At 40.1% G+C, this 282,329-nt stretch overlaps 11 protein-coding genes and 1 pseudogene across 16 annotated transcripts; 8 read left to right on the forward strand and 4 right to left on the reverse strand.

The window, feature by feature from the left end:
• The first annotated feature begins 18,725 nt into the window (after positions 1–18,725).
• Positions 18,726–19,670, forward strand: LOC147311837 (olfactory receptor 6B2-like). The gene has a single exon (XM_086266072.1). The coding sequence runs from the start codon at positions 18,726–18,728 to the stop codon at positions 19,668–19,670; it is 945 nt and encodes a 314-aa protein (XP_086122198.1).
• Positions 19,671–26,387: 6,717 nt separating this feature from the next.
• LOC147311838 (olfactory receptor 10Z1-like) lies at positions 26,388–27,332 on the forward strand. Its single transcript, XM_086266306.1, has one exon. It carries the CDS (start codon positions 26,388–26,390, stop codon positions 27,330–27,332), a length of 945 nt encoding a protein of 314 aa, XP_086122432.1.
• A 3,304-nt stretch (positions 27,333–30,636) lies between these two features.
• On the forward strand, positions 30,637–31,581 carry LOC147311839 (olfactory receptor 10Z1-like). The gene has a single exon (XM_086266377.1). It carries the CDS (start codon positions 30,637–30,639, stop codon positions 31,579–31,581), a length of 945 nt encoding a protein of 314 aa, XP_086122503.1.
• Positions 31,582–37,876: 6,295 nt separating this feature from the next.
• On the forward strand, positions 37,877–38,818 carry LOC147311840 (olfactory receptor 11A1-like). Its single transcript, XM_086266817.1, has one exon. The coding sequence runs from the start codon at positions 37,877–37,879 to the stop codon at positions 38,816–38,818; it is 942 nt and encodes a 313-aa protein (XP_086122943.1).
• A 4,261-nt stretch (positions 38,819–43,079) lies between these two features.
• LOC147311841 (olfactory receptor 4B13-like) lies at positions 43,080–44,019 on the forward strand (annotated as a pseudogene).
• A 1,335-nt stretch (positions 44,020–45,354) lies between these two features.
• Positions 45,355–55,718, forward strand: LOC147311842 (olfactory receptor 4B13-like). 2 transcript variants are annotated; one of them, XM_086266879.1, is made up of 2 exons: positions 45,355–45,423; positions 54,840–55,718. In XM_086266879.1, the coding sequence occupies exons 1-2, from the start codon at positions 45,355–45,357 to the stop codon at positions 55,716–55,718; spliced, it is 948 nt and encodes a 315-aa protein (XP_086123005.1). The 2 variants fall into 2 exon arrangements, with proteins under 2 accessions (XP_086123005.1, XP_086123006.1); XM_086266880.1 differs by lacking the exon at positions 45,355–45,423 and adding an exon at positions 51,251–51,279 and having other exon boundaries at positions 54,812–55,718.
• Positions 55,719–61,732: 6,014 nt separating this feature from the next.
• Positions 61,733–62,668, forward strand: LOC147311843 (olfactory receptor 4B13-like). The gene has a single exon (XM_086266069.1). It carries the CDS (start codon positions 61,739–61,741, stop codon positions 62,666–62,668), a length of 930 nt encoding a protein of 309 aa, XP_086122195.1. The 5' UTR covers positions 61,733–61,738.
• A 3,378-nt stretch (positions 62,669–66,046) lies between these two features.
• LOC147311844 (olfactory receptor 2G3-like) lies at positions 66,047–67,094 on the reverse strand. The gene has a single exon (XM_086266459.1). The coding sequence runs from the start codon at positions 67,085–67,087 to the stop codon at positions 66,059–66,061; it is 1,029 nt and encodes a 342-aa protein (XP_086122585.1). The 5' UTR covers positions 67,088–67,094; the 3' UTR covers positions 66,047–66,058.
• A 4,274-nt stretch (positions 67,095–71,368) lies between these two features.
• Positions 71,369–92,721, reverse strand: agpat3 (1-acylglycerol-3-phosphate O-acyltransferase 3). 4 transcript variants are annotated; one of them, XM_086265585.1, is made up of 10 exons: positions 92,499–92,721; positions 79,720–79,777; positions 79,314–79,544; positions 78,491–78,660; positions 78,222–78,383; positions 76,631–76,784; positions 76,434–76,536; positions 75,276–75,351; positions 74,267–74,465; positions 71,369–73,976 (listed from the first exon to the last, which is right to left on the reverse strand). In XM_086265585.1, exons 3-10 carry the CDS (start codon positions 79,489–79,491, stop codon positions 73,885–73,887), a joined length of 1,134 nt encoding a protein of 377 aa, XP_086121711.1. In that variant the 5' UTR covers positions 79,492–79,544; positions 79,720–79,777; positions 92,499–92,721; the 3' UTR covers positions 71,369–73,884. The 4 variants fall into 4 exon arrangements, with proteins under 4 accessions (XP_086121711.1, XP_086121713.1, XP_086121712.1 ...); XM_086265587.1 differs by lacking the exon at positions 92,499–92,721 and adding an exon at positions 91,905–91,927; XM_086265586.1 differs by lacking the exon at positions 92,499–92,721 and adding an exon at positions 91,655–91,739.
• A 1,667-nt stretch (positions 92,722–94,388) lies between these two features.
• On the reverse strand, positions 94,389–107,183 carry LOC147311846 (pyridoxal kinase-like). The gene is made up of 11 exons (XM_086266713.1): positions 106,913–107,183; positions 105,900–105,954; positions 99,239–99,343; positions 98,301–98,384; positions 98,188–98,222; positions 97,904–97,989; positions 97,692–97,737; positions 97,481–97,592; positions 97,222–97,358; positions 97,077–97,143; positions 94,389–96,838 (listed from the first exon to the last, which is right to left on the reverse strand). Exons 1-11 carry the CDS (start codon positions 106,991–106,993, stop codon positions 96,711–96,713), a joined length of 936 nt encoding a protein of 311 aa, XP_086122839.1. The 5' UTR covers positions 106,994–107,183; the 3' UTR covers positions 94,389–96,710.
• A 6,032-nt stretch (positions 107,184–113,215) lies between these two features.
• On the forward strand, positions 113,216–123,362 carry chpfa (chondroitin polymerizing factor a). Its single transcript, XM_086265713.1, has 4 exons — positions 113,216–113,731; positions 117,140–117,704; positions 119,254–119,436; positions 119,593–123,362. The coding sequence occupies exons 1-4, from the start codon at positions 113,442–113,444 to the stop codon at positions 120,853–120,855; spliced, it is 2,301 nt and encodes a 766-aa protein (XP_086121839.1). The 5' UTR covers positions 113,216–113,441; the 3' UTR covers positions 120,856–123,362.
• asic4a (acid-sensing (proton-gated) ion channel family member 4a) lies at positions 123,232–221,169 on the reverse strand. Of its 2 annotated transcripts, none has more exons than XM_086265714.1 (10): positions 220,126–221,169; positions 141,378–141,522; positions 140,863–140,993; positions 140,586–140,739; positions 136,554–136,607; positions 133,291–133,444; positions 132,021–132,112; positions 131,757–131,836; positions 131,053–131,163; positions 123,232–127,903 (listed from the first exon to the last, which is right to left on the reverse strand). In XM_086265714.1, the coding sequence occupies exons 1-10, from the start codon at positions 220,699–220,701 to the stop codon at positions 127,748–127,750; spliced, it is 1,653 nt and encodes a 550-aa protein (XP_086121840.1). In that variant the 5' UTR covers positions 220,702–221,169; the 3' UTR covers positions 123,232–127,747. The 2 variants fall into 2 exon arrangements, with proteins under 2 accessions (XP_086121840.1, XP_086121841.1); XM_086265715.1 differs by having other exon boundaries at positions 140,863–140,990; positions 220,126–221,166.
• Between the last annotated feature and the right edge of the window lie 61,160 nt (positions 221,170–282,329).

Raw genomic sequence — 282,329 nt, forward strand, 5'->3', positions numbered from 1 at the left:
GGCAGGGACAGAACAGAACCAGCAGGTGCACGGGCCCCTGGCAGGCACAGAACAGGACCAGCAGGCGCACGGGCCCCTGGCAGGCACAGAACAGAACCAGCAGGTGCACGGGCCCCTGGCAGGGACAGAACAGAACCAGCAGGTGCACAGGCCCCTGGCAGGGACAGAACAGAACCAGCAGGCACACGGGCCCCTGGCAGGCACAGAACAGGACCAGCAGGCGCATGGGCCTCTGGCAGGCACATAGCAGGCTGCAGCTGCACAGAGCATTGACTCTGCTCAGGCAGCAACAGCCGGGTGCAGTCCTCAGCTGGCTTCTTAACCTCCAGGGGTCCAGAGTCAGCTGGGGGCTGAAACCCAGTGTGGAGTTGTGATATGATGTGATAACATTGGGTGGCTGCATTATAATGTGAATGTATAATATTGTTGTCAGGCCTCTGTGTAACTGTAGGAGAAAAATAGTTTGATAGAAACAGCATTAGAATAGAATAATCCTTTAATTGTCCCACAGGGGGAAATTTGGTTGTAACAGCAGCCAGAAAGACACATATAGAAACAAACAGGACACAGAACAAAAACATACACTCATCCCTGTTGGACAACATCTCCCACCCCATGCAGGAGACTGTGACAGCACTGAGCAGCTCCTTCAGTGGCAGGCTGCGGCACACACGGTGTGGGACGGAGAGATTTCGCAGGTCTTTCCTCCTCACTGCTGTCAGGCTCCACAACAAAGACTTTAACTGATCAAACACACACATTCACACACAATGAGTGCAATACTCTTTTTCTGACAAAGTTGTATTTTTACTCAGTTGTATAAAGCATTTGCATTCTATTTCTATCCTATTGTATATTTTATTCTATTTATTGTACTGTATATAGTATTTTATTTTATTCTATAATTAATGGGAGGTGAAGAGGGACAGCAGACATTAGTCAGGTACAGACGCAGCAGCTCAGTGCTCTGTTATGTTGTTATTTTAAAAAGGTAGATGTGCCCTCTGATCATGGATAATCAGTCTAATGAAAGAAGTTTTATTCTGTCAGGATTTAATGAGACGATGAATTTCACAGTACCCCTCTTCTCAGTTACTTTACTGTATTACTGTGTGATTTTGTTCTTCAATATTTCTCTTGTGCTGCTCATTGTCTTGGATGAAAGCCTCCACGAACCTATGTACATTTTCCTGAGTAGCCTTTGCATTAATGCCCTTTATGGAACCACAGGTTTCTACCCCAAATTCCTTTCAGATTTACTGTCGTCTTCTCACAGAATCTCCTATGAAGGGTGCCTTTTACAAGCTTTTATCATGTATTCATTAGTGATGGGTCGTTCGCGAACGAAATGGCTCTGAATTTTGTGTGTCGTTGCACCCCTAGTAAATAGGTTTATGTTTCTCAAGTAACAGACTCATATTTATATCCTTTTTTCAAGCATAAAATGTCTGAGTCTCATGAGTGACGTGTTTACTGTGGCTCAAAGCTTAGCCAGTTTTTCGGGTGCCTCTGTAGTCTCGCTCATTGTACACTTATATCACAAGGCTAATTCAGAAAATGTAAATCAAATCAAATCAAATCACTTTTATTGTCACATCACATGTGCAGGTACATTGGTACAGCACATGTGAGTGAAATTCTTGTGTGCGAGCTTCACAAGCAACAGAGTTGTGCAAAATACAATAATGTAAACAAGCAAAATACAAGAATGGCTACATCTGAAACTAATAAATATATGTACAATATATAATAGTATATGCATTTTTGGATGTGTATACTAAATATTTTTCTACGTGTGTGTGTGTGTGTACACATATTTTACAAATTAAATAGAGTAAACAATAAATACAATATATAAAAATATACAAAGTTGAGACATGTGCAAAACAGTGGCATTACTGTACAGTATGGAGTGCATAATGTTAAAGTTCCAGTAGTGAAGCTGAGGTGTCTATGACGTGTTCAGCAGTCTGATGGCCTGGTGGAAGAAGCTGTCTCTCGGTCTGCTGGTACGGGACCGGATGCTGCAGAACCTCCTTCCTGATGGAAGTAGTCTGAACAGTTTATGGCTGGGGTGACTGGAGTCCTTGATGATCCTCCCCGCTTTCCTCAGGCAGCGCTTCCTGTAGATGTCTTGGAGGGAGGGAAGCTCACCTCCAATTATCCGTTCAGAGCACCGCACTACTCGCTGGAGAGCTTTGCAGTTGTAGGCGGTGCTGTTGCCATACCAGGTGGTGATGCATCCAGTGAGGATGCTCTCAATGGCACAGTGATAGAAGGTCCTGAGGATGTGGGGGCTCATGCCGAATCTTTTCAGTCTCCTGAGAAAGAAGAGGCGCTGCTGCGCCTTCTTCACTGTTTTGTTTGTGTGTACTGACCACGTAAGATCCTCAGCCAGATGTACACCAAGGAACCGGAAGCTGCTCACTCTCTCCACAGCAGCGCCGTTGATGGTGATGGGGGTGTGTACTTCTCTGCACCTCCGGAAGTCCACTATCAACTCCTTTGTCTTTGCGACGTTGAGGGTGAGATGGTTGTCTTGACACCAGTGGGTCAGGGCGCTGACCTCCTCCCTGTAAGCCGTCTCATCACCATTGGTGATAAGACCCACCACTGTAGTGTCGTCCGCAAACTTCACAATGATGTTGGAGTTGTTAGTGGCTGTGCAGTCGTAGGTGTAGAGTGAGTACAGGAGAGGGCTCAGTACACACCCCTGTGGAGCACCAGTGTTCAGTGTGATGGGGGATGAGGTGATGCTGCCCAGTCTGACCACTTGGCGTCTGTCAGACAGGAAGCTAAGGATCCAGCTGCAGAGGGAGCTACTCAGTCCTAGATCCTGCAGTTTCCTGTCCAGCTTCGAGGGAACGATGGTATTGAATGCTGAGCTGTAATCTACAAACAGCATCCTCACATACGTGTCTCTCTTCTCCAGGTGTGACAGGGCAGTGTGTAGTGTCAGGGCTATGGCATCATCAGTGGACCGGTTGTGGCGGTACGCGAACTGTAGAGGGTCTAGTGAGTCGGGTAGTGCAGAGCAGATGAAGTCCCTGACCAGCTTCTCGAAGCATTTGCTCACGATGGGGGTCAGGGCTACAGGTCGCCAGTCGTTCAGTGAGGAGATGGTGGAGGATTTGGGTACAGGGACGACGGTGGCCATTTTGAAGCAGGCTGGGACTACAGACAGAGAGAGGGAAAGGTTGAAGATGTGCGTGAACACTCCAGCCAGCTGAGCCGCGCATGACTTGAGGACGCGGCCGGGAATCCCGTCCGGACCTGTAGCTTTGCGTGCATTCACCTTCCTGAAGCACTTCCGCACATCCTCCTCAGACACAGTGTGCGCACTGATGTCATCCGTGGTGCGCACACTGTCCGGTCTCATGGTGTTCGCTGTGTCGAATCTAGCGTAGAATACGTTTAGATCCTCACACAGAGAGGCCGTGGTCTGCGGTGTGCTGGTTTTCCCTCTAAAGTCTGTGATCGTGTTTAGTCTCTGCCACATACTCCGAGAGTTGTCAAACTGTTGCTCCACCCTGTCCCTGTACTCACGTTTGGCTGCTTTGATCGTCTTCCGGAGTTGGTAATGTGCGTGTTTGTAGTCCGATGTGTTCGCGGAGGCAAAGGCGGTGCTCCGTGCCGTGCGAACATCTCCGTTAATCCAGGGTTTTTGATTTGGGAAGGATTTAACTGTTCTGGATGGGACGACATCTTCCACGCATTTCCTGATAAATCCGCAGACTGAGTCTGTGTACTCATCAATGTCCCTAGCAGCCACGTGAAACATTTCCCAGTCCGCGTGATCAAAACAGTCCTGCAGCGCAGACTCTGATTGGTCCGTCCAACAGTGCACCGCCCTCCGGGTTGGAGCTTCCTGTTTCAGCTTCTGCCTGTAGGCGGGCAGGAGCAGGATGGAGCGGTGATCTGATTGGCCGAATGGGGCGTGGGGGAGGGCTTTGTACGCATCCCAGAAAGAGGTGTAGCAGTGGTCAAGTAGCTGGTCTCCATGAGTGTTAAAATGGATGTGTTGGTGGAGTTTGGGTGAGACTTTCTTCAGGTTTCCCTTATTAAAGTCTCCGGCTGTGATAAACGCTGCCTCTGGGTGTGCGGTTTCCTCGCTGCTGATCGCGCTGTACAGTTCCCTGAGTGCTCGGTCAGTGTCGGCTTGTGGGGGAATGTAAACAGGCGTAATAATCACTGCTGTAAATTCCCTCGGTAGCCAGAATGGCCGGCACTTAATCATCAGGTACTCCAGGTCCGGTGAGCAGAAGGATTTGACCGGGTGCACGTTCGCATAATCACACCAGCTGTTGTTGATCATGAAACATACACCACCGCCTCTGCTTTTCCCAGTAAGATCCTGTGACCTGTCCGTGCGATGCACGGAGAACCCCGGTAGTTGTATTGCGGAGTCCGGTACCTTGTCCGATAGCCAGGTTTCTGTGAGGCAGATCACGCAGCAGTCCCGCATATCTCGCTGGAATGAGATCCGTGCCCGAAGCTCGCACAGCTTGTTCTCCAGAGACTGCACATTAGCCAGTAATAAACTGGGTAACGGTGGTCTGTTAGTGCGCCGTCTCAGTCGAACCAGAACGCCAGATCTTCTCCCTCTGCGTCGGCGTTTGCGGCCTCCAGGGCCAGAGAACAAAGGCGTCTCAGGTGAGATGAATGGGGGGTCTGCAAACGGAGCGTCCGTGTTGCAAAACTTGAACTACGGAAAGTTATAAGAAAGACCGTCTTTTATGTCCAGTAAGGTTTGTCGGTCGTACACAAGGAGACATGTGCTACTCGCGAAAAAATGACGGAAAAGTAAAATTAAACACAGAAAAAAGCTGTTGCTTGGGGGAGCTCGCGACGAGGCTGCCATACTCGGCGCCATCTTGACTCAAAAAAAAAAAAAAAAAAACCTGACATGATGTCTATATTTAACAGAATATCAGTTTCACAGTTTGCAAATTAATTCAAAGGCAGGGGAAGAAAGAAGTGATTGCTTAGTAGGTTATAGATTCATGCTGCTTTAAAACTACCTTTTTTCCACAGAGCTGCTGTTAAAAAATAAAGGCCTGACAGTCAAGGCTGGACTGGGACAAAAAATCGGCCCGGGCATTTTGACTAGAGACCGGCCCACCAGGATAAAGATTGAAAATGTGACGTCATTCAGGGGTAAAACCGCAAAGGATTCTGGGAACTTGTGGCAAGAGGTACTAGCGCACGCAGGCTTTCAATTGAACTCAGTTACACAGCGATAAAAAGAAACACAAAAAATGGCAAGAAGCTGTTGTATTATTAACTGCAATAGCCGGTCGCATGACAGCCACGGGAAGCCGATCGTTTTTTGTTTTTTTTTATCGGATTACATCGTTGAAGAGAAATTTTTTAAGCCATGTTTCCGAAGTAAGAGCCGACGGATGGTCTGGATATACCAAATATAACATCCCAGAACACTCCAGCTCACATGTTAGTCTGCTCCAAGCATTCCCACAAAGGTCAGAGTTTTGTAGTAGTTAATACGTCATTTTTCTTAACATAATTGGTGATATAGGTTACAAGCAAGTCTGGCGCTGAACAGAAATTGTCGCTCTATGCTCCTTTATTTATTGTGCATAAATAGTGAATTGTCCTGACACAATATTGTGTTTCGCTTCTGTTATTATGGTACATTGACAAAAACATATACTTTTATTCACAGGATAAAAAAGTTGTTTTGTATCACTAACTGTCCAGTGCGATTACAGCATACAATATTATTGCCACTACTAATTAATTACCGTTGAGCTCAAAGGTTATATTAATAAACGGTTAACGAATGTGTATTAATGACGACGATTTGTGAGACTGGTAAACTTACCTTTGTTCGTACGATGGTCTGTCGTTCTACACGGTGCGTTTCAAGGTCCTGCACCCATCCATCGGTAAACTGTACCTGGGCTTGTTGCAGTGACATGAAGTTACTAAACTTCATGAGTGTATGCACTCACTCCAAGAACCGTATAATTATAAATCTGCGCGTGGTGAAAGTTGGGCAGCACGCTAACGTATTTTGTCCCTCTGCGTGCTCGTAAGGGTCTGACCCTTTCACTCCTTTGATTTTTTCCTCGTATCTTTTCTTTGTCTTTTCGTCGAGTCTGTCTTTGTACGGACCGGCATTGTTCTCCTTTTGTTTTGTACATTCCTTTTTTGTGCGGCAAAGAAAAAACAAGAAGGTATTGGAACCGGAGAATGAACGTTTTGCGGTGCTGCAAATGCTTGCATTTCATGCGGTACTTGGATTGTTTTGCCACTAATTCCCGGCATGCAATGCGCGAAAATCACGTGATTGCTAAACAAGGGGGCGGGTGCATTCGGCCTCCTCGGCTGTAATTGGTCCAGCCCAGAGTCGATCATGACCAATTCGCCAATCCAACACCTTTCATTATATATACCCTTCCTAAAAAAAAAAAAATCGCGAGCGGCCAACCGGGCAAGTATGCCCGATGGCCAGTCCAGCTATGCTGACAGTACTATATACACAGCAAGTGTGTTTTTGTTTATGAGTTGGCACCACAGATTGTGCAAGGTTCATGTTAGCACAGAATTCTGGGCCCTATGTATAAATAGTCTCTATATATGTGACACAATGTGATGTGTGGAAGGAAGAGAGGACTCAAACTCAGGACTCGCAGGCTGGTGAAGGATGTGGATGATGTTTGTTGTGAAGCCAGGATGAACAGAACATGAGAAGACGGACTGACTATACCAATTGAATAAATGAATGAAGGAGTGAGGGAGTGAGTGAATTAATAAATTAATGGTTGGCTGGCTGACCGGTGTAGGAGTGTTTAGCTTATTTTAGAGTTTAGAAATGTGTTAACATAGAATGTAGAACTATTGTAGAGATACTGACACTGCCGTCAATATAATAAAGGCCTCACTGTGTCGTGAACTTAGGAGTAGATTGTAGGAGACCCCTCCCCCACTTGAACTGTGAAAGTAAAACAGAGAGGAGTGAATGCTGAGTGGAAATTCCCCAGAGAATGTTTGGGTGCGGGTCTCAACATTTGTAACTGGATAACTGTGGTCTGGAAGGGAGATGGTTTTATGACCTAGGGAGTCACCTACACCCACAGTGTTTTAACTGTCACGCACACACATCCACACGCACACTCACTCATGTGCACTCACACATCCACACGCACACTCACTCATGTGCACTCACACATACACACAGGTATGCGTACACAGTCACACACGAGCACTCACATAGACACGTGGGAACGCGCACATGTAGGCATTCATGTGCTCGTGCACATAGACACAGACACAGAGTTTGCAGCACACCGTGGGGGGTTTTATGATAGGGTCGCCCCTACAAAACTGTGTTTCACAGACAAAGGAGTGAAGATTTTTTGCAGAGGGACACACGGGCCTCGTCTTCCCTTCTAGAAGTGCATGCTTAAATGAAGATGAATAAAGATGAATAAAGGTTTTGTAAAATGACTACTGAGTTCCGGTGGCGTCTCTGGAAGTTTCGATGAATAAAAGAACTGGGGTAAAACTAATTTCGTAACAGTTTTGGTGCCGAAACCCGGGATTCGTTCGAGGCCCAGAGAGGATGAATTGGCAGAGCTGAGATCGTGAAACGAGGCGAACAGGTAAGCACGACCTAATTATTTTCGAACCGTGCATATTGTCCATCCATCCATCCATTCGCTTCCGCTTATCCTTTTCAGGGTCGCGGGGGGCGCTGGAGCCTATCCCAGCTGTCATAGGGTGAAAGGCGGGGTACACCCTGGACAGGTCGCCAGTCTGTCGCAGGGCTAACACATAGGGACAGACAACCATTCACACTCACATTCACTCGCACATTCACACCTAATGGCAATTTGGATTATCCAATTAACCTATCCCCACAAGCTGCATGTCTTTGGACGGTGGGAGGAAGCCGGAGTACCCGGAGAGAACCCACGCAAACACGGGGAGAACATGCAAACTCCACACAGAAAGACCCCGGCCTGATGGTGGAATTGAACTCAGGACCTTCTTGCTGTGCGGCAACAGTGCTAACCACCGTGCCACCGTGCTGCCCTGTGCATATTGTTTAAAGCCTAAATTATCTGTTCGCTAAGTTGAATGTATCTCAGTGTAAATAATAGCATCGGTGTTTCATCCGTGGCGGTGTGTGATCCGTCTTTAGTTATTAGGAAAAAGTGGCAGTGTGTGATCCGTCCCCGTGCGTTAAAGCAGGAAACTTGTGTTACTATTAGTTAGAAAGCGGGGCTGAAAGGTCTCGTCGCCAGCTGAGGGCTGTGTGTGTCACGGGTTTGGTTACCCCACCTAGTCTCGGACGCGGGGCTAGGACCTGTAGGCAGGAGATCCAGGGTGGTGACCTGGGGATTCGTGGCTCCTTAAATAACTAAGTCGGGGAGAGTTCCCTGTCACAGTCTGAAGTATGCATAAAAGCAGGATCGGTTGCTTTCGCCGGTTAGATTCCGAGCTGAGTGTAACCAGTGCCTGATGCAGAAGGAGGACGGTGTAGTGTGTGTGAAAGTGCCGTTAGAGTCGGCGTCTTGTCTGAAGTACGGGAGTCAATTAAAGTAACAAAAAGAATTTGTGTCTAAAAGTGTGTATGGTGTGCAGAAATTGCGGCAGGAGACCGTGTCGCGAATTGTTGCAAACTGTGAAGTCAATTGGGGGTTTTAATTTGGTTTTATTTTTATGGGGAAGAGAAACTGCGGTATCCAGTCTGTGGCGCATTTTGAATAATTCGTGAGGAAAATGTGGCGCGATCTGAAGATCGTGAGCCTAAATTATCCTAGTTAGGTTGAGGTGTATAAGAGCGGACGGCACCCGCTCTTTTTTCTGATTAGGGCGTTGTCCTGAATCAGCAGAAGTGTCTCGCAGAAAGTTTGAATGGGACTGCTAGAAGCATGAGGTGTGTGTGAGCCAGCCTCGAGGGGCGGGTTCACAGGTAGAACGAACGAAGAGTAAAATGTACGTGTGTGTGAGAGAGAAAGAAAAGGTGAGGGCTAGTGACCAGCCTGTGAGTGTGTGTGAATTGATGACAAAGAGGGAGACAAAGTACATTAGTTGATTTTTTGTGAAATAATAAATAGTCAAGAAATCATAGTGATCAAATAGGAGAAAAATGAACTAAAGTAAATAAAAAATAAACAGTGGATTAGTGTTAAAGTAATGATAAATAAATTGATAAAATTAACAGTGCCATTTAAAGGTGATCAAGTACTCAAGGATGAATGGAGAATTTGATTGTTGACGGTATGAGAGCTGTTGGGGTGAAAGGAAAATGAGGTTACAGGTTAATGTGTGGGTGTAAAACAATGGGGTAATAAAAAAAGAGAAAGAAAATCGTGAAAACAAAGAAAATAAAAAGTGTGGAAGTGTGAGTGGGAAATTGTCTCCAACTGGGGGAAGCAGTGACACTACAGGTCACCTTCTTCCCCTGCTGGACACAAAAGAAAACATAATTTGGAGTGTTGTGGATGAAAATAATTAACAGCAACATCAAGAAGGTTTTTGTGTTTGCGGTTAAGACCAAATAAAAATTTCATTTTTGGGGTTTAAAGTCAGTAGAGTTCAAAACAAAATAAGTAGAGATGTGTTGCTTTAGGAGTGATGAAAACATATGCAGTCACAGTGAATAATGAAAGTCTCTCAGTCTGTCGATTACAGGTGGGGAACGGACCTGGATCAATTCTCCATGGGCAGCAGTCGAAAGAAAATTATAGGTTAAAATTATTAGAAAAAAAATAGAAACACCCAGCCAGAATTTTTGGCTGAATTGTTTTGTAGCTTCCCGTTCTCATCCTGAACGAGCAAGCTCCAGGGAAGCTAATCTCTCCCTGAAGACACAGAGTGCAGTTTCAGAAGCACGAGCATGAACATCAACAGTGGACAGGAGTCCAAGAGACAATACCAGAGTTCTGAGCAGAGAGTTCCAGCAGCACTATGGGCAAACGGCATCAGAAAGAGAAGACCCACCATCTAGATTGGATGGAGATGCGTTTCCAGCAAGCTGCAACCTCACTGTGTGTGAAGGACTTTTGAGAAGACTGTCTGAGTTTGACATTTGCCATGTTTGGAGTGAGATGGCAATGAAAGAGATAGTGGGACAAAGAGATACACGGGACAAAGCTGAAGAAAACTGACTGCCATTGGACTGAAAAGTGGGAGAGAAGAAAAGGAGCAGAAGAGGGCTGAGGCTGCGGTTTTAGTGTGGGGAATCAAATTGGGTTAAAGCATCCGGGGAGACAAGCGACTGCCTGGAAGTGGAGGATTGACACAGTGTCCAGACCACCACAAAAGGGGGAGGAAGACAAGCACTGAGGTATGCAAGTGTACTGTTAGAAAAATGGAAAGGTGACACCACACATGCAGATAATATGCACCAGAGATAACAAAAAATCATACACAAAGTGTTACACATTAAAAGATGGTATTTGTAGAAGGGGTTGACAACACTCAGCGTGGTTGCCTATGGTAACCTGCAAGCATTTGGGGTTTAGCTGTGCCTGCCTATGACAGAGTTTTTCATTTAGATGTTTCTGAAACAAAATTTGGAGTGAACGGAGTTTTGTTTCAGAAAAAAGGGGGAAGGTACATAAAAGGATACATAAAAACAGAAAATGTATTAACCCGACTAACACACAGACACACACACACGTAATGAAGATCAAACACAATTTTAAGTAGGTGACACTGTTACCGTCATCCTGTCTGGTTTATTGAGTGGGTTGAGAACTGATACATAGATGACTGAATTTGTATTATTTTGGGGAACATGATAGCAGGGGTGAACAGAATCCTGCAGCCAGAGTTTAAATGAGTGAAACTAGCAGATTTTTTGGGGTTTTTTTTGTTTTGTTTTGTTTTGTTTTTGTTTCTGAAGTATGGGGAAGGTTTTACCATGGCACCATGTTTTAGATTTGGTGTTTTCTCACCTATAAGAGAAAGAATATTCTGTGACAAGTCTTAAGACCGGGCTTCTGTATTTTTTATTTTCTTTTGTTTTTCAGTTTTATTTGTCATTTTTCAGTTTATTTTTATTTTTTGAACAGTGCACTGATTTCTGTTTGTGAATCTCTTTTCTTTAAGCAGATCTGCATGTCGAGAATTAAAAGTGCTACACGTCATCGAGAAAATTGTTGCAAGTGAGTTTCTCCACATTAAAATGGGCTCTGGAGAAAGCCACTTATTTGGGACAATTAGAAAATGAGAGTCCCTGCCTAAAAAGGATTCAGCGTAGTAATCCGATCTAAAGTTCTTTTCTTTTGAAATGACGTCATTTTGCTGAGAGTGGAAACTAAATGCGACGATAGGTTCCACTATCAGCAAAGAAAGAAAGAATGGATGAATGAATGAATGGAAATAAAAACAAACTGACTGACTGGTAAAATCTGACAAGACTTGACCACGACTCAAGGTTAACCTCCACCTAGACAGGATAAAAGGGTGGATAAATTTATCTGTTTCCTTTTACAGGAGCAGAAAGATGACAGCAACATCTGAGGTTGTGTGACGGTTTAACCTTTTAAATTTTCTATGTTTGTGAATCTACCAGGGGTGTGTTGCTCACAGAAGTTACTGTGAGAAAGTGTGTACACACCTGCGCAGCGCTAACATTTGCATTCTCTTTTCTACAGCATTACAGTTCTTCATGTGATTTGATGATGTGATTTCTAACAGAACAATTGGTGGATGTTTGTTTCTCTACTACAGGTTATGAGTTGGTGATGCTGTTACACTGTGTTGTTGGGAAAATGTTGAAAGTTACTTTGACGATGTGAATAATGTGAGAAATTTCCTGTGTTGAAACCAGTGTCATTCTTTTTACAGCAGGCTTAATTTTATGGCCTTTTACAGCACCTCTGGAATGTGGATGGCCGACGCCTGCCCACCACACGATCCATGTGTGTTGCTAATGTTTGTTTTTTCTTTAAGAGTGCATGTGGAGGATTCAGCAGAAGCGGACAAGTGACATGAGAAAAACAAATAAGGGATGCAGTGTTTATGGAATAGTTGAATATGGGCTCATTAGCCTGCCACTATTGAACTCATAGCGATAAAATGGGTGGAGTGACATTGTTTAAGGAAAGTCACAGATTAAATTATGGAATAAATTGGGATGATTCATGATTTGGGACAAATTATGGTAATAATAGTGATTTAATGATTGGAGAAAACCTGCACATGATACTTGTCTGTTATGCTGAGTACTTTATCACTCTTATGATCTATAGTTGGTTGCAAATGTGAAGTTTGATTTAACAGATTTGTCTTCCAGGTTATAGGCTCCAGGTGGAGCTGGGAATTAAACAAGCTTAACATGTGACCGCTGGTTAATGTTTTTACACAGGGTTACAGGTTGGAGTATGGCTGCTCCAAGTGGGAAACCCTGGAGATTGTTTTAGAGAGAATGTGCAACATTCTTGTGCATGTCTCATTGGGGAGTTGACACATGGTGAAAGCCATGAGGCAAGAGGAGTGTTATTTTTTCATCTGTAGATGTCGTGAGGTGCCATGACGAGAAGGAGTGGCTGAGAGGATCGTCCAAAAGATGGGAGCTGAGGCCAGGAGAGAGGCTTCAGGAGGATCAGAGATCATCTTCAGCACAGCAGACATCACACAGAGAGCTGTGCTGCTGAGCTTCCAGGAGATCAAGAGGAGACTTCCCACAGCAAGATTTTAAGTAAAATGAAAGATTCAATGTTGACGCTGAGGAAGACAACTAAGGTGTATGACGTGCTCTGCCTTAAATCTTCAGCAGCGTTGGAACATGAGAACCTGAGGGATGGAGAGAGCGTGCCAAGCTCTAAAAGTGACAGTGCAGAGGAACTCCAGCGATGGAATTGTGATTCTGTGTGAGGCACAAATACTAGGAGACTGGGAAATAGTTGACACCACTTTTCCCAAGGATGAAGATCACCTAAAGTGTGTCACTTTGCCATGCAGATTTGATGCTCTGCAGAGAAGCCTTCTGTGAGGGAGAGATGTAAACAGACGAGCCTTTTATCTACATTTAATTTATGTCAACTTCTCTAGGCTGGTTGAGGCGGAATTGGAGAGAAACGGTAGTGTTAGGTGTGACTGTGGTTATTGTAACTATGATTTTTTTTTTATAAGTGAATTGCCCAGAGACAGACCTGAATCCATTCCAGCGACTCCAACGTCACAGGCCACGGTGAAGCAAACCAAACGTAGTGAAACAGGTAAATCAGATGAGTGTTTTGATTATTATGGCGGTATAGAGTTGGACTACGTTAAAGGGTCCACAATCTCGTATACATTTGATCTTTGTGCTGTCATTAAATGCAAGTGCTTGCTGAACAGTTGAGTCCAACATCTTTAATGGCAGTACAAAATCGGATGGCGTTAGATATGTTGTTGGGAGAAAAAGGGGGCGTTTGTGCGATGTTTGGGGATATGTATTGTACTTTCATTCCAAATAACACAGTTCCCGACGGCTCTGTGACCCGAGTTCTGGAAGGCCTAAAGATTTTGTCCACCGCAATGTATGAGCATTCGGGATTAGATGACCCGCTGGAAGCGTGGATGACCTCTGTCTTTGGGCAATGGAAAGATTTCATTATGTCAATTATGGTTTCTTTGTCTGTTTTTATTGCAGTATTAGTGACGTGTGGGTGTTGTGTGCTTTGTATCAGAGCCTTGTTCGTAAGACTCATCAATCGTGCTGTGGGAGAATCTGATACAAAGGCAGACACCATGATGCCACTTTTGGGAAATGGGGAGTCACAGTATGAAAACATTATGGTGAGAGATTTAGTTTAGTTTTATCTGCCATATGGCAGATAAAAAGGGGGATTTGTAGGAGTGTTTAGCTTATTTTAGAGTTTAGAAATGTGTTAACATAGAATGTAGAACTATTGTAGAGATACTGACACTGCCGTCAATATAATAAAGGCCTCACTGTGTCGTGAACTTAGGAGTAGATTGTAGGAGACCCCTCCCCCACTTCAACTGTGAAAGTAAAACAGAGAGGAGTTAATGCTGAGTGGAAACTCCCCAGAGAATGTTTGGGTGGGGGTCTCAACATTTGTAACTGGATAACTGTGGTCTGGAAGGGACATGGTTTTATGACCTAGGGAGTCACCTACACCCACAGTGTTTTAACTGTCACGCACACACATCCACATGCACACTCACTCATGTGCACTCAGACATCCACACGCACACTCACTCATGTGCACTCACACATCCACACGCACACTCACTCATGTGCACTCACACATACACACAGGTATGCGTACACAGTCACACACGAGCACTCACATAGACACGAGGGAACGCGCACATGTAGGCATTCATGTGCTCGTGCACATAGACAAAGACACAGAGTTTGCAGCACACCGTGGGGGGTTTTATGATAGGGTCGCCCCTACAAAACTGTGTTTCACAGACAAAGGAGTGAAGATTTCTTGCAGAGGGACACACGGGCCTCGTCTTCCCTTCTAGAAATGCATGCTTGAAGATGAATAAAGATGAATAAAGGTTTTGTGAAATGACTACTGAGTTCCGGTGGCGTCTCTGGAAGTTTCGATTAATAAAAGAACCGGGGTAAAACTGATTTCATAACACTGGATGGACTGAACTGAAAACACACATGAGGAATGGACGGAATGACAAGACTGGGAACTGAGGGCTTAAATACACAGTGTGGAGTTGTGATATGGTGTGATAACATTAGGTTGCTGCATTATAATTTGAATGTATAATATTGTTGTCAGGCCTCTGTGTAACTGTAGGAGAAAAATAGTTTGATAGAAACAGCATTAGAATAGAATAGAATAATCCTTTAATTGTCCCACAAGGGGAAATTTGGTTGTAACAGCAGCCAGAAAGACACATATAGAAACAAACAGGACACAGAACAGAAACATACACTCATCCCTGCTGGACAACCTCTCCCACCCCATGCAGGAGACTGTGACAGCACTGAGCAGCTCCTTCAGTGGCAGGCTGCGGCACACACGGTGTGGGACGGAGAGCTTTCGCAGGTCTTTCCTCCTCACTGCTGTCAGACTCCACAACAAAGACTTTAACTGATCCAGACTGAGACAGAGTCCAGCCCCTCTCCAGGAGACTGGTTCCAGAGCCCAAGCCATGCGTAGAGGTGAGCCCGACTATATCTAGCCGGTACCTCTCAACCTCACGCACTAACTCAGGCTCCTTCCCCACCAGAGAGGTGACATTCCATGTCCCTATTGCCAGTCTTGGCAGCCGGTGGTCAGTCCGCCAGGGCCTCCGCTCCTGGTCGCCACCCGGCACACAATGCACCCGAACCCTATGGCGCCTCCTGCGGGTGGTGGGCCTGCGGGAGGATGGGCCCATGTCTCCTTTTCGGGCTGTGCCCGGCCGGGCCCCATGGACTAAGGCCTGGCCACCAGACGCTCGCCCTCGGGCACCCGTTATCGACTCTGCTTCTAGATTAATTAACCAGTGGTTAGAGCATGAGGGAGAAGCCTCTCTTTACACTGTGGAAGCCAACCTACAATACCTTATTTCCGGTTATCCCTGGCTATTGGACTCTCTGCATCCGCTCGTGCAGAATTTCGTTCTCCACGAGCTTCACCTACACCCCCCCCCGCCGCTACCGCTTGCCTGCTCGCTTCAACGGAGGACGTGCCGTCCAAATCGCCGGACGAGGGATTACCCGGCCTGTCGGAGCCATCTCCAAGAAAGAAGCGACGTTTGCGCCGTCGGCGTGGCACCCCACAGCCGGATGTCGGGACATGTAAGCAATCGGCTGTGGTGAGTGAAAGGAAAGCTTTTTCTGCTGCGTCAGACTCTGTGACTGTGTTTTCTGGAGCTATTTTTTGTGTTTCTACTGAGGATAACAATGATTTCTCACCCATGGCCATAGCTTGTAAGACTGCCTGTTCTGAACCCTCGTTCCATGTTTATGACCGTGTCCGCTCCATTGTCTCATCCTCACTTCCATCCCAGTCAAATGCCACGCTGCCCTCAGTTCAGTCAGTTCAGTCAGCAGCCGTGATGCCCTCAGTTCAGTCAGCAGCCGCGCTGCCCTCAGTTCAGTCAGCAGCCGCGCTGCCCTCAATTTAGTCAGCAGCCGCGCTGCCCTCAGTTCAGTCAGCCACTCCACCACTTATTACGACTCCACTACAATCGTCTCCGCTACCTGTAGGTCAGTCTGTAGCCGCTTCGCTGCCTATTGCACTGTCCCCACCAGTTCAGCTGTCTGCCCGCTCATTTACTCAGCCACCATCCTCACTGTCTCATTCAAAGCAGGGAACACACTTCACCAGAATATCTGCTGGTTCTCTTAAGCTGGCCATGTCAGAGACAGTTGCTTCCTCTAGGGCCTCCCCAGAGGCTGGGTGTCAGTCACCAGCCAACTCTGGACCCCTAGAGGTCAAGACGCCAGCGCCAGCAGCCTCACCGGAGAACTCACCAGAACAGTGTCAGCTCTCAGCACCCCCTGAGAGCTCAAGTGAGTTCACCCGTCCGCCTCCGTCCTCTGCTGAGTGTATTGGGGAACACTTTCAGCCCTCTGAGGACTGCTTAGTCCCAGCCAGGGTCCACACTGGCAGAGGTCTCTGTACCTGCTGCTTCAGTGTCTGTTTCCACTGGAGGGCCAGAGGAGCCCGTCCAGTCTCAAGCCATGTTAGCTGGGGGTTCAGGTGAACCCAGCCAGCCTCAAGTGTCGTCTGCTGGAAGGCCCGAGTCACCCGTCCAGCCTCAAGTGTCGTCTGCTGGAGGGCCCGAGTCGCCCGTCCAGCCTCAAGTGTCGTCTGCTACACAGCAAATTCAAAAGTGTTAAATGTTTTGGTGTTAATAGTCTTCTTGCAAAAGTAGAGTTAATTTTACTCTAAGCAGAGTCACATTCTTTTAATGTAACTCTGAGGTGTAAAATGATAGTAGTTAAAATCGAGTGTTAAAAATGAGTGTTTCTCTGTCAAATCTGGGGGTGTTACAATGGAAACATTAACTCCTGACCTCTTAACTCTGAACTCCGACAGGGGCTATGACACCAACAGAGTAAATTCACAGACTCCGCCTCCAGCACGGCTCCAGTCGAAGCTGAAGTGAAGCCGTTTCAGAACATTTTGCTCTACATATTTGAGTTGTTTGCCATGCTTGGTAAGTCATTTTTTTCAAAGATTGTTTCAATTATTATTATGAGCTTTTACTTCTGTGGCTCTTTGGAGTTGAGACAAAGCTGTGTGAAAGGCATTAGCCGTGTTGCTCGCTGATAGCATAATATTCTGTTTTAGCTAGCTGAAAGGTATTGTTTGCGGGCAAATACCACAGCCTTGAAAAAAAGCTTGCATGTGAATTTTCAGTCAAACCTTTGGTCAAATACACCTAAAACAATGTCTAGAATGTGAAATGTTAGTATAATGGTGCTACTTGAAGTCTGACAACGATCGCCCATAAAAAAAAACGAGCAAACAGCAGTAGCAGACGTCCTGACTGGATTCTACGTTAGCATTTATATCCCTCCAGAGTTTTGTGCACACGGTTTAGGTAAAAATGAAAAAGGTTGAGGTTTTACATTTAGTTCAGTATTACCTGTTGCCTGTGTCCTTGTCCTTTGGGAAAATACTTTACACAAGTAATGGCTCAAAAAGGATTCCTTTTTTTTTTTTTTTTTTTTTTTACTGTGCTGCAATTGTTTACTGGATTATTTGTGCCATTAATTAGTGTCAACTAATTTTTATTCAATCTCCGCACAGGATATGCTTGTGAAGATGGAATATGGGGGAGAGCAGAAGTGCGTTGAAGTTCCACAAAGGGATGAATGAAGGACATGCATATTGTATTGAAGAAATAAGTGATGAGAATGCTGTTATTTGCATTTACCAGCTCACCTATGTCAGACCTTTTGATAAACACAATTCTAATGAAAGTGAGAACATGTACACTGTTACATCTTTCAGAAAATGTTTTGAAATTGTGGTGCACAGTTCAGAATAAATGTTTTTCAAAAACCATTGCGTCTTTTTAGTAAATGTTTATTTCCAAAAGAAATTTCTAGAAGTTCAGAACAGTAAAATTCCCGCTTTTTAGAATGAATTAGAAGATAACTCTTACGTAGTTAAACTAAAATACTCTTGAGAGTTAATATATAAACTCTTAACACCAAGTGTTAAATTATCAACTCCAGACAGATTTGGTGTTTAACACTAAATCAGAGTTAACGTACCAACTCTCCAAAAAGAGTTAAATTAACACTCTCTGGTGTGGACCCATATAGACACTTTAATAGTGTTGAAATCAAATCCGACAGTGTTAATTTGGACATGCTGGATTTGCTGTGTAGAGGGCCCGAGTCGCCCGTCCAGCCTCAAGTGTCGTCTGCTAGAGGGCCCGAGTTGCCCGTCCAGCCTCATCCAAGTGAGATGAGAGAAATGTTTCATTCATCCAACTGACAAAACATTTCTCCCACTGAAAACGCAACGTCCAGATGAACAGAATCTACTTTTGGAGATTTACTTACCTGGACGATTGAGCATGCATGAAGACGATATTATATTATATTATATTATATTATATTATATTAACTTGTGCCATCATCAATTTTATAACTTTTTTGCCCTTCAATCAACAGAGGTCAAATTCCCAGGTGTGTGTTTGTTGTTGAGCCAAAGGCAGCATTTAAGGGAAGGTGACGAGGGAGAACAGATACTGTTAGGGATCTAGATACAGCAGCTCTGTGCTCTGTACACTTACATATTGTTACACAAAGAAGGTAGATGTGTTCTCTGATCATGGATAATGTGTCTATTGTAAGAATTTTTATTTTGTCAGGATTTAATGAGACAATGAATTACAGAGTACCACTCTTGTTAACCACCTTACTGTATTATTGTGTGATTTTATTTATCAATATTTCTCTTGTGCTGCTCATTGTCTTGGATGAAAGCCTCCATGAACCTATGTACATTTTACTGAGCAGCTTTTGCATAAATGCACTTTATGGGACCACAGGTTTCTACCCAAAATTCCTTTCAGATTTACTGTCGTCTTCTCACAGAATCTCCTATGAAGGGTGCCTTTTACAAGCTTTTATCATGTATTCATTTGCTTGCTGTGATTTGTCTATTTTAGCTGTCATGGCCTTTGACAGGTATATGGCTATATGTCGACCTCTGCACTACCACTCTTTCATGACTAAGAGGAGGCTTTCACAGCTGGTGTGTTTCTCCTGGCTGACACCTTTCTGCATTTTTGCCATCAATGTTGTGCTTACAGCAAGACTCAAGTTATGTGGTATAAACATTCAGAGAGCCTTATGTCTAAACTGGTTAATTGTTCAACTTGCTTGTCCTGAAGCTGACACTTTTTCAAATAACATCAGTGCATATGTGATACTTGTCATTAATGTGTCTCATTGGCTTTTCATAATTTGGACTTACATATATCTTATTAAAACATGTGTGAGGTCCAGAGAGGACAGAGTAAAGTTTATGCAGACCTGTGTGCCCCATCTGACTTCTGTGATCATAAATTTCACTGTACTGGCTTTTGATTCGATGTACTTGCGCTTTGGCTCCAGAGATTTACCCCAAAGCCTCCAAAACTTCATCACTCTTGAATTTCTCATCATCCCTCCAGTTATGAATCCTCTCATGTATGGATTTAAACTCACCAAAATACGACACAGAATCTTGAGTTTAATTTATTTGAAAGGGAAATGATTTCCATTAAGGTTAGATTTCCTTATTTAAAATAATTCAAAAATATTCAAAACTTGTCTAAGGCAAACATATATTTGGACTAGACTAATTTTACTAATATTCTTTGTTATATTTGTCATAATAGGACACATATTTGTCATATATGTCATATTTGCTCAATCCAGCACGAACGTTAAATGAAAACAACATTTTTTTCATGTTTTTGACTAAGAATTTCATTTTAAGTACTGTTGTAAAATTCATCTATATACCATTCAGAAATCATCACAAATTGACATTTCATCTCCTTGCCTTGCTGTGTCTTCATGTTCAAGGTATATTAGCTGATATATGTGCAAGTTGATTAAACAGGTTTATTTCAAAGTGTTTTAGGTTTAAAGTAAACAAAATATTGTATGAAATATTCTGTTGTAAAGGGCTGGTTAGTGCAGGCATCCCTGTGTGTTACATCTCAGTTTATCACAAAGGTCAGTTAACAATGCTTAATGTTTTTTTTTTCCTATAAACACGTTACATGTATAAATATAAGGATCAGTGTTATTAGGCTGTATTTTTTCAGTAGTATTTATTTATTTATATATATAGTGTTTTTTTTATTATTATTTTGGAAAAATAGTAATAGTAATTGAACTGTTACCTACTTTTATTTGGCATTTTTTTTTGTTTTTAAATTTATATCTAAATTTCTCTCTGTACATTAATTAATGACACCATAATTCTGTACTTTTTGAAATCTGATCATATATCCCCATTGCTTGACATACTTTAGTACTTACTACTTTAAAAATTAAAGTTTTGTTTAGCATATCAAGCATAAAATTGTGCTGTTGTTGTTTGAAGTTTTTCAATCCCATAGCATAAAATTAAAAAATAAAAAAAACAACAAAAAACAATGCAATAATAGTATTTTAACAGTAACTCCCTTCTCTTCTACTCCTTCCTCGCCTTAACTAGGAAGGAGGCTCTGTCAGCTGGTGTGTTTCTCCAGGCTAACACCTTTCTGCCTTTTCTCCATCAATGTCCTGCTAACATCAAGACTCAAGTTGTGTGATATAAACATTCTGTCACGGCTGCCGAGGCGAGCCATGTGGTATTGACGGGAGAAAGGACCCAAATCGCAGGCAGTAGATGATAATGCTGGTGATGTTATATTTACACAGTGGTGAGATGACAAAACAGGCAAGAGGGAAGACAAAACTAAAGACCTAAACTGGGAAAGCTAAATGACAAACCTGAGAGGGTACCAAAATGGGGTGAGAGGCAGAGAGACACGGACGAGGAACAGGACACCGTGGACCACAGAGTAACGCAGACTGGCACGCCGTAACACAGACGAACCGGCATCAGGCAGGAGAACACACAGGGCTTAAATACACACACCAGTAATCAGGGGATGAGAGACAGAAGGGCAACACAGCTGGGAGAAATCAGAGCTGACGGGACAGAGGAAACGTAAACTGAACACACTCACATCAGACAGAGACCTTCACAATAAGACAGGAAACTCAGACACAGAGAACCAAACACGACACAGAACTAAACAGACAGATTCGCAAACAGTGGGGGGGGGGGGCACCATAGACAGACAGAGACAGACCGAATATAACACATAGAACTCGAACAATAATAATCATCATCATAATATACTAAAAGCGCTGGGTCACCGACCCAGGACCATGACAGTACCCCCCCCCCCCCCCCCCCCCCCTCAAGGGCTGGCACCAGACAGCCCAACACAAGAAAATGAAAGAAAAACACAAAAACCGCCCAAAACAGAAAACAACCCGACCAGGGCGGGCAGCGGGGGTCCATGAAGGAGGGCTCGAAACAAAACACCGAAGCACAAGAAAGAGAGTCCAAAAAAGAACAGTTCAGGGGGCCGGCCGTGCGGAAGGCAACGGCGGCGATGTGGAAACAGTTCAGGTGGCCGGCCGTGCGGACGGCAACGGTGGCGACGTGGAAACAGTTCAGGGGGGTGGCCGTGCGGAAGGCAGCGGCGGCGACTCAGGCGAAAGGGGTCCGGAGGCCGGCCGTGCGGAATGCAGCGGCGGCGATTCAGGCGAAGGGGGTCTGGGGGCCGCCCACGACGGAGATGACGCCCGACCAGTGGCCTGGAAGGCGGCCAATAAACCACAGACCCAGACGAGGCTGGACCAGGCGACGCCGAATGCGAAGACACGGAGGCTGGCCCAGACGAGGATGAAGCAGCTGAAGCGGAGGCTGGGCCAGACGAAGGCGAAGCAGCTGAAGCGGAGGCTGGGCCAGACGAAGGCGAAGCAGCTGAAGCGGGGGCCGGGCCAGACGATGGCGAAGCGGGAGAAGCTGAGGCGGAGGCCGGACCGAGCGAAGCGGGCGAAGCTGAGGCGGAGGCCGGACCGGGCGAAGCTGAGGCCGGACCAGGCGAAGCTGAGGCCGGACCAGGCGAAGCTGAGGCCGGAGCTGGACCAGGCGAGGATGAAGCCGGAGCTGGACCAGGCGAGGATGCAGCCGGAGCTGGCGACGCTGACGATGCTGATGAGGAGGCAGCTGCAGGCGACGCTGATGCTGATGAGGAGGCTGATGCTGATGAGGAGGCTGCTGCAGGCGACGCTGAAGCTGATGAGGAGGCTGCTGGTGGAGCAGGCGGCGGCAAGGATGAAACTGCTGCTGCAAGCGTGGATGAGGCTGCTGGTGGAGCAGCTGGTGGCTGGACGGGCTCCTCGGGCCCCCCAGCTGACGAGGCAGGAGGCTGGACGGGCTCCTCGGGCCCTCCAGCAAGAACAGTCTCAGGACCAGTGGGCTCTGGCAGGCATAGAACAGAACCAGCAGGCGCACGGGCCTCTGGCAGGGACAGAACAGAACCAGCAGGCACACGGGCCCCTGGCAGGCACAGAACCGGACCAGCAGGCGCACGGGCCTCTGGCAAGCACATAGCAGGCTGCAGCTGCACAGAGTATTGACTCTGCTCAGGCAGCGACAGCTGGGTGCAGTCCTCAGCTGGCTTCTTAACCTCCAGGGGTCCAGAGTCAGCTGGGGGCTGAAACCCAGCCTCAGGGGAGGCCCTGGAGTGCATCTCAGTCTCAGAACTGGCCAGCCTTTGAGGAATGCTGACATTATTAAATTTGTCTCTCTGCTTGGAATGGATGGGCGAAGAACAGTGTTTTTCAGGTTGAATTGACTTGTATTGTTGTACAGGTGGAGAAACTGACACAGGATGCAGGGCTGGTGGCTGCTGAACAGGAGGCTGAACTGAGGGTGACTGACATAATGGTTGTGATGACAATGGTGGTGGAGTGGGAGACTGAACGGATGATAAGGCTGATGATTCTTCTGCCAACTGGGCTTCTGACTGGGCTAGGGATTGCAACATAGTTTGCAGTAAGTCTGGCTGTGACTGTAACTGAGCTACGGGTGGTGAGGCTGAATGTGGTGGAGGTGGCGACTGAGCTTCTGGCCAGGCGGCTAACCGAGCTTCTGGCCGGGCGGCTAACCGAGCTTCTGGCCGGGCGGCTAACCGAGCTTCTGGCCGGGCGGCTAACCGAGCTTCTGGCCGGGCGGCTAACCGAGCTTCTAGTAGATAGTCTTTTTTATTTTTAGATTCCGGATTAAAAGTCCTGGTTAGCATAACACAGGACTCGGAAGAGGCAGAATGAAAGCAGTCCTTTAAATCCTCAGAGCACGTGTTAACGGACCTTGGAGTATCTGACAAAGAATTAACCGTTTCTGAATTAATCTTTTCACATTTGAATAAACCTGAGTTGACTGGCATTGAACTACTAGACTCAGGATCAACTGACAGAGTGGTCATGAATGCAAGCTCAGATGGAACAGAAAAAACACTGTGTTCCTGACTCACAGAATCTGCCGGTAACTGACGGCCGCGTGGACGTCGCTTCCACCTGGGAGAAGGGGCAAGAGCGGCAGGGGAAGCGGGCGGTGATATGAGGCAGCTCTGAAGTGGCTGCTCCTGCTGTGGGGTGGATAGGCTGGGTGGAATGAGGATGATTCCCAGTGCTTTGTAAAAAGCCTGGGCTGGTGTGAGCTGGCCACTGGGGGGCTGCATGTACATGAAACAGTCACTCTAGCTGACCCCAAGGGCTTGCTTGGCGAGCGAAGGATGACGACGGCGTGACCGCCGTTTTGCCCAGAAGGAGGGAGAAGCCGAATGAACGGGCGGCATTTTGTCCGGCTGAGAGTCCTCTGGTGGACTGGGGAGAGGATCTTCCGGTAAGCCAGGCAGGTCAGCTGTCGCAGTTGGGGGGTGAAGATGAAGCGTGTTGAGGATGAAGTCCTGTACGAGTGGGTTAAGTGAGTCCAGCAACCAGGAGTGATTGGAAACTAGCCGCTGTAGTCGGGCCTCCAGAGCATGACGAAGTTCCTCCCTCTCATGCTCTAGCCACAGATTAGTCCATCTTGAAACTGAATCGGTTAATTCCTCCCGAAGCTCCTTGGAAGGTGCGAATGCCGCTGGGTCCATGTTTGGCTGGTTCGTACTGTCACGGCTGCCGAGGCGAGCCGTGTGGTATTGACGGGAGAAAGGACCCAAATCGCAGGCAGTAGATGATAATGCTGGTGATGTTATATTTACACAGTGGTGAGATGACAAAACAGGCAAGAGGGAAGACAAAACTAAAGACCTAAACTGGGAAAGCTAAATGACAAACCTGAGAGGGTACCAGAATGGGGTGAGAGGCAGAGAGACACGGACGAGGAACAGGACACCGTGGACCACAGAGTAACGCAGACTGACACGGCGTAACACAGACGAACCGGCAACAGGCAGGAGAACACACAGGGCTTAAATACACACACCAGTAATCAGGGGATGAGAGACAGAAGGGCAACACAGCTGGGAGAAATCAGAGCTGACGGGACAGGGGAAACGTAAACTGAACACACTCACATCAGACAGAGACCTTCACAATAAGACAGGAAACTCAGACACAGGGAACAAAACAAGACACAGAACTAAACAGACAGATTCGCAAACAGTGGGGGTGACACCATAGACAGACAGAGACAGACCGAATATAACACATAGAACTCGAACAATAATAATCATCATCATAATAAACTAAAAGCGCTGGGTCACCGACCCAGGACCATGACACATTCAGAGAGTCTTGTATCTAAACTGGTTAATAATTAAACTTGCTTGTCCTGATGTTGACATCTTTAGAAAAAACATCAGTGCAAATGTAACACTTATTGTTTATCTGTGTCATTGGCTTTTTATAATTTGGACTTACATATATCTTATTAAAACATGTGTGAGGTCCAGAGAGGACAGGTTAAAGTTTACGCAGACCTGTGTGCCCCACCTGATCTCTTTGATGACTTTCCTGTTTTTTCTTGATCCAGTGTACATGATATCTGGCTCTACACATTTACCTCAAAGCCTCCAAAACTTCATCACTATTGAATTTCTCATCATCCCTCCAGTTATGAATCCTCTCATATATGGATTTAAACTCACCAAAATACGAAACAGGATATTGGGTTCATTTTATTTTAAAAGAACTTCGAAATTAAGAGCTCCTTGTTCACCAAATAAAAATAGAGCAAAATAAAATTTCAAAAATGTACATTATTCTCTTGTACATGACAGCAAATGAAGGCCTCATAACATTAACTATAAATGCACCAAGACAACCAAGTCTCAGTAAAAAGCATTATTGTTTACTTAAATTTGACCTTTAGACTATCAAAGATCTGAAGACAACTAACACATATTTTACCTTTTGAAAATTTATTATTATTGTTTCTTGTTTTTACATTTTTTCAGATGTAAACTAAAATGCATTTCCACTTCTGGTTTTAGGTTTAATCCAGGTCATCTTATCGTTTGAACTTAAGGTGTCATAATGCCATATCTCTAACACGTTCCATTAAGATGTAAATTGGTCAATTTATTGTCATTTACAGTAAATAGGTTTATGTTTCTCAAGTAACAGACTCATATTTATATCCTTTTTTCAATTATAAAATGTTTGAGTCTCATGAGTGACGTGTTTACTGTGGCTCAAAGTTTAGCCAGTTTTCCGGGTGCCTCTGTAGTCTCGCTCATTGTACACTTATATCACAAAGCTAATTCAGAAAATATAACTGACATGATGTCTATATTTAAGAGAATATCAGCATTATAATGTGAATGTATAATATTGTTGTCAGGCCTCTGTGTAACTGTAGGAGAAAAATAGTTTGATAGAAACAGCATTAGAATAGAATAGAATAATCCTTTAATTGTCCCACAAGGGGAAATTTGGTTGTAACAGCAGCCAGAAAGACACATATAGAAACAAACAGGACACAGAACAGAAACATACACTCATCCCTGCTGGACAACCTCTCCCACCCCATGCAGGAGACTGTGACAGCACTGAGCAGCTCCTTCAGTGGCAGGCTGCGGCACACACGGTGTGGGACGGAGAGCTTTCGCAGGTCTTTCCTCCTCACTGCTGTCAGACTCCACAACAAAGACTTTAACTGATCAAACACACACATCCACACACACTGAGTGCAATACTCTTTTTCTGACAAAGTTGTATTTTTACTCAGTTGTATAAAGCATTTGCATTCTATTTCTATCCTATTGTATATTTTATTCTATTTATTGTACTGTATATAGTATTTTATTTTATTCTATAATTAATGGGAGGTGAAGCGGGACAGCAGACATTAGTCAGGTACAGACGCAGCAGCTCAGTGCTCTGTTATGTTGTTATTTTAAAAAGGTAGATGTGCCCTCTGATCATGGATAATCAGTCTAATGAAAGAAGTTTCATTCTGTCAGGATTTAATGAGATAATGAATTTCACAGTACCCCTCTTCTCAGTTACTTTACTGTATTACTGTGTGATTTTGTTCTTCAATATTTCTCTTGTGCTGCTCATTGTCTTGGATGAAAGCCTCCACGAACCTATGTACATTTTCCTGAGTAGCCTTTGCATTAATGCACTTTATGGAACCACAGGTTTCTACCCCAAATTCCTTTCAGATTTACTGTCGTCTTCTCACAGAATCTCCTATGAAGGGTGCCTTTTACAAGCTTTTATCATGTATTCATGTGTGTGCTGTAATTTGTCTATTGTAGCTGTCATGGCCTTTGACAGGTATATGGCTATATGTCGACCTCTGCACTACCACTCTTTCATGACTAAGAGGAGGCTTTCACAGCTGGTGTGTTTCTCCTGGCTGACACCTTTCTGCATTTTTGCCATCCACGTCCTGCTTACAGCAAGACTCAAGTTATGTGGTATAAAGATTCAGAGAGTCTTATGTCTAAACTGGTTAATTGTTAAACTTGCTTGTCCTGAAGCTGACACTTTTTCAAATAACATAAGTGCATATGTGATACTTGTCATTAATGTGTCTCATTGGCTTTTCATAATTTGGACTTACTTATATCTTATTAAAACATGTGTGAGGTCCAGAGAGGACAGAGTAAAGTTTATGCAGACCTGTGTGCCCCATCTGACTTCTTTGATCATAAATGTCACTTTAATAGCTTTTGATTCGATGTACTTGCGCTTTGGCTCCATAGATTTACCCCAAAGCCTCCAAAACTTCATCACTCTTGAATTTGTCATCATCCGTCCAGTTATTAATCCTCTCATGTATGGATTTAATCTCACCAAAATACGAAACAGAATCTTGAGTTTAATTTATTTGAAAGGGAAATGATTTGAATTCAAAAATATTCAAAACAGATGCAGCAATATAAATACAAGTCTTTCTGAAGGCACTTGATTCAGAAACATTTAGTCATGTTTGCCTTGTCTAAGGCAACCATATATTTGGACTAGACTAATTTTACTAATATTCTTTGTTATATTTGTCATAATATGACATATATTTGTCAAATGTGTCATATTTGCTCAATCCAGCACGAACATTAAATGAAAACAAAATTTTTTTCATGTTTTTGACTAAGAATTTCATTTTTAAAAGGATTCTGCATGATTGTTTAAGTACTGTTTTAAAATTCATCTATATACCATTCAGAAATCATCACAAATTGACATTTCATTTCTTTGCCTTGCTGTGTCTTGATGTTCAAGGTATATTAGCTGATATATGTGCAAGTTGATTAAAAAGGTTTATTTCAAAGTGTTTTAGGTTTAAAGTAAACAAAATATTGTATGAAATATTCTGTTGTAAAGGGCTGGTTAGTGCAGGCATCCCTGTGTGTTACATCTCAGTTTATCACAAAGGTCAGTTAACAATGCTTAATGTTTCTTTTTTTTCAATAAACACGTTACATGTATAAATATAAGGATCAATGTTATTAGTTTGTATTTTTTCAGTAGTATTTATGTATTTATATAGGGTTTTTTATTATTATTATTTTGGAAAAAGTAGTAATACTAATTGAACTGTTACCTTCTTTTATTTGGCTTTTTTTTTTTTGTTTCTAAATTTATATGTATATTTCTCTCTGTACATTAATTAATGACACCATAATTCTGTACTTTTTGAAATCTGATCAAATATCCCCATTGCTTGACATACTTTAGTACTTACTACTTTAAAAATTAAAGTTTTGTTTAGCATATCAAGCATAAAATTGTGCTGTTGTTGTTTTTTGAAGTTTTTCAATCCCATAGCATAAAATAAATAAAAAAAACAACAAAAAACAATGCAATAATAGTATTTTAACAGTAACTCCCTTCTCTTCTACTCCTTCCTCGCCTTAACTAGGAAGGAGGCTCTCTCAGCTGGTGTGTTTCTCCAGGCTAACGCCCTTCTGCCTTTTTTCCATCAATGTCCTGCTTAACATCAAGACTCAAGTTGTGTGATATAAACATTCAGAGAGTCTTGTATCTAAACTGGTTAATAATTAAACTTGCTTGTCCTGATGTTGACACTTTTAGAAAAAACATCAGTGCAAATGTAACACTTATTGTTTATCTGTGTCATTGGCTTTTTATAATTTGGACTTACATATATCTTATTAAAACATGTGCGAGGTCCAGAGAGGACAGGTTAAAGTTTACGCAGACCTGTGTGCCCCACCTGATCTCTTTGATGACTTTCCTGTTTTTTCTTGATCCAGTGTACATGATATCTGGCTCTACACGTTTACCTCAAAGCCTCCAAAACTTCATCACTATTGAATTTCTCATCATCCGTCCAGTTATGAATCCTCTCATATATGGATTTAAACTCACCAAAATATGAAACAGGATATTGGGTTTATTTTATTTTAAAAGAACTTCAAAATTAAGAGTTTTTTGTTCACCAAATAAAAATAGAGAAAAATAAAATTTCAAAAATGTACATTATTCTCTTGTACATGACAGCAAATGAAGGCCTCATAACATTAACTATAAATGCACCAAGACAACCAAGTCTCAGTAAAAAGCATTATTGTTTACTTAAATTTGACCTTTAGACTATCAAAGATCTAAAGACAGCTAACACATATTTTACCTTTTGAAAATTTATTATTATTGTTTCTTGTTTTTAGATTTTTTCAGATGTAAACTAAAATGCATTTCCACTTCTGGTTTTAGGTTTAATCCAGGTCATCTTATCGTTTGAACTTAAGGTGTCATAATGCCATATCTCTAACATGTTCCATTGAGATGTAAATTGGTCAATTTATTGTCATTTACAGTAAATAGGTTTATGTTTCTCAAATAACAGACTCATATTTATATCCTTTTTTCAAGCATAAAATGTTTGAGTCTCATGAGTGACGTGTTTACTGTGGCTCAAAGTTTAGCCAGTTTTTCGGGTGCCTCTGTAGTCTCGCTCATTGTACACTTATATCACAAGGCTAATTCAGAAAATATAACTGACATGATGATGTCTATATTTAACAGAATATCAGTTTCACAGTTTGCAAATTAATTCAAAGACAGGGGAAGAAAGAAGTGATTGCTTAGTAGGTTATAGATTCATGCTGCTTTAAAACTACCTTCTTTCCACAGAGCTGCTGTTAAAAAATAAAGGCCTGACAGTACTATATACACAGCAAGTGTGTTTTTGTTTATGAGTTGGCACCACACATTGTACAAGGTTCATGTTAGCACAGAATTCTGGGCCCTATGTATAAACAGTCTCTATATATGTGACACAATGTGATGCGTGGAAGGAAGAGAGGACTCAAACTCAGGACTCGCAGGCTGGTGAAGGATGTGGATGATGTTTGTTGTGAAGCCAGGATGAACAGAACATGAGAAGACAGACTGACTATACCAATTGAATAAATGAATGAATGAGTGAGGGAGTGAGTGAATTAATAAATTAATGGTTGGCTGGCTGACTGGATGGACTGAACTGAAAACACACATGAGGAATGGACGGAATGACAAGACTGGGAACTGAGGGCTTAAATACACAGTGTGGAGTTGTGATATGATGTGATAACATTAGGTTGCTGCATTATAATGTGAATGTATAATATTGTTGTCAGGCCTCTGTGTAACTGTAGGAGAAAAATAGTTTGATAGAAACAGCATTAGAATAGAATAGAATAATCCTTTAATTGTCCCACAAGGGGAAATTTGGTTGTAATAGCAGCCAGAAAGACACATATAGAAACAAACAGGACACAGAACAGAAACATACACTCATCCCTGCTGGACAACATCTCCCACCCCATGCAGGAGACTGTGACAGCACTGAGCAGCTCCTTCAGTAGCAGGCTGCGGCACACACGGTGTGGGACGGAGAGATTTCGCAGGTCTTTCCTCCTCACTGCTGTCAGACTCCACAACAAAGACTTTAACTGATCAAACACACACATCCACACACTCTGAGTGCAATACTCTTTTTCTGACAAAGTTGTATTTTTACTCAGTTGTATAAAGCATTTGCATTCTATTTCTATCCTATTGTATATTTTATTCTATTTATTGTACTGTATATAGTATTTTATTTTATTCTATAATTAATGGGAGGTGAAGAGGGACAGCAGACATTAGTCAGGTACAGACGCAGCAGCTCAGTGCTCTGTTATGTTGTTATTTTAAAAAGGTAGATGTGCCCTCTGATCATGGATAATCAGTCTAATGAAAGAAGTTTTATTCTGTCAGGATTTAATGAGATAATGAATTTCACAGTACCCCTCTTCTCAGTTACTTTACTGTATTACTGTGTGATTTTGTTCTTCAATATTTCTCTTGTGCTGCTCATTGTCTTGGATGAAAGCCTCCATGAACCTATGTACATTTTCCTGAGTAGCCTTTGCATTAATGCACTTTATGGAACCACAGGTTTCTACCCCAAATTCCTTTCAGATTTACTGTCGTCTTCTCACAGAATCTCCTATGAAGGGTGCCTTTTACAAGCTTTTATCATGTATTCATGTGTGTGCTGTAATTTGTCTATTGTAGCTGTCATGGCCTTTGACAGGTATATGGCTATATGTCGACCTCTGCACTACCACTCTTTCATGACTAAGAGGAGGCTTTCACAGCTGGTGTGTTTCTCCTGGCTGACACCTTTCTGTGTTTTTGCCATTAATGTCCTGCTTACAGCAAGACTCAAGTTATGTGGTATAAAGATTCAGAGAGTCTTATGTCTAAACTGGTTAATTGTTAAACTTGCTTGTCCTGAAGCTGACACTTTTTCAAATAACATCAGTGCATATGTGATACTTGTCATTATTGTGTCTCATTGGCTTTTCATAATTTGGACTTACTTATATCTTATTAAAACATGTGTGAGGTCCAGAGAGGACAGAGTAAAGTTTATGCAGACCTGTGTGCCCCATCTGACTTCTGTGATCATAAATTTCACTGTACTGGCTTTTGATTCGATGTACTTGCGCTTTGGCTCCAGAGATTTATCCCAAAGCCTCCAAAACTTCATCACTCTTGAATTTGTCATCATCCGTCCAGTTATGAATCCTCTCATGTATGGATTTAAACTCACCAAAATACGAAACAGAATCTTGAGTTTAATTTATTTGAAAGGGAAATGATTTCCATTAAGGTTAGATTTCCTTATTTAAAATAATTCAAAAATATTCAAAACAGATGCAGCAATATAAATACAAGTCTTTCTGAAGGCACTTGATTCAGAAACATTTAGTCATGTTTGCCTTGTCTAAGGCAAACATATATTTGGACTAGACTAATTTTACTAATATTCTTTGTTATATTTGTCATAATATGACACATATTTGTCATATATGTCATATTTGTTCAATCCAGCACGAACGTTAAATGAAAACAACATTTTTTTCATGTTTTTGACTAAGAATTTCATTTTAAAAAGGATTCTGCATGATTGTTTAAGTACTGTTGTAAAATTCATCTATATACCATTCAGAAATCATCACAAATTAATATTTCATTTCTTTGCCTTGCTGTGTCGTGATGATCAAGGTATATTAGCTGATATATAACACGTTACATGTATAAATATAAGGATCAGTGTTATTAGGTTGTAATTTTTTCAGTAGTATTTATTTATTTATATAGGGGTTTTTATTATTTTGGAAAAATAGTAATAGTAATTGAACTGTTACCTACTTTTATTTTGGCAGTTTTTTGTTGTTTTTAAATTTATATGTATATTTCTCTCTGTACATTAATTAATGACACCATAATTCTGTACTTTTTGAAATCTGATCATATATCCCCATTGCTTGACATACTGTAGTATTTACTACTTTAACAATTAAAGTTTTGTTTAGCATATCAAGTATAAAATTGTATTTTTCAATCCCATAGCATTAAATTAAAAAAAACCAACAAAAAAACAATGCAATAATAGTATTTTAACAGTAACTCCCTTCTCTTCTACTCCTTCCTCGCCTTATCCTTCCAACCAACCCTCAGCTCTATCATATCTTCTTTCTAATAGCAGATCCTCTAAATTCAAAGTGAAATATATTTCTAAAGCACGTTTAAAACAATAGCTTTTGACTAATGTGCTATCATGTAATAATAATAATCAAATGACAAAAAAAAACACGGGACAAAATGACAGAATTTAAGGAAGGAAAAATAAAAAGAGAAAACATGAGTAAGAAATACCACAAAAAAAGTAATCAAATCTTCTGATTTAAAAGACAAAAAATAAAAGTGGCTTTTCAAATGGGTTTTAACCTTCCTGCCTTCTTGGGACCTTTTTGTGCCACTGCTATGTGTTAAATGGCTGCCATTTCCACTGTGTTCAGTGGAATATAACCAAACTTGCCACAGGATAGTTTTTACCTGTCAATGTTAATATTCCAGTGTGAATTCCTTAAATCAGCCTAAAATGGCTGAGCAGCAGAAATCCCCACACCCATCACCCTGGGGACCATTTTCTGCCCATTGACTTCCATTATAAACGCTATTTTTCAACCCCAAATTATCATCATATGATTTTATTTTTTCTTCTTTTCTTGGATGTCAATGAAGACTCAGGGCCTTGAAGTTTTAATTTTTAAATTGCAAAAAAAATGCAAAAAAAATAATGGCAGGTCAAAATGTATGTTGGTGCCAATCTTTGGTCCATCTAAAGGCCTACTTATAATGACAATCACATATTACTTCAACTGGTTTTTTGTGGAAATATTTAGTTTCGTTTTTTGGTTTTTGGGGCTTATAACACAGGGCGCTCATGTAATAACACTGGGATTTGAAGGGTTAAAACAACGAAAATATAATTAAAACTTTACATGAATATTTCAGGGAGAAGTAGTTTTACAAGGTTGGCTAATTTAAAGTGGAATAAAATATGGATATATGGTCTTTTTATGGCGTGGCTGAGAATGGTCCCTAGGGTGATGGGTGTGAGTTTTTTAAAGGATGGCAGGAGGGTTAAAAATGTCTAATGTTGGGGTGATCCTGATGTGAAAGGGCATTTTGTTCCACAGTTTAGGAGCAGCCACAGCAAAGGCCCGATCTCCTCTGTGCCTTAATCTGGACCTCAGGAAATGTAGGAGCATGTGGTCTGCAGACCTCAGTGATCTTGAAGAATTGTACAAATTAAAAATATCAGAAAGGTACGAAAGGGCGATAATCCATGAAATACCTTAGAAACAATTAATGAGCTAAATAAAGCTTCTACAAGGATAAAGATCTGATATGATCCATTCATCTCACCTGCTGTATTATACTATTTCCAAACTGTTTGGTACAAAGATAAATCAGAGGTCAAACCAGATCATCAAGGAACTATTATTTGTAAATATAGTTTCATTTTAAAAATGTAATAATTTTAATCATTTTGAACAATTAAAACGCTTAAAATGTAAGACTTCCCTCAAAAAGAATGAAACCATCACTACCGCTACTCCTTCCATCTTCACAGTCATATCTATCTCCTGCTCCTTCACACACATGTATTCTATACATGCTATACATATGCATACTATACATCGCATCTAAAGTGCTCTTTCTTGTCATGAAGCCTGAAGTCATACTACTGCTCACACATCACTCTTCCACCTTTACAGTGCACCTGTTTTATTGTTTATTGCAAAAACCTGACTTGTTGCCTGCAAAACGCAAGTAAGTACAGGGTACTGCACCTTAGTCACTCCATAACAAGACCCGCACCCCAGAAAAGTACAGGGTACTTACAGTGTACTTGTTTCATTGTTTGTTGCAAAAGCCTGACTTGATGTCCTCAAATTGAACTTAAATACAGGGTACTTTCACCTTTGTGGCAGGTTGTGTTATAATGTGTTACCTTTCATTAGTTTACATAAATTCATTACATATGTTTGTGACACACGCTAGGCACAGATACACCCACACACAGGTCGTTGTCATCAGATCCCACATTTATTAAGAGTGTGCACTGAATTACAACAGAACACCGCAGCGGTCGGTTTCCCCAGCGTCTCTCTCCTCCGCTCCTCTCCACCTCACTATATAAAGGAAAGGAAAACCACCATCAGTCCAAAATCGCCATCAGCTGTTCTTACCAGCACCGCCCCGTTGAGCTCACTGCACCACTCCTCCCCTGCAGCCGCGCCCCGGACCACACCTCCGCCACAATGTTAAACTATAAACACTTAAAATCATATAGAGATCAGTCTCAATAAGCATATGCATCAGCGCGTTCTTCTGGTTTTTACACATTAAATAAAAAATGAGTGAAACTAAGCACATTTCCTGCACATTTTTTTAGGTTTGTGGTGGCAGATTTCTTTTCTCATGTATTAGTCACATATTTAATCATATCACATTAGTTACAGTAATATCACTTTCTCACTTTATTATAGTAAGAGCACTCCTGTCACCAGGTGCATGTGGAATGTTAGCACAATGAGGCCATTGTAATGGGAGACATTAAATATATAGAGGGACTCTATATCTAGAGTATCAGGGATGTAAATCCGGCTGCAAATCCTTAGGTGACAGCCAAGTAGAAAACAAGGTTATAATTCTCTCTGTGAGGGAGAAGGTATACACCCCCGTCCTTGGGAAGGACTCTTCTGTCCTTGGGTTTATTGTTTTTAGCACTTTGTACCAAAGCAAAGGCTGCAATGCCACTCTGTCTGTCTCTCTCATCATGGTCACCTAAATGCAGCGCACAGTAATGGCAGGTTTTGTAATATGCACTGTTAGTTGATTATTTACCTGCTGCATTAACGGGACAGGACGTGCAAACGTTACCGCTGCTGCTGGGTTGAGTTTCATGAGTTCGGAGCGGAATTAAAAACACAACATTCATTTAAGGTTATCGCGTGTTTTGTGAACAAATGCTTTTGCATATTCGTAGTGTTTCCTCCCTTAAATGAAATATCTACTTTGCAAATATTGCAAGTTGCCCTGTTGTCATCCGTTCTCGTAAAGTATAACCAAACTTTTGAGTGTTTGAGCCACTTAGGCGCCGTGTTTCCTGCCAGGTAAATGAAGCTCCGCAACGTGGTGACATCATTCGGGGCGACTGGAATCGATAAGGGAATCGTTTGTTAAAATGGCCAACAATTCCAAGGAATTGAAACAGTGGGAACCGGTTCTCAACAAGAACAGGGTTTCGATACCCATCCCTAGATGTAAGCATCAGTTATTAATTAAAGCCAGAAGCAGTGACTGCAGCACTGCGTGGCAAGTTCTAATCCCTATAGCATGTTGTTTCACCTAAAAGCAAAACTTTTCCTGTGATGTTTCTGGCTGATTTTAGGGTTTTGTTTTAGTACCAGGCTGATTCTGCCAGTTAGGTTTGTTTTCTTTTTCTAAGAGAAAGACTGTTTTGTTTTGTTTTTTACACTCAGACATGTCTGGAACTGTGCCTAATATGTTTTTGGGGGTTTTTTTGCAACAGTGCACTTAGGAAAAAACCTGCCAGGTATTATCCCTCTGGTGGTGATATTTTGTGTGCTGATGATTTAAAAGCAGGCTTGCAAGATTGGGAGTAAAAGCGCTATAAAACACTTTAATTGAGAGCAAATATATGGTGAGCTTCTCTTTAAATTACAATGGGCTTCTGAGGAAATTCACCTAAAGGGGCGCTGACCATATTAGATGGTAAGACCTGTGTTTAAAAGGATTGTAGCAATTCAATCCATTTCAAAAGCAAAAAGAATTGATTTTATTTTTGGAATGACGTAATATTGCTGTCAGTGGATACTTAAATTAGGGCGCGGTTTTCCACTATCAGCAACGATTGGTAAAAACTAAGTCAACTAAGAGTGACCTAGACAACGCTAGGATGCAGCTGAACAGCTGAGGCAGTGGGGAGGTGGAAACTGGACTATGAAGTGGCCGGGGCACTGTAATGAGAGGAGAGCACAGTCAACTGGATCCGGCAGACAATCAGTGATCCTCCACAGTTAAACTGAGTTGCCTTACTTGGTTTTAGGTGGAGGTGACAGGTGGGGCGGAAGGCCCGGATACAGTCGAGGCGTGGGGAGGCAGGCAAGTGAGTGGCGGGCCAGTTGGCAACGTCGTACCAGCAGCAGGTGGCCCAGGTCCAGGAAAGCGGGGATGAGGGAGCCAAGACCCCCACTCCAGGAGCTACCTCTGAGGACAAGAAAAACAGGTAAGTCTTCACACGGGTTCTGGACAAAGCACTCAAACACCACTTGACTAACATGGGATAGCAGATACTCAGGCGATGAACGGTTGAGTGCGCAGGTCTTATATGCTGCCGGAATAATTGCCCACAGGTGGTCAGCCAGGGAGGAGCAACCAATCTCCGCCTAAAGGAGGAGGAGCCGCTGTTGGAGACCTGCAGGTACCCACCCAGACCATGACAATAACAGGTGCAGTGGCCAGAGTATTGCTGGAAAAAAATCATCCCAAGGGTGGAATCTCCAGACTGAGATTGAGACTGGGTGCTGATCAGAAGTCTTCAGAGACCCAGCGAGAAGTAGGAAATATTCATGGCATAGCTGACAGCCCAAGCAGTGGTTGAGGTCAAAGGTCCTACTAGTGATCATGAGAAGATTCAGGAACCACAGCAATAACCATAAAGCTGTGCTGGAACGAGAGAGTGAGGGGTGAAAAGAGCACCCTCCTCCAACAAGGGCGTGCTAAGCTCCAACTAAGCGACTGCAGAGCGAGTCTCTGTGCCAACCAAGAGGGATCAGCGAATGAATACAGATGACAACTGATTAATCAGTCAGGCAGTTACATATGTTAAACTATAAACACTTAAAATCATAGAGACATCAGTCTCAACAAGCATATGCATCAGTGCGTTCTTCTGGTTTTTACACATTAAAATAAAAACTAAGCACATTTCCTGCACATTTTTCTTAAGGTTATTGTTGAAAATTTCAGGGAATAAGTCATTTTTTCTGCTTCTTTTAGGGTTAAACATTATACAGAGGCCAGGTTGTTAGTGTGAAATACATTCTCATTTACAAAATATTTAAATATTCTTATCTTTTACAATCTAAAAACCAAAGGAAGACTCATTATAACACAGCTATATTGTGTATTTTTGAAGGAAGGGAAAAGTATGTTGCTTATCAAACATATAATAACCTTAGTCACTGTGCTGATGTTTTACACTCAAAACAAAGGTCCTAATAGACAATCTATTAAAGCTCTATAGAGAGCAGTTACATAAGACACAAAGAACTTTATTCGTAAAAGTGAATTTCATTTTTTTTTTTTTATTCAGCTCAACAAGTGAAAGCACCACTTACATCATGCTGACCACGTAATTGTGGCTGACACACAGAGTATATAAACCTCTGGTGACATACTTTGTCACTTAGACAGTACACAGAGAGATTTCATTTCACCCTGACTTTAACTTGTAAAAATGTCATTTGCTCTCAGTTTGAAATGACACCTAGTAAGGTAAACTAATATTTTATTATGGATAATGTTTCAATAATTACTGTTTTTACTCTCTCAGGTTTAAGTGATATTGCAAACTACAGGGTCATTCTCTTTGTTCTCACTTTACTGTGTTACTGTGTGATTTGGCTGGTAAATTTGACGATAATTGTCACAGTCATTGTGGATAAAAGCCTTCATGAACCCATGTACATCTTCCTCTGCAATCTGTGCTTCAATGGACTCTATGGGACAGCTGCATTTTATCCCAAGTTTCTCTATGATCTTCTGTCCACCACTCATGTCATCTCTTATGCAGGATGCCTTTTACAGGGTTTTGTATTGCACTCTTCAGTTTGTGCTGACTTCTCTCTTCTAGTTCTCATGGCCTATGACAGATACGTGGCTATATGTCGACCTCTTGTGTACCACTCTCTGATGACTACACAAAAAATTTGTATTTTAGTATTTTTTGCTTGGCTTATTCCCATTTACCTTCTCTTCATGAGCACAATAACAACAGCAGTGTTGAGGTTATGTGGCTCACACATACCAAGAATCTACTGTGTAAACTGGTTAATTAATAATCTGGCTTGCTCTGCCTCTGTAGCAAGAATTGTTATTCCTGCTTTTAATTACACCTTTTATTTTGGTCATGTCCTTTTGGTTTTCTGGTCTTATGTACATCTGATCAAAACATGTCAGTCATCCAAAGACAACTGGAACAAATTCATGCAGACATGTGTACCACATTTATTCTCTTTAACAGTTGTTGTTGTGTCGTTGCTTTTTGATATGTTATACATGCGATTTGGCTCAAAGGAAATACCACAAAGTTTTGAGAATTTCATGGCAATGGAAATTTTCCTCATCCCACCAATTATTAATCCTCTCATGTATGGATTTAAATTGACACAAATAAGAAACAGAGTTTTGAATTTTATATGTGGTAAAACTTCAGCTTTGAGACTAAAGTCATGAGTGTTTCCGCAGAGAGGGGCAAAGAAATCTGTTGATATATGTACATATGTGATTTAAGCGAAATGTGATCTGTAGTGTAAATGAATAGATACTATGACAGATACACATTTCCAGACTGTTTTCATTAATTGAAATATAAGTAGAATTTCCTTTTGGTTCTGAAATTTAAAAAAGAAAACAACACACATTGAAATTAAACACATTTCCTGTACATTATTAGTTTCTGTCTTGTATGGACAAAAAAAAGGTTTCATGTGGTTACATCTTTTTCTGATGTTTAGCTTCTTTTTCTGGTTGACTACAATGTTTTTACTCACCTAGTTTTGTTACACTTAATTATAGTATCCTTGGGTCTAAAATTTTATTCTCAGGTAAGTATCAAAATGGTACTAAAGCTCTGCCAGAGGTGGGAGTTGAAAAACTCTCTGACCTAGGCCTCTGCACACCTTTACTTTGAAAACAGTCTTTTGGGTTTTCTTTACATCCAAAATTAAGTGGCTGTCATCACACCAGGCTACAAACCACTGTACAGGGAGTGCAGAATTATTAGGCAAGTTGTATTTTTGAGGAATAATTTTATTATTGAACAACAACCATGTTCTCAATATCAAAGCTGAATGTTTTTGGAAGTAGTTTTTAGTTTGTTTTTAGTTTTAGCTATTTTAGGGGGATATCTGTGTGTGCAGGTGACTATTACTGTGCATAATTATTAGGCAACTTAACAAAAAACAAATATATACCCATTTCAATTATTTATTTTTACCAGTGAAACCAATATAACATCTCCACATTCACAAATATACATTTCTGACATTCAAAAACAAAACAAAAACAAATCAGCGACCAATATAGCCACCTTTCTTTGCAAGGACACTCAAAAGCCTGCCATCCATGGATTCTGTCAGTGTTTTGATCTGTTCACCATCAACATTGCGTGCAGCAGCAACCACAGCCTCCCAGACACTGTTCAGAGAGGTGTACTGTTTTCCCTCCTTGTAAATCTCACATTTGATGATGGACCACAGGTTCTCAATGGGGTTCAGATCAGGTGAACAAGGTGGCCATGTCATTAGTTTTTCTTCTTTTATACCCTTTCTTGCCAGCCACGCTGTGGAGTACTTGGACGCGTGTGATGGAGCATTGTCCTGCATGAAAATCATGTTTTTCTTGAAGGATGCTGTTAGATTTGTATTGTTGATTGTCATTTATGCTTAGAAATATTTACTTATATATGCTTAGAGTTTTGTAATTAGTTGTAGATTGGTAGAGGTTTTGATCCTTGATAGTCTGCAAACTTTGTGTGTATTAGACAGCACTCTGGGAGCATGAGAGGTCATACCGTGTCTTATTGTTTTATGGTAGGATTAACGTAGTTGCGTCTGTTCTAGTCTAAGTGCTCTTTGTTTAGATGAACTGCAGGACTTCCTCACCGTGTTATCTAGGATGAACCATCTAGGGGGAGGCTACCCTCTTCCTGACCAAGGATGTTTGACCCTTTGATCAGCAGGCCACACACACACACACACACACACACACACAGGCAAGGTACTCTTTGTGTGTATGTAGACGTCATATGTTAATGCACTTATGCATATTCATGTAACCTCAATAAAAGAACAGTGGTACAGGAGAACGGACGAGAGCAACTGGGGTCAAGCGAAGGAACGGTGCCTGTCCGGTTCTCTCCCGTGCACGAGAAACATGAAGAAGCTGTGTAATTATATTGCCTTTAACGTTCCAGCGGATGGGTTCAAGCTACAAACCTATCAGATGCAGACTTCTTCCTGTACCACTGCTTGAAGAAGGTGTCTTCCAGAAACTGGCAGTAGGACTGGGAGTTGAGCTTGACTCCATCCTCAACCTGAAAAGGCCCCACAAGCTCATCTTTGATGATACCAGCCCAAACCAGTACTCCACCTCCACCTTGCTGGCGTCTGAGTCGGACTGGAGCTCTCTGCCCTTTACCAATCCAGCCACGGGCCCATCCATCTGGCCCATCAAGACTCACTCTCATTTCATCAGTCCATAGAACCTTAGAAAAACCAGTCTTGAGATATTTCTTGGCCCAGTCTTGACGTTTCAGCTTGTGTGTCTTGTTCAGTGGTGGTCGTCTTTCAGCCTTTCTTACCTTGGCCATGTCTCTGAGTATTGCACACCTTGTGCTTTTGGGCACTCCAGTGATGTTGCAGCTCTGAAATATGGCCAAACTGGTGGCAAGTGGCATCTTGGCAGCTGCACGCTTGACTTTTCTCAGTTCATGGGCAGTTATTTTGCGCCTTGGTTTTTCCACACGCTTCTTGCGACCCTGTTGACTATTTTGAATGAAACGCTTGATTGTTCGATGATCACGCTTCAGGAGCTTTGCAATTTTGAGACTGCTGCATCCCTCTGCAAGATATCTCACTATTTTTGACTTTTCTGAGCCTGTCAAGTCCTTCTTTTGACCCATTTTGCCAAAGGAAAGGACGTTGCCTAATAATTATGCACACCTGATATAGGGTGTTGATGTCATTAGACCACACCCCTTCTCATTACAGAGATGCACATCACCTAATATGCTTAATTGGTAGTAGGCTTTCGAGCCTATACAGCTTGGAGTAAGACAACATGCATGAAGAGGATGATGTGGACAGAATACTCATTTGCCTAATAATTCTGCACTCCCTGTATATCAAAAAAGTAAATGGTTATGTTCTCTTCTTTGTGAAGCAAATTGTGAAAAGGAGTAACCTGCCCTGTCCCTGGCACGACCTTAAGGAGCACTGGTACTTAATCAATTAAAATTAATAATACTGTTCCAGCTGATGATTTGTACAAATGATACCATTTATTTGAAATGTCTCCACTCAATTTGATTTGCTTTTGAATAAAAATAAATAAATTAATAAATAAAGACTGGAACGTCCTAACCACAGAGCAAAGATCAACAAAAAGCAGCCAAGCATAACTTGTGGGTCTTCAAGGTAATTTAAAAACAAAAATGTCATGCTATTTATAACATCAGCTGTACCCTATCCTTGTAAACTATAATGGATCTTGCCTTCTGTATACATTTTCCTTTAAGACACCTAAAACACATTTATTAAAACATTTTATAACTAAAGGTGTTACTGTTGGTACGAGTCTAGAGTCATTTCTAAGAGTCAATGGAATTTGGACTGAGTAGCCACATAGCCACCAGTAGCTTTCCCTCACTCTCACGTTCTCGTGTGACGGATTGTTATCATCCTCATCTAAACTACATACTGGTTGACTATTTTCATCCTCTCTCTCGGCTTGCTCTGGTTCAAACTGGAAAGGTTGAAAAGAAGCCATTTCCAGTGCACTGCTAACTGTGAACTCGATGCGGTACAACCGTGTGACGTCACTACCCAGAATGCATTGAGAAGTAAATGACAATGGCGGCCTACTGGTAAATCGGTTTTATATAAAATGTGCGTAAAAGGAAAACATTTGACGTATTTTAATGCCACATATATGTTGTTGAAAGCACAGTGCATATTTTAGCGCAAACATGTGTTAATAGGGTTCCCTTTAAGGGTGTCCTACTCCCTACCTTTACAGGGACTTCATTCTTCTATGTAGCGTCATATAAAATAATTTATTAACAACAGTCTGTGGTTCTCTCATGAGGCTGGATGAAGTGGGCAGGATGGAGGATCTAAAGTGCAGACTCTCATACGAAAAATAAATTAAAAAGCAGCTTCATTGCTGGACTTAAGAAATACAAAAAATAAACTGGAATGAACTGGAAATTAATCAAACAGTAAAACAGTGTTTTCCAAAACAGAAAGCACTGGATACAAGACCCAGGAACATGAGAGAATTTTATTTCTCTGCTTATTGAAATAATGAAAAGCTTCACCCCTTAATACTTATGGTTGAAGTAAAATGCAGCACTTTAAGCATTTCACATGGTGAAGAGCAACTGCGTATTATTCAATCTAACCAGTAAGTAAAGTCTATAGAGTAAGGCGTGTGCTGCTGTCATCACCATGGCACCATGAACAACTACAAAATTGAACTTAAATCCATCTTGTCTTGTCCTTTAGTCATTTTTTTTTCTTGTTCCATAGACCAACAGAGGCTGAATTCCCAGGTGTGTGTTTTGTTGTTGAGCCAAAGGCAGTAATTAACAGGAGGTGTAGAGGAAGAGCAGATAGTGTTAGGGATGTAGCTACAGCAGCTCTTTCCTCTGTACACTCACAAGTTGTTACTTGTGAGTGTACATCAGAAAGTCTACATCAGAAAGTACGTGGTTTTTCATATCATGGATAATGTGCATAATGTAAGAAGTTTCATTCTATTAGGATTTAATGAGACGATTAATTTCAGAGTACCCCTCTTCTCGGTTACTTTACTGTATTACTGTGTGATTTTGTTTTTCAATGTCTCTCTTGTGCTGCTTATTGTCTTGGATGTAAACCTGCATGAACCTATGTACATTTTTCTAAGTAGCTTTTGCATTAATGCACTTTATGGGTCCACAGGTTTCTACCCAAAATTCCTTTCAGATTTACTGTCGCCTTCTCAGACAATCTCCCATGAAGGGTGCCTTTTACAAGCTTTTATCATGTACTCATCTGTCTGCTGCAATTCATCCATTTTAGCTGTCATGGCCTTTGACAGGTATCTGGCTATATGTCGACCTCTGCACTACCACTCTTTCATGACTAAGAGGAGGCTCTCTCAGCTGGTGTGTTTCTCCTGGCTGACACCTTTCTGCATTTTTGCCATCAATGTCCTGCTTACAGCAAGACTCAAGTTATGTGGTATAAAGATTCAGAGAGTCTTATGTCTAAACTGGTTAATTGTTAAACTTGCTTGTCCTGAAGCTGACACCTTTTCAAACAACATCACAGCATATGCAACAGTTATCATTTATGTGTCTCATTGGCTTTTTTATCATTTGGACTTACACCCATCTTATTAAAACATGCGCAAAGTCCAGAGAGGACAGGGCAAAGTTTATGCAGACCTGTGTGCCACATCTGACCTCTTTGATCACATTCCTGTCTGTAGTTGTTTTTCAGTTTGTGTACATGCGATTCGATTCCACAGATTTGCCTCAAAGCCTCCAAAATTTCATCGCTACTGAATTTGTGATCATCCCTCCACTTATGAATCCTCTCATATATGGATTCAAACTCACCAAAATACGAAATAGGATTTTGGGTTTAGTTTGTTTTAAAAGAAAATGAAACACCTTCAGAGTTAAGAGTTTCAAAAATAAAAAGACAGCAAAATCACAAAAATGTACATTATTTTGTTGAATATGACTGATAAGAGCGGGCCTCGCAAAACCAGCTAACAATGCAACATCTTATAGAACTGTTTTACATGTTATATGTGTGAATACAATAGACTTTTGTATATTAAAAGCTTAGGTTTAGTGTGGTCAATTCTTTCAGTGTTAGCGTTTGTATTAATATTATTTTGTAAAGGTTTTTATCAAGAGGAGAGATGCAACACCATTTGACCTTAGAACTGAAGAAGCTTTTCGGATGAGAGGTGAAACGTCTTCAAGCAACTTAAAGAAGTCCAGACGCTTTTCTTTCCAAGCTCCTTAGACTACGATGACCTGGATGACTGAGAACCTTCACAGACAAACCAGGGTTTATAGGGTAACTCTAGGGTTTATCTATATATTCCCTTATTTAAAAAGTGTCTGTGTGTGTTTTATTGCTCTCATTTTATATAAAATGGAGATGTGATGTATTAGACACAGAAAGGGTTCATGTTCATATTTGTTTACCGTAGGTAGTTTAAAAATAAACTATAAACTGAGATAATTGACAATTTAGTCAAAATTAATTGAACAGTAATGTTGTTGACTGAGAGTCTGTGTCTTCAGAAAGAGTTATATTTTTATTGTTGCATGTAGTTTAAACATTTTCCCCTTGAGAAACACCACCACTAATAATAATAGACCCAAGCTTTTAATTAGATAATAATAAAACTGGAGAAAGCAAACTGGAAATGAACCAAAAAATGGCATTTTAAAAAGTAAAAAAAATAAAAAATGAAATGAATGAAACATACAAAGCATATAGCATACATTATCTGAGGTGGTATATTTACACATACAACATGCTAATAAAATGCTATAAGATGCTGCATTTTAGTGTATCTTATGAGGCCTGCTCTTATCACTCGTGCAACAGAGTAATGTAAATTTTTGACATTGAACCTTATTATCTTTTTTCAAATTTGAAAATAAAAAATCTATCCTCTTTAAGAATTTCCACCTTACTATGGTGAAGTGGATTGTGTGTCCCATTGACTTCAGGGGCTATGTGCCTGGCTGTGTTTTTGCCTGCTGGCTGTTTGAAGGGCCAGGCAAAGAACGATTCAGATGAAACCTTATAAGAGGAAAATCAAAGGAACAGTTTACGAATTCCCAGGTGTTTGTTTTATTCTTGAGCCTAAAGCAGTACTTAACAGGAGATGTAGAGGGAGGGCAAACATTGTTAGGGATGTAGATCCAGCAGATGTGTGCTCTGTACACTCACATTTTTATTCAACTAAGAAGATAGATGTGTTCTCTTGTCACGGATAATGTGTCTAATCTAAGCAGTTTCATTCTGTCAGGATTTAATGAAACAGTGAGAATATAATACCCCTCTTCTTATCCGTAAGGCCAGTTATGTTGTGGGGATGGAGCTGGACTCCCTCAAGGTGGTGTCGGAGAGGCGGATGCTGTCCAAGATAAAGACAATGTTGGATAACACCTCCCACCCACTCCATGACATGCTGGTCAGTCACAGGAGCACGTTCAGTGAGAGACTGAGATTACCGAAAAGCACCAGCCTGTGGCTATCTCCCTGTACAACACATCCACTTAACACACTGTTTACTGCTACAGCTACACATGTTTCTTTTTCAACAATTTATTAATAAGTGATTTTATGTATATATATACATATATATATATATATATATACATATATATATATATATATATATATATATATATATAGTACTATTCTTAGTTAGCGTATTGTCTGTCTTGTTAATGTTTGTTTATAATGGAGCACTGTAACAAAAAATAATTTCCCCCAGGGATCAATAAAGTATTCTGATTCTGATTCTGATATCCTTTAGTTGTTACTGTGTGATTTTGTATTGCAATATCTCTCTTGTGCTGCTCATTGTCTTGGATGAAAACCTGCATGAACCTATGTACATTTTACTGAGTGGTTTCTGCATTAGTGCACTTTATGGGACCACAGGTTTCTACCCAAAATTTTACACTTTCCTTTATAACTTCTGTATTAACATATATGCATATAACATTAAACTGGCATTGACTCCGAGCTACATCGTGACCGATTCATTTCTGTGCTTCCTATTGTCACAAACATGAAACCATAAAATGCAAGTAGGATAAGGATTGATTTGAAAAGCTAAAATCTCAAAAAAGGCAACTTGTATGAATGACTGCTGTATGCTGTGAGCTTTTTATGTACTTCTGTAACCTTGCTCACACTGATATTAAAAAGCTAGTTTAGATAAATATAGAATACCTGACATCTATATATAACAGTTCACAAAATAGATATAGATAATAGAACCAAAGATAGAACAATATTTTCTATGAATTTGGAATCCACACAGTGGGTGGCTGCTGCTTTAAAAGCTGCCTCCCTTTTTTCAGATAGGGTGCTGTTGCAGAAGGATATAGACGTATAGCACGAAATCCTATAACCAAGTAGCCAGTATAGTATACAGGAACATCTGCACTGAGTATGGCCTGAAGGTCCAAAAGTTAAACATGAATCCAGCAGGCAGAACAGTGTGTGGTAGGGGTGGGAGAGGTCACGTATGTGTTTGTTTGCTTTGGTCAGGCATCATCCCAGATGTGGGGAAGTGGAGTCCCATAAGTATTCTCTGCTGTCCCCACCACTATATTCAGGGATTGCCAGTCTAAAGCAAAGCAGGCTCTTGACCAATCAGAGATGCAAAGAGAGTAGTAGAGATGGGAAAGGGAAGGTGACCTTTTCTTAATTGGGGCAAAAGGCTCTCTTTTACAAGAGCTCCACTGTGCAGTGAACAGGACAGGTCTATCTGTACGCCCAGGAGTTTCGTGCTGCTGGCCATCTTCACTGTGGTGTTGTTGAAAAGAAGTGATATGTGACTGTGCTGGCTCATGCTGATCTCCTTTTTTTATTCAGTATTTAGTGTTAAGGTGTTATTACAGTTCTGCAGTTGGTTCACCTGCTAACTTATTCATTGATGTCCTGGATGAGACTCACAATAAATTATTATTCTATTCTATTCTATTTTATTCTATCAGCATTCTTCACAATTTTGTTAGTGGGCCTCGCCTCAGACCCACTAACAAAAATGCCGGACTGGTACTTGTGTTTTTACCTTTTTAATATTACACACTAAAAAAAAAAAAAAAGGTAAAAACACTCTGTGTGTATGACTGAGTGAATGAGATGAGTACAAAGTGTTTTGAGTGCTCAAATTGAGTAGAAAGCCACTATGTAAGTACCAGTCCATTTAAAAGTACCAGTCTGGGTCACCTGTATGGAGAAAAAAAAAAAAAAAAAAAAAAAACCAGAAGAGAAAGCAAACAACAAAGAGCAACATAATAAAAAAATAAATAAATAAATAAATATTAATATTACACACTAGGGCAGCACGGTGGCACGGTGGTTAGCACTGTTGCCGCACAGCAAGAAGGTCCTGAGTTCAATTCCACCATTTCTGTGTGGAGTTTGCATGTTCTCCCCGTGTTTGCGTGGGTTTCCTCCGGGTACTCTGGCTTCCTCCCACCGTCCAAAGACATGCAACTTGTGGGGATAGGTTAATTGGATAATCCAAATTGTCACTAGGTGTGAATGTGCGAATGAATGTGAGTGCGAATGGTTGTCTGTCCCTGTGTGTTGGCCCTGCGACAGACTGGCGACCTGTCCAGGGTGTACCCTGCCTCTCGCCCTATGACACCTGGGATAGGCTCCAGCGCCCCCCGCGACCCTGAAAAGGATAAGCGGAAGCGAATGGATGGATGGATATTACACACTCTGATGGATCCATTGGGGGCAACTCGGGAGGAATCTGGGGGAATCAGGGAACAATCCATCGATCTTCCAATTGATAAACAATCCAGTTTAACAACAGAGCCCGAGAGCGCCTGAGCAACAGTATCTGCTAACCTCTGCTAACTAGTGTTGCTGAACTAGTATTTAGTCTAGTATTGAGCACTAAATGGCCTGAGGGGAGAAGGAAGCCAAGAGTGTACAACCTGGTCTTAGGGTATTTGCTGGTGTGGTAGCCTCAGCCTCTATGGATCTTGTACCTAGGGCTTGTTCCTGTGCTGCTATGATTAGTACCTTTGTGCTGTCTTTCAGTCTCGCTTTATAGGATTTCTTGATACCAGTCACCTCTTCTATCTTCCAGTGGTACATACCATTCAGGGACCTTTGCTTCCATGATGATTCCTCTTCTTTTATCTCGGGTTTCTGCTGCCTGAAGTATTCACTAAGCACTCTATAGGTCGTGATCATTTTCCTGATGTACTCCTGGATCTTTGTTGTTTCATCCTGGATAGTGGTCCTGTAATTCTCTAATTCCTTTCACTTAGTTTAGTCTCAGGGTTGGGGTGGACTTGTGGTGAAACCATTCATGCCTTGTTAGGAGCTTCGATGTTTTGGGGTCCGTGGCTTCTTTCTCCTCCTTTGTCTCACTGATTATCCCAACAGGGTATTTGATGAGATGTTGATTGCCTAAATCTTGCATTCTTCCCATTCAGCTGTCTCCTCAGGACTTGCCTTACTTTCTGCAGATATTTGGTGTTTGCTGCGTCCCAGGGACTTGTTACTTTCCAGCTCTTTATTCTTGAGACTATGCCTTGGATATCTGCCACTGTGATGGTTACTGGAGCCTGTTCAGGGAAGCTGGTGTGGTCTTCACTCCGATCTCTCTAGTATACCTCTTCAAACGGCAAGCCAAGGTTGTGAGTCTTTGCTTGGCAGTTACCAAGTAGGAATGGGTACTGGTATCCAGTGCCATGATGGCACAGGTTGTGACATAAACGGTAGTAACCAGACCGAAAAGTAGAACACATTTCGGTGCTTTATTTCAGTGCTTTTTTTTTCCTGAGATGTCATACACTTCAGATTCTAGCCAATCATTTTACCTTTCCAAGGATAGTAGGCGGGCCCAGGTACGTACGTTCTTTTAGAGCAGAGCTACAGATTAAAAATGCCCAAGGCGAAGCAGTCAAAAGTCTGGCTGTACTTCACAGCAAAATATGCAAACTCAGCAGCCTGCAACAAGTACTTTAAGGTGATACTGTGCAAAGGAGGTAACTCCTTGAATCTGACGACGAACCTGGCGACTTATAGTGTTTTGTTAAAAGCTGAGAAATGAACCGTATTTGATAGCTTGCTGCGAGACCTCACACCGAGCACATCTACTGCGGGTATGGTGCCTCGGACCCGGGGTTAGCAACATCCTCCAAGAACCCGCGGAGGAGAGTCCAGGCCCCTAGCCCTGCCGGTGTAGCAGAAATGATGACGGATGATGATGGCAGCAGCAGCCGTTCTCCTCTGGGTCAGTAGCTTAATGTAGTTCGTGTTTAATTTACGTTGTGTAGGCTAACCACGTTATTAAATCAATGCATGTAAGGTGAACTAGCAAACACTGTCGTAGTTACATGCGGCTGTCTTCTTGTTTGATGGCAGGTACTCCCTTCACCCTGGCCAAAAAGGCTAAAATGACCAAAGAAAAAGTGGGAAACAGCAACAACAACATGAGAGGTTTTTGGACAAAGTTTGTGTTTATTCCATTGTTTAAGCACTGCCTCCAGCCAAGAACGATACCATATATGCCCTATAGCTGCAGAAAGGGCTAACATTGTTATCTTTTTACAAAAAACAGCTAAACATGAGAGGTTTTTGGACAAAGTTTGTGTTTTCCATTCTTTAAGCACCGGTTCGAGCACCGGTTCGAGCACCGTTTAAGCACCGGCACCATTTCAAAAGTACCGGTTTGGCACTGGTTTCGGATAAAACCTAATACCCATATTTCCAAGGCCTCAAGTATGATTTTATTTCTTCGTCACACCTTTTTGCAGCTCCGATGTTTGGCTCACTTCCCTCCATCTTGTCTTGGCTTCTAGTCTCCTTCTACAAGGAGGGTACTGCTCCTTGTAGCTGTTCATCTTGTAGCCAAGCACCTCACTGATCACTGCTGCCATAGTGTAGATCAGCTGGTTGGTTTCGATGATAGTCACAGTAGGGATTTTCCATAACCTTCAGATGGTTCTTCATATGGGCTTTGTAATCAGCCATAGAGGGTCCAGGTTTCCAGCTTAGCAATGATCATATCTGTCAAGTCAGGTGTTCTTACAATAAACACCTCACACACATCAGTTGGCCTTGGCACTTGATACCCAATCTCGGAGGGTCGAGATGATATCACCCCCCTGACCTGACGACCTTGTTCCCCCCTGGTGTAGCATTCGTGTTGTACCTTGTCGATCTTTAGTTGTGATAGCAGTTTTTTCTTCCAGATGTTGAAACACTGAGCAACCAGTTGTTTCGCCATTAGTCCAGATGTTATGTGTAGTGGAAGTGCAAAATAAGTTGCAGGTGCGGATAATCACCACATCATAGGAGGGAAAGTAGCACAAAACACAAGACAGGGCCTAAGTAAAATAGGAAGTTAGCAATAATAACTAAACTGAGAAACACAAAGTAAAAGTATAAACTATAAATAATAAACTGATCTAAATAGTAACTGGAACAATTAACTCAATACTTAAAATACTAATACAAGAAAAAATACAAGATGAAAATGTAAACAAACAAACTAGGCATTAAACAAAGAATATTTAATAATAACAGAACAAAATTCTATACACTGAACCCAGGACCAGAACACCTTAACCACTGTACACTGCAAAAATCAAATTTATAAAACACTACAGGCCAGACATCTAGAGTTAACATAATCTAATTTTTACAGCAATTTTTACATAATTCATAGTTAGAAAAAATATTACTTAACAAGTTAACAATTCACAAATTCTTAAAGTTTTCTAATATCAAAAACACTCATCTGTGAAGGTTCTTCAGTTCTAGGCTAGACCTGAAGAAGCTCTCGGATGAGAGGTGCAACGTCTTCAAGCAACTTAAAGAAGTCCAGAAGCTTTTCTTTCCAAGCTCCTTAGACAATCAAAAATACTCAATTACTGAAACTGAATGCAATTTTTTTTATACGTACGGAAACGAGTTATTAGAGGACCGGCAATATGAGTTTGAATTCCCAGCTGTTGTGCTGTCATCATCAAAGCGTTTATTAATAGACGGTGCTGAATGAGAGCGGAGTGAGAATACACAGCACAGTGTAGCTGCTCACTCTGCATTTTGAACACTCGTCAGGTATAATCTGAACATTTGAAATTGTGAGTATTGCTCTCTGATTATGGATAATGTTTCTGTTGTGAGAATGTTGTGAGAAGCTCAATGCTCAACAAGCATTGAGCTTCAAGATGGCGCCAGTGTGTGTGGCTCGCCGTCTGGCTCTTCCTCTGTTGTGTTTGCTTATGTTGTTTTTTATTGCTAGAGTCAACTCTCTTTTAATGTACAATCGCCAAAAACTTTTGGACCTCCGACTAGTTGCCAGTGATCTTACCAATACAACTTATAATGGACATAAGGCGTTACCTCCATTCCTGTCTGGGATACCAGCTAGCCTCTGTCGGACCCCGGCCCCAGCCTCACGGCGAAAGCGTTTCAGACGCCGGGGCAAACGTAGCGGTCTACTCGTGAAACTTAAGGCGTACTTGGTGCGCTCTTCTCCGGCTCTTTGGAACGAACGTGGATCGGTACCTTGTCATGCCTTTTCTCCGTGCTCTCTGGAGCCCATCGATGCCTGGCTGGTGCCCGTTGTTGGCTCGGATCAGATGTCCCAGCCACGAAAGATTTCCCATCCTCGTCAGCATGGTGCGAACCTACAGAACCTGCGGCCGCTGCGTCGGGTCTCGCTGTCAGCCACGAACACGCTGACCTCCACCAGGTTTGGATTGGTGAACACTAGATCGCTGAGTAATAAAACTTTTATTTTAAGGGATTTATTTACGACCCAAGGACTGGATTTCCTCTGTATAACTGAGACATGGTTGAGGGCCGGTGAGTCCAGCGCTTTTACAGATCTCTTACCTGATGACTGCTGCTTCTTAAACTCTCCTCGAATATCAGGCAGAGGAGGAGGACTAGCGGTTGTTTTTAAGAAGCAGTATAAATGTAAACCACTGCCATTATTAACCTCACCTAGTAGCTTTGAACTGAGCATGTTTGAGCTAGGTCGGTCTCACACAGTGCTCTGTGCTGTGGTTTACAGACCCCCAAAATACAATAAGAACTTCTTAAATGACTTTTCTGATCTGTTGGCTGAAATTATGCCAAAATATGATCATGTTCTTATTATTGGGGACTTCAATATTCATGTGTGCTGCCCTGACAAGCCAATGGCAAAGGACTTTTTAAATCTTATTGACTCTTTTGATCTTGTGCAACCTGTGTCTGTGCCTACACAAAAATATGGGCACACGTTGGATCTTGTTTTAACTCACAATTTACCTGTCTCTAACTTAGAGGTTTGTGATGTTGTATGGTCAGACCATAGGCCTGTCCTGTTTGAGGTTTTCCTTCCTTGTACTAAAGTTAATCTTCCTCCTGTTGCTGCTAGGAGCTGTCGTATTTTTAACCCTTTCTCTGCTGGACAGTTTTCTATTGTTTTTAATCAGAACGGCGGCCTTCCTGATTTCATATGCAATGATACAGAAGAGCTGAGTACGTGGTTTTATTCTGTCTGCCAAACTGCTTTAGATTCAGTGGCCCCCTTTAAGCTTAAGCAAGTTAAAGCCAAATCTGAACCCTGGCTGAATGAAGACACCCGGGCTGCCAGAAGAAAGTGCAGGAGAGCTGAACGTAAATGGAAGAAGGATCAACTTCAGGTGTCATACCAAATGTTACAAGATTACTGGAATTCTTACCAGAAAACTGTAAAAGATGCTAAGAGGAAACATTTCGCTACTATTATTCAGGCAAATTGTCGTAAGCCTCATGTCTTATTTAAGACTATTGACATGGTCCTTCATGCTCCACAGTCTTCTGTCGAGTCTTCTCAGGAAATTTGTGAAAACTTCCTACACTTTTTTATTGATAAAGTGCTATCTGTCAAAGCACAGACTTCCCAGTCCGTTCCCGACCCTTCTACCCCTGTCCCTAGTTCTGCTGTCTTTGACAGGTTCGAGCCAGTTTCCATGCTCTGCCTGCAGGAGTTGGTTGCTCACATGAAGCCCTCAGGTTCCCCTTATGATGCTCTCCCTCCTCGATTTTTCAAAGAGGTTTTTCTCACTATAGCATCAGCTGTACAATCCATTGTAAATAGTAGTCTGTCCTCTGGTGTTGTACCTGTCAATCTCAAACATGCAGTGATTCAGCCTCTACTCAAAAAACCTGCTCTTGATCCTGATATTATTGCGAATTACAGACCTATTTCCAAACTGCCTTTTATCTCAAAGATTCTTGAAAAGGTAGTTTACAAGCAATTAATGTCCTTCCTAGAAGAACACGGTATTTTAGAAGTTTTCCAATCTGGTTTTAAAGCTTTACATAGTACTGAATCTGCCCTTTTAAGAGTTTTTAATGATGTGTTTTTGGCAAATGACTCAGGTGACTGTGTTATTATTGTGCTGTTAGATTTAACTGCTGCTTTTGATACAGTGGATCATAATATTTTAATTTCCCGTTTAGAGCAGTTGGTGGGTATGCGGAGTACCGCACTGCAGTGGCTCAGATCCTATTTGGCAGAGCGAACTTTCTCTGTGAAACTCGGGGAGTTTGTATCCTCTACTGCTTCTCTTCAATGTGGGGTTCCACAGGGTTCAGTTTTAGGCCCGCTTCTTTTCTCTCTATATCTCCTACCCCTTGGGTCTATTTTCAGGAAACATGGGATTTCTTTCCACTGCTACGCCGATGACTCCCAGATTTATTTCCCACTTAAAAAGATAAATGGCTTCTCAGTAGACCCGCTGCTCAGATGCCTTGATGAAATAAGGACTTGGATGGCTTTGAACTTTTTACATTTTAATGAACAGAAAACAGAAGTGATGGTTTTTGGTGGCGCTTCTGAGGCCACTATTATAGATCTTGGTTCACTGGCACAGTATGTTAAACCAGTCATCACTAATCTGGGAGTTAAAATAGAGGCAAATCTTAAACTTGAAAGCCAGGTCAGAGCTGTTGTAAGATCTAGCTTTTTTCATTTGAGGGAATTAGCCAAAATAAAGCCTATCTTATCGAAACAGCATTTTCAGACAGTAATCCATGCCTTTGTTACTTCTAGGCTGGATTATTGTAACGCACTTTATTTTGGGGTTAGTGATGCGTCCATTAGGCGCCTGCAGGTTGTGCAAAATGCTGCAGCACGTCTTTTAACTGGAACAAAAAAGTTTGAGCACATTACCCCTATTTTAATTTCACTCCACTGGCTACCTGTACATTTTAGGATTGTTTTTAAAATTCTCTTATTTGCTTTTAAATCTCTTAATGGCCTGGCCCCCCCCTACCTCTCGGAGCTACTACAACCATATACACCTGCCCGTTCCCTTAGGTCCGCCAATCAGCAACTCCTTAAGGTACCGAAAACTAAGTATAAACTTAAAGGTGATCGTGCTTTTGCTGTAGCTGCTCCAAAGTTGTGGAATGATCTGCCCTTGCATGTTAGGCAGGCCTCTTCTCTCTCTGAATTTAAAAGTCTTCTTAAAACATATTTATTCGCTGAAGCCTTTGGCATTGATTAGAGGGGTTGACTCAATTTGTTTTAACATGTTTCAATTTATTGTATCTATTTATTTTATCGTATCTCATTTTAATTTTCTTTACGTATGCTATTAACATGTACAGCACTTTGTGAAACTCTGGTTTTATGTTAAAGTGCTTTAGAAATAAAGTTGGTATGGTATGGTATGGTAATGTTCACTCTCTCTGGATTTAATGAGACAATGAATATCAGACTTACCATCTTCTCACTCACATTAATGTATTACTGTATGATCATATTAATCAATGTGTCTCTGATTGTGCTCATTGTCTTGGATGAAAACCTCCATGAACCTATGTACATTTTACTGAGCAGTTTTTGCATTAATGCAATTTATGGGACCACAGGTTTCTACCCAAAATTCCTGTTAGATCTGCTGTCGTCTTCTCAAGAAATCTCCTATGAAGGGTGCCTTTTACAAGCTTTTATCATGTACTCATTTGCTTGCTGTGATTTGTCCATTTTAGCTGTCATGGCCTTTGACAGGTATCTGGCTATATGTCGCCCTCTGCACTACCACTCTTTCATGACTAAGAGGAGGCTCTCTCAGCTGGTGTGTTTCTCCTGGCTGACTCCTTTATGCATTTTTTCCATCAGTATTCTGCTAACATCAAGACTGACCTTATGCAGATCAAAAATTGAGAAGGTCTTCTGTGTGAACTGGGTAATTGTTAAACTTGCTTGCTCTGACACAGACACCCTTTTAAATAGTGTTGTTTCATATGCAACAATTATCGTGTATATTTCGCATGGGTTTTTCATAATGTGGACGTACATGCATCTTATTAAAACATCTGTAAGGTCCAAAGAAGACAGGGCGAAGTTTATGCAGACCTGTGTGCCCCATCTGACTTCTTTAATCACATTTTTGATTGTAATACTTTTTGATTTGATGTATATGCGATTTGGCTCTGCAGATTTACCCCAAAGCCTCCAAAACTTCATCGCTATTGAATTTCTCGTCATCCCTCCAGTTATGAATCCCCTCATTTATGGATTTAAACTTACCAAAATACGAAATAAAATTCTGAGTTTTGTTTACCGTAAACAAAAATAACCACTTTAATAAAGTTTAATCACTCAATGTTTTTCTCATTATTTCTTTGTTCATAGACAGTGACAAAACAGGGTGCAAATTCATGTTTCAGTATTTTGTCAGGGATACATCCCTGAGCCCCATCATTTATCCAGGAAAATAATGGGGATTTGTTTCAGCTCATTGTTCATTTTTATTGAAATTATTTGTTGTTATATGAAGTACAAGATGTTTTTCTGCTGCTGTATGCAAATCAAATTGAAAATAGACACACAAATACACATGTGGAATGTAAGAGAATTAAAAACATTTGTCTTAAACTGAAGCTTTTTTGTGTCATAGCATAAATAGAACGGAAAAGGGTTTGAGGAACTATTTTACTATTTTATTTTAAAATGTTCTTGGAAAAACATTTTTTCCATCAATAGGATTTTTGTCAGGCATGTGTCAGGTCAGAGATCAGGTTTCCTTATTAGAAGCATACAATCATACAATTGAATCAGTAAGACTAAGGAAAATTTCAGGCTTTTATCTTTAATAGTTTTTGAGATATTCATATTAATTCAAACTTTGCTTTAGATTTCCATGTGTGAAAAAAGACCTTGTATAAGTCAAACTTTGGAACGTACAATTTTCAGGCACAGAGTTGGGTGAGCAGAAAATCTTCTAAAAGTCTGATAGTTTAAGATGCCCCAACATTTCTGCCATATCCTGTACAATATATATTTTATTTTACCATCTATTTCCATACAGAGGACTTATGTTCAAACTACCAGTTATTCAAAGCCAAAATAAAGCACAAAAACTGTTGTGATGTGAGTATAATTTTGGCATCTGCATCTAGTTACTCAGTTGCTGTTAACATTCAGCAGATCAAAGTGTACAGCTGACATTATTTCCAATGTGGCATTAAAAAAATCAAATAAATGCACTTTGGGTTACTGAGTTTCACGTACAGAAAACAAAAGCAGTAGAAGCCAAGACCATATTTCGTCTGTACACTGAACATGGTCATATAATAGATCTTAGGTCTCTTGAATCAGGTATCTAATTTATTGGACCAATAAGCTGCCCAGGAGAGCCCCAGCTGCAGCCCAGCCACACTGATATTAAAAAGCTAGTTTAGATAAATATAGAATACCTGACATCTATATATAACAGTTCACAAAATAGATATAGATAATAGAACCAAAGATAGAACAATATTTTCTATGAATTTGGAATCCACACAGTGAGTGGCTGCTGCTTTAAAAGCTGCCTCCCTTTTTTCAGATAGGGTGCTGTTGCAGAAGGATATAGACGTATAGCACAAAATCCTATAACCAAGTAGCCAGTATAGTATACAGGAACATCTGCACTGAGTATGGCCTGAAGGTCCAAAAGTTAAACATGAATCCAGCAGGCAGAACAGTGTGTGGTAGGGGTGGGAGAGGTCACGTATGTGTTTGTTTGCTTTGGTCAGGCATCATCCCAGATGTGGGGAAGTGGAGTCCCATAAGTATTCTCTGCTGTCCCCACCACTATATTCAGGGATTGCCAGTCTAAAGCAAAGCAGGCTCTTGACCAATCAGAGATGCAAAGAGAGTAGTAGAGATGGGAAAGGGAAGGTGACCTTTTCTTAATTGGGGCAAAAGGCTCTCTTTTACAAGAGCTCCACTGTGCAGTGAACAGGACAGGTCTATCTGTATGCCCAGGAGTTTCGTGCTGCTGGCCATCTTCACTGTGGTGTTGTTGAAAAGAAGTGATATGTGACTGTGCTGGCTCATGCTGATCTCCTTTTTTTATTCAGTATTTAGTGTTAAGGTGTTATTACAGTTCTGCAGTTGGTTCACCTGCTAACTTATTCATTGATGTCCTGGATGAGACTCACAATAAATTATTATTCTATTCTATTTTATTCTATCAGCATTCTTCACAATTTTGTTAGTGGGCCTCGCCTCAGACCCACTAACAAAAATGCCGGACTGGTACTTGTGTTTTTACCTTTTTAATATTACACACTAAAAAAAAAAAAAAAGGTAAAAACACTCTGTGTGTATGACTGAGTGAATGAGATGAGTACAAAGTGTTTTGAGTGCTCAAATTGAGTAGAAAGCCACTATGTAAGTACCAGTCCATTTAAAAGTACCAGTCTGGGTCACCTGTATGGAGAAAAAAAAAAAAAAACAGAAGAGAAAGCAAACAACAAAGAGCAACATAATCAAAAAAAAAATAAATAAATAAATATTAATATTACACACTAGGGCAGCACGGTGGCACGGTGGTTAGCACTGTTGCCGCACAGCAAGAAGGTCCTGAGTTCAATTCCACCATTTCTGTGTGGAGTTTGCATGTTCTCCCCGTGTTTGCGTGGGTTTCCTCCGGGTACTCTGGCTTCCTCCCACCGTCCAAAGACATGCAACTTGTGGGGATAGGTTAATTGGATAATCCAAATTGTCACTAGGTGTGAATGTGCGAATGAATGTGAGTGCGAATGGTTGTCTGTCCCTGTGTGTTGGCCCTGCGACAGACTGGCGACCTGTCCAGGGTGTACCCTGCCTCTCGCCCTATGACACCTGGGATAGGCTCCAGCGCCCCCCGCGACCCTGAAAAGGATAAGCGGAAGCGAATGGATGGATGGATATTACACACTCTGATGGATCCATTGGGGGCAACTCGGGAGGAATCTGGGGGAATCAGGGAACAATCCATCGATCTTCCAATTGATAAACAATCCAGTTTAACAACAGAGCCCGAGAGCGCCTGAGCAACAGTATCTGCTAACCTCTGCTAACTAGTGTTGCTGAACTAGTATTTAGTCTAGTATTGAGCACTAAATGGCCTGAGGGGAGAAGGAAGCCAAGAGTGTACAACCTGGTCTTAGGGTATTTGCTGGTGTGGTAGCCTCAGCCTCTATGGATCTTGTACCTAGGGCTTGTTCCTGTGCTGCTATGATTAGTACCTTTGTGCTGTCTTTCAGTCTCGCTTTATAGGATTTCTTGATACCAGTCACCTCTTCTATCTTCCAGTGGTACATACCATTCAGGGACCTTTGCTTCCATGATGATTCCTCTTCTTTTATCTCGGGTTTCTGCTGCCTGAAGTATTCACTAAGCACTCTATAGGTCGTGATCATTTTCCTGATGTACTCCTGGATCTTTGTTGTTTCATCCTGGATAGTGGTCCTGTAATTCTCTAATTCCTTTCACTTAGTTTAGTCTCAGGGTTGGGGTGGACTTGTGGTGAAACCATTCATGCCTTGTTAGGAGCTTCGATGTTTTGGGGTCCGTGGCTTCTTTCTCCTCCTTTGTCTCACTGATTATCCCAACAGGGTATTTGATGAGATGTTGATTGCCTAAATCTTGCATTCTTCCCATTCAGCTGTCTCCTCAGGACTTGCCTTACTTTCTGCAGATATTTGGTGTTTGCTGCGTCCCAGGGACTTGTTACTTTCCAGCTCTTTATTCTTGAGACTATGCCTTGGATATCTGCCACTGTGATGGTTACTGGAGCCTGTTCAGGGAAGCTGGTGTGGTCTTCACTCCGATCTCTCTAGTATACCTCTTCAAACGGCAAGCCAAGGTTGTGAGTCTTTGCTTGGCAGTTACCAAGTAGGAATGGGTACTGGTATCCAGTGCCATGATGGCACAGGTTGTGACATAAACGGTAGTAACCAGACCGAAAAGTAGAACACATTTCGGTGCTTTATTTCAGTGCTTTTTTTTTCCTGAGATGTCATACACTTCAGATTCTAGCCAATCATTTTACATTTCCAAGGATAGTAGGCGGGCCCAGGTACGTACGTTCTTTTAGAGCAGAGCTACAGATTAAAAATGCCCAAGGCGAAGCAGTCAAAAGTCTGGCTGTACTTCACAGCAAAATATGCAAACTCAGCAGCCTGCAACAAGTACTTTAAGGTGATACTGTGCAAAGGAGGTAACTCCTTGAATCTGACGACGAACCTGGCGACTTATAGTGTTTTGTTAAAAGCTGAGAAATGAACCGTATTTGATAGCTTGCTGCGAGACCTCACACCGAGCACATCTACTGCGGGTATGGTGCCTCGGACCCGGGGTTAGCAACATCCCCCAAGAACCCGCGGAGGAGAGTCCAGGCCCCTAGCCCTGCCGGTGTAGCAGAAATGATGACGGATGATGATGGCAGCAGCAGCCGTTCTCCTCTGGGTCAGTAGCTTAATGTAGTTCGTGTTTAATTTACGTTGTGTAGGCTAACCACGTTATTAAATCAATGCATGTAAGGTGAACTAGCAAACACTGTCGTAGTTACATGCGGCTGTCTTCTTGTTTGATGGCAGGTACTCCCTTCACCCTGGCCAAAAAGGCTAAAATGACCAAAGAAAAAGTGGGAAACAGCAACAACAACATGAGAGGTTTTTGGACAAAGTTTGTGTTTATTCCATTGTTTAAGCACTGCCTCCAGCCAAGAACGATACCATATATGCCCTATAGCTGCAGAAAGGGCTAACATTGTTATCTTTTTACAAAAAACAGCTAAACATGAGAGGTTTTTGGACAAAGTTTGTGTTTTCCATTCTTTAAGCACCGGTTCGAGCACCGGTTCGAGCACCGTTTAAGCACCGGCACCATTTCAAAAGTACCGGTTTGGCACTGGTTTCGGGTAAAACCTAATACCCATCCCTATTTCCAAGGCCTCAAGTATGATTTTATTTCTTCGTCACACCTTTTTGCAGCTCCGATGTTTGGCTCACTTCCCTCCATCTTTCTTGGCTTCTAGTCTCCTTCTACAAGGAGGGTACTGCTCCTTGTAGCTGTTCATCTTGTAGCCAAGCACCTCACTGATCACTGCTGCCATAGTGTAGATCAGCTGGTTGGTTTCGATGATAGTCACAGTAGGGATTTTCCATAACCTTCAGATGGTTCTTCATATGGGCTTTGTAATCAGCCATAGAGGGTCCAGGTTTCCAGCTTAGCAATGATCATATCTGTCAAGTCAGGTGTTCTTACAATAAACACCTCACACACATCAGTTGGCCTTGGCACTTGATACCCAATCTCGGAGGGTCGAGATGATATCACCCCCCTGACCTGACGACCTTGTTCCCCCCTGGTGTAGCATTCGTGTTGTACCTTGTCGATCTTTAGTTGTGATAGCAGTTTTTTCTTCCAGATGTTGAAACACTGAGCAACCAGTTGTTTCGCCATTAGTCCAGATGTTATGTGTAGTGGAAGTGCAAAATAAGTTGCAGGTGCGGATAATCACCACATCATAGGAGGGAAAGTAGCACAAAACACAAGACAGGGCCTAAGTAAAATAGGAAGTTAGCAATAATAACTAAACTGAGAAACACAAAGTAAAAGTATAAACTATAAATAATAAACTGATCTAAATAGTAACTGGAACAATTAACTCAATACTTAAAATACTAATACAAGAAAAAATACAAGATGAAAATGTAAACAAACAAACTAGGCATTAAACAAAGAATATTTAATAATAACAGAACAAAATTCTATACACTGAACCCAGGACCAGAACACCTTAACCACTGTACACTGCAAAAATCAAATTTATAAAACACTACAGGCCAGACATCTAGAGTTAACATAATCTAATTTTTACAGCAATTTTTACATAATTCATAGTTAGAAAAAATATTACTTAACAAGTTAACAATTCACAAATTCTTAAAGTTTTCTAATATCAAAAACACTCATCTGTGAAGGTTCTTCAGTTCTAGGCTAGACCTGAAGAAGCTCTCGGATGAGAGGTGCAACGTCTTCAAGCAACTTAAAGAAGTCCAGAAGCTTTTCTTTCCAAGCTCCTTAGACAATCAAAAATACTCAATTACTGAAACTGAATGCAATTTTTTTTATACGTACGGAAACGAGTTATTAGAGGACCGGCAATATGAGTTTGAATTCCCAGCTGTTGTGCTGTCGTCATCAAAGCGTTTATTAATAGACGGTGCTGAATGAGAGCGGAGTGAGAATACACAGCACAGTGTAGCTGCTCACTCTGCATTTTGAACACTCGTCAGGTATAATCTGAACATTTGAAATTGTGAGTATTGCTCTCTGATTATGGATAATGTTTCTGTTGTGAGAATGTTCACTCTCTCTGGATTTAATGAGACAAGGAATATCAGACTTACCATCTTCTCACTCACATTAATGTGTTACTGTATGATCATATTAATCAATGTGTCTCTGATTGTGCTCATTGTCTTGGATGAAAACCTCCATGAACCTATGTACATTTTACTGAGCAGTTTTTGCATTAATGCAATTTATGGGACCACAGGTTTCTACCCAAAATTCCTGTTAGATCTGCTGTCGTCTTCTCACAGAATCTCCTATGAAGGGTGCCTTTTACAAGCTTTTATCATGTACTCATTTGCTTGCTGTGATTTGTCCATTTTAGCTGTCATGGCCTTTGACAGGTATCTGGCTATATGTCGCCCTCTGCACTACCACTCTTTCATGACTAAGAAGAGGCTCTCTCAGCTGGTGTGTTTCTCCTGGCTGACACCTTTCTGCATTATTTCCATCAGTATTCTGCTAACATCAAGACTGACCTTATGCAGATCAAAAATTGAGAAGGTCTTCTGTGTGAACTGGGTAATTGTTAAACTTGCTTGCTCTGACACAGACACCCTTTTAAATAGTGTTGTTTCATATGCAACAATTATCGTGTATATTTCGCATGGGTTTTTCATAATGTGGACGTACATGCATCTTATTAAAACATCTGTAAGGTCCAAAGAAGACAGGGCGAAGTTTATGCAGACCTGTGTGCCCCATCTGACTTCTTTAATCACATTTTTGATTGTAATACTTTTTGATTTGATGTATATGCGATTTGGCTCTGCAGATTTACCCCAAAGCCTCCAAAACTTCATCGCTATTGAATTTCTCGTCATCCCTCCAGTTATGAATCCCCTCATTTATGGATTTAAACTTACCAAAATACGAAATAAAATTCTGAGTTTTGTTTACCGTAAACAAAAATAACCACTTTAATAAAGTTTAATCACTCAATGTTTTTCTCATTATTTCTTTGTTCATAGACAGTGACAAAACAGGGTGCAAATTCATGTTTCAGTATTTTGTCAGGGATACATCCCTGAGCCCCATCATTTATCCAGGAAAATAATGGGGATTTGTTTCAGCTCATTGTTCATTTTTATTGAAATTATTTGTTGTTATATGAAGTACAAGATGTTTTTCTGCTGCTGTATGCAAATCAAATTGAAAATAGACACACAAATACACATGTGGAATGTAAGAGAATTAAAAACATTTGTCTTAAACTGAAGCTTTTTTGTGTCATAGCATAAATAGAACGGAAAAGGGTTTGAGGAACTATTTTACTATTTTATTTTAAAATGTTCTTGGAAAAACATTTTTTCCATCAATAGGTCCCTCTACTGTCCATTCCCGACCTCTGTGCGAGCTGATCGGTATAACCATGAGGAAAGCATGAGGTCCCGGTGGGCACATGGCCACGCAGGCTGCTGTGTTCATATTTACCAGGCTGGGGTCTTGGACAGAATAGTGAATCCATCTTTCAGGGGTACTGACCACAACCACTTTAAGTCCTTCATCAAGAATAGTTTGTCTCTTAACACACATCTTCACATCTCTGCTGGTGTCAAACATCTGTCTGCTGAGGATAGTGTTTCCTGTCAAACTCTTCTCCAGCCAGTCGTGTCCCAAGAGCACAATCCTGAGCTCCTGGAGAATGTGTTTGTTCTCTGCCAGCAGAGAGGACAACATGTCACTGAATTACCACAACTCTGGCATGCAAGCAGCTGATGTGAGACAAAGCCCTCCCACTGGTTTCACAACTTTCCTCTGAACTATGCAAAATGCTGAAATTCTCTTAACTGCAATGAATTATGTACAGAATAAGAAAATAGAACAAATTGGATTTAATATACTAAAATCAATCAGCCTTGCAAATGTTGTATGGATACATTTAAGACATATAAAAGTATAAGTCGGGAACATACCTTTATGGTGTCTGTGAGCCATTAAAACTTTATCAGTCACTTTAAAGATGATTCACTACAGTTAAAAACCCTGTTTTCCCAAAAACAAAGCGAAGTGGAAAAATATCGTCCAGCCCAGTGTCAGCCTGAGCCTTAATGCTTGACTCAGCTCTCTGTCTGATGAAAGGTCAAAGTCCAGCCCGTACCACTCTGCTAGTGGAAGATATCATCTAATTAGCTCACACAGGTAACATTTCTGTAACAGTATAATTACATCAAGGAGCCAAGGAAGCCAAGGCCTAAGTTCAGTGAGTGTATTTGAGGATCTTTTCTGTGTTCTTACATAGTAGTTAAACATGCTGTTAGTCCTCCAAAAAAGGTCCAAACTACTGAGGGAGGAACTCTTTTAAGACATCTGTGTATGCAGAACCCCAACGTCCTGTATACATAATATATTGCATACAAAAGCCAATATGTGTGCAATTCCAGTAATCTAAAGTTTACTGAAGTATATTTTAGCATTTGATTGATTGCTGTGAGATAATCATTTCCGTAATTTAGCAAAATCAATACATTAAATGGATCGTTTAATTGTAATCTTGGTAAAGGGCAGTATTGTAGTGTCTCCTTGTATGTTTTCGGGTCAGTTCATTTTCATTGAGAAATCTGAAATCTAAAACTGTTAAAATGCATTAAACACCCTTGCTTCCTGATTAACACCAGATAAACCTAGTTTTCTTACATGTGCATTACTGATGATTGAGTGGATCAGCTCTTCTGACACAGCCGAACCCTGATATTCACATTAGATTAACAATGCTGTTAGGACCAGGGTGAATCATTTTGGGGCCCTAGTTAAGATTAAGATTTTGTTCTAAACTAAGAAACGTGAATTTTGTCATCTACTTACATCTTATGCTCTTTACTGCTTTCCATTTATGTATGCTGTATATTGCACTAAGTAGATTAGACAAGAATACTTCACTTTTTCCCTCTCCCTCACCTTCTGAGACCTTATGCCTTAGCCAATCCTCTCTCTCTCTGTCTGGCCTACCTGATCACTAGAAGACCGCTAAGGCCAAATGTTAGCTTAAAAAGTTGTCTAGCAACCACATCAGTAGCAGCTTGAAACTTAATGCAGCATTGTTTGATAAAAGTAAAATCCAAAATGTTCATGTTATCTAGTTTGGCTTACTGAGATGTTTTATTGGTATGTGATGTGTCTGAGGCTGAGAGACCACGGAGCCCGAAAAACATGATTATTAGGCTGCAAAAATATTTTAACATAATAATAATAATAATAATAATAATAACAATTGGATTTATATAGCGCTTTTCAAGGCACCCAAAGTGCTTTACAATGCCACTATTCATTCACTCTCACATTCACACACTGGTGGAGGCAAGCTACAGTTGTAGCCACAGCACACAATATAAGCTACTAAACAACAGTTAGCTATTGTAGTTCATGAGATTAGTGTCCAGAAAATCCATAGTTGACATGTGGACCCTCAATATACTTTTGGTTTTACTCTCAAGTTTTTGATAAAAATCAATGCTTCATATTTTGTTTTTCGGTAAACCTGAAAAACCCACTTGTTATCATAGTTTTGGATTTTTTATTTGTTTTTATTGTTTATGTTTTAAATATTTAATTTAAAGTGCACAACAACTTGATTATACAACCACCCAATGCAAGGTTTATGCAACAGCTGATTAGATTTTTGATATAAGTGTACAATGTAACAATGTACAGGTAACAATGTAGCTAAAATAGCTTTCACTTGAATAGCATTCTACGTCCTACCCCTCTACTGCAAACAGCAACACAAATTTACATCGTAATGAATGTGATGATTAGAGTCAGACACAACGACACCTCAAGTTCAAATAATAAGACAGAAAGGATTAAAGAATTAAAGATGAAAAATAAATGAAGGCTCATCTATCAGTCCACTGGCCTATCTAGTTCAGGGTTGCGAGTGACTGGATTCCATGCTGTATAATAGATGATTGATCATTATTCAATAATAACATAATTAATTTGTAAATGTGCAGAGAATTATGGATGCAAGTTTTTAAAATTTTGCAAAAGAAGATATGTAAGCAACAAGAGATGATCTTTTAGCATGATTATAGTCTATAAGAGCATGTCAATGCTATTGCTCTGGGATGAGCCATAGGCTTTGCTGACTGAAACATGGAGGAAATATTAACCACAGACGCTGTTTTATATATCTATTACCATTTATCTACAAAGTGCATAAATTAAAAAAGAAGTAAAAGGTAGAATATAAAAACTAAAAATACAAAACTCGATGTCACATTTCCTGAGAAAACAGAACATGGAACATTATCAATTGATCTTTGTCAAAAACAGTAAAACATAGTGTGGCCTTGTCCCTATAAGTCATCTACAACAGAATGGCTCACATAGTAAATTCTTTACTCTAAGGAAAATGCTGCATTTTACGCTTGTTTTTTTAAGTAAACTAAACTTGATGTAAGTTAGTTTCTTGTAAGATTTAAGTAAAGTCAGGATTCTGTTTTGTATTTTGGTGAGTTTGAATCCATATATGAGAGGGTTCATAAAAGGTGGAATGATGAGAATTTCAACTGTAATGAAGTTTTTGAGACTTTCAGAAAAACCTGTGTACTCAAATTGCACATATATCGACTGAAAACCAATCACAACTATAAATGTGATCAAAGAGGTCAGGTGGGGCAGGCAGGTCGGCATAAACTTTTCTCTGTCCTCTCTGGACCTCGCACATGTTTTAATGAGATGTGTGTAAGTCCACATTATAAAAAAGCCATGAGACACATAAATGATAACTGTTGCATATGCTGTGATGTGGTTTGTAAAGGTTTCAGCTTCAGGACAAGCAAGTTTAACAATTAACCAGTTTACACATAAGACTCTCCGAATGTTTATACCACATAACTTCAGTCTTGATGTTAGCAGGACATTAATGGCAAAAATACATAAAGGTGTCAGCCAGGAGAAACACACCAGCTGTGAAAGCCTCCTCTTAGTCATGAAAGAGTGGTAGTGCAGAGGTCGACATATTGCCAGATACCTGTCAAAGGCCATGACAGCTAAAATGGACAAATCACAGCAGACAAATGAATATATGACAAAAGCTTGTAAAAGGCACCCTTCATAGGAGATTGTTTGAGAAGACCTTAGTAAATCTGAAAGGAATTTTGGGTAGAAACCTGTGGTCCCATAAATTGTGTTAATGCAAAAGCTACTCAGGAAAATGTACATAGGTTCGTGCAGATTTTCATCCAAGAAAATAAGCAGCACAAGAGAGATATTGAAAAATAAAATCATGCAGTAATACAGTAAAGTGAATGCGAAGAGAGGCACTCTGAAATTCATCGTCTCATTAAATCCTGACAGAATGAAACTTCTTACATTAGACACATTATCCATGATCAGAGAAACATCTACCTTCTTAGTGTAACAACATGTGAGTGTACAGAGGAAAGAGCTGCTGTATCTACACCCCTAACAATATCTGCTCTTCCTCTACGCCTCCTGTTAATTACTGCCTTTGGCTCAACAACAAAAAACACACACCTGGGAATTCAACCTCTGTTGGTTGGGGGGGGGATACGTGACTGGCTATTAGTGGAAGTTTTCCTTCTCTTTGCTGTTTATATTTGTCCATGTAACTGGATTCTCTTTTGCCAGAAGCCGAAAATGTCCACAAATGACGAAAACCTGAGACAGTCGTGAACCTTTCAAGGAGTGCCCAGTTGACCAAAATTACCCCGAGGATGCAGCGAAGACCGCAAAAGACCCAAGAACAACATCCAAAGAACTGCAGGCCTCACTTGCTTCAGTTAATGTCAGTAAGAAAGAGTTTGGCCAAAAATGTGTTCCAAGATGAAAACCACTGCTGAGCAAAAGGAAAATGAAGGCTTGTCTCAGTTTTGCCAGAAAACATCATGATGATCCCCAAGACTTTTAGAAAAATAACTCTGTGGACTGATGGGACAGAAGCTGAACTTTTTGGAGTGTGCGTGTCTGATAACATTCAGTGTAAACGTCACACAGCACTTCAGAAAGACCATCACCAAAATATGGTGGTGGTGGTAGTGTGATGGTCTGGGGCTGTTTTGCTGCCTCAGGACCTAAATGAAGGTAAACTGAACAATAAATTCTGACGTCTACCAAAATATTCTGAAGGAGAATATCTGGCCATCTGTTTGTGACCTCAAACGGAACACAGTTGGGTTCTGCAGCAAGACAATAATCCAAAACACACCAGCAAGTTTACCTCCGAATGGCTTAAGATAAACTAAATGAAGAAATTCGAGTGACCTACTTTAAGTCCTGACCTGAATCTAACTGAGATGCTTGACGCATCAATAAATGAGTTGATCTGAGAGGACCTACAAAGTTATTTAAAGGGTTTATCCTTAAAAGTGACAGGTTAAATAATAAAAACAGTCGTATTTGTAATATTGAGGTAGGTAATTGATTAGTGTGATTAGTGCATGCAAATATAGACATGTGTAGTGCAGAGTGCTAATGATTGCAAATTATTTCCTTTACACTAATTTCATTATGATTCTCTTGTCAGCTGGTGACAATGGCAGTTATGGTCCTTGGGGGTGTTCTAATTTTAATCCTTCTTATTTTTTCCTTTTTTCCCACATTTGGAATGATTTTCATATTTTGTTTTGGTCTGTCCTGTGGGTGGAGGAAAGTTCAATTATAATCTCTAGGGGGTTAAAAGAAAATGGTAGGTACATTCAATGATTCTTACCCAGTAGAAATGTGAGGGTTCTTTTGACCATTTGCACATTCATTCGGCTTAAAATCACCCTCTCCACAATATTGCACAATATCCACAGTATTGTTTTCCTCCACAGGGTGTCATTTAATTCCTCCAGAGGTCCCTCTACTTCCATTCCCGACCTCTATGTGGGCTGATCAGTATAACCATGAGGTCCTAGGCTAGGAGGAGGAGTTGGCCGTCCGACTGCGGTCTGGAGTGTGGGGCCTCCCTGCTGCTGCGGAGTCGGGGCGGTCTGCCTCTCCCCACCGCAGGGAAAAGGGTAACACCACCTGGGTCTGGGTGCAGTTCCCCCCTCCAGGGGCAAGGGTACCTAGACCCGGTTCGTAGAGTACGCTTGGGGAGTGTGATCGTGTGTACAGCGTCTCTTTATGTTTGGTTGAGTGTGGAGTAAGTGCATATGAGAGCATGAGGGTGGGAATGGATGTTTGTATCTGTGTGTGCCTGTATGTCTGTGTCTATATGTCAGGTTGGGTATCAGGCGCCACCTCTCTGGGGACATCTCAGGCCCTCCAAGGTTTGGAGGCCTATCTCCCCCCACCACCACTTCCCCTGCCAGTGGCGGACTCCCTCAGACATCGGTGCGTTGGTGGTTCTTTGTGTCTGGGGATGGGCGTCCAGGTACACACCGGCTCACTCCTTGGCGGCCGCTTATCGGGGCCTGGAGCCTGGGGCTCGCTCGGGCCACTCCGGAGGTGGGGTGCCCCCGGCCCCTCGGCCTGCGGCTCGTCACTCAGGCACAGCTGGCTGCCGGCGGAGCTCACGGGCGCGTCACTGCAACTCCCCCTGGCTTCTGCTCCGCGGCTGCTGAGTGACCCCTCATCTGGGACTCTCCTCAGCTCTTTCTGGGACAGTGGCGCGGCTGCCCCTCTGTTGGTCTTCCTTGGTCTCTTGTGTTCTGGGGGCCTCTGGATGTCTGGAGTTTTGATCTCCTCCATACCTGCTTCATGCCCTGGAGGACGGGGCTGTGGCCCCCCCCCCCACACCCTCTAGCAGAGTATTACATGAAGGAACCTTTTAAAAAACAAAAAACAAGCGCGTCCATGCTCAGAGGTGTACACACGGGTGATCACACCCACAAACTACACCCTTTTTGGCTCCTACCTCAAAGCACACTGTGTTCTGTTGATCTTATGTGCTGCACAATAATGTTTAATATTTAGTATTTACTGTCATATTCCCATATATCATTGTGATGCTGTTTATTCTATTACTCTTGTTCTCTTCTGCTTGTTTTCTTTTTTCTTTCTCAACAGGTGATCCAGGTGATCGATATATGCATTTTTTTCTTTCTTATTTTTCTGATCATTCTGTTGGTTTTTGTTTTTTGCCCTTCTCCCCCGTCCCTCTTCTCAGCTGTTTCTCTTTCCCTCTTTCTTTCTCCCCTTCTTTCCCCCAGTCAAGTCTGTCCCGCATTCAGCAAGTGAAAATAAAATAAACAATAAAAGGTGAATCAAATGGACCATTACGGCAAGGCTGGGATGGTCAATTTGGTAAAGTAAATCCGTTGGGCATCTTTCTTTGCCTTTAGACAACAATTCTGATGGCAAAAGAGCCAAACGGGACAGGCAAAAAAAATAAAATAAATAAATAACCATGAGGTCCTGGTGGGCACATGGCCACGCAGCCTGCTGTTTTCATATTTACCGGCCTGGGGTCTTGAACAGAATAGTGAACCCGTCTTTCAGGGGTACTGACCACAACCACTTTACCAAGTCCGTTATCAAGACTAGTTTGTCACATCTTCACATCTCTGCTGGTGTCAACCATCTTTCGGCCAAGGATGGTGTTCAATCATTTCCTAAGAGGACAATCCTAAGCTCCTGACTGTTTGTTCTCTACCAGCACAGAGCACGTCATTCATGTTAACACGCATTTTCATGTCGCTGCTGGTGTCAAACATTTTTTTAATCAGATTTGTAAAATTGTAAAAACTATTTATTAGTCTTGCCTTCTCCGAGTTGTCTTCGAAATGTTTTAGGGGCTTTTGATAAAACAAGACAACTTTTAACAAAAGCAAAAATGACACTTTTTCAGCTTTGCTTCCTCAGAAACCCATTTTTATTAATTATTCCGATGCAGAGTTAATGCCACAGCTGCTGTATTGCCAGTCTGTAAGAGTCCCTGAGTCAGAATTAACTCGATTCAGTGACTGTGCAATATTGTACATCATGCAAAAAGTAACTGACTACAGTAAGAAACAATGATTAATTACAAATTGTGAAAAATGCTTTGTAAGCATCCACTGTGAGTACAGCGTTCCATCTGTGGTTTAATTAGAAGTGAGGCATCGCTGATGCTATTTACAGCTCCAGAGTGTTGAGTGTGACCTTTGCAGATAATTTTGTAAACTGCACCCAGGACAGCTGGGTTTAAATCTTCATCTGCTGTAGCATTTTCTTCACAGTTTAGTAAGATAAACTTGTGGTGCATCTATACCTTTTCTAAAGCTGAGCATCTCATAGTCATCATTTACATAATGTACATATTTATACAGACTCGATATCCCGTCACACCTTGGACATCCGATTGTTAATGTGTCATTCAAAAGGTCTAAAGAGCAGCTAAATACATCTCTACAATATCTAAAGGTGAGCATGACATTCATCATTTGTGTTATATACATATGTTCAGTTTACACAGTCCTCACATTATGTCACACTTGTGACTTAATACTGCATGTCAAATGAAAATTGTGGATGTGTTATGATGAATTACGGTGGATGGATGCCTGTGTGAAAGTTCTTATGGAGAAGTGATGGAAGGTGGAAATGGTTAAATCAGATCCCTGTGTTGACTCTAGTGGACCCCTCCCGTCGTCTATGGTGTCAAAACTGAGTTCCTTTCACCTGAAGTGCTGCATGCACAGAGAAACTCACACAAATCCAAATAAGTCGAAGGAGTAGGAGTTGCTTTGTGATCAAATTCTTTAATATTCTCAAGTGTTTAAAATTGAAGAAAACATAAAAACAGCTGTAGAAAACAAAACAAAAGCTGAGGCGAGAGGTTCCACTAACTGGATTATCTTTGAGATTTCAGAAAATCGTGCAGCTAATCTAGTGTTGTAAATTTTAACGTCACATTTGATCGCATTTAGGAATTAAGAAAATGGGGAGGGAAGAAAAGACATTTGTAATATTTCTTTACTGAATAAAAAAAAAAAAAAAAAGCATCCAGTGTTAAACGTTTTTGCAAATACTGGTTTGCACTTCTCAGCAGCGTCTTCTGCTTAAGAAACTGATTCATACTAAATAAGAGGATTTGATGGGCTGAATTTCTATCCGGTTGTTGGTTTTGATTTGATGGAAAATAGAAGAGACAAGTGAGGATCCTAAAGCTTTTACAAATATTTAAAGTAATCTCAAAGTATCTCTGTGTACAAATGTGGATTAATTAAAAACAGGTTTCCTCACAAGAGCTGATTACATCCATGCCAACCTCCCAGCTCTACTAGTACATATGTTTATGTACTTAAACAAAAACTTTCAGTCCTTCACTACCACAGCGGTTAGCGTCTATGTTTTCACACAAAAACATAAGCAGCACTAATTAAGGCTTGCATGAAATCTGTAGTTAACTAAAGAAAAAGGGAGGTATAGGACATTTAGCTGCTGAGACATTATGATTATAAAAAAAAAAAAAGTAGGATAAACACTACATGTGGCACGGGAAGGTAAGGAGAGCACACAACATAAAAATACCCCCTCCCCATCTTTTTCTACCATTAGCTTTTATGTTGGACCTCGAAACATGGCTCAAAAACTGTATTGTACTGTAGCAGCCAAAAGATAATCTGAGATATAACTACAAGCAGTCATGTTTGGGATGCTAAAATCCAGAACTGTATGTGCTTAAGCAGCTGTCTTTAACTGATGTACACAGGATGCCTTTAAAAAAAAACCAAACAAACAAAAAAAACGAAAACTGGACTGTAAGTTGTTTACTCAGTTTGGGGGATCAAACCAAACAAATGCATGCTGCTCCACCATGCATCACTGTAATGGAGGGAGGGAGAGAGGGTGGAGACGCAAGTGAGATGTTGGTGCTTGTTTTAAAGGGGTGGCGGATAAGCAATCCCTTGCCTGAGCAAGCCTGACTTAAGGCAAAGGTTAAAATATCAATACTACAGTCTAAATATCAGGAGAGCAAATCAATATGCTTTCAGATGTGTGGCTACATGTTGGTGACCTTTTCCTGGATTCTGGCTCCACTGACAGGTGAGTCATGACTGGTAATCGGCGTGGGTGGCATGTTGAACCTTGCCAGTGTTTGGTTCAATTAACATCACATTTAGGAGGTCAATTGAAAATGAATGAGAACATGTATGCAAGCTAGTAAATGTAAAAAGACAGAAAACAAAAACTGAAAAGTGTCTGTGGGTTTGGGTTCTGAGGGGTACAAATGAGACCTGTAACAGATGGTAGGTATCCTTGATAAGGACGGTTTTCACATTCAGAGCCCTTGATGTAAGTTTGACACCAGCCTTTCCAAACCAGGATGTAAAAGGGGTCAGACCATCATAATCACAGCAGTAAGATGGAACAGTGATTTTACCACATGTACACCACTAAAAATGATGTGGAATTTTGATTCTCCGCCCACGCACGTCTGTTGCTATCCCAGTACAATCAAGGTGAACTGTATCGCATTGTTTGTGTCAAAATAATTACAAATTACAAGAGGGGGGAAAAAAACAACTTTTTCACCTTCACTGTACTGGTATAGTTGTGCTCAAAGGCATATAAGAACCTTAAGTATGTGGCTGGCTATATACAGCTAAAACTGGTCAATTCTGCATGATTTTGGGTGAAGTTGACCCTGTTAAGGAAAACCAGGCTGGGCCTCAAGGCACCGATTCCCATTACAAGTCCCACTCAGTGAGAAAAGGGAGGGAGACGTCCTGTATGTTACACACTGCTGTTGTGGAAATGCGCCTCCGCTGGGATGGAGGTTAGAGATTAGAAATATGTATCGACTCGTGTTCTGTGGACAAAAAAGAAACAGCGTGTCACCCACTACCCATTGGCTGATGACTGTGACAGGGAAACGAGGTAGGAAGTGGTAGTTCATGTGAGCTCAGACATGTTAGAAGCTTAATGTTGGGTGTTACTGAGATTTAATGGGATCTGGATTGAGGGGGAGGTGGTGGCTAACTGGATTTAGAAAGATGCAGGAGAATACAGTGCTGCATCTCCCCCTCGTTATAATCTGTGATACACCAGAGAACTTGGACCCCAGACCCTCTATACTCCCTCACTCTAGTGCCACTAGAAATGTTAGGTCTGGCTTCTATAATGTTTTCACAGCTGGGACTCCTCCCCAGCCTACCAACTGACTCGACAGTAGGAGGAGAATGGAGTTGGGATGGGGTGAGACACCGCAGGGTGGCCAACAGAAACGGCCATTCACAGGAGGGAGTGACACTTTAGTTTTGTTTCTTGGCCTCTTGGTTGCCGTAACTGGAACCTGTTTTCTTCACCTCAGTGACCCCTATGAGGCGGCGGATCGCTATAGAGGCTGCAGAGAGAACAAAGGAGAAGGGGGGGGACAACAGGTCAGGAAAAAACCTCACGAGCTTTAAATGAAACAAGCTACATCAGTTTTCATTCTGGGCAGGTGACTGGTTGAATTATACATCCATGACTGACCAACTTCAAAACAGTCAAATACCCAAAACCACAGGAGCTAAAGAACTCAGACTTTACTCTTTTTGCAAGTACAATTAGTGCCAAAAAAGAACCTTGAAAAGTGCAAAACACTAACAGGACATGAGCACCAAACTGTCTAAAAGGTAAGGTTTGACCTACCTACGATGAGGAAGAGTATAAAGCCAATAATGAGGAGAGGGGAGCCACTGACGACCACTCCGCAGGCAAAATTGATGAGTGGTGAAAGCAGCAGTGTTGCCCAAAACAGGAAGTTGAGCAGCGTCCACAGCCTGCGCGGTGGGATAATTGTGGGTCCCGGGAACTTGCCTTCCTTATTGTACATTTCCTGTAAAGCATCCTGGGAGTTGGGAAAGATAGTGGTTACCTTTGTGCTTAATTTGATTTGGAACGACAGGATTTGCTGATAAATTTGACATCTGATTAAAAATAAAATAAAGATCAGGATATCAATTCTAGGAGAAAATAAAAAAAACAAATTGACCCTAGTCATGCTGTGGGGGGCAGTGTGTTGATATGGTACATAGTTCTAAGGGTCGTCACCACCTTTATTTTCACATCCTGCATAAGAAACGTCTTTTTCAGGATAGCAATACTATCAACAGGCAAAATTATGGGATAATGAATGGTTTTGAGTGTAAACATGGCTTCGGTTATGTGGCCTTCAGAGTCACAAACTGTGTTTTTGACATACAAAGTAATAGAGCAGTTTTCCACCACGATCTTCAAAACACCTACTGAGGTAACGTCTCTTGGAAGGAAGGAATTTACCACACTTTAGTCTGAGATGAGTTCTCATGACCCAACACCTAATTAAGATACTTTAGTTTATCCTTTAATTTGTCACCTGCTCAGTATCCACAGGTTATGGTGTCTGAGTGTACCTCCTGTAGCTTAATGACGTTAACAAGTTCAAGAGTTGGTAATGTTTGGGAGGGAAAATAGATTGGGCTTGATATCAAATTAGAGAAAAAAAACAAAAACAAAAAACTTGTCAGTGAATTCTTTCAGCAACAATGGGAAGTGGAAGGAAAATTTCCATGACACTGGGTACTAACCCCCCCCCTTCCCCCATATCCCCCAAACAACAAAGCTGTTAACCCAAATTAACAGTGATCTGGCATTTTAGGAGTCTTTAATGTGAGATTACCTTCTCCTGGTACAGCTTGTGTAGCCAGTTGGCACACTCCTGCTCATCGTCTGGTATATCCTCCACAGAAAACCGCCTGGATGTAAAACAGCAAATAACCATTGGAAGCAGATACAGTTTACCTTCAGTGTCTCAATATTTGGAAACAGGCAAATAATGAATAAAGTTATGAATGAGACTATATCCTGCAGCTAGAGTCGACCACTTCAAAAAGACCTTGCTAATTTACGCAGCATTTTGCGGCGGAATGGACAAAGCAAAAAGTATTAAATTGAACTGAAATAGAGAAGCAGGAGATAAAAATATGTAGATTGCTGTGACCTTTATAGTCCATCAGGTTTCATTGGAAAGATGCATTAGATTATTAATGGCACAAAAAATGTGTTTGTTTTCCAGTTTTGTTCCTTTTCCACCTGTTAATTATTTTGCTCGTGATTCTGGTTGATGGAATGACAGGCAGCTAATGTGTGTCTGAAGGCCACTACACATTCAGCACAACAAAAAGCAAACCACAATCATAGCCAGCCACACCAAAATAATCACTGTCGAGATAAATTCACATAAACAGCACTCAGGCACTTTTTAAACAACCCCATCAGGTTAATTCAAAAATGTAAACATATCTGCTGAGCAGTTTGCGCGCACGCACGCACACACGCACACGCACACACACACGAAAGAGAGAAAAAAACTCAAAGACATTTGGTCTGTAGTAGCAGCTTCTTGCCACCAGGTGCCTCCCTCTTCCCAAACACAATTCCCTCTGATACATGAACATTATCATACTAAGTGATTTCAGGTCACTAAAACAGTATTTTTACCTGTCTTCAGTCAACCTGACCTTGAAACTAAAAACAAAGTGTCCACCACCCTCCTGCTTTCAGCTTTATTTAAGTAAAATCACACTAGTGCTCCAATCTGTCTGTCTATAACAAGCTCCGAGCTCAGGGGAGCACCCTGGCCATTAAAGCTAATGTCCTGGAGTCTAGCCAGTCTCAGTGCCTCTTTGATTATTACAGGACAAAATGCAGTTGGGAGGAGGCCAAAATGCTTAAAACTCATTTATTCTAGTTTACTTGAAGAAACAGCTGAGCGTGCAGTGCCATATTACAAAAAGTGATTGTTCAAAAGTAGAGAGCGGGCATCAGCGGTGCTTACCTTACAGACATATCAGCTTTGTACTTCTTGCCATTGACAATGCCCAGGAGGGTGGGAGTCTGGTTGTCTTTGAAATTCAGAGTCACATCATACACAGCAGTTACTGTTGAGAGAAAGAAGAGCAGGCTGTAAGCAAAATACAAAATAAAAGAAATGCTCTGAACATAGTTTTTGTGTGACTTGCGCGTGAATGCCACCTGTGCCCTTAAGACACTGCAGTGTGGTGGTGAATCCTTTGGTTCGGGGTAATAGGTGATATTTGAGTATGGGCAGGCCTTTACTCTCTGCAACCTGCATACTGATTTGGTGCTTTTTCTCTGTAAAGCGGGTGCCCTCGCAGTACAGCAGAAACTGCAGAGAGAAAGGAGGAAGAGTTGTGTTAACTCACACACACACACACACACACACACACACACACACACACACACACCAAAATTAAAAAAAAAAGAAATCTCCAGCTTAAGGTGACCTCTTATCCTGACCCATCCACTACCCTACTTCTGTTAGCTGGAGTACAAATCAAGGTCAACTCAATTTAACAGTACGCTAAAATACAGTCAACTCAGGATACCCGTTTGTGCCATCAACTTGTTGTGTCAGTCTGGGTTTTCTGAATCTGTCCATTAAAAACGTGCAGTTTTTGGCACAAGATAATCATCATAGCTAACAGCAAGGTGCAGCTATGTTACTGCAGCCAGTATTACAGTAGATGCAGTTGAAAACATTAGATCTTTACAAGTTTATAGACTTGTCATTAGCATTCCTCCTTAATGAAGGCAGGCGCAGATCTGACTGGAATTACTATACTGTGTAAGACAATTTTCTTTCAGCTACAACCCTGACAGTGTTAAACGGTGTGAAGAGCCAGGTAAAAAAACAAAGATAATTAATACTTATTGGCTGATTTGCAAATCTTATTTCACATCACCAAGTATTATGTAGCTATACAAAGCCATATCGAACAACAAAAGTAATTTGAAGATGAAACAAGGAAGGCATTTGTTTCCTCAACTGTATCGCTAATTTGTGGTCGTTAGGGAAGCCACAGAGTGGCTCTGCACAAGCAGGACCTTCTGCATTTACCAAAACCACCCAAACCATGGAAATACGAAAAAAAACCAACAAAAAAAAAAACCAACGTGGAATTCCTTGCTAAACCCAAATCCTGCTTTTTACTCTAGGCCTAAGCTGTCACCAGGTAAAACATGATGGATGTAGAGAAAATGTACGTTTTATTTATTTATTTTAAAGACAAAAGAGGCATTTGTGGTCTGAAGCATAATGAATGTCTATTCAGTCTGTTTACGCACAGTGGATACTTGTGTTCATGATGTCTGACAGAAAACAAACAAACATACAAACTCATGTTGAGGCCCTTCAAATAACGCTGCTGTACTCAGAACTATTCGTGTATCACTGCCAAGATAAATTCAGTAGAAAGAGAAACTGGGGCAAAGGGCAGAAACTACAGCATCAGATAGATTATAGATCATTCCCTTTAAAAGTCTAGAAATGTTTTGTTATGTATGTTCCATCTTATCTTAGTTTGGCTGTGCAGTGATTACTCAATTTGCAGGTGACAGTTGATGCAACGACTGGTTTAACTTAAAAGAATTTACAACCTTGTCTGAACTGTTAGAATCACAACACTTATGTATCTTGAAGAGGATATTTCACAATCTTGATTGAGCAACTGGGTTGCAATTGAGACACAAGTAGTTGTCTGTAAGATGAACTTTTACACCTAAACCACAATCCAGGCGACAGACAAACTGTGACTGTACCTACCCACATATATTCAGGATAGTCTTTGAGCCTGTCTAGGCCTTTGAAGACAGTGTTTCGGTCCTCTTCCCACTTTCTTTTGCAGAAAACAATTTCTAGAAAGTACCACGTCCAGCCAATTAGAGGGACCTTCAGGAGCTCATGTTTGGCTAGCACTTTTGAACTCTAAAGAAAGAGGAAAGACATTTTTATACAACTCTGACTTCACTCTTAAGAAAAAAGCAAATACTGTTGATAAATGTTAATCATTTAAAGTGTGGTGCTCAACTGACCCCTAAAACGCCATATCTTTCACACATGGTCCATCCACACAGAAAGTCAATCTCAAAGTTGTGGTTGAGGATGATGATGACATGCTCCTTGCCAAACTTGTCCACCGTAGCCTGATCGGTGTATAGGGTGCATTCTGTGCCCGACCACCACTCCAGCAGCATCACCAGCTCTGCACAGTGACGATGACGCAGCAGGAACATTAGAAAGTTAGAGGAGAAAATTCATCACTTGGAGCATTTTCAGTGTAAACCATACACAATGTACTAAATGGAAGTATATTTGTGTTACATTATATTTATATTAATCCCTCAAAACAGTCTACCAACACTGCAGAGAATTATCAGCAAATCTTTGTGCGTTTAGGATTCGTGTAATTTTAGATAATTACTCTGGAGCACATTTAATGTCTGTCATAGGGTTAATAAAAGCAGCTGAAGTCATTAACAGCAAAAAGCTGACTCTAGAAAGGGGCTGACAGACAATTTTAATGAGTAACTGGTGAAAATTGTGGAGGCTGTAGCTGCTTAGGACTCATTTAATTTAGCTAAAAGGAGACTGAATATAAAGCCCTTCTACACAGAAAGTGTTTCAAACATTCAAGTGGAAAATGCAGCTGAAACCCTTTCTATGTAGACAGCATAATATCCAACAGATGGCCCAAACACAGCTCATTGTATGTGACACCATTGCCAGATTTGTAATTATTTGCAATCTGTGAATTTCAGAATCGACACTTGACACCTTTTCTTGTTTACATATTTAAAAGACAATTAGCATTTCTACATAAACCTGCAGCAACACATGAGAATCATCTATACTCACGGCTCCAGAGGGAGTAGGAGAGCCGGCAGTTGATTCTGCGATAGAGCTGCCTGTTGATCGGCCAGAGGATGCAGGTGCACAGCTGAATGAAGTTTATAATGAGGCCGCTCACCACAAACACAAAGCCCATCAGCAACTGCAAGATGAACAGGCTCTTCAGGTAGGCCAGCAGAGCCATGGCTGAGGAGCCTGGAGGGCTGAGTGGGCTCCTCTCTATACACTACGACCAACCTGAGGAGGGAGCAGAAAAAGAAGGTGAGCACGGTGAGTGCAAAAGGAAAAAAGACATGCAGGGTACTAAATAAGGAACAGATCAGTGTAAACACAAGGTTATCAGGTGTTTGTGTCAGGTGATCCTCAGGCAAACATGCTTTAAGATGTTCAAAAGGGCAACAGTGACTCTTACCACGGTGGAGTCCTTTTACAAGCCCCGTTTACACGGCCCTTCTGCCAGCACCACAGACCTGTGAACAACAGCAGAGGATAGGCTCAGGCAACAGTGATGGGAGTCTGACTAGACTGCAGAGCCATTACAGCAGAATTTAATAAATGTATAATGCCCGTTTCAAACAGGATGAATTATTTTAGCTAATAACATAAGGAGGCCAGAGACAGATATTGTTCTTCAGTGTGGGTGAAAGGCGAATCAAAAGGGGAAGGCTATGAAACCTGGCTGACCAACCCGGGTATTTACAGACAAGTTTCGACACTGAATGTAGCTTCAAAAATTGCATCTACGTGGATGTATGTATCTCAGAGCTTGCACAGTATGCCAATATGCATGTGAACCACTTTAGGACAAGTCTTGCAAAGTAACGTGTCACTATTCATACATAATTGATGTCAAAGATGAGCTGATATCATCATCATCATCATCATGGATGAATTTTCAGCAATAGTCACAGGAGTACAAAGCTGCATAGCCCTCAAATTTCAAAGTTTTAGACAGGAACCTTAAATGCAAAACAAATATTTCAACAGAGAACATCTTAAAAAATGTTTTAAACAAATAAAACTGAACTGACAGCTTCAAATCTCTTCTTCTATGGTGAATCAAATAAAAATGATAAAGTAGTCAGCATTTTGAAGACATCATCAACCTTGAACATAATTTAAGTTTACGAGCCAGAAGCCCACACAGAGACCCGGGTTACTGAGTCCTGTCTGGGCTTGTAATTTTCTTGTAGCTTCTCCATTTTCCTCCAGTAGATGAAGTGGGAACATCTGATTGCCCTGAGGTTAGGGCACGATAGTTAGCTCTGAGCTGCTGTATGCAAGTCTTTATGAATACACATAACCAGTTGATTAAAATGAATTGAACTCAGTATTATTCACAGAAGATGTAAATACATTAATCTGTGTGCTACCAGATGTTGTTCTCTTACATAGTGCTTTTCTTCTCTGAGCACTTAAAGCGCTTTACACAACTTGCCTCATTCACCTAGTCACACAAGCACTTTTGTGCTTTCTAACATTCACACAGTCACACTCTGAGAGCAACTTAGGGTTAGTATCTTGCACAAGGATATTTGGCATGCAGACTGGAGCAGAGATCAAACCACCAACCTTGCAATCCTCTACCTCCAGTGCTACCTCATATAAGCCAAGTTAAATTAAATGTAAACATATAGAACCAAATAAAACTAAAAAAACTTTCTAAAGATACAATGGAAAATAATTGAATAAATAATTTCAGTGTATAACTGAAGTTAATCAGGAATCAAGTAGTGAACTTGAAAGAATTAATTCAGCAGTAAAAGTAAAACTCTTCTCATTATCAAAACTAAAGTTGTTTTTCACAAACATAACTATTTGTGCCAGCAACATCCACATGAGTTTTCAACTGCATAAACTAACATAACTGTGTCAGAAAACAAGCAAAAAGGGAAGCCGTGTACTGTCTGCCTGCATGCTGAACAAGGGACAAGAGAACACTGTGTGCTTGGTGAGCGTCCAAATGACAACAGTCTTCAACATGTTATCCGAAACGACTTGTTTCTTGTTCCCATTAAATATACAAAGCATGTGTAACCAGTAGAGACGGCATGATAACACTTTATGCCCTATACCGATATCATAAATTTGGATATCGGCCGATACCGATATGAATCTGATAGTGTTTTTTTAATCAATAAAACAGTTTTTTTTTTTTTTATATCTTGCTGCATTTTGTATAAGTTCATACTCAAGTTTAAATAAACAACACTAAAGCTATTCTGTTATACCTGTATGTAAAAAAATACACTGCACCCAAAATATTTCATAGTTCAGCAATACTGATCAATCTAATAAACTTAAACCTACTCCATCCTTCCTATTCTGGTATTTTAAAGAGTACTTAGCAGAAATATTAAGCAACCTAACTAATAGGGTTGCAACTTCCCAGCAAAAAAATAAAATAAAATAGGGAACCACCCCCCACCTCATGATGCTTAATCGACTTAATCAACTTTAATTTGATGCAGCGTGGAAAAAAAAATGCACAGAAAAAAAATTATTTTTCGAGAATAATTAAATAGATTCAACATCTTTGCAGACTGCACAGGTGGTGTCTTCCCAAAGGAAAAAGTACTAGCTTACTAGGGTATATTAGACTTAACAGTTACTATATACAGTAATGGACTTCTATATATTTTACATCAGATTAAAACTTTGGTTTAAGATTCAGATAATTATTTATTAAAAGCTAGACACAAACTTTGCTAGATCCGCCCCTGCACAGTTACCAGCCGTCAGCTACATAGAAAAAGATCCTGGTGTAGAAAGTTATATTAAATAAATTCTAACAACAGATTATCAAGCTTAAACGTGCTGCTGTTATTCAGCCGCTGGTTTCCTCTTTCTGGTGCAAAGTGGGCCAAAAACAAAGACAGACGGACTCGCGACAGAAAAGCCGATCAGCTGATCATTAATCAGTTTCGTGATTGAAGTAGCAGCAGGAGAGGGAGGGAGAGAGAGGCAGTCGCTCCATATATCGGTTGTTAAGCTTAATGCGGGAATGCTTTACAAACATTCAGAGATGAACTTACACACTTGCTTTACTTCTCTCTGGGATAACTTCCTCGGAGATGATATGCTGGTTTGGTAGAGAGCCTCCAAATACACACAGCCGCTCTATCACGTGAGCACACTGCTCCTACGTGCTACGGTTATGAGCTGAGTTACGCCATGTCGCAAGTTTTGTGAGGTGCTTTTTTGATATTTAATGGATCGGATTACATTTTTTAAATTTCTCTCCGATATCCGATCCAGTCATTTACGTCAGTATAGGACCGATACCAATATGCAATATCGGATCGGTCCATCTCTAGTAACCAGTACCCATCCTTCACAAATAACGTAGACTGAAGACAATGTGTGAATCAGTTAAGAGGGCTAACAAACTATATTCTAAATTGAGTACTTTATCAATTACAACAAATTATACAACTGTACTAAAAGAGGCAAAATTATGAAGTAACCCAATCTACTGCATTAGCCCTTTTCCAAGACTGCAACAGACTTCTTCAACGACCATCACAGTGAAGAGCAATCCAACCAGTTTTTCATACAACCATATTGCGGACACAAACCTAGATTACAGTGTGTAGGCAACAAGTCTTATCTGGTGTACTCACTATCTCACACACTGCAACCATATATATCAATTTAGCAGTCTGGGTGTAAAGAAAATTAAATCTTAAATGCACACCTGCAGAAGTTTGGTTCAGTCCCGTCAGACCATCAACATAAACGTGTTTACAAATCTCTGGACATGAAATCACCCTAAACTTTTCCAAGCATGCACTAACTCTGCATTATGTTACAGATGTGACCTTTGGTCATGCATACAGCATGATAGGGAGGGTGAAGTTAAATACTGCATATTTGTCTTATGGCTGAGATGGGTTAAGAAACACTGTGGTTAATGAGGAAGTCCAGAATAAGTCGCCACGAAGCATTAATAGCAACTACACAAGTAGTCTATAATAGGCTTACTGATAAACTGCAATTCAAGCTTGAAGTTTATACCTTACCTGTGACTGTCAGACAAATTAGAAGCACGAAAGAGGATTTTTATACGATTATTTTTATTTCTCTGTTTTAACTTCTAACTGCTAATTTTATAATTGAACAAATGAAAGCACAGTGTTTTTTTTTTATGTAAAATAGTGAGTCCATGTTAAAAAACAAAACAAAACAAAAAACCTAGGTTTACAAGCCAAATCAGTGAGACTTTTGTTAATGTTTTTACAGCTAAACGCCTTAACCTTTTCTTGGAAGATTTAACTTTGCACACTGATAGCAGCTGAGTGTAATGTTTGGCCACAAGCTGCCGATGGGAGAAGTTCCCCAACCCTAATTTGCGTTGGCAACCCGCAGCGACTATGAGTGTGTGTGCATGTTAGCTCAGGCGAGTTACTTCTACACACATCATGAACTTTGTCCCAGTTTTACTCCACACACAGCATATGTTCCCCGTGCAGCGCTGGAATCAAACTGAGTCACCTCAAACTTTCACTCAACTCCAACTCGCGGCCATGATTCACAGGACAAACTCAATTTTACACACCAGCAATCAAAAGACACACAGCACATTTAAGAATTAACTGGCCAAAAAAAAAAAAAAAAAAAAAAAAGAAAAAAAAGAAAAGGAAACTCATGGGGCAATCGTGGCTCAAGAGTTGGGTGTTCGTCTTGTAATCGGAAGGTTGCCGGTTTGAGCCCCGGCTCGGACAGTCTCGGTCGTTGTGTCCTTGGGCAAGACACTTCACCTACCGCCTACTGGTGTTGGCCAGAGGGGCCGATGGCGCGACATGGCAGCCTCGCTTCTGTCAGTCTGCCCCAGGGCAGCTGTGGCTACAACTGTAGCTCGCCTCCACCAGTGTATGAATGTGAGAGTGAATGAATAGTGGAATTGTAAAGCGCTTTGAGGGGTCCCGAAAAGCGCTATATAAATGCAATCCATTATTATTACTCCCTAACTTTTTCTCATAAGCAGATCTTTTTAAAGCTAAACATGTGAAACTGTATAATTTACACATTCACTTCCATGCAGTTTTTATTTAACATTTTTATGGAGCCAATTAATTGGTTTAACATTGGTAGCCACTAAGTGTTTTTCTATTGTGTTATTTTAATTTTGTTCCAGTTAAATGTTCAAAGATTGTTTAAGGGAGACTTTTTTAAACTGCATTAAATGTTATAAACTTGTATAGCCTTGATCATCACTAAAAATCTAACTTACCTTCTACAAATATGTTAAGGAGATGACTTGAAACATGCCAGTAAACAAGACATGTACTCTTGACACAGTAAATGGTTTCTACATTTTTTTCAAACATCTTTGTGCAGTGAACTTTATTTTTCAAACAACACAATGATCATACGGTGTTCTGTGGTAAGAAACCTGGTCTTCTAAGGCTGTATTCAGTGAGAAATCTACAGATGACGTGCACCTCACTGGAAATGTAACTACAAGTTAGATCAACACAGCTCACTTTTGTGAGCGGAACCACAATTCATTCTGTACATTTCTAGCTATTTTTGCACTGCAGATTTACATTAATTGGTGAAAATGTCTATATACAGTATAATAATCATGGCATCAATATAAGACCACAAAGGTCAGCATGATTCTTGGAGGGAGATTGCTAAAAGTAGTGGAACGGATGTGAAACAATGTATAAAGAAGTGGAAACATTTGAGACAAATACATTTGAAAGAGAAAGTCACATTTATTTATTTATCTATCACAGCTAGCACTGGATGTTAAACGCCGAGACACCGCCACAAGGTAATTAACATCAGCCACATAGGTTACATCGTAGGTTCTATAAAAGGCCTGAAGTCTAAATCAGGCATTACAGACAGGATGACTTCGAGTCCTCTACAACATATATGTTCACTCTATTTGGACTTTTTTTCTGTTGGCTACTGTAATGTATTGGTACTGCAATAAAACCATGGCAAGGCAACTCATTCTGTCAGGTGAGCCGGCCAAGTGCCTGATTGGATCAGTGTTCAATGTCAGCTATTTAGGTAAGTAGTTCAGTGTTAAGACTACTGCTTTAACCCTTTAAACCCTTTTATTTTGTTATCGTTTTTATGGTTTATCGTTTTTATGGTTAACTCTGTTTTCCTGGGTCTTCTTTTTTCGGTTACCGGTACTAGTTTTATTTTGTTGTATTTATCCACGATACCTTAAAGGCCGGTCTGTGAAAATATTGTCGGGCATAAACCGGTCCGTGGCGCAAAAAAGGTTGGGGACCGCTGAGCTAGCGCAATAATTTATTTATTTTTTGCATATGAAACCGGAGGAGTTGTACTTGCATCTTATGCCATCAGCTTGTCCTAGGTCACGGTTTCCTTCCACATATAGCTTTGCAAAAATTGCATAAAAAGAGCTTGCAGGAACAAAAACATAATGTTCCAGAAACACGCTTTGCTTATCCAATCAGCTGTTCGTAACACTTCCCACATTGAAATAGACGTCAGTGCGAATGATCGCATGTCCGCCATTACCTGCCCGAAACCGGAAGTGATGTCATTTTCGTGGAAAATGTAGTTTTTTACTTGTAGGCCTTAAAAGCCTATACTGGTGTTTTTATAAGTCATGTTTGACTTTATGCTTTTCTGAATAGTTGCTGGGATGCTTACAACTCGAACTGCACTGCTTAAAATAGTTTATTTTGATGCACATGCTGTTTTCTTTGCAAATTTGCATCATAGGATTGTTTTTTGTTTTTTCTGTAGTATATAAAAATTGGTGTATCTCAAAAATAAAACTATGAAGACACTCAAAATAAATTTCTTGTTGTTGTAAACTATTTCTTGCAACTTTTTTGTATTAAAGTTTTGAGGGATAAACCTCTTAAATTTCTCCAAGTAGAAATGTAAAAAAAAAAAAAAAAAAAAAAAACTAAAAAAAAAAACTAAAACGATTTTCAATTTTTTTGTAGTTTATTGCACTTTTTTTTTGCAATTTATGTAGTTACTATGGACTTAATGCATACATATTATTAAAATTTGGGCTATAACAGTTGTATTGATGTATAGCAACTTGAAATGCTCCCAAAAATGGCACTACAGCATGTAAAAATATAAAGCAAGCTCTGGCAGCCTTGGTTCTATGGTAGGTCTTAAAGGGTTAATGCTCACATTCACCCTTTCCCTCAATAGGATGAGAATCTCAACAATACTGAGCTTAAAACACCAACATAGATTTAAGTCAAACAAAACGTTGTTGTGCAAAAACCAAACATACTAACATAGAAATACTCTGGAAATTGAAGTTGGTCTGTCATACAAGACATCCAGAAAAATAGAGGAAAAACAGCTGGTGGATGTCCAGCTCCCTGAAGGTAATGGGCCCACCTGTAAGCCCACACAACCTGAAGGAAAGATTAGTACTGCTGACTGTGTTAAAGCTGCTTAAGGCTGGACAGCTGCTGCTGCTCTACATTACCTGAATATAACTTCTATACCAGCTGCTTGCTATAAGTTTTTAAAATGAGAAATGTACATTTAGAGACACTAGTTAAATTATGGAAAAGTTCAACCACATCTTGGCAGGAACTGCTCCTCTATCAAAGCATTTTAATTATAAAAACTTACTTTGGCTTTCAAACGTCTGCGCTCCACTTACAGCAGGGAACAGCCGAATGATGCCTAGGCTGGACTTCAACAGCTACTAGTCTCTAGCAAACACCTGGGTTTTTCCTGGCACTAAATTTGCCTATGGTGGGTGAAGTAACCACAAGTAATCTGACCTGACAGAAGTCTGTGCACTGCCTGTTATTTTTTGGCTATCTGATAAACATTTTAAGCTTAAGGAAAAAAAGCCCCACATTTGCTAACAATATTCAATATTTGGTGGAAGGCCAAAACCTTTTTGGCGGTCATGAAAATATACCTAAAAATGGTAGGATGCATATTAAGTTGTACCATTGCAGCATATTAACGTCTTAATATGCTGGGGAAACAGGACACAACGCTTGTCTCACATTCAACTTACCAGTAGACATAGTAGGCCATTGCCATGAACACCATCGCCCCACAGATCCCAGTGAAGATCATGACAGCACTCTGGTTCAGCATTTTGGCTTCTGGTATTCCACCAGTTCACAGCCAGAAAAAATATATACTAAAAACAAAACAAAGAAAAGGCCTGCAGATAGCAGAGGATAGTCACAAGCTGCCCTGCTTTGTCGCCATAATAATCCCACAGAAGGGAAGAGGGAGATTATGATGATGACAGCGAGAACACAGTCAGATCCCAAGAACCTGTAGGAGGAACTACCTAATCAGCACACGAGTTTACCAGGGACCAATGAACTCGCCCATGAACTCGAGAGTTATTAAAAAGCATAAATCTTCATTTAAATCAGCATAAAGTAAACACCTCAATGAATTGTTATCAGATTTGGCTAAATAATATCAGAAGGAAGTCTAGAAAGACAGACAGCTCACTTCAGAAAGGAAGGAGTCACACATACTGTTTGCAGTGTCTTACAAGCATTCCCATCCTCTAATCCAGTGTATCAGATTAGTGCTGATTAGCAGGCTATGGGTACCCTGGATATGTCACATTCAATTAACATTAACAAAGAGAAGGCCTAGTCTCTGCCCAACCATAGTGAAGTAAAGAGAATAGCATTGTTACGCTAAAGTAACCAATCATAATTTACTGTATTGTGATTGACCTTGCCATAAGCTGCTTGTTACTAACATCTTGCATCATGAAAGTGATGGGTTCAAAGAAATGATCAGCAATATCCTTGAAAAATCTCTTCATGTGATATCTAGTCGTGTTTTCTTATTGGTTTTTTACTGGCTGAAGATGGACCCTTCAGAGGATGGCTATTTGCGTTACCACAATTTGTCAACGAGTCTGATTTACCTTACTTAACAGACGTCTATGAATTTTCTGGTATTTTTTTGGTAATTTTGTTAAAACAAATCAATATATATTTAATCTTGATTAACTGAAATTCCACTTAATAAAACCAGTCAACTAGTTAAGTATATTTATTACAGCCCTAGTGGGTATTCTTTGATGGAAGCACAAAATTCTTTGATGGGATCTGTAACAAATGACCACAAAGCCTGAATCAGAGTTCAGATTATTGCCATGCCTTGGGGATACAGGTCCCCCCCCCCAAACAAATGCACATAATCACCTATTGCTTATGTTGTTTCAAACAGTGAAACATCAGCAATAACTTATTGCTGTAACAACCAATCTCAGGCTATTGAATCGGTTAACAGTAACAAGTTGGTAGTGAAAACAGACAGTTTTCAAAGATGGATGCAGTTAACATCGCGACATGCTCAGTAGCTAAAAACCTGTTGATCACAAGTCATGTGAAAATAATGATATCATGGACAATCCTTCTTTCTGAGACTTAGCATGAAACACCTCTGTAAACTGCATTCATATAAAATAAAACATTTAGTCAATTCTGTCTACACAATGGCAAGTCTGTCCACCTGTCAAAGCTGGTTGCCCATTAATTTCATATGCAACTCTAACCTGAATATAGAGATATTATATGCCATGCCAGCATCCTCTTTCCTTGACAGTACCTTGGGTAAGGAAAGGATTTACTACAGATCTCCATTACTCACCCACACAAAGCTAGCACACAGGGCTAGCGGGCAAGTTACCAAAGGCTTCGGATACTTGCACACAGTTAATGTGGTCCGGACAAACTAGCAGACAGAGGCATAAATAAACTGTCAAGTGATAGCTGAAGCGAGTAGGTTGACGTTACAGTACAGTTCTAGGGTCTTACCACCGGGTGTTAAAGCCAAATACCAACGGAGATAAAAATATATGGTGATAGCTGGACAATGAAGGTCATTCATATTTCAAAGCATGAAGAGCTCTAAATCCCTGCACAGCACTACTGAGTGTGTTTTAAAGCCACAACACTTACTACACAAGAGACAAATGTAATTCTTGGCAGGTAAAAGAACACTTAAAGTGCATTTAGTTTCTTTAATTATGATCATGCACGCACAGGAAAGAGCATATGCTGGAATAATGATAATAATAATAATACAGCAAGGAAGATTAAAAGGTGAACTCAACCTGCTGTATTTGCCAAAAATGTGGCTCCAAATGTGAACCTGCCGGTTGAGCTCATGATCATATTAGCATATTTATACTGGTTTGTTTATGTGTGGGGGGGGAAAAAAAAAAAAAAAAAAAAACTATGATCCTACTAACGTGTATTGGCTGTGTAGCCATCTGGGACCATTTAAAACTATGAAAATAAAGCAATCTCACCTTTGCATGGTGTCAGTATTACAATAATCACAGCAAGCATTATGGAAATCTAGTCAAACATTTTATGCAAAGCTTCTACATATGGGTTTATCACTGAGGTTAGGTGAAAAGCTGGCTGATGTAAAGAGCCTTGGATCATTTAAACATTAGGTCCTTCAACACAAGACCATTTAAAGGTGGGAATATTATACTGCTACTCCCCTCACTGTTCTGTATAAGACTACAAAGGTTAACAAAAAGAGGGTCAACTAGTAAGAGCAGGGAGAGTTATGTGAAATTCTTAGACAGTTTGAGTATGAATGCACCAGGCTGAATCTGAATGCAGGTAATGAATGCTACAAAAGTTTGACATTGTTCACCCCGATGACACTGCTTAGATAAAGTCTTAACACATGTCTCAAAGTCCAATACTATGCTTGATTACTAGATAAAGGAGATCAATAGGTTACAACTTGTAAATGAGCAAGTCACTGCACTTTGGATCAACAGCTGGTTCAATTATTAATAGCATATATACGTCAACGATGCCTTTAGGTATAGGGCTGTGCGATATGACCAAAATCTCATATCCCGATATAAGACATCTATCGTCCGATAACGATATAAATCACAAAAATTTAACATTTTCTGTAAATTCTGTGAATCTCGGGCAGCTCGACTTGCGTGAAGTGTTTCCAGCTGGGCGTCGTGTACCTGGAATCGAGTGTTTTAACCGATGCATGAAACTATATATTTTTAGACATAAGTTGTAACGGCCGCCGTTGTCTTTTTGAGTATTTATTGCACAGCGTGCTGCAGGGAAAAGCGTAGCACTATTTTATTGAGCATCCCACTCTGTTTAAACTATGAAAAGGCTGATTTTATTTTTAACTTTAGTGAGAATACACCTAACAGGTAAATGTGCCGGATGCAGCCATTTTGGATATTAACCTGCCAGCTCCCTAGCACAAAGTCCGATCTGATGTCCAACGACTCTGATGTGGAGATATCGTTTTTTTGAGCATTGACTGTAGCAGTGGGCAGAGCTATATTTTACCTAGCTACCCCAGCCTTCTTTTATTGACTTACTGTCGTTATCTTTGGTAGGATTTATGAATTTCTCCCTTTTCTTTCTTTGTACCATTGTCTTAAATCCTAGGAACTAGTGTTTTTACCCTTTTTTAAAATCCACCTTTTCCCACACTGAAATCAAATCGAGTCTGGCATTCACCTCCTGCACCATCTAAACAAAAAGCACCATTGCCTCCATTAAAAAGGAAGAAAATCCATTACATTTTAGTGCAGAACTAGTGATTCTTTTAAAATTTCTATAACATGACACTAGTGCTTGTAGAAGATACACTTTTACTGCATTGTCAGCGTGTTTGGGATCATTGGTCATGCTGACAAATTTTTTGTAGAATCAACTAAACAAGTGTAACTTGTTCTAGTAACAAAGTGCCTAAAGATACTATTTAAAATTGTTATACAAAACAACTTAGTAGAATAAACAACACTGGTTCTTCTCCAGCCTTAGGTTCCTCTTTTCCCCCCCCCATTCCTAAATGATTTGTGTCAGTGTTAAGAGACTTATAAAGCAAAAACAAAAAATATCATTTCTCTGAAAATCATCAGGTACAAGGACTGGACTGAGAATGAGGGGGGGAGCAGTCAATGTCCAAAGAAAAACTTAAAGACCTGGAGCACTATTGCTCTTTAAAAATATAAATGGCAGCTCAAGACTTATACAGGATTCATTGATCTTGTAAAATTACTAAATAATGAATAGCAGCAGTGATCCAGTCCACATATCCTCCTCTCAAGGTCAATTAAAGGCATGCATAAACACCAACAAGTGGCCCTATATGGCAGTGTGAAGCAGTGGGTGCACACTTTACCATTCAATATTTAATATAAAAAAGTGAAGTTTTATTAACGGACTTCCCTTTTGCCCTTCTGGTTTTACTCTTAGTAGTATGAGACCAAGCTGTCTCTTGCACCAAGCAGTCACATTATCAACACTGGTTTATTTTAAAAAAGGGAAAAAAAAAATCCCCGTTCTGGTATAAAAATGCTGAGAGTTACTTGCCTGTCACGCACTGCTCGTCCAGCTGGTTAAAAGTGAGGCTCAAGAATAAAGTTAGCACGGGTTAAAACAGCCGCAGACTTCAATGAACTTTAGTAACCTCAAGAGTCGTACGAGATCTGTACGCAGGTCAACTCTGAGCCAGCTGGCGCATACGACGTAAAGCGTGACAGAGCGGGGGTGCAATATAGCAACATTTAACTACGAAAAATGAACCCAGTCATAGTTTACCATGAACTCTAGCATATCATACCTTAGTGTCAAAGTGTTGCAGCCCAACCTACTGTATCTGAATGCAAATGCTTAAGATGTCTGTATGCACCAAATGCGGCATGCCTGGGCTGATAGATTCTCAGAGACCAACTAGCCAGCAGGTCCCTTCAATCCTACCACTGACACGGCTTATCTTTTGTCACACATGGCTCGGCTGCGGCCGTTAAGCTAGCTGCTCTGTGAAGTTAAAGTTGCAGGCACACACACACACACACACACACACACACACACACACACACACAATTCCCTCAGAAGAAGACGACATTAAAGAAAAAGCCACCCCAACTGTCTTAGCTACTGCCAATAGAGATAGTAAATGTGTGAACACTGGTTCGACTAAATGAGCCGAGCGGCACAGGAAAGACAGGTGCTAACGGTACAAGCTAGCATGCTATATAAGCAACATCCACACAGCGAGGCTAAAAAATGTTTTCTGGCGACAGGATGGCGTCTATTAGATTGACTCTTTAGCTGCTAATCCCTGCCAACTTTCCCCCCATCCTTTGTTAATAGGTACCCGTTATTATCTTAGGCTAGTTAGCCAGTTCTCGTTAGCAGCCAGTGTCAGCCTTACCTGAAGATTATTCGCTGGGGACTCGGTGGGTTTAGTTACACTTTTTCGCCGCTTTCTGGCCTTCTGGGGGCGTAAAATGAGCCTGTCAACAAACGTTGCCCTACTCCGTCGGTTTCCAGAGACGCAATAAAAATGACTTGAGGCAATAGGATTTGCAGGAGCTCTATTGTTTGTCGGTTAAAGCCCCACATTTCCTCCAAACCCATCTGAAGGTGGCCTGTCCTACATCCGGTCCAGCCCCTCATTCATTTTCACAGAGATGCACAAAAATACACAAAAACATGCACAGACGTACTGCAGCGCACTCCCGCCGCTGCTGCAAGTTTGGTTACAGGTAAGAGCAGATAAAGGCATATAATGTCTGTTTTTATTGATTTTTTTGCTACCATTTGCAAATATATGTTTACTCCATACAGCGCAGCAGACTAGTGCAGCGATTTCTTGGCCAATCAAATTTAGGTTTTACCCCCTTAAATTTTCTGTTTCGGGAAGAAAACCTGAATCTTCAGTTTAAAAAAAATGATATCATAATGTAACATCAAAATAAAAGAAAGTCACTGTTTTTAAACTAGTTGGGGGTTTTTTTTAACATGACTACTATTACTAACTGCCTACATTATTACATATCAGCCCTATACTCTCAGTACATCTTAGTCGACTTTACAATTTTGTCCCATATCTAGCTTTTCTACACCTTTTATCTAAAATTCTACCATTTTCTTGGCCTTGCATTCAAAATACTACATGAAGCATTTTATTCACGTACAGATTCCCGCTTTGCAGTGTCATGTCACTGGTTTTTTTCATTTCCTCAGCAAGTGTGCATGCTCGATTAACTTTAAGCCTCTTTAGCCCTCTGCTGGTGCATACCCATACCTGCAGCTACTCCGCACTTCTGTGGGAATCTAAACCTTCTGTCTCAGTCATATCTGGAATATTATTTTCTTATTTTTAATTTTTCAGATTAATTTCAGTGTAAGTGTGCTCATAGCTGTTAAGTATTTTACAGTCATAGCTTCAGCATTAGTTTTAACTGTGGGGTCTTTGTCAGGACAAGCTTAATAAACACATGCACCAGAGTCCTTGTTGCATTGATAAAATGAATCAAATTCATCTACAAGCTGCCTTCTGTTGCATTTATGCCAGCTTCCCAAAAATGGTTATCACAGCTTGTTTTAGCCAGCTTTAGTCTGTACTTTCTCATTTCTCTAGTGTATACTGGCCCCGAATAAGAACTCCTTTTCTTTGTTGCTGTGATCAGGTTACAGACATGTTGGCCTGTCTGGTTATCTGGGCTAATGCTGGCTATTCATACTGTGGATTAGTGACAAAATACAGCCCTGTCACCCAGCCCTAATCACACAATATAGTAAGCACCTGCCAAGACGTGCTGACATCTTTGTCTTTGTTCTTCCTTTCATATTCCCTTATTTCTTTTCATATTAAAATGTGTTCTCATTGAAGCACATGGATAAGATCCAGTTCAACTGTGGTACCTGATTTAAGCTGGTGAGCAATTACCTCTCCACAATGGCTCCAGTGTCCTCCTTTACTTAGACTTAACAGAGAAAAACTACACTCACTGGCCACTTCATCAGGTACGTCTGTTTAATTGGTCATTAACATTAATAAGAAATCAGCCATTCAAATGGCACCTGCTTAATGCATTTAGCCATGTTGAAATGATCAAGACGACCTGCTGAAGTTCAGACTCGGCATCAGAAGGGGGACGAAAGGGTTTTAAGTGATTTTGAGCATAGCACAGTTGTTGGTTCCGGATGGGCTGGTCTAAGGATTTCAGAATATACTGATCTGCTGAGATTTACCGAAACAACCATCTCCAGAGTTCACAGAATGGTCTGAAAAATGAGTGGTTGTTCCCTGAGCTATAATATAATGCTTTGACTGCTTCGAGCTGATAGGAAGACAACAGTAAGTCAAATAACTACTCACTACAACAAAGGTATGAATGTAGAACATGTCCAACTTTAAAGCAGAAGGGCTACAGCAGCAGAAGACCACACCTCTCCTGTCAGCCAGTTCACACAGGCTCATTAAAACTGGACAAGACTAGAAAAAAAAGTTGCCTGTTATGACAAGTCTTGATTTTCAACATTCAGATGGTCAAAATTTGTCAAAAACAAGATGAAAACACAGATCCTGGCTTCTATCACCTGCTTAGTCTGAGGGTGGTGGAGTACTTCAGCATCGTTCAAACACCACAGCCTACCTGAGTGTTGTTGCTGAGCATGTCCAGTCCTTTGTGACCATCTTCTGGCTGCATGTTACAAATCAAATCATTTCAAACTGGTTTCTTGAACACGACAGGGAGCTCACTTTACAGTAACCAGATCTCAGTTCTCTTAGAACACTTATCTTGAAACCCAACAGACAAAAAAATAAATTAACACAAATGAAATGACAATTTCAATAAAAATATTATTATTATTTTAATTGTTTATGTATTGCTCTATAACAGAGCAGCAGCTCAAGGTTTGGCACTTGACTTTCTAACATTATGTGCGAGAATCAGATATAAGCACACAAAAACATTCACAACCACTGTTTTGCTTTCCTAACCTTGTTAAGGCTACAGTATAACGTGGTCTCTCATAGACGCTCCTCTAGAGATATGACAACAGTCATAAAAGAAAACAGTGACCATTAGTAAATATATTAAAGATCATCTGTGCAAATACCTCAATTTGAGATGCTTAAGACATGAATCTACCATGTTACACACCTGCAAGAAAGCATTGCGTAATTAAAAAAAAGGACGTCAAAACGTCATTTTTAGGAAAATTGATTAAAAGAACATTTTTGACATCAGCTATTACGATTATCGTTAAAGTTGCAAGTTTTCTAAAATAGAGTTGGAATAAAATGAGAACAAGACTACAACCTACTGAAACACATTTCAGCACTTATCCACTCGATCTATAAGGTGGCAACACTTGTCTTGAAATGAAGTGCATTTTAAGCACATTGCATGCATTCTTAACAGTTAAAAATAATTTTATAGTGGATTAACCCAGCGTGTTTTAATGTTATCACAGAGTCTACTGATGTTCTAGTCTCAAAACAAGAAGACGAATGGCCATGCATGTAACGCTGGTTTTGTGCGTTTTCTGTTCAGCTTAATAAATTATTTTCACAAATGATTCTTTAATATAAACACGAGCCCCTTTCAGACATGCACGTCTTTTGATTAATCTGCTGCAATCGCTTCATGGCTAAACACAAATCTGTATCCCATTATCGATTCCATTTCTATAGCTTCCTGCATTTTGCCTATTTTAATATTGGTTGTTGTCACTTGTTGCACTTTTTACTTATATGAAGAAATTTGGGGTGAGGGCAAAGCTATTAAAACAGACTTTTTCTCCTCAATATTGCCAGTTGATCAAAGAAAGTCATTGGGTTTCTCTGTATAATTCTGAGGGTGTAATCGGTACAATACAGAGTGCTTTGCAGCAGTTACCTTTACAAATCGCTTTGAACTTGGCATAGTTATGAAGGTTTGCAGTCACATTAATGGACAGGTTTGTTAGACCAGAACTGTGCATGCCTCTCGTGCATCTCAGTGGGTCTCTCAACTCACCAGAGGATGACATAAAAAGCAGCCATTTTAATCAACCATTTTAAATTTGTTATGAGATTAAAACATTTCCACATGATGCATTTTTGCTATGCCAGAAGAGAGATCTCTTTCATGTCTAAGAGGGGCAGCGTGAAGCCTTCTCACCAGACCCACAAATATCGTGTTTGTAGCGTAGCTGTGTCTGTCACAGTCCCGAGTATGTCTGAATTCAATTGTTAGTGACATTAACTTAAAATTAACCCATGCCAGAATGCCACAATGCAATCAGCCGAGAGGCTGATGAAGCCAGTAATGTTTCGCATCCCGTGTCTGGAAAGGGTTCAAAACTGCCTGATGTGTTGTTTTTGTTCTGAATCAAGGGCAGATGTTGCCTTTGCTAGCCATAGAACAGACACTTATGGCAGTTATTTCAGTGTCTGTGAGCAGAACAAACAGAAATCCTGCTGACCACTCACGAAAAAATTAAAAACAGTAGTAACGCCCCCCCCCCAGTGATTCTGTAAGGCAGAGACACGTGACAGTCTTTGATGTGAAAATCCTATGTTTGTCTGGCGGACTGCCCAGATTTCTACCAGCTTAAAGTGAAAAGTTCACAGAGAACATTACAGTCTTCACTGTGAAGACTTTTGTAAAACCTTGGCTTCCACTACAATGGCAGGATTCTCGATGTCTGCTTTGCTCTGAACCATCCTCAGCTCCAGTTGTGCAGGGGTAGGCCTTTTCCCGGGGCCAGCCATTTCTGAAAAAGAGGGAGACATTTAAGGGAAACAAACAGGTTTTTGCCCTGTGGTGAACTAAACAAACAAGAACTCAAAGGATAGGTTATACACAGTCACAAAGCTATTTGTTTCAAAATATAAAAAGCTTTTACTAAATATAAACAACAGAAGCAAAAAGTGCCCCAGTAAACAACTTGAAGACAAAGTAAAAAAACCTGATGACAAACTGAAGTCACTGGATACACGCACAAACCCTACCATTGGCATAAGTAATGGTCCTCTTAATGACATGGTGCATGACAGAAACAGTCTTCTCACAGGCAGTCTGTTAAAAAGGAAGATTAGTTTAGCTATGATTCATATATTATCTGCATTTGACTGAAAACACTTATGTGTTGCTGACCTTCAGGTCCTTGGGGTGTTGATGAGTCCAGGCTAACATCAGGGCAGCAAAAAGGTCTCCTGTTCCCACAAATACAGCATCGACTTTGGGGATATCCATGCAGATTTTCTGATCTGTGTTGGTCCCATCTGGTTTCTCTGCAGTGACGAGGACAAACGGAGCCGTTATCCTAATTTTATAGGTTACTCTGTTGATCCTACATGAGGACTGCATCCCCACAGTTTATAGCCATTTTGACAAAGTCAGCCTGATACTTTACTTATTTTTTGGCTTCCAAGAGCCACCAGGAACTGGTCCCCTTGTTTCGATGGAAGGTCTGTACTAGTGAGGACCACGGTCTCTGGACCCATTTTATGAAGCAGGTCCATCACCTGCAGAACAGATAAAAATCCCATTTTCTCAAACTTTGTCATTCGTGATGCCACAAATTAAATCTAAACACAGCCAAACAAAATATTTCTGATATTCACCTCAATAGCATCTTCCTCAGTGTTAATTTTCCTCCCAGTTAAGAGCCTATGAAAAATAATGTCACAAAAAAGCAACAATGCTTGCCATTTTGCATCTTTTAATTAGTTTTTACAGCGTATTTTTAAGCTTCTGTAAAAATAAAAAAATAAAAATAAAAAAAGATCATTATTCTTTTATTCTTCAATGTAAAAACTGTTTAAAATGCACTCACTCTGCTTCAAACTGGTTGGGAGTCAGGATGTCAGCCAAAGGCACTACTTTGTTCTTGTAGACTGGCAGCAGGTTCTCTGGAACATACTGAGCAAGCAACAACAACAAAATACATAAATCTGATTTCCCAACCTGTCTACAAGTAACAAATGGAAATTGTTATACAGTCCAAAATGACTAAACAAATCCTACACTGTAATTCAAGAGTGCGCTGAAGAGCACAAAAAGAACATGACACTGTTCATTAAACTGTCAGCAGTTGGATGTGTGTGGATAACTGCTTACCATAGCACCCTGGTCTCCCATAACAGGATCACAAACTGGAAAGAAGAAATTTTAAAAATGAGGCTTAAAAAAAAGTTCACTTTTTAAAATGGAAAATCCAATCTGACACTCACCGTACACCAAGCTGGGATTGGCCTTCTTCAGCTCCTTAATAATATCAACCACTGTCACCAGGAAGGAGATGTCCCTGCTGTATCCTTTGGGAAGAAATTTTGGGTTAACCTGAACTGCAGCATTGCCACACACACACACACACACAATTTCTAGTTTCTGAGCTTCCTAAAGTTTGGTATGAGATTTTTGGACCTCGGTCACACAGACAACAACCACTGGTCATAAGGTAAAAATGTGTTGTTGGTGACACCTGCTGTGTAACTGAACTGTAAGCTGATCTAAAGTCCCAGTAATGAAGGCCAAAGACCAAGTCTGTGAGGACCGCAGTCTCTGGAACCATTTTATGAAGCAAGTGCATCACCTGGAGAATAGAAAAAAAATCAAATTTTCTGAAGCTTTGTTAATCCTGATGACAAAATTAAATACAAGTGCAGCAAAATGTGAAAGTGAATCCAAATTTTTTCTGATATTCACCTCAGCAGAATCTACCTCTTTCTGGTGACTGCCAGGCACTAGAGAAAACTCGCATCCGGGTTGGCAAGTGATTGCTGGAGGTTGCTAGTGCAAAATTGGTCACAAAAAGGTATATGCTGTTGCACCAAAAAGGTGCTTTGATCGCTAGTAGACTGCTGTAGTTGCTAATAGCTTGCTTGGACGTCTGTAGTTTTCGCTATGACTGAATGCAAATGGGAAGTATTTGCAGACAAGACAGCATTTTTCCATGCAAACAGTGGGTGACCATGGCAATCTTCTAGCAACCAAAGCAATCACAAGGAGGCTCCTGGTACAGCACCCTCTCTGACCCCTCAGTGATAAAGCCTACCTCCATCAGGTGTGTTGTAACGTAATGTCCCACCCAGCCTTATCAGATCAATGCCGCCCACAATAAACTTATACTAATAAAATAATACTGAAAGGAGACACTCCTTAAACTCACCTGTGAGGATGTAGTCATAATGGTTCACATTGTTGAGCTTAATACCCTCATAGAGCACATTCAGTTCTTCTGCTGTCAGTACTTGCCCCTTCCAGTGGCCGTAGCCTGGGCAGAGATAAAAAATAAATAAATAAAACTGATGAAATTTTTCCATTGCTAAATCTGATCTGATTTGGTTAACTCTCTTATTTCAAGGATGTTTTGTGTTAAAGTCTAAAACCATGATTTTAGACCTTTTGAGGATAAATGAGGAAGGAGGACACACATTTGCACTACTTAACCTAATAGAAGGGCTCATATACTGCATTAGCCCTACTGTGCATAAATCAACTTAGCAGACATTGCCATCCTTTCTCTGTTTTTCCATCGACCTAATTCCCTCTGCTGAGGTCCCTCTCCCCTTTGTACTTAGCAGGGCCTCCGCAGCTACTGAATGGAAAGCTTGTATCCTGGCTGCCAGCTCGCCTTTCTTTGTCCCTCTTTCACTATTAAACTAGAATAAACCCTAAAAAGCTGTTCTGACTACAAATGACTGCACACAAAATGGACACACAAACACTCCTGTATACCAGAGGAAAAAATATAAGAGCTCACACAGAGCCCAAACTTGAACACGAGCCAGCGAGTTAGCCTCCTGCAGAGAGGACTTAACAGAAAGCTCACAGCAAAGCAGCAGTTTGTGCTGTGGTTGGGGGCGCTTCCACTGAAACTGGAACATTTCAGAATTTTAATCTTTAAACATACCGGAAATAAGATGAAGGGTCACATTCAAAGTATGATCGAATGTTCAAAACTCATCAGCTTCCCATTTGTATTGGTTCAAGTGATTTCTGTGTAGGCCTCCTGCTCCTGCAGAGAAAAGCGCATTCTTTGCATACTTCAACACATGAACCCCAACTAATAATCCCATCATCTCAGCAGGTGTGTTGATTAGGGGGGAGAAATGCCAACAAACTAAATGTGGGGCAAAGGTTATATCTGTATGGGGTAATTTACTAATGCTGAGGTGTAAACTGAAACCTTGAGAAATTTCACAAACAAAAAAACAAAAAAAACAAAAAAAAAAAGTCATGTAGGTTACAGGTTTTGCAACTACTCTGGCTTGTTGTAATAGGATGCAACTGTCATCATAGGCTCATGTATCATATCTGTCCAAACTGTCTTCCGTCTCCTCCTGAGCCACATGATTCATGTGGAGAGTCACATGTGCCCTGTTTAACTTGCTTTATCCCTCATCGTTTTCCCTTCATGCATAATTGAAAATTAACTTGCATAACCTCTCTGAGCATCGGCTTCCACCAGTAACACACATTTCCTGCTCTTTTCCAGCATTTTCATTTCTTTGTGATAGCTTTCACTGTAATCTGCTGAAGTCTGCACAGCTTGTGACTTTATGGCTACTCCTGGTTCAGTGCATCTTAGGCAGCAAAAAATTGTGACAGGTTTTGCTGCTTTCTTAACAGCTAAGTGTTTGTCCTGCAGTGCTGACTTTAAAAAAAAAAAAAAAAAAAAGTAACTCTAGCCTTGAGCCCACTAGTGTAACTGCCATATTTCTTTTCTTAATGACATTTTCACTGTCTAATTGTGTGACTATTGCACAATATACTTGTGAGAACATGCATGTATTCACAAATAGATTTTTTTTTTTTTAAAAGGTAAATGAAAAGACAGTGGTTGGGAAAAAAAACAAACAAACCCACACCAGTTGCTTAAGAATCACTTGCTTGAAGTAATCTCCAAGATCAGTAGCGATTGCAAGCAAGTAAACATTGACTTGGGATGCCTGTGGCTCAGGAGGAAAAGTGGGTCATCCACTAATTGGAGGGTTAAAGGTTTGATCATTGGCTGCTTCAGTCTGCATGCCAAAGTATCCTTGGGCAAGATACCGAACCCCAAGTTGGTCTGATGCATCCACCAGAGTGCCAGTGTTTCACAAAAAACACTTAAGTGTATGAGTCAGCCATGTCATATAAAGTGCTTTGAGTGCTCCGGTAGAAAAGTGCTCAATAAGAATCAGTCCATTTACTTTCCATTGCTGAGATTTCTACCATAGCATCAGGAATGCTCACATTTTTGCTTTGGGGTCAAACAAGTAAAAATCATTATAATCTGTCAATCAAAAATATTTTTTTTCAATTTGATTTTTTATTTCATCCAGCTGCTTAGAGGAGTCTTTGAAGACTCCACAGATACTATTTGAACAACAATACATCCTGATCTTTAGACAGTATCTCGAGATACAAAATATAAAGAAATTAGGGGTAAGGAAAATGAGATGTGGGTATTGAAATGTGCAAACATCCATGGAAATACAATATAGAAGGCAAAAAACAGAGTCTGTACAATTCTAACGAGCTTGAAAATCAGTCAATCACAGTTTGAACGCTCTTAGGCAACTTTCTTGTAATTTAACTAGTCTTCAGGAATAGTCTTCCAAGCGTCTTGAAGGACATTCAAAGCTCTTCTTTGGAGGTTTACTTGCTTTTGTTCTGAATTTTCATTCATCACACCATAAGACTCATTGCCACTGATCTTCAGTCTAGTTATTGGGTAATTTGGCAATTTGACATCGACCCTTCCATTGAGACCATTTCTGATGAGGCTTCGGTGAAGAGTATACGGATCAACTGAAGGTCCAGATGAATCTCTCGGGTCCTGTGTCAGGTTTTTTCCTGGGTGTTTTTTTTATTTTTTAAGGCCATGGCTTTCAGATACTGTTCAGCTTTTTTGTTTTTCCAAGACCTGCAAGTTCTCAGATTTTTAAGGACATACTTTTCCTGTTGAACAGGAGTTTTTCCTTCCCACTGTCACCAAGTGCTTGCTCATACGGGGTTGTCTGATTGTTGGTGTTACAATATAAAGTGACTTGATGAGACTGTTGATGTGAACTAGCGCTAAATAAAAACAAAAATAATTGAATTAATATGTTCATCTCTTTATCTGTTTATTAAGTGGCTGAACAGACAAAACGGTCTGAAAATGGTCAGGTACACGGAATGAACATAAGTGAAAAACAGCCAGTGCCCTTTGAAAAACTTCTTAAGAAACTTTAAAGAACTGCTGCTCAAAACCTATTTGTCAAAAAATGACAAGAAAGTCCGGCTCCTTCGAAGCAAAATATAAAGAAAAGAGAGTGTGCCTCAAGACATTTCCACAGTACTGCAAATGATATTAGCAGAACATATTTCTGGTTTAATATATAAGGGATACAGACTGGGGCTACCAGATATTAAGCCAATACAATGATTAGCTTTCTGGGAGAGTCCTGGTAGAAGTAAGGCCTGTGGGCAGTTATTTTGAACCTGCTCTCTAACTGAACAGTGGGAGAGACAGAAGACATTTTAAAGGTTTTCTGTTTTTGTCCCAAAATAAGGTTGAAAAGTTTCACCTGTGCACACTGTAAGTTGCACAACATTATAGCTTCACAAACGGCTTGTTGTTGAGTGCGAACTAGACTGAGAAGCACCATGTTTATTTAAAACAATAAGTAAAAGATATGCCAGCCGTTAAAACTGCTGTGAATCTCTACAGTCTGCATTCACCAACATGTTCCCTGTTAGGACTGTCAATCAAGCCTCTTTGGCGAGAGGAGTGAAACAACCGTCGTCTTTGCCTTTGTGAAATTCTCCCACAGACGTCTATTCAGGACTCAGAGTGCTGTGTGTCTCCTTTGTAATGCCTGCTGTGCTAACCAGCCGCAGTGATTCCTTTAATCTCTTAGCTGTTACTTTGGGGATCCTTTTAGCGAATTGAACAGTGTCCATTTGGTCTCTGGACTGGAGATATCTGTATGATAATCAACATTGATATGGTCATCTTTACAATGATCTTCTAGATAATGCTAAACAGTCTGCAGGTACTTTAATTACCTTCTATCCTAAATCTATTTCTGCCATCTAAATATAACATCTTTAAAGTTTGTATAGCGATACCCTGTGTCCACTGTCTGGACTACTGCGTGGACATAAAATTCCTGTCCTACAGTAATTTAACCAGAATACAAATAGTTGACAGCCAGTTGAATTGAGTCCCCTAAAGTTGTGGTCATTGACAAAGAGTTATTCAGACTGCTGGCAACATGCTGACAATTTATCTGCATTTACAAATGTTACAGCAATTATTTGCAGCCCTTCAACAATCTCTCTGAGAGTGACTACAGTCACTCCAAGTCAGACTTCAACTGTTTGCAGAAAGGTTGCCTCCCATCAGGAAACCTGTGCAATTCCCTTGTGATCGGATGTGGCTTTGCAACAAGCTCAAGCTCTGGGCAACCACTTAGTCACCCAAAGTTACAATCGGTTACATAATGTATAAATTCATTACAATCAAGGGGCAGACACAGATTTTACTTTTGCAGATGCAAGAAGTGTTCGTTTTATCAGCAAATTTTGGTTTTGTTTTAGTTAATGTTTAGACTAAAACATCGATTAGGTTTGGTAATTTATCTAAATTCTTTCAGTTTAGTTTATAAGTCACCTAAAAAGTATAAACTTACAGTATCCTAAATCTAATACCACATGTCAGCACTTCTCTTCCTCCTAAGCGTTGACATTTTGTTGCACTTTATGACGAACAGGAAGCATGAAGGTTACCGTATTTTTCGGACCATAAGGTGCACCGGATTATAAGGCGCACTGTCGATGAATGGGTCTTTTTTTCCATACAAAAGGCGCAAAAAGCAAAACAAAACAGTCAGATAAGTCAAACTTTACTCAACTCATTCTTCTCTTTATGTTATGCTAACATAGCTGTGTCGCTAGCGATCACGTTGCATATCATAATATACCAGCTAGTTCAATTTCAGTAACCCTACAAATGTCACTGCTGTTTAGTTTTCTGTCTTCATTTAAGTTGGAAGTGATAGCCGAGCTGTACGTCTTAATTTTTCCAGAAATCTCTCAGTCAGAACATGGTATATCATGTTTAGGTGGAAACTAGCGAGCTAACTTCCTGCTAACTTCTAACTCCGTTGAATTTAATAAATTCTGTTTTCATGAATGCCTAGATGTTAAATTTAATTGTTACACCTGGTAAAGCAGCAATGCTGATCATTTTATTAAAGATGAAATAATTTAGACAGTTTTAATTCTCAGTGATGCCGCATTATTCGTTTGACTTTGAGACCTGAAGCTGACAGAGTTTTGGACCCAGATTACTCCACGAGGCTCCTGACTATGGTAGCCGTAATGCTCCGACAATCCATCAAGCGGTGCGGCTTCATAGCTTACCAAAGTCGTACTAAAACATTTTTTGACAGATTTTTGAGCGTGTACCACAAAATCGGTTCTAGATCAGTAAGCACAACCAGAATTCATACATAAGGTGCACTGGATTATAAGGCACACTGTCAATTTTTGAAGAAAATTAAAGGATTTTAAGTGCGCCATTTAGTGTGGTAAATACGGTAGGTGAACCCCCCCCCCCCCCCTTTGCAATGCTGTTTGTTGGGCACAGATCAAATTGTGGATGTCCTTGTATATGAGCCAATAGTATGGGCTCAAATTCCTCAAAAAAATAAATATTTTGTACTTCTAAATCAGAATCTGTATGTGTAAAAAGAATTTGTGTGTGTGTAAAAAAAAAGATTTGTGTGTGGACTTAGCCAAAAAATACGTGCTTTTGTCCTCGTGCGTTAGTTTTCATTTATACATAGTCTTGTTTTTGTAAGGAAAAAAAAAGCTTGCTGGCTAAAACTACTGGTGAACGAAATTAAAACTGGATGCAAGGAAGTTGCTGTTCTATTTTCACTCGTGTGACTGAGCCATTCACTTGTTTGGAATTAGGAGGTAGTTTTGCGAAGATAGGTGCGTTGGATGGTTTTTCGGTTGAGATGATTTAATGGAAGTTTACTCGCCAAATGTTATCTAGGGATAGTGGTGCATGAGATGAGCCCTGTTGTTTGTAGTATTCCCAGAGATTTAATAAAATATTGATATTTGTGTTTCTGTGCCAATACAATATCTCCAAACAGAATACTCACAACAATCTTGTGTCAATTTTTACCCCAACCTTACACAATATACAGGTAAAGTCATCAAATCACACAGCGCCGTCACATGGATATGCTCAGAGTTTGGATTTATCTGCTTTTTCACAGCTGAGTAACCTGAGAGCTGAAGAAGGCGATTCCTAGAAAAACATTAACTTCTCTAGTTCTCCCCCTCTAAACCTGGCTGATGGTCACAGTGACTGTCTTTCACTGAGTCGCATATAGCAATACTAACAAGCCAAAGTATACAGACAGAGATAACTCCCCTGTACAGCTAGCAAAATAGTCCCAATGCATGCGTGCAAAGAAGTCTTCTTTTAATCTTTTGACCAACCAAAAAAAGTTGCATGTATCCTTAAATGCCCCTAAAATGTACTTAAATCCATCTACTCTGTTAAACTTAAGCCGTTATATTTTAACCAACTATGGCAAACTGGATGCAAGAGACCTAACTGGATGAGAACGGACGATTGTTTTTCCGCCCTTACAAAAGCTTTCAATAAATGATTTCCATATCCGATCCATGTAATATAGCAGCAGTGACAAAAGTTAATGGTCCAACCAACCAGCATAAAAAGGCTGAGTTGTTACACAAGTAGAAAAAGGAGTCAATCGACTTTATGATAATGAATGAAAAGCACTTTGCTGCTCCATTAAAATCACTCAGCCAACCTGTGTGATTGGAGAACTGCACCGAGTTGATGGAGTCCACTTCAAAGCCCAGCACCTGGGAAGAGAGACATGAAGCAGCTGTTAAAACAGAGAACAATGGGCTCCGTCTTGCACTCTGTCTAAATGAATCACACTGCACTGCGGGAACAGCACGCTGAAGGTGAACCACTGTGAGAACAAGTCAACATTCAGAGTTTCAAAGTTTCAGCCCCCTCTTTCTGACAGCTTCAACAGTTTTTTCCATTTCACAAAATCGCATGTTTGACAAGAACTTTTGCATAATTTAGTTTCTAAATAGCTCCTTCTGTGGACTGTTGACTCCAGTTATCAAACTTGTTTGATAAGAAGAACAATAAAGTGGATTATAATGTAAGATGATATCACGCAACCACAATTAAATAAGTTACCAGGGAATTCTGATCATTTTTAAGGATGCACTATTGTAAGGGGCAAACACAGACATTAACCAGTGAAAGTGAAGAAGGAGATTATCTGTTTCTTCTTATCAGTTTTGTTAAGAAAGACTTTGATTTCAAATAATTCCTATATATTCATATTTCTATTAAATAACAAAAGTTAATTTATTTTCAAATATCAATATAGATCAGATACATTTCCCTAACGTGTTAAATTAGATTTTTTTTAAAAAGATGAAAATGGGAACGCTATAATGTGATGTAATCACTGACAATGAGTGGTATATTAGTAACAATGAGAATCATGCTGGAATATTTCAGCTCCAGTTTAACTAATATTAAACAGCATTTGTTGTTGTATTTTTAGGTTTACAGTCGTTTAGTGGGGTTAGGGTGGAAAATGGAAAAAGGGCCTTTGATGTTTCTCAGAAAATGTTACAAAATCTCATAAATCAGGAAGTGTCGCTGTGGACCGGTGCTAGATTTTCTACGTTTTCGTTACAAGTTAGATGCTGTTTCCCTCCCCGTCTCTCTCTCTTTGGACTACAGAGGGTTGTTTGAAACTACCACCTGAACGTTAGATCCGGTTCTTCTTACCTGCAGCGGGAACGTTGCCGACTTGTTCCCAACGTATCCCCTGACAACGTGACTCTGAATGGACAACACGCGACACTCCATTATAGTCGACCTGCGTTTAAAAAAAAACACCTGACTGATTCACTTTACCCTAAAGCAGTATTAAAGACGAGGGCAGACTGAAGCAAGCAGAAACTTAGCATGTGGGGAATAAGTCCCGCTTTGAAGGACAGCAGCTGTGCTGCCGAGTCACATTTACGGCTTTTTTTCTTCAGGCAGCTAGGAGGACTCCTAAGTGGAGCATTCACAGACTCACCAGGAATGTGGGGAAACTGGGTTGCAAACACAAAGGGGGTTCCCGTTGTTGACTGAAGTTTATCAGTGATTATTTTTTGTATGTGATAGGAAAACACCTTTTCCACAAAATAAACGATCGACATAGACATAGATATATTTTAAGACAACTGAAACAGCCACATACAGGCAAAAACAATAAATTTATTTCACAATCTCCAGAGAACATTAATTATATTAATATATACTGATGATTGAAAGCCTACTTAAATTTTGTTCAAAAATTTCAAGAATACAAAAAGAGCCCAGAAAAATCTTGTTTAACATATGTAACATATATGTTCAACATATGGTTGATTGGGGCATATATGAGAAAAATGAATAGTTTTCACTGTCATTTCACTATATTATTATTGTAGGATGTATAATTTGAAAATAGGTTTTGGTTTGAATAATTATGGATAAACTAAGCATACTTTGAATTATTATTTTTATGGTTAAAATAACTAACTTGGTTAATCGGAGGAGGATTTTTAATGGGGGACTACTGGTCTGATTGAATCCTAAGAACAGTTGTAGGAGGATGGGCAGGCAGGTGAGTTGATGAGATCTCAGATGAAGGGGAAGACCAGCTTGACCAGCTCAGGTGGGTTATTCTGGAGAAGGAACCACCCCTCAGTGTGATGGGGAACACTGGAAAACAGAGAAATGTAGAAACGGGAACACTTAAATGAACATGAGGAAGTTAAGGGCCTGATTACCACACTGACATAAAAGACAAGCTGGACGAGAGTGGATGTTAGAGCTGATTTAAATACTGGGTGAAAATGAGCCTTGATGAGCAGCAGGTGTGATGACCAAGCGTGGGAAACAAGGACTCCACCTATAAGCAGACCTTCACCTGCCCAGCCCTATGTAGACTTTGGACAAAGGGAAAAACACAAAACAGCAAACAGACAGGTGGAGGATTATGATGCTAAACTCTGGGTACTAACGGAGGGATCAGAGACACAAACCGCAGAAATGAGCTTCTTCTAAATCGTACCTGGCCTCTCCCTTAAAGAAAGCGTGAGGAATTTGGTTACTCAGGAGGGATTAAGAACAGAGCTGCTACTCCTCCACATCAAAAGAACCAGTTGATGGGATTCAATTATTGGGCTAAGCCTCTTGGAACACCTCCTAAGTGAGGTGTTCCAGGCATGTCCTACCAAGAGGAGACCCCGGGGCATACATGTTGGGGAGATTATATCCTTCAGCTGCTTGGAAACACCTCAGTTTCACCCCGAAGGAGATTGGGGAGGTGGACAGGGAGAGGGCAGTCTGGGCATCTCTGGTTAAATTGCAGCCTCCTAACCTGGACACAGACAAGCAGAAGAAAATGGATAGAGTGATGTCCAACACATAATTGGGGCAATAGCTAAGGTTAAGGTTTGGTGTTTCTGATCCAGAAACAACACCAACACGATGATATCAAATCGTGCGATGGACGGATGGATAGATTTTTATCATTTAATATTCTGTACCATTTATCTAAACTGTGTTTGAGTAAATGAGACAATATCATCTGTGTGCAAGGCTTTGCTAACCATAAAAAAGCTCAATCTTGCAGCCGAAAGTATTCAGTGTGTTCTTTATACTCTATATCAGTGATTTCTAAGCGCAGATTCGAAATTAATGACAAAAATGTTCAAGGACAAGCTGGATTTGTGAGTGAGATACTGCTTTGGAGACTCAGTTTTGACTGGTGACACAATAACCTCAAACCTGGCGCTTCTATATTTCATACTGGCTCACTTTCCAATGTAGTTGTAACTAATGTAATCATGTAGCCCCCATTCTGGGCCATGACATGAGTCATCTAATAAAGCTGGGTACTTTAAACATGTGCAGCTGTGCCATGACAATATCAGCTACTTCCACAGCTGAGGGAGTTATTGTGACGGTGAGGAAGGTCAGGGTTATCGTGTACAGACTGTGAACTGATTATTAAAACCTTGAGTAATGAAGATTCTCAGGAATGAGCACACAATCTTAATTCTCAACGACAAAGCACTTCAGTTTGAGCATGAAAAAAAAAGTATGATATACGTGCTTACATCAGTGATCAAATGTTCTGTTCCAGTCACTGCTGATGCCAAACAATATGCCATTCCTCCCTAGAATATGATGTAACTTTCACTTAACCAGACAGTAGTTAACATCATCAGTATTGTGTAATGTTTTTTTTAAACTTTATGCCAAGAAATCGAACACAAAAAATGCTCCTATCACCCTTCATTTACTCGGTGGGCTACAATGATTGTCTAAAAAGAATCAGACTATCAGACTAGCAGTTAAAGGTCAAAGGTCAAATAAATATATTAACTAATGCAAAGTACCAATGGCTAAATGCTGTGATATAATGTCTTCTATTACCACTGATTTACTCTTATGATCTACAGTAGATTCCATATAACTGAAGTGATGAGAATATTTGCTACCACCAGGGGGCCCAAATCAGCAGAGCTCTGTTTGGTATTTAAATGAATGAACAGGAGATGTTACCTGAAAAATCACAGAAGATGTAAAGCATGTAGTACACTGAAAGAGGAGACTTTAAGTTTATGTATTTTACTTTAGTATATTATCAACACACCCACGCGGGACTCATGAGTGAGTGTTTTCCTAGTTCTGGTCCCAAGCCCAGATAAAGAAAAAGAACGGTATGCAGCGTAAAATCTTTGCCAAATCAAATATGTGGATCAGAAAAGATACAAACAGCTGTGACGACAGAAAAAAAGAGTAATGACACGAGGTAAAGACACAAGATTCAGTCACCGAAATCAGGCCTTATATAATCAAACAAGTCTCACTTTTTAAAGGGATACCTGGGTTTTTGGTCTGTCTTTACCTATTAATGTCTGTTCAAACAACGTACGCCCACAGCTATGACTCCAAGAGATGATAACACACAAAGAAAGCATTGCATGCTTCCGTGCAAGCAGTGGCACAAAGACCATATTGAATCATGTCAGGCTTTTAATGTCTTTTAAACTCCCCCATTAAAAATTAATCAGCAGATGTCAGAGGAGGAGAGAATGGAAGTCTCAGTGAGGAGGGTGAAATCAGGAGGCAGCTGAAGGGTGGACTGCACAGACCACAGAGCACGGAGCGTCCGACATCTGGACGAGGAGCACAGAAGCCAACAGAGAATAGCAGAACCAGGTGGATGAGCGGAAATTGTTAATAAAACGCACACGGGGCAGCGGCAGAGAGAAACTTAAGATACAGCTGGTAATGTTTTTCACTGTTACAGCGAAAAACAGGCGAGCCCATATCTGTAGCATCTGATATGGGTCCTTTGTCCCACACACCATCAAACTGTTTAACTCCTCTCTGGAGGGGAGAGGGAGGGGAAACAGGAGGACAAAGGAGGGGGGAACAACTAAGCTGTAGTGCCTCTTCACCTCACTGTACAATACCTTGTGCAATACTTTTTGTAAATAGTCAACAGTGCAATAGACTCAATACTTGAAATGTGCAATTCACTTGTATTTTTATTTTTTATTCCTATTTATTCTATTTATCCCCTTTGTATATTTTATTTATATTTGTCTCTGTATTTATATATGTGTGTGTGTATATATATATATATATATATATATATATATATATATATATATATATATATATAACAATTCTGTAACTGTAACTTCGGTCGTTGCTGTGCTTTTTGGAAGTCGAATTTCCCAGAGGAACCCACCCGAGGGATTAATAAAGTTCTATCTTATCTCTTATCTTATCTTATATAAAATGAGGATTTAACGCCTGAATTTGAGGTTGAAAATCCTTGTTGGTGTCCAGCAGTTAATGAGTGGTTAGTGTGCAGCTTTTAGTGAGAAGAAAAAAGGGCCTGCAGTGGCATGTAGTGATACACCTGGGTGGTATCAGTGTGCTAATGAAGGTGTTCCTGTGTTTGGAGGGAAAGGCATGAAGTTGCATGTCGTGTAAACAGCAGTGGAGGAAGTTTGCCCTTTGAAGTGGAAAAATATTACATTGCAAAAATTCTCCATACAACTAAGTTTTGCATGACGACTTCTAGAAAATAAAGGTACATCAGTATAATAAAGGTATACTTCAGTATTATTATTATATTATTATTAGATGCAGAAAAATGCCTCTTGTAAGTGTTACATTTCAGCTTATTATATATATTCTAAGGCTACTTTACCTAAATATCTAATCAGCCAATTACATGGCAGCAACTCAGTGCATATTGTGGACCTGCTGAAGCTCAACCGAGCATCAGAATGAGGAACAAAAGGCAATTCACGTGACTTTGGATGCAGACTCGTTGTTGGAGCCAGACAAGCTGGTCTGGTTATAACAGAAGCTGTTGATCTGCAGGGATTTTCAAACACAAACATCTCCAGAAGTTACAGAGAATGGTCCAAAAGAAGAGAAAATATCCAGTGAGCGCCAGTCCAATGTGTGAGAATACCTGTTGATTCCAGACATCAGGAGAGAATGTACAAACTGCTTTGAGCTGACAGGAAGGCAACAGCAACGTGAATAATCACTCATCTCTGAAACTATAACAGGTCAAACCTTGAAGCAGATGGGCTCCAGCAGCAGAAAACCACACCGGGTGACACTCCTGTCTGATAAGAACAGGAAAGTGAAGCTACAGTTCACACGGTTTCAACAAAATTGGACAAAATAAGACTGGAAACATGTTGTTTGTTTATTTGATGAGTCTTGATTTCTGCTAAAGCATTCAGATAGTTAGGTAGGAACTCGGCGTAAACAACCTGAAACAACCATGTTGTTTTTATTAACATTAATAATAATAATTAATATATATTTTGGCACACTTTCCACCCAGTATCACCAACTGAGCATTGCCATCCAGAAGGAGAAAGCTCACGCTGGTTTCTTGAACATGACAGTCAGTTTTGCTGTGCTCAAATGGCCTCCACAGTCACCAGATCACAATCCAGCAGAGCAGCACTGGAATGTGGTAAAGATTGGCATCATCGTGCAGCTGATGTTATCGTGTCAATATGCACCAAAATCTCAGAGGAATCTTTCCAGGATTTGTGCCACAAATACTTACGGCAGTTTCAATTTATTTCAGAAAATTGGAACACTATATGAATTAGCAAAGGTATGCTGTAAAAGTAAAAAGGTCAGAAAACTGCAAAAGTGTTATCTATTAACACAGCAAGGTTAACTGTTCTTTATTGTAATAATATCTAATCATTAATTAGATTGAATAAAATAAAAACAATCATTGTTTTCTCATTCTTATGCCCTTAACTTCAGCTATTAAGGTTACCTGTTTGTTACTTCGGTGTAAGCTGAATTTGAAAAAGGAAGGGAAGGGAGGGGGGCAGTGAAACGATGACAGCAGCTGCTGAAGTTCTTTAATTTGAGCTTGTGAAAAGAGGCCATCACCTGGTCCAGGTAGACAGGACCCTGGCTGTGTTTCAGCTCTCCCTCACCTGCGTCTTACCTGTCGTCAGTCGTAACTCATCGTGTCATGCTGGATGTCCAAGGCCATGAAAGGTGATCTAGCCCCCCCCCCCCCCCCCCCAAAAGAAAATCTGTACGTGCACCTGAACACAAATGGCCCTATTTCAGCATGTTTCCTGTCTGCAGCCCCTGTAGCAGGTTATCTAGAGTCTTTACCTGGAGAAGGGTCACCCTGGCAACCACTAAAAGGATACCCAGTTCTTAAAAATAAAAATAGCTTTAATCCTAAACTTTAATTTAATTTAGTTTCTTTGGTGTTTAACATGTAGCTAAGGAGGAGGCGTCGTTCCCACCTTCCCAAGGCGAACTCGTAATCGGATATCAGGAGTGGGTGTCATTATTTTGAAGTGGAAAATATCTATTTGGCGCTCATGGGCACGGAGATTAAAATTGTGTTCAGAGACACTAAAACAAGCGGGGTAAATCCGTGTCCCAAAACACGAATCGATAAATACGATTGGCCAATATCCCTCCGCCCCGCTCAGCACGCACACACACACATAAATGTGCAAGTAGTCCCGCCTGTGACAAGCCAAGCAGGAGGGGGCGGAGCCAAGCATGAGCTAGACTGACACGTAAGAGTCCTGCGTAAAATTAAAGGAAGAAGCTGCATCTTTTCCTCAAGTTGTCTCTGGATGCTCCACTTCGATGAAGAGTCGAGCTGTCCCAGTCCAGAGGCCTGTTTGGACGCCTTGAAAGCGACCGAAGCGGGACTGCCGGACAGAGAGATCCGACGCTCAAGATGAGATTTTCGTTGTTAATTTCTGTGCTGCGGTCGCTCGGCCCGGTGGTGATCGGTATTTCTTTAGGCTTCACGCTGAGTTTACTGAGCGTGAGCTGGTCGGAAGACGCGTGTTCTCCGGACAGTAAGGAAGGGGAGGCTGTGTCTTTAGGTAAGGATGGACTGCTCAAAGGAGCCCGAAAGCCCAACTCTATTTCTGCTGTCAACGATGTGACGTCCGAAGAGGATTTTCAACCAAGAATAGTCCCGTACAAACAGATCCAGCCGAGCGCCCCAAAGAAAGTTTTCAGGTAACTTGTGTTTGTTGCTTCACTTTGACTGGGAGAGCACAGCCTGACAGCACGTTGCTATACACTACAGCACAGCAGGCCGCTGTGTAGATCATCCCCTCTAATGATGACTGGTCTCTGATGGTCATGATTATGATGATGTTGAAATCACTCATTGTGTGACTTCACATCATAACGCCTGCGCGGGTAACGTGGCCAGGTGTCCTACTTTCTGTGCACACCATTGTTCCTGTGTCCCATAAGTGGAGACAAAGATCTAGGTTTGGTTGGCGCAAGTTTACAGGCTCAAGTAAAGTGAGGACAAGATGCCTCACAAGAGACGTGCACATCTGTAGATGCGCACCAAACATGATTAAGAGGCAGAAAAGCTGCTGAAATTGCAGGTTTAACAGTTACTTCAATGGAGAAATGTGATTACAGGAGTTTGCAAAGAGTGTTAATTAGTGAGGGAGCTGAGAAAATTGCATTCAAAGACTTTTTTTTTTTTTTTACACATTCAGTCACTAATTCTCATGTAGCTATACGATTATAATTGAGTATCCTCATCATTGAAGCTAATAAGACAGCCAGTGGTAGCCACAGCTGATTCAGAGCCTGTTTCCTTCTAACAACGTGAAGTCTGCACCACTTCCTCTGCTGTTTTCCAGTGTAACCCTGGCCAGAGTAGAGCTAGTTTTTTTTTCTGTGCTACAGTATGCCTCCAAACTTGCATTTTTTTTCCCCTCTCTGAGTAAAGACCTTATTTAAGTGCTGGCCTCTGCACCCACAGTGGCTGAATTTCAGTTCAATTCCAAGAAAGGGTCTTTCCTCGTAAAGAAGTTCTGCTGAGGCTACAGATGAAAACGTGCAATTGCCGAGGTTTCAGAGGCAGCTTATGCCAAACGTTGGTTTGTTCAGTAAAGGGTGGTGCATCTTATAATTGTTCTTATGAATTATGCCTAACCCTAATCCCAATGAAGCTAAATGTGGGGCTAAAGGAAGTAGGCTTTCCCAGATCAGGTTGATACTGTCTTTTATAGCCATTGTTATTACAGACTCTGTTCCGTCTGGTAATCCTCAGTTTTCAGTTGCATCCTAACTTTTGTAAACTTGAGCCAATTAAGATGTGAACCACTGTCTTATAATGTAGAGTAGGGTGTGAGACTCCTGAGGACTGTACTACCAAGCAGGATTTTGACTTATCAAGGTAACTTTGGTGTTAACCCAGGTTGGTCTGTACTATTAAGGTGGTTCACTTTTTACCAAGGTTCATTGCTATGGTAACTTAAGCTGTGAACCTTGCACATTAAAGATCAGCAAGTACAAAGTCGCCACCTCCTGACCAATCAGGTTTTCTGAAAATAGCGCCAGCCTTCTTGGAAGATAACTAACCTTGATAACAGGAGGGTATAAAGTTATAAAGTTTGTTTTTAATGGCTCCAGTTTGACTTTGTTTTCCCGAAGAGTCAGTAAGAAAACTTCTAGGTTCAGTTGTCCTTGCCATGTTTTCTCTGTTGGGTGCAAACGATTTTACAACAGTTTTGTTGTTCTGCAAACATGAATACCAAAATCGGGAAACCTGTTTGTACTTGTGCGCTCTCTATCAATTGCATTTAGACAAAACCTACATTTTAAATCAGTTCTTTGTATCAATTCTTTACTGTTATCCATCATCAAGCTGGAGCTGAAAGAATAAAAACCAAAACTGTCCTATGCAAATTTAAACATTCATTTAATGGAATACTCGTTTATACCTCATCCTTAATGATATAGTCTGTTAACTCACACAACTTGTATTGTTGCAAGCTTTTCTTTCTGTCTTTAAACAGGCTTAACTTTGTTAATATAGTAGGTCTCTTCCAGTCTCACGGACCAAAACATTTAATGAAATCATGTATCACTTATAACACTAAACTACTGCACGGTCCTTTTCCTCTCACACTGCAGCAGCTGTTCATTCCGTTATATCTGTGTAAGCTATTCATATTTTCCTAATATCATAGTTTACTCTTTCTTTGCGAAATCAGCTTCCAGTAAAATAATCAGTGTGACAGGTCAGATGTTGCCAAAAAACCCTTTTTCATGTGAACACGCTGATATCTAGATTAGGAAACTCTGGGTTAACTTAGTGAGTTGATAACCAGCTTTGTGTGACTGCTTATCTCAATCACCAGTGTTATGTTAAATTAGTCCAGATAACAGAAAGATTTTGAACTCGCTTCACGGTACAGGCCCAGGTCACCGATATCCAGAGCTCATGTAGATGTTCTCACATATACTGTTTGTCCAACCGAGAGTTCAAAATGCAAATATTTAATGTGGGACCACACATGTGAAGAGAACAGCTGCAAATTCTCTTGGGGGAAAAATGTTGTTTAAAATTTGTTCCACTGTCTTGAGTGATCTATTGACCAACAGTTGCAGCTCTAACAACAGGCCATTATTAATGCTATGTGGAGCATAACAAGGAAATGAAAATCAGTTTGGCGTTGTGGTAAATGATGAAACACAATGCAAGTTCTTACATGTTTACTTTTCCGAAGAACATTAGTTGTTACTTGTGTGTCAAGATATTTAAATCATCTAATCAACAAACTCTGTTTTGGTGTTTTCTGTTAAGATGGAAATATTGCGAAAGCCTGACTGGACACTGATGTTTAGAGGATCTTCTTGCAGATTTGAAAGGGGAAGGAAAAAAAAATTAGTCAGAAATGCTGTAAAGTCATCAGGCAGTCCAGTGTGATTCTCTTTTGAGACTTACAATCCACCACTATAGGTCACTACATCATGTCTGTTTAGTCCTTGTTTTCTCTAATGATTTAATAATTTCTAGATGTTTAATGAGCTGAACAATAAATTACAAGACTCTACAACAGTTTTTGAGCCACACCTCAATAGTTTGCTTTACTTCAAAGGAGTCTGACATTCTTGACATTTTTTTTAACTGATTTTGAGCAATAGTTCTCAAGGCGTTCTGAAGGTCTTTTAAATGTTTCATTTGAACATTGAATGTGAATTAACGAGCAGTTAATCTGATCTTCGTACTTGAGCATTTTTCAGAGCAATGTTATTTTTGTTTGTTAAGCCACTTGACACTGATCTATGGCATTCTTTCATTCATTCATTCATTCATTCATTCATTCATTCATTCATTCAAGAATAAAAGACACCAAAACCAGTCTTGTGCCTGCACATAACAGACAACTTGGCGCATAACCAATTTTAAATTATATCTTTAGACACCAAATTTGTTTAGTTAAATTTATTTAAAAAGAACAACAAGGTGATTCCCAAAGAGTCATTACACAGTACTTTACATATGCGAAATAATATATTATGATATAAGATCTATTTAGATCATTAGTTCTTTTGTTGGCAGTTTTCATTCAAAGCAGCATCGACTCAGTCACCGTTTGACATCTCTTTCAGGGCCAAGTACATCAGCACGGAGTTGGGGATGCGGGAGCGTCTGTTCGTCGGGGTCATGACCTCCAAAAACACCATTAACACCTTAGGTGTAGCTGTGAATCGAACCATCAGCCATCATCTGGACGCTGTGATCTTCTTTACTGGTTCGCGCAGCCGCAAAATCCCTCACGGCATGTTTGTGGTTTCTCATGGAGACGAGAGGCTGATATGGAACATGTTCCAGACCATCAAATACATTTTCGACCATTACATCAATGAATACGACTGGTTCTACTTTGTCCAAGATGACGCCTACACTGAAGCCGACCGGATCAAAGCACTGGTGGAGCACTTGAGTATGGATCGAGAACTTTACATGGGCAGGCCTGAGGAGTTCATAGGTGGGGCGATGGAAGGGAGGTACTGCTATGGAGGGTTTGGGTACCTGCTGTCACGTAGCTTGCTGCTACGACTCCAGCCCTTCCTGGAAAATTGTAGGAACGACATCCTGAGCGCCCGGCCTGATGAGTGGCTTGGACGATGCATCATTGATTACACCAGCATAAACTGCGTTGGCGAATATGAGGTAGGTTGAGAAGTGGATTTAGAATCCTATGACCCTATAGACTTCTATGCAATAGGACATACTGACAGCCAGAAAAGTCGCTGTCTGCTGGCTTTCCGAAGTAATGCAGGTTTAAAGCACTTAAATCTACGTTTGGGACACAGAAACTTTTATACAGTCTTTGAAAGACCAAACACCTTTTTAATAGTGCATTTATTTGTGTATCAAACCATAAAGAAGACTTGCACAAAGTCTTTCATTCAGAACAGCCATGTGATAGGTCATAGCAGTTATTTTAAAAAACTTTTTAGTTTTTTATTAGTTTAGCCCTCACAGTACAAATCATGCTTTGCCTCTGGGAAAGCACTTAAAGCTGATGGACAGCTAGCTATATAAAACTGTAATTACCATGCAAGTACAGAGATGGTGTTTGTGTTACAGAGTGGTTTGCTAATACCCTTTAGCCTTGCATTTTTTGCATCTCCAGCAGCACTGTGGAATAAGCAAACAGGCAAAGAAAGCACAGCTCACAGTTCAGCTTAGATTCAATGGCGTGAAAATCCCCTGTGGGTCAACATGCTCTGCGCCTGTAATGTCATTAACATTTAAGGTCAAACAAGCTCTGTCTGACCACCCTTTAGGCGATTGGTTGTGTCATTCAGGAAGTCTGCTTCACCCATACTAAAGTTTTGGTTTTGTTTGTATTATTTTCCATACATGTAAAAATCTTTTTAGCTTCTATTTACCCTTACTTGGCCTTCCCCCAAAGCAGGAAACCATCTTGTACCATAGCTGAGAGTGAATAACTTGGCTATCTTAAGTGCCCTGAGCCAGAATAGCTCCACCAGAGTCCCCTCACACTCCCACACCCCCAAGATAAGGGGAGAAACAGAGGCAAGCTAAAAGGCCTCAAATGGCTAAAGAAAATAGCTTGAACACAGACCCAGGCATTTTTTTTTCTGCTAAGAAAGAGAACACTGGTGACAATTAGGCTTCACTAAGTCTTCAGCTACAGGGTGTAAGTTGGCAAACATTTCCAACAGAATTGCTTCACTGCTCAGTTAAGCATTGTCTCTGTTCTTTGTTCTTTTAATAGCTTGATCAGATTGGGTTCACTTTTTTTAATCACTCAAGCTCCTTAGGTGGTTACTTTGTTTTCAGCTTAAGTGACCATGTCTGTAAGTGGGATTCTGCCGCCTGTGTCAGTCACTTCTGTTAGTTTCCTCCTTTTTTTTTTCTCCTCCTTCAAGCCTGTTACTAAAGTGAGAGACACCGTTAAGAGTGCCCAAAATAAACACATCCCTAAAAATGACCAAAAGTCTAACTGTAAAAATCTCCAGTTATAAACCGTCTTGTTTTATTTAAACGAAAAAAAAAAAAGAATCTGTCTACAGTTCACTGTGCAATTATGGTCAGCCTTGCAGCAGAGACGAGCACAAGATGCTGCCTGGATGGCATGTAATGTTTGTTTGAATGAAAGCAGCGCTGCATAACAGCTGACAGCTTGGAATAACAATAGGCGTGTTTGTGTCGTCGCACCTCATGAAAGGACCTGTGTGATTCCTTTCAGGGACTTCACTACCACCATTATGAGTTGGCAAAAAACTCTGATCCAAGCAAAGAACAGAGTGAAGAGTTTAAGAAAGCCCTGACCGTCCATCCAGTGTCTGACCCGGAGCAGATGTACCGCCTGCACAGATTCTTCACTGAGATTGAACTCCAGAAGACTTATGATGAGATTGCTAAGCTGCAGGTAAGCTGATTTTCAAGTGTCGCAAATCACCCATGGATCAGTCACAAATAAAAACCTGCCTGCTCGCCTCCATTGTTGGCACAAAAATACCACAATTTCAGTGTAGTACGAGCTGGGTTAAATGTGTCTATTTTAACACTTATTGTGTTTCCACAGGCAGAAATAAAGAATGTGAGTGTTGTTGCTTTTGAGGGGAATCGAAGCGCCCAGTGGCCAGTGGGGATCAATCCTCCTTTTGAACCAAAGTCTCGGTTTGAAGTTCTGAAATGGGAATACTTCACAGAGGAGGAGATTTATTCGTGCATTGATGGCTCACCCAAGTGCGAGTTGCGCGGCATTGACCGCATGGACGTGGCGGATGTCATTGACACCGCCATAGGAGAGCTGAACAAGAAGTACATGCCCATTATACACTTAAAGAAGCAGCAACTGATTAATGGCTACAGACGCTTTGACCCCATTAGGGGGATGGAGTACACCTTAGACCTTCAGCTGGAGGCTGTTAATCAGAAAGGTCACAGCCGCTCCATCACAAAGAGGGTTCATCTGGTGCGACCTTTGAGCCAGATAGAGATCATTCCCATGCCATATGTCACTGAAGCTACAAGGGTCCACATTATTATACCGCTTACTCTGCAGGACCGGAGCTACGTCGATCACTTTCTTGAAGTCTTTGCCTCGAATGCCTTTGAGACCAGCGAAAATGCAATCCTAACCTTCTTGTTTATTTATGACCCAGTGGAGGCCCAACAAGTTAGCCAGAATGATATATTTGCCAGCGTGAAGTCTCAGATAACCGTTTATGAACGCAAATACCCTGCAGTTAAAATCCCGTGGATCAGTGTTAAGACGGAAACGCCATCCCAGATCAAATTCATGGACATCATCTCAAAGAAGCACCCCGTCGACACGCTCTTCTTCCTGGCTGAAGTCAACACAAACATCAATTCGGAGTTTCTGAATCGCTGTCGCATGAATGCCATTAACAATTGGCAAGTATTCTTCCCCATTCATTTTCAGGAGTACAACCCCGACGTGGCTTATCACAACCAGCCACATCCAGACACACTTGATCTGGTCAAGGACGCGGGCCTTTTTGACCGCAGGTCGTTTGATGAAACGTGCTTCTACAACTCGGACTACATGACGACGCGCAGTCGGATGGTGGCGGACGTCCAAGAAAACGAGGAGATTCTAGAGAACATGGATATCTACGAAATGTTCGTAAAGTATTCAGGTCTGCACGTATTCAGGGCAATAGAGCCAGCGTTACGCCAGCAATACCTTTATGAAGTCTGCAACCCAAGACTCAGTGAGGACATCTATCACAGATGTGTTCAGAGCAACTTGGAGAGCATCGGTTCTCGCTCCCAACTTGCCATGCTGCTTTTTGAGCAAGAGCACGGAAACAGCACTTAAAAATAGCAGTGAAACCTGTGCTCCTGCACGTTCGCTAAAAAAGTCTCGAGGCTTGAATTTAGGGTGAAGAGGGCAACCGTTGTGCCACCACCCATCGCTTAAACTTTTTACCAAGTACAACTCCTGCTTAGGGGTGTAGGTGACTTTTAGTCACCAAGTCAGGTAACACAAGTGATTGTCTCTGTCTTCCTGTGTGCATTAAGGGCAGTTTGGATATATATAAGTGCAGTACACTCCCAATAAAACCTTTTCACATAGTTTTAATGATTGCGTCAAGCAGGCTTTGACCACTAGAGGGCAGAAACTTTGCAGTATTGACTTGATTGTTATGATTCAGACGTCCAATGCATTCAGTGGGATTTATAACCTTGATTTTGGTTCGCAACACTTGGATGTAATGCTTGTGCTTTTGACTATTTTGAATACAACAGGCATGATTGAGCTGATGTACTGGCTGCAGCTGCTCAACTAAACGAACCAAAACAAGTTGCAAAAACTTTTAGTATGTTGTTGCTTTTTCAGTGGGAATGTCCTTTAATTTAATGTCGATATCAAAGGTATTTTAAAGCGGAGCTGTCTATTTTTTTTTTTTTTTTTTTTTTTTTTTTTTTTACTGGTAACCTATGTGTCCCTTCACAAGGGGGCACTGAAGTGTTGCACTTTGGTAAATACTCAAATCAGTAAATATCAAAAGTGCATATTTGCATATGTGCCTTGACAAAAATGACTCCACGAGGTATTGTACATCTATATATTTTTTTAGATTTATGAATAAAATCAATAACGCTTTGGATAAATGGGAGGTGTTACCTTTCACTGTGCATGAAGCCTGATACAGCGGTGGTTATCGCAGAAATGTCAGACCACCAGCTATCCACAGGCTGCACATGTGCCTCAAAGCAGGGAATGGAGCTTCTGAGAAATTGCTGCTGGAACTTTTATATAATAGATACAAACCTTTATTTTTATGTAGGCCAGCATTGTGTTTTTAAGTTATTCAGAGGTTGTCTACTTGTAAGTTTTCCAAGAAAACTTGCTTGCATGAGGCAGTAGATGAGGGCGAGGGCTCATTATTAAATGCTTGTAGCGATTGCTCAGATTTCTCAAGAGTCCCTTTTGAAATGTACGGTACTTTTTAAATTAGAATTGAATTAGTTTAGTAACAGCTGAAATAAAGAATGTATGAAGACATTTCACCAGGTGTAGGCAGTCTGAGAACTCCAAAAGAAACTGTTTTTGTTTTGCTTTTTTTAAAGAATTTCAACTGTGTTGTTAAGATATTGTAAGTCACTGGTTGGCATCATTGTCCTCCCATGCGGTGTGCTCAGTTACACAAATGGCTGCTTTCTCCCAGTTGTAACGCTGCCCAATGGGGGTCTTTTCTGGTGGAGGTAGCGGTACTGGACATCATAATGTCATTGAGTATATTATAATGTGCAATATTACAGATAACACAGCTGAATATGTCTGATGGAGGACTTTTCATTCGAAAGCAGTGTGTATATCAAAAATACTGTACGTGACTCATTCTTTCTGTTTGATACGAAGTAAATACACTGTAATTTCTTATGACAAGACCTTTTAATGTATTTTCTCTGACACTAGACACTTTTCATCATCCGGTTTACTTGGAAATACATAAAATCAAGGCAAGTCCTGTTATTTAACTGTAATTGGATTTGATGTATATGTTGGAAACACTACATCCACTTTGGTGGTCCTGAAAGGTGTTTTCTGTATTGTCTGCCATGTGAACATTTTATTTTTCCTTGACGCGTCTTTTTTCAAGATGAGTCTTTCTTTTTACCATTACGGTGCACCAGCTTGTATGAATGTTCGTCTCAATCCTTTGAAGAGTACGATGCTAATAATGTGCATAATTGAAAATATAATCTGTGAAAGATTGCTGAAAGTGCTGAGATTACAATATGAAGTTATTGTGGTGATCTGCGTCGTCTTTGCCTTCTGCAGACGCGAGAAGCCCAAAATTAAAGGAGCGGGCAGATTAATTATCACATCCGTCATCGCCGAGCGCAGTCTCTTAAGTATTTTGTCCATAATTTATTCAATCTGTCATATCTCCTAAATTATGCATCTTCTAAACACTTCAGCGCTAACAGAGGCTTCCATGACATTTTCTGTGCATCTATAGACACTCTATTTTTAAACTTTTTTTTTTTTAAGCTTTATTTACACTCCAGTTTCTATTGTATTATTTTGTGACGGAATCAAGTATCTGCTTTGTCCTTTTGCTTTCAAACAGAAACAAAATTCACTTTGGATCAAGCAAATTATTTAAAATAAAACATTTTTTTTCTTTAAAATTTTCCATTGCTGATTGAACCTGTTGGTTTAGTGTTCAGTGCACGTGGGTACTTGTAAAACCAAAGCAATACTTTTCAATTTAAAGTTCATCACATCCAAATGTGTGCTGTAATTACCAATAAGCTGTGAATTGTAATTTTATTTGTTTTTGTTTTTTTTAAATAAAGGATGTTTAAATATGACATTTTGTCCTTTTGTTGTCTGGATTGCTGTGATATAACATGGTTGGCAATGCAGGAACAGAATCCTTTTTGTCCTTTAGGTGTCAGCAGAAGAATGCGTTTGCTGTCAGCAGCGCAGGTCCCAGACCAGTAATGGCTACTGGTCGCTACAAGCAGAGGATTGAACGTGTAGAAATCACATTTCTAATACGAAGAAGACTGTTTTAATCTCACAGAAATAAGCAACATTTTCTCAGCAATATTGCTGCCCACGTTAGAACTTGGGTATTCCTGATGTCTGGGTTGGGTAAAAACAGGGAAAACGTCGCAACCTTAATTACAGCTTTAGTTATTTCAAGGGTCTATATGTACTGCCCCGAGGCATGCTGTAAAACCGCATAACTACAGAGCAGCTGTGAGTTAATTGTAAGCCATTATTTTGTACTTTATTTTATGTTCAATCCCAGGACTTTCTCCTGTCGTGTGAGGACAAGGTTGTTTTAAGTCCTCCAGAAAGCAGTAAAAAAATTAAAAAAATTAAACCATCAAAAAAAAAACCCAAACAATTCACCTTTTAACAAGCAGAATAACACATTTTTTACCATCTCTATCAATAATCCTGCTCTCATCTTGTAGGAGCTAGCCTTCGAGATGTCTTTATGCAACCTTAAAGGTCATTCAAAAGGAAATAAAAATGGCCAGAGTCTGAATTGCTATTCAATGGTGTGGTTTGTAGGGGAATAAAAAGACGGCATACAGTGAAATGGGATTTAAGAGGCACTGGTTTTTATCTAAACTTTAATATTCATTGTATTTACCATATTTAACATTTATAAAATGTGTTCTAACAGAAGAAATAATCACAAGATCACACTTATATACAAAATGTAAGCGTTCCTTGTCACTGCAGGGATAGTCCATTTCCATTTCTGTCAGATATAGGATGAAATTTCTCCTTTTGAATTCCTGACAGCTCCTTGCATCACCCTGCACTTATATTTTTCTCCGAGGCCTCAGCTGAAAAAAATAAAATAAAATGAGCAGGAAAATGGCAGATATTCAAAACCTAACATCTGTGGCTAGTGAGATTACATTAATTTTTATGGGTAATGCAGCAAGCACATACAGGCTGATTGGTAGTTTAAGCTTTTAAAAACATAGGTAGGTCCCCTATGTAAAGGGAGCTCGGAGTAGGAATCCCAGGAATGTGAGCTACATGTTGTTAAGAAGGGAAGTTGTCCCGTCTGCTACAGCACAGACCTGCCGCCCACCGTGTGGTCATGTGGCACCTCACACAGGCTGCTGCTGCTGTAAAGTTATCTGTGTTTTTTGACGAATGCAGAATTATCTGAAGTTGTGTTTTGCAGTGAACCTAAACACACTGTCTTCAGGATTAAAAAAGCCTTTCCACATCCACTTTAGGCTTTTCCGTTTAAATAAAACTCTACAGTAATAAAGCAGCCCTGTATTCATCTCAACACACCAACCCCTGTGTGACTTCTCTGAGGATAGCTACAATTATTGATGACAGAGGAGAAGATTGTTATGCATAGCCTGTACAGGATGCCATCAGAGACTCAGATTGGGAACCTTTTGAAAATGTCAAAGTGACACATGATTATGAATATTAAACAGCCATGTATAGCCCATGATTACTTGAAAGGAGGAGGGGATTTGGCAGATGGAGACTGGAATCTCACTGTGAGCCAAAGTGATGTATGGTAATATTGCGGCAACAGAATACACCTATCAAATTAACGGGAAAAATGATGTTGTCATTTGTTAACATGAAATTCTGTATCGTGTAAGGTATTCTTGCATTTCTCAGACACTGGAGTGTCTGCCACCTTCTGTGTAGGAACGAATTTGGTTCACACTCTGCACCAGCGCATTGCGTGATACCTATTCTGACACGTGTAAGTCCAAACTACAGCTTGAGAGCACACATCTGCAAAAACCTCACTCAAGATTAAAGGTGCTTGTGATATAAAACATGCAGTCCCATGTCACCGATCTGGATTAGCATATACGCTGACCTTTCTAAAATTTCTTAGAGGCTTGTACTAGCAAAGCATACAAAAACTTGTATCAGTCCTGAATAATTCTCTCTTTTGGGTGTAACAGAATGCAATTAATTTGCAAAAGAAAATAATGAGGAGCTTACAGCTAGTCTTTACCGGCTACTGGGTAACCTCATGTACAGCCCCCACTACTCTACTGCAGGAATTTAAGCAAAACAACAATCTAATCCCCCCGGTTGTTTTCTTCTCTTATTATAATGAACTAAAAGCAAATTCCAGCCTTTAGGATTTGCTAAAGTAAACGAAACACAGATTTCTTTGTCACAAGATAAAAAAGTGTGAGCAGCATCTGCCATCTTACTACTACAAATATTTCAAGAAAGAACTGGATATTTCTGTTCAAAATCACACTCGAGCTCCTATTTAACCATTAAAAACAAAGCACAGACACACGGCCAAACAGATGAAACGTCTGACTATGATGTGGCTGACAGCACAGGACCCCATTCTGGTTGAGTTGGTCCTACTAGTTCCCTGAAACAAAAATCCATATCGGCAATGCTTCAAAGGTTGTCCATCCCATCTCTGCTATCATAAACAATAATCTACTTTAGGTTATACGATAAAACATAGACAATGCTGTTGTAAGTTCCAGTTTCTTATTTGAAAAGAATGGTGCAAGAAAGAGCCTTAAATCAAATATGCATTTCTAGGTGGCTAAGGGAAGTCTGGTAAGTTCCTGCAGTGGAAAAAAAGAGACTAGTCGTGAATCAGTGAATCAGTTTATATTTCCCTTTGCTTACTTGTGCTCTTAAAAATTTGTGTTGTCCTCTGTCCTTTTTTACATAAACCAATAAGAATATATCCGGCTCTGCCACAGTACCTGTTTACGTTGCTGCCACATCTGCATCTCCAGAGGTGGCTTCAGCTGATAAAACCTTCCCGCCGCAGTAATACTCTTCCAGCTTTTTGATTGTAATCCCTCCTTTTTTCATGGATCAGCTCATCTGAGCTGTGTCAGTCTAATGTGCTCAGTCATGTGTGCAAAATGTTAAAGTGCGCATGCAAACACATAAACAAACACACACACACGCTGGGTCCCCACTGTAAATAGCTGCTGTACTTTTACAGTAGTTCTGAAGGAGATGAGTTTGCAAAAAAAATGTGTAAAAAATTCTCTTATTGCTTATGTCAGCTTTAAGTAAGGATGCTAACCAAGATGAAGAGTGGATGGTGGGCAGAAATGAGTCGAATAGGAGGAATACTTAAAGCGCAACCATGTCATATGTGAAAACATAACCCGATCCTCATCCGTAAGCAAAGCATGTTTGTGTTGTCTCAGACATCTTAAAGGAAATGATGGATATAATAGTCACAATGCATTCAGTCCGTTCTTGTTACCTGGACGAAAGTATCGATGTCTGGCAGTCTACGTATCTGCAGATTGTAAGTGTACAGTAATTGCTACAATCGTGATCGCTATATTTTCTTATAAAAATTGTCTCTAAAATGTATAAATAACTAAAATTAATAGTACATAAGATATATATTAACTAAAAATAAACAACAACCATCGAAACAGAACCTTTAGAACTTTCTCATTTTTACGTTGGACTTTATGTACAGGTACAATGCTACTCTCTAACACCTTAACCACAAACCAGACAAAGTGTATCATGTGGAAAGATGCTGATAGATCTTCTAAGCCAAGGTCATATATTTCAGCCTAAATAGCTCCCTTCATACTTTGGATGGTGAATAAGGTATGCTTACTGAATTATTGTCATCTTGTATACAATATAGAACATATAATAGTATCTCTTTAAATAATTACATAATATATTGTGTAGATGACTTGATATGGTACACTGTGTTCTCCTCGAAGTAAGAGAAACAGTTTCAAGAGACATACATGGAAGGATACAGACGGAAAAAAAATCTGAGATGCTAGCTGAATAAATAAATCTTTTTTTTTCTTATTTCTTTCTTTTTTTGGAATATAAACTGGATCAAGGTGACATGCAGTCCTCCTCTTGTTCCCTCGTAGTGATCATGTACCAAAAAATTGGTCCTGAAATCACAAAGTGTCTTGAATCATAACATGAAGCGGGGCGATGTTGAGTGGGATCCCATCCAGAGACAGAGAGAGAGATAGAGCAAAAAAAAAAAAAAAAAAGGAAAGGAGAAAAAGCCGTGTCCGTTTTGTGCCTACATACTGTACGTACAAGTGGTTTGTTAGCAGCACAAGTTTGGTGTTTGACTTTGGCTGTAGCTTTTCACTGGTGACAGCAAAGGAGTGACGGAAATGCCAAGGGTCTGTTATTGGTCTCAACACAGACAGCTCTTATCTTCTGTTGTCACCAAGACAGGAAACAATGGTTGGCTTTAGCAAGCGAAGTCCTCAAACACCCCATGGTGTCCGGCATGGTGGTGGTGAGGATGAGGATGGGGGTGAGGATGAGGATGAGGGACGTGGTGGTTGGGGAGAATCGTGTTAGCATAGGCCCCCTCTGGGTGACTCCGTGGCATGTCATTGGGCTCCTGTTGAAAACAAAGCAAAGGGGGTCAGTAAGTATATTTATCATTAAATACAGGGAGTGCAGAATTATTAGGCAAGTTGTATTTTTGAGGAATAATTTTATTATTGAACAACAACCATGTTCTCAATGAACCCAAAAAACTCATTAATATCAAAGCTGAATGTTTTTGGAAGTAGTTTTTAGTTTGTTTTTAGTTTGAGCTATTTTAGGGGGATATCTGTGTGTGCAGGTGACTATTACTGTGCATAATTATTAGGCAACTTAACAAAAAACAAATATATACCCATTTCAATTATTTATTTTTACCAGTGAAACCAATATAACATCTCCACATTCACAAATATACATTTCTGACATTCAAAAACAAAACAAAAACAAATCAGCGACCAATATAGCCACCTTTCTTTGCAAGGACACTCAAAAGCCTGCCATCCATGGATTCTGTCAGTGTTTTGATCTGTTCACCATCAACATTGCGAGCAGCAGCAACCACAGCCTCCCAGACACTGTTCAGAGAGATGTACTGTTTTCCCTCCTTGTAAATCTCACATTTGATGATGGACCACAGGTTCTCAATGGGGTTCAGATCAGGTGAACAAGGAGGCCATGTCATTAGTTTTTCTTCTTTTATACCCTTTCTTGCCAGCCACGCTGTGGAGTACTTGGACGCGTGTGATGGAGCATTGTCCTGCATGAAAATCATGTTTTTCTTGAAGGATGCAGACTTCTTCCTGTACCACTGCTTGAAGAAGGTGTCTTCCAGAAACTGGCAGTAGGACTGGGAGTTTAGCTTGACTCCATCCTCAACCTGAAAAGGCCCCACAACCTCATCTTTGATGATACCAGCCCAAACCAGTACTCCACCTCCACCTTGCTGGCGTCTGAGTCGGACTGGAGCTCTCTGCCCTTTACCAATCCAGCCACGGGCCCATCCACCTGGCCCATCAAGACTCACTCTCATTTCATCAGTCCATAAAACCTTAGAAAAATCAGTCTTGAGATATTTCTTGGCCCAGTCTTGACGTTTCAGCTTGTGTGTCTTGTTCAGTGGTGGTCGTCTTTCAGCCTTTCTTACCTTGGCCATGTCTCTGAGTATTGCACACCTTGTGCTTTTGGGCACTCCAGTGATGTTGCAGCTCTGAAATATGGCCAAACTGGTGGCAAGTGGCATCTTGGCAGCTGCACGCTTGACTTTTCTCAGTTCATGGGCAGTTATTTTGCGCCTTGGTTTTTCCACACGCTTCTTGCGACCCTGTTGACTATTTTGAATGAAACGCTTGATTGTTCGATGATCACGCTTCAGAAGCTTTGCAATTTTGAGACTGCTGCATCCCTCTGCAAGATATCTCACTATTTTTGACTTTTCTGAGCCTGTCAAGTCCTTCTTTTGACCCGTTTTGCCAAAGGAAAGGACGTTGCCTAATAATTATGCACACCTGATATAGGGTGTTGATGTCATTAGACCACACCCCTTCTCATTACAGAGATGCACATCACCTAATATGCTTAATTGGTAGTAGGCTTTCGAGCCTATACAGCTTGGAGTAAGACAACATGCATGAAGAGGATGATGTGGACAAAATACTCATTTGCCTAATAATTCTGCACTCCCTGTATAAGTCATTTTGATTTAAAGGAAAAGCCCCTTATCCCTGGGAAATACTTGCTGCTAGTCAGATCATAAGATTCTCTTGTGTCTGATGTACGGTGCCATGCTTACCCACCTTCTTGTTTCATTCTTCTTAGTTTTTCTTAGTCTTTTTGTTTTAGCTGCACATGTCAGTCACTCTAGCATACCTGCCTGATGTTAACCTACAAGTTGTCAAAAATGCCCTTGAACTTCTTCCCGCTTTGGGTCAATTTTCTTGACCCTTACTTGCTTTCTGTGTCCTGCGATTAGCCTTTCTCATCACATAAGGAAAGCTTTAGGTTAAGGGGGTTTTATTATGCTCATTTCCACCTCCATAATTTTTTTTGCTATACTTTATACTGGGGCCTTGATGCAGTCATTCACATCATCCGCAGCCTGAAACAAGCTGTTTTACCTCTTCTTTCTTCAAAGGCCACCTTCTCTTTAACCCAACTTTCTTCTTATGTGCTGCCCATCGCAACCATGAGGTTTGAACAGCCAGAGCTGTGTCCCAAGATGACCATATTAGGAATATCCCCTCTCACTGAAGTGATAAAGCTCTAAAAGTAGGGTAAAAAAGTACAGGTGGTTGCCAGTGCTACTATGGTGTAAACTTGAAAATCCTGGTTGATTTTCAGAAAAGTTGATCTCTGACCTTGATCTTAATTTCAAAGTTACTGAAACTTGCACTCGCCCGAGATTTATAGTAGATGCACGTATGGTATCAAAATCATACGTTGCCTCGTTCTGGAGTTATCACATTCACAAACTTGGGAGTCTAGGCAGCCCTACCGCCTGTCCGCCTGGCAGGGTGCTGACAATACCCCATCATCCTTTTACAGAGTAAAAACTGTCAGGAACTGGGTGTTAAGAGCCGACTGAAGCCTAAGGTTATGGATCACAGGGATTACTGGTGCATGATTAACATCGGCATCTCTTGCTGTAACAGTATAAATATTACAGAAAAAGCAAAGGAAAACACAATAGCTCCAATTTAAAGTACTTTCAGAGCTGTATGTAAGATGTCTAATATCTCCACCAGGCCAGCGTTGATTCATTTTCTGTAAGTTGTTAATGGATTTTAATGCGGTGGCATTTTTGCTTGTATTTATAACCGTTTCACAACCGCTTGTACCACTGACCTCAACAACAAAATACGATATTAGTCAACGTCTGACACAGTTTGTCATGGCATGCAGCGTGGACGTAAGACAGTCATAGTCGGATAAGAAGCCCATTGTTCACACAGAAATGAGCAACTTCCAAATAAAGTTGTGGAAGAGCTAATATGAACTCTGGGGGGAGGATGTGCTTTGCGCAGTGGTTAGGACTAATTAGGAACATTACACTCTTTATTGTTTTAGGATTGGGGGGGGGGGGGGGGGGGGAATATTAATTTGCTTCTCCCTTACGCACTCTTTTGTTGTTTTCTAATGCAGTTCCAGTGCTGCAGGAGAAGTTGTACACTCGGCATGAAACCACTGTAAGCATCATTTGTTACATTGCACCATGTGCTGTACCTTTGCTTTCATTTCCTCTAGACCCACTGTTGCAACAGTGCTGGCCTGCTGCTTGTTCTTCTTCTCCTCTTTCTGCGGCCTCAGCAGACGCTGTAGCCGGTGCTTGATCACCTGGTTTCACCGAGACCACAGCGGCAGGCAGGGTGAAAGAGAACAGATGAAGGAATGAGACAAGACACGCAGCGGTGTGAAAGGTTCATCTGACATGACGTCTGCATTACAATCCCTGCCTCTGATTTTGCTTTATTCATACATGTTTGGCAGTCAGCAGGCAGCTGGGTGTGAAGCTTAAAGGGGATACAGATGAGGCAGGAGTTCATTTCATGATCAGCGTTAGTACCATGTCCTCAGCACCGACCTGAGCGGATATTAGTTTCTCCTGCCTGGGAATCAAATAAAACTTCTCACATGCATAATAAGTGATAAGATTCGCACTGCAAGGCCTCTCCTTAAAATTTCAGGTGATTTTGTCTCAGAAGAACATACTGACATGCTCAGTGGTTACATTTGGAAATTAAAAAAAAGGATGACAATTAGAGGCAACAATGAAGCACTAATGTGTTTTATAAATAGTGACTGTTGGTTGGTTTCTGAAAACCAGCGGGACAATAACTGTTAATTATCGCTAATTATACCGCAGCTACCGCAGGTCTGGTTTCATATTGTGATTGGCTGATACGTGCGGACTTGCATGCACACTGTACCTCATAGATATAATCCAGTATTTCTAAGACTGTCAGGATGCTGGCTCCGATGAATAAACCCATCTGTCCACCAATGTCACCTGAAAAGAAAGGACTTAAGTAGTGAAGGAGAGGCCCAGCGGACACAATACCCAATCTGCTCCCATTTTCTGCTAATGATAATGAAAACTAAGCAGCGCTGCAATAAAAACAGCTTTCACTCGGCTCCAGCGAGAGCATTTCATATTCTGAAAATAGAGGAAAAAAGAGGCAGAAATTACTTACCCAATAAACCTGCAACATCGTATGCCTTCTTCTGCTCAATCGTTTCATAGTTCAGAGCTTCGAAGAAGATATCTAAGACCAGGAAGTTGTCTCTGGAAAAACAGTGTGAATACCATAGAGAACAGTGAAATTCACTGGTAGAAATATAACGTAGTTTAAAAAAAAGAAGAAGAAAAAAATCAAGTCATCTTTATGCTCACTGTTAACTGCCAGGCCTTCAGCGCTTTACACAGATCTAACCAGCGCTTGCGAGATAATGAGGTGTTACAGGGTTTAACTGAGACGAGCTGAACGTGCGCTGACGGCATGCTTAGTCACTGCCACGTCCCCGATGTCTGCGGATTTAGAAAAGCTGGTAATATTAAATGTAGTGAGGCATCATACGCGCATTCGTTTAGCCATGTTTACTTTCTACACATCCCCAACAATTAGGCACTGAGAGGAACTGCAATGAATTACTTATAATTTAAATATTAGCAAATGATCTATATAAGATACTGTGGAACAGAGACTAAACATGTTTATTCACAGCTCCGTGTTTTGATTTGATCGATTGGCTGCCCTTCCAAAACTAAAGGTTGGGACAGCGGCTGGTCTCACCGGCAGAGCAGAGGGCCTGGGATGTCTGTTTTATGGACATTGGCTCTTATTGACATCATAAAGACCCCAAAGTAACTTAAATATATAAAGTAAAATTTATATATTTAAGGTTTGTCAATTCAAAGATTTTATACATCAGGATATTATCAAAATAATAATAATAATAATAATAATAATATAATATCCGGATATCCAAAGTGTTGTTGTTCATATGAGTGTTATTTATCTAATTTTAAGGCCAGTTAAGAACCAGATGATTTTTATTATGTCCTGATATGTAAAAGAACTGACAGAGGGTCTTCTTTCTTTCTTTCTTTCTTTCTTTCTTTCTTTCTTTTAAATCATAACTGTACATGAGAGAAAAACCAAAAAGCAGCCGAGGTCACCTTTAGTCTTTAACATACAGACACAGAAACTTAGAATCTTATACTACAATAAATATTTCACATTGTCAGATTAAATAAAAAGGAAGATACTCATACATCTACACACTACTGCATGACGAGCAGTTTTATAATACTGTACAAAATATAATTGAGTTTTGTTTATTTTTATGGGTGTGGGTCTGTCAGTGATTGCAGCCTGGAGGTCATTGTTTATGGCACTAGCACTGAGCACCACATCACTGCTCATAAGTGTGTTAGGTCCTGCTGAAGGTTCCCTGCCGTACCTGATGTAGTCCTCCGACTTGTCGTATTTCCTGGAGAGATAGCGAGCTGAGCCCTTGCTGGGGATTTTGACCATGGAGAGCTCTTTACCGTAGCGGGTGAGATTACAGGGCGTCTCACATGGACAGATGTCCCCGCTATTCTTCTGTAGCTGTGCTGCAACACAAAATGGCAGTGGTGCTGTTTAATAGACACAGACTGGGTCAGTTTCACTTCACCTCAGAAAAGAGATCCGCAACACAGATACCAGGTGGTAACTATCATTATGTACAGCTTTGTTCTTGCTTTATAAATCACTATTTGATTCATTTGTGCAGTTTTGTTTTGCCAGAGTCAAATTGTTACACTCAGTAAGACTAAGCGCACTTGTGTGCTAATGCAGTACAACATATACTTGTATATACTGGCTGATATGGATGAATAGGCTTGTTTTTATGCTTTACTGGGTAGAGCAACACTTTGTGCCACTACTAAGCATCGTTTGATCATATTAATCCCGTGCCATGCAAACTTCTCTTTGCTAATGTTTCTCCCAACTGACACTGTTAGAGAGGCAAGGCTGAGATGGTTTGAGCATGTGCAGAGGAGGGATAGTGGATATAATGGACAAAGGATGCTGAAGATGGAGCAAGAGGAGGAGGAAAAGAGGAAGACAACAGAGAAGCTGCAGACAGTTGGTGTGACAGAAGGGAGCATCCGACTGAAGAAGAAGATGATATTTTGCAGCTTGTTGGTGGTTTGTGAACACTGATACAAAGTTACAGTTAATTCAATTAACTTTTTGCCTTTTTGTGTAAGTAAATACTGAAAACTACCAGCTATGTGGGAGGAAAAAAAGCCATTAGTACAATTCATTCCAGTGATGTCACTGTGAAAAGCCCAGATCGTACATAATGGTTTATTGAGGCTGGATGTAAAAAAAAGATGCATGTACAAAAGGCATCCATTGAAGTGCTGATGTGTAAACTGGAAGAATGTGCATAAAAATCTGTGGACGTCACGTGTATTTCACACTGTAGTATAAAAAAACCCACAGATTTCATCTAGCGTTCTTTTTTCTTTTTTTTTAAATCAAATGTATTTTTTTTCATTATTATTATAAATGTATCTAGTATTTTATAGATATTATTATATATAACAGCTACAAATGTGCTCGTCCTGCTCCTCGCCCTCTGCCAGGGTCCTTTTACTCTGCATTTACAGAGCTAAGAGCATCCATACATTTGTTCTTGCTCGCTTTTTTCCTTCCTTTTTTATCCCTTTCCTTGGTCGTGTGTCTGTGATTCCAGAACTGAGATTTCCATTTCCTCTCCTCCGGTGAGCGTCTCAGTTTCACGCTGGTACATGTGAGCTCCCTATTAGCTGCCGGCTTAATTCAAACATCTAATAATTTCAGGTGCAAATTTGTATACAATGAGGAAATAAGGGCGTGCCCACATCCTCTCCATGGATAAAGATAGGAGTGGAAATGAGGCTCGTGCATGTGCATAAAAATCCACAATAGCCGAGATTATTAAATGTGAATGCTGCATATGCATGGATTTCTAAATCTGATGAAAAAAAATATTAGCATGATTCTGCCATTGTGTTTACACACTGTTTTAGTCACACTCTGAATTTTAGGCGTGGTGTCAGACTGCTCAGACTCGCAATAACATTGCACTTTATTAGTCTTACTGACCAGTCAGAGAAATTTAGAAGCTGCTCTAGTCTGTGGGAAGACAGACAGAAGGCATCATAGCTTTTACAACATAACACCCCAAAAGTTGGGACACTGTATAAAATGTAAATAAATACAGAACACAATGATTTGAAAATCTCATAAACCTATATTTTATTCACAGTAGAACACAGAAGACATTTGAGACGTTTAAAAAGAGAAAATTTACCATTTTAAATGAAATATTAGCTCATTCTAAATTTGATTGAAGCAACATGTCTCTATAAAGTTGACACAAAGTCATGTTTACCATCCTTGCTGAAGGGTGCAAGAAATCATCTGATTGGGAGCACATGTTGCTTTAAAGTCTTATTTACCTTTCAGTATTGACGGTACCTTTCCAAATGCTCAAGCTGCCAACTCCATAGGCGCTAAAGCACCCCCGTGCTATCAGAGCTACATGTTTAAAGCTAAGCAGGATGCAGTTTCCATGTTTACCGAAACAGAATTTCAAGTTTTGATTCTTATAATCACGGAACAATTTTTCCACTTTGCCTCAGTCCACTTAAAATGAATTTTGCCAAGAGAAGATGGCAGCTGGCCATTTTCACACGACTTATTGTCTAAACATCTTAACAAAACTATCTGTTAGTCTAATCAAATTACATAAGAGACAGTGACTATAGTAATGGTGTTTCCAGTAATCCCGTGGCAATATCCACTTAGAGAATAAATGGTGAAGAAGGGCTACATTAGGCCTAATTAACATGCAGGTATGAAATGCTCGCACACTGGCAAATACGTTTTTATAGTCCTGACTTTAAAGCATCACAGTGCATGCAGGAGAGTAAATAGCTTTTCCCAGCCTGTCTCTTTAAATTGTAAATGCATTCAGTCCAGACAAAAACGGGTACGGGAGGCACTGAAAGCATAATTATAATTTGATGATTTATGAATTTTATAACTCAAACAATTAGGTTATTTGTATGCAGGAGCATGGTGGCATACATCATTTGTCTGATGTGGGAACAAAACATCTTTATAATATAAATATATAAATTACATCTTAATGTATTACCTTTCATGGGGGCTGAATCTATTAGTACTGTCTGATTCAGGAATATGACCCCCATGAATATGGTCCATTCTTGCAAGCTATATCTACAATTTCATTCAGCCATGTTTTAAGCTGGGTATGAGTTCGGTGAGAGAGACTTAATTAAATTTCTGGCTTATTTGGCTGATACATGATAATTGTACTTATGTCCACTATGGCAATAAAAAAAAGCCTTTCTTTTACTGGAATACTCTTACTTTGAAATCAAGGTTCAGTATCTGCTGCAGGGGCAAGGCTGAGGAGTCCAGATATGCAGGAATGAAGGGGTTTTCATATTAAGAGTTCAACAATGGAAGCAGAACAGTCATCAAGCTCTAAAGTGACTAAATCACAATGAGGAAAAGTCATTTTAAAACCCAGTCTACCTCCAGGTATTTGTAATACAGGGGGAAAAAAAAATCCTTATCATATTTACTGATTGTGTTTCCATTTCCCTTCGGGGGAGTCTATTATAATGAGAAAAGAAATGAAGGGAGATTGTTTCTTACCAAGCGCTTTGTCAACACAGTTGATTTTACTGGGAGGGCAGATATCTGCGGTTCCTGCAAAGGAGAACAGAAAATGAGTCTGATCAATCAGAAACAAAATGATCAGTGACCCGTGTCTGCTGCAATGAGGAAGCGTGGCTGTGAACAACACTCCACAGCTTATCATTCATCTCCAAATGAAGGCAGGCACACAAAGGATGACTTCCATCCACGGAGTCTGGGCCATCTTGGAAGTCTGTCCTTGATTGCACTGAGAAATGGAGCATGCTGGCTCCACCCGCGAGGCATATTTAGAAAGTCTTTAAAAACCAATCAATGAGTCACTTCCTGGCAGAAAAACATGCTGCCCAGGCCATTAATGACAGGTATTCATCAGCAGCACAATTAATTAGCAGAGGTGTGTTTGTCTGTCTGTGAAATGTTCATGGGGTTAATGTTTTGTGGAATTCTCCTTCCCAGACGCTAAGAAATGTTCATTGACAGGAAGCAAAATTACATCTGATGATCTGAGGAGTGTGTTTTTACACACTTTCACAGATATGCCTCTTTTCCAGGAGCAGAAATATCAAAAAACATCATTAAATATTATTCATTGTTAAACATTATCCTTTTAACTGCCTTGTGTATTTAATTTTTTCAGACGCTCTGACTTTGAAAGCAAAAGCAGTCCTGTCGTCACATCAAGAACAACTTAATAGCTTTTTTGGGAGGTCCTCTAAATATAGAAGTAGACTGAAAGACTAAAATATTAACACAGATCCAAGCAAAACACAATTTTGCTTCTACGGTTCACAGTTCAAAAGTCGTGAGATTTAAAATTGGCCACGACTTGACCACCTCAAAATGCAACAGATGGTGGCCATGTTTGTTTATTTTTCAGTGATACAGCAGGGTGTGTTCATTGAACCGCCTCAGCTTCCCTTATGAGTTTTGAACCAGCAACCCCAGAATTAAATTTAACAAGCAACAATAAATGTTATTCATTATTGATAAGTGCAGTGAACTAATGCGAGCTAGCCGCTACCTTTGCAAAGCTCTCATCTGCCTCTTCTGAGAGCAAATGACCTGGAAAAGCTTCCACATTTATTATTTCTGACATAATAAATATCATATCTGATGTGATACATCACCACAGAAAGCAATGTGATTCTGCTGGTTTTTCTAACCACCTCTGCTCTGTCCTTCCTGTTCACTGATTTAAAGATTTCCCTTTTGCTGTTGTCATTCATTAAATTGCATATATGGGCTATTCTGGCAGTTTAAAAAAAGTAGAATTCATGTGGATATTCTTTGCTTTTTTACATATTTGGATGGCCAAACATTTAACATTACAAAGGGCGATATAATGCATATTAATTCCCATTTTAATTATTTATTAAAATTAATAAAATAGCCACGTGAGAAAAGTAAACACGTGCTGCATTTATTACAGCAGAAATTAGGGGCTCCAGATTTGGTGCCAAAGATTAGATACACCTCAGAGAGTGACAGGTACAACCTGTCTTATTTAAACCTCTGACACTAACAGCCAGGTGTTGTCTTTGCCAATGATGTGTGTAGTGTCATCATGCCAAGATCTAAAGAGCTCTCCGAGGCCTTTGGAAAAAAAGATGCTGCTGAGTGCAGCATTTGAAATTCCAATGTGCACCAAACTGTGGAGATTTCAAACGATTTATCCAGGACTGTCTAAGAACCGCAAAACGTCATTAAAGGGAGCTCTTGCAGCTGCTAGTGTCAGTGCATGCGTCTACAACCGCATATTCCACAAATTAAACCTGAAATGAATCTGAGAATCTGGGGGGTTTGCCAGGAAAAGGCTTTTGTCAATGAACATATAAGCAAATAACAGGCCTGTGTGGCAGAGAAACGATTCAAAGATAGAGCTGCTTGGCCGCAGAGACAGCAGATGTTTTTAGCACAGACCAAAAGAGGTCAGAACCTCATACCAGCTGTGAAGCATGGTAGTGGAAATGTTTTGATTTGGGGGTTATTTTACTGCCTCAGGAGCTGGGAAACTCATAGTGTTTAAGGTTTAAAGTTTTAAAAAGACCTGATTGAAATCCTACTGAAAATTCTTAATAGAAAAAGTGTAAAAAACAGAAAAACAAATGAAAAAAAGACCCTGCAAGTGTCCTAACACAGCTTCTATGCTTACTATTCCAACAGGAGAATATTGCATCCAATAAATAATTGAAAAAGCTGTTTTCTCACAGTGTTATCCAAGTATATTACAGTTTTCTGTAGGCACTTTTTTTTCTGTGGATTTCTCATCTGCTGGGTTTTCAGAGTACAGAGTGTATGCAAATGTGAATGCAAATGTTTCTGGAACAATTATAACCAGGTTCCTCCCAAATCATGACATAGCAAGTTCCTTTAAGGCACGCAATCTCTCCGAGATCAGACCACCGCTTTGGTCTTGCCATTTCAGTCTGCAAATCCAAGATTAAAATGTGTGACTGCTATGTAAATGTGTAGGCTGATAACCACAGCATCGCTCTGTCAAAAAATGTGATGAATCAGATCGGCCTCGAATCAGCTGTCTCATACTTGTTTATTTAATTGGTTTCTGAATGTCAGCTGCACTCAATGCAAAAGTGGAAATGAAAAAGAATACATGATAAGTTTCTTGTCTTAACTTTAAATGTGACCACTCTCAGCATGCCTACTTGCTAGACACATCAAACAGCCAGCATCCAGTGACTCAGCTCTATGACTTCCTGCTCTTTAGCCATGATGACGCACACTCTGAAAAAGTCCAGAGAGCTCATTTTGTGTTTCTGGTACTCAACTCTATGACATATCCTCACACTGGGAGGAAAACTGCTCAAATGGTGACATATTACTAACCAGTGTTCTCGGTTTCCTGATAGACCTATTTTTACATCATGTCTCAAAAATTTGTAGGTTTTGTACATCCATTCATGGTCTGCTTTCCCTCCAGTTTCAAAGTGTTGTGTGAAACAACTAATTACAAGATGAACTGCTAACTTTGGCCACTTCCTATTAATCCCATTCAACAGAAGCTGTCTGCAATTGATGTATAGGGGTGCTTAACAGAGAAAAGAAAAATTGCACTATGGAACTATGTAGTTATGCAGATAACTTAACTTGGCTTTAGACTCTTGTTATTGGCTTAAAACACTAACAGTAGTTCTAAATTCAGCTATTTCTGAGTGACATACACATTCAGGAATTTTTTCTCTTTTCTTTAATGTTGATAAAATAAAGAGACAAAATCATACACAAAAATAACAGAGCTTTAATGAAGCACAAATTAAAATAAAGTCAAGACCGAGTTTAAATTAGATATGTGCTCCTTAGGCAATATGTCATGATGTAAGTAAATAACCAAATAATTCAATATAAGCAGCAGTACTAAGGGCAGTTTGTAAGCAACCTACCAGTAGAAACCAAACAGGACCAATACCAGTAATAATAATCAATCATAATAATTAATAATGGCTGTGGGAGGACAACAGAACAATTCCAGGACAGATGGAGATGGATGAGCAAAAGTATCCAAACCTCATTGAGACTTTAGTCTGATGTGCCTGTAGCCAAAGTGCTGGCAGCAGAGAAGAGCATACCACTCCAGATATCAAGCATCAAGGTCAGGCATGTGGCAGTCCAAATTATATCTATGCTGGAATGATTCAAGTGGGCCAAAAATTATGACTTGTTTTGCACAATGGTTCATCAAATCTCAGGCAAATACTGGGCAGACTGGCTTTTCAATTACAGCAGGTCAACAAGGCGAACAATTTTAAAAACAGAAGGAAATACTTGAAAATACCAACTCTGATTAGTATTTTTTCCTCCGCATATTGTTGTCGTGTGCCATTTCATGACCTGGAATGACTATTTTAAGTTCCAATCATACATTTAGTCATTACGGTTCACAGTTTGGCACCTTATACAACATGTCAGAGAATGAATTACTATTGTGTGTCCATTTGAAATGATGCACACAATCCTCTTTCCCCCTGAAACATGTGCCGCTCTGTGTAAAGATAATGTAGGGGCTGATCTTACCGGGCATGTGCACCATTCTGCATTTGCACACTCGTAGGACCTCGTTGGTCTCACAGAGCAGGCGACAGGCACTGATGCTGTATGTGTCGTATCCTGGGAACTTCTCTTTGCTGGTGGAGCGGCAGTTCCCCCAGGGCTGGGGCAGGTAGGTCAGCTAAGCACACAAAGATTTATTAGACCCAGTCTGAGCCACCGGGGTTGCTGGGAGAACAGTAATCTGGTGGTGGTAGCGGGTCAGCGGGGGCAGGGATGGTGCGCTAAGATGAAGACGACCTACCCTCTGCTCCTGACAGGAAACAAAGGTCTGGAAGCCCGGAGAGACACCGAAGCCCAGCTGGTGGATGTAAGGAGGCTCGTCCTGACTGTGGATCTGAACACGGATGCCGGCCTCCAGGGATGTCTCATCTTCTCATCAGGATGAAATGGAGCACGGATCGTTGCAAAGAGAAAATACAAGGGAATTTCAGATGGCTGCCTCATCTGACAGCTAGGGCTCGGTTTGATGTTAACCGCAAATCATTTATCAGTCATGTTTAAAAAATAGGCCCGTAGGGATTAATTTTATATGACAAGTACAATGCATACACAAATCAAAGGAAGTGTACTGTGTTTAGGAATTCCCTTTTACAAATCACATTTGCAGGTGGAGCAAAACAATCAGGAAATGCATTATTTACAGTACATGACCAAGACAAATAGATGCAGGCGGTTATTGATTTAAACTGCAGCAGAGGGTATGTCACAGCATTGCACAGGATAGGATTACAATAGACAAATAGTTCTGAAGCTTACTTGTCTCTCTCCAGATTGGCAGATACTCATCCTGCTGAATATCCAACATGATCTCCAGCCCATTTCCCATTCCACCCTGCTTGGTTTTCCTGGATGTAGTCTTGTTGCCATTAAAAGTGTAGCATTTCCCATATCTGGTGTACACCTGGGAGAGAACAGATTGATATCATGAACATCACCATAAGCGTGACAAAGTCCAGATGCCGCACGTGACGCGCTCATACAGGCGCACTGAAATGAAATCAGAGATATGGAGCAAAAAATAAACAAGCCGCATCTCTGCCTGGACAAGTCGCTGTATATTACCCACAAACCTCTGGATGCAGTGAACGGCTCAGTCCCTCGCGGATTTTGATAAGCAGTATTTGAATCAATTTCCAACACCCACCACACAAAACCTGCACAATGCTGCTCAGTAGTAGCACCATCCCACTGAAATATCAAATGGCATAAGAGATTCTTTAATCTCTCTTCAAAAGAAAACAAAAGACAATGAGAGAGAGGCTGCTTTAAGTAAGATATCACACCACCACCTATCAGGGGAGCTGTCTCAGTAGGGAACACATCATCTCTTTGTTTATACCTCTCATCTAAACTGCTGCACTGTGGAAAATATAATTCTTACCAGTCATTTAACTGTTATCTGAAGCCAGTTTTAAAGGCACAATCCGTGATCCACATGCAAAGAAAATGGTCCTGTAGCAGCACCACCAATATCCAGGATTGTAAGTCTTTCACAGACACTGATTAAGGTTTGATTCTAAAGGCAGTTTATTCCTTGAAAAGCTGAGTCCTTCATCTGAACAATGATGATACAATCATAGCTTAAACTCTGTCACCAGGTATGGCAGGTGTCCAGCTTTGGATTTCTTCTCACGTTCAACTAGAGGATGTCAAGCTCTAGTTCGATAGCCAGAGGGAAACTGTCAAGAGAGCTGAGGATGGCTAATTTTTGCCGTCTCCAAGGCAAAGAAAAAAAAAGATACGGAACATTTATCTGTATAAATAAAAAATGGTAAACGTAAGAAACCAAGACTAATCCTACCCAAGGTAGTGATACTTGTGATATTTGGTACATTCAGTCTGATCGCACCTTTTCACTTAACCCTACGTACATATATTCTGAATGTCAAATCTCAACGGCTTTTCATCAAGTGGCCCAAAATACACAAAATTAAATATTGTAAAACTTCACACTGATCTTTTTAAACTGATGTTGTATCCATTCAGATGGATTTTAGATCCACCAGTGTAGGTCAAATCAAGGAAAACGATTGGTTTTAGGGAATCTTGAAACTGTGAAATTGTACACGTCATGCCTGCGTGTGTGTGTAGATGTCTGCTGGGCAGTCTGGCTTACTCACACAGTCCATAGACATGCATGTTAGGTTAACTGGTGCTTCCAAATTGACCGTGGATGTGAGGCAGATAAAGTGCTTCAAGTGTATAGCTGTATGAATGTATGGTTAAAGTGTGACTTCTATTTAAAAGTGCTTTGAGTGGTTAGTAAGGCTAGAAAAGTGCTATAGAAATACAAGAACATGACATAACATTTGCACCTAGATGTGCAAGCAGAAGCACCCACAATGCAACAGAAAACTCTAAATAATACAACAATAATAATCAATTTATTCTGAGTTAAGGGAGATTAAACTACATGGGATAGTGTGTTCTACGTGTTCTATGTGTTAATAAATGTTGAATTAATATTGATAATTATAGATGGTAGCTATACAGATTTTTAAGTATAGCAGTGAGGACAGTGTTTAATGGTTTTAAAAGTTATATAATAAATCCCAACAGTTCCTCCCAGTTTCACTTGCAATAAAATATATTTAAATGTTATATTTTCATATGTTAGGCATAATGAGAATGTGTGTTCATAAAAGTTTTTCTTCAAAAATCTGAACCACAGTCTAAATAGATCTGTGGTTGAAAATTTAATATAGATATTAACTCCTGGCCTGAGTCAAAAATGAAAAATTGACTTTACTGCTCCGCATGCCAAAGTATCCTTGGGCAAGATACTGAACTTTGAGGTGCTTCAAATGTGCTCATCTAAATGTGTGAATGTATGTGAAGTTCTTAGGTGTAAAAAGAGAGCTTGTATGAATGGGTGACTGAGACATGCTATATAAAGCGCTCTTTAAGAATTACCATACAGTGAAAGCATGACATATGAAGGGTTAATAAGCTACTTATTACAACTAAAGCCAGTGTAGAAGTAGCTCAAAGTTGCATTTTTTAATAGCTAGAAGGAGGTGGACTCATCAGATTTTCATTTATGATTTTAATACATCTTTTTTTGAAATTTAATTTGGTTCATCATTATATACTTTTAAGTCTCATTTAGAGTAAAGCAAGGTATGCTTAAGGATTTGGCAACCTTGTGGCATATAAACTGTTACCTTACGAGCATTCAGTGTCTTTGGGTTCTCATTTAGATCTACGCCTCACTAATTCAGCACTCAGTTGTACAAAAATACATTCAAATTTCGGTTTTTCCGTTAATGACATCTTTTGGTTTTAAAAGATTCAGATGGAAACTCAAGGCTTCAAACCACCACAAACCGCTCGCTAACATAAAGTTTGGCTACATCCATCTTTATATACAGTCTTTGGTTGTTTTGCACTAAACCTGTTATTCGTGTATGCAACAAATAACGGGAGAATCCTTTAAAGTGACCTTTTTTTTAAACATAAGCCAGCTAGAAATATTTAAAAGCAGTATTTCCTACCAACTCATGCAGCTGCTCTTAAATTAACAAGCTCGCTGCAGCTGATGAAAATGTTCACCACAGCTGTCATTTCATCCAGTAAAACTGGAGACCACAAGCTAAAAATGAGAGGCCTGTCTCTGTCTACTTGTGTGAACTCAATGTTTCATGAAGAAATAATGATGGATTCAAACAGCACTTGTAATATAAGCTTTGCTGTGTATGCAGATCCCTAAAAAAAATTCTCAGACTACAGCTTTCCCCGCTGAAAAACACCCATTTTTTTCCCCACTCAGAGTGCCGAAAAATAATCTGCTGGATTCGTTTTATCCAAACATCAAATAAAAGAGGACAGTGATGAAAGTATTCAAGCTTAGGAAATCACATGGCAGGAGAGGTCAACAGACAAGGCACTGGAGAAATGACAGTGAAATAACAATTGAGCTGAGCAGACAGCAGACATATCATTAAAGAGACAGTGACGGTCCCTGCATGCACAAAAACATAGAATGCCTGTGATCTGACTTTGATATCAGCTTGATCCACCTAATGAGTGCTGTGATGTCTAAATAAGGGACACTGACGGAACAACACAAGCTCTCATTTACAGACCACAGGGTGTACCCACATTTGAGATGGTTGAACAACAAATCAAAGCCATGGTTGTGGGGTTCAGTCAAGTAATTCGCTGGAACAGTTGGCAATTTTGCAATGTCCACAACAGTGATTAGAGCAAGAAATGAGTACTGTTTACAAAAGCTGTTTAGACGGACAGCTATATTTTATGCAGTAATAGGCCTCGGGGCCTTTGATCTGGCTCTTTGTACATGCTAGTTTGCACTGAGTGTCTGTGTGTGTGTGTGCTTTTTTGAATGAATTTCAAATAGTTACCTTCAAAGTGCATCTTGGTTGAGGAGTCAGACAATTTTTGGACAATTACAGATCTCGGCTCGCGCTCTGTTGTGGTATAAATGGTTTCTCTGTTAGTTCTAGCAGCCAATATGCATTTTTGTAAATTGCAGCATCTTCTCAGCTGGTGTGATTAGATAATGGGACGTGGCAAAGTGTGGGCGGAGGCCCGTGGGAGAGACGGTTCAAGTATTCAAGTGTGACTTTTGACTGACATGTGCTATTAGGCTGAAATGGTTTAATCTCTGTTTGGCTGGTGCGGTGCGGCTGAGGAGGTAAGCTGCACTTATCATTGATTCCCCGCCCCCACCTGGGTTCATTGACACACTTAAGCCTCGACTGGCAGTCTTTATCTGATGGAGCAAGCAACAGAGGCAAAGGAGGATTTCACTTCAGAAATGCTCAAAACACCCAGACCAAGTGCCTGGGTTACGCTCTAAAACTTCAGGCTCTGGAGGACGCCGTGTGTTCACAAATGATATCCCCCAGAGAATATGAGAAAGTTTTCCCATCATCTCACCCAGGAAATGGATGTTGGCAGAGCTTCCACTGGTTTATTTCTCAGTTCCCACCTACCCCTTCCCCCTCCCCTCTCCTTCTCCATCTCCTCTTCCTGCATCCACAATGTGATTGATGGAGCATTTTTCTCTTGTTAAATCTTGCACCAAATTTAGTAAAGGTAACAGGACTGACTTGGGCAAATCCCAAGTGGGGACCTGGCACTGCTGTTGACAAGCTGAAACAGTGCAGCGGCATTGTAGTTACAAACCAGATGAAAAGAAGCGTTGTATTCCTCTGAGTAGCTCAGGAGCTAAATTTTGCAGCACTCAATGCAGCATTGTTCAAAATATCTAAAACAACATCACCTATGTGACAGTGTTTTAGATGGTAATGAAAAATTGATCAAAACATGTGCTCAGTTTCTGCATTATCCTGTCAGTTATGTCTGCGAGAAACCTAAACTTGTTTCTTTGTATAGTAGTTGGACTATTCAGAGATGAATTACCAACTGAGTAAAGCGAGCTATATTCTTCCTTGAGGCACAAAAACCTCATACTTAAGCAAACTTTAAGCATAAAGTTAAGACATTTAGTGATGTCACCTAATGTACTTGAAAAATACACGTTTTAATGTCTTCATCCCACATTTGTGATCAAAAGTAAATAAATGAAATTATCCATACATGTTGCATTGTGTTTATTGAGGTCACAAACCCGGACATGAAAAGCATCACAGAACATTAGTAATGGCTCATTTCTGAGTCTCTGTGCAAAATTTAATAAAGCTATTAAGTGGAGCCTGCTGTGCGCACGAGAACACATCAATAGTACAAAGACAGCAGGAAGAATATGGCGTCCTATCCCTATATTTACCCTATAAATATATGTAACATCTATTGTCCATCCAGTACAGGAGGGATGTTTTCTGTTAAAGGTGGATTTTGTGTTTTCTTTTCTCTCTAGGATAGTTTGTCTTATGTTCACACCATAAAGGCTTTGACACAAATCTGTTTCTCTTGGCAACATAAATAAAAAAAGTTGTCTCAACTTGAATAGATTAAGCACTAAAAGTACAAATGCATTAAGATGAAGTTGCAACATGGTTTGGAAAGATTCCCGTCATCATGTCATTTGCTTATCCTGTATCTCACCAATTATAATGCATCTGCTTTAAATGTCAATTCATTATGTGTCTTTTGCCAGTGTTTTTCTTCCGCCTAGAGTGCCTTGTTTCTGTCTCCGTCTCTCCATGCTAAATGCATTAAGAGACCAACCCCTTACCATGTAATTCATAAGCCCCGGTGGGCTAAACCCTTAAACACCCTCTTTATGAATGTGATCTGACAGTCCCAACTTTTCCTTTTAAATAACCCACAGGAGTCACTTCAGTGCTTCTCCAGAGGACATCCATTTCCAGGCAGGCTGCGTGTCATCGGGTGGCTCTCTGAGTACGAGGAAGGAGGATTTGAATTCATTTACGCAGGGTGGTAGAATATGCCAGAGCGCTGATTGGCAGTTGAAAACCATTAAGGCTGGCACATGAAGGCTTAAGGTTGAGACAGAGCGATCCTTGATTTAATGGCTTCATTACAACTTCCCAGCAGAAAGACTTGGATCACAGTGTGGCATAAACTGAATATTTACATGATATTTCAAAATGTTTTTTCAGGAAAAATGGTATATGCAACAGGGCTGGCAGTTCACTGCAAAAGTCTCTCTCTTTCATCCTCCTATTTAGTGTATATTCAGTGTATATTTTCATGTATTTTCATCTATAGTTCTAAAATTGTGATCAGACATTTAAATATATCGTGTGTATGAACGTCACAGTAATTTGGGGAGTTCAAGGATTTCATTGAACGGTTGTTTTTCTAGGGTGGAATAATTATACAGAATACATCTATAATGGAAAAAATACAATTTATTTAGGATTTTTTAAAATCCATATAGGCTCAAATATACACATACACTCAGTTAAACGTTAAATTCTCATTAGTTATCACGATTCACTACAATTAGGAGTTTCTCTTTGCCAGTATAAAAAGGATTTGTTTGACTGCACTGATTTGATTGATCAATTCTCAGAACAATGCGAGTCAAAGGAACTCTTTTAAAATTCCAAGGAGAAGTTGAGAAGGTCTGTTAGATGTAAGTATAAGTTATTCAGCTGTGTCATCACTTTGTCAAGACCCTAAGTGTCACCCTCAGATGAGAGGAAATTGATTATGATATTCCGTAACAACCAAGGCTCAAGCCTGCCATGAAGTGGAAACTGTTGGAACACCAGTGTCACTGTCCACAGAGAAGAGAGTTTTACATCGAGCTGAGGAAGTGTCAACCAAGAAATAGCCACCAGCTCCAAAACCTTCAAGACTGACTCAGATTTGTCCACGTTTGCCAACATGGACAAACCGAATTACCTCTGAAGAAAGATTTTATGGTCAGATGAGAAAGACATTGAGCTATTTGGCCACAATGACAAGAGGTATTTTTGGAGGAGTAAAGTTCAGGCTTTGAAACCAAACGGTCAAGAATTGCGGTGATAGCATCATGCTCTGTTTCTCATTGCTACTGATACATTGTACAAAGTGGATGCAATAACAAAGAAGGAGAACCACCCCTTAAATTAAACTGCACCTCAAATCAACAGATAAGACTGTTGAATTTTAGCTGCAATTGGGTTTTCCAGTAGAACAATAATCCCAAACACACATCAAAGCTGGTTCTGGAGTGGATAAAGCTGGTGAACATTAAACGTCTTGAATGGCCTTCACCAAAGGCCCGACCTGTAGCCTACTGAAAACTTGTGGACTACACTTAAAAACTGGATCTGTGCCACAAAAATCAAACGATTTGAATGAATTATACCTAAAAAGCATTCTAATATCCAACCAGAAAAATACCAGATGGTTGTTAATGGCTACCAAAAGTCTCTGGTTGAGATGCAACTTGCTAAAAGACATTCAACCAAGGTTTAGTCTATGTATAAATCTGAGCTTCTTTCTATATAATGAGTGTATGTAAACGTCTATCTACAGCTTAAAATGTTATATGTTTAATCTGTTTCTCGACCTGTAAAGAGAAGTACAGAAGGGACTAAGGGATCAAGGATAATTTTAGTTTAAGCTGAATATGAAATCCTATTTCAATGATTTTCAGTCTAATTACAAAATGAGAGGATGAAAAACAACATTTATTTCAACCAACACAAGTTACATGTTGGTGCAGCACAACAACAACAAACGGTTCGCATTTTATCACCTTCTTACAAACGCTGCGATGTGTTTTAATGGTCAAAGGCTAAAGTCACGTAGCCATTTTAAAAAGCCTTTGTGGCGACCACTCAGCTCTTTTAAATCTGTTGTTGTAAACAGCCATCAGAAGGCAGACTAAAAATGCAATGTCTTATTCTCAAGGCTCCTTCTGAACACAGAAGAGCAAAGAAGAATGTGAGGAATGAGTCTTCAAAAAAATGAAACACAATTTACAGAGTGAACATAGCCTTTAAGTGCAGGGCACAAAGCCAGCTACCACATTTTTGCAGCATCCCATTTGTTCCTTTTGGACTTCCTACACAAAACTTTTCTCTATGAACTAACTGCTTTCGTCTCCCACTGTCACTACAGACGGAGCCCTCACCACCAGACTGCATGGAAAAGAACAGTAAAGGGTAGTGACATATCTTTAAATTGTATGTGATCTACTTTTAAACGACTCAGAGGTAGAGAAAAAGAGATTATCTCCACGGCTTTATCACTTGTATAAGCAGTTTTCAGCTCTACCCTTCACCTGCCGTCTTGCACTGCTCGGGAAAAAAACCCACTTATGTGACACAAAAGGATTTTTTTGGTATGCTTTCTGTATTTTTCCCCCCAAAAGGGAGAAAAAGGAAGCAATTCACATGTAAGAACAGTGGAAGAAAAATCTGTTGTCTTGATCTTTTCTGGTGTTGGTTTAATTCAATAACGGACAAAACTACAGCCTGCTGAAATTCGTCCCCACACTAAAATTCAACGAGATGCTCTGCAGCACCTGTTTGCTCTTCCAAATACTTCTTGATGCAGTTGTACAATTTCCCAGAGTTCATCATGATTGCCCCAAAAGACTTTTCACTATAGTGCAGCCAGTTACGAGAGCAATAACAATACTGTGCAAAAGTGTAGTTTGCTTCCAAAGAGGCAGACTTGTCATTTTTAACTGCTCTTGAGCAATAGCTTTTGAGGCTCTCCAAAGGTCTTTCAAAGTTTTTCTTTGGAAATTGTCTGCTTTTTCACTCATTTTCACCCAGGTCCTCCTCTGTGACTATTTTCAAAGGAATCTTTTTATTTTTTCGTTAAGTCACTCAACACGTACGTGTGAATCATTCAAATATAAAAAAGGCAGCTCTGACAATGGATAAACCAGTATTTTGTCAACAGATAACAGACAACTTAGAATTTAAAAAGCAGTTCTTTCTTATCTTAAGCTACTGTGTTACTAAAACCCTGCCATAAAAACAAATAAATAGTTAAAAAAAAAATCACAAAAACAGGAAACTGAACAAGACAATGGAACAAGTAGCAGGCCTAAATACTGTCCACAGCACATGAACGCTATCTGAAAGCCACGTCCTTAAGAAACAGACATAAAATGCAGCAAAGACCTGACACAGGACCCGAGAAACACATCTGGCCCTTCAGTTGATCCATCTATCGTTCACCAAAGCCTGAAATGATCGCAGTGGAAGGGTGACTGTCATGAATGCAAGCTTAAGGAAGGGAAACGGGGAGAAAAGACTGAGTTACACAAGAACTGGACTGACAATTAGAAATGTTTCATCATCATCATTAGGATCTACAGATGAGGTTAAGACAGACGTACAACAATAAGAGTCAACAGACAGATTTTAATCCACCACCCAATAGCATCTGGATTGGCACAGGTTTCAAATGCACTGCATAAGCAATGATTCAATTCAATTTTTATTTCTATAGCACCAAATCACTACAGCAGTTGCTTAAATGCACTTTATATTGCAAGGTATTAAAGACCCTACAATACAAAAAGATACCAGGATAGAAAAAAACACAATGGAGCAGTGTCAGTCGTGGATTGGCCTCCACAGAGCTTGGACCTCAGCATTATTGATCACTATGGGACAGAAAACAAAACAAAAGGCTACCGAGAGCTTTGAATGTCCTTCAACAAGCCTGGAGAACTATTCCTGAGAACTACTTAAAGAAATTACAGGAAAAGCAAAGAGAGTTCAGGATGTGTTGACGAATAAAGATGATCATACCAATACTGACTTTCAAGCTTGCTAGAATTGCAGAAACATAAACTGCATTTCCACATGTTTTTCACAGTAATTTGCAGCACCTATTTTCTTAGTTTCCTAGAAACATATAAAGAAACAACGGCTGGCTTAAAAATGCACAATAGTGTTTATGACAGTATGCAGTATTTAATATGATTCCTTGTCAGTTATTGCAATTTCAACACATGGCACTGACATGGACATCAAGTTTTATCTCACTGTATTTTCTAATTAATCCAAAACCCAACAAACAATTTCCTTTAGAAATGCAGCTCATGTGATGGGAGTACCTTCTCATGACTGCGGCACAGCCTAAAAGAGACTTCAGAAGCCGCGAGCAAGGCTAACATCAAGGTTGCAGAAATTCTAAACATATTTTAGCTCAAGATTAGGAAAGAAAAATGATAGTGATTTGTGGAAAAACTGACATGGAGTGATAAGAACTCACTGCTAGACCTTTCTTCTTCTCATGCGCTGTGGTTAAGCTGTATAATTTATATATAATCCTCAATCAAATGTCAGACGGATTACTTTTATCGAGGGTCAGCGCTTTAAGATCTCTACATTCAACCATTGGGGGTAAATACAAATCTGGCCCCATCATAACCCCCCTTTCAGTTATATATGAGGGAATCACAGCTTGACTAAGCACAGGCAGAGCTCAGACATGAAGCCCAAACAGTGCTGTGGTATGTGAAACGCACAAGTTTTGCATCATTAACCTCCATCGCAATGTCGGTCTGTAAACGCGCCACCAGAGACACCGCGCTCGCTTGCAATTCAACACATTACAGTTATTGTGTATCAATTCCAACCTTCATTACACAACTGAGTGCTGAGATCTCAATGGTAGTTTAATACAGCCATTCAAGTGAGGTAAACACTGCTCAGTCATCATGGTTGGGCTTACTCCGTGGTTGGGTAGAATAGCATGTTTTATAAATGTGACAAGTTCTGTAAAGAAATGCAAATGAATGTTTGATAAAAGGAATTTGAGGGGTTTCAGATTACACGCTGTGTTCGCAAACACCGAGGCCGGTTTACGTTATAAACTAATGATCTTACTTGATCATTTTAAGTAGTTTGCCTGCATCTTTTGCCCTTCACTCTGACTAAAGAACATAGATTAAAATGATGAACTGTGATGCAAACCTGCGGGGCTTGTTTCAGTTATTAGTGTAGGAGTTCTGACTAATCTCTTCTCTTTCTTTGCTGCCCTCCTCTTTCTGGTTGCCTCTGACAGAGCATCAAAAATTAGTTGAGCACCTAAGCCGGAGCTACGCATTCAGCCACCTCCCCGCCACCCCTCCACTCACCCCACTCTGCAATTCTCCACATATCCAAGCATACTCAGCTAATGGAGCGGTGAGGGATGCTCTTGAAAAAGCGGTTGAAAATGGACAGGCTCTCCAGCACAATACAGCAACTCGCAAACAGAGCAGTCCACAACATCCAGCACTCTCAGAGACATGAAAGCTTCCTGTGAGTACAGTCTGCCCTAACATCACAGCCATGGACCCATAAAGACCTTGTTTTATAAATGTGATTAGAAAGTACTGTCATAATGGGAGATAATTCATCTGGATCACCACAGTGAGACAGGTCCCTAATCAGTCTTTACACGTAATTATGAATCATTTCCTGCAGCTAGAGCTTGTGCCTGGGTCCTACAAAAACAGATAATTCTTGTCCTTAAAAGTCAAATAGGACCTATTAATTGTGCTTTCCTGGGAACAATTATCACTATTTGAAATGTATCACCGTTAAAATGGGTCAGCCTAATTGATGCCATTTAAGTCACGACATGTTTAAGCTCCTAGGAACAAGTTCGAGGTGTCCTGCAAAAGTCGTCCGAGTCACTTAGCGTCTTCCTCGTCACACCTTAACCGCACCTCTGCTTAAGCAATGTGTTTATTTTTTGACCTCCGGAGAAATTCTAGGCTTTATATTTCACAGCAAAGCTCGAGGGCACAGCTCAGAATAGAGAAGTAGAGCATAGTCATACTGAACGTGAAGTGTAATGGTGCTCTCGAGATGGAAAAGGACCATACTGCCCACTATACATGAGCAGAGTGTGCTTTACTTTTCCACTTCACCTCATATTGCCCACAGCTCGGATCAGTCATTCCTGTGTGTTATAAATTGATAAAGCCGAGGAGAAGCCTGCTCTGGGCGCTGCACCGACACACAGTCCCGCCTTAGGCATTTGTCTAACTGTCGACTTTGTTTTTCTGCAGTCATTTAGATATTCAGGTTTAATTAGGTAACTCTGTCATTAACACATGATTTAATTTCCGAAGCGCTCAATCTCACGCCACTCTGCCTCTCTCAGACTCTGGCACCCACTCCAGAGCACAAACACTCCCACCCAATTGCCACTGAAGAAACGCCAGCACAGTTCCCTGGCCTACCTTTTATTTAGTATTCATCATAACCAAGACACCTGCTTGGTTGTTTTTCTTTCCCGGCGACTCGGGGGAAATGATATCTACTGGATTGGAGCCACATGTTGGGGTTGATGAAACTTCCGGAAAGGAGAAGCAGGATCTACTATCTCTTGACGTGAATCATCAATTTAATATACGGTGTCCCTTCGGGGATACGAGAGTGATGCCAATGCAAATAAATATCAGCTGCTAGCTCTTGTCAGTTTGTGACAAGTTATTCATAACCGAGCAACTATATGAGCATATACAAATATTTGTGATTGCACATGTTTTATGAAACGTGGCTTATGCATGAGATATTTTTTCCCTCCACCAGTGTGACAAGCCTATTGTCGTCGAACCTTTAATGACATGCAACACTTGCTTCATTCACAAGATGGTGCAATAAGTGCACTTAGTCACTTCTACTACTTACTGCCTCACTTATCTAAACCTTCTCCTTTTGTGTGCGCAACAGTGAAACAATATTTGCCTTTTCAACCGTGTAACATTTATGAGCATGGGAATTCAAGTTTTTCATGCTACATAAATCATTCAAGTAAACAAGTCTGATTAGTGTTTTTGCTCGGGCGAAAGAGCTTGTTCTGAGTCAAAAGCAGATCTCACAGTCCGTTAGACTAAGCTGGCTCTAAAGCCGGAGCCCAAGGAAGTTTGGCAGACACAGAGTTTTAAACTGCACACCTAAACACACCCGGTTTAATTTGGCCTCTCAAATGGCTGAGTTAAGGAAGGAGATAATGCAGCAATGGAACAAAGGGCAGGCAGATCAAAGAGGAATTGAAAACCTTGGACCATGGATTCTGTCCTTGACTGCATCTGATCAAAGTAAAAGTCAAATTTTTTTCCTTTCCTTTTCTTTTTTTTACATGACAAAAGGACCATATTTCTGCACAGTGGACCTGCAGGGCACTGATAGAGTTGATGATTAATTTCAGCGAATTAATGATTACAATTGAGGTGGTGACATTTCTGGCATTATAAACTCGCTTTCCGCTACTTATTCTATTCTGGAATAAAAACTCCACAGGCACATTTAACCACCCACCCACCCACATGCACACACAGAGCAGCACTGAAGTACAAATGAGCACCAACGACACATTTCACTCCTGAATATTAAACGCGTTCAGAAATAACATTACTCCGCAGTGTGATTAGTTCAGTTTCCATCACTTCTTTTTTGACATTTTTGTTCGATCTTTGATCGGTTAGTTCGCTTGCCTCACTATCACGTCCGTGCCTCGGGCTGATTTATCGTTGCTGCTGTGACACGTTTTGTTTGTCAATGGAGGTCGATAAAGATTACAGATGATTTGATGCTCTTTTTAAACCAGGTTATTAAATGTGAGTGCTGAGAACCACAGTAATCCCTGTCTGCACATCAAAGACAGGCAAGATATCTGGCTTGCTATTAGCAGAGTGGCTGGCTGCCACCTGCCCAGATGTTTGGCATGCGGAGTCCAGTTATGCCAAATGGGGATCAAGGGACCACAGGATGCCTTCCAGGAAGCATCTGAGGTTCCCAAACGTCAAGGACAAACCTGTAGTCATAGTTTTTTTTTGTTTTTTTTTTAAATGCAAATAGTTGCAATTTTATGGAATATTCCATAAACTTTCCACTTTTTTTTTAATACACTAATCAATTTGAAATGGATCTTTTTTTTTTTTTCATAAAATCAATTTCACATCTTGCTAACAAGCTAATTTACTTTGCTCCTGACACCTTTAAAAGGTTGATGCCACGGCTGCCTCACATTTACGTTTTTAATTTTCTGTGAACTTAACAGGCTCTCCTGATATCCTGCTTCAGGGACCACCAAGCTCAGCGTGGATTAGAAAGAGCTGATGTTGGGCTCTGTATATCCCACAGTCGTGACAATCCCAGGCCTGCTGCCTGGGTTCTGACTGTCAGTTAAAGAACTTGCTTGTGATAGGGCCTCAGAATATTGGAAGGCTTCCTGTGGTTAAAGCCCTGACTGTCAATGTGCATTTGATTTCCAGGGAGTTTATTCACACTGAAGTTGTTTGTTGTTATTTACAGCCAAAGCCTCAGAGTAAGTCTGTGCCACCCGGCCAAGGTGATTGCTGCAATTATGTGGTGCATTACTGAAACACATTACTCAGTTTTTAAATTAGAACAAAGACCAACAGATATGCAACATTCGACACACAAAGTGGACAGATGGCCGCAGTCTCGAACGGGAGTTCTCGGTTCTGTATGTAATTCAGTTTTAGAGTCAAGGTTCAGAAGGCTACAGTTTCTGATTATGTTCGGAAGGAGCTCCACATGGTGTCTTGACTTGTACAGTGTGAGCAGGGAAGTTTAGTTTCCCACCATGTCGGAACGCTGATTAAAATGCTCAGACTGGACTGGCTATGAGCATGTTATAGCTAAAAAAATAACAACCGGTGAGCTGCCAAAACATTTTAAGATTTCTATTCTTGGAGTTTAAATATGTGCACATAAACAGACTTTTCTGACAGTAAACATTTGGAACCAGGAAAGCCACAACTTGACCAAGTCTGGGAGAAAGACAAAGACACTCCTACTCTTACTGTAACATCAAACAATTACTGAAAATGTTCAACTTTCCAGTTAATTTTTTTTTAAAACATCCCACGCATTTAAAAGATGAAAGTAACCCAGTGATGTCAGTAAAAGTTTCATCCGTGCTGGAATATCAATTAAGTGTCTATAGATAATTACGACTCTCAGAGAATCTCCTAGATCAGATCCACTGAGTCTTCCATTAAAGTGTTTCTAGTTTTTATACCACAGCATTGGGTGGGAAAATCTAAACCCCCTGTTTAGGAGTTCACAATGAGTCAAACAAGTGCAAATGTTTTTACAAAGAAAGCAAATTCCTCTTACTAAGCGTAAAAACATGAATTAAATATGACTTAAACATGTTGTAACATCTGCACTGCATGCATTAAGAAATAAAAATGAATGTTTCCAGCTCGCACCAATGAATGAGCCATTCCCTGTTTAAAACCTAAACTCTTTCCCTGAGCTTTGGTCCCCAGAGGCAGATTTTATGCATTCATACACTCAATGTTTTATTTAGCATTTTAGAACTTAAAACAAAGGGATGAGAGTATTCTTCCATTTTAAATATTGCTGAGAGTACAATTAAAACCAAATAAACACATCCACAAGAGATACAGCTATGTTACTACCACTACCACCATCATCACTACTACTACAATTACTACTACTACTAGAAATACCATTAATAATAATCACTATAATCTCACTATAAAACACCAAATCTCTCTCCGTGTGTTTGTTTCTTTGTCCGCCAACTCCTCCTACACTGTCAGAGGTTGAGCAACAAAACTTGGCACACAGATATATCATAGACCCCTGGGGGTACCTATCTACATCAGATGTTATGACATCATCAGGTTGCCGAGCAACCACCTACTTCTTGCCTTTATGCATCTAGACCATCTTTGTGGAAGCATCATATCGTTTTAATTTCATGATAGTAACGTCCTATTTATATCCACAAAAGCTGACTTATGCATTATATGCATGATGTCATCACGTTGCCTAGTGACCTGTAAATGCAGTGTTACGTTCTCAGTTTACATAATTTAATAGTTATCCAAATATTTATCTGCGGTGGAATTTTGTTAAAGTCACCAACAGGCTAAACATTGCTAGCAAGCTCCTGTGCCTTTGAATAGGATGATAATAATGAGAATAATAATGATCCTAAACAACATAATTCACTAGAATAACAACAGAACAAAGTTTAACCAAAGTTTCTAAAGGGATCTCCTGGCATTTTCAACTTTTAGTTAGGAGTTCTTTTTCAGCTAAGAGATGGATGGCTATGAAATTTGATTTTGACATTCTTGTTGCTCAATGAATCTCAGTGATTCATTCTATAGCTTGGTAAACAAAACCCCTAACACTCATAAACAGTGAAAACATGATTAGTCTATTTGTGCATATATGACCGCTACGGATATGTAATTTATTATGACCTGCACAATTCTTCACACGTTTAATCAGCCAGCACACTATCAGAAAACACACACGATACACACTAAAAGGAAATTGAACCTAAAAACGCTGACTTTAAATAATCTGATTACATGTAAATTTTTACATGTAATGTTGTTACATGAGTACAATGTAAAACTCTAAATGTAATGCAATCTGATGGGAATTTCACTTGAATTATATATATTCAGGTTATATCAAGAACATTTCCAAATGATTAATTACTGAAATAAATAAAACTCTGATAATATATATCTCAGCTGCATTTTACTCAGATTTATTGTTTCATGTTTATGGAGGGCAAAGAATGTTTTGAAAGACTCTTGTGATTCAGACACTCAGAGACAAATAAAAATCACACTGAACTTTGGCCATTTGTTACGCAGGCTTCACTACGTAAACAATCCTTTTGGTGTTTATACTTATTTAGTCAGTTGGACTGTGCTGGGTGAAAGACTGAAAATTACTTTATTTTCATCCGTAATAAAATCCTGTATATTAGTCATGAAAAACATTTATGTATCATTTCCAGTGAAAACTGAGGTATGCCTGATAAATTGCTAACTCAGAGAAAGGAAACTGATATATTTTTCCCCTCTATGTCACAGGTGAATGTGGCTTCAACATTTATAATACAAAAATATCAAGAGGCATGCATTTTTTAACACACATTTGCTCCACATGGATGAATCGGTGTCAAATCAATTTCAAAGGTGGTGGGCTCGACTTTGACCTTGTCCCTAGCTGCTCAAATTGTGACTGAGTTCCATTAATACAACTCAGAGCAATTTCATTGGATTTAACAGACACAAAGACATCCCGAATGCTTCCAGTGACAATCACTTTCAGTGGCAGAACTGAGGACGGAGGTGACGCACTGTAAGCATTTTACATATCCATCATATCTAGCAAGCGATGGATTTGGAAAGTTACCAGCTATTTGAATTTAAGATGCAATTAATTCAGCTTTTACATTTTTATATTAGGTCAACAAGCGTGCAGAATTATTTATCTTGCTAGAAGGTCATTTGCACTCTTCCACCAAACACACATGCACACAATCAGCTTCGTTACCTGAAGGTGGGGAAGCAGCTGCAGTGTGCTTTGCTCTCGTATTCTGCCTCCAGAGTATGTGTTATCAGTTAGATGCAAGTCAGGCACACTGAAAACCTCTTTTTTATAACAAACAACAAAGCCGTACACCAAGAAGAAGAATTGTGACTTTTGCAACTCTTCTGGAGATCTATAATTCACTCTGACAGATGTCAGAAACGGAGCATGTTTATTTTAGCTGCACTGTGACAACAGGCTGCAAAATATACCTCTGAACACATCAGAAGCCTTAACATCCTGAATTCTGTGAATTCTGTGTTGTGCATGACTACATCATTAGTGAGAAACTGCTCCAGTGAGATGACTAAATTATGATTACAAATTGAAATGAATCACAGGCTCTTCGCTGTGACAAAAGAGGGAAGGCCCACCCCACTCTAGATACCTTTTTTCCTCTTCAGAGACTCTATAGAAATTTTAAACACGAGCAGCAGATTTTAATTGAATGACAGAAAATGCAACAGAGAGAATCGGGACCTTACTGTTTGTGCCTGACACCCTCAACATAATCACACTGGGTGCCATAGCTCGAAGAGTAAGTCAAAGCTTCTTTTCTAAACCGACTCCGACAGCATTTCACAGACAAACACAAGTCGAATTTTTCCTCGTGAAAGAAACAGAAAAGATCAGAGTGCTACAGTAAAAAAGAAATTAATATGGCCTTTGAATGGTGGCATAGTTTGATACAATTCTGTTCTCATCTTTCAGCTCCACCAAACAGAAACAATGTCTCTAACTGATCAGCATGGCAGTCAATACATCAGCGTGTGCATTGGGATGAAGAAATCAATGTCAGTCCACTCCCATGGCGCTTCCATCTCTGCCAGAAAGCCCTCATACAAAGACGGAAAGCCATCAACTGAACCTACCCAAAGGGGATAGCACGCAGCTGATATTGATGTTTGAAGGAGTGCGCCGTGGTGCCAAGAAAGGCCCTTGTAAAAGCCATGGTTAAGGATTACCCAAGCAAGCATGTCCTCCTTCGGTGCAGACGAGAACACTAGTTTCCACCCTTGGTACCATTTTGAAGGGTCATTTTTAAACACAGCGAGGGATGAAACAAACAACAAGAGAAGCTAGGAGGAGCCATCCATCACTCCTACTTGGCTCTACCCTGCTGTTTGTTGAAGGGGAGATAAAGTTGGCCTTATCTTCAATTAAGCTTGATCAAACATTGTTAAAACCTAATCTGAAATGCTAAACACAACAAATAGGCTCACAAGGCATACAAGACATTTTCATTGCAATATTGATTAACAGACAATTGCCACTTTATTATTCTGCAGTGATGAACATGATGCCCATAGAATTCAAAAATCAAATAATGAAATGATAACAACTGTACACAGTAAGGCTGTTAAGGTTCATTCATGTCCTCTGCATCAGTCGTCGTGTTAGTGCTACTATCGATCATCAGCTTGTTCCAGTTTTCCTCACTACTCTATGATTTATGATTCGACGGGGGAAACGGTTTCCAACATTTGTTGTTTCAGCATACCTAATATGACAGATCTTAAGGCAAGGTGAGATGCTAAAATCATTCAAACTGAAGAGGATTACAATGTTTGCTGTACTTCTTCAGGCCCTGTGTCAGCTGAGAGGTTTTTGTTGAGATCTGGGATTGTTGCTTGCAGCTGAGCAGATAAGATTGATGTGCCACAGCTCTGCCAAACAGGCAATGTAATTAAAGTCATGCAACCATGGTTTGTACCAGAACTGAAGCACATGTAGCCACATCCTTCTCAGATTCTGTGCTGACACAGACTTCTAACATAGTTTTGTTTTTAGTGTGTCTGCAAATACATGCTTGTGTAATCTCAACATTTACAGCTAATTACCCCCCAGGAGACAGTGTTTTTGAGTCAGTTTGTATCCATCGATTATTTAGCCAGTCAGCTAATGTGAAGTTTAAGGTGCACTAATTAAAGAGTTTAAGAATTCATAGTACATAGTTTGTTTCCAGTACACTAGAACATCAGTAAAACCAGACTCAGTATAAACAGTAACATTACGAAGGAACAAGCTAAAACAGGAAATAAAAGACTGGAGTCACTAGTTAAAGAACAGATTAAAATACCTAGTTAACAACATTATTAACAAATGTATGTATTTAATCACAGACAAATACAAGTAGCAATAATAGCAGCAACAGTAAAAAAAAAAAAAAAAGATTATTGCTTTGGCCACTTGGGGGCACCGCAACAAGCTTTAATTTCTCATTTCTTATTGTTAAATTCTGAGGGAATTTCTAGGGAAAGATGTGTATTTCGCATTTGCTGGATTTTCTGCAAGTCGTAAGGTCAAACTGGTCATAAAGATATACTCTTTATACAGCACCGAAAACCGCCTTGCAATTGCTTTGGTTGTTAGCAGATTGCAAGGCGGTAGTTTACATGGAAGACGCCGACTTGTCCACAAACACTTGCCAACTATTCTCAGAGTAATAATGAAACTGTAGTACAGACAGAAAAGGGAGACCATTCGCCTTCAAAATAAATCTTTAGCAGGTAACATGTTTCAAAAGGCACAACTTTTAATTGACGGCGAGTATTCAGGGTTTCCAATTTGCATTACACTCTTAAATTTCACTAAACTTGGTGAGTATTTGAACACAAATCGGTGTTTAACATACAAACTATGGCTGAAAATAGCAATCGTTGAGCAGCCAAAGAAATCATAAGGAGGATTTTGACGCAGCACACTGTTTACAGCAACATAAAAGGTGTTCTTATTTCAAAAACAATTCTTAAAAGATCCTGAGTAAGCTGTACGGTTCTTTACAAAGGCTGAGGCCGATAGCGAGTAGCTTCTGATACGGCTATTGATGCGCCTGTCAAGTGTGTTTACATTCATGCACTGAGCTGCTGCACTAAAAGCTCTTTTCTCTTTCTATTATGAATCTATTTGCAATGTAATGTGAGAGCAGTGGTAACAGTGTAGGCAGTGGGTTGTGGTCAGATTGTAGCTGGATAAAAGGGTTCAGAAAACTGAAAGAACAGCAACTGGATTTGCAGAAATGGAGCATTTTTTGATATTGTTTTGTTTAATTAAGGGCAATATTAACCCTCGTTCAGCTCAGCTTTGCTATTTGCTAGCTCCCGAGGGAAGTATCCGTCCCTTTAGCAGGTCACTTGTTATTATAGATCATATTATATTATTTTCTGTTGCCTGCTGTGGCTGAAAACAAGGAGGCACTGATGGGAGCGGTGAGAATGAACCAAAAGTCAAGTTGTTGGGAATTAAATAAAAATAGAGAGATAAAAGAACCAAACGGAGCCGACAGAGTCCGCCTGTAATGCTCCCAGGATTTGTCACCACAAATGCCACCTTTCACTTTACAGACATTTATTTGTTCCATTGTAAATATGAAAATACTGATTAGAAATGCTCTAAAAATGTCACTGAATGTAAATCAGGCTTTTTCCTCCCCTGAAACGCCCAGTATCAATGCTCTCTCTGGCATCAATGTTGAATATAAACACTTCATTCAGGGAGCACTGAAACTCTTAAGTTGAGAGATGTTCATTGTTACAGGAAAGGTCAGGGATTTGCTACGTGCTAGGATTTAACCTCTGAAGGTCATAATTACTGACAAATAATTTCTCAGCCTCGGCCTTTAGTTTTAGTGCTTTCGAGGAAATTTAGTCCTCGGGAAAGTAAATCACCTAAATCATGTGGAACCATAAATGTCACCACCCGTCTCCATCAGTTTGGCTTTACTTCATTTTACATCATCAGACTTGAGCAATCTGTCTGACATGGCTGTGTTTAAACGGCTATGGGACAAAAAAAGCTGAAGGCATTCTTAAAACAGTTAAGTAGAATATCAGTCATGCACGACCACAGCTCTGCTTCAGACGGACCCACAACACACAGAGAAAAACAACATCTTATATTCCTCGCATATTGCCAGACAGCCAGAAATTCAACCAGTTAGGTCAAGGCTGGAAACAACAACAGCCACAAGTTTAGTCTGCAAATATTCAGCAGAAGGACACAAAGAAATGTTGCTTTTAGTTTTGTGAAAGCGCAGGTAGCTGATGAGGGATCATCGATGCAGCAGAAATAAAGACAGATTCAGAGCGATGCATGCTGCAAGCCTCATCAAAACGACTCTCACTGCACACCTTCCTAAAAGGTTAGCTGGACAGATGAGTTGATAACATTACAGTCTGACAATTATGGCCCACACAGCAGAATTTTACAAAGCGAATGGAGCGTGGCTCACAGAAAAGCAAACTTTGTCACGTTTCTGTTCGACGCACAGTTTATTTTTACAACCTCGTGGTTTTAGCTTATTGTAACACATAAATAATCTCTGTATCACATGTGACAACATCCACATGTTTGTTTTACCCATGAGCTGTGACCTCAATACACCAAACAGTCTTCACAGAGAACCAAACCATGGATATAAACAGATAAATATGAGAGGTTGACCCTACTGAAATCCCCAGTTTAATTAATGCCAGGTCCCCTCTCTGTAATTTGAAGTCTCCTTTATTAGAAATTTTAAAAGTTCTCTCCCGAGGGATGTTCTGAGTCACAGGGAAATTGTGGCACAATATGTTTTTAATTTCCCAGGAGGTCCTTGCACAGCAACTATTTAACGATGGAGCAGCTTGGCTGAATGAAACTAAAAGGTATGCTTTTTTTCCTATTGTCGTTATGACTGACCTTAGCATGAAATAATCTGCCTATATGCACAGTCCTCACTTGATCTTCTTCGAAGCTCTGCATGGGACAAGCACCGTAGTGCAGTTCTGAACTATTTTAGTCTTTTATTCATGCAAAAAGTAGGTTTCATTTTTTAAAACAGAGGTGATATGAAAAAAAAAAAAATAACCGCCTTAAATCCCACAAAAGAAATCAAATATACTATTATTCACTTTGTTTATTAAGTCTTTGTGTTCTTTGTAAACAATAGTTTCATAATGATCAGCTACATTCTTAATAATGTCTTTTGGAAATCTTACCTACAGTCCACCAATCACCCTTAATAATTCCTTCAAAACCACCAAGAGGACTGATCCCTTCAAATTATGGATATGAGACCTCTGGGAATGTTCTATTGGGATCCCCTGCGTGTGCCGCATCAGGTTTCTTCCATTAAATCCTGAAGATGCTCAATCAGATTGAGATCTGAGGAGATTGATGGCTGGATCAGTGACTCTTTGTCATGTTCTCTGGGACATTGTGGAGCAGACAACATGCACTGTTCTGCGGGGGATGTCGCTCCATGCGGCTCTGCATTTGGTCTGAGACGGTATTAAATTAAATATTAAGTTAAAGTAACATCCAAATGGATGACAGGACACGAAGTTTCCCACCAGAATACTTCTTTGTAACTATATAATCAAGCCTGTTCATTTCATGTGTCAGCGGTTTTAATGTTGTGGCTGATGTATGTATTCATTGAAAATTCACAAGTATTGTTTCAGTAGCGGTTTTCATGCATTTTCATGCCGAAATATCCAAGCATAGAAAAATTATGTCATTTATTTGCATAATGTTTTTGTAATTTACAGTTTATTCTGTTTTGGCTGCAGAAAGCAAATATCCCCAGCTCACTTCATTATTCACACAACTTTCTGATCAAGTGCCAGGTCAAATGTGTTAACTCGGAGGCATTCCATATTAGTTATATACTATGTAGTATAAACAGGCCACGTTTTGTGAGATAATTCAATTGTTTTCTCCTGCGTGTTAATGTGTGTGTGGAAGGTTAATGAAAATGATATTAAAAACCTCTATTTAGGCAATCCCATAAATAGTTATACTGAATTAACATCCAATTGTGTGAATGTGAGAGTGAATGAATAGTGGAATTGTAAAGCGCTTTGAGGGTCTCGAAAAGCGCTATATAAATGCAATCCAATCCATTAAGTCTGCGTTACATCAACTAAAGAAATGCAATTAAAACAAACAAACAAACAAACGAAAAATAAGTTTACAATACAACTTTCATGACTAGTTTCAAGTTTTCAGTGTTCAATATGCTGTTTTCTTGTTGAAATTGTACTAGTTACAATGTTTTCAAGCACATTTTCCAAGTGCTAATAATGTAAAGCTAAAGGAATAGGTGTGTATTTTCATAATGAACTTTAAAGTAATAAGTAGCCTTAGTCTGGTGGCCTTGAGTTCCTTCAACTTTGTTATAGTGAGCAGTGGTATTGTTAAGATTTTCATAGTTGAATGTTCAGAGTATTATAATCCTGATCAATATGTGGAGATGGATGTGTATTATAAGTCTATTTCCCAGAGGGTCAGGCTATGAACAGACAGCTGAAAGTAAAAAACACAAAACAAAACAAAACAGAAAAGGATAGAACTTTTATTTTCCCCTTCAAGGTTTCAGTTTGAGAATTTGTTAAAATCTTTTCAAGCCAATAAGAAAAACAGCTCAAAGACATTCAAGGTTAGTCACGTAAGTGCTCTCCAGTTAATCTGGTATTCATACTGGTGTCAATTCCAGTGGAAGCTTTGTTTGGGGCCTTCCAAGGTGCTTACTTTAATATCGCTTTCATTTTGCATTGCTGATAATGTCAATAAAGCTGCAATCAATATAATAAGCAACAAGAAAAAAAATCCGCAGACATTTTTTTCCTTTTCTGATAAGACATCTTAGATTATTTTTCCTTGAAAGCTTTAACACTGATGCTTCGATACCAAGTCAGTTGCTCTGCCGTTCGTTCACACGTCAAGTTAGATCCAAAGGATAAGGGTTCATTAGGGTCCTCACGCTGTGACAGTATCTTTTCTGTTTCATTTTCAGCTCACAGTTTGAGGACACATCCATAATCTGTTACTGCGGTGTGATGGGAAGCCTGCAGCTGCTGCTCTCAGTCCTCACCCTGTCCATAATACACGTCTCCTCAATGTCACTCAAATATGAGTTCAGCTCCCACATCTTCATGACAGCAGCAACCAATAAGAACCACCTAAAATTTACGTCCTTACATCTCCTCTTCAGTGTCTGACCTTTGCTTGTAAAACCATTGACCTAAAAGGATTTATTGTCCTTGTCGTTCAATTACATCAACAACACTGTCATCCAAGAAGGTTCCGGTGCTCATTTAGAAAAGTGTACACGTCAGTGCTAAGGCCAAAATCCGCCTGACAAAGCAGCAGCTGATGAGTAGCTCTGATCAAGTGTCTTGACAAAGACTTTAAATTAGACTGTGATTCACAGGCTTGAACTAGATGATGTCCATCATGACGGAGGTGAGCGATGCACTTTATCCGTTCTCCATCCTCTGAAAATAACCCAGAAGGTCATGTACTCTTCTCGTCATTATGACTATTCAGCCTTTTAGATTTCTAGTCAAAGACGCTGTTCTTCAAACAACTGAGACTCTAAACTGCACTTTTAAACCTTTTCCTCCAGAACAAAATGCAGGACTGTGCAAAAACAATTTAGTGTTTGCATCCACTACCTCAGCCAAAGCTCTTGCATTAATCTACATTAGCATCTGGGCTGGTCTGCTTGCATGATATTTATTTATGGTTAGCAATTTTCGTGTTACAAATTATACAACAAGCCAGCGGGATACTCCCTGTGGTATGTATTAGTGCACAATATGCATTATGATAACAGCCTTGCAATTGAGTTATGTTTGTGTTCTTCAATGATAGTGGCTGTTAAAATAATATGTTAAAGTCCTTTTATTACCATATTATCCCAATCCGGTCATTAAGTCTGACGTCACTAGCCGTGTCTGGGCTCAAACTCCGCTGCAGGTCCATATATCAAACGATCACTATGGCATTACTGAGAGTTGAAAAACGGTCTAAAGTCTTTCATCTTTAATAAAATGATCAGCGTTCTGCTCTACCAGGTGTAACAATTGAGTTTAACATCCAGGCATCCATGAAAACGGAATTTATGACATTTAACGGAGTTAGAAGTTAGCAGAGAGTTAGCTCTCTAGCTTCTATCTAAATACAATATAGCATGTCCTGACTGTGGGGTTTTGGAAACAAATTCAAACGTACAGCTCTGCTATCACTTCCAGCATAAATGAAGACAGAAAACTAAACAGCAGTGATGTTTGTAGGGTTACTGAAGTTGGGCTAGCTGGTATATAATGATGTGCTACGTGACCGCTAGCGACACAGCTATGTTAGCATAATATAAACAAGCTAACTTTTTTCCACTCAATAAAAGTTACCGTGAGTGTTCTCGGTGGTCAGGAACAAATGTAATCGCATGGCAGGATGCTGTAAAAGGACCAAACTTCAGCCAGGAGAACAACTGAGATAATCCATCCACAATACGAGATTAGTCATTCATATACTGCTGCATGGGCTGGGCTGTAGTTACATCCTAAGGTTTTACAAACTGAGCTTAAATAAATAGCGGTAATAAAAGCCGAGGGAGGTCAACAGTGATCACTGACTGTTTTAGGAGCTTTTTGAGATTAAATAGAAGAAAATACAAAACATTAAACATGTTAACAACACAAAAGCCATATTAACTCATTCACTGCCAGCCATTGGCAGTGAATGAGTTAAACCCATTGACTCATTCACTGCAATTGACGGCTATAGACGTCAATGGCAGTGAATGAGTTAAACACAGACTACTTCAGGCCCGGAAGTAGGATTCGTCACATCATCACTTAATGACCATAGAACACTCAGCCTGCATCCTTCTAGTTCATAGAGTTTACAAGAGTAGAATGGGAGCCAGAGGCTTCAGGTAACAGCCCCCACTCCCTTGGAACCAGAGCCCTGTTTCGATACCCTGTCTCTACTTTTAGTTTAAGGTTTTGTAGTTGTGATCTAATATATACCATAGTTTACATCCTCTCAGCATTTTCTCCTCATCCCTAATGAGCTGTGGCAGATGTTTACCGCTGAGCACACAGGTTTCTTCCTGTTAACAGGGAGTTCTTCCTTCCCACTGTTGCCAAGTGCTTCCTTACAGTGAGCTATTGTTGTCAACTGGAGCCATTTCAATAAAAGTGGCTTAAACTGAATGAAAATAAAAAGTCTTAAGCTGCAGCTTGGATAAGCACACACATTGTTTAGCTTTATAGCCAACCATCACATACTGACTTTGCTATAGTTGGCTATATTTGCACCACATCAGCCTCTGTACTGATGTGACATGCATGACGGGTTTAACACATTGCAGTCAACACACTGTCAGGCCTTATAGTTTTTCACTGCCCAATGGGAGATTGTAAGCACACAAATCACTGATGATTGCTCAGGTAGAGAAATGGCTGCTGCAGTAGCACTTTCTTCATCATCCTACATTCTTTTTTTATTTTATTTTTTTTAAAGTTAGAAGAGTTTTTTTTTCTTGAGCTTTATAATGAAAGCAAAGAAGTCCCCAGCTGTTCCTAGTAAAGAATAGCTTTTCTTTTCTTTTGTGGCTTTGAGTTCTAATGAGAGCACATTAATACATACCTGTTGGGAAGAAACACACTCAGCAAATCAGTAAGCTTCTAAGCAGCCATTTGAAGTGCCCCTGCCTCGTTCCCTTTGCTTCACATTTTAATGTGGGGAGATACTGTCTTTTAATGTGCTTGTAATATACTCTGTGTTCCTCATGATGACACAAATCAATAGATATACTAATCCGGGAGTATCCAGTGGGGCATTCTCTTATCCTGCTGGATTTTCACACACTAACTTAAAACTCTGTTGAGTGGTCTTTAGAGCAAGTTTCTTATTCCTGTCAGAAGCAAAAGGGATTATGTATGATACTTAAGGCTTCACCCACTTAGAGCAGAACTTTTTTTCACATAAGTCAAAAAGAGAAAGTGAAACAGAGACCAGTTTTATATTTGCTGACATTGTGGGATGTGATAAACAAACCTAAAAAAAAAACACGGGTGGTGCAAAGATTGCCCTGTCAAACTGGCACAAAAAAATGCCTTCTTCTTTGGTGGTTGACATTTTCAAAACTAAGTGGTGAAGATGGGTGAATTTCTTTAACAGTGAAAGTGAATACACAACAAGCCAATTGTGGCAAAGAAGGGAAGAACACACGCCGAGTGTAGCGATGTCAGCTGGAGGAAGCACCGACTGTACAGCTCCACGTTTTTCCCTGTAAGAACTGATTAAAACAGCATCTGCTGCATCTGACTGTGGCAGGCTGCTGTGCAGTGGTGGTAAAATCATATTTCAGCCGTTTATTAGTGAGCAGTTGAAGCACACCTGAGCGGCGGCAGCAGCACACTGCAGCCAAGCAGTGAGCTCAAATTGTTTTAGAAGACTGTCTACTCCCTGTTTAATTACTGCGTAAAACATATGATACGCTAACCGGAGCGCAAGTGAGTTCTTAAAGTTCAAATCACTACTTTGCTCTAAGTTTAACATGCTGCTGTGTTTGCCATTGTGAGCAATCATTGTCTATTTACTTTAAGCATCACCTACAATTCACAACACTACTATTCTGGGTAACACCCTGCTTTTAACTGACTTGTGATTATACTTACAGAATATATTTGACTTTAATCCACTTCTGTGTTTGCTTCAGTGATCCAAGTTATTCCACATTAAAGCTGTTTAGAGTTGACATATTCCTGCCTTCGCCCTCCTTCCATCAGTCTGCAACTCCAATGTGGCTGTTTGTTGCTATTTTAAGAGTATCCGAAGAGGATAAAATGAGGCACCTGACTGATGGTAAATTATCCCCCCACCAATCCTTGAACCAAGCGTCAAAGCTTAGATTTATGACTCAACTTGCATTTAAGAGAGCTTGCAATCTGACATTGTCACAGAGTAAAGAGATGGCGTGTAATTGAATTGAAAAGCACAAAGCCAGTGTTGGATCACACTGGAAATTCCCAAAGCCTGCAGATTTGGAACCAAGTCACGACCCTGGTAGCCATAAGTGCCATCCAAGTCAAATCCCAGTTGCTTGCATGTGTCTCTCTCTGTCACGCGTAATCCAAAGTCCCCCATCAATCGTGGTGGTGGGTGACACGATCCCTGACAACTTTTCACATCAGTCTGGGGATTAGAGGCATGAGGTTTACGCTGGCCTTGCCAGAACCCAGGATAACATTTTTTGATTCAGCAATTTAAACTAATTTCAAGGCTGGCTCCGCAGCAATTTTCTGGATCAATGGAATGTCATAGCTCACTTGGTCACTAGCCCTCTTATCGCAGGTACCTAACACAGGGGGATGCAATGCTAATTGCCTGGTTTGGAGAGCTGGGGATCTACATTTCCTCCATCGTTCTGAGCCCAAACCAAAAAGAAGATCTGATATGACCGATGATAGTTATTGGCAGCCGAACAAAAGGCTAAAGGCACAAAAACTGTTAACATATCGAGTTATGAGCATTCTTTTATATTTTGAGTAAACATGCATTCATTATCATGACAAAATGTCCAGGCAAAACGCAGAGCATACCAACTATCTCATTTCCCTTTGAATAGCTCAACTTGGAACCCACAGGCTAACCTGGGACAAACAAAGAAAATGGATTAGATTAGAAAACATAATAACTCTTGTGTAAGAATAACAAAACTATTAGTATTTCAAATGTAGTTTTTATATAACTGGAGTAAAAGCCGTGGGCAAGGATAGTTGAGATGCACTGTCTTCTGAATTGATACTGGGTGAAGCAATACTGCGCCGTACACTTTATGTAAATATACACCATTCCATTTTAGTGGACTCGTTAAACATATACACTTTCTGATTGCTATCCAATAACCGTAAAGTTTGAGAACTGGACATGTTTTGTGAGAAGTGTGGCTGGAGCCCTGAACACTGGAGCATGAAATAAATATCTGCAAATCGTTTCTGTAGTGTGGCTTCAGGGTGCCACTGCTGAGGACATTATCTGTTGGACTATTTATTGGTGCTTTCCTTACTCCTTTGAACATGATAACTCAAAAGCAGCAATTGAATCTTCAAGTTATTAAGTCTGGCTCAAAGAAAAGACGCTGACAGGAATTGACAAAATTGATGTAATATTCGACATTTTCAGCAGATTCTTCCTTTTCTCCATATTCCTGCAGACATACTATTTCATGTCTGGCTTGGGACAAGACCAGAAAGCCTTTTGGGGCAAAACAGTAATGTTTTTTTTTTTCCTGGCAAGGCCTGCTCCATTTTCTTATGTTTCAATTGGCAAGGACAGAGCGAAGCCACATAGGGTTAAAAAGCAATTTCCCACATCATGACAACTGTACAAATGTATGGTGGCAAATGTTGGAGGAGAAAAGGAGGAGGTGGGGGGTAGATAAGGGGGTGAAAGACACCGTGGTGGCAGTGGTGGAGTAGAGAGGTTAATCCTGCTGTTTAATCTGTGGAGGTATGGGGGACCTTATCTCTGCCGCCTGCTGCCGTTGCGCTCTCCTTCAGCATCCAGCATTCCTGACTGTCTGACATCACTCAGTGCTAGGTGGTGGGGATTTGCTGGGGTGAAGGGGGAGAGACAGCACAAGCTAACTGCAGCAACATTAAGAGCCAGCGCTACCACAAGCACACGCCGTACCTCCCACCCTCCCTGTCGTGCGGCTTTGTGACGACCACAGAGAGCCCGATGCCGCCAGTTCTGCTCCTGTGGGACTGAGCACCGACAAGCCTCGTTTTCACATTTATTTGGTGAAACTGCAATAAGGGAAAAAGTCGACGAAGAAACGTTGGAACTCGCTGGCCTGTTATCTGACAGCACTGCTGGCAAACCAAACAGCTGTCAGCTACCCTCAGGCAGCAAAGCAACCAAAAATATCCCACATGGGCTTGCATTTTAGCTAACTCAAACATGGATATTCATGTTTGACCAAAAGCATCTCACCACAGTTTATCTCAGCTACTACTTCAGGTCTGCCGCAAGCTCATCTCCACAACAAAACATCACGAAACAACTGACCTGCCTTCAGGAAGAGTGAAAGGAACTCGGATCTCAAAATCTTTTGACGATAGTTTCCACTTGACCTAACAACCACCATTTCGGCTTCAGCAGACTTTTCTGGAGGGCTCCAAATAATAACAGGATCCTGGATGGCCGCAAATGGAGAGTGACCTTATATTGTTTGCCTGTTTGGAAAAAATCACCAACAAGTAACCCTGCAGCTCTTTTACATTCAGCTCATAGATAATTAATTTGTGGGAAAACTAAACTGTTGAGTTTCTTTTCTTTGTTTTTTTCTTTTGCATTCCAAAGACCTACTCGATTGGGATCTCTAGCAATTAGTACTAAATGCGCATGTCGTCTGTAATCTCGTGTGACTCTGCCATCTACGCAACTTAGTAAAAATCCCACAACAGCTTTTTTCCTGTGTCTTTCCAACATGAGCTATGGGGGCTGCGTTGGCATTTATAAATGACAGTTTGGACAGCATTTTGGGTGCAAATTCAGGAGTGTGCAGATCCATCTCAGAATCTCAAATCTCAAAAGATGATGAGATGGATAAGATCCATTGCAGCACAGGGTGTTTCAACTGGCTCAACTTATTATCTTGCGGTCTATTTATAATGATTTTAGGTCTGTGGCAGGCAACCGTAGATGTAAATAAATTCAACTGGGTTCTCGCTTGTGAGTGCGGGACACAAACTGTGACGGTTTCCAAATCACTTCAAGTCTCCTGGTGATACAAATCCTTTGCCAACAGGGCTTCAAAGACTTCTTAGCACTAACCATTAAAATTTCTTCACAATTTTCTGATGCTTGCATGGGCATTGCAAGACTAATGCCAGAATATTTCTGTCATGCCATTTGTTGTGATTGAGAAAAGTATTTTCTGTTTTTTCTTGTCAATTTAAGGTGAATATTATGATATTGTACAACTCGTTTCTGCAACCCTTTTTCTTGTAACCAGTGATATGACTTAGTAGAAGGTAGAGAAGGTGGTTAAATGGGCAGCTTCTGACACAGTCCAATTTTGAGTCTCAATTTGTGACTCTTCTTCTATCTGCAGGAAATATTGGCAGAAAAAAAGTCCTGTTTTGGACATTTGGACCTAATTAAAATGGCCTGGTGCTTACCCTTTTCAAATAGTATATCCATGCAGAAAATGGGCGACCCTTAGCTATGATACTGAAAGAAACAAACAGACCAACAAAACAAATCTACGTCCAAGGCCTCAGGCAACAAAAACAATTACCAGAAAATCCATTAATACGTAGACAGCTTGCTATTCTTTTAATGACTCTATTAATGATAACATTTCATTGACTGGCCTTGGTCCCGGCTTTGTTGCTGTTCTTTTTCCCCTTGTAAAATGGTAGAAAACATTGTTTTGGCAGAAATTGTGCTTACAGACGAAACTGCAATTAAAACAGAAGTTGTGCATCAAAATGTCTGGGATTTGGGAAAGCTGAAGCCGGTACCGGTTTTGTTTACACTGATGACTTGTCTGTGTTATCTAAATGCCAGAATCAGGAGAACTGAGTTCTGAGCACAAAGTCATCTCCAAAAATAATAAGAAGAAAGCTGGAAAGATTAAAAACACTAAGACTAAGACTGCAGAAAAATTAAAACACAGGCCAATCAGATACTCTAATGCAACAGAGATAAAAGTATTTACATAGCTGCGATGTATCATAGGAGGGAAACTGAGAAGGACGAATAGGCTGTTCAAATCATGGGACATTGAAACCAGTGGTAGCTTGTGTCTGATATTCTACCAGTTCGATCATCCAATTCGATTTCTTAATGTTTATTCAAACTTGTCTCCAAAAGATTGCATTTGCATACAACTGAACTTTATTCTGAATTACATTTCATGTGAAATTCAACTCCAAAGAGCTCCTCATTCTGCTGAAATCTGCATAGGGAGAAAAAATGTCATGGTGGTTGCACAAAAGACAAGAATTTTCTCCAGAAAAGAAGGTTGAAGTCCTGTGTGGGATTATTAGATGGGTATTAATTGACATTAATACAGAACATTACAACCGTCTGCCTGTTCTTGGTTACCCTGCACATCCCCACTGCATGATCGGTTGCCTTAAAACAGTGGTTCCCAAACTTTTTTTGCTGGGCCCCCCTTTGTTTTACATGAAAAATGTTCGCGCCCACCCACCCCCGTGCGCGCACACGCATGCACGCACAAACACATCCTCCAACCACACACACCCATATTTTGCTCCATTGCGTTTTTTTTCACACCTCAAACATTTAGTAAACAATTAAGCAAATACAAGTAATCTGCAATAAATTACAGGTAGTAAGAAAATAAACTACTAACTCTTTTACGCTACGTCCACACCTACACGGGTATTTTTGAAAACGCAGCAGTTTCGTCCACACGTAAACGGCGTTTCGAATCCCCGAAAACTGAGATTTTTTAAAACTCCTTTTTTGCGTTTACTTGTGGACGAGGAATACAGAGTTCGTCACGCAACGTCAAAGGTATGTGCCTTTTTTCACGTCATGCTGTGCGCCACGTTATTGTTTACATGAGATGAGTTGCAGAATGGCAGATAGAGACAAAATACTGTTTCTGTTAATCTGACTATCTTCAGATTTTAAACGCTTACATACACACACGCAGTTACTGTCCCTTCATTTAGAAAGGCAGAGGCGTCACGGTGTGATTATTTTATGTGTAGTTGTTTTTTTCCTGTGTAATAATATTCAACATTGCTATCAATACATTTTTCAAAAAATGCCTCTCTGTGCAAAATGAGTTTAAAAACATAAACAGCTGTGGGATACCGTTTGTCCGTGATTTAGACAGGGGAACAAATCGTGGCAGGATCAGCCTGATATTATTTGTATCCCGCTGTAACTTTACTGTATAAAGAGCTAACATCTCCAAAATGTCAGGAGTAGTTAGTCATTACAACAAATGTTTGTGAACTAAAAATCAAGAATGTGGGATACTGTTTGTCCGTGATTTGGAGAGCCCAGCGTGTGCTCCCGACGCAGGGAAAACCAATTCTGGAGGGGAGACCTACCTTGGCACTTGTGCAGGTGAAACCAAAGGGAAGATATGCTTCACCATATTTTCTAGTCTTTGGCTTAGAATGAAGTTGGTTTGGAAACATATTCAGCTATGCTTCATCTCCTGCTTTGCGTTTTTGTGGGCACCCCATGCTAGCAGTGTCCAAGCCTTGTTTGTTTTTTTTCCCCACGCCCCCCTGCAATGGCTCTGCGCCCTCCCTAGGGGGCGGGCCCCACACTTTGGGAAGGTCTGCCTTAAAAGGAGCAAAAGTAGTAATTTTAGCAATTTGTGGAAGATGAGTTGTTGGACCTTATTTTGTTAGGCAGCAAGTCATTTCCCCTTCATCCTTTCTGTTTCATGAATGAAGTGCATCTCCTGCAACCCAAAATTCTTAATGTCTTTCTTGGTAAAGTGCAGATTAGATGAATTCAAAATGACCACTAACAACCAGCAGTGCAATCTAAATAAATGCATGATGTAGCAGTGAAGAGATTTGCTTTGAGAGTGCTAAACCATTTTTCAGCATCCTCTTTGTAATAAAAACTGTTTTGTGTTCGCATATTATAAAGTAAAAATAAAAAAATAACTTGAATTACATAATCACTTCTATAGTCAGATAAATCAATTAACTTTACTGAGCGCACTTAACAGTGCACACTATTATACAGACATGCCGACAAATTTGGGATGATTTTTTTTTTTTTTTAATTGAGGCAAGACTATTTCTTCCTCTGTAGTAAGTCCCGGCTTGCAGTGTTAATGCACAGTTGATGGCTAATGACAGGTGTATTAAGTGATCATGGGATTTTAATGGCCACTTATCCCTGACTGTCAGAGGCAGAGTCCACAGAGAGTTGCTGGGAGCTGCAGAAACTGTCTGTCTGCCAAATGGGTGGCTTTCTGTTCTTTCCGCTGTTTCTTTTTGACTTCGTTCTCTTTGTCCAGTGGAACAATATCCTCATTTAATGGCAAAGAATATCTAAAGAACACGAAGCCACTACATAATTTTTCTATCAAAGTGGTCTCAAGAAGCCTGACGTTCACTCTTTCATGGCCTGTCAATGAGAGAGGACTGAAGAGTCACACCGACATGCTTTCAACATGCAGTCAAGCAAAACGCACATTAAGCTAATGAAATGCATTAATGCCCCTTTTTGTTCTTATCAGGAGTTATCTCCTTCACAGTAATCTACTGATAAGAGCTGTTTTCAATAATTATGAATGACTGCAAATATAACAAGACATCACTGTATTTACATTTAAATAACTTAAGGTTTTATCTAAGCAAAGCAAAACATTGCAGTTATATGTATGAGACTCGCTGCATCCTCTTATAATACTTCTGCTTGAGAATACAAATAGAAATGGTGCCTTTAGGAAATGTATATTTGAAAAATAAACAGGTGGAAATAGGCATTGAGCCTGAGCTTTGTCTCGGCTGATTCTGTGTCATTTATTTGCCGAGAAAGACCAAACAAGTGTTTGCATCGCATGCATGCAGATCATTGGTTTTATATGGCACAAACGTGAAGGAAGCAAGAGATAAGATGTTTTATTTTTGTGTTTTGACATAGCAAGAATGTTGTTTGTTCTAAAATAATGAGAAAGTGGGATGAGGAGGCTGGCAGCTCACCTTTGAACTGTGTATCATGGAGCAAAGAAGCAGAAATGCATTTTCTCTCTACCTTTCCTTCGGCAAAGAACATTTCTCACCGTAAACCTCAAGGGGGACCATCTAAAACACATCCAACACCCACATAACGTCAATTTGGGATCTGTATTTTAACTAGTACTATCATAGACTAACATTTTAAGGATTCTCGCCTAATGTTTTTCCTCCTTCCCGATGGTTATTTACCTGTTATTAACCCTGAGGCACTGGTCTTCCATGTCTCTTGGTTGGAATTCCCTATGGTAATATTTAAAGCTGGGACTTGACTTTAATGGTGTTTGGATGAAGGTGGCCTAAAGGTCACCAAACTCCTGCCTTTGCGAAACATTTTCCAGTGCCAGCAATATTCACGTGATCAATGGGTTTCTCCCAGTAACTTCCGACATGTCATCAAGTCACATTTGAAATGCCACTGATATCATTGATTTCCATTAACACAGTTCACATCCCGTGGGTGAGGCAATAATCAGTCTGGTTAGGATAGATACCAGTGCTTTTAGACATGAGTAAGCATACTGTGTCATGGTGACCTTCAGTGCTCCCTTCTCATAGGAGTCATAGTACACATTACTTTATTATGTCAAGTTTTTAAAAAAGCCAATGAATGTAATTTATTTCTTTGAAAACACATTTCCCCTTGTTTTTACCCATATCTTGTAGTATATTAGGCACTACAAATGCTACAGTAGGTGCCATTAATGCACCTTTAAGCTGTTGTTCCATCTCGATTAAGAACAAAAAAGGAGAAGAGCCCATTACTAACTGTCACTGTCAAATCAAATACTGCAAACCTGTAATAATTTAATATTGATATGTTAAATAATTACTACATTTCACTGTGTGTTATACTTGTATAACTATGCATGTGACAAATAAAGAACCTTGAACCTTGATTAGTGAGACTTAAATTGCAATAGAGCAATGACCTGTCCATGGTGTACAATGCCTCGGTGGGAGCTGCACCCCTCAGCTAGATAAGTGGTGGTCTATAGACATGTAGGCTATATATTTTTGCTCATTTGTTTAAATATGTTTTTTCCCCCATCATACTCTACTATAGTTGTTTTCTGCTGTTGCAGCAGACCTCTCTCTCTTTGTGTTGGTGTATGTATTTGTTTTTGTGAATCAAAGCCAGACTTTATGTTGATAAATGCCTCAGGGCCATTTTTAGGGGATGGCTGTGACTCCAGAGGCAGACTGGGTCGCCCACCCATGGGAAGGTCGGCTCAATCTCTGACTCCTCCAGTCTGCATGTCCTTGGGAAAGATACTGAACCCCTAAATCCATTCATAAGTGTGTGCATCAAAGTTAGAAATCGCTAAAAGGTGTTGAATAAAGACCTGATTGAATGTGTGACTGATGCTTGTGAAAAGTGCTTTGAGTGCCGAGTTAGAGTAGAAAAGGACTATATAACAGGACACTATATATCTACCAGCCCATTTACTAAATGGACTACATGTGTTGGAGAAAATATGCTTAATGTGAAAAATATACATTTATTTGTTCAGAAGAGGCTGGAATTTCTGTCATGAAGCAAAAGGCCAGAAAAATCATATTGTATACATTTCTACATTATGTATTTGTAGTAATTTAAATAATCATATAATTCATATATTTTTAAAAATTACAGTCACAGCAACTACTAGATATAAAACTACTATAAACAATCATAAAAATATAGATAAATCCTAAATTGTTTTGACATACTTCTAAATATATTAGTAAGAGTTCTCTTTAGAACCCCAAAAGTATAACAGTCACACAGTAAAATTCTGGGGCTTTTATTGTGAAAGGTAAGACCAAGAAGAACTATATTTTGTATGTATGTCTAGAACAAATCAGGTTTCAGGTAAATAATTCCACTGAAATGTGTGGGGTGTGGTGAAATAATGCTGTAGAAACAACAGAGAGAGAAACTGAACATAAGCTCCACTACAAACCCTGACAGGTAACGCTGCATAAGCAACTGTGTCATTTGGGTGCTTTTGGGAGGGGCGGCGGGGGTGGAGGGGTGAAACATGTGTTTGTTTCCCACAGTGACATTCATTCACACCTTTCCACATACCTGAGTAGCTGAGTAGCAGCTCTGTAGGGACACTCTTGCTGCGACAGTGAAAAACCTGAGCTCCATTTGAAAAGAAGAGACGATCGGTTGGTTCCCTGTAGGACAGCGGAGGGAACCGGAGAGCTGGGCCTCTTCTGGCACACAGCACTAAGAGCCATTCGATGGTCGAGGAGAGATACTCGATGTCATGTTGGATCACATCACACATGCTGGGAGTAAGGTCAGCACTGAAAAGCACGGAAGAACTGAACAGCTATAAGGATGGAGCTGACTCGAAATGGGTTATTGTTAGAAAACCACAGCAGCTTCCCAAATATAGATGTACTCAAAAAGGGGATTTTCTTCACTTTCACGGCTCAGTTAACAATACACAAATTTGCTAATACAAAAAATACAGTCAAACATTGCTATTTCTCGCAATTATCGTGATCGCAAGACAAAACAGGGCTATTCTGGACCATGCAGTTGCTGCATGACTTGGTGAACCAAGATAAAGTCATACAAGAAAGAGAGCAAGAAATATGAACAAAGGTTATAAAATAATTTTAGTAGTATAGGACTGACTCATTACTAGGTATTAGTAATCCAAATTTGTAATTTTGGGTTAAAAATACAAAGAAATTAAGCACAACAAATTTTAGGTAATTCATTACAAGTACCCTGTCACCCCCTCCCCAATTTCTTTACTTAAATATACAAAAAAAAGAAGAAATAAAAGAAAAGAAACATGCAAAGGATAACACAGTTTGACTGGCATAGTAATATTTTATTACTATGCCAGCCTTTTAAAGGCAGCCAATATCCAAAGAAGAGCTTTAAATGTCATTCAGGAAGCCTGGAAAAGAGGGTTCAGGCTGTGTGAAGCCTAAAGGAGGCCCTACTAAAAACTAACTTTCAAGCTTAACATTCAATACATTCAAGCAAACAGTTTTTACCTTATAAACCATAACTTGCTGCACGTGTTTCTGACTTTTTACAGTTTCATATAAAGAAATGAGGGGCAACTCAAACTGCGTTTACAGGACTGTACATGAGGTATATGAGGCCTTTGAAAAGATTTCAGGAAACATTTCTAATGATTTACAGGCCTGAAACGTCCCCAAACAAACTAAATTATAACCCAAGAAAAACCTTGACCCTTGACCCCTACATTAAGAAGTCCTGTGGCGCTTTTATGCTGTGGGGAGACATTTTGCTGGCAAAAGTGAAAGGGTGAAAGGGTCACTGCAAATCAATACAGAGTTGTTCTGAGTAATCACCTTTACTCTATGATGAAAAAATTTCTATTCTGATAGCAGGGGCCTGGTCTAGGATGTCAGTGCCCCCATCCACGGGGCACACAGGTCGCTGAAAGATTTGATGAGGATGATAATGGTGTTAGTCATATGCTGTGGCCTTCACAGTCACCGGATCTCAGTCTACTAAACACCTGTGAGACTTGAGTAGAGCTTCAGAGATGCGTACGATCAATACCAGATCATGCTGGGGCACGGCATGGGGAAAATCAACACTTTCTGTAGCTTTTTCATGAAAGTTTTAAATAAAACACCTTTTGCAGCTTTATCTTTTCCAGCAGAAATATGTCCCGTTAATGTAAACCACAAAACTGCTAAATCAACAAAAAATCCTAGCATGGTGCTTTCGTCTCACCTGGTTTGCTCCTCTGACCGCTTGTGTGATGATCATGGCTCTGAGCTGTCGAGATCAAACAAAGAGCTATACGTGCCTCACCTTCCAAGAGCATTACTGGGAATGCTTTTGTCAGCAACATGAGCGCCTTCACTAAATGTCAGCTAACAAGGCTAAAGGAAAAAGCAATGCTTGCACACACAAGCTCATTAAGACGTGCTATGATCTCCCTGGCCTCCAGCAGTATCACTAGGTAGTTGTAAAGAAAATTTAGCTGGGGAGAAAGTCAATGAAGTGATGATGAAAACGAGCCCCCAGATGCAGCTGATTGATTTTTTTCAGTGAAAAATGGCAGGTGCGTGGGGAGTACTTGTCGGCACTACACGAATCGCAGAAGGAATGGGGAATCGTTTTCACTACGTATTCTCATGCTACCTGAATTTATCATGGAGAATGAGGGGAAACTGTAAGCTTTGAGATTTCAGGAGCAGAAGTGGTTTGACCTTGACTGAAAAATCTGAACCAGTCACAGATTAGAAAACACACTCAGAGAGGCAATTATTGCTGGAAAAATAGAACTTAAAAAAAAGGGAAAAAGCCAGAAAATCATGTTTGGAGAGGTAAATGTGTTTAAAGTGAGACGATGATTTAGCCGACAGCTTCAGAGCTGAGAAGAAAAAACAAATCGATATAGAGAGTGCGGCACGAGCAAGGGTTAACTGATGCCTGAGTAAATACAGCACACAAACAGCACTTATGTGATGTCAGCCTCAACTGTCATAAGACTGGTAATATCAGGACGAAAAGTCGAAAGGGGCCACGTTCCAGCAATGTGCCGCTGATTCAGGTGCTTCTGAGATGAAGGAGAGAAAACTTCACAGGGAGAATAGGGAGTGGAGGGCATTCATTGATTTCTAGTTCTGCTAGTTTTGGCCACACTTCTGGGTATTCATTATACACAAAATGCTAAAAAAAAATACTAAAAAAAATGTATAAAGAAAAATGTATAAAGAGAACATTAACTGTTTCTCACTTTCAACAATTTCTCACTGTTTGAGCTTTAATTGAGCTCCTGCTCTGCTAGCAGCAGGGCCCGGAGAGGGACAAATACTGAGTGTGTTGCGTAATGCTGCTTCATTTCCCATCAGCACACTACACACAACTCTCGATACAAGACATAAAAAAGGCGCATTAAGCTATTTGGAATTCATCTGCCAGAAAGTTGAATGCAGATTTTAAAATCATTGCCTTAATGCATCTCCATTTTGTTCCTACGCCTCAAGGTAAGAGAAGATTTCTGTTGACAAATTCAAATCCAAGCCTCAATGGACCCTGATGACATCACTATTACATCATTATACAATAGCCATGTTTTAAACCTTTAGATTCAGGAAAGGATGGAAGCTTTTTTCTGCCACTGGAAAAAAACAATAATAAAATTGCCATGCATATCTTGAAATTTTAGTTACTTTCTAACTATAATCAGGAATCAACGTGAATGACATCATCCTTGTTACCCAGAAGCAGACTGCACAGGAACAGGCGCACGCAAAATCAGGCAGAGATGGCATCAGTGAGATACCAATGTATAGTGAACATGAACAAATTGCTGTTGTCCAGATAATGTCACACGATCCACCTAGTTACAAGGATGCCATCATTTGTAAAACCCCGCTGAACGTGCTCTGCAGTTTTAAATCATGGTCTGCAGCTGTCGCACTGGGAGCTGATGTCTTCTGCCTTCTGCTTTCGGGTAACAAGGAAATAAAGTACCTTCACAGAGATTCTTAATTGGCAGAGTTAACTCGAAATTCTGACTTATTAACTCGAAATTACAAGTTATGGATGGCATTTTTTTCTCTTCAGTGGCAGAAATAAGCTTCCATAAAATATGTCATAGCACTGTTTTCACAAGCTGACTTGTTCTGCTTGTGGTGAGTTAAATAAACATCTTTAACCCTTTACAGCCGATCGGAGCGGGCACGCTCTGTTTTGCGTAACTATTTTTAAATCCCGGTAGCTCTGCAACCACTTAAGCTAGCACAATAATTTTTTTTGCATATGAAACTGGAGGAGTTGTACTTACATCTTATGCCATCTGCTTGTCCTAGGTCACAGTTTCCTTCCACATATAGCTTTGCAAAAACTGCATAAAAATCACTTGCAGCAACAAAAACATGATATTCCAGAAACACGCTTCGCCGATCCATCAGCTGTTTGTAACACTTCCTACGTCCATCAGCGCGAACTATCACATGACCGCATGACCTGCCCGAAACCGGAAGTAACGTCATTTTGCGGAAATGTAGTTTTTTACGATCGGGCCCTTATGAGCTTGTGTTTTACTTGTTATGTGTTTTAAAAAGTTATGTTTGAGTTTATGACTTTCTGTGTCGTTTCTGGGATGCTTAGGACTCATATTGCACTGCTGGAAATAGTTTATTTTGATGCATATGCTGTTATTTTGCAAATTTGCACTATAATATTTATTTTCGTTTTTCCTGCAGTATATAAAAATTGGTGTATTTCAAAAATAAAACTATGAAGACACTCAAAATAAATTTCCTGTGGTGGGAAACTAGTTTGTGTAACTTTTTTGTATTTACAGTTTTGAGGGATAAGCCTCTTAAATTTCTCTAACTAGAAATATATGTTAAAAAAACAAAAACGATTTTCAATTTTTTTGTAGTTTATTGCACTTTTTTGCAATTTATGTAATTACTATGCACCTAATGCAGACATATTATTAAAGTTTGGGCTATAATGGTTGTATTGATGTATAGCAACTTGAAATGCTCCCAAAAATGGCTCCACAGCATGTAAAAATATAATATAAGCTCTGGCGAACTTGGTTCTATGGTAGGTCTTAAAGGGTTAAAAGACTGAAGTTTCTGGAACATTTGGGCTCTCAGACTGTTGGCAGCCTGGGGCTTTAAGAGAGCAACAGGTGCCAAAATCTACTTTCCAAACTGACAAGACATTTCTAAGACGTCCAGTGTCCAAAAGGTCGTAAATCCCAGTGAGCATCATGTCGCATTTTACACATTTACTGCTTGTCAGGCTGTAAAATCATCAAAATGATCAGCATGTTTTGAGCTGCCAGTCAGCTACATAACTGAGTGAAAAGATTAAATGCAACGCAACACATAGAAAGCTTCTCTAATGGCAGCGTCTACGAGCATCTTTCCAGCTGTTTCTTTCACTTGAGTGGGAGATGAGAAGGAGGAGGGGGAGTGGGAAGAGATGAGGAGGAGTGGTGGGGGATGAACAGATGAACTGATGGCCTTTTGCTGTGTTTTACAGGACTACAGCCTGGCCAGGATTGTTCTCCGCTTCCCAGAAGACAGCAGTCAGATTCTGGAGGCTAATGTTAATTAGAGCCTGTCAGCAGAACAGCCTTTAAAAAAAAGGGTCAGAGAAAAGGTCAGTGTGCTACTTTATAATTATTTAACATGTTGAAACCAGAGCTTGTTTTTTTTTTTTTTCCACCCACAGGAATAAGACACCACTATGATCTGATACAACGGAAGCTTCACCACCACTGACTGCTGATAAAGCTCCGCGATTCATTATCTGAATCTGAAGAGGCTGAGAAGCTGTTGTTGACTGACTTGACTCATGCAGCCATAGTGATTGATGTCTTTTCAGTGAGAGTAAAACATTAGCTGTATACCGATACACGATGGGATTCATCATTCATTATTCCACTGATGGAAACTTATTATTCATTTTATTATCCTTAAGAGAAAAACAACAGCATTTATCACTCGTTCAGAAGCCCCGATATAACCTGCCTCCAGCTGCCGTTTGAAGCATGACCCTTGGCAGTTTGGAGCAAAGGCATTTTCAAAGCGTCACAAATACTTGTAGAGGTCAGGAGGGTAAAACCCAGTGAGAAGATCAAAGATATTTGACAGCTCTGCAAAAAAAGATAGCACAGGGCCACTACAGCATGGTTAAGATAAGAGATAAGATAAGATAGAACTTTATTAATCCCTCGGGTGGGTTCCTCTGGGAAATTCGACTTCCAAAAAAAGGACAGCAACGACCGAAGTTACAGTTACAGAACTGTTATATATATATATATATATATATATATATATATATACATACATATATATATATATATATACACACACACACACACACACACATATATAAATACAGAGACAAATATAAATAAAATATACAAAGGGGATAAATAGAATAAATAGGAATAAAAAATAAAAATACAAGTGAATTGCACATTTCAAGTATTGAGTCTATTGCACTGTTGACTATTTACAAAAAGTATTGCACAAGGTATTGTACAGTGAGGTGCAGAGGCACTACAGCTTAGTTGTTCCCCCCTCCTTTGTCCTCCTGTTTCCCCTCCCTCTCCCCTCCAGAGAGGAGTTAAACAGTCTGATGGCGTGTGGGACAAAGGAGGTTAATGTAAGGGGGAGATGGTCATTATAGCAAGTAAGCTCTTATTTTAAATGCAAAGCAGTAGGTTTATCCTAACTGGTGGTTAAACAAAAACCACCAATAAGTGGTAATCTACCACTTTCGTTGCTCTAAGCAAACCCCGTGAATGGCTCTATCCCAAAATAGCAAACTCATCCCACCTCATCTAAGTGTAAAAATGACAAGTTGTGGTTTTACAGCACGCTATTAGCAAGTGCTTAAAGTTTCTTGTCATCAGCTGAAGCCATAAACCAAACTTGCCCACCATATTCCTTATGTTAGACCACTACGACTTTAGTGGTCAGAAAATATCAGCTGCAAATGCCACACTTAAAGGTGCAGAGAGAAGTAATACAAGCAACGTACAATGTAAAAAAAAACAGCAGAACTGAAAGTAAAGAGCACCTGGAAATAACAGGTGGGGAACTTAAACAAGATGAAGCCCTGTGATTAGCATCAGGTTGAGAACCTGCAGGTTCATCTCCTCTCTCTGAGATCACTGCTTTTGTGAACGATCCTAAACTATCATCGGTAAAAATCAGCAATAAATAACATGACTTAACTCTGTTAACCCTGAACCATGAAACAATTACCAAAACATGTAAAGTGTTAACGTATATAATAGTAATTAATAATTTAAAATACATTTATAACTTTTTAGTTTCTCTCATATTTGCCAAGTCCAACATTTTTTACTATTTATTGCTAAAATACAAAAAATAAAATAAAAAAAATCACACTGATAATGTTTCAAAAACTAAGACACGCTAGGCATTAAGGGGTCAAGTGTTTCTCCTGTTCTATATTTTATGTTTACTCGGGTTGAAAACCAGCAGTCATATATCAGATGCATCCTGCGCTGTGTTCGGCCGCTGCTATCGCTCGTTTCAAAGCTGTGAAAAGTTTCACTCGGGACCTGCGCGCTTTGTGCTGCCAGTGGATATTTCACCCAAAGTCGCTTGAGGTCACCAAATGTCATTAACTTTCAGTGGTGTCTGGTTGCCACATTGCTGCTGGTCACTTCCTTTATTGGGTGAGCAAGATGCCTCTTTGGGTGGCCCCTAGCTAAAAACAAGCTCAGAGTCTTCTTGCAGCTCCTCAATCCCTATATAAGCCCCTCCCACCAGACCAGCACGGACATAATAAACATCGGCTGTTTTCAGTCCCGGCAAGATGTCGTTTTTACTGTTAAGCATTGCACCAATGACCCAATAAATGTAATCAAACCTTAAACACAAGCTCACAAAACTGATGCTACATTGAGACTGACAAGTGACAGAAACAGAAACATTTACTCTCAGAAACACAGGGTTGTTTTTTTTAATGTCTTTACCATATGGCTTAAAACAGATTATTTAATAATAGCCAGATGAATCGGTAAATTACTGCCATCATTTGTTGTCTTGTTTCCTTGCGTTGCAGCCTGGACATAGATCGGCCGAACAGAAAATTAGTACGACAGGATTTCCTAGAATCAGTCCCGTAACATCAGAGGCATTCAGAGGAATTCAGCTTTGTTTCACTGATGTCTCTGTTGTGGTCTGAACCGATGGCAACATTACTCGGAAGCTGTTAACCCACAATACATCAGGTGACACCTGCCTGTCCTGTGCTGACCTTCCCATTTTGTTCTTGACCCTCTCCTGTCCATCCTCCCTGGCCGTGTCAGACAGAAATCTCCCAGGGCCAAACCGTGCCATGTCCGCTCACCACTTCCACCCCGTCAACCAGCAAACATCTTCAGATTGGATTGCCTGACACCCCCTCCCCCAACGGCTAAATAGATTTCCCCCCCTCCCCCTCCCGAGACAGGTGGAGACAGGTAGAAATGTGCGTCTGTCTCTGCTGGACATTCATCACACCTGCTTCCCAATGCAGCAGAGATAATACAGCATTAGAGTCCTCACCTTCATCATGCTGACATTTGTTACGCCTCGGCAGAGCCGCTGTTTGAGCCAGCACATGTTTCAACATCACATCTTTAATCTGTGTAAACAAGTCAAAGGCCAGCGTGGCTTAGGAGGCAGAGGATGGAGAAACATTATTCAGGCTGAGGCGCGTAGCACGCCGGGCGAACCCTGACGGAGATTAGAGTGTATAGTCGTGTCACGAGGAGTCAAGACAGTCACGTCCTGTGTGTGCTCAAGTGAATGTGGCTCCAGCAGGTGTTTTCTCTGTGACATCCGAGTGAAGAGTCCTTGCTCAAATTCCTGTGTGCGTTTCCAATCCTGGGCTGTATATCACAGAGCAGAGGGTGACGTCTGAAATTGACATTTTTAATCTGCAGTGCCTCTCCCTGTGATGTGATCTACTGTACTGTCGACAATAACTGAGAGGTAGGGGAGACATTAATCTAAAGAAAACACATTTAGTTCCCATCATAAAACTTTTTTTCTTTGTCCAATATATGTAAGTGATAAAAAAAACAAAAAAAAAACACAAGATAACTCACTGCTTCTATGAAAAACATGCCAATCTAATGAGATTTTAGCATGTAAAACACACGCCACAATAGATTTATAAAGAGGAAGCCATAAACATGTCACAGCTTTTACATGCAAACGGATTTAATTGGTCACAGAAAGTGTAACAAATCATTCAAGGGTCTGGATGCAAGAGAAATATGGACAACACATTCTTCATCACACTGGCGGCTTCCATCTCTGTAATGTCTGTTGCCAGCTATTGTGAGCATTTGTCTATGATGACTAATGCCATGAATGTTGATAACAGGCATCATAACAAGCCATGATGCATGGGGACTATTATGCTCTATTATTACATTTGTTCTTTAGTCCATTTGTATTTCTTTTGCTCTGCATTTGACATTTTCTTACAAGATGATGGGCTGATTATTGTTCTCAAAAGTCTCAAGTCAAAGCTGCAATTACCCACGCAGTTAAAATGCCACAAAGAGCTGCTTCATTGGCAGATTGGTTTCAACCTGCGCTTTGTCCGTCCCAAATAGTGCCACGTTGTCTCTGTGTGACATTTTGCTTCCTAAAACAGAAAAACAGGCTGCGAAGGCTTCATGTCCCCAAGAGCTGTGGAAAGTCAGTGCAGCAGGTAAAAAAGAAAACACACAGAATCGCATGTGCGCTCAAAATGAAAGTCTACAGCTGCACCAGATCAGTCGGAGCCCTGCTGAGAGTTAACATATCTATGCAAAAACACTCACAATTTTTCACTGACCAGAGATAGAGTGTGCATCTTTCACTGAGCAGGACGGTGAGATGAGAACATCAGTCAGAGCAGAGTTTCTATTTGAGGTTGTCAATTTGTACAAAGTAAATAACAGGCTCACACACCACTAGCTCCGGCGTTTAATGTGCTGCGGCTTCGACTGAAGCCGGATCCTTCCCGCCGCTGAACATGTAATCATTTCAAACAATCACGAAACAGTGACCTTTATTAAAAGACTCACAAATACATTTTATTGTCGGATAAAACAAACCTTTAAAAAATGGTATTTTGAAACTCATTTGGTGTATTGAACCAGGAATTCTCTGTGGACTCAAATACCTTTGTCACATATTGGACAGATTTCAATGAAATTTTCCTCAGCTTTCTGCGCTGCATTCAATTTGTGTTGAAAAACAAAGTTTCACTCACATGGAAGACTGTATAAGCCTGTTCTCCTTCTCAATAGCTGGATTTGATCTCTGAAAAAAAATCTGCACAGTGTTCAGTTGTTATTTAAAGCATCAATAGGTTTATGCAACTTTAAAAAAAAAAAAAAAAAAACCTCCCAGAATACAGATTGGAAACATAATTTCAGCTGCTAAAAAAGTCCTAAAAACACAAGCTTGTTTTGGCATTGGATCATGAAAAGCAATTTGGGAATGTCAGCGTTTACGAGTTTCCATAAAAATCAAAGATTACACTTTTAACGTAATTCACTGTGGAAAAAAAGCAAAATAATAAAGTACGATCGCTGGGTAGAACATACTAATTAGTATCACCATATTCGTTAGGTAGAGATCAAAGAAGGAAAAGCCGCGTTGAAGCTTCATCACTTGGTCTGAAGGCTTAACTGAGAACATGAATATCAAGCCAGAGTAAGACAGTTTTATGGTTTGTTAGTAAAGGTCAGGCTGGCACATTGATGATGTGCCTATTATCTGTCTCAGCGGCAATCTGTTTAAAATTACCTCATTATGTTGATGACCAAATCAAGTGCACCCCTGGGTCCCATGCACTCTTCCTTAGATACTGCTTATGCCAAGTCACGGGTAACCAGCGCTGTCATGTTAGACTTGATTGGAGCTGTAGGGTGCTTAATGCAACATGTATGCCAGCTACGCTATGACATGTTATTAATTAAGTTAGAGCCCTTTTTTGTCAGGCTGCCAGATCGCCTTATTAGGATCACAAACAGGTGAGGCTTCAGGCTGCTTCCGCTATTCTGAGCGTGGAGTGGTGAGTGCAGTGAGCTAATGTATTGAGCTTTATGAAAATGTCACTATGTAGGAGATTAAAAAATGAATTAAATTAATTTAATTCAAAATGCAGTGATTTGGGGACTTTTTAAAGTATTGCCATAATGAGCCCAGAATCCAGACTTCTGTTTGCATATTTGAGTCACGTAATTGTTGTTTTTGTACAGTGTTTAAAAGCAGGTCAACACTCAGGAGTGCAGGTGAAACCGCCAAAAAGAACATGCAAGATGAGTAGAAAAACAAACATGAAGGGTAATGATATTCCAATTGAAATTTGGTTTCATGCAGCACCTGTTAGCATCCAAACCGCGGTACGACTTTAGACTGAGAGTTTAAAAGACGAGCCAAAGCTTGATTCTGGCAAATAGACACGGGATGAAGAAACAGAAATGAATGCAGGATGCAGTCTTTCACTAAAACTACTGCAGGTTACATTTCCATAGGTTATAGTGAAGTGTGCTGCACACATCAAGTCCAGGAAATTGCTGCTTTCTGTAAGAAATGGCTGCACTGCAGTCTCGATCTAGTCTATATTAATTAGCGGAGTCTTTTAAGCCAGCACGGCCTGGGAATATTAAAATGCATCACAGAGTAATAAAAACTTCACTATTATCATCATCATTATGTCTCGTGGTAATCTGACCAACACACAGGCACATCTCGCCACTGCCGAGAGACTAATACTGAATGAACAAAAGGCAAACAACCACTTTATCTGATAGCAGACTATGGAAAAACACCTGGAAGGTCTTTTATACCATTATTTGTATTATTTATAAAAACCTTGCATAAGGAGCACTTGATAGACTTGCTCACCTTCCAGTAACACTTGCTAATCGCGCAGAGTGAAGTGTGGCCTGAAGAAAAACTCACATCAAAATCACATCAAAGGGCTTTCAAGGCATATTGAATTAATATTCACAGTTTTTCACCTGCAGGATCGCAGCTGTTTTTTTCTTCCTACCAAAATTCATTCAATTCGTTTGGTGCTTTGTTTTCAAAGAACTGTAGCCGAGTGAATGGCTTCATGCAGAACATGTAAGTGGCCACCCAAGTTCTTATTGATTAGGCAATAGTGTACTGAAACACCAGACACTCACAACGCTTTCAAAGAAATCAAAAACAGTCAAACCTTGACACTTTACCCACAGAGATCTATACTATTAAATGGGCTATTTGTTTGGCAGATAACATCTGGCAAACACAGAAAGAACAATCTGGAAGTGGGCCTAAAAATACAGCTGATATTTAAACAAAGTAAAGGTTAAAAATGGCCACACAGACACAATAGGGACACAAACGAGACATACACAAAGCGGTGAAAAGCGAGTCTGCGGGGTGTAATCACACAGCAGCCACATTAAATTCAGGATTTTTAGAAGACTGTGCAGAGAACCACCCAGGTAATTCTGACCATCATTAACCTCTGGCTGACCCTATTTCAGCTTCACAATCCCCCGGATTCTGAGGATTAATGCTACATTTAAATAATTAGGGTCAGCAATGGACAAACACCACATATATAAACCCTGAGCTGATATGACTGCTATTGAATTTAATAAGACTGTGCAGCCACAATGAGCTGTCATCCTATATGGAGCTGGTGGATAAAAATGAGGTAGGAAACAACATGTTGATTAGGCTCTTTCTGCAGCAAGCAGCACTCTGTTTTATCACGATCCACAAATACTGAATCCCATTAATATACAAGTGAATGTTAAAAGGAACACAATCTTAAAGGTGTCTAATATGATAATAATTCAGCAGCAAAGCCTTCTATTTATCAGACAATAACTTAGTAGCAGAACACAAACAAAAGGATTGCTCTGTTATTATAATGTGAATAAACGAGTGCAAACCTTTAACTAACAACTGGTGATGCAAGTGTGGTAGACAGCAGTTAATGGTTTAAGAAAACAGCAACTAAAGTGGTCAAAGAAATCAATGTTTTGTAAACTGATCAAATTAATGCGTAAGCTAAGCCAGAGATTGCTACAAGCAAGCTAGGCCCACCTACGAGTCTCGGTGACAAAATTTAAAAAGATCGATTTAAGCCAATAGAAAAAAAAAATGCAATTGTGCAGCCTACAGCCGCCTCTGAGCTACCCACTGTTCACCCCTTCTTCCCCCAGAGTTTGTTTAAGCAGCACACACAGCTCAAGGTCCCACTGTTCACGAAAAATCACACATCTGCCTCCCTGTTTGCCCACCTATTATTTCTACAGGCGTTCCTACAGAGCTTTAGCTTCTTTCAGCTAATTATTTTGGCTTTATTGCTTTAACCTAAGGGCTTTGGTTAATTCTTACTGCTCTCTCGTGTGATGTTTCTGGAAGCTGAAAACGGTTGGCCAGCTGGTGAAACATTTAATAACTAAGCTGTACAATTAAAAAGTTGAGCCCATTTATGTGTTTTCATTTTTTTCTCCTGTTTTCAGCAGTTTTTTTTTTTTTAAAGTGTTAGAGGACATGAGACAAAAATCAAATAAACACAAAAGAAATAAAAGAAATGTAAATATCTGCTAATGTCATATGCTGGATGAGTAAGAGTTCTGAGAACTAATTCAACACATCGGCATATTTTATCATGTGATAAAATGTGTTTAAAGCCTCGGATGCTGCACACATATCCTGCCTAAATATGCTGTTAATGCAGGTTAAAAGCCCTGTGGAGCAATCGTTTTCTTATATCTCGTGCACACACGCATTTTCTCTCGCTCGGCAGAGTATGCAGGCCCGTCGTTCGTTTGACGCATTTCCACTGCAAGATGGAGATGGAAATGTGTAAGTAATACACGACAAATGGCAAAACATGGAAGAAGGGCGAGGATGAAGAAAACCGCTAGCAAGAAATCATGGATGTAAACAATCGCTTCTCCTAATTTGCTTTATTTCACGTTTCCTTGCTCCTCGGGTGGCCTGGAAATCAATATGGTCTGCTACAATGAGGGATGTCTCCATTTCCAGTCCTGTGAGAGGTTGGCTGCTCGAGTGGAGGCGTGCGTGAGAATACAGGAGACCATCCTTTGCAGAGGTCTTAAAGTCTTAAAAGAGACCGAAACCGCCATTTTTAGTGTCATTACTAGCGACGCGATGTTGAATTTTCTTTTTTAAATAAATTGCACTCCCCCTCTCTTACCGAGCACTCAACGTGCTTTTACACTACATATTCATTCTATGCACACATTTAAAAACATCTCAAGAAACTGAGCTGAAAAATAAATAAATAAATAACACACAGCCTTGCAGGTTTATGTGTTTGACTTTGGTTTGTTGGCTCTTTTCATAACATTAATACAAAATACAGATGATTGTGAAAACACATTTCCCATTTATTTATTTTTTTCCTTGTTGGACGATATTACTACACTGTTGTGCTGGGAGTAGTAACCAGGCGCTTACACTATTGTTTGGATAGTACATTGCATTATGGGTGCAAAAATACAAACTTCAGGGCATACAGAGCTGCAGCTGTGCTGCCGTCATCAGAAACAGCTCAGTTCAAGTAGGTGGGCCCGGCAATCAGCAGCCAGAGTTATACTGGCTTTTGAAAAAAGTCTCCTAAAGATTGTAATCTAGGAAAAGAAACTCTTTTTGGATTCATACAAGTCACACACAGTGAGGCCACACTGTTTAAATACTAATAATATGCCATAAAGCCCTTTTAAAATTTTCCTGCTTTAATTATATGTCTCCTCCCATGTCAGGACCTAGAGCAATTATTAATTAGTTATGGTCCTCGTGTATTTTCTCCATTTTTTATAGGATATTTTGTTGTATTTCGTCTTCTCTGTGCAGGCAATATGTTGTTTGTGTATAATTTTGTATAATTGTTGCTGTAGCTGTCTTGTTTTAATTGTACACTAAATATAGACTGTTTTGTTCACATGGATTTCTTTCCATCAGGTCAAAAAAGCGCACTAATAAAAATCTGTGTGTGGACAGACTCTGCTTTACCTCTAATCATGAACAGGTTTAATGGACAAAAATTAAAGAGGAGGGAGGCAACTGTCACGTAAGCTTAAACCTCTCATTTGAATTCATACTATTGGCCAAAAACCAACATACATTGAGCAGACACTGTAAAACGACGGTATGGCATGCATAAAATAACCTCCTGCATAACACAAGCCGATACCTTTATAGCATTCCTCACACTGAATCTCATTTAACACCTGTAGGTGGTATTTGCATCAGATTGACGTACAGCATTAAATTCCACTTTCATGTAGCTAATCAAAACTTCACAATGAGAGGTGCGTGCGTCGGGGCTGGGCCACATATTCGACTACAGTAAAGTTAATGCAAAGTTAAGCAGCCTTTTAAAAGACTACGATGCACAAGGTGAAATGGCACTTCAAAGAGCTAACTGATCCACTCACTGGAAACCATAATCTAAAAAAAACCTGACAAGTACTTCAGTCTTCTTTAGATGTGTTAATTAAAAATATTGATCCCATATAACAATATTTAAAAAGACAAAAACAAAACAGGCTGCAAGTCTCACACCATATAATTTAGTGTGAAAGTGTGCCAGCTCACCAGTTTTGTGAAGGGCATTTTCTCCCTGAAAGCCTTGATGATATAACGCCCGCTTTGTTTGTGTGTGACGGGATGATTAGGGGGAGTGGAGTGGGTTGGTAAACATTTCTCCTCTCACTTCTATCTTTCCGTCCTCCCCTCTTTGGTCACTACCAATGTCTTTCTAACTATTTAAGGTTAAAATCCGTGTAGCCTTTGGGTCTAATAGCCAAGTGAGTGACAGGTCAGTGACAGAAAACAAATGTGAGGCTTCATCACACTAGGCATCCACATAAACACTTGGCAACCCCAGGGCAACGCTCTGAATTGCTAATTTGTTTGTGATGAGGGCGATGGGAGACGTGTTTTGAGGCGTGGGGGTGGGGGGCATATTGGTCTCACAAAGTCTACCCCAGCTTTCATTTACAAAGTCATCAATTCAGTGTGTTTTTCACTTCACCCACTGCTCCCAGACAGAATGGACAGTTTTCTGTTTTCAACAACACTGATCAGCCTCTGAGCTGCTGGGACCGAGGATATTAGAGGGAAAATGATCAGCTAGGCTTGGAGAAATGGCTCACTGCTGGGAGGCTTTGATTGACTTACCTTGGGGAGGACACTGACTTAGGACTACTTTGAGGTCTCTGTTTATATACTGGTCCATGATGCAGCTAAAGCAGGTATATATTTTTGTGTGTGTGTGCGTGTAATGTTGGAGAATAGAAGTAACAAAAGGCCAACACAGGAGAAGGTGAAATGTCTGGCCCACTCTGTGTGGGATGTAAACGAGTTTTCTATTCTGGGTAGAAAAGGAAAGCTGCCATGCATTTCATTTTTTAGCTCAGAGCTCCAACATGGAAAATAAAGTGTGTACAGGGTAAAGAAATGAACAACACAACGTGAACAAAGTGTAAGAGCCAATGCAATCCAAGGCTTACATATCAGGACTGCAAATTCATCTGAGAAGCCAAAATCCACAATGTTCTTTACTCAAACAAATGCACCGCAACTCTTTTTTTTATAACATGCAGTGATACCACAATGAAGTTTTCAGACTGCCATATGGTTGCACAGTGAGTTTCAGTGAGGGCAACAAGACATGAGACAAAGACATTGAGCGAAGGAAAAAGAACAGAAGCCTGCCGGCCTGCCCAAATGCCACAGTTTGCCTCAGAAACTCAGTCTGCTCTGAACACTCAGACACGATACACATTGTTTTACTTTCCAAGGATACTGTTCTGAGAATCATTCGATTGAAAAACATTCAGTCCTTCTGAGAATTATCTGGTTTTAAAGTTTTACACACAGTGTCTGGCCTAGCTGAAGGCAAAGTGATGCACTTGTCTTTGAAATTTAAATCCAGCAGTTCTTTAAGCACCAGACCAGCAATTAGCTGTTGCTCACTTTAGCTCCTGTCCATCATTGACTTCTGACTCCTATGCCATTTTCACACATGCACAGCCGCCCTGAATTACTCTAACCATTACCCACCATAGGTGCATATGAAATCTGATGCAGTTAGATTGACATTAATGGATGTTTAACCTGGCAGCTTTCTAAGTCCAAAATCTGTGTGATGCCAGATTTGTGCTCATGGGACAACAGTGTGGTGTGTTCACATCGAGCTTGTGGGAATGCCGCCTCTGGTCTCCAGGTAGCTGTCCCTCCAAAACCCAACAATGTATTTCCAGTAGTGAGAACGAGTCTCTCTCCACTTCCTGATTCTCTCAACACTGCCAGGAGTTCATGTGTGAATATAGGTTTAAGAAGCTTGAGTTATGATGTCACATCCAGGCTAGAATCAGTGGTTTCAGTAGTCTTAAAAAGTGGAGCATGTTCCTGAAGATTACCTTCCACAGACAGGTCCACATTCATTTGCTAGAATCGCTTTAGAGGAGATGATGTATGAATATTTTGTGTTTACCTGAAGTTTAGCTTAGCATCTACTAGCAGAACAGCACAGGTATCACCATAATTGTTCATGTCCACATCTATTCACTCAGGCCTGCAGAGAATTTAAACAGCATACTTGTCGGTTGCGATGAACACTGAATTTCTCACCTAAAGAAATTTTCCAAATTTTTAGCTCTACTTTCTAAACTTAAAAAAAGATAGATGACACATTATTCAACCTGTATTTTCACTTTAATAGCAAAAGTCTCTCTCTCTCCTTCTGGAAAAGTTTCACTCTCTATAAGCCACAGATGCATTCATCCATTCAAAACAGCTTGATTAATCCAACAATTGACAAGTAAACTGTGCAAAGTGCACAACCGAAACGCTGCAGCAGGATGCGCTTAATTCATTATAAATGACTCAATCCATGATCTTGCATTTACTGAGCAGAAACAATCTTAAGATTGCCAAATTAATGAACCTCGCTCAAATGATGCATTTGTCACTTTATCTAGGAAAGGCCATCACATTGGCATCTCTGTTAGTTTATGTTCCTGTCTAGCTCCACAGTGTCAAATTACGCCTCTGAACGAGGTGGGACTTGGGATGCAGTGAGGCACACAGTGATTTTGGACTCCCAGTGCCCGACGAGTGCTATGCGGAAGCATGATAAGTCCTAATGAAGCAGAGAAGAGCGTTTACCAGGTTTTTGTCAAAATTGAAAGTCGTTTTTCAGGAAGATTTGTGCTCTACTGATGCATGTTGTTTCGCTGGATGCCAAAGTGGAGTAAAAGGTTCTGCACATAAATCTCCTTCCACCAAACACATATATATATAAAATGTAAAAAAAATGTGGTAAGGTTAGATTGATCCCAACTTACATTTTTAAAGGTCAAATCCACTCTCCATATACCTACCTGTGTTACAAAGACCAGGTCCCTTCCCTTCTGCTGTGATCAATAGGCTTGATCTTATAGAATAATGGCTTTAAGCTCCATTTATCAACTGAATGCTGATCCTTTTTAACTTTTGGTTTTATCCCTCTCCCTAAGGGACTAATTTCTTTTGCGAGCTTCCAGAAAGCTACCATGAGCTAACACAGAACACAAAAATACCACCGTCTTCCTGATTCAGTGGCACAGTCGAGCCTTCATTTACACAGATTTCATACTGAGAGGTAAAGAGAAACGGGAACCAGTCTAAATGCAGATGTGTCATTATTCGCTAGCCAATCAACCTTTGGTTTATAATGACATTTATAAAGCAAATAACTTTCCCGGTGCCAGCTAAACATTCAAATACCACTTTTATTTGTATTGTTTTGGTTCTTTTAATCTGCACGGGCACAAAAGTCGCTCAGTTGAAAATTCGCAATGTTGATGTTTGTGACTAATTTTCCCTTCCTGATCTGTTTTCAGTCCCAAAAGGAAAACTCTTGATCTCTTAACGTACGTATCTATATGTGTCTGCATACGTAGATTTGCAGGTCTATTCATTCTCTCATGCTTTTATTCTCCCCCTGAAGGGAGCATATAATCATTTCAGTTTGTTGTCTGTCTGTCTGTTTGTTAGCAGTCTAGCATCCAGAATTTTCAGGATATGATTTTCTAATTTTGTGTGATTGAAGATACCAATAACAGCTTCAGCTGATTTAATTTTGTTGAAAATTGGGTCAAAGTCAAGGTCACACAAATGTGAAAATCAGTAAAGCCCTTATATTACCCACAGTTTTTATGGAAAGTCATCAAACTCCACACCAATATTACTAGGACTTGAGAGACACGAGTACCTAAGGTGACTAAGCGTTTGACTTTGACCTTCATGGTCAGCCCACAAGGTCAAAAGTTGGCCTTGAAAAAAATATGAAGAAACCATTTAGCATAAAAAGACATGCAGATGCATAAGATATACAACACACTTTTTATTTTTTCTATTTTTTCCAATATAATGCCAAACAATCTCACAATGATGCCACAATATCTATGTCATCATACTATAATAAAAAGAGGCTGAAGTCAGCATGTTTTAATAAAAACCAGCTTAAAACATCAAAGTTTTAGTAAAGTCACTGCCCTTCGGGAGGACTTGTGCTCTCTGACTGCTCTTGTTTATTATAGTCACAGGTTCCCCCAGAGTTCAATAACATACATAATCCAAACATGCCACAGGGTTGCTGCATATGCTGTATCTGTATGTATTTCAGTAAATGGGCCTTTGTCAGGTTTGCGTCCATATTTAATTGTTGAACAAATACTGTTTACTGTTTTATGCCTGGTCAAAATTAGACACTGAATGCAATCACCAGTGGGAGTTATCTGACACATTTTTTCTTGATCTAAAGCACCATCGTGGCTGTAAATCAGCCTATTTCCATTCTACACCAGCTCTCTCATTCTAGACTAATGGCGAAGGATCCCTGGTGGTGCTGCATCTTTTTCCATCTCACTGCCAATTGTACAGGACATCTTTCACATTCTGTCTCTTCTTTGACATTGTCCCTTTGGAGTTGCCAAAGAAAGCAAGAAATGCACAATACATAGGTGCAAGCTAGGCTGTCTGACTGAAATACATATTAAGGAAAAGTGTACATGTAGAATATATTACCTTGACTTTAATATTAATACAGTTCTCGAACACAGTCATTTGTATACGCACACTGAAAGTGAAAAACGCAGTGATCCCATTGCATGTAAAGGTTGAGGGGGTGTCGAGTTCTTATAGTTTTGTATATTTAAATAGTTTTGTTTTAGTTCAGTTTAGTTTCCAAACTTTAAGAAATTACGAATGCGGCAGATTTTGATCCACCAAGCAATATCATCTAGAAAACATCTGAGTGGCTTCATTTTTCAGCATGACAATGATTACAAACACAAGCCAATGCAGTAAAAGCATACCAGAATAGAAAAAAAAAAAAAAAAACACACAGAGGAACACTATTAGTCCTGGATTGGCCTCCCCAGAGCCCGGATCGCGACATTATTCAAGCAGTGCGGGAGCATCAGAACAAAAAGCAGCAAACATCGAAAGAAGAGCTTTTTGAATGTCCTTCAAGAAGCCCAGAGAACTATTCCTGAAGACCATTAAAAGAAATTACAAGAAAGCTGCTCAGAGAGTTCAGGCTGTGTTGAAGAATAAAGGTGATCATACCAAATATTGACTTTTAAGCTCATAAGAACTCTAGAAACTCACATTGCAATAAATTGCTTGACATATTTCCCATAGTTGTAATAAAATATACACAAAATTGTATCAGGTTTCAAACTCAGTTTTAGTCAATCGGGGTTGTGGCCCAGCTCTGTATCAGCAGATGAAATGCAGGTAATGCTGCATTCAACTGTTTCCAAGAGGCATTTTAACTATCCGCATGCAGCTGCTGACATGGTGCAGGGAACCAAACAGAATGCAAAAATAATCAAGCATCCACTCCCTCTCACTCTAATCTCCATGACTTTCTGCACTATGGCTGATAAAGTCCATTAGAGTGAAGTTAATATATCGAGACTTGACACATTTGGCCTCTGATGTTAAGGCACTGCATTTCACCCCACACATCATCAGCGAGTTGACGGCAAGAATAATGTTCGGCACATATGGGAGCAGTCCAGTACACGACACAGTAAACAGGCTCAGTGCATGATTCGGAACAAGACATGTCTGTAAGGGGTGTAGCGAAGGCCAATCTTATGCGAGTAGCTGAAATGTGTTATTTACGCTTCGTGACAAGAAGTGAACGCAAATGTTTTGCTCTGTCATACAGAAAGCGGGAGATTTACATCAGTGTCCATGACGACTCGTCTGACAGGGGGCCGGATTGTGTAGAATTCAAAAGAAGCTTCCTCCCAGTAGACTGCACCTTACGTCAAGTAAAGCCCTGTTAACATTCAAATCATGAGCCTCTTGGCTAGTTTTAAAAAAGAAATGTCAGGTCATTATAGATCGCAATTTTTGCCAGGGTAAAACGAATACATGAAACCTTTATTACCCACAAGGCAGAGCAGCAACAGAGAAAAGACACCTTCAGAATAATTCCTTTCTTCTCCTGGTTTACTGGTCATATCATATGCTCTCCCAGCCCCCTCTCCCCTTCTCTCCACACTTCTTTTACAAGTTGCTGGGCCAGTCATGTCAGGGTCACTGCCTAATCACATTAGAGCTTGATCAAAGTTGCAGGAGCAAGGAGGAGAGGCGAGAGAACCTCATTTCTCACAGTGCCGGGGATTAAACCTCAAGCAACATCTCAGGATCATCGGCACCAAGCCATGTGCCACAAGCCCCACAGAAGGCTTCAGCTGAGCAGTGGGCAGCAGACAGGCTGCTGAACCTGGTGTAATCTGGAAGACAGAATACAGAGGGCAAATCCAAGCTCCATGTGCCAGGCCAAGATAGATGATCGGCCGGATAAAATATAAAATAAAATACAGGGAGTAAATCACTGCCGGGGATGTCTCTGAGGTGGGTGATCAAATGATCTTAACTTTCCAGCATGGGGAGACTGATGGAGTAGCAGTTCCCAGACACAATTATCAATGTTTCACAGGCGGATGGTGCAGCTTTAAGATAGTTTAAATCTCACCTGCTACATTGATCCCACTAAAGTGAGGTTTGAAGATTATATTATATATATACAGACTCTTTACACAATTCTACTATATAATAATAAATGTTTAAAGATTGTGTTCATGTGCAACTCTTGCATAAAAGAAAGAGATATCAGAAGCACAGACAGTGACATTTCTTTCAGCTCATTTAAAACCTCCATGCTGTTGCACTGTTTTTTTCCCTTTATCTTTTTGGAAACACAAATTCAAAGATGTCAATTTTTTTTTTTTAGCCAATTATGGCTAATCATGACCCTAAAAGCTCTAACTGGTGTATCTATTACCGCTTGGTAAAAAGAACAGCAGCATTTGAATGTCTCTGTTCTCACTCTTTGTTCTTCGTTGCCTCCATGCACTGTCTGCTAGTTACATCAAAGCAAAACAATGACTCCGAGTGGCTTTCTATTATTCAGTCCATACAAAACCGCAACGTTTAAACTTCTGCTTTTCCACCGCCTGGTTTTGCTAGGCAACTGGAGCCTTTTGGTTTCAGTTCCATCCCCTTTGATAATGTTTCACTGTGCCTGTGAATCTAAAAAAGAAATTACATGGCTGGCCTCGAGAGAGGATGATAGTGCCTCCCACCACTTTCCCATCATATGATCATGGCCCTTCTCTTTCCTTTTGAGTTATGACAATAATACATTTTCCAGCTAGCATGATCCCGAGTAATACTAACCACATAAACAAGCGGAGAACTTCATTATCATCTCTACATCTCTGATGGCACAAATATTAGCTGATAAAATGGGTGAAATAGTTACAAGTAAGAGGCTGAAAGCGTTCTTGATTCCTACCTGAGATGATAATTATTACTAGTTTTACACTGTAATTCTTCTTCTTCAGAGCTTTCTTGCATTTACAGGAAATCTTACAGATGCACAATTTCAATGAGGCCTTTACGCAACCATGTTTTTTTTTCATAAAATAAGTGCATCTCAAGAGGCTTTAAATGAATAATTAGTAACATAATAGACAGTTCTAGGTAAGGATACAAAACAGAAGAAAAATAGAGCAGTTATTAAGAGATGCTTATTCCACGGATAATCTCCAGCATTTCCATGATGATCCTGCAGTATTTGTCAGATATGAAAACAAAAACAAAAAAGATTAAACTAAAATTGGTAACTGGTTACTTGCTGCTAGTGAAAGAGGACATGAAAAACAGGAAGGCAACATTCAGCTATATTGATCAAAAAAGATAAAAGACAATTTTTTAGAAAGACAACTGATTATTTAAAAATGCTTAAAAAACTCATTTTCCGTGTACATGAAATGACTGTTACAGATGTAATTCAGATGAAATTATTCTGACGCTGCTAATGTTCAACTTTAAAGCACAAAAACTATTTGGCTGATGTCAAGACGCCCCAGTTACAAATAAGCTGACATGACACACGATGCAAGTTGTGGTTTTCATGTCACAGATGTAAGCTCTAGTATGTTTGCCATTCTTCCTCGAATACCACAGAAGATTAATGAAGCCATGGAGTGCAGGCTCGCTGTCAGTCACCAGAATAAACTGTGTTTTCTGCTTTTCCTGCAGGTCCTAACAAAGCGAGGTGATTAGTGACCAGTACTATCAAATAAAAGAGTCACCTGCAGTCTGCGTATCTTCCTGTCTAGCTCATGTGGTCTGTAATACGTCGCTATGACCCAAAGAATGGACACAACTCAAGGACGACAGTGCAGCCGCCTTCTTCGGTGGCCAGAACATTTACGGACCTCTCAGGCTATCTGTTTCCATGGCAATGAAGGATCCACTGCGTTCCAGAGGTGAGGTGGAATAATTCGAATAGGTTCTGCCACGACACCAAGTTAGGACATCCCAAAACAGTGCAGGATTTCTAATTTGAGACCAAAACAATTGTGAAAATGGGGGGGGGGGGACGTAAAACCGCTGCTACACGGCTGACTGCTCCCACTCAAGACAATACTTTTCCACCAGAAGTGCCACAGCGTGTCCTGGAAGTGCTTCAGAAAGAGCTCTCTGCTCTGTGTCGCTAAAAGTACACAGCGAGTCTATTAATCTATTTTTGATAGGAGATAGGTCAGACTGTACAAAACAGACGAGGAGAGGAGGAAGTCGGGAGGAGGCATGGAGAATGTGGTCAATTTTCTAAATAAAAGACCCTTTCCGGACTAAACTCTCAGCTTCTGAATTGCTCCTGCTTTGATACAATGAATGAAATAAAACCTTGGCATCGGTGTGCATGGCAAATTTTGTGTTTTTGATGGCAGTTATTTGAGAGACCAGCAGTCTGCTATTTTTCATCTTGTTTCTGATATGCTACTGTTTTTTGGGTTGTGTTTTTTTTAAAAAAAACATAATACAGCACAAAGTGTCATGGCCTGGGTCTAGGGACCCAGGGCTCAGGCATTTTCAGTGTATGTTTATGTTTATGTTTTCCGTGTGTTGTATTGGTTTGCTCTCCATCTCTCCATGTGTCTCTGTGTGAGCTTCCGGAGGTGTGGGTTCGCTGAGGAGACTGCGAACCCGGAAGTGGTCTACTCGAGAGACGGCCGCACCTGCCGCTCATCGTCCTCTGCCAGCTGCAGCAGATTACGCTCGTCTAGGAACGGCATTTAGGACTGCAGCTGAGCTGAGGCCGACGCTGGATCCTTGAGTCAGAACTCGTCAGTACTGCCGTGAGCTTTTACGTAACCTCCGCGGAAACAGATCCCCTGCTAACCCTCTGCCTTTTGTGTTACCAGGAATCGGGAGCGGAGTACGCCTCTAAAGTCACGGTGTGGGTATTGGAGTTTTTTGGAGTCGCCACCTTTCACTTCTCACGGACATCTGCACTGTGTGGGATTCAGGGAGAATCACCACGGGACCACAGTGCTGGGATTTTGTATATAGTTGTGTGTTTTTCACCTCCTGTAAATAAATCCACTGTCCTTCACTTAGAGTCTCGCGTTTGGGCCCTGCTTTCACTGTCACTCCACGGTCTGCCATCGCAGCCCGTGACACAAAGTCCTGCTTGGAAAAATTTCAGGGCTGTTTAGGAGCACTTACACTGCTGTAGGTACTTTTTTCTCCCCTGAAAACAGCCTTGAACGGGCTCCTAGGAACAGTCCCTGCATCACAGCACCAACCATGATGCAGGGAAATTTGCTAAAACTGTCTTTGGTGAAAAACAACTTATTTTGAACCTTTGTTCCAGCCCAAAGAAACCAAACAGAAGAGACAAAGTAATAGCCAACGTATCCTGAACATCTTCTTTTTTTCACTACAAGGCAAATGAAATGGCACACATTTTTAAAACACCACATATGTCTTTTCCATGGTAGACACAGTAGTGTGCACACTGCTGTTCCAGTGTTTTGTGTAATTCTGGGGTTTTTTCTTCTTCGCCACATTTGCCCTTTTGTATCAGCTTCAAAAATCTTTAATGGACTGTTCACTGTGTGCTCAAACAAAACCCTTTCCAACCCGTCAGCAGGAGGGGAGGTTTAATATTTCTCTCTGCGAAATCAACTCGTGACATATTTTAGTAAATCAAAACAACTGAAAGCCTACTGTTCAGTGAACCATCGAGTACAAATGTCATATTATTAAATTAATGTCATCTCTCGCTTAACAGTATCCCACCGATTACTGTTCGTGGCAGGTCTGACACATTAAATTATTATGGGAAAATAAGTGAGGAAACAAGTGCTTATGTGAGTGTGTATTAAAGCTGCGCTTCAAAAAGGCAAAGAAGTTACAGGGTGATGTACTTTGATGAAAAAAAAATAATAATTATTTTGCCTGATAAGAGGTGGTATTCTTGGCAGGTAATTCTTTTAGTTTACAGCCTTTGGAAGTGAGCAAAAAAGTTAATTTCAGACTGCCTACAGGATGACAAGAGAAGGCAGTTTAACTTCAGTGAAATTCAAAGTATGATTCTTGTGCTGCTCGTGGTGACATAAAGATTTTTATGATACTGTTGCACACTAACGAGGAACAGTCCTCACAGTTTGAAAGAGATTATGGCTCTATCAACAGCCAGAGGTAAACATGCCGTTGCCATTTCAATCTAAATACGCGCTACAACATAGAGTGCCGTAACTATCGTTTCCCCTCTGATATGAAAATACATGTTTCACAATCCATATGGGACAAAACCCCTCCGGTTAAATCTGCTGCACGGCACACCTGGGACTTACATGCTAGCATTAACCTTCTTCTTGCACTTTTTTTCCATGCAAGTCTGCAACATTAACCCGGCCATGTAAAACTGCAAAGTGCTGTTTGTACTGCAAAACTGAGGTGCTGTTTGGGATAGTCCGGGCTGCCAAGGCATTTCATATTTCATTCATATCTGTCAGGTATAGTCCATCTCTCAGAGACATCTAGGAAATCAGAACGATATAAAAGTTCTTTGCTTCGTAATCTGCAGCCATGCAGGAAGAACAAACTGACAGCAAGTTTTATCTTAATAAATGAATCGTCCCAAAAATAAAAAATAAAATCGCGTTTACTGCCGGCTGACAATCCGAGTACCTGAAATCTTCTGAATCTCTGTGAATTAGGGTTTGAATTTGTCTCCTCAGCCAGATTATTACTACTGTCTTTTGAATGCTTGTCCTTTGTAGTTTACTGCTCTGCTGAATGTGTTTACTTATCCGTGGGGAGTACAATCAAGGAGAAATTGCATGTTCATGGCACAGATAACACAGACTGGCCACCAGCAGGAGACACTTTTGCCGGGGCCAATTTATCTCAGAAGCAAACTGTCACTAAGTTTTTCAGCGCAAGTATCAACTAGATTGCACTGTCTTCTTAGCTGATTGGGTTTAAGCAATAATCTTGCACTTTTAAAGAATGACAAGGGTGAATTTTCCTTTTGTGAAATGGTTCGTACCCCGAGCCAACAACTCTCCCAGAGCATTTTTGAAATAATGCAGCTGGTATAACAGAACAGGAGATCAAGCCTCTAACAAGCTCGACATAAAAATTTGATCTTTTGCAAAGACACTGGCACAAACAGTCTCTTTTTCTCACTTCTTTGTCCACGTAGTGCAAGTGCAAGTTCTGTCTAATGAGATGCGGGAATCTTACACTCTCGTTTCAAAGAGTGAGGGTTTTATTTATTCAGTGGCATCTACTCTGTACAAAGGCGATGTCTGGTGAGATCAGACCAGAGTTTGGCCATGAGAAAGAGCCACAGTTAAAGGTGACCTCTTCCGAGGATCATCGCAACCTCTGTGAGGATCAGGTCTGGTTCATTTTTCCACACCGTAGCTTTTAGGAGTGCTGATTTCAATTATTCAGAGACGTAGGAATGAAAACAGACTCTGTTGTGGTCCCATTAAAAAAAGAACTTTAAGGCTTGTGTGAATGGAATTGATGGGCTTTCAACTTTGTTGAACTGTAGCATCAAACCATAATAAATAACAAAAATAACAATAATAATTTCTGCATTTAATCATTAGTTATTATTAATTTCTGGTTCTCTTTTACAGATTGTCTTTCTTCCATCTTCCTCCCCTCACTCACAACCAGTTGGACAGACAGCTGCCCCTCCCTGAGACTGGTTCTGCTGGAAGTTTCTTCCTGTTAAAAGGGAGTCTTTCCTTCCCACTGTTGCCAATGCACTTGCCATATGATTGTTGGAGTTTTCTCTGTTTTAATTGCATTATTGTAGGGTCTTTACCTTACAATATAATGTGCCTTGAGTCAGCTGTTGTTGTGATTTGGCATTGCATAAATAAAACTGAACTGAATCAAATCTGTAGCACAAACTTGGGTGGGCTTACTACACCTACTGGTGCTATACAGTAACATATAGTTTCGCTTGCTAGCTTTGCCTTCTTAATGCAAATGCATTTTCTCATGACGCTAGAATTTGCATCAACTCAATGTACTGAATTGAATTTCCCAAAAATGAGACAATTAATGGAGAGTTGAAAATCTCCACCAGCATCCCCATTTTATACTGATACTGATCAATAATCCACTGCTGCTTCATAACAGGACAAACTGAACGACATCCTGATATCCCGCCATTATCTGCTGTCATCCAAACTACACATCTGCTAATGAGTCTAAGACGCCTTATTGTTAAATATAGGTTAAAAGCTACTTTTAGCTGCTCCCTTATCCACAAGAGGTCATAACAATGTGCCACAGCTTTAATTTGGCAGATTTTTGTGTCAGCTGAACTTCCTGATGAACTCCAATTTGTGTCTCTTTCCATGATCGACCAGGGGGGTTTTTTTCTAGCTAGATGAATCTGTAAACCACCACATTATGGAGTCATGAAGTCAGTATCATAGGGAACAAGGTCCACGGTGGCTCTTTAGGTTCAGTAACTGTGTTTTGATAAGAATTTATGCATTTAATGTTAAATATCAAGAAATCTTCCAGTGACATCATCAGCAGTTAATTTTTCAGGGTTCTGCATGTCCCACACTCGAAAACATCTGCAAATATTGCACATTTATTGCAGGTTTGCAGGTTAGTGCTGTTCATTTGGGCTGATTGCAACCTGTCGATCAGTGGCCTCAAAGCAGAATTTTGAACACCAACTACAGTTTATAGCAGTTTTTTAAATCATTAGAATTAGGCTGCGATACTTTTTTCGAGGCATGACAAACATGAATTACATTTATTACCCAGACTTTAAAGAACACACTTCATCCTGCTGTTTTTCCTGTTGTTTGTAGTTAAATAAGTGTGCTCTGTTTTGCCTTTAGATTTCTTTTAGACTTATCTTTCAGAATAGTCACATGTCATGCCACGGGGTGGGCAGCTGACTTACTTGCAAGCTGAGTCAGACAGCAAGGAAATGAAGCAAATAATGGCTTGATTTGGAACACTTGAGCAGCATACGGCAGGTGGAAACAAGGGGGGAGGCTCTAATTCTGCTCTCCAGCCAGCTGGTCCTAAAGCAGGGCTGCAGCCAAGCTCGCTGACCGCTCTGTTTCCCACTGAGCTTTTTCAGCGGAAGGAACTGTGCCAAGAGGTGTGGCACCTCTCTTCAAATCACCTCTCTCTCTCACTCTCTCCAGTGTATAATCGTAACATAATCATGCCCACTACATCTATTGATCTGTTCACAGCACACTTCCACTGAAGCAGCCAAATAGTATCCTTAGGCGAAGCACTTGCCAAGAGAGATATGATGACACCAATTAGATTACACTGATATTCAAATACACAATGGATTTATGTGGTGTGGGCTCACGTCTTAGGCTTATTTAGCCGATCTTGGAGCTTGGTAATTTATCTAGTTGTCGCGCTGTCCCAGAAGTCCCTCAATGTCATACTAATTAATTATTTATCATTACCTAAACGCACTAATTAATTGTCAGTTTAAGGGCATGCTTTTATGGAAGACATATTCAATCTGTCTCTGGGGATCACTTTCATATACCACATACCAATTATTTATTAATATCCTGCTAATTCTCTTTAGAGTAGACAAAGTGAAGGTCAAACAAGAAGAAAAAAGCACGGCGATTTCTCAGTGAGGCCCACTGACATTTATCCCTTCCAGTGGACTTTTAAGATTTGTTTAGAAGGATGCTGTTAGCCCCCTCCCCCCCCTCTCCAAGTGAATGTCAAGGACATGCATAAACAGCGATGCCATAGTTCATTACTGGTCATATTTATTCCAAGACGCTGCCCTTATCACAGTGTTTGTAATTAAACAGATGAGATCACAGTTAAAGAAAGAAGAAAGACAAAGATGTGTCATTTTCTGTCTCCAAGCTCCTGGGGTTTGCCTAATGAATAAGCTATTTGTCTTTTTCTGCCACGATGCATGTTACATGTATTTCGTCGCGTCGTAAGATCAGACAATCACATTATGAGTGGGTGTAATTATCGCAGCCTCCCCTGAGTTGGCATTAGACTACAGCCGCACGCAGACATCTGGTATTCAAATAATTGGCACACTTAGAAAGGGTGCGTGGCATTTTACAGATGTTCTCGTGAACCATTTAAAATTTGTCGAGACACCCATTAGTTGGATCTGAGATGATTAAACGTGAAAAATAAATCTATTCGAGAATTAAAGAAATCCTGGTCTGCAAATGCTCAGCCTCCTTTTTAACCACACCTTCAATTCCACATTTCTGAAGCATAATAAAAAATAGAGACAAAAAAAAAGGAAAAAAAAAAAAAAGAGTTTATAAACAAATCTGATAATGCATAATGTAATCAATTTCAAAACACACACAAAAAAAGTTCCCAAAAATTAAAATCTTTGCCTATTGTCTACCAGTTGGTTGCAAAAACTCCCTGGAATTGGTCACTACATGCAAAAACCCCCAATCAACTCAATCATAAGGAAATCACTGTTTTTTTTTTTCCTAGTCCCACGATGGTTGCTATTCTGTTTTTCCTCTGAGCCATTAGCTTTATGTTGAGGTCAGCCTCGTACTCTGACTGTGAGGATAAGGCTACACCAAATGTCAGCTCATCCCTGTGTTGGTGTTCTCCCTGCAACGTAATCAATGCTGCCCCAGTATCATCACTACAACTGATCAGCCATGCTTTTGTTATAGCTTTGAAACCTGGTAGAAAAAAAGACTACACACGCAAAGCATTCAGGGCTTTGTGCCAGAAGGCCAAGCCAAAAACACTGTGGATCTCTCTAAACACAAACCATTTCATAAAAAGTTAAGTAGTTTTTTGTAGCTATGCATAACTAACATGCGTCTGAAAAATGAAAATATTTTTGTAAACAGAAAATAAGAGGTTCACCGAGTCACCAAATGGGACACACACCCGAGTTTTCAAGCTGGTCAGGTGCTGAAGCAACATTAATATGACTTTGTAGGAACAACAGCAACATACCGACACCAGACAAACATGGTAGCACAACAGATTTTTCAGAATACACATGACTCCCAATGCTACAATAACAGCATGGTTAAGATTTATATGTGTGCTCCAGAGTAATCTTTAAAACATTGTACAATCAGCAAAGATGTCATGCTAACAGATGAGAAAAATAATATGGGCTAAAGTATTACCTGGAAATGAAACGCAGAGCTCCCAGGGATAGGCAAAAAGGTTGGTACTCGTCTTCTACATCCATAATGCTTTGCAGTATTTGTCTCATAAATAAAAGCATTTTATATGGTCTAAGTAAAATCTAGGACAGAGGGCTATTAATGGCCAAGGGACTCCTCTCCTGGGGCAGCAGTGTTAATCGGAGCAATAGGTCTCCTTCCTGCTGGATCAATGTCAGCACAAATTTCAGATTGCTTTCCTGATGCGCGCCAAGTTATCTGTGATTCAACTTTAATAGGATATTGAACGGAGCCAGCATTTAGGGAGCAGAGCCGTATTTCACTTTATTGACAATCAAATGCACACAACTTTCTCATTAGCATGCATTAAGAAAACAGAGAATTAATCTTGACAACACCATCGGATAACATGACGACAGTTACATGCTTGTTTAAGCAAACACGCCTAAGAGTGACTTGGTGATGGCGAGGTGAAAATATCGGTAAAAGCAGCTTGACAGACATTATACTGGACAAAAAGCTACTACTGTGCCAACTGAAGGAGAAGCATAAATTAAGAAAAAAGGGACGAGCACAGGTAGCGATGTTTCATTTATATTTAGAAAACACGCCATCCACAATATCATCTTCAATGTTTCAAGACCTGAGTGCATCATGGCTTCCCCCTCTGTCATTTTGGATAAAATCACGCGTTTCCGCCTGAACGCCACTTCAAAGATTTGTAGTGCATAAATCTAGTGTCTCTGTCGTGCTGGGGGAAAAAAAAAAAAAAAAAAAGAGGTCGAGATGTTTCAACATTTACTTGACTTACAAATCACCAAAGCTACCAGACAATGTGAGTTGAATATCCATCATCGCATTCTTTAAAATTACACAGAAGCAGATGCATAAATATACAGTAACAGCTATTTAAATGCTACGTTGGAATGATACTAGAAATCCCCATTGGCGTGACTCTCCTTTTTAAACAGGCTTATTTCACTGTAATGCATTTGCTCTGACACTTGCAATCCAAAAAGCAACGCTTGGATAACAAAACGAGTGGTGGCAATTCAAACTGGCCGTGCTAAATCAGATGACATTTCACCACACCTGAAGGTCAAGTGTTTTGTCAGCAGAGGACAGACCCAGATGATAAAGCTGCCAACATCAGGTGAAAGATTTGATGTCGTCATATTACCAAAACAGGGGCGTGAAAGTATTGTGTTTAAGAAGAAATCCTGGCTGGGTGACGGCTGCTTTTTCTGCACTGAGGGAAAAAGAAGGGGATGCTCAAGGTACATACTAATGTGCAGCATGTGCTACAAGTGGAGAAAATGTTTGAATGACTGTATTTTTGCCCTTTGCATTCACAATTTCTTTTACATTAAATTGGCAATGCCTTGTTTTTATATTGAAACTTGCAATTTAATTGTAATTTAAGTGTCATTACAAGTTAATAGCCGGTGTCTGAATTGATCATATTAAGGACATCCCCTTGCTTTGATTTCATACACATATATAACTGATAATAGCTATAAAAGAAGTGTTTTTAGAGAATGGTTTTTGACTACCAGCCCTCAATATTTGAAACTTTGTCCATGTTTAAAACAGGCATCAACCACTGCAACAGTAACTGTAATTTTATATATAAATAAGGACACATAACTATCTTCACAAAATGTACCCAATGAAAATGTAAACACTGTACTGCTCTAGTTAGCTTAAAACCATAGAAATCTTGGGTGTTGTTTGATTAACATTCTGTCAGTATGCTGGTGCATGCATTATAAACAACTGGATAAAGGCAAAGAAAACAAAGTGATAAAAGCCGTATCTTTTCTGTTACAGCATACATAAACAATGTAAACAACATCGATCATGGCCTTACATATATTACGGTTGAGCAGCTAGGAACCAGCTTGAGTTCCCAAGTGTAAGTGACAGCTGAACTGTGTTGAAAATCTCAGTTAAATTTTTAAAAACATATCCTTCTTTCATCTCCTCTTAAAAGTTTTGAATAAGGACTTCCAGGAACTGTGAAAAAGCTTCTCCTGTCAGTGTGTGAAGGTAACGCCAGCTCAGCCGGCTACAGTGCAGACCTGTCAACAGTGAGTTGTCAGCAAAACCAACAGCTTTTCCATTATGATATTCAGCAAATATGGTTGTATAGTGCTATATCCGAAGGTTGTGAGCACAGAAGTTGACTGATTGGTTCATAAAAGATGAGGTTGTGAGGATCTGAACAGCAATTATGGTGTTTTAGTTGATCATATTCATCCAGAAATAAATTTGGTTTAAATGTGTTGTTTATACATAATGTGCACTGGTTCACTTCATAGAACATATTTGCAGACAGATGATTCCCACTCGGCTCTGTAGCCGACTGGACAACCAGGGTACAGATGAATTCTTCTCATCTCTGGATATTATGAATCGAGTGGCTCTGTTCTAGCTGTCTAAGCTGTGTCTACAGCAGTGCAGTTGCTCTTGAAAAGGTGATATTGGTGGAAAATTTTTAATCTTTCCCTCCAAGCTGCAGCCTATAAAACTGCATAAAGACTTAACAAAGGTCCCTCCACAGCAAATGGTCTCAAAGATGGCCACCAGGAGCTATTGGCATTAGGAAAGCATTAGCTTGAATAATTCAGCATTTTCTATCAGAGCATACTGTTCTATAGGCAGGGCGTACATTATTAAGCAATATACAATGTAAGGAACCGATATTAAACTGAGGTTAAAAAATGCATTTAGTGCTTTTGCTGGAAAGCCGGCCCCGAAGCCGTTTGACTAATCATTGCTCGTGTCTCCTGAGAGGAAACAACAAGGTATACCAAAAATCATCATACTGGAAGGGCTGCTCAGGTAGTGCACAAAACAAACTCAGATTCTGACAAAATATCACACCTGTCATAACACCTTAGCGTTTATGTACTAGACTTCTAACCTTGTTTGCATTAACTGTAGGAAACAGTAACGAGGGAAACTGAGTGTAGAATAAAAAAAGAAAGCAAAAGGATATTAATAAGCATGCTTGTTGAGAAAACATTGCATATGTGGACGCAAACTCTAAAAAGCAGCAAGGGGCACAGCCAAGTGTGTGACATTAGACATAATTCAGAATAAGGGCCAAGTGTCCAGCCAAGCGGATAGACAAGGCCCTCATGTTCAGACTGTGCCAGGGGTAAATATTCGGTATGACATTTGTGCTGCGTGCGATTTCCATCGGCTGAATTGTAGCCGACTGACATTTTTATCCAAGTAACGCTGGCCACGATTTCTCCACTACTGTCTATTTAAAATATCAGACAGAATGGGACTGCACACATCGAGACCACCTAACAGTAGAAGTAGCAATGCAACGACAGCCTCAGAAACAGCCGCAGTTTTCATTTAGTATTCAAAGATTTCATCTAATTTACTTTTTAGTTTTCCTCCCTTGTTTCAATGAAGTTTTATTTCGGAAATACATCAGTTTTACTTCATTTTGAAGTCAGGATGGCTTCAAATAGTAAAACAGTTATTAAATTATATTAAAAAGTAGGTTTGCCATATCTATGCACAATCATTTGACAGTGAAATGGAAACTTTGAATAGTTTTTAGTAAAAACTGAATTGCATTTCTGGTTGAAATACCATCTACACTTTAGTGGTAACATTAAACCAATGCACCAGTGTGCATTATTTCATATATTCTGCTAGACATCCATGGTATACTATACAGAAAGTCACTACAGCTGTTTTCTGTCTTGTATTTCCCCTCCTAAAATCTTTTAAGACCTCATTACTGGGGGAGTGGGGATGCATTTAAAAGATATTATGTTAGTCTTTCAGTTTAAATTACAATCCACAAATGGCTGCCAGAAGGCATGCTCTTATGTTAAATACAAATTTTGGTCCATACTAAAATTATCCCACAAAAATAAATTCTTTGAAACCTTTAATTTGGTAGCTCAAGCCCATGATCTCAAGTAATATCAGTCCTATGGGACATTTTTTTCCAGTGTTTTAGGATGAGGCTTTAAAAGAACAAAGAGAAAACCAAGACACTTTTGTGTTGTTTATTTTACCACCACTGTAGCATTGCAGTTTTCATAAAACCAATGTTTTCTTTTTCAGAACTCTACGTTACTTTCTACTGATTAAAATAATGCAAGTGTATAAAACAGAATTACTTTGTAAGGTGTCTCTGTTTGTTTTGTCTACCTGCATGTGCTATCTCTCTCAAAGTAATTAAATCTTGGGGGGATGAAGAAGCACCAACCCATTATGTGGTGGCCTAAAAGCAAGCTTGGTTAATTTTTCAGAGGAATTTCCACTAATGTATTCAGAGCCCAGGAAACATGACAAAATAAAAGGCTCACATTGGCAGCTAGGAAGACAAGTGTAGATTTAAAGTGTCTCGGCCAAAGACTTTCATAATCATACTTATCTTCACAGTGAATGCCATTCATCATTACTGCAATGTATTTTAAAAAGCCTTATTATGACACATGTGCAAAAATACTTCATTAAACTTTACTCAAGAAAATGCATACTTAAATAACTGATTAACTTTTTCCAAAATCACTACTTAATGAGGGTTCTTTAAAAAAAAACAAAAAAACAAAAAAAAAACCCAGAGGAACAGCAGCAGCAGTACTGAGGGTAGTGCTGTGGTTAAGCTGTATGGGTAAGTCTATGGGTATTTGGACAGTGACACAATGTTTGTAATTTTACCTCTGTACACTACAACAATCAATCAAGATGCAATTCAAGTGCAGACTCCCAGGTTTAATTCGAGGGTTTCAACAAAAGTATTGCATCAACTGTTTAGGAATTAGAGCTACTTTTATACACAGTCAACATTTTCAGAGTCTCTAAAGCAGGGGTGCCCAATCCCGGTCCTCGAGAGCTACCGTCCTGCAGCTTTTAGATGCATCCCTACTCCAACACAGCTGAATCAAATGGTTTGATCTCTTCAGCATGCCATCATGTTTGTCAAAGGCCTGACAACAAGCCATTCATTTGATTCAGGTGTGTGGGAACAAGGATGCATCTAAAAGCTGCAGGACGGTAGCTCTCGAGGACCGGGATTGGGCACCCCTGCTCTAAAGTAATTGGAAATTTTTGGTGAGGCCTGTACTCACATTATTCCATGACAAAATAAGTAGACAAAGAGCAGGAGTTTAAGTGTTGAACTTTTGGTAGCTGGATCTCCAGAAAGCGATGTTGATGCAAATAAAGGAAGCATTATTAGGCTGGAAAAAAAAAACAAAAAAAACCCCAAACAAACAAACCAAAACACTAGTGCCGTAAGCGTTAATCTCGTTAAAATGACGTTAACGCCATACCCGCATTAACGGGGCAAACCCCAGTTAGCGAGTTCGCACCGAACGCACGGGGCTAATCCATTAATGAGCTAACCACGCTAACACGTTGACACCGTGCATGCACTGGACAATCCATGCTAACTCGCTAACGGAAATTTGCCGCGTTAATGCAGTTATGGCGTTAACGTCATTTTAACGAGAATAACGCTGACAGCACTAACAAAAACTGAAATAAAAAAAATAAAAAACCTTGCTCAGATCAGCAGTCTGTAAATTCTTAAAGCAAGTAATGCACTAACCAGGTCTGCAAAAACCAAACCTGAAGGACCATATACTGCAACTAAAGTGAATGATCACAGAATTGTTTCCAAGGTTAAAAAAAAAAAAAAAAAAAAAACGTTTTACAATATCTAGTCAAGTCCAGGACACTCTTAAGGAGGTAGGTGTCAAGGTCTACATGATTTAAATACAGCAGGTTTACAACAAGATGCAAACCTCTGGTTACGCTGAAGAACACAAAGGCCAGAATAGATGATGTCAGAAAACATCTAAAAACAGCCTGGACATTTCAGGGGAAAAATTCTTTGAGCGGGTGAAATCAGAATCAACTTCTAGCCGATTTAAAAAAAAAAAAGAAATTTATTAAAAAAGTATGGAGAAGGAAAGGCAGTGTTATGGTCTAACGCATACCTCACTGTCAAACATGGTAGAGGCTGTGTTATGGCATCGGTATGTATGGCTTCCAGTTTAATTGGGCCACTAGTGTTTATTGACTAGTGTTTTGTTTTCTTTAGGTCACGAGCAGTTGTCCAAGCATTTCACTACATATCGTACTGTGTATGACTGTGTACGTGACAAATAAAATTTGAATTTGAATTTGAATTTGACTGCTGATAGAAGCAGCACACTCTCTTGTCATGTTCAGACAAATGCTATAAAACTAATCTGACAGACCCAAAGCATACCACAAAATCAACCCAAGAGCGAAAGTCTGCATTTGAATCATATCTCGAGTAACTGATTTAAAACCACTGTGGTGCTGTACTGAGGAAAAACTACACAAATTGTGGCATTTTTTCAAAAATCGATGGTGCAAACCGTGTTCATATTGCAGAAGAGCTGCAAGAGAAACTTTTTAAATTGGTAATGTGGACATACCCAACTTGAAAATATCACACCTGCTAATATGGAGAACATCTGCGATATGAAAATTGGGTAGACAGAAAAAGATTTTTGCTTAGATGCTCCATCACCTGCACAACGTGTAAACACATGGTTTATTTTTCAAGAAAAAGACTTCCATTTAATCTGGTGGAGCCTGAGGAGCGATACCCGTTTTAAGACCTGTTTGTAGGGGGGGGGGGGAGTCCTATAGCTGTATGAAAAATATGCATTTTGGCTTTCAGATATGTCTGTAAATTTTATATTGCTTTATCAAAACGCTCTTTCCTCCTCATCTCAGCTCAGCTTTAGTCGTGAGTCATCTTATATTGCTCGATAATTTCTGCGCCCTTTAGGGGAAAGGTAGACAGTGTATATTGATTGATTTGGGTTGGATATTTGCTAAAACAAACAGATATCTTGTTCCAAAGATCAGATTCTTCACTAACTCTGGCAGCATTAACAAATGCAGCTGAGACTGGGCCCAAAACACAAGCACAAGATAATTAGTCACACCAGGCTTGGAGTAGGAAGGGCAGGGAAGCAATCTGACTGAAGGATGTATTGATCCTCTAGAGAGGGAGGGGCACCCAGTCAGGAGTCATGATCAATCTTGCAAGCCAACTCTCTCAATCTGTGATGAGACCTGTGTGTGTTTGTGTGGGGAAGTATTCCATCTACACTATACACCCTTTGGTACACATGTTTGTGTGTGGGTGCCTACGTGCATGCGTGTGTTGTGTGCAGCCACATTAACACTACCAACAGCTCAGTGTTATGACTTGTCAGAAAGAGACAAATGTCTGTGTGAGTAAAAGACTCCCAGGGGTTAGAGAAAGGGGGTTTAGCTGTACCACAACATCGGAAGCCTTTATCGTCGAGTTAAAAGCCACCGCCATCCGTGAGCCGCAGATTCTCCTCATCACGCCGAGCGCTCTAAACCGAGGCACAGTTAGAGGTTTTAAAACCAGCTCAGGGAGCGATGGAAAAGGTAAATCTTCCCAAATATAAACAGTTTGCATATTGGTGTTATCCATTGGCTGGTCACAGGTGGGTTTAATCTGATTAGACAGTGGTGATGCATATCAGGAGGAGCAACAGACCAAATGCACTGTAATTCATCTTCCTCTGATACACTGGAGGAGGAAGAGGAGGAAGAGGAGGAGAAGGTGGGAAAGGAGTGCAGTGGCACTGAATTGGGTTGCAAAAGCAGCAGTCCCCCCTTTAGCCTCGAAAAAATATGCGATCAGTTTTTTGTTTTTTTTTTTCCCTCCTGCATTTTGCAAGAAGAGTAAAAGATGATAAAAAAAGACAAGAAAAGAGTTGTTTGTTTATGGGTGGTGGAGGATGTAATAACACTCACCGCTGGCCTCTAGGGTTGAATCCGATATCAGACAGCATGTTAAGCTGCAGGGACTCCCACAGCAGTGGAACTGTAGATGGCTAATTGACAGGCTGTTGAAGACGAAGCCAGTCCAGATAGCCAGTCACTTTCACGCTCCCACACTCCTCGCTCTCCACCAGGAGGGAAGACGGCAGGCTGGGGGAGAAGAGTGTGTGTGTGTCTGTGTGTGTGTGTGTGTGTGTGTGTGTGTGTGTGTGTATGTGCTGTTACACTTTGGAGCCTCTAGGGAAGCGGATGTCACTCCTACAGTTATCTGCACATATACACAGATTTTCACACGAGCGCAAACACATACACACACATGCACACACACGTATATATAAGTGAGAATGAAATCCTGTAACTGAGTTTTTGCGGGGCTCAAAGACAACGCCAAAGGTCGGGGATGTATTTCTTGTTGTAACATGGAATGTCACACTCATGCAAGGGCTCAGGAGACACATTTTACACATCAGGCCCAAGTAGGAGATTGTGGAGACTGTGCATGGCTTCAGCATATCAGAAAAATGTAAAAACTTGTTTTGAAAGTCGGCTCTATGTGAATCCACGCCAGCTACATATAAAACTCTAAGTCTAGGTGTATGCCAGTTCTGTAGCTTGTTACCATCGAGACTTAAATTCGCTTCCCTATTTACGCTCTCACTATAATTTTTCATTGCCTCCCATCTTTCTCTCATGACCCACACAGGAGCAGTACAGTTATTGAGATCAACTCCCAATTATGTCTCTTTTGTGCCATTTTCTACATTATATTGATTTACATTAATGCGGCTTCGGATTTTGTTCTACTATGAAGGATATGACGGGGGAAGGGGGTGAAAATCATCTGTGGCTTACACCATTACACATTCAATTATCTATAAAACACACAATGGAGGCTTCAGTCAGTGAAATGACAAATTGCAGGCGGAGAGCTCTTCAGTGTTGTCCCCGTTAACCCAGGTTTTTATAGATCACCTCGCATGCCACCCTATAGCTGTTTAGTTATCTCCATGAATATATGCAGAAGGGATCTGTCCTTGCTGAGAGCAAAATCTGATAATGCAGCAGCAAACACAGCTGAGAGTCAGAGCAAACCAATTCAGAGCTCTGTTTAAAAAAAGCCAAAGGGCTCGCTGCTCATCTGTGCGACAGCACCACACAATAGATGAACAATTATTCAGAGTTAGACTGGAAGAAAAATATTAATCTATTTATTCATGGCTTGTTGAATCAGCTTTATCTTCTGTGATTAATCCAAGTCAATAATGTAATCTTTAATTATAAAGAATGGCCTTATTACCTACGTCAAATAATCACGCCGGTCCACGATGCTGGAAAGAGGAAAACAAATTTCTCTGCTACGTGATTATGTATTTTTCTGCCATGAATTAGAGAAGCCAGACCTTTTTTTTTTCCTGGCCTTGAGACTCATATTTATTTGACTCTTTCATCAGTGAATGCACAGAGGGCAAGTCATGATTTCTGAAATAAACAAACTTAAAAAAAGAGAGAAAAATATTGATATATTTTTGAGATTTTAGTGTTTTTGCAGAAACCGTTTCAGTCATGGCTATTTAGATTTGGGATTTTATAGTAATTCAAATAAAAAAAACTAAAAGATATAATAAAGATTCTGAGAGAAAAATAAAAGGAAAACTGGAAACCGGAGGTCTATTACACAGAACACGGTCTGGTTACAGAAAAGCTCAAATGTCAGAAAATGTCACAATTATTTTTCATCATACAATTTTCCCAAGAGTCCCGCATCCATGAAGCTTTTATCAAAATATAACATCTGGAGCTCCCAGAATGATCAATCAAAAGAAAATACATTTCGATCCTGAAGCAGGGCCCTATACGAGGAAGAATAATGACCAGTTTGTGCAGGACTCTAGTTTTTTTGAACATGCTTGCATGTGATTAATAGCACATCACCTGTAATAATGGCCTTCTTGCTGCATGCAATTTCTAGTTAGAAATATACACGTGCACAAATAAAAACAGAGGCACGCATGCATGTAAATGAGCTTCACTGGCATTGTCCTGTTTTGCGTTCTGCCCACCAGTCTGATCCCACAACTCCCAGTCCTTCCTCTCTTTGCACTCCCAGTGCAGATTCCCACCAGGACTCAGAGTAAGTGATTTTTCATGCGTGGCGGCAGCAAGTAGTCTGTAACAAATCTAACTGACAGCCCCTGAAAATGCAGATCACATAGTTGACAGAGAGGAAACAGCAGCTTAGGGAACTTCCAACAGGATCCTAATCTGTGATGAAGTCACCCAGTGTCCAAAGAGAGCTACAGGACGTTTCATCGACATGGAACAGACATTTCCTGGATGTCAGAATTGTCTGCTAATTAATGTACTCGGAGAGGAGTGAGTGTCAAAGTGTCAGAGGATATTGCCGTCAAACCTGCCAGAAGCACGTTACAAACTTTTAGAGTCGCGATGCTGCATCAGACTGAATACTGCAAAACTTTTTGGGTACCCTGAGGAGCACAACATTTTCTTTTGCTCGACAGAACAACTGAGAACATTTTCTGGAGGGGAATCCACGCTCATGTCACAGGTAATTTTATGTGTATATGTAAAAGGCTGCCTTGCCAACAAAATAAAGAAAAAATAAATACCGTGCTAGAGTGTCGGAAAAATCAAATGAGAAGCAGAGAGACGTCATTATTTCTTCAGCGTAATTTGGCACATCAGACATAATGTAGTGCCATCTCTGTGATAAGACAGAATCTTCAGGTCTCAGAAAGGTGAGCATATCAATGTTCAACATACCCTATTAAGACTTGACATCCCCACTTTATCATCACTAAAGCAATTGCATATTCCTATTCCTGCAGGAGAGATGGGGAAATCCATCTCCTGCAAGGACAGTGCCTTTAATAAATAGTGCACAGAACACAGGCACAAACTCTCCCTCTTTCACCTGATCCTCTCTCTCTTTCCATCTCTCTCTCTCTCACACACAGACACACACACACTTTCCCTCTCATGGAAATTGTTTCATTCCTTTTAGTCAATCTGGCTAATGCAAAAATCATGTATGTCAGTCTTTAAATATTTAATCTTAACAGCAGCGAGATTGAAATACAACGTTGAAGAAGCATTACTCCTTCCTTCCCTCCTGAAAGGTACAAGAGCCCAGCGAGAGGGAGAGCGAGAGAGAGGCAGGCAGCTGCTCTGCAATGTCAGGAAGAGAGAGTGGAAGCGACAGGGAGAGATGGAAAAGAGAGGAAGAAGAGACTCGGCTATTTTTGATGGCAATTTTGTTGCCATGCACTCTCAGCTAGTAGGGTTGGAGGCAGCACTAAAGCGCAGTTTGCCTTGGAAAAGTACACAACCACATACAACAGCTCTCTGTTTTTCTTCTTTGGGAGCAGCCTTTGTTCTTTGACATAATAGATTCTAGTGGAGGCACGGCTGAAGAGAAACACTGTTGCTGCTTAGAACTTAGTGAGAAGAGATACAGCTCGATGACTGAACAAAAGACATGAATCTTGCATGCAGAACTGTACCGTGGGAACCACATGGCCCCAAGAGATGAGTAGAAACACAAAGAGAATTTAAACCGCTCGTCTTAACGAGATCCTACCGCTTTCATCCTTACAGGTAGTTTTGTGTGAACAAGGATATTGTTCACTTACACACTTGTGGCCCCTTTAATGTTTCAAATACTTGTTTAACAAGGTTGCTTTTGCAGGAACAACAACAATAAAAGCTTTTTTCTGAAGCCAATAAATCACAACTGAGTGGTGTCACTTTGTAAGAGCGAGCAAAACACAAAACTTTGGGAAACTTTTACACTCACCACAGTGAAGTCCTCGGCTGAGCAGTTCTGTCCACTAAAATTACAGCTCATGAGCATCTCTTCTAACTGATGTCCTGTCCTGTTGAAAATGTCCTGCATGTCAGGAGCAGGATACATTAAATCAGTGGGTTTGTGCCCGTCCCTGTTTTTGGGGGGCAGACCTGTCAAGTTAGCCAGGTGGTAGATGTCAGCATCGGTGAGCGCTGAGAAGCGAAAGCGGTTTATGTTGCAGATGGTCACAGCGGGGAAAACCATCTCGGGGGTCGCCTCTTCATTCAGAGCTGTGACGTGAGGGTGCTCCAGGTAAGAGATGGCACACTTAGCTGCTTGGTACAGAAAGAGTGCCAGTGAAGTCAAAAAGGCAAGAGCCCAGAGAGTCTGCCGGATGCCCAGCCGACCAGAGACAAAGATATGGTTAATCCCATGAAGGGAGCAGGAGTTAGCAAACCCGGCCAGGTCCTTGGCCGGAGGTGTGCAGCTCTCCTCGATCAGGCTCTCCTTGTCCCCATCCTGCTTGCTTTTCTGCTTCTCATCCTCCTCTGCAAATTTGATTTTGCAAACAAATTCGATAGGCATGGGGGCAGCCAGGTCTGCGTTTTGGTTTTGTTTTTGATGACAGCTATAAGCCCTGGATCACTTCTCTCCCACTTCCTCGCCTTTTGTCGTCTGTGCAGGAAACAACTCCAAAAAGAAAAAGACGGGAGAGAGTTTGTTGCTGCTGCTGTCGCTGCTGCCTGTGCTGTGACTGATAGTGCTGCTGCTGCTTCTGCTGCCACGGCTCCTAGTGACTACAGCGCTGCTGCTGCTGTGCTGCTACTGCTCTGAACGCTTGTCTCACTACTTGATCAGCTCACACAGTCTCGCTTATCAGCAGTAATACAGCTGTCAAAAAAATAAATAAATAAAAAAAAAAATACCCTTGCACACAGCCTCAGACCCACAGATGAAAATGCAGCATTTTGAGTCGGGCTAAAATAAGAACAGGGCACTTAATAATTCACGAGAAGGTAACATTGTCATTATTTCCTCCTCACTGGCGCGAGTCGCAACTTCCCCCGGTCATCCCCATGCTTCCCCGCTGACAGACCACCTCCTGCTTAATCCACTTGTTTGGATGGTGCTTTCACTTCTCAACCTGAATAAAGTTGGTGTCAGAGGTTCTCCTGGCAAACATCTGGTGTTTGATGTGAATTGCAGAGGGTCACGGCATTTTCATGCCACACTGAATAAGGTCTCTAGAGAATGCCTAATTGAAACAATAATGAGCGGTGCAAGCAGTGGAATTGAGCACGAGCTAACCCCTGGCAATCAATCTTGTCTTTGCAACAAAAAAGTAAAAGACTATCGATCGAGCGAATGTGTCTGTCAGAGATTAAGCGAGGCAGTACAACGGTGTTTCCTTATCAGGAACTAATAGTAGCATCACAAGACTCCAGCACGAATTTGAATTAGTGAATGCATCCTGATCTGGACCCCGATGCTGCTAAAGACGTTGAAATCGAGTATCGATCTGCCTCCGTCCCTACCCTTTACAGTGCGTGTCTCAGTGCTGTTAATGGCCCTTTTCCAAGTTGCCAAACAAAATTATGCAAATGGAAGGCAGAAAAGTGAGAGCCCTAATGCATGTTATTCCCCTTTAAATGGAATTAGTCATGCGGGTCACATCACAAGGGGCTGGGACCTCTAGAGAAAAGGCATATTTAAAAGTGAATTCAACCGCTCTAAACACACGTGCCAAGTCAAGTCTGAAAGAGCACCAGAGACCAAAAGGAGCAAATAAGGGGACTTAAAAAAAAAAGAAAAGAAAAATGCCCTGCATTTTCTTAATCAGCTTAAAGAGGTCTTGTGATTCACATAAAATGTGAAAACCAACAGAAGAATCATTTTTGACATAAGATTCTAGAAATAATCAAAATAAAATTGTAATCTGTTTGGCTGGTTATAAAAACAATGTTCCTCTTTAGACACTGAAAAAAAAAAAGAAGAATTTCCCAATTTTGCCATTTTCTCTCTTTATGTCTTGTTTTGTCATTTCAGATCTTTAGACATTTGTTTTTATTGTTGTGTTTTTCGGCTAGATAAACAGATATATGTAGAATATTGCTTTTACTTGATACAAGTTAAGCATCCACGGTTTAGCTATGCCTCTGGCAGGCACAGAGCCCTTCTAACCACAGAGTGTTTTATGTAGTCACTCCCAGAGGATGCTGGGGTTATTTACTGTCTCACAGAGGGAATGAAGGCTCACAGTCCACGCCATGACTAAATACCAAATGTGAATAAAAAACATGCAGACACATCTGGCACATGAAAACTATTCATGGAGTAGATGGCATTACATTTGTCATGATGTTTGTCAGAGTCAATTACACTCCAAACCCCAGGCCTGCTTTGTGTCTGATGCCCTAAAAATGAGATACAATGGATTAAATGTCACTGACCTTCAAGTTATTTTTGACACTATGAATAATGTCTCATTTTGCAACAACATCAGCAGGGGCTTTTTGTAGGGCATCACGGTCAAGTCATACACAAAGTGCTTTTTCTCTTTTTCAAATACAAGGTACAGTTGAGACAGAAAATGCTTCAAAATGGCTGTTGAAAATCGCTCTTTTTGGTCTGTTTATTGAGAAATGAAAGCAGTTTGCAGAGCTGTAAGATGTGGATACATGATGCCTTCCCTTAGAGAAAAGGCTGACAGCTTTATCATTTTGTCCAAAAAGCTCCATCTATTGGATGTCTCTGTACTCAGTGTTTGCTTTGATGTCAACTGAGTAACAGAGTGAGAAATGTCCAAATCATCAACTACAGTTTTAAGAAGATGGTTTTGGGCAGTCATTCCAATGATAACCAAAGAAAAAAAAACAATTAACTGATTGTATTTGCATATGAAAACTACAAATGTTTAAAGAAACAACATCTGGCATTACACTGAAAACTTTTGCACTTAAAAAATATGTTTTTATATTTGCTTTAGACTCTCTATTCCAGGTACCGTGGTAGGTGGCCAGCTAAGGATCCAAATCAGGAATACAACGAATTAGGTGTTGGAGAGCATTTACCGCAACAATCAGTGATGGACTCAAAAACGACTGCATTGTTTGTAATACCGTTTTGATGATTGTGAAAATTGCGTATCGGAGTTGTTCTTTGCAATTTCCTGTTGTGCGGTTCACTTTTGCAAATGAACAGAACAAATCCACAGATGAAATGACAAAGTTTTCTTATTCCTGACTCACTTGTGTGCTCCCTAAATGGCTACACCCTTTTCTTGTTTATACTCACCCTGTGTATCTCAGGTCCACTCAGGAAAAACCATGGCTTCCATTCTTTGTGTATTATGTATATCAACATGAAGTAAAATGGGCTGAGTTTTATATAAAGACAAGCAGAGAACAGAGCATAGGGAGCTTCGTGGAATGGGTTTCCATGCCACTATAAAGCATGCCACTACTGGACTCCAGAGCAATGGAAATGTGTTACCCGGAGTGACAAAAAACGTTTCTCCATCTGCCAAACTGATGGACAAGTTTGGGTGCCTGGAGAGGGGTACTTGTCTTCTCTGTACTTGGCACTGTGCCAAGTGTAAAGTTTGGTGTAGGTGGGATTATGGTGTGAGGCTATTTTTCAGTGAAGTTCCAGTGAAAGAAACTCTTAATGCTTCATCATACCAAGACATTTCGGGCAATTTCATACTCCCAACTTCGGGTAGCAGTTTGGGGATGGCCCCTTCCACTTCTACCGAGACTGCGCACCAGTGCACAAAGCAAGGTCCATAAAGACATGGACAAGCATGTTTGGTGTGGAAGAACTTGACTGGCCTGCACAGAGTCCTGACCTCAACCCAAACTGATACAATATGTGGGATAAGTTAGAACCACGACTGCAAGTCAGGCCTTCTCACCTATCATCAGTGTCTGACCATTCTGAAGGAATGGTTAAAAATTCCCATCAACATTCTCCTAAACCTCATGGAAAGTCTTCTTGGTGTGGATCATCAAAGTGCTTACTATTAACTGACACTGACGAGTGATGGACGAATGTCTTTAGAACCGTTTAGAGCATTTCACTCGACGTTAAAGTATATCACTGGCAAACTTTACATAAATGATGAAAGCATTTATTCTGCAGAAAAATGATTCTGACTAATGAGGGGGGGGGGGGGGGGGGGAATGGTCAATTTTGTAAATCCTGGTCATACAGGATAATTATCTGTGGTATGCTCATTGACAAACCAATGCACAAGTGGTTTCACATTCACACTGAACTCTTCTCATCACATCATTTTTTTTCTAACCAAGATGGAAACAGTGATATCACGGTAGCTATGCTTACTTTTATACTGTCTATGCTACTTGGCTTGAAAAGCTCAAGCCAGTGTAAACGGGACATGGTCATAGTCAAACAGAATTAATCTTGCTTCCAGGGAGAACAGCCAACACTTCCTACTAGATGGCAGTAATTTAATAGATGGATGCAAACAAGCTAAACGGTTTATGACAAAATACTGTTTGAGATGCACGACAAAATACTGCTTTGCTTTAGGTTTTAATTAATGTTTGGTTGTAGATTTCACCAGACAAGTAGCACTTTGCTTACACTACAAACGTGTAGATACACTGTAGGAGCTGTAAAGTTTGGTTGAGAAACCAAACATTTACCTATGGAAAATTCTCCTTGACACATCCACAAAGCCTAAACCAGCGCCAAATGTGAAGCCATGGTCGTTGTAAAGTTTTTTTTTTTACCATTCAAGATCGATTATTGCTAAATTGTGGTTTGAACCTCAACTTTCACCGCCTTAAAGCTAAACTACAGGCAATCTACAAGCTCAAAATTTACACTGGATAAGACTTAAAGACTTGGTTAAACTAAACCAAACAGTACCCACCTGTGTGAGCTGATGGTCTTGTATTCCCAGAAAGCTGTGGGGGAAAAGCAGAAAATTAAAAGTTTAGTCAATGATGGACTGAAAAGAATTTTTAAATTTAAAGTATCCAAATATGAGGATGCATAAAATGCACACGGTGTGTAAATTAAGGGAGAAACTAAAGGAAAAGTGAAGACATTTGCATTATTTTGATCTAGACTGCTGAATGTGAAACCTGCGGGACTGTTCAGTTCTTTTCAAGTTAAAAAGACACAGCGTTCACCCTGCGAGTGACCGCACTAATGTACTGTAATTTTTCCTCACTAGCTTTCCCAGGAGGTTGCAGTGTTCATTAAACTTTAAAGAGATCTTTCAAATCAGATGTATCTATCTCCTTGAGAGCATGAATGTTTTCAGCAAATTTCACTCAGTTCATTCATTTGGGAAAGTTCAGACTCACAAATGACTGTTTGATCGTAACTATGGTGAAGAGGATCTGCTGAAGTTCAAACCAAGTATCAGAAAGGTAAGAAAAGTTGCTTTGAATATGGCATTGTTGGTGGTGTAAGACAAACAAGATTTTAAATGGGTATAAATAGATGGGGCATTCTTCTTCTTTTCTCATTCTTTTAATAATAATTTTAAAAATAAAAATTTGAGTTTATTTAAATACCACTTATAAAAAAAAAAAAAACCAGCATGTTTCTCAAAAATACATGAACAATAGGCTTAGAAGAGGTAAAGTATAAAAAGGTGGATATCAATTAAAATAGGCCATGCAAGACTCAAGTGCAACATCTAAAATTATAAAGAAGCTACAAATGCCTGCATAATGAAGAGTGAATTGAAACTGACCTAAAATTTAAAAGTCAAAAAAACAAAATTGACATAAGCTAAGAATCTAAACGATATAGGGTCTATATTAAAATTTATAAGAAAGTCCTATCAGTCTTTAACATCGATTTACAAGATGACAGTGAGTGTGAGCTGGAATTAAGGTGGACTATTCCACAACCAAGAAGTCCTAACAGGAAATATTCAATCACCTTTTGTTTTAAGGTGTGCAATGGGAACAGTTAACACGTTTCTGAGGATCGCAGGCTGCACAATAATAATGGACTTCAGTTCCAATATGGATGCCAGAGCCAGACTGTGAATGGCTTTAAAAGTAATGAATAAAATCTTAAAATCAATTTCAAAAGTAATGGACAGCCAGCGTGGAGTCAATGAAACTGATCTAATATGTTCACTTTTTTAAGAAGTCTATTTATCGATTTATGTCCCCTATAGCTGGGATAGGCTGCAGCCCCCCCCCCCCCCCCCCACGATCCTGCTAAGGATAGGTAGAAGAGGATGGATGGGATGGGATTATTGATACCTGTTACAAGGAGGGCCAGGTGATAAAAATAGCGCACATCCATTTCTTAATATTTTAATGGGAGCTAGTGCTGCGTGTCATCAGCATACAAGTGGAAGAAAATGTTATTTCTCAAGATCGACCTAATAAACCTATTTTGTCATTTTTCAACCATGTGACATTTTTTACTTCGCCCAAAATGGTTGAGTAAGGTCACGTGAAGCGCACATGGTAAAATATAGGCGGACCTTACTCTTTCTGTCTGTGTTCACATTGCAGTATTTTATGCCTTGTGCTACTGGGATACATGGATTTCTCCATAAAGCAAATTTTCTCTTCTTTACGAAAACAACTGTAGTTTGTCTCTAGCATGTGGTAACAATTTCAAGAGCACTTATAAAATGTTTCGTCTTAAAGGGTTTAAGAACAAAACATTAGATTTTCCATTAAACTGACAGACAGTTAATGCAAAGTGTATTTTTTTACTCTTGATTACCTTTGTTAAAAGCACTGTTTGCTAAAAAGACTTACATTCACTCGATCGCCTAATAATACAGTCGTTTCTTTAAATGTCGATGCATCATGGATATTGTGAATCGCCTGTACTTACTTTTCGTCAGGAAATGAAGACAAAGCACAGGTGCCGATTGTTATTATAGATCTATTCTGCTTATGCCTATGGCACAAGTATTTTTTCTCTCACTAAAACTGAATGAAATAAAAATCATTTTATGCACTGCAATGTGGAGCCAAAAGATATGCCTGTGCACTTTTTTGACATGTAATGTATTTTCTATTCAGATGAAGAGCACAAACAGCCTAGCTCTTAGACTTGCATGTGTGTGATTTGTATTTGATATATTAATGTGTTGATAACAAATAATGAAGACCCAGTGCAGCAGAGGCTGCTCCTACCTCAGCACCAAAACGGACAGGTATCTGTGGTCAACAGCAAATCCCTGCTCTGTGGAGCCAGCAGGGGAAATGTCATATTTGCATAAATGCCACAAAATATTGTATTTCTTCTTTTTTTATATCATTCATATTTGAAGATGTAGAATTGTAGAGGCCGCAGACAGCGGGTTGATATTTGTTCTGTTTTTCCTTGAGCAAACATCAGAGATCTCTGCTCAATGAGGGGGAAATTTAGATTGAACTGTTACAATCTAGGGAGGAAATACACTCCCTAGGTACTTGAGTTAAGTTACTGAAGTCTGTCTCCACGAAGCTTCTCATTGTGATTTTTTTTTTACTGCATTCCCACCTGACATCTGATTTTAACCTGGACTCACCTTTTTTAAAGCCTCTGTTTTAAGGATATTCTGTATTATGCGCAACTTCTTTCATCTCTAGAACTGATGTAACATTTTCATTAAAAATCAATGTCATAGTTTTTGTAGTTTTACCTCTTCAGTCTATTTTGTGGGTAGAGCTTTATACACTGAACTCTATTCAGTATAATTATGTTGTGATGGAAATTTCCGCTGTTTCTGAGCCTTGGGGGCTTCAACTAAAAGCAACCAGTTTCAGTCTTGTTCACAAAAAATGTATTTTCAACACGACGTGCATAAACAAGCTATGATAAACAGCACTGCTCGTGCAAAAAGCCATCTTCATCACTGTGTGAGCAAAAAAAATAAGAGAGAAGTGCATCCTGAAAACCCATTTATATCTGACCCATACAAAAATCACAAAAAGATCAGTGGTCATGACAGCCATTGTCAATGCAGACCTGCACAATTATATTTCAAAGGATGTTATATAGACAGTTTGACAAGTCCACCTGCTTTGGATGTTATCATCCTTTTGAGTGACTCGCATCATTTGTAATCACTCACATAGATAGTGGCTAGTAGGTGCCCTCCTGCACCTACCTCCCTAAAGATGTGTTATCATTCACTCTAATCCCTGATAAACAGAAAGAAACAGAGATTATGTAAGAGGCGCCTAGAAGTTGCTGGAATTATCCTAGAAATGTATAAAAACCTGAGCTTCGTAACGTGTTATGTTGTCAAAGGCCAAAGCACAATCTTTTACAAACCCTAACAAAACGCTTTCACAAGCAAGTCTCACAACAATAGCTGGTTACTTTGAAGCCCTAATGTAAATGAATAGGGAGAGAGACATTATTTTAGTTGTAGTGCTATAAAAACCACATCTATTCAAACATTAGAAAAATCCCATATAAACCACCTCTTTCTCTCTAATACTTCTACTATGCATGCAGGTATGAACCTCTATTGTTCAGTGTAGTTGTCAATGCAGCATGACTGGTTAAAATTTCCTGTTTTGACTGATGATCAGAGATGGGCAGTAACGCGTTACTGTAATCCGATAACTTTTTTCAAGTAACGAATAAAGTAAGGGATTACTATTGCAAAAACGGTAATTAGATTACCGTTACTTTCCCGTAGGAACGCTGCGTTACTGCGTTACTAAAACCGTGATTTTTTTGCAAGAATGTCTCATGACAGTGACGTAAGCGACAACAGCTGTGTGCAGATCAACAATGGATAATATATCAAGTGCGAGAGAGTATGAGCGTGCAGCGTTTAAAGCGTGGAAGTACTGACCTTATTTTGAGTTTGATTCCATAAAAAGTGACAAAAACATTAGCGTCCATTGTGCGTGGGAAGAAAACTTCTTTTTACAGTGAAAAAAACCCTAAACTTCCAAGCAAGCACCGAGTGCGCTATGAGTAATGGGAAATTCACAGAGAAACTCGTGGATTCTTCCACTGACCGCTGCGGCACACCTGCACCAGGGTAAACCTCCGCCTACCCTGCTCCTGCTTTACAGGTGAAAATAGAGCAACAGGACCGCTAGTCTGTGACTTTATTTATTTTCTGCTGTGTTTTACTTGCATCTATTTGAAAGAGTGAGTGCAAACACACACAAAAAAACATTTTATGTGCTGGAATGTGCAGAAAATAGGTTTAAATGTTAAACTAATTTTTTCAAGTCAGAGAATGTTGCATATAATTAAATTTTTGCTTGATGCATAAAGTTAAAAGATTAAAACTAATAAAACAAGTTTTAAAAAGATACTTTTCCATTTGATTACATTTTGTATGATGGATTATGCAGAAAAAGTAGAATTGGCCTGACAGATCTATCGCTTTATTACCTATTCAGGTTGTAAATCGTGTTTTTAAAAAGTAGCTAAGTAACTAAGTAACTAATTACTTTTGAAAATAAGTAATCAGTAAAGTAACGGGATTACTTTTTTGGGTAAGTAATCAGTAATTAGTTACTGATTACTTTTTTCAAGTAACTTGACCAACACTGCTGATGATTGGCTCTTTGGGGGCAGTGCTATGTCTATTCCTGATATAATGTTACTGCCATAACCAAATATTTGCGGTGCCTGAAAATAACTGAGCAAACAGTGTGTCGAAACAAAACTTGGATTCAAAAATGTGTCTGCTAGTTCATTTTTCTTTAACATGTTTTTCAGTTTTTGGTTGCAGAGTTGTTGGATATAGGAAAAAAAATAGGCATAGATGTATATATTAAAAAAATGAAACGGTGCTATTACACGATGCGTGGCAGAATACAGTAATGGCAAAGTAAAGACCTTCCATCCTATTTGTAATAGATCTTATGCTCAAGTTTAGCAGATAAAACTGATAAAATTGCTATTCCTCCTGTCCCCTTAAGCAGACTTCAATTTCTCTTTTAAAACTCTGGGGCCAACATAGCCACCTTAAAATGAGGTAACAGCCATTTAACTGGATGACAACATTGAAAATGGGGTACTAGCAACAGCCATTTCAAGGAAGCTACAACATCTGCAGCATCTGTTGTGTTACATTAATATTTTTCTTCAGGTTTAACATGAATTTCCCATGCACTGCTAAAATGGCAGCATGTAGAGCATCACAGCAGTAAAGGACTGTGACCACCGTAGAGCTGCATTACTCTAGAAACAAAAAAAAGCTCTGCCCCCTTTCCCATACCTGCACTAAACTGGATTTTTTTTAAATATATATATATATATATATATACATAAAACTACTTAAAATAAGGTAGCAGTTATCAGCGTTTAATAGTTTGTGTGGAAAACTGAATATAAATAATAATGAGTGTGCTTTTCTTCTATACATGAATGTAATGATGTTTGCAGAAGGAGGGAAATGGAGGAGTTTTTTTTTTTCTTGCCGCTGTAGCAAATCTCACTATTTGATCATGCATCGGTGCATTGGCAGAATTCCTGGTACAATGGTTCTTTATGTTTTCCCGGGAATGTCATGTTCATGTGGTAAGTCATGGATGGCATGTCTATTTATTTATTTTTATGTGTAAATACTGAAAGTTGAGAAGCAACGGTAAATGCCACTGACAGCAATCATTCAGCTGATTACACAGGCAGCACCAGCTGCAACTCTGCAAACAGTACAATTAATTGACAAGAACACAAAATCAGCTCTGCAGATCTACTCCTCCTCTACTTAAACAAATTTGGGGAGTTTTTTTAACCATAGTTTTAAGGTTTGTGCCATCAACTGGGTTTGAATATAAATCATACTGAAAATGTTTGTGCCTCACATAGTTTGCACATCACTGCACTGGTAATATTTATTTAGCCAACTGGTCGGGTTTTGAGCCTTAGAAATGTTTATTTGATGGGTTGGTTCAATTCAAAACTATTCCGCTGCAGTGTAGGGAGTGCACACAGATGCTGAGCTTTGCAGTGGTGATGCTGGTGTGGAAAACTTGAAATGTGCAGAAAATTATAAATGCCTCTGGATTACAATTAACATTAGTAACTGTATGTACTGCAGACAAGTTCAGCTTTTTTTTTTTTTTTTTTTTTTTTTTTATATACAGATTTATACAGGTGTGTTTTAAACAGTTATGATACTTGATAGAACAAGAGGCATGTTGCAGCTAAGAAAAAAAATATTATTTTCCATCATTGCCCCTCTGTGTTTTTAAGAGGTAGGACAGATCCATTATAGCAAACAGAGTTCAGTCAATCTCCAGACGGTGTGAAGACTATTTTTGACACCGCTTGACATGACCTACTAATAAAACTATGACTCATGAGTTGTGCTTCTGTTTTGCATCTGCCTTCTAGGCAGCTGTAGCAGCACTGATGCCTCACAGAAAGAGAGTCCTGGGTCCCCAGGTGTCGCACAGTGGCTGCTCATTGGTCCTACTTCATACAGGTAAAAGCAGAGAATAAATTTCCCTGAAGGCATTAAAGAGTATTTAATCTTATTCTATGACTTGTCCTTTATATGGACAGATATTTATATAGTTGTGTTTATTTTATTAGGATTTTCTTACTTTGCTTTTGTTTTGCTTCATGCCATAAACAGTCTTAACAGAATGTGCAACCACCAATTTTGCTTTGGTTAATTCATTTTGCAACTGATTATTTTCTATAAATTCCAGGTCAAGATACCGGCTTTTTAACTTGCTGTCTGTATGCTTGTTTTATTATAAAAGGTTAAGGTGGTTAACACAAGCAGCTTTGCAAGCCACCGATATTTACACTGAGCAAAAGTCCCAAAGCAGATCAAGCAAAACATCCTCCCAGTTAAGAGAATGTAAAAGAGGAAGGCCGTGGATTTTGTTTAAATTGCAGGATTAGGTTTGCCATGACTGCTTGCACAGTGATGTAAAATTATCTGAGCAAAGCATATTGTGATCCTTCGAAATTCTGTTCATTTGTTCATTTTGGTTTAGGCTGATTTCACTGTGCATCTGCAAAAGAAAATTTGGAGCCATTTACTCACCACTTCATTACAAATTCAGAACACTTGAGTTTTACTGTACCTTTCATCTCTGAAAATGCTGAAATGACTGGTGTAGCTTGCTAGGTAACATATCAGCTTGCATTAATGCTGAGATTGGACATGGTGTGGTTCAGTAGCTTAGTTCAGCCTTTGCGAGCACAAATTCTGCTACCATGTAATAATAGTAGATGAAAGTCAGAGGTTTCACTGCCTAATGAGAGCTCTCATTATTAAGGTTGTACTATCTACTGAAGGACCATATGGGTACTCATATTTCTGTATATGTAAGAACACACTGCCCAAAGGGAAGGGGAAAATATGGGAAGCTTGTGCAGTGGACTGAGGAATTGCCATGCTTTGCACATGAGTGCAAGGAGCAGGGTTCAGTGATCTTTTTTATAGCCCTGAGGATCACTTCTCTTCAACTACAAACAGATTGCTGTTCTATGCGGCAATGCAACACAATGCTCAAAGACACCCTCAATAGTTATGTGCCCACAAAAAGGGAAAGAAGTTAAACATTCAGTTCAACCACACTGTCATTTGCAATAGTGTCTCCACTGAGTTGAATGTACCAACTTGTTATATTCCTGGCACTAAATATACAACAGCGCTTTCTTCTAAATGATTGACAACTGTTCCCTTGACAACAATAAATACACAAGTAAAAGTAGTTTATTTCAACAGTAAATACAAAAAAGACAGCCTTTGTCAAAGGGCACCAAGTAATCGACTTGCAAAATAGCAGGGAGCTACCTTCATAACTGAAGGTCATGGCAGCAAAACAGGTAACTGAGGCGAGTCTCCGCCTCCTGCTTCTAAAGTGCATTTGTTAGTTCTCTAAACTGACCCCAGCATAAAAAATGAAAGAAATCCTCTTTCCTATAAGCAAGTGGAACAAAAGCTAAATGTCACCACTGAATCTTTTCTGACTGACAAACCAACGATGCGAAACATCTACAATATATGAAGTTTATCGTAAATAATAAATTAACTTACTTCCCAACAGCCTGTTAAGAAAAGCACACTAACACACACTTTTCAAAGTTCATGGTGTCAGATTTCTTGAGTCACAGTGGCAAAATGAGGAGATAGAGCTGGGAGAGAACACAACCGGCGCTATAGCTAATTTAGTTGGTTGTAAATGAGAACAAACCTAGAAAGACAATTAGACAAGATGTAGGGTTCCTATGGTCTTGGAGTCAGAGAGGAGCTTGCTTGTTTTTTACTTTACTATTCTTTTTGAAACTTAAAAAATAACAGGAGGTTTTATCTAAGTAATTTATGTATACCAAGTATAGATCTCGCTGGTTCTATCCAAACTAAAACCATAATCACATAGCAGCTTTCAAACTTCCTAATTAACATGTCCCATGTGTTTAATGCATCCACTAACAGAAATGCAAAAAGGCAGCAGGTGGCCACAGTGACTGTGTAGCCTTATCAATCGTCTCAACAAATAACAAGTGTATATCTAACAATACTAAACTACTTGTTCTGAGTCGGCACAGTTCTGAAAAAAGAAATTCTTTGGTCAGTAGTGTTTATTGATGACGTGACTGCTGATAGAAGTATCAGGATGTATTCTGTACAGGGTTATACTCTCTGCTCAGAGACAGCCAAATGGTCAGATGGCATTTCACATTACAAATGACCCAAAAGCATACCGCAAGGGAACCTAAGAGCTTCTCAAGGCATAAAACATTGGATATTGTTTGATGGCCAATTGAGTTACCTGATCGCAACCCAAAGGAGGATGCTTTTTAGGTATTAAAGATAAAACAAGCCAACGAACAAACAGCAATTGAAGGTGGCTGCAGTAAGGGTCTAGCAGAGCATCTGAAGGGAGGAAATGTTAGATGAGATCCACTGGTTCTTTAGATAGTCAATGACTGCAAATAAGTTTCATCAGTGTGCAACAATAATTCTATTTCAAATGATATTAGTTTCTCAAACAGACTGCTGTGTGAATGGACGGTTTGTCTGCTTTTGAGCCTCTGAGAACTTTAATTTTATTGTTTGTAGCTTGCAGGGAAAACTACAAAATAAAATGTGTTATTGTCCAAATACAAGCTGTATATGTGCTTGCCTAAAGTTATAGTCTTTAAGCGATATAATATTTTGTTCCACTGCTGTGCAGATGACTCACATTTTAATATGCTTTGGAGAAGGTAAAGCCATGACCTATCTGAAGGCCTTATTGGACTGCCTGGAGGACATCACAACCTGGATGGTACAAAACATGCCTAATCTCAATTAACAGATGTGTTGTTTCAACCCCCTAACCTCTACGCCATCCTAACTGATGACATTGACCCCTAGGGTTATGAAAAGCCTTGGTTTTACAAAGAAAAACAAACTGTAGGACATTTGTGAAAATACTGATACTTGATAAACAAATAACTGCATTTGAAAGCGCCAGTTTCTTTTAACGTATCTTTTTTAAAGGTTAAGCTTTTTGTGTTCTTGAGCCTTTTATTTTATCTTAGCTTGACTACCCCAACACAGACACTACGGGCTTTACACAGTCAGTCTGCTTTCTCACCCATAAGTGATCTAAAATGCTGTCGCTCAGTGCCTAACAGGCTCATTTCACATGAGCTTCTCCACATTGGCTCACTGGTTTTATTTTTTAAGTCAATGAATGGGATAGCACCCACTCCCACACCTCTTTGATCTTTTAACGTTGCACACTTCCACAAGATCACTGAGGTCTGTCAACCAGATGCCCCTCGCCGTTCTAAGGTCCAGGCCTAGGCTGGAATTATGCTCGCTTACAAACACAGACGCGGACAGCTGCTGTGGATGAGTAGCTGTTCCTACTGTATTATTTTCAATTAGAATCTGTCTGAAGGACGCATGGGGAGCTGGTGCATTGTGTCTCATGGACAAGTCCAAAACATGGTGCCTCGTGTTTGCCCTCTGAGGATAAAATTTGCATCACTCGTGGCTAAGAGCTCATGTCCGTACACTCAGACATGGAAACACTGGTGTAAAGCAACTACGGCACAGATCAGAGCCTCACCAACACTGCACTTTAAAAAAAAAAAAAAAAAAAACGTATTTGAAAACTTAATTTGATTTTAATTTGGTCTGTAAATCAGGCTGACTTTGAATATTTATCTTGTACTTTAAGTTTTTTTGTCTTTTTTAATTAACACATGTAGGATTATGAAACATTATGGCTTCTTTTCTAGTGCTTAGGAATAACTATAATAAAAGATAACTGTGGCTTCCTCCCTTTTCTTTTTGGTTGTACCACACTTTGATCAGCCTTTAAGTGTGCTTATTAGTACATGGTCTTGACTAAACTGAGTGAGTCTAAATAATTACAATCATCTACCTGTTAGCATCTGATATCTTGATGCTGAGCTGGGAACCTCATTATTGGCCAGATGCTGACTTGTTATTCTATGCACATCTTGTCAGCGCAGCACAGATGGGATGGGGGGGACAGGATGGGTAGCCTGGGAGGTACCACCGACCCCCTTCCCTTCCCCATCAGCTGCACCAACAACATGCCACATGCTTCACGGGTCCGACCCATCCTCTCCTCTGACAGAAGCTCACCTGCCCTCCAGCCCCTCAGAACAACAGCGTGAGCTTTGCCTGCCACCTGTGTTGAACAGCCTGAGCTACTGGGTCGCTGAAGCCTGAACAAATTCTCTGCTCGCCACTGGGAGACTTCCCGTTCATTAGGGATCTGACATTTTATTAACCATGGCATAAATATCTATTATTGGAAAAAGACTGCAAGGGGAAAAAAGGGCTGATGGTGCAAAGTAGTATCATATATATTTAAAATAAGCTCATTTAATGATATATTTGATTGAATAATAGTGATAAACTGGTGTTTGTCCACTGAAGGAAACATAACAGAGCTTTTGGTAGTTCAGGCAGGCACAGAAGTTGTTTTATAATCACGTTACACTCTCCAGTCATGCATGTCCGTGACCTCTCTCGCTTTCTCTCCACTTCCTCTGCATCCTTTTGTATTATCATTTAATGCGTTTGTTCATGTTCATTAAATGTTGTGTGCTTGTGGGTTTAGGGACAGTCTGTGCATTTTCCCAAATGCTATTTTAGTGCTGTTTAGATCATAGGTCTACTGAGTAACTCACAAAGTATTTTAAAAAGAAATAATATTCAAAGTTAAATCAAACTGGTCATATTTCCATCTCGGAAATAAATGTTGCATCATTGCATATATAATTTGTACATACAGCGCGCTCGCTGTCGTGAACGAGCCGCGCGAGGTTTTTGTGGCACCCCGATGGAGCTCTCGCAGACTAAAATGCTTCAGCTGCTCTTCAAACAGCCTTAGGCATCATATGGTCATTTCTAATTATTTATTTATATATTTTTCAGAGCGAAAACCTGAAATTGTTTACTGTCAGCTCTGCAGAGCAGCCTCATTCACTGCCCCGCTGAAACCTGAACAAATTCATTGCTTGCCACTTGGAGACGGTTTGATTTTGTGTTCATTACGTTTCTGAGATTTTCTAAACAAATGGAATAAATACACTAAGTAAAACATCCGCATGTAGTCAGAATGTCTAATGCAACACAAATTAGTTTCCCCAAGTGATGAATACTAATGTTATGTTGACAGGTTAGATTGTCATGTTTTGGTTAAGGCCTGTTTTTGTGAAATGGAAAACTGCTTATCTGAATGCTTTAAATTTTTCCATCCACAGAATGCAAATTATTCCAATAAAACGAGAGACAGAAAGCAAAAACATTCCTCCATCAACAATATAATATGTTAGCTTTCAAGCTGTGCCGGGATTTATTTAAATAGTTCTTCTTTCTACTACCTTGTCTGCCTCTTGCTTTTGGAAAAGGTGAAGCTGTAGGCTATAAAGAGGGTGTGATACTTAGACAGAAGATGAAAGCACACTGGGCCTAGACAGCCGATTCCCAGAGGGCAGTCCTGACGCAAGACATTAGAACCCAAATAAATCATGTAATGTTGCTGTATCATCCCTCTCTTGATCAATCTCACCTGATCAATATATCAGTCTTCAGGCACAATATCTGAGCGACAGTACAGCCGGCAACTGGTCATTAGCATCAGGTGAATAATTGGCTGACAAAAAGCTTGGTGGGGGTTACGCTGTTATATCAAGGGCAACAAGGGGTGAAAAGCAAAACACACTAATAACAAAACTTGCTGTTACAAATAGAGATGGGCCATTTTACTCCATTTGGTCTGTGCATCAGCCCTGTGCAAACTTTAGAGAAGGTTGCTGTGTATTATTTGTTTGAATAATACACTACTCGAGGTCAGTTGTTAATAACAAAATGTGGCCATTCACAGCATGATGTTCAGTTATCTGACAACACCCCATATTGTTCGGGCAGGTTATGAATGCGTGTCGATTCTTATTTTGTTCTGCGGAGCAAAGATAAAGAAAGCAATAATCCTGTGTATTAAAAGTATTGCTGTGGCTCCTTCAGTTCATCAAAGCACTCTGTGAAATAACAACACACTGTGCTACTAGTTGCCCATTAATTCATGTCACACTTGCTCACAGCAGGAACAAAGAGTCTCACTCTGAAATCTTATTTTCTTATTTTGCTCATTAGGGAACATTTTAACTTTACGGTGAATCGTTTTGCTTTTTATTGGCATTGGCACACTGCTCAATTCGGGGGCTTTATACTTTTTAAAAGGCAATACTCTAAGAGGGTTTACTTTGTTTGTTTGTTTGTTTCCCCAATGACATCTTAAATTGTCATCAGTAATTTGTTCCTATTGCTCTTCGGAGAAGATATTTTGACAAGTCACAGTAGAAAATCCCAGGTTAATAACATCAGTATGGGAAGAATTCCATTTAGCTACTTCAGTTTTAGATTCTGTTATTGTTAATGCAAGGTCACTGGCATACTTGGGCAGAACAGAGCCATCACTGATCAAATTAGTAACACCCATGAGTGTTTACAACTGTGAAAGTCGCCTATGACCTTTTTGTTCCAAAAAGTAAAAGTTCAACAATGCCTGGTTGTTTACAGAGCAAGAACTTTCTATTTTGTAAAGGCAAACTTTTACCTTTAGCATGGATGGATTATATTTTAGCCACTGTTGAACTGACATGCATAACGGACTACAGGCATGGAGGAGCAAATCCCGATACATGACTATGGAAAATGGCATAAAATATGTATTCTTGAGTAAAGGTTTCCGTTATCCATGGAAGTGTTGTTTACAGAGCCTGAAACCCTAAAAGCAACTATGAGGGGACGCAGACTCTACAAGCTCAGTTAGCATATTCATGTAAAATCTCATGACAGTACAATTACAAAATAATATAAAAAGACTGAACATATAGCATGGTGGTTAGCACTGTTGCCGCACAGCAAGAAGGTCCTGAGTTCAATTCCAACATCAGGCCGGGGTCTTTCTGTGTGGAGTTTACATGTTCTCCCCGTGTTTGCTTGGGTTCCCTCCGGGTACTCCAGCTTCCTCCCACCGTCCAAAGACATGCAGCTTGAGGGGATAGGTTAATTGGATAATCCAAATTGTCACTAGGTATGAATGTGAGTGTGAATGGTTGTCTGTCCCTGTGTGTTGGCCCTGCGACAGACTGGCGGCCTGTCCAGGGTGTACCCCGCCTCTCGCCCTATGACAGCTGTGATAGGCTCCAGAGCCCCCCGTGACCCTGAAAAGGATAAGCGGAAGCGAATGGATGGATGGACTGAACATATATAGGTTGTTTGTAAGGGTTGCTAGGAGACAGCCTCTTCTCTCTAAAAGCAGCAGCACAGCTTAGGTTTGCAAAGTTGCATCTCAACAAACCACAAGACCTCTGGAACAATGTCCTTTGGACAGATGAGACCAGAGTGGATACGTTTTCCTAAAATACGCAGTAGCACATTTTGGTTTTCACCAAAAAACAAATTTTGCCAGTCAAAGTCCAGATCTCAACCCAGTAGAAATTCTGTGGTGGGACCTTACAAATGCCTGCAAACCTCAACGCACTGAAGCAATGTTGTAAAAAGAGTGGGCCTAACCTGTTCCCCCAACAATGATAAAGTCATACAGAAAACGAGTACTTCAAGTTATTGCTGCTAAAGGTGGTTCTGTAAGCTCCTAAATCATGGTGTGGTCTTTAAAACTTTTCCTTCTACACACATTTCTACATTTTGGCCAAGATTTTGTTAAATAATAGCTATGTGTAATATGTCATGTGTTGTTCATCTAAGAATGTATAATGTCCTGTATATGTACAACCTTAGAACTGAATGAGTGTGTGCTAGCTTATTGACATGACTGTATGTCTGCTGACCATTTGGTCAGATCAGACAACCAAAGCTACTTTGCTAAGTTTTTTTTGGGTTGTTGTTGTTATTTGGGGGAGGTGGGGGGGGCATCACAATGTTGAAAATTTTTGCTAAAGGTTATGCTAAAACTTGATGTCAAGATGTCCTGACAGAGTGTCCGTAAGTGTTGACCAAAGGCCTTTGCTCTTAAAGGTCATTAGAGAGGGTTAAACCCCCCGTAAAGTCCGTGGGATGAGGGAAAGAAATCTAAAAGTACTCCGGAGAATAAAAGAAGACAGCAGAGTTTTATTATTGAATTACTGAGAGAGCTTCGAAAATGCTTCTAAAACTAACAAGTCAAAAATACTGGTCAAACGAGGGTCATACTTTGCCCCAAACACGCTGCCCTGAACTACACTGGCCCTAGCCATCTCATGTGCCTCAACTATATGTACCCCCCAGGCTATTGACTGAGTCGAGTCAGATTTGGTCAAACCACCAACCCCACAGGAAGAAGAGTAGTACCTGAGAAAACACAGGAGGGATAGAAGAAACACACACCCACACAACAGCCCAAAGTAGTTAAATAGAGCTATATCAGAAACTGAGGCCATGTTACATAACCACAGCAGCCCACTGACCATCGAGCTTCTCCATCAAAGAATATGCCTCTAAGAGCTCACATTAGGGTTATTTCTTTTTAAACAAATCCAGTTTAAATTCCTACTTTAAGAAGATACATCTGTGTAGCTCAGTAAAGACGTGAATGTAGTATACACAAATTACAAGTACAGCCTTGTTGCCAAGAATAAAAGATTGATTTCCAATAAAGCAATTGAGAAAGAAAGAAATAAAAAAGCACATATTAAGAACAAATGGGTGGACAAAAACACAATGTTCATGCATTCAAAGACCTTAGCAACATTGCTGACAGTGTGATTATATTGTTGCCTTAACAGTGATATTATTAAGTCCATTATACAGTTAGAAAAACAAAAACAAAAACAGAGTTATTTAAATAAAATAGGAGTGTTTCTTATTGAAAGAGCCCTTACTTGTTTTCTTAAAAGACACATTTCTCCTCATGAATTGAAACCCTTATTATTGTTATAGCATTCGCTTTATTCCCCTCCCATAACCCTGACCCTTATAAATTATAATTAATAGTAAGTATTCCTGCAATAGATTAAGAGTCGACACTGCAGTATCTAGTTTAATCATCAGTTACAGCTCATACAAGACTCAGTCCAGTCTATCACCCTGAACCTAAACACAACGCACTTTTTGCTGCAACGTGTTCACACAGAAAGTAAAGCAGAAGTTTTAAAAGGTGCACAATTATATTCGTGAAATGAGCAAAAACATATTAGATTTAATGTGAACGGAAGAAACTTAGCACATATCCCGGAAGCACATGCAGTCTCTAAATGCAGGGAGACAAAAGCAAAGAACAGCACTCGATTAAAAAAAAAAAACCCCCAAACAAACAGCTGGAATCCCTGCTAAGTTCAGTCTCGGGTGTCACGTCGCTTCTTCCGGCTCATGTATTCTGCAAAAACTGACACAGTCTGACAAACCAAAGATTCTCTGTGGTTTTTATTTATTTATTTTTTGTAGTATCCACCTAATGATGCATAGTGATGGATGCTGATCTGGGATAATTAGTAAGCAAAGTAGCTGGAGGGATTTTATTTCAATATTTTGCTCAGCTGTTTGGCTCAGTTTGTGTGTTCTGCCTTGCTGACATTTACTCCAACAGGATTTAGCCACGCAGTCGGACTGAAAGTCGTCATTCCAGCATGATAAATAAACAGCTGCAGGCCGATAGGCTCAGCTTAATATTCAATTTAGCAGCACCGAAATCCAGCCTTTTATGGCTGATAATCAAGATAATTTATATTTGAATGTTTAATGTACATTTTAAAGAAGCCATTAATCAACAGTTTGATATTTGTAGGTTAATAATGAAAGAAGACTATATTGCACAAGTACAGCTACTTGGTTTAGTGTTTGCTTATACTGATAAAATTCCCACAAAATTCTTATAAAGAACGATTTGTGTGGACACAGGAGTAAATTGATCAAATAGTACATCACTAATTTGGTGGATTTGCCTTTTTATTTTAATTCAACTGCAGAAGGTAACAAAACCTTGTTCGATGGAGAACTGTGTAAGTGGTTGGCAGCATTTACTCGTGCTTCCAGTGAACGATGAAATGAGAAAATGGCGTTAGAAGCTCAAGAGCGTGGCGTTACTCGTTTCACCAGAGTAACCCACGCTATTGCAAGAGTATTGTGACGTGCATACACTGCACATGGTTGAGTGCAAATGGTATATTACAATGCCACAGAAAATCCATCCTCATTAATTTTCTGCTTTTGTCATTATTATTAGTAGTAGTATTTTATTTATCTTTTTGCATATACTCATTTAATTTTGTGCATTTATATTTTTGGAATCTTTTTTAGTGACCTTTGACTCCTCAGTCAGTCAGAAACCCTGCTGCGGAGAGGCGTGCATGCAGGAGCCCAGTCCAATGAAGATGCTGTACTGAATTAATTTTTCTGTAAAACAGCTCCCAGGAGAATAAATCCACGTTAGCTGGGACTCCTCTCTCCATTCACACAGCAGCACCGAGTGTCAGACCAGACCAGCTGCGTAAACAACGACCCAGCTTGTTGGCATGGCTATGGCCACTATGAGCAATACTGCTGAAGACAGTCCATACAAAGATTTGAAGGAGCTGATGAATGAGTTCACACCAGAGTCTGACAGAAGAAATAGAAAGTTTCAGTCTGAATGTCACTGAAAATATCTTCAAGTGATTGATGATAACAAGAAATTATTGACAGGGTAAGACAGTGAACCAAGAGTTCCTACAGAGCTGTTTTACAGCCGATCTATCACGAGTTGCCCTGATTTATGACAAATTGTACGCATTTATGAACACAGACGTATTTATCATACACAACGACTTCGTCTTTCTATGAAGACGTGCATTTCAGCACTTCAGTTTTAAATCAAAGGCATTTCAGTAGGAGAAACGTTAATTCTTAAATGGGCTTTTATTGTGAGACATTTGCTGGTAAAAACATTTTTCCCTGCCTGTATTAGAAGATTGACTGTTTGTTTATGTCAGCCATGACCCAGGCATTATTAGAGACTCGGCTTTTAATTCACTACTGCCTTTATTTGAGGAAACACATATTCATATATTTTTTTTTTTTTCTTTTTTCCTTTCTCAAATTGACATTAGCACTACAAAAGAGTCAACTATTAGGAGGTAAGTGGGCATAAAAAGATAAAATTCAAGGGGACTCTCTCTTTGACTAGGAGGTCAGAAAAAAAAAAAGATTTTCTCACCTAAACAAGGCTGACTTTAAATCAAGGAAAGACACTACAGTTTAATCCAGGAGGTATTTTCGCTATGAATTAATGGTAGGTCTTTTGATGGACTGCTGCACTAATAAGATCAGCACAATGCATAATGGCATGTGACCTTTTGCTGTACTTCTGGATTCACCTCCAGATTGGAACATTTAGCTGTGGCTGTGGCCAATTATTTCACAGGTACCTCCTGTTGTGCAGGATAATAACACTTAATTAGCCGGAGAATGCAGGGCGGGCTCTCTCTTTTGCCCCCTCGTCTCCCACTCGCTCTGTCTGTCTGTTGGAACGCAGCTCTCCAACAGGGTTTGCAGTGAGAGTCAATCATGCCCACTCTACTGCCTCAACACTCACCTGCACAGCGAGGGGTCGTGGGCCTGTGCAGTCTGGCCTGGCCATAATCAGGGTATTCACAGGTATCATGCTTTCAAGGGATGGTGAGGTCAGACCAGCTGCGGGCAGGAGGGAGGGATGAGGGTCCATCTGCCTCTATAGCCCCAAGGCTCCTCTGATTATCATCTTTATCATCCAGCAGGGAAGAAAAGTAGGAGGAAAGATTAGCCAGCAGCCACAGAAATATGTTGTATGAAATCTGTTCCAGAAAACTGTGCAAACTAAGGTCATAATCAAGATAATGGACCAAAGCGGGTTGAAAATTAGTCTTCAGTGGGAGTAAAAGGAGAAGTAAAGGATCGTAGACAAATGCTGACCGATTTGAATGCACGGGATAAACCAAAATCCTGTCAACCGATGAGCATGTTAAGGCCACAACTAGGGATGGGTATCGTTTAGGTTTTATCCGATACCGGTGCCAAATCGGTACTTTTGAAACGGTGCCGGTGCTCAAACGGTGCTCAAACCGGTGCTTAAAGAATGGAGAACACAAAATTGGTCCAAAAACCTCTCATGTTCAGCTGGTTTTTTGTAAAAAGATAACAATGTTAGCCTTTTCTGCAGCTATGGGGCATATATGGTATCACTCTTGGCTGGAAGCAGTGCTTAATCAATGGAAAAAAAACACAAACTTTGTCCAAAACCTCTCATTCTAACTGTTTTCCACTTTTTCCACACACGAACAACATTAAGCTACTCACGCAGAGAAGAACGGCTGCTGCTGCATCATCATCCTCATCATTTCTGCTACACTGGCAGGGCTAGGGGCCAGGACTCTTCTCTTCTGGGTTTTTGGGGGATGTTGCTAACTCCGGGTCAGATAACAGGCAACCCACGCACAGTAGATGTGCTCGGTGTGAGGTCTGGCAGCAAGCTATCATATGGCGCATTTCTGGGCTTTTAAAAAAAACGCTATGCGTCGCCAGGTGTTTCATCGGATTCTTGGTGTTACCTCCTTTGACAGTATCACAGTATCAGCTTAAAGCACTTGTTGCAGGCTGCTGAGTTTGCATATTTTGCTGTGAAGTACAGCCAGACTTTTGACCGCTTCGCCTTGGGCATTTTTAATCTGTAGCTCTGCTCTAAAAGAACGCACGTACCTGGACCCGCCTACTATCCTCGGAAACGTAAAATTATTGGCTAGAAGTGTATCACAGCTCAGGAAAAAAAAGCACCGAAATAAAGCACCGAAATGTGCGCTGCTTTTCGGTCTGGTTACTACCGTTTATGTCACAACCGGTGCCATCATGGCACCGGACACCGGTACCCATCCCTAGCCACAACCCTCAGGTAAACAAACATCTAAAACAGCCATTGATGAGATTTAAAAGTAACCACTGCATGTAAGCAGTGATGTTTACTGAAAATAATAACTGACAAATTATTAATCTCTTATGCTATAGCACTGCAAATATTCTCTGGGCTGATTTAAAACTAACAGGGCAGCACGGTGGCACGGTGGTTAGCACTGTTGCCGCACAGCAAGAAGGTCCTGAGTTCAATTCCACCATCAGGCCGGGGTCTTTCTGTGTGGAGTTTGCATGTTCTCCCCGTGTTTGCGTGGGTTTCCTCCGGGTACTCTGGCTTCCTCCCACCGTCCAAAGACATGCAGCTTGTGGGGATAGGTTAATTGGATAATTCAAATTGCCACTAGGTGTGAATGTGCGAGTGAATCTGAGTGTGAATGGTTGTCTGTCCCTGTGTGTTAGCCCTGCGACAGACTGGCGACCTGTCCAGGGTGTACCCCGCCTCTCGCCCTATGACAGCTGGGATAGGCTCCAGCGCCCCCCGCGACCCTGAAAAGGATAAGCGGTAGCGAATGGATGGATGGATGATTTAAAACTAACTTCTGCTGGAATACCGGAAAATTCCCACATGCCCTGCGTAAATAATGATAGTGACAGGAAACTGACACATTCTCTCAGCAGGTTTGTATTCATATGTGCAATAACAAGCATCAGAGGCTTTTAAATATTTAGTCTCAGCTTGCCAGTTAACATCACCTCTAACAGTTACTTCACAATCTTCTCCATGGCATTTTCCAAGCTCGTCCAGCAAACGTAGAGTACGATTTAATGAATCAAACTCAGTCACTGACTGTCTGATTTGTTCACGCCTTCTGGTTCACACTGAGTTTACTTCTCGTTACTTTTGGCACCCGAGCTACCAGAGGGTCCAAAGCTCTACAGTAAGTAGACAGTTTAAAAAAAAAAAAAAAAAAAAAAAAAGGGGGATGAGATTAATTTCTTTTTGGGTCAATGTGCAACAGCGTGATTATTTTACAAACAGGCAACCATCTGACTCACTTAAAACTAGTCAACATTGAAACTTTCCTTACAATAAATTGAGGCTACGGAGAAACACAATCTACCGCTAATAAGCCAGAAAGACACTTGAGCATGAGGCAATTACACTCAAGAGAATGTGCGCTGACACAAACACAGAGTGGATGGACAACTGCAATGCAAAGTCAGTATAAGGTCTTTGAGTTAGCATTGACTTGGATGCATTATTTCTAAGCTTTTCTCTTATAAACTTTATATCTTGGTGCAATGCTTGTTGGCGATTCAGTAAGAAGTCATGTCTGTATGCAAGCTAAGAATTAATTAAACTCAGACTTAAATTTGGGGCCATGAAACAGTTTCTCTGAAAATCTCACAAAAAGTTTGAAGAATCTTTACACCCTTTCTTCCTATTGCTTTTATTCTATACTGTAATTGTTCTACAGAGCTGAAGACGTAAATGAAGCTATAAGATTACATTATTGCTGCTCACTGAGAGCTCCTAGGGTTAATTCAACTGGCCCTCCTAAAATAGCAGCTGCTCCCAGTCTGACACCTGTAGATTAAATGGGCCACAGAAACCTCTGATTATATTATGTAAGTGTGATTAAAAGTCTCTTGTGCAAATTATTGCTTTATAGCATTAAGATTTAATTAAGGGACTGTATAATTCACCAACCTATTTACGTCACTCCTCTCACAACTGACTAGGTACTCTAGCTGTCTCTGCACGTGGCATATTTCCTCCTCCATTAGTCCTCAAGACGGAAAAAAATGAATGTGGGCACCATCACCTCACCCACTGGTTTGTGCAGGCATATTTGGATTTCATTAATTCAGGTATGTAGTTATGCATGTAGGCAGGAATGCCAAATCATCAACTATAGCAAGCAAGTCTTGTTATCAAGCTCCATCCCAAAGTTATATGGCTGCTTGTCAAGTAGGATTCTAAAACAAAACTACAATTTCAGACGCCAAAATGGAAGCTCAAACTTTTTGTATAGACAATTAACCAACAACAACATGGTCCAGAGCTCCAGTTCAGTGACTCCAATTACCTGAGGTGACCTAGCAGACAGCTAGTGGCCTAGCCGACACCCACCCGTCACTCAAAATAGCCTTAATCTGCATAACTGCAAAGAGTAGACTCTATAAAATATGGATGTGATGCCACCCATTACTGGTTTTGGACATTGATCTTTTTTTTTACATTCCTATATTAGATGAAAAGACAGAGTGCAAAGTTAACGGTTATCTCCAGCATACTTGGCTTGCAAGCTGCATGCATAAACTGTGTAGTTGCAACACAACACTGCTAAGAAACGGACCAATAAAATATTCGAGGTTTACTCACCAAAACAGACGCACAAAATTATGGGACAGCTTGTTCCACAAAGCAAGCGTAATATTTGTTATGTTACCAACAAACACAATGAAGAGGCGTGGCCTGTGAGGCTACAACTACCTGAAGCTCCACCCCTAAGGCCAGTATCCAGGTGGATGAGTTATAAATGTTTCACCCCCCTGGAGCTATTATGAAGACAGAAATGATGGTTTTGCAGCTTTTTAACAAGGCTGTAAACATGTTTTTTAATAATGTAAAATGGAGCATTTTAGCAAGGTGGAGACTGACTGACCTCTGGGACTAGCAGCTAAACGACTTTTGACAATTTAGCCTTTCACCTCAGGTTACCACTTGCTTAAAAATTGCACATTTTGTGTAATACTGCAGTGCAGACCGAGTAAAGCTTTAAAAAATGCTTCCTCGCCGCAAGAGTTGATGTGTCTAGTAAAACTCCCACCTGAATCAGATCGATCAATTATAATTCAAAACAGAAATAGTGTGTCAAACATATCCTTACACTAGGGACAATGCTTCAGTGTTTGGCTGCACTTTTCTCTGTATGTGTTTGAGAGTTTTCAGCATATTAGAGAAATTCAACATTATTCACATCTTTTCAGCCAACCCTGGGCTAAAAATAAGGCGTAGATAGCAGAAATTGCTAAACAGGGCACACCATTTTGCTTTTGATGTGGCCACAGTGAAAGTCAAAGCCGTAGCCAACTAGCTGATGTCTGTGGTCTCGGCCAATCATTGTGAAAACGGCATACAGCAGGACTGTGATCAGAACAAAAGCACAGACGGTCACTAAAGGACTTCAGTCAGTCAGTCATCAATTACCCAGAAGACTATGTGGGAAGTACAAAAGCCACCTAATTACATTTAATCTCAACTCTAGATGTAAAACAGGAGGTTAACATAATATCACTTAACCATCTTCATGGTTCAGTGATGCCAAATGACTACACTAATGAAAGCCAGTGTGCCTCACTAACACCCTCTGACTGGTCATTTTTTGCGAGACAAGGCACTCTTGAAAATCCAATTTTCTGTGTGCTTGGTTTCTTTTTTATGTCTGTTCACTTGTCGTGTCCTGCGTCAAAGAGATTATTATTTTATTTTATTTTTTGTGCAGTTTTTCTCCCTCTCTCTAAATCTATCATTTACAGCAGGTACAATACTTGGATAGGGCAAATCCTTTCTGCATGAGCTCCCCTTCTGTGGCAAGGACTTGAAAGGGGATGGAAACTGTTGAGCAGAAGGAATGAGTTCTGCGGTTTTGAATATGTCATTGGCTTTATAATCTCAGGAGGTAGGGCCACGCTGTATAGGGGGGGAAAAAAATCTCAGACATTAAGAATTTAAGTCTTTGGGGGTTTAAGCAGGAAAACACTCTACAAACTGAACCTTAAAGAAGGAAAATAAACAAAGCTTTAAAACCCACAGTGGGAACATATACATAAGCATAAAGCTAACACGCCTGCACACGTTTCACGTGTCTCATTGGTTGCTATCTAACTGTCATAGATCACGAGGCGTTACTGCACTTGTAGCTTGTAATGGGTCTGTACAAGTAATGGGAGAATGGCTCGAATGTGACTGACAAATTGCCAATTTTCTTCCCAAACGCAGAGGGCCTCTAATACTCCCCCCGTATAGTTTGTGCTCTCATAAGACACATTGCAGGACTCATTCTAGGCAGAAAACGTCTAGTAAAAAGCACCAGAAAAAGGAAGACGTATCAAGAAAATGACACATGAAAAATCATGTTGTTTAAAAAAAAGAAAAGCAGGTGGAAATAAATTGACATTAAAAAGCATATCAAAGTTGAGCCCTGTCTTATTCAGACAATTACCCCAACAATGTTTACAGTCTCTGTCAGCGTGTCGAGGCAAACTCTTCAATAACCTAAGGCAGTTACAACTGAACTGTATAAAAAGTACATGCACAAACTCTTAAATTAAACTACTGTAAACATGTTTCTAAATAAGTACCTTGCCTAGAAGCTGACATTGACAGCAGCCAGTGTACTGATTAAAATGAATCTAAATTAAGCTTTCAGGCAACAACAGGTAGGTTTTGGGGGGGCATTTTTTAAAGATGTCAGCTTTGTAATGGGGGGGGGGATCAATGTTATCAACAGCAATAACACAAATTCACAATATGTTGTACTGTATGTTGTACTGTAGGAGAATGGGCTGCACCAGGCTTGCCCCTTATTTACAATCCTGTCTGTGATCTTCTTTTCCAACATCTCAAAGCATTGTCAGGGTGAGGAAGGTGTTGGTTTGAGGGGCCTCAGAATAGCATCTATGCTTTTTACTTGAGGTGGCTAAGCTACGCCATAGAAGTAGGAGCTCAGACATCCTGAATGATATCAAACTAGATCCCTTGTTCCATCACCTCAAAAGGAGCCAGCTCTGGTGGTTCAGGGATCTGGCTAGAATACCTCCCTTTGTAGGCTTTCCCAGACATGGAAAACTAGGAGAAGACGAGGAGGTAGACCCAGAACTCACAGCAGACTTTATGTAGCTCACCTGGTCTGAGAACATTTTGGGATCCTGCAGGAGAAACTTGGAAGCGATGTATGACCCGACTTCAGATAAGAGGAATATAATGGACGTATGGACTGATTAGTAAAATGTGTATATTTATAATTGTAAGCAAGTTACTGCTAGCTAGAAAAAACCTGCACATTTTGAGAGACACCAATCCGGTTGTGTGGATTGGTTTGGCACAAAGATTAGAAAAGGGAAACTATCTGTAAAACAGAGCATTTAGTGCTACCTAATACTTGAAAACAGAAAAACATGTAAGTCCTAAAATTGTCAAACTATGCATTTGAGAGACTGGGATCTGATTTAATTAAACACTGAAGCTCTTAGTCAGTGTGAAGCTGTAAAAAAATCCAAATTCTCTGATAAAAATTAACCTCATCATTAGTATAAACCCTCTTTCTTTTGATCCTCTTCCCATTTTGTCTGTTTTCCTCTGATAACCTGAAATTTGTTGACCTTTTGTGACAAAAAATCTCCTTCTTGCAATTCAGATTCCACCCCCCCAAAAAAACAAAAAAAACCCCCCAAGATTAAAGATAGAGGGGTCCCTAGACACCTTCTTCCAATACTGTGCACCAGCTGTGGGGTAGTTGAAGCCTCTGGGGTTAATCTGCTATTTAGCAGCAAACAAGAAGACATTAAGTGGATTTCCACTCAGCACAGTCCTCTGCAAGAAATGTTCCACAGGACTCTGATTATGCTCAAGGGCTTACATTACACTTGAACAAAAGGCCGCCTTGTGCCAAGACTCCACCGATTTTCATTCAGAGAATTATGCCATCACTGGCATTGGGGCAAGAGCTCCTTCCCTTTGCACTCTGTGTGCTGAAGTGCTCGGCTTTAGAATAAGCTTTCCTGTTAATGAAGAACGTCTTGTTTTATAGTTTTGTGTGACATATGTGTCCAACATATCATCACAATGTTCAAAGCCTGAATTCCTTCATTGTGCTTTGCAGCATCCCCCCTCTACATGAAGGATACAACCTTTTGGACATCAAATATATTCGAACATTATATTATTTGAACCTTGCATTTAGAGCTTTCTGTAGGCCCCTAACAAAACAATGCATGAGCCTTAAGCCTGTTGTCCAGTTGTCTGTAAATTATACTAACATGCACACACACATAACATAATGTGGTCTTATATATAAAGGTTGGACCATTACACGCTGTGTAACATGTTGTGTTCACTGTAGCTTAATCGTTCCCTCATCATTACCGTGTCACATTATTGACAGAAAATAAAAGATTAATGTTCTCTATGGCCATACCTTCAGCATAAACCTCTCCTCTAATCCAAAGTCCATTGCTTACAGGCAATTGTACATGTGAGCAGAATACTAATGTCACTCCAAGGACTTGATGGCTTTGAAGTGTCCTAAGAAGCTGAAAAGAATAAAAAAAATCATATATTTATAGGAAAATGCTTATGAGGCAATAATCAACATCTAATGAAATGCAACTCCCGCACATACTCTGATTATTGGTTACATTTTCTGTGTTTTACTCTGGCCCTGCCCTTTTTCTTACGCTATGTTAAATACAGTACCCACAAGAGGTGACAAGCAGCACCCAGAAAATATGAAATGTCAATGAAATTCAGTGTCTTGTGGAGATGAAGCTACAGGCAAAATAAGTGTTAGTGACGTAATGCAACAGAGAGCAGGATAAATTGATCTTCACTTTGAGGTGAGAAAATCAGAAGAAGCAAAGGATATTGTTGGCTAAAATATGAGAGTTACTGTACAGTACATACACACAAGCGTAGCCTGTAACGTCATCTACGGGGCAAACAGGAGCAAATGAATGGCCTTATATGTGGACAGAGTTTTACTGGGTTCAGTGACTGCAAATGCTTTAGCTCTAAAATATGCCATTATTAAAAAAAATACAATTATAGCTGAATAAATTGCTTAAAGACCATCCTCATGCATTTAAAGCAGGTCCAAACTAATATTCACAAATGAAAAATAAACAATAACATTTAAAAAACAATATAAATAATGATATAAATAATAAAAAACAAAGTAACTTTAGACACAAAGACAAATCACATACCAAAAACAGCATTACAGAGACAAAACTGTAAATACACAGAACAATTAAATAGTGAATAAAAAGCAATAGCAACAATGTTGCTTTTACTAATAACAAAAGCAATTTGTTATTGAATAAAAAAACAAAACAAAACCTTTTTAAAAAATGTACAATGATAACTAGGAGGTGATATCTGAAGGCAATTCATTCCAGTCAGAGGAAGCCACACAAAAAAGAAGCACAAAAGTTTTATTAACCAACTTCATCTCATATAAAAGGGGACATTAAGGAGAATCTGAGGATCACAGTTACTTAGTGCATAATAAAGCATAAGGAACAAACATTGTTCAGGCTATTGCACTGGAAAATGAATTGGCACCAGTTAATAAATTATTGTAATAGTGGTTGCTCGCATTTTGGTGAGTAATTTGGAATACTGCTAGACCTGATGCATGTTGTATGGCTGTGACAGGATTGTTAGATTAACTAATTAAAGTACCATTATCCCAACCGCTTGAAATTATGACAAGATATAATAAGATATCCTGTCAGAATATCTAATGTAGGTGATACGTGAGATGGCTGACTGTCAAACTTAACTCCAACAAGAAGAGCTTGCTACCTTCAACGACCTGAGAGCTCGGGGCTATAAAGGCAGAAGGCTGCTTTTTTTTTATTGCATTGTTCTCACTGGTTCTCACTGGATCCAATAATGGCTATACCGTGTTACAGCAAGAAGAAAAAAGGTGAAAAACAGATTCTGTAGAGCGTTATGGATTTGTAAAATCTAAATCTATATTTAAACGGTGTAAAATAAGTGATCAGATGTTTACTCAGTTCCTAAATGTGCACCCCTTAAGGCAGCTCTGCAGTACAACCAAAATGAGCTATGTGTGTTTAGCTTGTTGCTCGCTCTAAGAGAAAGGTAACGCCCATCTATCTCTATCGCCTCTTGGTGGTTTATTTTCAGGAGTGCCATCTTTAAGGATAAAAACATTTTGTAATCAACACCGCTACCATTTCATCAGCTCAGTTATTTCCTTTTTTTTATAGTCCCTGTTTGTCATCTATTTCTGTCACTATAACTGTAAGTTTCTTCCTTCCCGAGTTGTTTCTATACCATATATGTTAAATTAAGCAGTATACTTTTGTAGCCATTTTTCAAATTGCACTTGGCAGATCATATTTGTACTCAGCCTTCAACCTGAGTATAAATACGTGCTCTGTTTTCAAGCTGTTATTCCTCGTGTTCTCCTATTTTTCCTGATGTATTTTATGGCTTTGTGTTTGTAGTATTTTTTTTTTTTTACTTTAGCCTTTTTTTTGGCACTTAACCTTTTTGTCTGCCCCTTGCGGGGATTGTTCAGCCACACTGACTGATTGCTTGTGTATGACCATTGCTTGGTGATTAAACATTTGGATTTTACTCTGCCTCCGGTGTGCTCCATTTGGTTCCTCTCATCCCGTGAACCGTCGCAACAATGGGAAAGTTTAGGAGTGCACAAAGCCCCAGTCGATGATTTTGAAAAATTCTATTTAAAAATGACAGGCTAACAGTTGGTGGCACCCTCCTGTCCTCTGTCCTCCTCCCTCTGCTGCTGATGCGAGACTCTCTGTTGGAGAACAGCATGCTGCTAGTAGAGAGGAGGAAAGGTTGCTTTGCATCAGTCTCAGTGAGAATTCATATATATTGCTAATTAGAAAGCAAAAATTTGCATTTGTTTTCTGTTTGTTCACATCAAACTACTAAATTTTGTAAAACAAGCACCACAGGGGGTGTGTAAAACATACCGCTTCAGTGGCGAAGAAGTGATTGTGTTCAGCAGGTACTTGATAAGTAGTGTCACCATTAGTGGAGGCTTTTGTTGCCGATTTCGTTGTTAATTTACACCGCCATCGGAGTGCAAAGTAAAACAAAGTAATTTAATTCATTTGCTTTGCGAGCACCACCTCATTTTTATGGGATATACAGTATGTAGGACAAAGCATAGGAAATTCAAAGGCAGCAATCCATGCATCTGAACCAGGGTTTAAGTAGCTTTATTAGTTCAAAGCATGAGCTGTATTAGCAACTGAAAATTATTTTCGTTATTGATTCATCTTTTCTTTTTCCAGATGATCGTTTGGTTCATAAGACATCGACAAGACTGAGTGAAAATGTCCATCACAGTTTTCCTGAGGCGACTTCATAAATCGTTGTGTTTTAATTAATCGACTAATCAATATAGCTCCATTTTTCCATGTGAACAGACTACCCCACCTTCTTACCTGCTGAGGCTATACATTGTGCTTGTTACTGGTTAATTTTTTCACACACAAAAAAGAATATCCAAATAATTTCTAGAATAACTGTATGACAGAAGTCAAAAAGCACTTTGGTTAAAGTTTGGTAAAGAAAAAGGTCAAGGTTCATGCTGGTAGTCCCAGGCTTTTCTAACCCTCTGTCAGCCAAGTGGAAGCTAAATTGGCTAGTCTTTTAGCCTCAATTCATATGTAAATTAGGTCGTTACCTGAGAAGTGGGGGTGTGTGAATGATTGTTGATTTCTAACTGCCAACTGCCTCTTTGTTTGTGTGTGGGGGTGGGGAGCTGCTAAAAGCTGTGAACTTCCTTTTGTGTTGAGGTGGATGCAATTGTCATCTTGCGGGGGTTTACTAGGGTTCCATCACTACATGACTGCTGGTCAGCAAACCTGGGAAACCCACAGTATAACCCTAACCCTGCAGTATATTGCAAGTAAACCTGACAAGTTTGGGATCAAGTTTTGGGTGGCTTGTGACCTAAAATCCAAGTACATTTGCAATGTCTTCCCATATCTTGGCAAGGACCCCAATCGTCCCAGTGGGGAGAGACTGTCTGAAAATGTAGTGATGAGGCTGATGGAACCATTCCTAGACAAGGGCAGAAATGTTACCACGGACAATTTCTTCACATCGCTTTCACTTGCACAAAAACATCTTAGACGGAAAACCACCATCCTCGGCACAGTCAACAAGATTCGCAGGGAAATTCCTCAATCCGCTAGACAGACAGATCGCAGTGAATTCACCACTCAGGTATGTTGCAGGTCTTTTGTGGTTCTATGTTTATGTGTTTCATTGTGTGTAAAAGGGCTATGGAAATAACAATTTATCTTATTTCTTAGGTGTTTTCAACCTCTGCTGCCACGCTGACGCGTATGCGGCCAAGACAGTCTATATTCTTAGCATGCACCGGGACGAAGGAAAGACGGGTGGACTTCCTGGTGGAGCTTGCAAGAGAGTTGGCTCACTCTCATGTAGCTGGGAAGAAGGCAAGAAAAGAACAGGTGCTTCGGACACAACCCTCCACACCTTGCCCTGGAAAAAGAGCCATGTGTGAGGTCAAACACAAATGCAAGAACAATCATGCCACTGTGCGATGTGTTCACTGCTACAGATACACATGTGGTAAATGCAGACTACAGATACCATGGCAGTGCCAGGATTGTGAGTGATTGCTGAAAATGTTGAAATGTACTCACTCACTTTTTAGTATTATTTGTAAATATGTGTACAAATGGTTGGTTTTTTGTACTGTTTTTATCAATAAATCTCAGCAACAAGGAAATACACCCATGTGTGTTGATTTCTCCCTAAGATGGCAAACTGAAACACAGGTTTCCTTGTGGCTCAGGAAACTAACCACTCCAAGTTGGTGACTTTTGGAGATTTATTTTCCTGGATGATTGAGAATGCATCAAGACGAACACAAAAGGAAGTTCACAGCTTTTAGCAGCCCCCCCCAGACAAACAAAGAGGCAGTTAGAAATCAGCAATCATTCACACACCCCCACTCCCCTCCAGAATTCTCAGGTAACAACCTAATTTACATATGAATTGATGACTAGCCAATTTAGCTTCCAGTTGGCTGAAGCTAAAGCCTAGCTAAAAGCGGGAAGGCGGGTTTTAAAAGGTAGAAAGGCCAAATGGCTGCTCTCTGGGACTCTAAGTGTCAAACCAATATTTTACTAAAAGTGTAATCGTCGTGGATGTCGAAACAAAATATAGAAAGTGTAGATGATACTTTTCTCGACGCCACAGCGATAAAAAGTAAAATTAGTAATATTTTAATGATTAGGTATTACATTTATACATTTAAATCGATATATTTGGGTCAAAGATGTAAAATCACTGCAATCAGATGCAAGTGTAAACCACTGTTCAAGGTAAAATCCAAGCAGCATCGGCCCTTCGATAAATACAGCTGAAAATCAATTTGGTGTGGTTTTTTTGTTTCAGACTGAGTGAAACAAAAAAATAAAACAAATATGATTTTAAAAACAAGGTATCTGATTTTTTTCTTTGTTGGAGTTGGAACATTTATATAGCACGCTTTTAACTGCTCACTTGAACCTTGGACAGTTATCCAGGCTTTCAGCATGTTTTCCTGTGCAATCAGTAGCCACTTTACAAAATATCTGAAAACAAAAAAGCACTTGTTCATAGCCTTGTAATTCTTTCTTTTCTACATTAAAGCTTGAAGTGGGTAGAAGAACAGAGGAATGACACATAAATCCCTCTGCATTCTCATTAGCACACAAAAGGCATCTAATAAAAGGCTGACCTTCACACCATGTTTTTGAGGGAACTTGCAGTTTTAAAGTCAAAGTCTTTATGCCAGATAAGCAGTAGTGCATTTTAATCCTCTCTCTGCTGAGTGGGGAATCTGGTTAAATAACTACCTTTTCACCTCTTCTCTTTGTAGTGGGGATTTCTGTTATGGCTGCGCTTCCCTCCGCAGATCCCCAAGACCTCAGATCTACCCATTGTATAGGCACATTGTGTCAAGCTTAAGCTCCCAGTCCAAATAGCCTTCACAGGCTAGGGCAGCATATTCCTGTTTGTGGCATTACCCAATCCGCATTTCCAGTGAGTTCAGGTTATAAAACTTTTTTTTTTTTCAATATTTCTGTTTCCGTGCTATGTTTACAAAAGCTGCTATTGGTCAGCTATGGTTGAATCTCAAAACCAATTAACTTTTTTCTGCTCTCCTCACTGAGCTGATGCTCCTTCCAACATTATCTGCTTGGCGCTTCCAATCCAATGTTTCCAAGGCAACAAGGCATCAGCAAGATGCTGGTAGTTTGCCATTTCAGGCATTTTCAACTCCACCACTTCAGCCAGGCTAATTACTTATTAAAGATTTAAAAAGTGCGTACTGACATGGTCAATACATGCAGTGAGAAGTGGGTGGATTCCTGTAATGAACCTCATTATTCTTACTGTGCGCTCCACACCCTGATACGAAGCATGTGAATATGCGCCCTATAAATATGCATGCTCTGAACGTTTGACTGTACTACCTGGTAGGCACTACGTCCAATCAAAGCTGTCTTCACTCCATATCTGTAAGATCACAGGAGGTGTCAGTGTATGACAGTTTCTGTGCTGCCGACTTTGGTGATGCTGTGGTGATCTCCCCCAGGCAATGGATTTTCAGCCAGCTCCTTCAGAGCTGATATATGACTCTTGGAGATGATGCAAACTGGTTTTGCTAAGTGTCACACAAGCAAACTGTATTCGGCACCTCACCTTGCTGAAAAGTCCTCTTATACTCAAAACTTGAACTTCCTTTTGAAAGTCTTTGTGAAATGTGATTTGAGAGAACTAAATACACAAAGTGCAAAGCAGTATCCACAAAATAAACTGCATACGGCCAAATTATCACTACGGACGGCATATTAAAATTGAACATGAGGTGGGTATTAACTTTGTCCCGGTTGGTATTACACTACATGCTGTATGACGAGGGTGCATGGCCTCATTCTCTGGTGGCTGGCAGAGTAATCTCCTTCTCTGCAAAGACTTTGATACGAGGCAACCCTCGGAAGGATTTGCACACAGATTATTTTCCTGGTCTGACCATCCATGTGCTTAAGTTACTTGATAGCTGAAAACTGAAATTTCAGTCATACTGTTCAATAATGTTGCACATAGTTTACTTGGTCAGGAAATGTAAGACAACCGTCAAATAGTGGATATAGTATTGTGAGAAAATCTACATTTTGAGTAAATTTTTTTTGTTATTCACTTTTATTATAAATTAGCAAATAATGCATTTAATTCAGTGCACTAGAAGCATGAATGTATGTAAGACATGAAGTGACCACAAACATGGTTTTGGTTGTGATACACAGTGCTGTGGGTTGGAGGAAATAATCAGGGTACCTATATTGTTAATGACAGCACTAACCGAGCCAGGGGAGAGGTCATACTGTTCTAACAGCTATACCGTAATGGATATAGGGGTGACTGATGCAACACATAACCTGAATGCCTGACCCACAAAAAAGGACTACATCAGAATGGTATGGTTTTAAAGGCATATGGGTTCCATTTCCACAACACTGTTTATTTGGATTCTAGACTTTGATTCAGGTCTACACTGTGTACTGTACATTTCTGATGACGTACTTTGAGGAAATGTTTTTGAGTATTTATGCTGCTGGAGAGTTTGGTGGTGATCCAGATTAATATCCAACATATTAGAATTAGATGGCTCTGCAAGCGTGTTTATAAACTGCTTCATTCGATTATTTTATGTAGGTTTGTAATTAATGTGAAGATTAGCAAACATGACCAATCCAGTCTTTGGACTTTAAACTAGGGATAGGCATTTCAGGCAAAAATATGCATGCATGTAAATAGTGTGAACAGAAGCACGGATGGTTGCCTGCACCTGGGTGTTGACCCTGTGGTAGACAGGTGACCTGTCTAGTGATAGCTGGGATAGACTCCAGCCCCACCGTGACCTTGAAAGTGGATGGATGGTGATAACAATAATAAAAATAATTAATATTTAATGGTAAATCAGAGACATGAATGAGGACTTTTACTCTACTTCTTGAAGTCCTCTGCAAAAAATGTTGGCCAAAGCTACACTGAATTTATTGTTTATTTTTAAAGAACTATGTCGAAGCCATAAGCAAACCTGTGACAAAGTGATGGTTAACCAAACAAAATCAGTAGTAAATCCACTTACACTCCACTGAGTGGAATAAAGATTTTTCTCAAAAACAATCTATTCTCGCCAAGCTCCATCTTATACACAAACAGCAACCCCCCCCCCCAACCCCCCCACACACAACAACAACACAAAAATAAAGCACCTGTTTTTTTTTTTCACGCCACAAATGTGTACATCACCCTTTGAAATCTCTCGGGATAAATAGGAACCCTTTCTGTGGCGCTCACAGCCCATCATTTAGAATAAGTGTGATGAGAACTTGTGAGAAATTCCAATTAACATTTAAAAGCGGCGTGTACCTCATTGGTAATGGCTGCGGCGCCTTGGTTCTGTATGCCCGTGCACAGTGCAAATATTTAACAAGGTCTTCCCTGAAACTGATGAATGTAAAGAGGAGGTAGAATTTAATGTTTAACACATGCCACGCCGCATGTATTTTGCTCATTGGTGATGTTTAAAAATATCGATCTTCACTAAGAAGAAAAATGAAAACATTTTGAGCAGATTTGAAGAGATCCTGTAATGGTAGCAAAGATTTACGCGACAGTATAGCAGATTTCTTCCTGGAGCTTTCAGAAAAGCAACACAATTCCTAATGGTCATAATGGATGACTGTATGGAGCCCCCTACAGATCACAGTGAGATAAGCGCTAAGATTTGTGTTAGCTCACAACACTTTTGCACTTTGATCAACAGAGAAAGGCTGAGCTGTACTATAGTACCATGTAACATTATAAACTACAGCCAGTGTACGCTCAGCTGTGGTTGCATGCTTGGGCGCACGTCTGTACCACTGCATTCAAAAAGAAGAGGAGCTGTTACAGATACTCACTGACCACTGCATATGCAGACTGGAAACATGGGATGACACAGCTGTCAGTGATTGTGGCCACTGCCATGCGGTGCTTGTAACGATTATGGCTGTGACATGTTTTTTAAAAGGGACAGAGGTGGGTGTGGTGGCTGAGCGTTGTATTCAGGAAAACATCTGTCACAGAAGCACCGCAAGTTCAAATAGTGTGGACATTTCCTTAGCAACATGGCTGAAGCACAGCAGCAGGAGAAATTCGAACACTAAACTCTTCCAGCCACAGTTTCATCTGTCACAGCTGCAACAGCAGCTGTAACTATGCTCACAGCCGGAGATTATCCTTTTTAAATGAGTAATAGCACTAAATGCATCACATAAAGTGTCACATCGTCTTTCCATGTCACGGTGTTTGCTGTCCTTCCCTTAAAAGGCAGTAACTGTACTGGACCAAAAAAACCGAGGATTGCAGACGTGGTCACCGTCTTGAAACAAACCAGGACAATATACTGTAATACCACACAGCCAATATGAAAAGTAATGTACTTCCAATTTTATAATTAATCAGGGCATGTAGTGTAAAAACCACTTACACGGGTATTCTGAGTTGATGTGGGGCTTTGCATCAGTCAGGTTAGCAAACAGCACCAGTGGCACTGCAATAACCCCCAAAGATGGGATATGTAGTATTATTAATAGTGTTTATTAATAATGGCACTGTCATGATTACCTGAAGTAATTCCAAATGTATTTTGCTTGTGGAATATAAATTTCTGTTTGACTTTCATCTCCTTCTCATGGAAATAAGGGCAGTGCTGTAATCTATAAAGCGATGCATTTTGCTAAATGGGAAGATGACAAATTATAAAAAGGAGAAGATATATGAACTGACATAATCTTGCTGATCCAGTGAATGGTGCTCTGGAGCTCCCTCTCTGATTGACACTTCAATGCTAAGGCCTTACTTTTGGGCAGTACTGATGAATATGAAAAGAGCGCAGTCAAAGCAGGAAGCACAACTTTATGATTTTGGACCACTTGCATCCATCTTGTTTGACAGAGGCATTTCCAGTAGAGTTCATTCCTACATCAGCTGTAGTTCTTTGATGTCAACAGTGAGAATTAGTTCAGTAAAACGTAAAGTTTTTGGAGGAGAGTGAGTATCCTGGGCCTGCTGTCCTTCATTGCCCATTGTGAAGGACATTTCCCTCTCCCTGACTGCCCAATCAATCAGCCTCCTGCGAAGAGGGAGCTTCCTTGTCCCTGTCACAACAAGTGATTGCCTTGGCTGCACTACTAACAGAACACCAAGCTCTCAACAGCTCATAATCGTCCTTACCTGACAAAAACTCAGGTCTCAGCGGATGAAGGTATGGGGCTGAATGAAAACAAAGTTATTACCAGATATTTGACTATGTTGGTTGAATTCTTATGTGTCAGAAGGCTGATTATTTTTCAGGTTTTAGAAATGCAAAAGATGCAGCACAGAATCCAGATCAAATCAGGGAAACTTGAAACTTGGTAGAGAAATATCGCAGCGAGCAATGTGTACAGATGATATTTTTTACTTTAATTTACCTTTTATGTTTTTTTTTCAGATTTCATATCACTGCAAGACTTGTAGATAGTGGGTATTTTGCCTTTAGTAGTTCTAGTCTTTTGCATAAAGTTCTTACTCATAAAGCTCACTCAAGAAGCCACAACATGCCAGACACTGCCTGGTGCCCATAACAGCAGACACATCCAGATCAAATGAGTAACACGAAGCAGTCAACCTGTAGTTGCACGTCTGGCAGGAAAAGACATTCGAATGCCACTGGAGTACGATGTTAGCCAAGTGGAAGGCTCAGACAGCAACAAACAGGTGCGCTGACTCCACACGTGTGTTGGTTTTGTGAGTTTTCATAGAGACTTGTGGGAGCTGCACAACAAAACAGGTCGACCTTGGCTTCAAATGGTCCTCTTCGGCAAGAAACGTCATCCAATGAACTGCTCGGTGTTAGATCCAAGAATAAAAATGTAGACTGTGGAGTGGCTGCAAAACAGTTGACTTGCTCTTTCCCCTCGCAGAGGTTACAAGAGGAGTTGGCCCATTCACTCTAAAGCTTTTGTAGACTTGGAAAGGGATTATCATCGTGTCCCAAGAGGTGTCTTGTGGCCATCTGCAGGATTATGGTATATAGATGTTGGTACAAGCCATCCAGGCCTTATATTATTAGATAAGAATAAGAATTGCTAGGCCTGGAGAAGCATTTATGGCAGCATCAGTAATATTTTCTGTTTCAAGGTCACTATTGGGACTATGAATACAACATCTGACACAATTAATTTGCAGTGTTTTCCCCAGATGATTTTCAACAACAGTGCTTGAAGCTGGGAAGTTTAAAATGTTTCTCTTTAGTCCTCATTTATTTTGTGAATAAAAATAGAGAAAAGTGAAGCCTTAAATGGCAATTTGGGGGTATCAGTTATGCACACACCCAGAATTAATCAGATTAAAATAAAAAAGGTATAACAAGTCTGAATCACTGAGCAGGCATGGCATATTTTCTATACACTCTTGGCTTTTATATTCAAAAAAACATTAGAAAAAGAAAGGAATAGAAGGTGCAAAAGGATATTAAAATAAAATCAGACCTTGTTTTTCTCAGGATTATAATGAACATATGTAATAAATTCACTGAACCGCTAACCTGCAAGATTACATTTTTTGTAAATTTCCACTGAGTACCTCAAAGTTTAAATGACCCCTGGCTATAATGTGATGGTGAATAGCCTTTTGGGAAATGAGACACAGGGTGCTCGGCTGCCATGAAGGTAGCCTAACGCGAGAGACAGGGAAACAAAAGAACAGTTACAAAGTGAGAGTGGGTGCTTTTAGTGCTATTTCTGTCCTTTTTGAATCCAGGTGAGTGATGTGAAGCTGTTGCTTGTCTGCTCTACTCAGCCTCAGGCACCATTCGCTCCTTTCTTTCTTTCTTTTTCTTCCTCTTTTACACTGAATTGTCAACTGAGGCCTACTGTTAGAAGCAAAAGCTTTTTCTTTAGAAATGCAGCAAATAATTCCCCAAAATAATATGTATAAGTGCAAAAGCACACAGATGTCCTGCAAAATATAAGACTGGTATTTAGAGGGAAACATTATCCTATTCAAATTTGTATTTATCCCTGTTCCACTTTCACTGAAGTAAATCTGTGAAAGTAGTGTGTTGCAAGAAAGCAGTAATCTGACGGTTTGTGCAGGCTTGCAATTATTATCTTTTTTTTTCCAGCTAATGTTCCTCTATACTGTGTTTGCTGCGCAGGGGTGGCTAAAAGGGTACCCTAAAGGTTTCTTGGAATCACCAAGAGGTTTCTTTTTCATTTCAGACCAAAATGCATCAGAGTTTTGTTGTGCTCACTGAAAAGAGAATTATGGCCACATAAGTGCAGCATGTTCGTGGTGGTCATAATGAAAAGCAAAGCTGAAATGAGTTTTGGGGGGAGAAATGCTTTCCTGTTTTTGCTTGGCAGTGCATGTTATACAGAAACATGACTGCGATCCAGATAACCTTTGGTACGTATCAGACAGGAAATCCTCTTTCACCAGGATAGAGGTGTTGGAAGGCGCATGTCCCCACAATGCCGCCATATCCCTGCGATGATGGGTGGACAGAAAGATCGGGGATAAAACAAGCCAGTCCGACAAGTAATATTTCCTCAGAGGCTGTAATGTAATGGCTTGGATCTTAGCTATGATAGATTTTGCCTTGACATTGGGTAAAGAAAATTTCCACACTATCCAGTTTCCATTTGTAAGTGCAAACAATGCTGAGATGGGTCGCCAGTTTATTTGTTTCACGTTTGTTCTCTGCTCCCTGTGGGTAATGGTTTGCAGAGAAGTGTCATTGAATAAAACAAACATTTAAGCTGAGAGCTGCCCTGACTGTAAAACAGTCTCTGAAATCAGCTGTATTGATTTCTTGTCCTGGGCACACAACCACAGTAGCAGGGTAGAGTACCGCCTTTATCTCCACTTTTCATCGCTACCGCGACTGATAGGAGAGGCCCTTTGCTAACAGGTCTGTCCTCTACATACGTGGACAGTTCAGATCAGCTATACATTGTCCTCTGCACACACCCTGCCAGCACCTTGAACCGGCAGTTACAGTATTTGACGAATGGACTGATGCTATCTGCCTCAACAATACTCTGACTTCAACAAAAAGCAATTCACTGGGGCATTTCGGTATTTATAAATGTCAACTTCAGTGAAAGCTGAGGTCTCCCACCCAGAAAGGTTTTGTAATTAAAGGTCAGCATTTGTGATAAAGTTGTTTTGTTTTGTTTTTTTCGTTTTTTTCAAACTATTCCATTTTCTTCTGCCGCGCTATGGGAAAGGCGTAAAAACAATCTTAGATTAGAGTTAAATGTCTGCATTCAAGCAAGACTTGGGAAGCATAATTTTAGTGTGTTAGACATAAAAGAAATACATATCAAACTGTGACAACTACACAAAGCATTTAAAATGAACACAAATGAAGGACGTGACTAAGAATAAAAAAGATTAAATATATATGGTGACAGCCTCTATGTGAAGTATCTGCACGATTTCTGACGGTGACCTTCTGAGTAAATGTCATCTCCTGTATGTGTGTTTGTCTGCTGCCCATCAAGCTTTTTGACATGCCCGGCGCTGTCACCCACTCAGGAGAGAACACTTGTGGGAGGACCGACTCAATCCGTGAGAGGGCCATGTGCAGTATCAAGGCAAAAAATAACTAAATAAATAAAAAATAATAACATCAAATGAGACACCTGTTTCCACCCCAGTAATGCAGTGACAGGTAAAAAGGGATGGCCTGCCACGGCACAGGGGGCCACATAATGATGACATAACAACATGTTACCTTCAAATAGAAACAGCAACGAGCTCACATGCATAAGCTGCAGAAGTCGCTTTTAAGATTTGATTCAGCTTTATTTATTCATTTATTTTGTCTTTTAACACTGAGATAAACAGAAATAACACGAGTCTTCTGTTTCACAGTCATACATGCATGTTAGATGACGTCTAAGCAGTCTAAGTAAAAACTGACATCCAGTGACCATTTGTGCATTTTCATCAGACATCACATCATGTAGTGAATCAAATCAAATTATAGAAAAAATAATAAAATTATGGCCCACATATCTTCAAATAATCGCTGAGACTTCCAACAACAAATAGCAGGCTTGTGAATAATATATAATAATATATAATTGAAGGGTGCATTGTCATTTATTGTATTTATTTATTACCAACAGCAAAAGACAGAAAACCTTTTTAACCAAATGCTTTGTGTAATTATTTGTTTGTGTGCTATTTGTGATGCTTTTAAATGACTAAAACCTCAAAATGACACTTTTCAGTACAAACAATCAGGCTGCAGATTTTTTTATTTTCCATTGCGTGCACGTGGAAAAAAAAGACGCCAGCGACCGGTGAGAAAGGACTACACAAGAGGGATGTCGAACCATTTGACTGGAAGAGTAGAAGGAAGCTGACGTAGAAGGGATTTGTTTATTTCCAGCTAACTCCAAGATATTTAAAGCTTTTAAGATCTCACTGGTTGTGGCAGATTTAACATTGTTCCCAACCAAAGGGAAGTACTACAATTACAGTTTGTGCATTCTTATTTATTTATTTTGCTTTGAATAGGAAGTGTGATCGGGAAGTGCTGGGTAGGCGTCTGTTAAAAAGGGATTGGGAGTTACTGGGGAGGGCAACATAAACAGTTCCTCAAAAGCTAGCCTTGAATCTATGGGCTGTGCACAGCAATTTTGTTTGTTATTAATTTGAGCCAAAAGACTGTGATTAATCATAATATTCATGAGGCTGCGGCGTCAGAGTGGGAGTGACCTTGACTTCTCTCTCTCTCTCAACATGCTTATTCAAGCCCCGGAGTCAAGGAATATCAAAGGGGACAAAGTCCTCGAGATCTGGGGCAGAGACATCACCCACATCTGTCACGGACCTTTGGGCTAAACCAACACTCGGAAAGGCTGAGCCACACTCTGGTTAAAATATCAGGCTTTAAGTGGTCTTCCTAACTTGAGCTACTAGTTAAATTTGGGTAGAGCAAAGCAGTGTGTGCGCTTCGTGTGTGTGTGTTTCAGCAGTGAGCCCATGAAAAATAAGATGAATGGATAAAGCTGGGCAATAAAATAATTTGAGAAATACACCACTGAATTGTTTTCTTGATTAACGAAGTTCATATTAATCAAAAGTTTATAATTAATGTGATTCTCTGAGTGTATTTTTTTTTCTTTTTTTTAATCATTCAGCCAATCAAGCTGAAGCCAATCAGGATACAGTTTGTTCTGTGCAGGCAATCAGACTTAAGTTTGCTTGTACAGTGTCAGCAATGCATATGAAAATTAAGCAGTCACTGACTGAAAAGGCAAACAAGAGCGATATATGATCTCTTCGTGTAATTTTGCTTCTGTGAAACTAAAAAAGCACAACCAAATTTATATGTTACACCCAAGTTTTAATGGAGGCAGGAAGAATAACTAATTACCTTCCTTACATTGCGCAGATACCATGCTAGTACATTAAGGAAGATTTATGTTAATGACAGTACAGTAAAATCCTTGCTGTCTCCTTTCATTCAACTTGTGCTCACCGTCTCTGTCTCTGATTGAGAAAGGCACAAGGTAATTATGCAATCAGTAAGTGGGCCTCTTAACAATGTGCATTTTATGAGTGAAACACCACTTCAAACATGCTTTTAGAGGCGGGAAAAAAGGAAGCTCAGAAAAGAAAAATGAAAATACAAATCGGAGCCATCTGAATGCTAGTGGTGTTCATTTAGACACAATGTATTTAATTCTAATATATAAAAACACACAGAAAGAAGTGTTATACTTAAAACCATCATTAATTTGACTTGATGCAACAAACTACAGCTTGGATTTGGTTCAGGTAAACAAAACCACTGTACAGGATTCTGACGAAGCCCCATATGTTTTGTGTTGTACTATTTATGTACCAATTTAGAGCCTCATAGTGTCACATTAAGAATTTTATTAATAGGGGGTGTTCATTTAAAGCTATCTCATCTATTCTGGCTGTCTCCCATTTCTGTCAATTTATAGCACTCCGAGGGAGGCACCTGATGACCAGATAGACCAGCTCAGCCTTTCTCGAGGTTCACGTTCTGCTGCGCCAGCATTGGCTGTCAGGGACATTTAACAAAGAATTTGCATTATTTATGAGGCTACCTTTGAAATGCTTTCTTTAATTATGTTCCAAATTTCCATACAGGAGTCAGAGGCGCGTTCTAGGTACTTAAAATGTTCTCAAAACACACACCTACCTCAGCAACTGGAGGAACAACAGCTTAGCGTCTCGACAGTTTGAGTTGTGACACAAGTCCTGATTGATCATGTTTACTTCAACCATCTTGCAACTCGCATTACAGATAAACTAATTTTAACCAATTTACAACACTTAAAGCAGTATGGTTTCCTTGGTTACTTTTTGGTCCAATCACAAAGCACAATGCCTGTCCTCGCCCCCTCCCTACATGTCAGCCTATAAATGGCAGATTAAGTTAGGGGACTTGGATAGATCCATTCTAAATAGCCTTGGGTTACACTAAAACAAGCAAAATAACGCAGGAACTAAATTACCTTTGTTTGTGCCTGTGAATGATATCACTCAAAGTCACTTTAATACAGTGTATCGTGAACTGTGCTGTGTGTCTGAGGGTGTGTTTTATGATGCAAAATTATTACATGTTGATTCTGAATGTAGATCAACCTACAAAAAAAGATCGCATATCAGTTGTTTTCTGTAGCGTTTTTATGCTTTCAGTTATAAAATCTACCCAAATAATGAGACAGACACATAAAAGAGTTAAAGTGTGACACTGAGCGTGTTTACAGTGTGTCAACAGAGACTGAAGTAGTTATGCATTTCTGCATATCTAACACAATAGACTGCATATGAAATATTGACATAGTCACTGCGACGTCTTCTATTTTTTTAAGCCATGTCACTGTTAGCATTTTGGCCACTGCGTTTTTTTTTGGGGGGGGGGGTTGGCGCCATGACCGACCATAGCTAGAATGCTTACAGGGTGTAGCTTGGGAGGTAGAGCGGGCCATCCACAAATTGGAAAGTTAGTGGTTCAATCCCTGTCTGGAGACTGAACCACAAGTGTTCTGTGATGCATCCATCAGAATATGTCTGTGAATGTTAGACAGAAAGCACTGCAGCTTGGGTGAATGGATGAATGGGATAAGCATGAGGCATCTTTGAGTGCTCCACTAGCACTATATAAGAGCCAGTCCATTGAAAAAAGCACAACTATAGACTATAGTTTTGCTACTGGCTAATTACTGCCTAACAAATTTGAAGAATATACTTAGTAGCTGTATGTTTGTGACTGTGGGGATGAATTAGCTGTTAGAGCCAGTCTGAAGTGGCCACTTGAGGAACTGCATTTTTACTAGAAGCTGTGTTTATTGTCGACCGGTTATAAACAGGCAACAGTGATGTTTACAACTAAAACCTGCAATTTATATAGTTAAATTCAACATTATAGCGATTTATTTATAACCAGGGATTAAAGTGGGCCTGAATGATCCCGAACAGCATTCCAAATTGCACTGCCTAGACTTTCTAAATCAGCCATGATGGCTCAAGTAGCATCTGCGTATGTTTAGCTAAATTCAGCTGGATAATCCACAGAGACAGTAAATCTCAGAGCAGCAGCAGAGGCACAGGTCAGCTGATTACAGCTTGTATGCAAAGAAAACACATTTACTGGAGCTCACAATACAAATTATTATCCAACTTCCTAAGTTATTCCTTTCCCCACAGCACATCTGATCTTTGGTTTCCTCCACCTTCTAAATCCTTTATAACCTTTATTAAATAAATTTAAATGACTGTAGCAATAGACTTGACACGATCCATGCTACCTCCTTTAACCTCTCCTCTGCAGTAGAGGTTAAAGGAGGTATTTCCATGTTTTCCTTCCATTAGCATGTGTAGTCATGTGAACAAAGTAAGTGGAAATTGTTAACTTTGACACATTTAGTCAACCAAACCTTTATTCTTGTTAGAAAGTGTTTAATGTATAAAAAAATGCCTTTTCAACAATTTTCAATACATTGTCAATATATCAATAGATGTAACACTTATAGGAGAAAAAGCTTTTCGTAGAAATTGTTCACATTGGCTTGTTGAAATTTTTTGACCACTTTTCTGTGTGGAATTCCTTCAGTGTTTTCTTGTATGTTTCAAATTCCCCCACAAGTGGGAATCAAACGTCCCCTTTGACTTGACCATTTTCTTCTCTTTAATCCTTTTTGGTGCATTTGCTTGTGTACTTAGGCTCATTACTGTGTAAAAAGGTCCACTTGTTGTTTAACTGAAACCTTTGGAGAGATGGTTGCAAATTACTCTGTACTTCCAAAAGTATTCCTTGTCTGTCTTCAGATGCTACTCTTCAGATTGCATTCTTAATCATTTGGGTTTAATATGATGTCAGCCAATCCTTTGCGGCTACAGTAGCTTCAACTGTGTTGGAAGGCTTTCCACAAGGTTTAAGAGTGTGTTTATGGTCATTTCACAGCATTCTTCCAGAAGCTCAGGATAAGACCCTGATGTTGGACTAGAAGGCCTGGCTCACAGTCTCGGCTCTAGTTCCTCCCAGAGATGTTCTGTCAGGTTAAAACCAGGACTCTGTGCAGGCCAGTTAAGTTCTTCCAAACCGCACTAGCTTATCCATGTCTTTATGGGCCCTCGCTTTGTGCATTTGTGCAGAGTTATGTTGAAATAGGAAGGGGCCTTTCTCAAACAGTTCTCACAAAGTTGGAAGCATCAGATTTTCCTAAATGTCTTGGTATGGTAAAGCTTTAAGAGTTTTTTTCACTGGACCTAAGGGGCTTAGCCAGGCCACCAGATCAGGTGGTATCCCATCACGGTACCACGCAGGAGTTCACTGACCTCCTGAGATCGACCCATTTTTTCGCAAATGTTTGTCGAAGCAGTCTGTATGCATAGATGCTTGATTTTTATAAGCCTGATCGGAATGACTGAAGCCACTGAATTCAAACCTTAAGTGTGTATCTTAAAAATAATTATCGAATATGACACAGAATTTATAGTCCAAACAATCACTGAAAGACGCTCAAAGAATTCCATTGTCATATTTCACAGGTAGCATGAGGTTCTTCTTCTAAAAAGCCAATTTTATTCTTTTCCAAATATCTTATGGTTTCCTGGGCAGATACCTTCCTTTTATTTGTCAATGCAGATCATTTTTTCCAGCTTATCATATATGATCAAATTTGTATTTTTCACAGATTTTCACTCTTTAAAGAAAAAAATCTTTATGTAACTCCTATCTGCATTTTATTCTTGTAAGTTATGATAATGATAACAAAATATCAAATAAATATATTGTAGATTTGAATACTGTATAGCTGTGAAGGTGAGCTTCAGCATTAAAAATAAATAAGTAATAAAAAAGGATAAGATACAACAGCTTTTTTAGGTTCTATTAGAGTAATGCTCCAAGCATAAAAAGCTGAAAAGGGGCTTATGCACTTGATTTCATAAACCTAATCATAACCATGACACTTGTACACACGTGAGACCTAAATTGCGCTTGCATAGTAATTTGAATTGAAAGAAAAGCACAGAGAACTACACCAACATCTTCTTTTATCAATGTTTATTAATCTTCTTTTTTAGCAGAAAGGATAACGAGTTAAAGCTGATATTTCAGTGACTGCAAATGTTTCGTCACTGCCAAGTAAAACATTTGAGGCAGCAACACGCAGCTCACAGCAACACACGGTCGGGGAGAATTTTGGGATTAAAATGTGCTGTTTACTTACTTCAGACTGCGAGCAAACGTGTTCAAAATGTGATAGTAATATTTTGTAGAACAGATGCTTGAAAACTACGGTCATCAAAAATTATAGAACAAATACAAGAGAAAGATAAATGGTACTCATGTGGAAGAATATTTGACAGTATTTTCTGGATGCATGACTAAATAATATCTCCTTTCCAAGTCACAGAGAAGTAATCAGGTGCTCCTTCAGCATCTGGCAGAATGATGAATTCCCTCATCGGATCCTTCAGTGAAGTGTTAACGTATTTAACAAATTGCATTCTAACACAGAGACACTGTGGGGAAGGGGTGGCAGCTGGGTAGTTGTGTTGTGGCCTTTGAGCTACTTTTTTCAATTCTTTCTCATTTCTGCTTTGCTATTAAGCCAACAGCAAGACATATAAAAAATATGACCTGATATTTTTTTCTTTTAACATGCAAATGCAGTTTCAAGAGATAATTCCCATATTCATACACATATCAGGAAACTCACACAATCTCTATAGATGGAGTCATAATCACACAATAAAAAATAGTATATTTAAAAGGGTTTATGGATGAAATCAAAGTGGTATTGCGGTACTATCGGGGCGATCGTGGCTCAAGAGTTCGCAGTTCATCTTGTAATTGGAAGGTCGCCGGTTCGAGCGCCGGCTCTGACAGTCTCAGCCGTTGTGTCCTTGTGCAAGACACTTCACCCGTCGCCTACTGGTGGTGGTCAGAGGGCCCGGTGGCACCAGTGTCCAGCAGCCTCGCCTCTGTCAGTGCGCCTCAGGGTGGCTGTGGCTACAATGTAGCTTGCCATCACCAGTGTGTGAATGTGTGTGTGAATGGGTGAATGAATGTAGTGTAAAGTGCTTTGGGGTCCTTAGGGACTAGTAAAGCGTTATACAAATACAGGCCATTTACTACTCAGCATATACTTTTTAAACAGTTCATGGCAGTTTGATAGAAACCTTTGCAGATCTGGATGAGCCGTAGCAAAAGTATTGGAGCTTATCACGGCCTTTGCAGCATTGATATTGACCAATATTTTTTTTAAAAACAAAACAATATTATCAACAATATTATCCTTTTAAACAACGTTTACCCTGGAGCATGGAAGGTTTGACAAAAAAGAAAGTAATGGGAAAATGTTAGTAAAAATGTTAGAAAATGTTCCCAGAAAATATTTAACTTAGATGTTAATTAAACATAATTTTTCACTGTCTATTTCAGCAAAAACTCTTACAGTTTCTGAGAGTGTGCTGTTTATTCTCTCTCTCTCTTGCCTTAAATTCCAGCTGTGCAGAAAGCCCAGTCAGCCCTGACTGGTCAGCTCCCACAAGTCTTCGCAAAAACCCAATCTCTCCAATAAGGATATGTTAAGCAGAGCTGGATATTGCACTCGTATATGGTGCCCACTCACTTCAATATCAAATTGTAAACCTGGCACAAGAGCCAAAAAAAAAAATAATCTAGCCTCTGGGTTTGCATCCACATTGCGTGGCCCACTGCACAACAGGCATTAGTGTTTTCCCCGATGGCCCTGCCTTAATGTTTCCACTCAAACTTTAAACTGGAATCTATTATCAAAGTGCTGGGAAAGTTTTACAAACATGAAATGTTCAGGAATTAAAGATTCATAATAGAAACACTACAAACTGACCTTGTTTGCAGTTTGAGGTATACACAGCTTCTTTCTTTTTTTCAACATAGTGTTTTTTGCTTGAATACTGTGAATGGCCATGGGAAGCAGCAAGGGTATGTGAATAGCATCATAATAACCACTTGCAAAATAAAACCTTCACAAAAGCACATGGGCCCTGTACTATGAATCAAATCCAAAACGCTCAGGAGATGTTTCCTTTATCTGTCCTCACTTGCGCTAAGATCAGTAATCAGGCTAACTGGTCACATGTCAGTGGTTATATACTCGATAATATAACCAAGGTTTTCCCACTCTAGCTACGAGTGTGTTCTCATGTAAAGTGGTGTTGGTAACATCTGACCAATCACAACCATGGATAAGTTTACTTCAGCAGCAGAGTGAAAAAAAGAAAGAAGTTAAATTTAATACAGCCTGAAAAGCAACATGGACACTGCAGAGAAATTAGTGCTATGTGTGAATATAGCAGGAGAAGGAGATAAGATCATTATTAGCCCCACAGCTTAGAAATTCACAGCATAGTTGACACACCAAGAATAAATAGATACAGCATAGCCTAAGAGCAACAATAGCTGTGTTATACTGGAAGAAAGCTACCAATATTAATAAAGTTTAGCCCACTTGATACTAGAAAGAACAGCTTGCAAAAATGCTGATTGTGTTAACAAAGGTATGAATATCACATGTCTATCATTAAGGCAGAGAAGAATCTGACAGATTGCAATTACGGTTACATTAAATTAATATTTAGATGCATGTAAGATCGTAATATAATTTATATAATCGAAGCATAAACTGTTAGGTGTGGCTGTGTGCAGACAGGAATAGGACCCAAGGTGCAAACTCCGGAGACAGTCGTGAACTCAAAATGGCTTTAATGTGATACTCAAAATATATCATAAGTGAAAAAACTCAAAATAAACTTAAACTGGAGGAATGACAGAACACATAGCAAGGTAAACGGTAGATCGCGACACAGACACAGAGAAACACAGGGCTTAAATACACAGAAGGAGCAATCAGGGAATGAATAACAGGAGGGAAACACAGCTGGGGCAAATCAGAACTGACGAGACAAAAGGAAGCGTAAACTGAACACACTGAGATAAGACAGAGACCTTCAAAGTAAAACAGGAAACACATAACACAGACTCACATGCAGACACTACAGAGGGAACAGAGACGTGGGACCAGGGCAGACACAAACACTGACTGAACACGGGGATATAGGAACTAAGGATACACAGAGACGCGAACTAGACAAGGGGATACAGGTGATAGGGGAGACAGAGCAACTAAAGAAGACAGAGACATAAACCATAAGACAGAACTCAAAGAAACCAAAGACTAAAAAGTATAAATAATATAATAAACTCAAATACCCTGGGTCAACGACCCAGGCATCCTAACAATAAACATAAAAATCATGTCCTGTTTTATTATCACGTATTAATAGTTATAGAACAATAACATTTCTGTAAAGCTGTTTATAGCGGAGATTTAAAAAAAAACAATCAAGGGATTTGCATCTAAGAATCCGTATTTATTACTGATGTCGATCATGAAAAGACTTTATATGCTATTTAAAAACAGATCCTAGTATCTGTGTTCAGATGTCCTGAGATCCAGGACTTGGATAAGCCCAAATCCTGTTTTTAACCTGACTTGACCTAAGGTGGTTAAGCGTAGCAAACTGAGTCACCTTTGTGACACACAAAACTCTGGCTTTAAGGTCAACGTAGGTCGCTAACCCATTAATCTGTCTTTGTAGTATAACCATCTGCTGTCCAGTCAGCCCCGAGTGTATAAATAGTCCTGTCTTGCTTTTGTCAAAATATCTGTTCTGTTCACCGGTTACATACTCTGTGATCTCCAGTTTTGCCTCGCTTCCCCTGTTCTTTGGATTATTACTTTTCTTTTTCCCCATACTCTGTTTGTACTTCATTACTACCTCTTCCATAAATGTCTTTCTATTTCTAAACACGATAGCTCGACTTTGTAAGGGTGTAGAGTGGGGTCACATTAACAATCCATTAAAATTTGGCATACATCCACCACGATCTTCAAGGTCAACTTAATTAATTCAGAAAAAGACTTAAAACTTGAAAAAAAAAATCTAGGATTTTTACAAGTGTGGGTCTATTGTCACTGTATAAAAAGTACCGTTTAAAGATATGAAATATCATATTGCATTTGTCCTCTGAAAGATACCGATGTATGGGGATACTAAATGTCACATTAATTTTTTTCAGACATGTTGTTCCCATCAAAATCAAAATCAGCTCATGTTTTTCACCAAATAGCAAATTGTCGCTTTAATCTCAATGCATTCTGTGTTCTAGTGTGAATAAAATATCTTTTTATGAGATTTTCTAATCATTGCATTGTGTTTTTACTGTTACACAGTCTACCAACTTTTTGGATTTGCCGTTGCAACACATCATCACATGAAACTATGCAGTTTTAAACAATATAATCTGATCCTTTATATGATTTTCAAACATATCAGTATATGTGTATCAAAAATCTAATGTATCACCCTGCCCTACACATGCAGTATCCTTTATTTATTTTTTAATTTGACTGTGATTTCTTCAATATGCGACATCCTGTGTGACAGTGGCAAAGACGTGTGGACGACACCCAAACAGATGGCATGATGCATCCAGTCTTTGAGGCATGTTCTTAGCTTTGTCATTAAGCCAGCTAGTTTCTAATCACATGGACTGACTGCAACCCCTCTTGCACACCGCCTTTACACATTTCACACATATTCACTAATGACAGCCTCTTAACAGTGCAGCTTACAAAACGGGAGGGGAGACAAGTAAATCAACTCGGAGTGGGTGGTATGACTTTACTTTGCGGGGACAGAGCCAAAGATGTAGTGAGGATGTGGGGAAGACACGAGGTGCAAGAGAAGCCTCCAAGAAAATGGACATGGACAGAGAGAGAGAGAGAGATTTGGGAGATCTAAAATAATAGTGACATTGTCTCTAGACAGCACTCATTATTTCTCTATTCAGTGAGCCCAGTGCTGAGGGGACATGGCTGAAATACAACTTCAGAATACATTTGACAGCAGGAGCAGAGATGAGGCGGTGGATTTACAGTGCCATACAGTGTCAGCATAATATTCAACTCCTGTCATCACAAATCACAGCGCACAGCACACTAGATAAAACCTACAACTTATTTGCAGAGAAGAGATATTTTTCTGTTGGTTTAAAAGGAGAGGTAGGAAAGATAAAGCCCATTTGATTTTGTGCTACAAACATCACGCCAGCGTACGCAATCTCATGCCAAATGATATGTGGGCCATCATGGCACAGACACCTCTCTGAATCTGAACTCACTTCAACAACAATTTGACCTGAGAGTTATCTACATCAACTGCTAACTGAAACAGTGGGCGTAAAAAATACGAAAAAATAATATCAAAAGATTTTTAAAGAAAAAATGAAGGTCTTGTTTAAAGATAGCATCGAAAAAATGTTATTTTCTCCACAGTCAGCACGGTCAGTCATCTGCAGCTCAACGCAAGAGCTACAACGCAAGAGCTACAACGCTTTTAAATGGTCAAGAGATGCTCGGCTCCAAATACAGGTGACCTTACAATGGTTATGTGACATAGATCACAATTTAAAAACAACAACAACATATGATTAACAAAAAAAAAATAGCTTTAGGACGAATTCCTATAACAGGCTCATGCTTCTGGATTAGTAGCCAACAACTGTAGCAATAGTGTAACTCTATACAGTGGCACAGTTTAACTCCATCTTACCTGAAAACCAAGCAGCTTTTTAGACAAAATGTAAAAAAAATGTGGCTTTTAATTTTTAAGGTCACCTCCACTCTCCCTGTCTCTTGGATGGCTGGAGAGGCATTGAAAGCGCTCTTGTCTTCAAAAGTGCTTAAATGGATCATTGCAGTACAAATACAACAAACATGCTTACTGAACAAATGACTGCTATGAATATTTAGTTGAAGGACCTTGTGGGTAGGCAAGCCTTAGATTTACTGATTTATAATTAAAGATGATGCTGCTGCTCTTTGTGATTTTCATTTCTTGAGCCATGACTGTTCTCTGACTCTGCTTGCAGTTGCTTTTTTGTATTTTTCCAGGAATGTATGTGTTTTCCCTGTTTTGGCCTTACATATGTCAGTTATGTAATCCTGTTGCAGCAGCCTGAGAGACTGACTAGGCTGCAGATGAGGGCTGACCAAAATAGGACAGACTCGATTACTATAAACATTTTTCATCATTACTTTGGTATTTTTTTCCCAGTAATTATCAAGATTGTACTATTAGCCAGACTCAAAACAGATCATGGCATCTTTAATGCCAGGCTCCTTTTTTTCTACTTGTATGTGAAGCTATTCTACCCCTGACCTTTGTCGTCTTTTTCATTTGTAGTCTAACTTAAACTCGTATATTTAAGTTTGCAGTCTTGCAAATTGCAAACTTTAAATGATAAAAAAAATCAAGTAAACTTGTGCTTAAACCTAAAACAAACCAGGATGAAGAGTTTTGCAGGTACCTAGAACATCCACAACTTCTGTTTTCATATTGTTATCCATCACAAAAATAAATACCAATATATTCTGACCAGTCAGCATGAATATGATAACAGTGACAGCCAGCTGATCTCAGTGCTTTGCAGGAGAGCTGATCTAATTAGCACCATCAAATTACAGCTGATGTTTGTCAGGCTGCTGTAGAAACGTCTCTTCCAGCTCTGTCAGTTTGTCAGGTCTAGATTATATTTTAAGATTGGTCAGATACTCGTTCTACACTTCTGGCGTAGACAGTAAGTTGAAAGAGAAAATTATAGTGGCACACTTCTTGTCTGAAACACATTTTAGGCTGCAAGTAATTACTATTTTCATTATGGCTTAGTACAATGATTATGTTCTCAATTAGGTAATTGTTTGGCCTATTAAAGACGCCAAAAAAAAATGCTCATTCCAGTTTCCAAGCTTTCAATGTGATGTCTTAACACATAGTGGTTGGATGCTTCAGTTTATAGATGCAAATATTCAAGAACCAAAATTGTTGCTGATTAATCAAATGAACTACTTCTTTCAGCTTCAGGGTCATGCACGAAAAGTAAATGCAAGCTTTTTCCCCCGATATAGCAGAGGGCCTCAAAAACAAGAATCCTTCTGAATCATGCAGCAAAACATGCATGTTGTACTCACTAATACACTGTCTTTCTTCCAGTTATATGTTGTGCAAACCCAGAAAGTTATTGTCCTCTTAGATTCACTTTTGTCTTGCTTCATCTTTGTGTCTTTCTTGTAAAGAAGTACTTTGATTACACTATTATTCCACTGATTTGGGATGAAAATGAATGTCACCGTCCGGACAGTAAATAGCACCGAACTATTGAATGTGCCGCTCTGAATGAATAACAATGAAGTACGGGCATAAGATCAAGGAGAGTAGCACTCTGTGAAGACATGAATAAGTAAGTAAAACAAATCTGTATGCTGTAAATGAGTAGGCCATATTAATCAACTAAATGACTGCGTATGAGCTGCCCTTTAAAATCGCATCTGTCCCTGGGGAAGTGCTAACTGTTAATATTTAATACATACATGTGTAGTGTCACAAATCAATCTGTCATACAAATTAGTTCAAATTAATTCAATTGGTGGTCAAAAAGCCATCTGATTAATACAAAGTGCTGACGAGTTTTTCTCGTTTTGTAACATAAAGCATTTATTCCACTTTTCTTTCCAAACTGCACCATGATGATGATGAAGTATTGCATTTCTGTGCTACCTTAGATATAAACGAAAGGGCAAAGTCATTCTGTGGTTTGTTAAAGTTACCGAGGCACAGGCACTATTAGTGCCAATGGATTGTTTTGTTCCGGCTATACTTTGGTAAGCACCTGAATAGGCCGGGTGTTAAACAGATATTTCTAGCTGGCGTTTAGGTGGCAGCACATCATAAATATGTATGTACCTGAGGTGCTCATGGAAAGCAATAAGACATCATCATCACAGAGATCACCCTGCTGTCACTCCCTTCTGCAGGGCCCATTAATAAACACTGACAATCAGAGCCCTTGACCTGCCCCTGCCACCCTGGAGGGTTGAATGAGAGGAGTGGCCCTATTACCCTGATGCCCCTAAACACTCCTTTTAGGGGTTTGGCTCCAAGGTTCTTTACATTTAGATTAAATTTCTCTGCAACAATTTCTCTGATGCCCATTACCAATTTGCTACAGGAATATATTTTGATGATTATCATTACTTATTAGTTACTTGTGGCAGTCGTGCTGAACTAAAGCGATCGATCGATAGCGAGGTTTTCTCATGACTTGACTTAGATTGACAGATTTCAGATAGAGGATTAATGTGCTAGCACAGTGCCAGGAATAAATGAGAATGTAGAGACAATCACACACACAAAAGATAACATTTAAGCACTGTGTGTGATTTACAGATAGTGGATAGACACATGGATTCTGTCCCATAGAGTGTACTTTTTTAAAGTACACTTTAAAAAAATCCCTTCAGTACACAGAACTATTTCTGCCATCTGTGTGCACAATGACTCCACGTGCTAGTGGAAACCTGTCAATATATTGTTCATGCTTCAAAGACAAAATCGTCACATCAATGCTAACCAGCAAATACACCACACCTCCATGTCAAATCAGCATCGGACTAGTCTGAGTCTCTTTGGAAACTTTATTTCAGATATCACGGTCCATCTTCATATAAAAGAAAGAGAGTAAAAGCAGCACAAGGATAAAACAAATTCCAAAAGCGAGACTAATATCTGATTCAGAGCAAGTTCAGTTCAGGCCATTGTGACCACGTTTTCAGAATCCCCAAAGGTTGAATCTCTTCATCTGGACGTAACGTTTTCAGTGGGAGAAACGTTTTGTCACTCATCAAAGTGACTTCTTCAGTCTCAGCTGACTGCAAGTTTCCCCGATCTTATAAACAATACATTACACAATGACTGAAAGCCCACTGAATGAACAATGGGCTGTGAGGTCAGTTCCTTGATCATTATTGCGCAAATGATGATTTGAGCATGCATCAAGACATTTTCAGAATCAGTCAATGAGCAAATAAATTCATGCATAAAATTTAGGAACATGAATAGTTAAAACACATTTTAGTGAGATCCGTTTATTTATTTATTTTTGCTGTAATATAAGTACTGTATACAGAGGAGTACAGTAGGCTCTAAAAAGAACTATTTCACCATCATCTGCACACATGCAGAATTCATGGGTCAGAATTTTTTGCTTGTGCATTCAGTTTACTGCTCTGGTGCTGCACATCACCATCAATGCAGAGATCACTCCTGGTGATGTGACTCAAAATCTGACTTTAGAATCAGAATCAGAATACTTTATTAGTCACCAGGTTTAGAAGCTGATCGCTCAAACATGATTAAAGGAACAATTTGTTTCTGATCCTTCTTAGCTGTTCTTACTTCTTCTTCTTTAATGCTTTAGAAAAAGCGTCCATACACAAATTGAAAAGAACCAACTCTCCTTAACAGTGATGCTATTTTTGGATTCATTTATACTCTTTTCTCGGTCCTCTGTTTGTTGCCCTTTCTTCTTTGGCTCGTTGACCCTCTGCAGATTTTTTTTTTCTTCTTCTTCTTCACCCCAAAGCTTGGTGTTGGTTTTTCCATTTCCTCTGATGTATTTGTTATGGTCACCTTCCTTTTCATGTTTAATACAAGCCAGGAAACTATGATATGACTCACGAACACCACCCCCCGCCATTGAGTGCGTCATTGGTGTCTTTGATTTTACATGTTTATGCTCAGTTGCTTGGGAACACACGTATGATCGTATCTCTCAGCCAGCACATCCAGAAAGCGGTCGCAATCAAATGTTTCAGAAAAAGCAGAACAAAAACTAAATACTGGATTTAAAAAGATTTATTTTCTTTTACATTTTAAACATATACATCGATCACATAGATGTGATTTTACCAGTTTAACTGTGCTACATTCATGGGTGACTTTATGATAGAGGCAGGAATAATGTTTGAATTCCACAGCAAAATTCAACACTGCATTTCCATTCACTCCAGGGCAGCAAGTGTCTATCCAGGTTTAAGCAAGTAGCCTTTATGACGAGACAGGCAAGATTTTGCCTCTAGGTAGCAAACGCATTGGTGAATGAACAGGAGGGCTGTTACACCTAGCTGTTCTCCTCGGCCTGTCTAAGAGGATTAACCTTTGTTTATTCTTACCTCCACTCGTAGGGCTTCCACAGCAAGCCAAGAGCCCCTGGGAGCACTGTTAGCATCATCACCATCTTCCTCATACCTCCACCTACTTCTCACCATCTCTACAAGATGTTTCGTAGATGTGATTTGTGATTAAAATTACTGCAAGTAAATTAAAGCTGGATTTTAAGTTCTCTAAATATAACATAAATAATTGATATACACATGGACAAAGGTATTGAGCCTCACTTTTTAATCTGTGAATACAGGGGCTTTCGGTCTCACTGCCACAAGGATATAAAACCAAACACCTAGTAATGTAGTCTGCCTTTATATATATAGTTGCGAAAGAATGGGTCGTTGTAAAAAGCTCACTGAATTTGAGTGTGGTACTGTAACAGGATTCCGCTGCTGCAACAAGTCAGTTCATGGAAAGTGAACTTCCGAGGTATACCATGATCAGCTGAGGTATTAGTGGTATTTTTGCAAAGTGGGAGCTTTTAGGAACCACAGCAAGTTAGCCCGTAAGTGTCACACCACATAAAGTTACAGCTGAGGTGCATAGTGTACAAAAGCTCCAAATCTCCTCTGACATTAACATCAGCACAAAAGCTCTGTGCTGGAAGCTTCATGCCATCGTTTTCCATGGCCGAGCAGCTCCTGTTCTGTATTTTTTTTTACTTAGTTTTATTTATTTTGCTGTATTCAAACAAATAGTTGATTCTGTTTGAAACTGTGCCCACAGACAGTTTATGGTTTCAGTTTAAAAGCAAGATAAAAAGAAAATAAAGATTTTTTAAAAAGTGTTCCAAGTAAGGATTTTCCCACTCCTCATTAGGAGCCAGTTAGTTCCCTTTAAGGGGTGTCAGGAGAGATTTGTCACATTTAAACCTCTAACGTTTAGTGTGGGGTTCTCGTTGGCACTGAAATATGTGAAATATATGCAAAAAATTTAAAGAACTCTTCAAGGCCCTCAAGAAAAAGATGCCTATGAGTGTGGTAAGGGATTTTAAAACACCTCCGTATTACTTTAAATCAACAAGTGCCAATAAAGGTCCAGTTCCAAAGTAGGACACAAGAATCCCAGAACATCAAACCAGTAACTGCTGATATCTTCTTTTCAAGTCTGTCAATTTACTTGTTTGCAAATCTACAATAAACTTCCTTTAGATTCCCTCAACTTGCCTTTTTCCTAGCCGTATGACTGTACAGAACAAGATTTAGTGCATACAATCAAAGTAATTTTATATCTTAAGTTGTAAAACTTTGAACAGATATAAGTTAACAGGCCAGAGCTTTTTTTTTTCCATCTGTTTCCACTTCAAACAGATGGAACCACAAAGAAAGCAAAACAGAGACAGAGAGATCTCCAACATGTTAAAAAAAAATACTATAAAAAATAACCACCAAACATTTACCGAGAGGTGCAAAACTTCTGCAAGGCAGAGCTTTGTGTGTAACAGTATGCACCTTTGTTTTGATCGTTTTTAGAGACATTGGTAATTCTTCATATGTTTAAGACAGACTTGCATTGTCTAATAATATCGCGAGTCATCCCTCCATGCATTTTATCCCTAACTAGCCACACTCACGTCCATAACCAAGTTGGAGACAGCAATCACACTAATATGCAGGTCTCCTGAAGGACACCCGAACAGGCACAGGAAGAATGTGGAAAACCCACAGAGTCTCTAGATTCCAACCGAGACAAGGCGCCAGTGCTAACCTTTGCACCATCATTCCACCCAATTACATAGGCATGACTAGTTTTAACAACAATCTCAGATTAAGTATTTTAACAATGTTATAAATCCTATGAAGATAATAATAAATATTTCCTACAAGAAGACCCATGGTACAAAGTCTAAGTGCTGCAGCTGTAAATTACTATATAATTAATGCCACCATATAATGCTCACTTAATTTTTAAGTGTGCTGCAACCCAGATAAAGACCTGAAGTAAAGTTGTTGGTGGGCAAGTGTGTTGATTTAAACAAAAAAGAAAGAAAAACAAGGACTTTTTTAACGTTGCTTTGAAATGATAGATCCAAAAGTACAGGTTTTGTGTAACACCTACAATTTCACACATTTTACTATGAAAATAGGCCAACCACTACAAGTTATCTTTTATGAGGGCTACTACATCTACTTCATCTGTGCTTTACGAGTCTGACTATGATATCTGTGAGGAATTCTTTTTAATAAATTAACTAGCAATGGACTTGAGACGACAATTCCACGGAGGTACCACTTGTCTTTTAGCTTCAGTTCGCTCTCGTTCCTATTAAGCTGTGATTTATAGGTTCATAAGCATAATTGCTGAAGGGCAGCTGCTCCACTGCATGATTCAACTGAGTTTTCAGGGTGTCAACTGCATCACCTGCTGTTCTGCTTGGAACTAGACATCACAGGTAGGAGGCTTCTGATGAAT

Source organism: Aulonocara sp. 'chitande type north' Nkhata Bay, linkage group LG16 (genome assembly GCF_057382095.1).
Source record: "Aulonocara sp. 'chitande type north' Nkhata Bay isolate Kocher_YH1m ecotype deep benthic linkage group LG16, A_spYH_male_GT1.1, whole genome shotgun sequence".
NCBI lineage: Eukaryota > Metazoa > Chordata > Actinopteri > Cichliformes > Cichlidae > Aulonocara > Aulonocara sp. 'chitande type north' Nkhata Bay.

Excerpts from the sequence above, each read along its gene's own strand:
- asic4a (XM_086265714.1), bottom strand. The coding sequence starts at position 220,701 with ATGCCTATCGAATTTGTTTGCAAAATCAAATTTGCAGAGGAGGATGAG. Across the intron at positions 140,740-140,862 it reads TTTCCTGTCAGGAGCAGAGG|CTGACCTACCTGCCCCAGCC; the intron begins GTAGGTCGTCTT and ends TTGTGTGCTTAG. Across the intron at positions 131,837-132,020 it reads CGATGTTGCAGGTTTATTGG|GTGACATTGGTGGACAGATG; the intron begins GTAAGTAATTTC and ends CTTTCTTTTCAG.
- LOC147311846 (XM_086266713.1), bottom strand. The coding sequence starts at position 106,993 with ATGGAGTGTCGCGTGTTGTCCATTCAGAGTCACGTTGTCAGGGGATAC. Across the intron at positions 99,344-105,899 it reads GCAGTTCTCCAATCACACAG|GCTACGGCCACTGGAAGGGG; the intron begins GTTGGCTGAGTG and ends ATCTCTGCCCAG. Across the intron at positions 97,144-97,221 it reads AACACCCCAAGGACCTGAAG|ACTGCCTGTGAGAAGACTGT; the intron begins GTCAGCAACACA and ends CCTTTTTAACAG.
- LOC147311838 (XM_086266306.1), top strand. The coding sequence starts at position 26,388 with ATGTGCCCTCTGATCATGGATAATCAGTCTAATGAAAGAAGTTTCATT.
- LOC147311839 (XM_086266377.1), top strand. The coding sequence starts at position 30,637 with ATGTGCCCTCTGATCATGGATAATCAGTCTAATGAAAGAAGTTTTATT.
- LOC147311844 (XM_086266459.1), bottom strand. The coding sequence starts at position 67,087 with ATGGATAATGTGTCTAATGTAAGAAGTTTCATTCTGTCAGGATTTAAT.
- LOC147311843 (XM_086266069.1), top strand. The coding sequence starts at position 61,739 with ATGGATAATGTTTCTGTTGTGAGAATGTTCACTCTCTCTGGATTTAAT.
- LOC147311837 (XM_086266072.1), top strand. The coding sequence starts at position 18,726 with ATGTGTTCTCTGATCATGGATAATGTGTCTATTGTAAGAATTTTTATT.
- agpat3 (XM_086265585.1), bottom strand. The coding sequence starts at position 79,491 with ATGGCTCTGCTGGCCTACCTGAAGAGCCTGTTCATCTTGCAGTTGCTG. Across the intron at positions 76,537-76,630 it reads GCAGTGTCTTAAGGGCACAG|TAACTGCTGTGTATGATGTG; the intron begins GTGGCATTCACG and ends TTCTCTCAACAG. Across the intron at positions 73,977-74,266 it reads TATACTCTTCCTCATCGTAG|CCTCTATAGCGATCCGCCGC; the intron begins GTAGGTCAAACC and ends TTCTCTCTGCAG.
- LOC147311842 (XM_086266879.1), top strand. The coding sequence starts at position 45,355 with ATGTGTTCTCTTGTCACGGATAATGTGTCTAATCTAAGCAGTTTCATT. Across the intron at positions 45,424-54,839 it reads TGTCAGGATTTAATGAAACA|ACAATGAATATCAGACTTAC; the intron begins GTGAGAATATAA and ends GGATTTAATGAG.
- LOC147311840 (XM_086266817.1), top strand. The coding sequence starts at position 37,877 with ATGGATAATGTTTCAATAATTACTGTTTTTACTCTCTCAGGTTTAAGT.
- chpfa (XM_086265713.1), top strand. The coding sequence starts at position 113,442 with ATGAGATTTTCGTTGTTAATTTCTGTGCTGCGGTCGCTCGGCCCGGTG. Across the intron at positions 113,732-117,139 it reads GCCCCAAAGAAAGTTTTCAG|GGCCAAGTACATCAGCACGG; the intron begins GTAACTTGTGTT and ends CATCTCTTTCAG. Across the intron at positions 117,705-119,253 it reads ACTGCGTTGGCGAATATGAG|GGACTTCACTACCACCATTA; the intron begins GTAGGTTGAGAA and ends GATTCCTTTCAG.